This window comes from Ochlerotatus camptorhynchus, unplaced genomic scaffold, assembly GCF_037179485.1.
Source record: "Ochlerotatus camptorhynchus isolate MF236.1 unplaced genomic scaffold, CSIRO-AGI_Acam_v1.1 ptg000131l, whole genome shotgun sequence".
Taxonomy (NCBI): domain Eukaryota; kingdom Metazoa; phylum Arthropoda; class Insecta; order Diptera; family Culicidae; genus Ochlerotatus; species Ochlerotatus camptorhynchus.
The window spans coordinates 145,712-434,069 of NW_027040621.1; the positions used below are offsets into that span (position 1 = coordinate 145,712).

Consider the following 288,358-nt stretch of genomic DNA (forward strand, 5'->3'; position numbering starts at 1 on the left):
ATTTCAGTGAAGCTCATTGTATTGAGGTTTCAAAATAAAATTAATCGTCGTATGCGCTCATTGAACCACATATTTCTTTAGAAGGGTTTGGAATACAGATTTTTTCTCAACTATGTAGGTCTATAGTTCTGCTCAAAAAACACCTACCTTCCAGATATTACGAGCACTTCTTATTGTTATTTTGTGCAGTTCAAATTTGTTCGGTGGACGCATACAAGGTCATATGTCATGCAGAACAAGATTGTATAATGCAATCTGCACTGCTCTAAGCAGTTTCAGATATATAGTACGTGCTCAAATGCCAGCGAGGATCGCCGCAGGACTACGGAGCTAAAGATCTTTGGTTCGAAACTAGGTATTACAGGAAATATAGACTTTAAGCTTTAAATATGTTCATCATTTCAAAAGATAACTCATTATATTTCAATTTCTATCTTCTACACAAACCAATATCACCAGGTACCAGCAACTCTTGAAAATTTAAGGTTAATTTAAAAGATGTTTGTCTTGCTTTTTGCTTTTCGTTCTGACTATATGAATTGCCATTATTTTAGAGATGTAATTTGAAAGTCATACAAATAATATTTTAAATTATATATTGGCATCTACAAAATCATAATAGATGCAAGATAAAGTTATACATGGAGTTGTATAAAGTAAATAAATATAAAGGTTCATTTGATAGAGTAGCAATTCAATAATTTGAACACAATTGTTGGCTGGTCGTAATCAAATTGAAGGGTGGCCTAAAACAATACAAACACAAGCACCCTATAATGGTCCAGCCTAGAAGCAGCAGCAGCAACACCATCCGATCGAATGTAAGCGAACATGTACGCAAGCCTCATTAGCCCATTAGCGTTTTCATAATTTCCACATGCATATGCTGATGATGAAAACAACACGATAACAAAAGAATTGTAACAAATAATGAGCATCGCATGCCGGCTCTGGTTGTTTCTTTCTTTGTGGCAATGCGATGTAGTTTTGTTTTGTTACTTTTTGTGCAACAGAAAAAAAAACTAAACGGTAGCAAGACTCTTCTCAGCAGCAACAACTGAAGAGTTGGAGATCGTGAGTGGGTGGAAAAGAAGGCGGCAAGACTTTAAATTGCTCCGCGCCCCTGCCCGGTACCTACTACTGGTTTCGAGATGCTGCCGTCTTCCGAATACGAATAAAAAAACCAGGCAATCCAGACCGGAGAAAAATGGACCGGACCTGAGGAGTATGGTTTTATAATAAAGCGTAATTACAATATTAATATCAATTGGCGTACGCAAATTGTGAGAGAAATTAAAGAGCCCCGGCCAATTGCTGGGCCGTGACGAGTAGCCCGCCCTGAAGTCGTTGCGCACCCCGTCTTTGATGGTTTTGACGTGATCTGTCCCGTGCGCAGTCCCACCGTCCATCAGAGACTGAGCTACGAAGGAAAAAGAATTACCCAAAGTGTGTTTTATTAATCTCTTTTTCCCAAACCGCAATCGATGGCCATTTTTCGTTTCGGACCCAACTGGCCCCTTGTGCGTGCTGCAGTCACATCATCGCAGAAATGTATTCAATTTACATTTTATTGTTATCAGCCCGTTATTGCATGGTGTGAAACGTGACTTTTGAAAAAATGCTTCGAAATGCTAACGAGGCCAATTCAGGATTCAAAACAATCACCGCCTTATTACAACAACCGCTTCAAATTGCAGCAATTTCCCTCTACTTTTTTTTACAGTGTCACTCTGCAGCCTCCCAGTTCGCCTCCGCCCATCACTCCGGGGGATGCGTTTTTCTTTTCGGGGCGTGTGATTTGCCGGTGTACGGTCACGTCCAGACTAATTTGTTTTCTTTTGTTTCCCTTTTGTGTACATAACCAACCGAAACCGAGCATCGGGGTCCCCTGAGCTTGCCTGGCCGGTCTGTGAGAAATTGAATGTTGAGTAAATTTGACATGTTACAGTTCACATCATTTTTTGTGCAGCTCGCCTGATTACCGTATTGCGTGTGCTCTCTCACTGCCAGAGCCACGATAAATCGTGGGTCTCCCATTTGTGGTCCCAAACATGAGCCTCCGATGGGTGTCGGCACTGAGGCGGCCCGTCGGTTGGAATTTGCATACCTTTAGTACCTTGTCTTGGTTTTCTTCTGCCGATCGCATGCGGATCTCTACGGTAGTTGAAAAATGGGACTTCATTGTTTTTCAATTTTACCTACGCCCGGGCCGGAGATGTGTTGCAACATAAGACTGTGTGGTAATTGTTTCGACCTACCAAGAAGATGGGAGAATGATCGTTCAAATTAACGTTAATGTAGAGCAATAAAATCAGGAGTGGCTGAAAATTGGGAAATTTATGACGCAGTGACGGTAATTGATCGATGATGGTCGTTAACGGTAGACGAAAAGTTTTCTAGGTTCGGCTTTTGGTGAAATTCAGCCCAGTAGATAAAAAAAAATATACAGCACATGAAACTGGAACATTATTGGCCGACACACTTACCATTCAATCATCATTATAACTTGCACTTTTTTCGAAGTTTTCCAATTCACTCCGATGCTTATGGTACTTCCCTTAACATTCTCCTTCACATGGTAGCATAGGTGATCTACGACTTTTAGGTCCATCTCATGTTTGTCAATCTACCATTCAATAGTCAATACTAATTTATCCTTCTCCGGGTGCTTATTATTCTCGTCCATAAGTATTCTTGGGAATTCTACACCTATTGATTAACAATTAACAAACTACTGATTATAAGCAAAAACGTTTTTTTTTATGGATACGATAATTTGAAACTGTTAACACTTTTTTCATACATACATTTTTGGATCTCAAAACAACGAAAATCTTTCTGGAATGGAAAGGGTTCGAACATTTTATCTACCCTGGACTTTTTTTAATTATCCTAAAGCTTACTCAATTTTCTTAGTGATCTTCTACAAAATTCCCGATTGTTTTATACGTAGGACTACGTCTTTGTGAACTGTGCAAAACAAAACAATTGTGTTACGAAATAGTGTCAGGCTTTGAACGTTTATAACATGGTTATTTATGAATAATGTTCAATTTAAATTACACCATTTTATTCAAATTGATTGTAAGATATCTGTGGTATAAAATTGATAGTTGTCCATCATTGGTTTCCTATTGAAAATCGATCAATGTTTTCAGCCCCAATCAACCAATCACGTACTCGCTCGCTATGACTATCAAGAGAACAGAGAGACGAGCCGGCACCACTTCTTCTTGTTCTTCTTCGCATTTCAAGCTAATTGCATATCGCATATTAGCTTATTGCGTGCTCTCAACTTAGTGTTCTAGATGCACTTCCACAGTTATTAATTGAGAGCTTTCGATGCCTGTACCATTTTTGCATTAGTATAATTGTGTGGCAAGTACAATAATACCCTATGCCCAGGGAAGTCGAGAAATTTTTCAACCCGAAAAATTCCTAGACCAGACCGGGAATCGAACCCAGCCACCTCCAGCATGGTCTTGCTTTGTAGCTGCGCCTTTACCGACTGAGCTAAGGAAGGCCAAAAGCCGGTACCACTTAATGTAATTTTTTTTCTTTACCTTTTTCTATTCAATGATCTATATCGGCAAAATACAGAAAAAATGTGGGGCTTCGAATGCTAATCTAAATGCTTAAGGTGAAAGTTAATGCTTTCCGTTGATACTGAATCCACACCACTTCAAACCACACCCAAATTCAAAATGCACCAATACCAACAAGCATTGCAAATTGGAAAAATGGGAAGTATTGAAATTTTGAACATATTCGTAAACACAATATTATTGTATAATTATAATAATTCCACTACTGAAATTACAACTTTAATTCCAAGATTCCAAGTTCAGGGTATTCCTATCAATGCTCAGGAAAGTATTGCCGTAGTTCAGGGAAGGTCTGTCGAACTTCAGCGAAGTTCTGATGAAGTTCAGGGACGCCCTAACGAAAGTCCTGACGAAGTTCAGGGAAATTCTGCGGAAATTCAGAGAAGTTCTGTTGAAGTTCAGGGAAGTTCTGTTGAAGTTCAGGGAAGTTCTGCAGATATTCAGGGAAGTTTTTCTAAGCTATAGGGAAGCCCTATCAATGTTCAGGGAAGGCCTGCCAAACTTCGGGAAAGTCCTACCAAAGTTCAGGGAAATCCTGGCGACGTTGAGGGAACTCCTGCCGAAGTGATTTATTAGATTTTTCGACTGGTACGTATGGAGATTTCTTTTAAATGGCTTTCTCAGTCTAGGGTAATCCAAACAGGGAAATGCAAAACTGACTGTTTGGATTACCCTAGATTGAGAGAGCCATTTAAAAGAAATCTCCTGCCGAAGTTCAGAGAACTCCTGCCGAAGTTCAGGGAAGTTCTGCTGAAGTTCAGGGAAGTCCTTTCATTTCACTTCTTGAAAATTATGGAACTCCTGATGAAGTTCAAGGAAGGCCTGCCAAACCTCAGGGAAGTTCTGCTTTAGTTCAAGGAACTCCTGCTGAAGTTCAGTGAAGTCCTGCTGAAGTTCAGAGAAGTTCTGCCGAAGTTTATGGAATTATCTAATTATCTTTAAAAAAACACCAAGATATATCAGAATACTTTCATCAAAAAGGCTTAAATTTTCACAGAATATCATGAAATACTTGTGAAACAACTTGTGACGGTGTTGATGGTTTTTCTTGCTAACTAATTCATGAATCGTCCCGTCGTGTGGCTTTTTTTCGCTTCTCTGTTTTGTGCGAGCGTTTCAACTCCCATTGTTCTTCAACCTGGAGCATGTTTCCACACAAATACATGCAAAAGCCAGTTGATTATTTAGGAAAACGAAATCTAATGCTTGGACTTGCTTTACAAAAAAAAATGGTTTGCATTGAAAGAATGCTATTTACAGGTATGTTGTTTTCGGAGGAAATTTTCCTAACAATATTTTAAAACGATCTACGGGAGTGAAATATGACCTTTCATACGAAATACTTGTCTAATTGATGACCAAAGTGAGCGACCACTATAATTGTGATTAAGGATCTTTAGGATTTAGGAATAGGATTTAGGATTGAACTTAGAAAATGGTTTTCAGAAAATTTAAACAATAAATCAATCTAGTAAAAATTGCTAAAGATAGCAATTTAAGTTCTATAATTTTGCACAGAAGAGGTTTTTCGATTGAGCGTTGTGTTATTTTTTTTTAAAAATCGATGAAGTAAGTCATTCTGAACCGATCCACATTCACCTTAAGTAAGGGAAATGTAGAAAATTTGACTGCATTCTCTGCTTGACCGTCAAGCAGTACAGTTCGGTTTCTACTCGCTCTCTCGAGTTGTTCGCTACGTTCGTTGCGATAGTGTTCACGCTTCTTTTTTGCGGTGTTCCGTGTTAACGTTACTGCTATCTCGATCGGACACCACCAGTGCACAATTGGCATTGAAGAACCTGTTGGCCAACAATCGTTACGCCATCCTGGAAAAAGGTGATCAACCGAAGGTGGAAAAGAAGGAGAAAGTTCCACCGTTCTTTCTACAAAGGATTCCCGGAAGGTTTGCGAGAGAAACTCGACTTTTACATTGGTAAAGGTCGCAAGGACACCATGCGCATGCCTACTGAAGGTATCAAACTGATGGTACCAGCGATGAACCACGATATTGAACCGACCAAGCCGCTCAAGGTGGTCTTGCGAGGCATTCCCGACATGGAAACAGTCACACTGTCATTCATCCGAGCAACATGGACTCAAGCCGATCCAAATCTTCAAGATGATTCGTCATGACGCTTTACGTAAGTACCGTGACCAGCTGTATATGGTCCACCTGGAAAGGAATTCAACATGCTTGAGGGACCTCCAGAGCATTCGAGCCCTTTTCCACATCGTGGTGATTTGGGAGCAGTACAAGCCAGTCCACCGTGATGTCACCCAATGCACGAACTGCATGCATGTGGTACAGTACATCAGGCAACCAGCAATACATGCTCGAGGCGAGCGGAATTCATTGCTATCCGTAATGAAGCTTTTAGGTAGAAGCAACCTGGTCGCAGAAGATTGCCAGAAAATAACGGTTCTGAAATTTCCTGCCATCCTGCAACGGCGCCAAATTCCACTTGTTCGGAATATCGGGATAACCCTGTACCGCCAAGCCCAGCGACAACCCTGTGGGAGATTCGGAGAGCTACGGAAACGGTCGCTGCCAGACGTCAGGTTTGGTTAAACGGAACTGTGAGTTTAGATAGGTCGGAGTAAGAACGAGAAAAGAAGAGAATAATAAGGTACAATTCCAAACCATCAGAACACTTTTTACAGCTAAATTAAGTTAATTGCCTAAATTTGTTACTTTACCTAGATACTACAATTTGAACCTAAAATTTGTTCCTAAACACTATATACTTGATTTACCCTAAGTAACTAGTAAGTAGCTAGTAAGTAGCATCCTACATCGTTTGCGTGCCTAACTAAAATAATAATTGAATTCCTAAATCCCAAATCTAGCAAAATCTTTGTCGAAAGAGTGACGAAAGATAACTCTCGGTTTGAAAAATTTCTCTGACTGCCAAAGAAGGGTGAAGAAAAAACTGGTTGTAAGTTTATTAAAGTTATATAAAATCTAAACCAATCTTAATGCTCATAATAAAACCTATTTCAGCTTCAAGCTGTCCAAAACGAGACTGCTCTGAGGAAGTTGCTTTCATTAATCCGAACACCGCTGCTTCCACCACTTCCACTCAACAACCGTTTTGTTGGTGCTGCATCGGTCCCGCTGGTGTGCCTAACAATCCGGAAAACTCAAGACGTCAGTCATAAGCGGCAACCACTGCATTCTGAAGCACCTCTCCACCTCCGGGGCTATCGTGGCAGCATTTAGGTACTCCCCCTTCGAGAATGCAGACACTCTGCTTACATCGGTGGAACTTGTTACACTCGTGACTGAAGCCATCAAAACTACCAATTGGAACGCTTGCTCGCCCAGGAGCAAGAGCATCGAGTTCGATGAATTCCTCAACGAACGAAACATCGATATCGCCATCATCATCGAAACGCACCTGAAGCCTGGGATTACGGTTTCCTTCCCGATTTTCGGTTTGTGTACCAACGCTCTGGTCTGCCTGTCCATAAGACCAATTGTAATCACCTTACCAAAATTATCCAAGGTGGATCTCAGAAATAACGACTCTGTTAGTTGATCCGCTCTCTCCCAGATTGTGCTAAGCTTTTCTGGAATCCTTAAAAACAGGCCTAGGCCCAGTCCACCACTGATACCGCTGAATCGTTCCGCTGATTCAGTGGATCATCTGATAAATCCTGTAGAAAAGGCTGTAGTGATAGGTCAACACTTTGTCAGCTCCCACAACAGAGCAGCATAAGTCCACACGAGGTTGCGGTTGCTGAAAACGCAGCCAACCTCCATCAGATTCCCAACATATTTCTTGGCGAATCCAAGATCGCAGCTGACGAACTGTTGGCCTATATCAAATCATCCAAAATTATTTATGCCCCATGTTTCAACAACATCATCAATCTGGAACTTCAAAATTTGAGTTCCAGATTCTTCAACCATCTGGCAGTGCCAGATTGGAGATCAGTGCCTCAAAACTGGCTACTTCCCCTCGTGCTGAAAGATAGCTAAAGTCATACTCATCCAGAAACCTGTGAAGGATGCTTCCTCTCCTTCAAGTTACCGACCCATCAGCCTTATCTCAGGGCCCTAGTAGCACCCTTGTTATAAATTGGTCTTGGAAACTTATATACGACTTATTTCAGTTATAAACAAGTTGCTGCAACCTTTTGGGACAGAATTGTGCTACTTGGGGGTTATCCAAGCTGTTCGAAAGGGCAGTTAACAGCAGGCTTCTAACATCTGCCGAAGAAAACAACATCTTGTTCAAAGAGAGCAGTTAGGTTTTCGAACAGGTCGATCGACCGTCCACCAACTGACCCGAGTAGCAAACATTCTTAGACGGACCAACACTGTTTTTAAACATCTGCTATCGCATTGTTAGACGTTGAAAAATCGTTTGACAATGTTTGGCATCATGGACGTTCCAGGTCTCTCTGAATGGCTTCACATCGGATGCCTTCAACATCGGTGCAGGTGTGCCCCAAGGAAGTATCCTTGGGCCCATCCTGTTCAATCTATTCACCTCCGATATTCCAGCTCTCCTTGATGGTGGATCGTTATCTCTGTTCGCAGACGACACATCTATCGTCTACAAGGTCATTGGAGCTCTGAATACCAAACTTCGGAGAGGTTTGGATGTCCTGTCTGAGCATTTCAACAGCTGGAAGATCCGTATCAACGTGGCAAAGACCCAGGTCATAATTGTTCCACACTCAAAATCCCCCACTCTTCTTCCGTCTGAGATTAACAAAATCTGCCTAACCGACACAGTGGTGGAATGGTACAAAGAGGTAGTCTACCTCAGACTTACTCTTGAAAGTGGGCTGCTTTTCAAGGAGCACGTTGACATAACGAAAACCAAGTGCAACATCTTGAAAAGACCATTTTATCCACTTATCAACAGGAAGTCCACCCTGTCCCTGAAAAATAAGCTTACTGTCATCATCCTTCCCGTAATCGAGTATGGTATGCTAATCTGGGAGAGTTGTGCCAAATGCCATCACCTTAAACTCCGAAGGATCCAGAACAAGATCCTTAGGATGATCCTAAACAGTCTCCTACGGATGCACTATTCTGAGGTTTCATCGCCAGGATTGTCTTGAGGCTCTAGAAAAGCGAAGAACGATCTTCTTGGAAAGGTTCAGAGACACCTGTCTGAGATCAGATCATCAGATCATACGTGATCTAGCACGTTAGGTTAAGTTATACTCGTAGTTAGGTAGGTTATCACATTTTTCAATTCAAACAAAACACCCCCCAGGGGTTTGAAAAACGCATATATTAAATTATAATATCCAATGAAACAAAGATGAAGATCCAGATAGGCTAATCAATTAAAATATTAAATCAATGTACAATCACAATTAACAGAAATAAATGTAATTTTACTACTAAAAAATTGACTGCAGTCATCGTTTGACTGCTAAGTGCTATAAAGTGGTGTTCGTTGTATTGTACACTGAAAACGAAACTAACTTAGAGAGTGAGTAACTCTTACTCAGTTGAGAGTTACTTTTACTCAATGGATAAATTTCTAAAAGCGTAGGTCGCTCAGCACATGAGTAAATAAGCATGAGTCGCTAAGTGCGATTCGTAAAAAGTGATCCTCCCGATATATCGTCAGTTTCATGCAGTTCTGTCACAAGTCGAAACTTTTCATTTTCTAGATTTTGATGTCCAATTACTGTGAAGTTTTATACCACAAAAACCCATTTTGAAACCCCTGAAAAATTTGAAGATGGAGGTAAATATGCCTTTGCTATTTTGTATTGCATCTTCGTCATGTAAACAGTACCGTTCATGTCTTCATGAGATTCTATAGATAAACATCACATTCCAATTTTTCTCATTCAACAAATTAGCACGCCTACGGCAGTGAAATTGCGAGCACTTCACGTAACAGAATGGATGGCCGGATCGGGCAATGAAAATTCAGCACGAAAATTAAACGTCCCTTCCAATAACCCTCTAGGAGTCCGAAGCGAGAAAAACCACCGAAGCGATGATAAATTATCGGTTGACAAATGTATGAATATTTATGTTCGTTTAATCAAACCGGCCGAAATCTCGGTGAAAATAAATTATTTGTTTATCTTTTCGTTGCTGTTGTTAAGATGCGTTACGTTGCTGTAGGAAAGTGCTACGTGCGAACGAACCGAACATCCCCACGGGGGGACTTTCAATAAAGCTATCATAAATCCTCGCAGTTATCATATTTTTAATCATCTGCCGGGTTGTAAAAACGAAATTTCCAAATTAACAGCTTTGTTCCAATCGAATCTCGCTTTGTCTGCCACCAAGTACGTACGAACCTATGACTTATGGGGGGACATTGGATCGGTTCGTCCGACGTCGTCGTCGTCGTCGTCGTCGTCGTCGTCGTCGTTGTAGAGAGCACGACGGGCGGGAGGATGGGATAAAGATTAAAAATACGTTTGACTCCTTTCAAGGAGGTGCTACGAAGCTCGTGTTAAGGCTGCTGCTCAGCACCAAGATGGAAAGGGAGACAATGTGAGCAAATTTTTCTTTCACTTAATTGGAACTGAAGGAATACATCCAGGAGCGATTTGAGTGTTTCGGTGCTTTTGCTGCATTCGATTTCGGTCAGCAGTTCTCGCGAAAGCCGTAAACACAGTTCGGTTTTGTTCCGGGAGTGCGGCCTTATCAGTGATCAATCAGCAATAAAAATTAAAGAAAATGAATATTGGTGTTCGCCAGCGAGAAAGGCTTTTCCCTTCGCACTCACTAAAGATAGCAATTACGGTCGTAAATAATTCAGGCTTACCATTTATGCTCACATGTTGTGTCGAACTTCATTTCGCTATGCTTTGTGGGTGATTTGGAATTTATGAAACGCTCTCGATTAGCGATGGTGCCATCACTTACAGCCAGTATGCAACAAGCCATCGCTCGCCAGGGGTTGCTCAATCTGTGCGAAAATCCCACGACTGCAACACGCAATCCAGTCGGTGGGCACTCTAGTGCACTCGTTGCACACGCATCTGCAACAAGAGACAATTAAATCAAGCATGAGCTCAGCAGGTAGCAGTGGGTGCATACCATCATCCCTCCTCGCGGTGGTGGAAACAAATGACCCCCCATTTAGCGAAGGCACTCTTGCTGTGAGCCGTGACGGGCCGCGATATGTAGAACATTCCAAGATGATTGTTAAATTAATGCTAACCATCCGAACCGCAGCAGACAAAACGTGCCCCAGAAGCCGCATGCCGTCAGTAGTCCTGATGCAATCGAGACGCGTTTCCATGCGATACATTTTTGCATGATTACCTGTGAAGCTTCAACCGAAGCACCTATGTGTAATCCGTCGCTTGTGATATGGCAGTGGGAAATAGCAGTGCCCTTCATGGTCGTCATGAGCTGCTACCGCTTTCAGCAACGTTTTGATGGTAACACAGACTAGATTTTTTGATGGAGTAACTTCTTGGGGGACCCAGGATGTGTACCTTTACAATTCGGAAGATCATCAGAAAGCTAGTTAAAACAGGGAAATATTTCATTTAAAAAAATACTAGGATATAGCTCTTGAATCCTGATGAATGTGGGCGTGGGCGATCCCTGTTGAGTAAAGTTGAATTCCGTTGTTTGTTGATCTCGAGGCTCTCTGCAACGTCCAGTTTCCATGGAGTAGATACGGTTCGTAAAATCGGGATGTCCTCTGTGAAATCATATGTCAGGCCTTTTCCTCTTGCTTTTTGACCTTTTTAACCTCCGCTATACAGTCAAGATTCCTATAGTGCGGATTCGTTCTTGCCGGATTCCTATAGTACGGTCGATCCGGCATTAACGAAATACACGTAGCATAAGGGATTAGAGTAATTGGGACCAAACACTGATTGTACGACAATTTGAAGAGATAACTTCCTGAAGGCTTTTGAGAAGTTGTTAAGCAGAACGTTGGCCACCTTTTGGGATGATTCAGTTTCCAGAAGTACACAAGTCTGATCCTGTGGAAGATCCGGAATATCCGTAAAAGTGGCCAATTCATGAAACTGATCCTAGAGCTCCGCGGATTTTTCGAAACCACTCATAAACGTCTTATCAGAATGAATTCGGAGTTTTGACCAGAATATGGGCCCTGGGGACCACGGGATGGTTCCCCGAAAGATCCGGAACATCCGTAAAAGTGGTCAATTCATGAAACTGATCCTAGAGCTCCGCAGTTTTTTTGAAACCACTCATAAACGTCTTATTAGAATGAATTCGGAGTTGTGACCGGAATATGGGCCCTGGGAACCTCAAGATGGTTCACCGAAAGGATCGGAACATCCGTAAAAGTGGTCAATTCATGAAACTGATCCTAGAGCTCCGCGGATTTTTTGAAACCACTCATAAACGTCTTATCAGAATGAATTTGGAGTTATGAAAGGAATATAGGCCCTGGGGACCAGATGATTGTTCACCAGAAGATCCGGAATATCTATAAAAGTGGTCAATTCATGAAACTGATCCTAGAGCTCCTCGTTTTTTTTTTTTTTTAAACCACTCATAAACGTCTTGTTAGTATGAATTCGGAGTTGTGACTGGAATGTGGGCCCTGGGAACCTCGAGATGGTTCACCGAAAGGTTTGGAACATCCGTAAAAGTGGTCAATTCATGAAACTGATCCTAGAGCTCCTCGTTTTTTTTTTTTTTTTTAAACCACTCATAAACGTCTTATTAGTATGAATTCGGAGTTGTGACTGGAATGTGGGCCCTGGGAACCTCGAGATGGTTCACCGAAAGGTTCGGAACATCCGAAAAAGTGGTTAATTCATGAAACTGATCCTAGAGCTCCGCGGATTTTTTGAAACCACTCATAAACGTCTTATCAGAATGAATTCAGAGTTGTGACCTGAATATTGACCCTGGGGACCTCAGGATGGTTCAATAGAAGATCTGGAACATCCGTAAAAGTGGTCAATTCATGAAACTGATCCTTAAGCTCCAAGGTTTTTTTTTTTTAAGCCTGTCATAGACGTCTTATTACAATTAATTCGGAGTTTTGACTAGAATTTGGACTGTGGGGACTACAGGATGGTCCACTGAAAGATCCGGAACATCCGCAAAAGTTGTCAATTCATGAAACTGATCCTAGAGCTCCATGAGTTTGCGAAACCACTCATAAAAGTTTTATAAGAATGAATTTGGAGTTGTGACCGGAATATGAACGCTTAGACGGAAAATGGACCTTTGGGACCTCGAGATGGTTCACCAGGAAGACCCTGAACATCCATAAAAGCCGTATTTATGAAGACAACAATATTAGCACCAAAACCATCACTTTTAGGTATATGGTGTCTGGGGAAAGCTTCTTTGTATTTTTTAGCCGATTCGAAATAAGAAGGGTGGTCCCTAAAATTCGTGAATTGAAAATTCAACCTTTTTTTTTATTATTTGAGATAGACTAATGCAGTGTTTAAGAAAGTTGTAGAACAATCAATTTGAACCAACTTTGCTTATGGCATCAAATTTTTATCTCTTATGGTTCATGACTTATGGTTATTTTAAACGAGTAAGTTAGAGTGGCCCCTAGAAAATCTTTCTTTAAATATGTTGATTGGTGATCAACGTATAAACAAGAGAGCCGATTTTCTAGGGGCCACCCAAACCTCTCGTTAAAACATTGTTCTAAATACTTTTAGAGCTTTTTATGACGCATATTTTTTCTCCTTTGTTTAAAAGTTATGGCTAGTTTTCAATAAAAAAAAAAAAGATTTTTTTTTAATTTAATTAAATATTTTAACCAAAAACGCTCTCATAGTATTTTTTTTATCACCAATAATGAAAAAAAAAACACGATCTTTTAAATGAAATCAAAAGTTTGAACATCGGTTTGCACCATTTAGAGACATTGTCATTTTAATAGAACCAAATGCAAAAAATGCTGCAGCAAAAATATGCGTCATCATAAGTTCTAAATGTAACGATAACAAAGGTTTTTACGAGAAATGAACTTATGAAAAGATATTCGAAGAAATCTGTTTTTTAGGGGCCATCCTAACCTGCTTGTTTAAAAAGTCATAACTCATTAGCCATAAGAGATAGAAATTTGGTGTCTTGAGCAAAATTGCTTTGAATTGATAGTTCTACAATTTTTAGAACATTGCATCAAGGTTGCAAATAGTTAATTAATTAATTTATCTTTATTATGGTTAAGGTTGCAAATACTCATTTCGGCTAAAACAATGTTTTTCTAAATTAGAAAATAATTAGATGCCATGATCAAATTTTGAATTGGTAGGATACAAGAAGAGGTTGCAAAGAATGTGTTTGACATATTAAACCTGTTTATTTCACTTCATGAGAGTCACAATCAGCGATTTTTCACAAACTCACGCACTCACTCACTCACTCACTCAGCGATCAGAAAATCGCTGATTGTGACTCATAGAAAGCAAAATTTACAGGTTTTATGTTTCCAACGCATACTTTGTAACCTCTTCTTGTAAGTTACAAGTAAAACATGCCATCCTACCATCTTTTGGTTTTATTATTCCGAAAAACATTATTTTACCTGAAATGAGTATTTGCAACTTTGGATTGCATTGGTCTATCTCAAATAATATAAAAAAAAAGTTTGTATTTTCAAATCTCCAATTTTGAGGACCATCCTAATTTCACTAACATAGAAAGATCGGCCAAACAATATGAAGAAACTTTCCCGAAGACACTATATAACTAAAACTGACGGTTTGGGCGCAAACATTTTTGTCTTCCGAAATACGGCTTTGGGACCATTGTGTAGTGGATAGTCCTTCGAAAGATCCGAAACATTCGTAAAAAGGCTCAATCTATGGAACTGATCCAAGAACTCCGTTTTTTTTTCGTAAACTCTCATAGAAGTCTTATAATTATGAATTCGGAGTTATGATCGGAAAATAGACCCTGGAGACCATGAACGCTCCTCTGGAAAATAATAGACAACTCATCAGAATGAACTCGGAGTTGTGACTGGAAAATGGACCACAGGGTCCATTGGATGGTCCTTCGGAATATCCGGAACATCCATTAAAGTGGATAGGTCAAGAAAACTGATCTTAGCACTCTATGGTTTTTTAGAACTGCTCATAGACACATTTTTTTATTTATTATCATGGATGATTTCTAGGTGGTATTTAAGTATTTAATAACTTATAGACGGGATTTTTGAATATTATTCCTTGGATTTCATGGTCTTATTTCCCTTGACTTCTTGGAGATGTTTCTTTGGAGTTAGAAGTTAACGAGGGACTAGCTTCAATATTTATATTTTTAGTTCATCACATCAAAATTTAATCAATAAGCCATTTTAAAACATTGTCTTATTGAGTTATTATTAATATAAATTTATGAGTGGTTTTGAAAAAAACAACCGTGGAGCTCTAGGATCAGTTTCATGAAGTTGCTAAAGTTCTCTTTATTTGTCCTACGTATACTTTGCTACAATGATTACAGCTTATTTTATATACACCTGCTTTACCTAAACCATTAAGGGGGTATTCCCAATCTTTTGCCTTTTTTCGGCCTGTTTTTCAATTATTTTTTTTCAAAGAAAATGAATAGTAATGCGCCTAACTCTTTGGGATTCTTGTTTATTGAACATTAAAGTTTACAAATAAATTTTTTTCGACATAAAAAAGACATTATTGACGTCACAAAATGGCGGCAAACAGACCCCTGTTCGCCGCAAACGCCTGGACGGGCGAAGACTTTTCTCTGGAACGGCTTCATCTGAAACAGATTTCGTGATGAAATTAATAATCTGCATAAGATTCTCTGGAGCTTCTCCCGTTGGCAGCAAAAAATCTAGCAAATTAACAAAATGGCGGCCATATGAAAAAACAGGCGATTTTTAGCCCGCTTTTTTGCAGCTTTAAGGTGCTTCAAACAATGTTAAATGTTAATATTTTTGGCTGAAAGTGGGAGAAGCTCCAAAGAATTTAATAAGGAACAAAATGCGCAAAGATTCAAGTCAATATCTCTTATAGTTTCTGAGAAAAATCTTCGCCCGATAAAAAAATGTGGTTTCGAGCAAAACGCGTTTAAAGTTTTGACTTTAGTTAAAACCATTTGGGGGTTCTTACCATTAGTCAGCTATGCCTGGACACCGAATTCGCTGATCGGAAAACGGCTTGGGGGGATGAAAGTATATAGTCTAAAGTACAAAAAAACGTGAAAAAAAAAATTTGATTTTTTGAAAAAAAAAGACCGGGAATACCCCCTTAACTGGGTATTTAGTGGATCCTAACAATGATTTCAACTGGTTATGTCTACTTGTGAAAACTAAATGTATTCCGCATTGTTATAACTGCGCTCTTAGGTTACAAGTAATGTCTTGATCAAATGGAACGGACACTCGTTTCAAGGGTTCAGGTGCTGCGGTGAGGGTTGTAAACAATCTCCTTTGTAGAATTCCCGCTTTTTTATTAATGGTTGCCTGGATTGTGGTCTCCTTGTATCCGTTGAGTCTCGCTGTTTCGAATATGTACTGTAATTCCTTAGCCTTTCCTGTATCGCTGAGTGGAAGAGTCTGCATCCGATTAATCATGTGGTGGTTATTTTTTGATGGAATGAATGGTTGAAAGTATAGAGGGTAGCTCTTTTGGTGCTTGTTGGTTTCCTGTAAGTTTCGTATTCAAGCGAAGATGGTGATGACGATTTCCTGATGACTAGAATATCGAAAAATGCGAGTTTCCCGTCTTTTTCTACCTGGTGAGTGAATTTGACATCCTTGTGAATTCTGTTGATCTCATCTAAAATTTGTAGAAGGGCTTCCCGTTTAACTTCGCCGAAGATATCGTCAACAAACCTCCACCAACGGTTTGATAATAGTCCTTTCTACTTCAGAATTGTATCTACGTTGGCCATGAAAAGTTCACACAGGAAGGGGGATAAGGGTTTTCCCATAGGGGCTCCTTTCGTCTGCTTGTAGGAGTTACCTCGGAAAGAGAAGTAGTTCTCTTCCATACAAAGGCGGGTCAGCTTATGATACGTCCGAGCCATGTTTCTACATGCTGCATCCTTTAGTTGTGTTAATAGCCAGTCCTCCAAATGGTTGATCGCTTCCTTGACCGGTACACTGGGAAAAAGAGCTGTGACGTCGAAAGACACCATAATCTCGTCTTCGTTGATGCCTACTGAAGATTGTAGTTGCTGGGCGAACTTCTGGATGTTCTTTACTCTGGAAATGATTCAGCATACTCAAGAACTCTGTGACTAGCCACTTCGCTAGTTTGTTGGTGGGGGAACCAACTGCAGACACAATCTCTCGCATTTCATTCCCCGGTTTGTGGACTTTGGGGAGACATTTGATCCTGGGTATAATGGGAGTGGATTCCCGTAAAGGAACTGCTCCATCTCCAAATATTGATTTGCACCCCTTCAGTGCTTATCTACGCGTTTCATTATGTTCTGTAAGGGGTCTACTCGAAGCTGTATATACGGTCCGTTATTTTGTGTGTACGTAATATCAAATTATTGGAAGCGGCATATTTGTAGCTCTGTGTCAAAATTTCAGCTCAATTGATCATAACAAAACATAGTTGCAACATGCCAAAGTTGGCTAGTTTGTATGAAAATCGGCCTATTGTGCTAATTGAAAGCCCACCATTGTATATTAAAAAATCCATCAACAAATCGCAAATTTACATGTTCTCGTCAATCTAAGCAGCATCTACGCTTATATCAGCATTTTTTCAGCGCACAGAATTTCCCAAAACTGTTTGAAAACGATTTTACGACGCTTCTAACTTCTCAGGCAAGTGTGACTATTGCCGGTTTATTTTTCATCGGCAAATCTTTCCATTTGAAATGCGTTTTAGACAGCTGTTCTTTTATCGGTAACTTGAAATTAGTCGCATTTTGTAGTGCGTGTATTTCATTTAAAGAAATACTGGCATAAACTGTTTGCTTATTCGCTTAATTGTAAGCAGATTAAAACTGAAAGACTAAAGAATCAACAAAAAATAGAATTCACAGTTCCAATCCGGTCTAGGATCTTCTTGGTCGAGATTTGTTGCGTTTGCAAACGACCCATTCACAATGTTCAAATTCTCTCATCAGGTAATCATGCTTCTTCCATCACTGCCCAAAACCTCGCCATCAGACATCAGTGGATGAAAAACGCTGCTCTATATCCAGTTTTGTAACCATAATTGACCCACAGCCTTTCCCATCATTCCCGCATATGATCCGCTATGTGCCCTCCAACAAAAGGCCCCAATCCCTTTAAAAGGGAATTATAATGATACGGTGCTGTAATTTAATTTTGACACTTTTGGGTATCGTTTTTCCTTTCTCTTTTCGCGGGCAGCCTGCAAGTGCTCATCGGAGGAGCCGTCCATTTAATTGTTTCTATACTTACGCATTTTTCACACTGGTGCATTACTGCATTACTGGGAATGTTAACCGCGATGTGTGGCATAGTTTTGTGAGACGGTGACGCCCTTAAATCACCTGGAAAATTTACTTGAAAGATATTGTCCCTACCATAAGTTTGGCTTTGACCAAGTGCAAACATATTATCAAACCGTCTAGCGAAGCAACACTGTCGCTCATTACCGTTCCAAGCACTGACCGAGCATTCGGATGTCAATTTCATAAATAAGAAAAAAAGAAATAATCTTGACGCTAATCTCCACCGGCCATCGCACGTCTCGTTCGAACACTTCTCTTGGCGCGAACCGGTGTAGATCAACGCAACGGCGACGTCCTGCTGCGTGGCGGCCTCTCGCTTTCATTCATAGATTCTCCCATTCAACTGTGCTTTCCTAGTTTCGATGTAGATTTATTCAATTTGTGCGTCGTCGTCGTCATTCATTCATTCGGTTTCAGTTTGTCCAGATTGAAGTCTCGTTTCGTTTCGTTTTTTTTTTTTTTGGTCGCGATTGCGTATTTCTGAGTGGAGCGGATTTCGCATTCTCTCGTTTTGTGTTCGGTTGATTGATCTCATCTGGTTGGGGGCCCCGGCGCAGTTCGCTATCAGGCAGCTTTATCTCTAAATGTATAATTTTTTTTTCGTTGTTTGCTTGAGCGGCGTTCGAAATAGCTGCCCCATAGTATGATTTATTATTTCATTACTGAACCTGGTGATACTCCCCTGACAGTTTATTGTTGGAGTAGTCGACGAGTTTAGTGCGACGAGTCTATGAGTCACCACGAGTTGAGATGGGCTCGGCTTTGACTCGGCGATAAGCTAAATTAGATTTCCTGAATGCCAAAAAGCTACTACTATACCGGTCCGATGCTGCGAGCAATCTATCAAAACTTGTCCTGGGAATGGCACGTCGCTGCCTATAAAAATAAAAAAAAATCTGCGCTAATTAGGAAATTCGAAACACAGACGTGACAATCTAAAATTAAGCGGTCACCTTAAGGATCCATCTGTTTATGACACCCAGTCCCTGGACGGCACCTGACTCAAAGGCACCGCACCGGCTGGTAATTGCAAATAATTGATTATTACGGAAAATTATGATGTCAGACTACGCGGTGAAAGGATCTGCGCTGGAAAAGGGCGGCATCGCGCTCACAGGAACGGTTTGCAACAATTCGAATGCTTGTTAAACGTATAATTAAATTGTCAATTAATTGCCCACATACTGACATCTTAGGATCTGCGTAGATTGTCACTTTGCAGACATTTTTTGTTATGCATACCGTAAGTTTGGAGGAAATCCTTGTCCAAAATACTTCACAGCGTGTAACACAAACATTAATGGACTGATGACCATTGGACGCAGCGCTGCCATATTGTTTTCAAGATTATCGGTATCAAATGTTTAAAAAAATCGGTATTTATCGGTAGTTTATTTTTTAAATAATTTCATATGTTTGCCGTTATTGAAGGCGAAAATTCAAATTTCCGGAGAATGTTTAAATTAGTTTCTGAAAGAAGCCGAAAAAATTCCAGAGAAAGAATAAAGACGCAATTCTGGAGGAAGTTTGAAGAAGTTCTAGGAAATGTCGGAAATACATCCGGGGAACTTCCGAGAGAAATATTGAGAAACTTTTGACGAACATTTAAAGAAGTATTTTGACTATATGTTTAGTATTACTTCTGCGTGAAGTCAACGATTTACATAGTTGAAGATGCCAATTTCAAATAATTTTTAATTTAATTTAAATTGATAGTTCCATTCTATACTTTCATTTCCTCATCTATCGTATAAAAATTACCACTTTAGTCTGTTATTCTAAATTAGCATCTTCAACTATTTAAAGAAGCTATCGACAAAATAATCGGGTGACACATCCATAGGAAGCCAGAAAATATTCAGATTTCGGAAAAAAAAATCCAGGAGTAGTCATTTCCAGGGGAAGCTCAGAAGAAGCTCAGAAAAACTTACTATTAGAAGTCTTAAAAAACTCATGCAACTTATCGCTTCTGGAGAAAGTTCCAGAAGAAGACGAAATAAATGTCTACAGATACATTCGGCAGTAATTTAATTGAATCTTCTTGAGAAGACGGATGAGGCTTCCTAGAAACGCTGTACAGTTGGCAAAAATTGACAAAACCGTGACTAAATTGAATATCTCGGCCGCCAAACGGTTTCAGTCAACATGTTATGTATATTCTCAAAGGAAAAATCTGCTGTAACGATTGATGGTAGTCTCATTGGCCGGGGACTTTTGCGTACCGATATAGAGGGCCGGGATCAACCCTAAAAGAGGACCCTAAACAACCGATAAAGTGGCCACATTATAAAAAACCCGAATTTATCCACCTATGGTGTGATCAGACCCTTCTTACTTATTCAAGTTTATTTATTTTATTGTCATTATCAGTGACCAAGCCCCCCACCCCCGTGTCATCCAGTGACGCTACGCCACTGCCTGGGGGTACCCGGAATATATCCGGGTGTAGTCTATTTGGTGAGGCTACCAATCGCCTTATCATCGTATTTTAATGTGATTTAATGGGTTTTAATTCAATTCATATTCAAGCAACTTCCCCGGGGTACAAGAACATGTCCAAGTGTGTCCAATGTGGTCTGGAACACTTAACACGACTTGCATTGATCTTATTTTGAATTCTGTAGTAATTTGATGTGTCGCATGATGGTTTTGATACGTTTTCCGTTAAATCCAGCGTGAAGGCCCATATTCACCGGATCTTATTCCGGCCATATCTCCGGAACCAGTTCACCGATTCCAAAACCGTTTAATAGCGTTCAATGGGACCCCAAGACCTATCATTTGGCGTCGAGTTTGTCCAAATCGGTTGAGCGGTTGCTGAGAAACGTGAGCGCATTCATTTCGTTACATACACACACACATACACACATAGACACATACACACACAGACATGTTCCGATCTCGTCGAGCTGAGTCGAATGGTATATGACACTCGGCCCTCCGGGCCTCGGATCGATAGTCGGTTTTTCAAGTGATATCCATACCCTTCTTTGTAAGAAGGGTAAAATGTCCTAGAACCTTGTGATTTTTTCTATGTTGTACAGAATCAAGAGTTCAAAGCGTATTTAATATGGAGATTATATTTTGAGGTATAGTGGTCATATTCTGGTTCTTCTGATAATCTGGATTGACCGATAAAGTGAATGCCGTTCAGTGGGCCATCCCCTCAGCACACAAAAAATCAGTACCAGGACATCCTGCCCTCACTCACCCCGAAGTAAAGTTGGAAGCCAGACGAATTGCAGACTGCCTTGAACAACATTTTAAAGTTTTTTAACCGTCCAACACCAGGAGGAAGTGGTATTTCCGATATCGGCAACCTTGCCCGCCGTTTACTTACAGAGCCTGATATATTTGCCGATATTTTGAATGTTAGTAGGAATATGATGCAAAATTTGAGACTGATCAACAATTTGGCGCTTTCGTCACGGAAGCTGAATGCTGAAAAGGTGAAGTTGCTGTACGAACTATTGGAACAAAAAAGTAATTTGGAGGAGTTCCCGTTCATTAAAGCATTACCACCTTCTTTGCACAAATACAAACATGTAGCAGATTATATCGATCAATTGGTAAGGTAAACAACCTAAACTATAAAAATCAAATTAATCATTCATTATTTTTCAGTCATACACTTTGGATTTTGTTGATGAGCAGGCTGGAGAGCGAATGCACAAGCGCTATGAATTTTGCAGGCCAACCTTGCTAGAAAAATGTCTCCCGAGGCAAATTTATCAGATATGATGGCAACGGCATTAGCATGGTCCGATCCGAAGCTATCGTATCTAACATACCACAATGAAGGTTTGAAAGTAGTATTTGGTAGTAAGGATGTGAAATACATGGAGGAAGTGGCACAATATTATTTGGATAGCGGTGTAGAAGATGAAGGGGAAATGAATGACGAGCAAGATAGCGACGATATGGAATACAACAGCAAGAGTTTGTGTGATTCCGATATTTTCAGTGACGAAGAATGACGAAGTCTAGGAATGAATACCGTTTTATTAGAGGCCCGGATGGGCCTAGATAAGTCTTTTAATTTTACACGTATCATCATACCTAAATTGAAATTTTTTCCCAACTTGTGCGGTAGCCAAATTCTGAACAGTTAAAATTATACGACCTACTTTATCGGTCTACCCGGATTATTCGGAGGACCAGGATATGGTCATTTGATACCAAAATATAGTTTCCATATTAAATACGCTTTGATCTCTTGATTCTAAACCAAATAGAATAAACCGCAAGGTTCTAGGAAATGTTTTATAATGTGGCCACTTTATCGGTCGTTCCGGATCCTTCTTTAGGCCAGTAGAGTTTTCCTGAGGGCGTTTATGGTGTCTTTACACCATATATACTTAGTACTATCATTTTACAGTAATATACGTAAAGTAAAGTGTAAAATTATGTCGATAGATAGTGGCATTTCCTACTTTACCCGGAGCTCGGGTTGATCCCGGTTCTCTATCTCGGCATGAGCATGAGCATGAACATGAGCATGATTGACCGCCCACGGTTGCTACTCTGTTATTGCCAGACCAGCTGTCATTACACAGAGAACCAATAGACGATGCTTGGGACTAGCAATCATCCTCAATGTGTAAAAACTGGTGGTCTCAAATTAGGCAATACCAGCGCCGGCCGCTGTTTTATGACTATTCAGACCCGGCACCGACGACAACGAAAAGCTTTACGAAATACACGATAAACAAGCGATCTAACTATACATTTTTAATATGAAAGGATCTGGGACCGCGTTTTTCTGCACAGTAAGCAAGCTACTGTAACCGACGATCTTTGAAATCCTTAAACTAAAAGCTATGAAAGAGGTCTTCATTAAGATCCATTTTCACGCGACGTTAAATGTTTCGATTTTCTCTTTACGCATGGTTCAAGTAATCATAACAAGCTATGACCGACATGACGATTGCTTAAGACCTGGTTGAACAAGCATTTCAAATGAAATTACGTTCTCGAATTTTACTTGGCATGTAATGAACAACAGAAATACGCGATAATTCATATTTTCAGCGGTTGGTGGTTAATTTTAAATATACTAACGGTACTGTCTACGACTATGACGGCGATTACGACAGCGACTACGACGGCGCCTACGACAACGACAACAGCGAATTTGTAACTTACCATTTGTCTAGGATAAACACCTTTGCCCGGCACCTCCACTGGTTCTTCATGTCCGCTATCTGTCACTGTTTGCAAAATATCTAATAGCAATTACCTTCCAATACCAATACTTCCTGTATTGCCATGGTCATCTGGTAGGAGGGTCGCATCTAGTGCTTTCCCCAGGAACCGTTCACGGCCACCAGCTACCGCCCGTTCAGTCTTGGGCGTATCCAGCGAGGCATTCTTCAGATTACTTACAATCTCCGACACTCAATGCAAATCGCAGGCACACTTACGCTAGTTACAAAAAAAAACACACCCGTGCAAAGAAAAGGATCAAATAAACGTCACTCTCGCGAAAACACACCCGTCGTTGTCGAACGGCAAAAAAAAGGAATCGGGGGGCGGTGGTGACGTGACTCTCCATTTGATTTGCACTTCACTAGTGACAAAAGTCACTTCGACTCTCGGAATAACTCCCAGAGTGTGTGGTTCTCCCATTTTCTTCGCACACTCTTTTCCAACTAATCTGTGAGAAAGCGATCCACACAATGAGGTACACTCCGTGCGGCGCAGGGAGCGAATATAATACAACTCATTGATCCCGGCTCTCTATCTCGGTACGCAAAAGTCCCTGGCCAATGAGACCACCACCAATCGATACAACAGAATTTTTCCTTTGAGAATATGTATAACATGTTGACTGAAACCGTTTGGCAGCCGAGATATTCAATTTAGTCGCGGTTTTGTGAATTTTTGCCCAGTGTGCGCTGGAAGAAACATCGTAAAGTAGATTGGAATAAACTTTTGAAGGAAGTCGGAAGCCAGAGGGACAGTAGAAAGAAATTTCAAAGAAGTTGGGAAAAAATGCCGGAAAAAAGAGATTTCTTGGGGATGTTCATGAAGTTCCTTACATGTTCTAATGATTAATAAATTTTCTTGATATTTATAAAACATGCCTGACGACCCCACAATGTACCTGAAGTTTTCGGAATATTCCTGAAATACACTTCGGAATATTCCATAATCCTCCTTGAAAGCTCTTACAATTTTCCTGAAGCTATTTGTGATGTTTTGTAGTTCTCTTCTGATCATCCTAGAAGTTTTTGGAACTTCCCTGATTATAATGAAACTACCGTAAAATCTCTAATCTTCTTTGAAGGCCTTTGGACTTTCTGGAACATTTCGAAACATCTTAAGTACTCTCACAATTAAAAATGAAATCAATTTAACATCAGCATTGAATTTCTCTGATCTACCCGATATAATTTTTATTTTTTTAAAGTTCTCGAAACTGCCATAAAAATGCACGAGCCTTCCGTTAAAATATTCTTAAATTTTTCTAATGTTCATATTACTTCCATTACGTTTTCTAAATGTTCATGAACCTCTTGGAACTTAGCTGAAGTTTTTGAGCTTCCCCTAAGTTGCTCAGAGCTCCATTCTAAATAAATGAAACTGTCCTGAATACCTGCATTTTTTTTTCCAAAATATGTCTGATGTTTTCTTTAGTTCATTGGATTGCTCTGGACTTTTCTAAACTTCGCAGGGTCTCGTATTTTAACAAAAGTTAATGAACCTGTCTTTAATTTATCGGAACTTACCTTTACAGATCTTTAAACTTCCGCAAAAGTATGGAGTTTTCTGAAGATGCAGAACTTCTTAAAAGTTCCTGCAGTTTTCTTGAAGCTAATAAAAAAAACAATAAAACTCTCGAACCATCCCTGAAGCTTCTTGGAAGCTGAAAGCAAAACTGGCAGTAGAAGATGGGAGAACCTTCCTAGAGAAGCCAGAAGAAGCTTCCAAGGAAGTCGAAATAACTTTCCGGTAGGAATCGGGAAATAACCTACGAGTTAAGGTTGGTGAAAATTCCAGGGGAAAGATGCAACAAACTTCCAAGGGAAGAATAAATAAACTTCCGGAAGTTATAAAACTAACATGGAGTTCACTGAATAAAAGTATTTCCTAATTCCCAGGAACTACCGGGATGAGCCATCAGCTGTTTCTCGACTGCTGGTTAGCCAAAATCGGCAAGGAAATGGCAACATGGCAACACTCAAGCAATACACATTTTTATAGATGAATAATTTTTTTGGCAGACTCGAAGCAGATATTCAAAAAGATAAAAGTCTTTCACAATAGTTTCATCTGACAGTTCAGCGGGGAAACAATTTGCATTTTGATTATTTATAAAAAAAAATCGGTATAAATGGGTATAAAATTTCAAAAATCGGTATTCTGATAAAGCTTATCGGTATAACGGTATCAAGTTTGGAAATCGGTATATCCGTCAACACTGACTGACACATCAATTTAAAAATAAAAAAATAAAAATAAAATAAAAGGAAAACTGCTAGAGACTCTTAAATTCTCAAATCGGTCCGTTTTAGAACATTGTAAATCAACTTCATATAAAGGGCGAACACGAAATTATTGCGACACCGAAAATGTCATGCCAATTTTCTTATAATGTTTAGAATCAAATCAAAATTTTAGGGTAGTTTTATACATATATTTACTTCAAAAATCAAAAGAAAAGTTAATCGATGGAGCTTTGAGTGCAAAATTGAACGCATTTTCGCTTGATGCCCTCCATCAAAGTCTTTACAGTGTCATCCGGTACCAGTTTCTCAGTTTTTTTTTCCATTTTCTTAACATGTCCTTCTCGTCTTTGACTGTCTTCTTGCTCTTCCGAAGTTCCCGCTTCATTATTGCCCAGTACTGCTCCACCGGGTGCAGCTCCGGACAGTTTGGCGGATTCATGTCCTTTGGAATAAAATGGACAGAATTGGCCTCATACCACTCCAGAACACTTTTAGAATAGTGGCATGATGCCAAATCTGGCCAAAATAGCGGAGCTTCGTCGTGCTGCTGCAAGAACGGCAAAAGGAGCTTCTCGAGGCACTTAGATTTGTAGATCTCGCCATTTACTGTGCCCTTTGTCACGAAAGGCTCACTCCTCAGTCCGCAAGAGCAGATGGCCTGCCAAATGAGATATTTGGAGGTGAACTTCGACATTTTCTTCTTCTTAAATTTGTCGTCCACATCGAACTTGCTCTTGCCGGTGAAAAACTCCAACCCCGGAATTTGCTTAAAATCGGCTTTTATATACGTTTCGTCGTCCATCACACAGCAGCCATATTTTGTCAGCATCTTCTCGTAGAGCTTCCGTGCCCGAGTTTTAGCCGTCGATTGTTGCCGCTCATCGCGGTTTGGGAAGTTCTGTACCTTGTATGTATGTAGTCCAGCTCTCTTCTTTGCATTCTGGACGTAGCTCTGCGACATGCCGATCTTTTTAGCCAAATCACGGCTTGAGACGTTGAGATTTGCTTTAATCATCCGCTTCACCTTTCCCTCCGTCTTTTTGTTCTCCGGTCCCAGTTTTCTTCCAGCTCCTTTGCCGTGGTCCAACGTCAACCGCTCCTGGAACCGCTTCAACACTCTGGAAACGGTTGAATGGTGAATGTTCAACATTTTTCCCAACTGCCGGTGCGACAGGTCAGGAAATTCCAGGTGTTTGGAAAGAATTTGTTCTCTCAACTCGCGTTGGTTCACCTCCATTTTCGTTGAATCGAAAAACACGACTTCGAGTTTGACAGCATGTACACATTACACATCAATGAGAAATTGTGCAAAATTTGGTTGATTTTTACCCAATGGTAAAAAGTTATGCCCTGTTGAATGTGTCGCAATAATTTCGTGTTCGCCCTTTATTCGAGATCGCGGTTAGCCAGAACGTCTCTAACGGGTGGAGCAGGTTGCTTTCCTCGGACCTTAAGGGATTCACGCAACTCAGATTTGGCAACACAGTATAAAGTACAAGACCAAACAACATGCTCGATGTCGTGGTAACCGTCACCACAGTGCATAGCGCCCACCTTAGCTAACGAGTCTCGTTACCCGGAATAGAGCAATGAGAAGGGACCCAAACCAAGGTGATAGTGTGAGAGCAATTTGATAAAGCACTCAGGATAGATCGCATTCCAAACAGGAAATACGACGAGTGCTTCATCGGCCTCAATGAACGAATAGCCTCCAGTGAGCTTAGGCTGTCCGTGTAAATAAAGTAATGGTGCGGAGCTGCTAAAGGGTGTCCACGATAAAATTGCCACACACAAAATTGATTCGCAAAATTCGAGTTTTCAATTCGCGATTCCCAACGTTTTAGCGATGGAACGATGCGAGAGATCCTTGTTCTCGTGATGAATGCGCAAGATTTTATCACGCACGAGCTGTTCTTTCGACTCCATTTCCGCGAGTTTTGATCACAGGACTTTAAAACTTGCAGGATGTAAATAATGCACTATGAACTAAATCCACCCAAATTTTCATTAAATTCTACCCAACGGTTAAAAAGTTAGAGCAATTTCATAGTGTGGCAATTTCATCGTGGACACCCTTTAGCTCCGCAACGTAAACTGAGCAGGGTTTCTTAAGTTTATAGGAGGCGCTATGAAATTCATTAAACACTCTAAAACCAGTGGACGCATTTATGGTTGCCCCATCTGTGAAAAATCTTTTCTCTTGACTGACGTGGCGGTACTTGATAGCAGAAATTGAGGGAACAACCATCGAACGATGAGGATCTGGTATTCCATGGATTTCTTGCTTCATGGTCAAATCAAAATGTACAAAGGAACTGTAGAAGTCGTCAAAGCCTGCAAGATTGGGGTTGAACGAAGACGACACAACCTCCACCGTCATGTATTCGTAGTACAAATTCGTGAATCGAGTTTGCGGACTTCGGTCGAGCAACCTCTCAAAGTTCTCTATTACCAATGGATTCATAACTTCGCAACGGATGAGAAACCGGAAAGATAGCTCAGCGAAACGATCTGTTAAGGGGAGTACACCCACGAGTACCTCGAGGCTCATCGTATGCGTCGAGTGCATACAGCCTAACGCGATACGGAGACAACGGCATTGAATCCGTTGCAGCTTCAAAATGTGTGTGTTTGTTTCCGATTGAAAGCAAAAGCTACCGTACTCTTATACAGATAGAATAGTTGTTCGGTACAACCTTATCAAGTCTTCCGGATAAGCTCCCCACCAAGTACCGGTGATAGTTCGGAGAAAATTGATTCTTTGCTGGTATTTTGACTCAAATACGCAATATGTTTTCTCCATGTACATTTGGAATCGAACCAGACACCTAAATACTTAAAAAAAACATGCTATGAGTGATTGTTTTACCCATTAGTTGAAGCTGTATTTGTGCTGGATAATGCTTCCTAGAAAAAACAACCACCTCAAATTTCTCCGGAGATAATTCGATACCTAGCTTCATAGCCCAAATAGACTAATTGTCCAAGGTATTTTGCAATGATATTTCCAGGTCCGGTCCTTTTGGTCCAATAACGGAAACCACGCCGTCATCTGCAAGCTGCTTTAGAGAGCTTATAAAGAAGGTGGCTTAAACATGAGCCCTGGGGGGATCCCCATGTAACTGATTCGTGAAGTTGTCGAGCTACCATGAGAAAAGCTCATATATTTTTCTGACAACAAATTGCTCAAAAAGTTGTTAAGAATTGATGAAAGCCCACTATCGTGGAGTTTATCCGAAAGGACATCGATACAAACAGAGTCAAAAGCCCCCTTAATATCCAAAAATACTGAACCCATTTGCTGTTTCTGAGCATAGGCCAGTTGAATTTCAGTAGAAAGCAACGCAAGGCAGTCGTTCGTTCCCTTGCCCCTCCAAAATCCAAATTACGTATCTGAGAGTAAGCCATTCGACTCGACCCACTTGTCCAGACGAAGAAGAATCATTCTCGGATGCGGGCTTACCGGGTTTTTTGAATGGCAATAAAACTCACTTGCCTCCAATCATCCGGAACAACGTTGTGCTCCAGAAATTGATTGAACAAGTTCAACAAGCGCCTATTCGCGACGTCTGGATGGTTTTTGAGCAAGTTGAACTTGATTCTATCTATTCCCGGAGCTGTATTGTTGAATGAAAGGGGAGCAAGTGAGAAGTCAACCATGGAAAAAGGAGAACCCATTTCATTTCTACCCGATGGAGGATCACGTACGTTGTTTTGAACCGGGACTGAATCAGGACAAACTTATAGCTCCATGAAATCTAGGAAAATTTCGAGAAACTTCAGTCCAAAAAACTCTTGTATGTATGTATGTATGTATGTAAGTAGCCACCATCCTAGCTTGGGTCTTGCCCTGCATGCAGCTCCACTCAACAGCAAGATCAAATTCCGTCATCATTCTGAATTCAACATACTGCTGTATGAAGGGCCAAAAAGGGTTGGACGGGCCCGTAAGCAGAGGCACTTACGCGAAACCCGCGGGAATAAGAGAATCTCCTTCCAACAATATGATCCAACAAAATGAATAACTAAATTCGCAATACATGTTAAGCTTTCCACGGGATGGTTTGTTTAAGAAGAGCGCGTCAAATTCATTGCAACTGTTGGAGTGAAATGTAACTATCTAAAATGACAGTACACATTCCCTCCTAGACTCCGGTTGGCACTCCACTCCATTGTCCAGTTACAACTTCAATGATGCCCTGATGCTCCCTCCCCTCCCAGTATTTATTGTAATTCACATTATGAATTTATATATAATCATGTAATATATAATGAATATAAAATATGTAGTAAATTTAAAAATAAAATAAAAAATAAAGATGTTTTACAAAATACAAATAACCTAGATTATTGGGTCCTATACACACACTTTTTGTTTTATGTGCCATGAAATGACATAATGCATCATTGTATGTTTTGAAAATATAATACTAAAGTATTGAATTAATAGACCGAAAATCGAGGTTATTTGGACATGAGACATTATATTTAAAAGGATACTACCAAACCAACCATCAAACGCACTGCCATTAAGAACAGACACGTCCCCTCGAAAATGCAATCGAGAAATGTACAAGAACAATCCTCAACTGGAACGTACTCACCAAATCAATATATCCCGGAGCGCATTCCCGATGTCGTCGAACGGCAAAAAAAGGGAATTTTCACTGAAAACAACCGACTTCAGTCCAAAAAACTCTTGGACACATAACGGATGTCCAGAATTGTTGCGGAAAAATCTTCAGGTGTAGAACTTTATGAAACCCAAGTACATCAGAGAAGATAAGAGAATCGCAGTGCAGTTCAATTAAGGTAACTAGAAACTCAGTTCTCAGATCTTTAGGGAAATTTTTAGATTTTTAGGCACTTTCATTAGTTTTTTTAAATGTCCGGAGTATTTGAACAATTTCCGAGAAATTACAGATAATTCCAAAAATATCAGAAGTATTGCGGGGCTTTGAGGGAAATTCATCAATATCAGGAAAATTTGTTGAAACGTTAAGGAACTCCTTCGAACTTCTTGCAATCTATTTCAACCATCTCCATTGGCACACGAGATCCAATCGTGCCAAATCAATGAAAAAACAAGACCGATCCACCTGAATCGGAGATTGTAATCCGACAATAACGAAAGTGACGAGCTGACGAGAGTTCAGTCCCAAAGCATGATTTAATATTGATCGACCGACCGCAGTCAGCCGATAAGGCGCGTGACCCGAATGAATCTTGGAGGGCGCGCACGTGATTGAGTCGATCCAGTTTTGACATTCCAGCTACAAGCGGGCAGCATCGCGATAGGGTTATGTAACCCTATTTGTCGGTTTCTCCAAGAAGCCACAATTGCGATTTCATCGGTGAGCTTCGCAATCGAATCCAATTAATTACGAAAGTGATACTTCGATTGCCCAACGAAAAATTGGAAGATGATAAACCGCAACAGAAGTCGAGACAATTTATTATTGGCCAAAACAATGAGAAAGGAACGAAGCCGGTAGCTAGAAGCGTGGAAGCAATCCGGCACGGTTCGAGTAGTAGCAGTAGGTAGGTAGCTACATAGTGTTTCGAAAGAAGTTTTGCCTGCTGGTTTTGGCCACCTACTGATTCTGCGGAGCCCGGCATCATGCCGTTTGTGGCTGCGGGGTGAATCATGATTTTGAATAAAATTATGATTTTAATCCACCTTCCGAAGCGAAAAGTGACTCGCCCCAGAAGAAGAACGGCCAGAGCTCTAAGCCGATCGTAAGTTTTGAATGCAATTTTTTGCAAGTTAAATTTGGTATCCCACCAAAAAGGCAAGGATTTGCAATGTTGAGTTTAGGTATACACTTGATAGTTGCTTCATAGCTGATCTCACAGAAAATGGCTAAATGGCTTCTAGGTCTACCCTCAAGCCTACCACAAACACGGGTGGGGACGATCTCACATGCTGCTCCCGAGATAAACTTACTCCGTCCCCTGCATCCGTCTTCACACTGGACAACCCCCAAAGACAGGGCCGCATACTTTCATTATCGATTTCCTTTTGCTACCGAAAGTTGGCCTCTCTATCCCTTTGCATTCTCATCTCGGTGGTCAATTGTGGTCCGATTCTATTGAAATGATAGCGCTCCCGGGTGTGCCCTCCTTCTAGGGAAGTCGTGGAAAACCCCAAACGATACATCTGCACGGTAACGATATCGCCCTGGGTGGAAAGGGGAAATTAATGTATGCAAATAAACTAAGTACGAGAAAGAAGGCTCCGGTCCAGTAGCGTAATCGTGGTCAATTCAATTGTGTTCCACCGATTAAAGGCTGACTTCCGCGTCCATTATCGAAGTGAACTTTCCAAATGGTTGAGCAAAGCGTCCCCTTAGTGTTCTAATTAAGATCTGGATCTGGCTTACGTAATCGTCAGGAGCAGTCGGAGCACAAGTAGCTGATTGAGATATATCAATCACCATCGCACTGAGCCTGTGCTGCTGTGGTCAGATCAATCGTTCCAGAAGTCTGAACATATGTGCTGTCTCTATCCGCTACTGCTGCTGTTGCTGCTGATCTGTCCGAGAAATCGAAAGTGACAGCCGCGGTTTCTGAAACAACGCAACTACAAGCCAAACCGTCAAGATAAACCTTCCGATTGCGGAGTGCTGTCTAGTGAGTCGGTTGGTGGCCAGCGGACGTACGCAGAGATTTCGTAACCCGCTGCTACCGTCAGACTATTCGGCCTAATAGACAGCATTAAGTCTAATCAGTTTGATTTATTTCCCAATTTTTGCCAACAATGTCATCGCATTCGGTACGCACTCATGGAGTCGGAGTACCGAATGAGAACTGCCTTGACTTTTCGAACGATCGAATAATCTGTAATTAAACCGCCGAAATCATGACCGAGCGATTAGTGCGCCGCCTCGTGCCAAACACTTGCACTCACCACTCGTCCCCTTTTTGACAGCTCGCGTTTTCAGCTCAACACACGCATTATCCCATCGGAGCGAGGGGGGCGACACATCTAAATCTCAAATTTAGATGGTCAACAAATCTCACACTAGCGAATCAATCTTCGAACAATCTTCTTTCATTTGTCGCATCTACTTGCATCGCTCATCAATTTTTTGCAGGAAATCTTCAGAATCGTCATCAATCTTCTTTCTATCAACTCAGCGTGCGCGCAGCTAGCCACAGCAAAACACAATCTTTTTTGCATCGTAGATAGAGTCGTCCCCCTCGCATCGGAGCGGGATTTTCCCCCAGCAAACTCATCAGAGATCAATAAATCAAACTTTTTTTTTCGGCAATTTACGAGCCACCATCATCGAGTTCTAAGCTTCCATACGCGATATCCCAGGAGAGGGATCAAAGCGAAAGTAAAACACACATAGTCCCTCCGCTCAGCCCAAGCCGGTCTAACGTGCTACAACGCGTCACGAACTGTCAATCTTGATTACCGAGTGGGTCCGTCAGCGCTCGCCCGGCTGCAACGGGTCGACTAGGACACGCTTTGACCCTTTGCTGCTACACGGTCGGAAGGAATGACTCAATTTCAACAAAAGTTGATTTACTCAAAAGTGAGTTGGATTTTCCGAGTATATGCCGTGTAAAATAGACTGAGTTGAACCTCTATTGATTTTCCGCATATTTGATAAGTATTTTTGCTGGAAAACCCCGGCAAAATTATACTCAGTTTTGACGAAACTGATACGACTTTTGAGTTGGTCTGATCGACCGTTTAACTGTAGGTATATGAAAGCAACGCGTGCCCGTGCGCGATCGATTGCGATCGATGACGACCAAACGGGCAACCAGCGCAGCTACAATTGGTACTTTGAGGGCAGCAAAAAATAGGTGAAAATCACCTGAACGATCGCAAAAAAAAGTGCTCGTAGTGGCACAATAAACAAATCGAGCAAATTGAATTCAATTGAAAAATAGCAATTGTGAAATGATCGGTTCAATCAGCTGCATGAGGGGGTGTAGTGATCCGTAGATCCGTATAATTTGATAGTAATCATCGGGTCTTTTGGTTGCCACGAACGGCACGGGAAGGGCCTTTTTCTTCTGTTCAGCTGTTGATCTGATAATTGCAACGACATAATCCCATCCACGCGATCGAGCGCGGGTGAGTTGGGGGCGGCATGTGTTGCAATTGCTAGTTGGTCGTGTGGCAGTCCAAGACTGGGTTTTGTCATAAAGAGTGTGGTTAGGGTGAAATGTAAGTGATCTGATCGGTGATTGAATATGAGTTTTGGTGATTGTAAACGGGATTGAATAATTTTGAGGCGTAGTTAATCAATAGGTTTCAAGAGGTATATCGAAATATAACTTTCATGCTGGGTTGTTATTTAATATCAATTACGATGTGCAACAAACTGGATTAATCTTTCTCTGGCAGAAATTATAACTATATTTGACTACATTGTGGTTCCTTAAATCAAAATCTAGAATATAAGGGTACTGGCAGTAATTTAATATTAACAAATGAGCAGTTGGTGTGTACATCTGTTCATGCCAAGCATGGGTACAGCCCTCCTTTTTTCAACTATTCACGATTAAGTTCGGAGTTAAGACTGCCAACCTAAGCATGTGACATTATTGTTGTAAAAGGATCATTGACCAAGGCGTAAACTCTGCATATTGTGCCGAAACACACCGAAGCACACTGATCGGCACGTTATGGCACACTTTGACAAGTATTTCAAAGAATATAATATAAAACGGCATCACTGTTTCTTTTTTGACGTTTCTCCAATATTTTCTTACGGTTCGCACTTTGTTGACAGTCGTTGATCTTAGCTTTGATCAGGATGCCGGATTGGAAGTCAAACATGTAGGACTTTGCTCGGATTTCTCCTGCCAACTACCCGCAGGAGTTATCAAAGTGCGGAGATAAATACCAGCGCCGAGATCATCACCAGCAACAGCATTAACTAGGTCACCCTCTTCTGCAACCAACATGATTGCAACAGTTGCTTGGAGTTTCTGGTAGCAAAAAATCTACCTGGCCAAAAAGGGACACTTCCAAAGCTTCATGTACTGGTATCGTCAGGCGGCTCAAAATTGATGAGGTAAAGAAGACATCATACCATGGACCAAAAGGTGGATCTGGTCACATCTGGATACCAGGAACGGGTTCCGGAAGAGCCCAAAAAACGAAACTTCGAAAACAATCCTCATGTACTGGTACCGAGAGACGGCTCAAAATTTATTATTTTTCAAATGTGGGTATCCAGGTGTGGTTAGATCTATTTGTTGGTCCACGGCATGATGTCTTTTTACTTGTGGATAAAATATTAATTTTGAGGTTTTGGAAATGTCCTTTTTGGGTACCTGCCAGAAACGGTTCTGGGTAATTGGATGTGACCATATCCACCTGTGTGTTTGTGGCATGATGTCCATTAACTTCTGGATGAAAAATCATAAATGTTATAACTGTTTGTAAGAACTCAGCACTCACCAACTACCTACTCGGAGATCATTTTTTTTTTTTTTTTTTATCCTTTATTTGAGAGATTTTTAGCCATAGGCTAGTTCATCTCTTAAGCTCGGAGATCAAACATACAGCACCCGGTCGTCTCAGGCGACAAGAGCAAGCTCCGGAACACCCAGGGTCGGCTAGCTACCGGGTAATCAGAGGGTTTTCGCGATACAAAAACGAAGAACTTTCACTTTTCTTTAAACGCATTTATTCACCACTTTCTGTATTATGTGCGTGTTGTTCTGTGTTCATAATTTCGTGTAATATGTGTCGTGTAGCCTAATCGCGTGGTTCGCTGTACCGGTACATACCGCTGCTTCCGTTGATGGTGAATCGGGATTAGACTGCCAGCGAAAATGGAAATTTTTAATTTCGCTAACAAACCATGTACAAAATGTTTATTGCCTCGAAAAATGACCCTATGCAAAATTTGAGCTCAATCGGACATGATTTAGGGGTGGCGCAAACGCGTCAAAGTTTGACTTTTTTCACTCTCGAAAATCTCCCAAGAAGGGGGGGGGGGGGAGGTACATGAAATTTCGGAAATCAAATTTTTTTTTTGATGCCAAATGTCTTAAAAATGCATGAAACGTCGAGATTTGGTCTATCTCGAAATTTTTTTTTTTTTTTACATAAATCGACATTCTGGGATTGAGCATTTTTTTTCATGAGTTCTCTATGGAATATAGAAGATTGATGAGTCGGCTTCTAAAACTGTTCGCAATTGTCTCCAACCTGCTTATATATCGAATTAAACCACCATGTAGGATCTAATACGAAATAATTTATTAGGATGGTCCAAAAATTCAAAAATATATGAAAAACCACAACTTTTCATCAGAAAGTCCTAAAATCAATTGCAAATATCTTGAATTGCATTTTTTTTTTTTTTTTTTTTGGGAATCATGAGTTTTACAAAAGAGGAACATTTGCCTGAAAAGATGAAAAAATACTTGTTTTATACTTTGCCATATATTTCCTTATTAGCTACACCAAATCAGATTTCCTGGTACTCTTATAATTTTTTCGATGATCTTCAACTAATTGTAAAATGCACTGCTTTTGATCTTCATCCGTGGATAGTTTTGAATTGTATGTTTTAATCAATGCTATACCACGCTCTGCATTTTCATTAACTACTTCCAAACATTGAACCCGTCTTTTGGCATTTTTAAACTCGATGGAACTACTCCACTGCTCCATATCGACATTCAGCAACGACTTCGGAATTTGGAGAGCTTTGAATAAGTTTTCAATACCACTGCTGCCTTGTATAAACTAGCGTAGTTTAATCGTTGAAATATCGTTGGATTCAACAATGGATCTGGCTGTAATGTTTTTATGAGTATCTGTAAAAAAAATCATTAGAAAATCAAATGCAAATGTATCAATTAAAGCATTTACCTGATAGACGTAAGGTTTCGATGACGTTTTTCTTAACCGGGAGGTCTACATTTTCGTCGAACAGACATAGTCCGATAAGGCTGTTGTCCAAATATTGCAAGTGAGTTAAAATTCCTTTGTGTACTGCTTTCGCAACGTCTTCATCAACAGTTTCATATTCCTTCATTATTTTTAATAGGTTCAGATCGTTGTTGGGTGCCATCGCAGCACACGGAGAATGGAACCAACTTTCTTTTCAAATATTTTTTGCAATGAACACACAAAATCGAGCTAGTTGATTTTTAGTTTTATCTGGTAAAGCAAATTCATGCCGAAGAATAAACATTTTCAAAGAATAAATGATTTTGGCCATCCACCTTGCATTGTGGAACGCACCAGGAGCTCTTATTTGTAATTTTTCATCGATTTTTCCACCCAAAAATAAAATGGCAAGTTGTAGAACCTCTCGGTAATCACCACGGTGGTGTTGCTCTCTAATTTGTTTTTCATCAAACTCCAATAGCGCCAATCTTTCTATTTCCGAAATAGCTATTTAAAAAAAAATCATCATCCATACCTGAGTGGTATGAAGTCTTTTCCAAAATGTGCTATTTTGATTGGAATTCCTTAAAAATCTCAACATTTGGAGACTTTGACGTTTCAAATTTCAGAATTTTAAAAGCTTTGCCAAGTAGCAGTTCATGTATGTGGTGTCTACAAGGGAGGCCTATAAGCTGCCTCTTAAACAATTTGTCCAGGTACTGACACGCACCTTTTTTTCTACCGGTGTTTGATGCAGTAGTATCAAAAGATGTAAACATAACTCTGAAAACAACCGATAAAGTAGTCAGAATTCTAAGGTGAACATACAAGATTTAAGATCATACCTGTCCGCAAGCTCCCATTCGACGACTGCATTGTACACCGCTTCTGCTTGTTGTGCCCCCGTAGAGTTCTCGATGGGTGGAACAGCCAATAATTTGCTAATGCCTTCGCCTGATACAACTATGGCCAAGCGCTCGGTTTTTGGTAGAGCTTTGGATGGTAATATGTTAGGTAGCAGCTTAGAATTCCAATGTATTGTTAAATTTATATCTGGCTTAAATGACGCTTTTAAATCATGTTGCATTTGTAAGCGAATTCCTGCTCTGGTGATTCTGACAGATTCCTTGTTCAACAATAATGATGAAACATCGTGCCCTAAAGCTTTAGCGATCGATGATATTAGAAACACAGCATTTCGATCACTCACTTTACAGCGGTCCAATGCAGCAGCTACCTTAACTGTAACAACTCGTATCAGTTGCGATTTACGTGTCAAAGCTGGTTTTGGAGAACCTAGAATGCTCAAAATATATTAATATGGATGGTAATAGGTGTATAATCTAAAATAAAAAAAAAAAAAACATTAGTAAAACATCACAACGTACCTGTTTTTGGAGAAGCTCTTTCGGATGTACTAGGCGAGTACACTGACCCAGCCTGGCTGTCGTTTTGTGTTGATGTTTCAATTGAGGTTGCACTACAAATTTGATCCGGTCTTTGGCTTGACCCTTCTTCCTCAAAATCGCTACACGAAATGGTTTCATTGGTAGGGAGAATCTTAGTTTCATCTTCAAGATGAGCTTGTTCCCGCTGTTTTTGCAAATATTGCATCGCCTGCTTTTCTTCACGGGTTTTTGTCTTAAAATTCTTCCCGATATCAAACAAACTCCGCAATGAACCATGCAATGTGTTCCTTTTTTCGACGTCTTTCTTAGCCATTCTAAGTTTGCATTTTAATAAGTCTTTCCAGGTATTGAAAAATAGCAATAGTTTTTTCTTTATGCTTATGTCATTTAACAAATGTGTTAAGTTTTTTTCTTCCAAGCATCCTTTAATTCCTTTATTGTTAAGAAGGCACTAAGCTTACAACTTTTTTTTTCAGCACGCAAATGAAACATATATTTACGAAAAACTTCACTTTACGTCGGCAAGTTAACAGAATGGCCGAACGACGGCAGATATTCTCCAACTAGCCAAATCATCCCACTGCGACCTAGCAAGAAGTACAGTCGACTTGTTTCGCGCTCCGGTATTTCGGAAGTTTTCTCGGTATTCGGTTGGTTTAAATTATCAGTTTTTTCTCGCTTAGTGATTACTGGCATAGTACCCGGCTAAACAATTATCTGAAAGTGAGTTTTTCTGAGAAGAAAGTGGTTTTCGGCGCCATCGGAAAGAAAATTGTTCACTTGCAATTGGATATTCGCAAACCAATTTGCGCTTCATCGGTGCGTGATCACGCATACCTGCACACAGATCATCGTCATCGAGTGTCAGCATCTGCCTCCGCATTTATACCGGTCATCCATCATCGTGTGTCCAGCTGAGTGCCGAGCCTAATACAAGCACACCACTACAAAGATCGCCCGCACACGCGCATCGAAGGTCACCCACGCTGCGCGTCGCTCCGCTGCTGCTGTGTAATCACTCGGTGGTAGTAGTATAGCAGATAAGTTTTTTTTCCTGTTTCTTTCTCTCGCCCATCAGTTAAATTTAATTTTGTGTTTCTGTGTTTGTAGTTTTTTTTCTGTTTATTGTGTCTGTGTGGTTTTAAGCATCGTTTCAGTGGTAGAGCGTTAACCGCTCCCACTAGTACGGCAAAATGGACGTCTCGTTAGAAGACGATATGGACATTTTGTCGGAAGATGACACCAGTTTGCCACTCGATGGCAAGAAAAGACGAAAACGTCCTGTCATTCATGGTTCGTCTCAGAAAAGCCCCCGATCGCGAGCCTATCCAGATGACTCGACTGGGCCATGGGTTGTCTACTTTCAGCCCAAAAACAAACCTTTGAACTTGATGCAAATTTCCACTGATCTGACGAAGCGATACTCGGCCGTGACCGAAATCACGAAGGTTAGGCATAATAAACTTCGTGTTGTCGTTTCTAACCTGAAGCAGGCTAACGAGATTGCTGCCTCCCAGCTCTTTACGATTGAGTACAGGGTTTACATACCAGCTCGCGATGTGGAGATCGAAGGTGTGGTCACCGAAGCGAGTCTGACCCCCGAGATCTTGGAGAAGCAGGTGGTTGGCCGTTTCAAGAACCCCTTGCTCCCCCCGGTGAAGATACTGGATGTCCAAAAACTGGGCTCAGTATCTGTCAGCGAGGGTAAAAAGAGTTTTACCCCCACAGACTCGTTCCGTGTGACCTTTTCTGGTTCAGCCCTTCCTCACTACATCGAGCTGGGAAAACTTCGACTACCTGTGCGCTTGTTCGTTCCCCGGGTCATGAACTGCCAAAACTGTAAGCAGTTGGGACATACGGCGTCCCACTGTGGCAGCAAGGCACGCTGTTCCAAATGCGGGGAGAAGCACGAGGATGGCGCCTGCACAGTCACTGCACCAAAATGCGTGTACTGTAAGGGAACTCCTCATGGTCTCTCGTCATGCCCGGTGTACAAACAACGCGGGGAAAAACTAGAGCGCTCTCTTAAAGAACGTTCCAGGCGGTCTTTTGCAGAAATGCTTAAGACAGCCAAGCCATCGACCAACGAAACAAATCCCTTCGCTCTTTTGTCAGATGACGAGTCTGGCTCTGACTTGGCTGAGGAGGGAGTTTCTTTCAGTTTTCCGGAAGGTTCTGCCCGGAAACGAAAACGCATCCGTTCGCGGAAAGTTGCAGATCAAGAACCCCAAATCAGCTTGCCCAAATCAAGGAGTGGTGGAAAAAAGAAGACTTCTACTCCTCCTGGATTCCGCAGAACTGATTATACCCAGGATTTTCCACCTCTCCCGGGGACATCCAAACCCCCCGTTGCCCCAATTTTCAGAACACAAGCCCCTTCTTCATCTGGGTTGTTCTCATTTGATAACATTGTGGACAGTATCCTCAATTACCTCGATATTTCTGATCCTCTGAAAAGCATTGTTCTGGCAATGCTTCCTACTGTGAAAACCCTCTTGAAACAGTTGACATTGAAGTGGCCCCTCCTTGCAGCAATCATCTCCTTCGATGGATAATTTTCCAAACGAGGTCGGGGATTTGATCACTGTTCTACAGTGGAATTGTCGAAGTCTTATTTCTAAGATAGAATCGTTTAAGTTTTTGGTTCACAATAATGATTGTGATGCATTTGCTCTATGTGAAACTTGGCTCTCTTCAGATATCGATCTTCCTTTTCATGATTTTAACATTATTCGACTGGATCGTGAGGATTCGCGTGGAGGAGGAGTACTTTTGGGGATCAAAAAGTACCATTCCTTCTATAGAGTGAAACTTCCACAATTTCCAGGTATTGAAGTTGTCGCATGTCAGGCTTTTGTTAAAGGCAAGAGCCTTTGTATTGCTTCTGTGTATATTCCTCCCCGAGTTTCGATTAGTCAAAAACAACTTTCAGATATCTGTTCAGTTCTTCCTACTCCACGGTTGATTATGGGAGATTTTAATTCCCACGGTACAGGCTGGGGGGAACTGTATGATGACAACCGTTCTACTTTGATATATGACCTCTGTGATAACTTCAATATGACAATTCTTAACAATGGAGAAGTAACACGTCTGGCTGGTCCATCCTCAAATGGAAGTAGATTAGACCTCACACTTTGCTCTAATTCATTATCGTTGGATTGCACGTGGAATGTGATCCAGGATCCCCACGGTAGTGATCACTTGCCGATCGGCATTTCGATTGCCAGTGGGTTCAATTCGTCGGAATCCGTTAACGTCGCGTACGACCTCACCCGTAATATCGATTGGACAACGTTCAAGACCGCGATAGATGAAGCCGTGTCGTCGGTAGAAGAGCTTCCACCGATGGAGGAATATAACTTCCTCTCCAATCTGATCTTGGACAGCGCGCTTCGAGCTCAAACTCGGCCGGTTCCAGGAACGTCTTTTCGTAGGAAACCTCCTACCCCTTGGTGGGACCAGCAATGCACTGAGGTTTATCGTAAAAAGTCCGACGCGTTTAAGCTTTTCCGGAAACGCGGAACACCCGAGTATTTCGAAGCGTACTCGACTCTTGAACACGAACTCAAGAGCCTCATCAAAGCCAAGAAACGCGGATACTGGCGGCAATTCGTGGACGGTTTATCGCGCGAAACGTCGATGAATACGCTTTGGAACACGGCGCGAAGGATGCGTAACCGGTCTTCAAACAACGAGAGCGAGGAGTACTCGGATCGGTGGATTCTCAAGTTCGCGCGAAAAGTATGTCCTGATTCCGTGCCGGCACAGATGATTCCTCGCGAAACGACGAATTCGGTAGACGAGATCAGCCAGCCTTTTTCAATGCTAGAGCTCTCACTCGCGCTCCTTTCGTGTCGCAATTCGGCTCCGGGGGCTGATAGGATCAAGTTCGACTTGTTGAAGAACCTCCCAGACGTCGCTAAGAGGCGCATGTTGAACTTGTTTTGTCAGTTCCTGGAGTTCAATATTGTTCCAGATGATTGGAGGCGAGTGAGAGTTATAGCCATTAAAAAGCCTGGAAAACCCGCATTAGATCATAACTCGTATCGTCCCATCGCGATGTTATCGTGCATTCGAAAATTGTTGGAGAAAATGATCCTTTTTCGCCTCGACAAATGGGTTGAGACGAACCACCTGCTCTCAGATACTCAATTTGGTTTCCGTAGGGGTAAGGGAACGAACGACTGTCTCGCGTTGCTTTCCACAGAAATCCAGTTGGCTTTTGCTAAAAAAGAGCAAATGGCTTCTGTGTTCTTGGATATTAAGGGGGCTTTTGATTCAGTATCGGTTGAAGTCCTTTCAGACAAACTCCACGCTTGTGGCCTTTCCCCATTAATTAATAACTTTTTGTACAATTTGCTGTCAGAGAAACACATGAGCTTTTCTCATGGAAACGCTACAGCTTCTCGATTTAGTTACATGGGTCTCCCCCAGGGCTCATGTTTAAGCCCCTTTTTGTACAATTTCTATGTCAGAGAAATTGACAATTGTCTAAGTGACAACTGCACGTTGAGACAACTTGCAGATGATGGCGTAGTGTCTACGACAGGGCCCAAAGGGGTCAACCTGCAAGGACCCTTACAGGATACCTTAGACAATTTGTCTACTTGGGCTATCCAGCTAGGTATCGAATTCTCCATGGAGAAAACTGAGTTGGTCGTTTTTTCTAGGAAGCATAGCCCAGCACAACCGAAGCTTCAACTTTTGGGTAAGCCGATCACTCATTCCATATCTTTCAAATATCTTGGGGTCTGGTTCGATTCCAAATGCACCTGGAGATCCCACATTGAGTATCTGAGACGAAAATGCCAACAAAGGACAATTACCGGAACGTGGTGGGGAGCTCATCCGCAAGATCTTCTAACGTTGTACCGGACAACGATTTTATCGGTTTTAGAGTACGGTAGTTTTTGCTTCCAGTCGGCGGCTAAAACTCACATCATCAAACTGGAACGTATCCAGTATCGTTGTCTTCGTATCGCGTTAGGATGCATGCACTCGACTCATACGATGAGTCTTGAAGTGTTGGCGGGCATGTTGCCACTATCGGATCGGTTTTCGGAATTGTCCCTCAGGCTCCTCACCCGTTGTGAAGTTATGAACCCACTGGTAATCGAAAACTTTGAGAAGCTTCTTGAGCTAAACCCTCAAACTCGTTTTATGTCATTGTACTACGTGTACATAACTCAGGATGTCAGCCCTTCACAGCATAATCCTCATCGTGTATGCTTCTCCGACTTCGGCAATTCAGTTAGTTTTGATTTATCCATGACGCGGGAGATTCGTGGGATCCCAGAACATCATCGTTCCATGATTGTTCCGTCAATTTACGCTGCAAAGTTTGGCCAAGTTGATTCCGCAAGATCGTTCTTCACAGATGGATCATTAATAGAGGCGTCCGCTGGTTTTGGTATTTATAACGAATTTCATAGCGCCTCTCTAATGCTTCAAGCTCCTTGTTCCGTATATGTTGCTGAGCTGGCGGCAATACATTATACGCTAGAAACGATCGCCTCACTTGCACCAGATCACTATTTTATTTTTACGGATAGTCTCAGTTCTGTCGAGGCTATTCGATCCATGAGGCCGGTAAAGCACTCCTCGTATTTTCTCATGAAAATACGAGAGCTTCTGAGTGCTTTATCTTTAAGATCTTTTGTCATCACCTTTGCATGGGTCCCATCTCATTGCTCGATTCCGGGCAATGAGAAGGCGGACTCACTTGCTAAGGTGGGCGCTATGCAAGGCGATATTTACGATCGACAAATCGCCTACAATGAATTTTTCTTCATTTATCGTCAACAGTCGCTCGCCAGCTGGCAAAATAAATGGAGTGAAGGAAGTTTGGGACGATGGCTATTCTCGATCATCCCTAAGGTGTCGAAGAGTCCTTGGTTCAAGGGGTTGGATGTGGGTCGAGACTTCATTCGTCTGATGTCTCGCCTCATGTCCAATCACTATTCGTTAAACGCTCACTTGTTTCGTGTTGGGCTGGAAGACAGCAATCTCTGTGAATGTGGACAAGGTTACCAAGACGCCGATCACATCCTTTGGTCTTGTGCTGAGCATCGTGGAGTCAGATCTGAGCTATGCGATTCCCTTCGGGCTCGAGGTAGACAACCTAATGTTCCAGTTCGGGATATTTTGGCTAGACGTGATCTGGAGTTTATGAAACTCATATATGTTTACTTTAAGAATACTAACCTTAGATTGTAAGTTTGATTAACCTTGTGTTTAGTTTGTGTATTGTGCGTGTAGTTTTTTTTTATGTTTGTCTTCAAGATGAATAGAAATAAGTTCATGTTTTAGGATTAATTAAATATTTGTATAATAAATCATATTTCAAACCTCCTTCTCCCTTTCCCCATCCAAAAAATTGTAAATCTCCACTAACCTCGAGACGACCGCGAGTAATCGGTTCAATTCCTTTAACTCTAGATTTAAGACATGAATCATGTATAATGCAAATGATAACTCGGCTCTGTAAAGTTTATTCGACTGAGCCTGTACAAATAAATTAATAATAAAAAAAAAACTAGCCAAATGTCAACCATGTTTAACAAACTGTCGTACTATTCTCTATCAGTTCTCTGCTTGTTGTCAAACGCACTACTGATTGATCATACATCCTCAGATCGCATCATTTTTTATACTAAAACATAGGTAGAAAAAGCCAAGGTAGAAAAGTTTACGTAGAAATAAGTACTTGAGACCGTTGCATGCCTGTAGGAGAACACTGTTAGTGTGTGTTTTTTAATTAATACCCAAAAGGAAGCCAGATAAACAATATGCTTTATACGGGTAATTTTGGCACCTCTATAGGGTAGGAATTTAAAAGAAACACATATAAAGGGTTGTCCCGTATTAGGTGAATATGTTAAAAAGTCATTGTACTTTCGTCAAATTGTACTGTAAACTAAACAGCACTAACGGTTGTCCTGTACAATTTTCGGAATTATTCTACGATTTATGTCTGTCTATGCTTCTATTTTACGTGGTCTCAGATACTAAAAAGTAATATCATCAAATGTTTTGAAGTTTGGATTCTTAAAAATTCCAAAACACAACATGATGATATTTTCAGATACATGCGTTTGGTAAAAAGTAATGGTTTTTTTTTTGGACCACCCTAATGAAGAATTGCGTTTGCGCCACCCCTAAATCATGTCCGATTGTGCTCAAATTTTGCATAGGGTCATTTTTCGAGACAATAAACATTTTGTATATGGTTTGTTAGCGAAATTTGATGGGCAATTTTTTCCCATAAATTCATTGGCAGTCTAATCGGGATGGCCGACACAGTGACTCCTGTCCTACTGTGCGGCCGGAACTCTCGCCAGATTGGCGAAGCGAGCGGATGACAGGCCAGCGGGCGTTGCTGGACGGTGGGATGGCAGGCATCGTTCTTCGTTGGCACGATCGGCCGACCGTGGCAAGACCACCTTGGTCAAGCCGAGAAGGGAAAACTCCTTTGTGATTATGGCCTACGGTTGGCCAGATAATATGGTTTGGTCCTTGACAATTACGCTCGGAAACTGTTTCCAATTTCACGAGCCGGCCGTGTGCTGACGGATGACCTTTTTAAGGTCCAACATAAAAAAGAGGTCCTATCGGACGAATACGTAATTAATCTACGATTTTTGGTGCAGGGTATTTAGTTACCTGAGCGTTAAATTTCCCTAGCGCACACAAGCTACTGCAAGGGAGGGGGGGGGGTCTCCTGGTTATCGTTCAAAACACCAACCACTGCACTTAGCAAATTGAAATGCGTCTTAGCACACGGACGCCTGATATATAAAGAGGCCGATTTTGGGCAATGGACGTTTTTTTTTAACTCTATTTGTTTCAAATTCAAAATTAATAACATTTCATTTTAACCTAGGTGCTCCAGTTCCTACAGTAACTTACCAGCCTTAATTGTTGTGATATATATCTAAGTATTTTTACATTGTTCCTGTCTTGGCAATTCAGTATTTTAAACAGATTTTTTAAACCTGCATGTCAGTACAACAATTGATATCTTAAAACTAAAAACTAAAACTAAATCTTATCTAAGTATAAAGGGAATTAATCGTTGCAATTGAGGATTGCAACGATTTTTGCCTGAAATTATTAATTATTTTGTTGGACATTTGTTCTAAAGTCTCAACATTCGAAATTCTATGTACTTCAGTAGTACTGTACCAGGGAGGCAACTTCAAAATCATTTTCAGAACTTTGTTCTGAATCCTTTGAAGTGCTTTTTTCCTGGTAGTGCAACAACAAGACCATATTGGCACAGCGTAAAGCATGGCCGGTTCTAAAAACTTGTTTAAATATTAGAGGTTATTCGTCAGGCAAAGTTTGGATTTCCTGTTTATAAGAGGATACAAACATTTAATATATTTGTTACATTTAGCTTGAATGCCCTCAATGTGATCTTTAAAAGTTAATTTTTGGTCAAGTATTAATCCAAGATATTTCACTTGGTTTGACCAGGAAATTGGAACTCCGTTTATAGTGAATATGTGACTACTACTAGGTTTCAAAAGCGAAGCTCTAGGCTTGTGTGGAAATATTATAAGTTGAGTTTTGGAAGCGTTGGGAGAAATCTTCCATTTTTGTAAATAAGAAGAGAAAATATCTAAACTTTTCTGCAGTCTGCTGCAAATAACACGAAGACTTCTTCCTTTAGCGGAAATGCCTGTGTCATCAGCGAACAAAGATTTGTGGCAACCCTGAGGCAAATCAGGGAGGTCCGAGGTGAAAATGTTATACAATATAGGCCCAAGAATGCTACCCTGAGGAACTCCTGCTATAACAGGTAGTCGATTAGATTTGGAATTTTGATAATTTACCTGCAGAGTTCTGTCAGTTAAATAATTTTGAACTAATTTTATAATATAAAGTGGAAAATTAAACTTTTTCAATTTAGCAATCAAACCTTCATGCCAAACACTTTCGAATGCTTTTTCTATGTCTAGAAGAGCAACTCCAGTTGAGTGGCCTTCAGATTTGTTTGAACGAATTAAATTGGTAACTCTTAAGAGTTGATGAGTAGTTGAATGCCCATGGCGAAATCCAAACTGCTCATCTGCAAAAATTGAGTTCGTATTGATGTGAAGCATCATTCTATTCAAAATTATCTTTTCAAAAAGTTTACTTATTGAAGAAAGCAAACTTATTGGGCGGTAGCTAGAAGCTTCAGCTGGATTTTTATCCGGCTTCAAAATTGGATCAACTTTTGCATTTTTCCATTTATCAGGAAAGTATGCCAAATGGAAACATCTGTTAAATAATTTTACCAAGAAAGACAAGGTACTCTCTGGGAGTTTTTTGATGAGGATATAGAAAATTCCATCATCACCTGGAGCTTTCATATTTTGAGTTTGTTTAGTTATAGACCTTACTTCGTCCAAATCAGTCCCCCAGGAATCATCAAAAATATTTTCCCGAAAGAAAATATTCAGAAAATCCCGAGCAACCTGATTCTCAATAGGACTAGTAAGACCCAAACTGAAATTATGGGAACTCTCGAATTGCTTAGCAAGTTTTTGAGATTTTTCCAAGTTTGTGATCAAAATTTTACCACCTTCTTTAAGCGCTGGAATAGGCTTTTGAGGTTTTTTCAAAATTTTTGTGAGTTTCCAAAAGGGTTTGGAACTCGGGTCTAATTTAGAAACATTATTTTCAAAAGTTTTGTTCCTCAGGGCAGTGAATCGTTTTTTAATTTGTTTTTGTAAATCCCGCCAGATAACTTTCATGGCAGGATCACGTGTTCTTTGATATTGTCTCCTACGGACATTTTTAAGACGGATCAAGAGCTGAAGATCGTCGTCTATTATAATTGAATCGAATTTAACCTCGCATTTTGGTACTGAGGCAGCTCTTGCTTCAACTATAGAAGTAGTCAGAGATTCAAGAGCATAATTAATTTCATCTTTGGTTTGCAAAGGAATGTTTGGATCGAAATTATATTCCATAAATGTTTGATATTGCTCCCAATCAGCTCTATGGTAATTGAAAGTAGAGCTGTTGGGATTAGAAATTATTTCTTGGGATATTTCAAAAGTTACTGGAAGGTGATCAGAACCGAAGTCAGCATGAGTAACCAATTGGCTACAAAGTCGACATGAATCAGTTAGGACCAAATCAATAGTTGAGGGATTTCTTGCAGAAGAAACGCATGTTGGGGTGTTTGGATATTGAATAGTGTAACAACCTGCAGAACAATCATCAAACAGAATATTACCATTGGAATTGCTTTGAGCATTATTCCATGAGCGGTGTTTTGCATTAAAATCACCAATAATGAAGAATTTAGACCTATGACGGGTAAGTTTCTGGAGGTCACCCTTGAGAAAATTCTTTTGCTGGCCTACGCATTAGAATGGCAAATAGGCAGCTATAAACGTAATGTCCAAATTTAGTTTCAACAGAAACTCCCAAAGTTTCAAAAACTTTGGTTTCAAATGAAGAAAGAATTTTATGTTTGATTCGTCTATGAATAATGATGGCAACGCCACCACAGGGTCCATCAAGACGATCATTTCTATAAATCAAGTAATTTGCGTCCTTCTTAACCTTATGGTCAGGTTTAAGGAACGTTTCAGTTATAACGGCAATATGCACGTTATGAACTCTCAAAAAGTTAAATAGCTCGTCTTCATTTTCTTTAAGAGATCGAGCATTCCAATTTACAATATTTAATGCTTTAAAATCCATTACTGAATTTTAAAGTCATGACAATATTATTTGCAAATTTTACTCCACTTTGAATAGCATCAAACATGGAGTTAGATTTTAGCATATCAGAAATCATGTCAATTAATGATTTCTGTAAAAATTCCATTTTAGGAGCAGTAATGCTTCCTAAGTCAAAATTGTCAAAATTTCCGTTAGAATAACTTTGGTTAGTATTTTGATTTCTACCCGATGCAATAGCAGCATAGGTAGCTCCATTAACTCGCTGAACTTTGTTAGCAGCGAGGGGAGTAGGTACAGATGAAAAATTTGAAGTCGGGGTGATATTTGTACCTACGGGTACGAATGTGGAATTTGTTCCTCGCTGACCGTTGTTAACAGCAGAGGAATTTGTACCTGGTCGAAAACGTGGAGCGTTTCTTACCTGTCGGTTAGAACGAGATTGTAGGATCGCTTTGCGAGTCTTACATTCCTAAAAATTGGATTTGTGGTTTTCACCACAATTTGAACATTTAAATTTCTTAGGATCTTCCTTCACAGGACAGTCGTCCTTTGCGTGAGAGGAATCACCACAATTCATGCATTTAGCTGGCATGTAGCAATTTTTAGTTCCGTGACCCCATCCCTGGCACTTACGGCACTGAGTGAGGTTTTGGAAATTTCCTCCAGTCTTCCTGAAGTGTTCCCACTTCACTCGGACATGGAGCATAAGGCTAGCTTTTTCTAAGGCCTTAAGGTTGTTTAGTTCACTAGACTTGAAGTTAACTAAATAAAAATCATTAGAAATCCCGTTGCGCGAATCGCCAGGACGGGATTTCATTTTCATTTTGATTACTTGGAGTGGCACAACTCCAAGTAATTTTGCCAGTTCATCTTTGATCTGATCCAGGGATTCACCACTGGGCAGTCCTTTCATGACAACCTTGAACACACGTTCAGTTTTGGTGTCGTAAGTAAAAAATGTGTGCTTCTTCTCAGTAAGATACTTGAGAAGACATTTAAATCCGTCCAAGGTTTCAGCCAATACACGGCATTCACCCCGACGTCCAATTTGTAGTGAAAACTTAACTTGCACGAAATTCAAAAGTTTCATACGAAGAGCATGGAAATCGGAAGTGGTTATCACAATAGGGGGAATCTTTTCCTTCTTGGCATTAAGCCGGGAAAGTTTACAAGAATTTTTCTTGGATGATGGATCATTCTCATCATCCGTGAGCAAATCAAATTGATTACTCAAATTAATTTCATCAGAAGGGAGGTCAAGAGTTTGCCCCTTTCTTTTGCGTTTAGGCGCCATGGCGGCAGTAAATTTTTATCCAAATCGACTTCCAAGCAGATTACTATAATAATCTGAAGGATCGAAGAGGAATTTTCCAAATCGATATCCAAGAAGGATTACCTCGGGTAGGGTCCAAACAAGGATCGAAGAGGAATAAGAGTTGAACAAGGTAGAAAATTTTTTACAGGTTGAGCACTGAAAAGTGCTGTTTAAATTTGTTCTAGCTTTAGGTAGTAGTAACACTTCCTTAATCAAAAAGCAAATAGATCCGCACGGCAAGAGAGCACGATGCGGACTGTTGAGGCAATGGCCGTTCTTTCTCCCAATTTTCCTTCATCCCGTCAGCCTTGTTTTGTATAGTTGTTTGTAGCTCTATGGTGCACATAACATTTTCACAGCGGTACAGAACCCTATCACTTCTGTGGTATACTGCTGTTTTTGTACAAGAAACGTGAAGGTTCTGAATATATAACATAAATGACAAAAACCTATGAATTTGTGACCAAACGGTTACAATGTTGACTCATCGGACGCTTCCAGTACATGTGGTTTTGGAAGTGTCACTTTTGGGGCCCTACCGGAACTGGTTCCAGGTATTCAGATGTATCCAGATTGTGTTTCGAATTTCGGTTCATGGCATAATGTCTATTTTCTTTTTACTATTTACACTTTTTTGCATCCGCCCCAGCGCCAGCTTCGAGAGACGGAGCGCTTTATATCAGTGAAAACCACCGCAGAGACTGCCTTACTGAGGTGAGTTTAATATGTATTGCTTAAATTTAAACACATATCGTTTTCAGTCCGTCATCCACCAATTATGTAAGGGTTTTAGAGTGATTGTTAGATCCCTCCCCCTTTTAGGACATTTGGATTACAAGTTGTCCTCCTCCTCCCTCTTAAATCTTAAGAAGGTTCTTAAATTTATAGAGTTGAGATTATTTGGGATCTTCAACATCTAAACAAACCAAATCGATAAGATACGAAACTCTGAAGTTATTTCAGTTTGAAATGTTACTTCCACAGATTTGAGAGAGGGGGCGGGAAGGTATAATAAGACCCCCCCCCCTCCGTCAACAACGCGTATGAGATGGAGCAATTGTTTTTGAATAATTCATTTGAAGATATCAAACCGATAAGATAAGAAAAAACCCGAATTTATCCACCTATGGTGTGATCAGACCCTTCTTACTTATTCAAGTTTATTTATTTTATTGTCATTATCAGTGACCAAGCACCCCACCCCCGTGTCATCCAGTGACGCTACGCCACTGCCTGGGGGTACCCGGAATATATCCGGGTGTAGTCTATTTGGTGAGGCTACCAATCACCTTATCATCGTATTTTAATGTGATTTAATGGGTTTTAATTCAATTCATATTCAAGCAACTTCCCCGGGGTACCCGGAACATGTCCAAGTGTGTCCAATGTGGTCTGGAACACTTAACACGACTTGCATTGATCTTATTTTTGAATTCTGTAGTAATTTGATGTGTCGCATGATGGTTTTGATACGTTTTCCGTTAAATCCAGCGTGAAGGCCCATATTCACCAGATCTTATTCCGGCCATATCTCCGGAACCGGTTCACCGATTCCAAAACCGTTCAATAGCGTTCAATGAAACCCCAAGACCTATCATTTGGCGCCGAGTTTGTCCAAATCGGTTGAGCGGTTGCTGAGAAACGTGAGCGCATTCATTTCGTTACATACACACACTCATACTCACATAAACACACGTACACACACACACACACAGACATGTTCCGATCTCGTCGAGCTGAGTCGAATGGTATATGACACTCGGCCCTCCGGGCCTCGGATCGATAGTCGGTTTTTCAAGTGATATATATACCCTTCTTTGTAAGAAGGGTAAAACCGCGAAATTATTTCAGTTTGGCAGTGTTGGCAGAAAAAGTGATTTTTGACATTTTATTTAAACTATAAATATTTGAAAACTAAAACTAATAACTTTTTTTAGGGACTTTCTAGCTCCATATTTCCTTGGACAAAGCAATTAGGCACTTTTTCGACATGATTAGTTACATGGTTCAACAAAAGTGTGGTCTCTAGGGATAGAAGTATATTTTCCATACTTATTTCCATATAAATTTCAAATGCCATGCAGAATGCCGGGTTACAACCAATCGTCGCTAAATTTTGTGCACTTGTTTAGTACCCCAAGTGGAACCAAAAAATAGTTGTTCTCGCTTGATGAGTTCAAGATTGCGTTTTTCCATATAACAGTGACCCACCCTAATGGTCATAGATGTCCGTTTCCTGTCAAAAAATAAAAACCCGAAGCTATATCCACAATAAGATTGCTTCTCTGTTATACATTTTTGTCAGATATGGATGGAACTTACTTCCTGTTGTAAACTGTCTTCAGTCTATAGGGGAGCTCGATCATTTTCATTTTTCACTGTCTCAATGATTTTTTTTTATTTGCGTACTGGATAGCGGGGCTCCCTTAGCTCAGTCGGTAAAGGTGCAGCTACAAAGCAAGACCATGCTGGAGGTGGGTCGGGTTGGAAAATTTCTCGACTTCCGTGGGCATAGAAGTATGATTGGACTTGCCACACAATTATACCAATGCAAAAATGGTACAGGCATCGAAAGCTCTCAATTAATAACTGCGTAAGTGCATCTAGAACACTTAGTTGAGAGCACGCAATAAGCTAATATGCGATATGCAATAAGCTTGAAATGCGAAGAAGAAGAAGAAGAAGAAGAAGAAGAAGAAGAAGAAGAAAAAGAAGAAGGATAGCACAATCAGCTCCATCCTTTTTCAGTTCCTCAAAGATGTTTGCTAGCTACTCATAAGTATATATTTGCCACATGTATGGTGATGGTTCTTGATTGCAATAATTATTTTACTTTGTTAATATTATTCAAGGATTCTCTCCCATTGATCGAGAGAATAAAGAAAGTTTATATCTATTGGTTTCAATAAAACTTGAGCCCGTACACCGTGGCACTGTTATAAGTTCTCAGATCTGTAAAAAGGGTGATAACGGAAAAGATGGAAGACATTGCTCTTTTTCAAGCTGAAACTGCTTGTCGCGTTGACTACCATCTTGTATCTTGTGTTGACTACCATCTTGTTGCCATTTTAACGTTACTTCCAAATATTTATCAAGACTACTCCAACGCGTAGTTGTACTACAAAAATATTTGAGTATCTCTTGGACAGTACCAATGAAAGTAATGGTTGTAGGTGGCTACATAAACTTTGATAAGATTTAGACTATGAGCAGTACAAGTACAGCATTGTAAATATCTGAAGATTAAACGTGGATTAGGGTGTCCCTGGTGGGAACCACTTTCGTCACCCCCTCACTAGTCACCTGCTTCCACAACAGAGTATGTTTTGAGCAAGTTCACATTAATTTAATGGGTATACAATGGCAGCCATTGTGCAATCGTATGTCGCATAACGTCAACTTTATGGGTTATTTTAGAACAAAGGGAAATTTTACTTTTCATGTTTGATAAGCACTTTAAGAAATTTGATTGGCTTCATCAGCAGCAGATGACTCATTCTGCTTGGTATAATACCTACTGGTTCGGATGAATTAGAATGGCAATGACGGGTTTTTCCTACACGTTGTAATTTTACTTCGATCTGAACTTACTAAACTCATCTGAAAATGACCTCGAAAAGTTGGATTTTGACAGTACAGTTGCAAAACTTTCTGATAGGGGAAATGTATGTAATGTCGACCTAAATGTCCCTAATTTGGGCCCATACATAAATGCAGCAATCGACTAAATTTTCAATAGCGGCCAAATATATCCATTAGTACCGTCCCAATGACGCGTTCATCTAGATAAAATTGATTAATAGTAGACGTAGGCCCAATCTTAGATCCATAGGCCAATCCGTTTATAAAAATTAATTCTTAGATCTAGTTTCAATTTGAGTTTCGAAGAAAAATGACAACAACCGCTCGATTTTTTATTTGTAATTGATTTATTTGACGTATGCTTGGAAAAGTTTGCTCTTAAAGTGTAAGGTTTCTTTCTTGCAGTTACTCAAGTGGTTAGAACTAACTAACAAATTTCCCCTTCTTTTGATTAATATTTATCGCCGTAACTACCAAAATCAAAACGGTTAATTTACACAGTGGATTTGTTTTGCTCTTGGTTGGAAATGTCCCCTCTCCGCTTATCGGGCGTGACTTACAAGTGTAGAAAAAGGATTAAATCTTCCTTTATACTAGGTAGTCTCTCAAACAATAAATTACCAACTAAAATCAAATTTTGCCTATAGCGCCGAAACTACTCTAATCGTGCTTGCGTGTTTTAAAATTTTTGGTATCAACTAAATTCCTTCAAGTGGGCTTCAAAAGCTTAACTTTCATACACTGACTAAAATGCAAAAAAATCGTTAATACATTAAACAATATCAATATCACCCCAAAAATAATAATATTTGATCTACGATTAACTTTAAATTGAGGGTTCAGGTTCTGTACATGATGGTTTGCTTATTGCCTAGTGAGCTTAAAAGTAGGATTTTGTTGTTGTTTATAATTTCCTTGATAATAATACTATAGTAAGTGAGCCTGGTCAGTGTTTGGTGTAATCTAAACCCGGAATTAATTCGCTAATAGTGAGCATAGGGTGAAACATTAGATACAGATTGTTGTGTTTTTGGATGGGTCCTCAAGTATTTACAAATCCCGTTGGATTTTCGTTAGGACCGTGCAGAATCGTTCGGTTATTGGTCCAATCAACAGCTCTATTTACACATTGTTCGCTTCGCTGTCCGCCGTCTTTCACCTGCTTAGGTGGAAACCTCTATCGTGTCGTTGTTGTTCATCGGTTCTTTGTCGGAGTCGATGTTGATCATGTCGCTCTCGACATCGCTGGATCCGTCCTCCAGTTCCGGTTCGACCGTGGTCACATCGATCGGTGTGTACAGATGACCACTGGTGCCATGGTGATGCCCACGGGACCCGGCCACCGTTGCTGCTCCCGAGTACGTCACTTTGCCCATGAACGAGCGAATCTCGTCGAAATAGGCATCCTCCCGTTCGGCCTCGTTAGACGAAGGCGAATCGCCGAGGCCTATTCCGAGTCCGGCCGCGTCGGCATCATGTTTCTTCAGGTGCCGATCGAGATTCGTCTGCTGACCAAAGCAGCGCTCACACAGGTGACACTTGAACGGACGCTCTTTGTTGTGAATGTTACGCACATGACGCTGCAAATTACTAGAGATACTAAATGACCGTTCACAGTACCGACATTTGTAGGGCTGCTCACCGGTGTGGGTGCGTAGGTGGCGCGTCAGATTAGCCGAGCGGGGAAATATCTTGCCGCAGAATTTGCACGAGTAGCGGTCCTTGACCTTTCCACCGCCGGTCAGCCCACCGGCGGCCATAATGACCTCGTGGAAGGGCTTCGGGGGAAACGCGGCGGCCGAGGCGTTACGTTTTAGTAGGTCAAAGTTCGGGCCAAGGGAGCCTAAAAAATTGAACGGCGGCCGCTGGAAATTTGGTATTCCTGGACGGTACATGGCCTCCAGCAGCATCGGGTAGATGGGACGCGGGTAGGAGATCTGCTGGGCACCCGGTGACGATGGCGACGGGGTGGGACGTGGCGAGGGCGTCGGTGACGGACTCGCCGGAACGGTCATTTGTGGAGAGCTGATGGGCTTCGGTGAGACGCTTCTGGCCGGCGTGGGTTCCAATGTCAGAGTTGGAGTCGGAGTCGGTGTGGTCACCTCGATCGGTGTCGGACTGCGGGTGCCGTTCTTCTTCTTGGTCACGCTCAGATCCAGCGGTTGTTCCGATGGGGTTTCGAGCTTTGGAATCTGTCAAGGATGAAAAAAAAAATCGATAAGATTTAGCCGAACAAATTAATAAAAGAAGTTTAAAAAAAAAAAGTTGAGCGTTGTGTCCCAAGCATGATTGCATTATTGACGTAGGACTACGAGATTGTTTTTTGTTTTGTTTATAATATTATTATAAAAGTGAAATTAAATCGTTGTTTATTGAAAGTTAGTGAGTATGGCACAAGTACCGGTTGATCATTCTGCTTTAAATTCCCTAACCAATTGTTTAAAGTGTGTACATTCGCAGGAATCGATGAGTCAATCGGTGTCATCGTAAAGCTAGATTCATTTGCAAAAGAGAGATGGATTGGAAACTAAATTCTACGTACACACTTAGATTTTTTCGCCGAGATGGGCACCACCGAGCAGCTCGGCATTTTATTTTGCTGGATCTCAGTGAAAAACTTGCCGAGATTCAGCTAACAAACGGGAATTTTGCCGAGATCTCAGCTAACAAACATATTTTTTGCTGAATTTCCAGCAAAATAAAATGCCGAGCTGCTCGGTGGTGCCCATCTCGGCAAAAAAATCTAAGTGTGTACACACTTAGAAATTATCGCTGATCTCGGTAATTTTTACCGAAATCTGAACAGCTGAACTTTTCGGTAAAATTTATGCAATTCAATTCAATTGCTTTTCAGCTACTTTGAAACTAAATCTCCACTAAAATGACAAGATTTGATCATTTCAACAAGGTTGAACATGTTTTAATATTATTTTCAAATTCAATAGCCTTTAAAATGAAGGTCAAAGTTTTACCGAGCGTTCAGCTGTTCTGATTTCGGTAAAATTTACCGAGCACGGAAAAAAAATCTTAGTGTGTAGTCTACGGATTGTTGTAACAATCGGCTGCCTTCGGTTCCAACACTTGCTAAACAAACTATCAAAGTACAGTACCATCTAGTTCTAGTGCATGCCTTTTCTTGGGCGAATCCGTCTGTGTGCTGTGCGCGGTCACAAAGTTAATCTTCCTCCTCCGATTGGAAGGATGACAGCGCAACCATCTATCTAGTTAAGCTTTCAAGTTAAAGCAAATCGTATATTCGAGCCGCCTGGTATGAGAATTCAGAACTAATCTGTCCACTTTACAAAAGGTCGTGTTGACCGCAACCTTCTATCTAGTCGAGATGTCGACTTAAGCTAGCCATTAGTATCAAATGGTACTTAGTGATTTTTTTCGAATGAGATACGATAGGTTTGTCATTTAGAACCACTTTACTGAATACAGCAAACTTCTATCTAGTCGTACTGTCAAGTTAAAGCAAGCAATAAGTGGCCAAAAAGTTTGATCAATTTTCAATCCTTTACCAATGATAAATTACGACAATCTTTATATCAACCAAAGCATACACCAAATCTGAATCAAACACTGTGAGAAGAATTGAAATCCATCAATCAATAGCCAAGTTATAAGCGTTTAAAGCCTGACACTATTTCGTCACACAGTGTTTCGATTTGCACCCCAGTACAGCCATCAAACACGTAGTCTTACGTAAATTTTTTTTTTCTAAAAATCTGGCAACCATTCACACCATTCCAAAACCTTACCTTAACTGGCAGCTCCGATTCCCCTTCATCTTTCTGCTCGTTATCGTTCTCCTCCTGTTCTTCCTCTTCCTCCTCCTCCTCCTCCTCCTCTTCCTTAACCACATCGATCGAGGGCTTCCTCCGCTTGCCAAGCAACATTAGCGGAGATTGCCGTTCCTCTTTGATCTCCAACGACCCGGACGAGGACGCGGTAGAGCAGATGGAAAAGTCCTTCACCCGAATCGATCCACCCGGTGGCAGTTCGTCTTCGGAGCTGTGCACTTCCGATGGAATTCCCCGCGAGGCCAGACTACTGTTCAGGGAACCATTCTCCCGGCTACGGTTCAGGGTGTCCGCTTTGATGTGATTGTTGTTGTTTAACTGGGCTGCGATTGCTGTATTGGTAGCCGTTGCAGTTGCAGTTGGTGCAATCGGAGTTGAAGTCATCGATGGGATCGAGTTGAAGTTGACCGGGATCGGACGGGCTGGAGATGGTCTCAGATGGTTGGTGGCTTCTTCCGCCGTGGGTGGGGAAATCTTCATCGTCTGCTGACCGTACTGCTCCATCAGGCTCATGTGGCGTGGCGATGGAGTCTTGCGGTCCATTTCAACCGGAACAGGAGACGGTTTGGGGAAGAATGACAAGGGAAATTGGGGAGCTTGAGCGGGGTTTGGTGGGAAGATGCCGGGCATTCCGGGATACGGACGGAATCCCGGTGGGAAGAAAGGGCTTCCGTGGAACATGAGAAACGGATTCGGAGGTGTGGCCATGTTGTGCGGCAGACTGCCAACTCCGGAGGCTTGCTGTTGATGGCCCGTTGAGGGATGTAGAGGTCCTCCTCCGACGGAGGTCGAATCACAGAATCGCTTGTGCTTGGAGAGCGACGTTACGGTGCTGAAACTTTGTCCGCACTTGTTGCACTTGATTTGCATGCGGCAGTCGGCATGCATGCGCTTGTGCCGGCAGAGGTTCGAAAACTGGGTGTAAGCCTTCAGGCAGACCTCGCACTGGAACGGCTTGACCGACGAGTGGATGTGGGTGTGCTGCTTCAGACCGGACGAGGTTGCGAAAGTTTTTCCACACTCGGGACACGCGTGGCTCCGGGCTCCAACGTGGTGGGTACGGATGTGTCGCTGGAGGTTGGATGGATCGGTAAAGACCTGCAAGAAATGGGTGCAGGAAAAAGAAGGAATGATTTTAATACGGATTTGCTCGTGATGCTCAATGTGGTTTTTTTTTAGAATATCATGTGATTTGATAGTTTTTTGTTTGTTAGTGTTATGTTTGTTGTTCGTGTCTTGTATCTTCTTGTTTATACAGTAATTATTTTTTCTTCGTTTTGTTCTTCTTTTTTTTCTTATCTGTTTGACTGTGTATTTTTTTTTTATGTAAAATTCATAGTTTTGTAACCATAAAACAAAAAAGAATCAGAGTACATTGTCGACTCAGAGTTATCATATATCATTCAATCAAAAAACCCAGAACGACACTTACACAGTTACTTACCTTGGGACAATTCTCGCAGGGGTACCGCCGGATTTCACCGTGAACGATGGCCCGGTGCCGCAGCAGCGACGGTCGATAGCAGTACGCCCTCGGGCAGAGCTCGCACCGATAGGCGTCCTTTGGGTAGTGGTGCGAAATCACCAGATGATCGTCGAGTCTGTGGAAAATAAATGGGAAATCGAAACGTAAATATCAACAACGAACGGGGACAATGCGCGAAATAATATTCCACCAAATGCTAGTGGGAGTCATCATGCATAGTAATTGAACCACGAATGCGACAGCGACCTTTACAAATGAAGAAATCGACACGTCAATGTTCGTTGGATGGTGGGAGGATCCCCAGCTTGCGACACTCTGTGAACAGGAAGAAAAAGCGATGCCTAATCGAAGCATAATTTCCATCCCATTGTCGCCTTCGTCGTATGTAAATTACGTAAATGCTTGACGAAGAGAGATAGTGGAGGACACCCTAATCGTTGGAAACCATCCCCTCCCAAGTGATTGCCGTGCATGACAGTTTTTCGTGGCTAGGCCAAATTTCCGATGAATCCTCATTACAACAACACCGAATTCGGTTAATTATTCATCACTTCAGAAACGGGAATGGTAGTGAATGTGATGGGTTGATGTGACTGTGTAGCAATTTGTTTAGCCCCGGTTCGAAGCGAGGGGAAACAATGCCGGTGGGCGTGTAAAGTGGATGACAATAATAGCACAGCATAGTGACAGCAAAAACTGACGAAGCGAGAGTCATCAAGGAGGAAGCGATTTCAGGTGCCAAAGTTCTCACCCATTAGGCGATCGATGGGCAGAAGAGCGAGCAGTGTGCATGGGTAAGGGTAATCACCGAGTGGACGCCCGAAATCAGATAAGTGCATTGGCTGCATTTACACGAGGAACAATGGGGAACATTTCGATTCATCAGGTCGAACGTTTCCCACAGTCTGCCACACTCCGCGGACAATGCCTAGATGTGTAGATCGATCGCCTGAAGGATCTGCGGAATGGCCAAATGTCCACGGAATGACATGATAGTGGTGGCAGCAAATTCCAAGTTTCACTTTTCACAAAACCCTGTCATTTGCAAGCGCCGAATGTGTGGTGTGATCGTAGAAGTTAGGAGGACTTACATCTACATCAAGATGTCAAAAATGATTGCTATATTGTTCACCACGGGCTATCGCCGGCAATTTGGTCGTTTGCGATTCCTGATGGACTTCTGGTTTTTGTTTTTTTTTTTTTGGCTAGGCTTCCAGCAGCTAAATGGTAGCCTAGTGGGAGGTCATAGGCGTGTGAGTGACTCAGTGGGAGCGCTGAAGGGGCATATGTTGCTTCGTCGAAGAAGTTTAGTTTGACGAATGATTTCTGCTTTGTTGGTTTGAGATTTCATTGGATTTCAAAAGAAAATTTGACTCCCAGGTAAGCAGTTCCGATTTGCATAAATCAGTGTCAACAAGGGGCGTAATTGCTTTTATAAACAATAGCCATCCATTTCTCGCGAATCAAAGCTCACCTCTACAAATTAACAATGTTAGCTGGTAAAGGAAACATTCTTCTACCAGTTGGTATCAATAATTTTCATCTATGACCTTTTTTTCGCTAGAAATCGCCGGCTCAAGCCATTGTTTACAAAAGCAATTATGTCCTTTTGAACTGTTGACACTGAATTGCAATCAATGGGCAATGGGCATTCATTAATATTTTTAATAAAACTCGGCCATTTTAAAAATGACGTATATCAATTTTTTTCAATAAATCGTAGCTTGGAAAAGTCACTTTACATCAACATGACGCTTGAGACAAAGTTGCAGGGAAAAATTTATTATTTCTGGGAAAATTTAATACGTAAAATTTATTTTTCTACGATTTCCACTCAAAAGCTACACAAGTGTTGAAACTTAAATATCAAAAAATATTGTGGTTCATAAGTTTAATTTTTATCTAACAAAAAAGGGATATGAAAATTGTATTTTTTTATATTCAAATTCTTGAATAAAAAATTGTCAAAATTCGAAGAACAACATCTTCTGGAAAACAAATTTGAACTGTTTTATGTGCAATATATTTGTAATGTAAGCAAAGAAAACGATTTTAGTCACAAATATTTTATTTTGTATAAAAATTACAAAATCAAGCTAACCAAAAACAAACAGTGAAAACAATTTTCGAGTTGATGTCAATTTTTAAGCGTATTTTATTTAGTAAGTATTTAAATTTTTCAAAACTTTGATTTTCAGAAGCTTTTTTTAAAACAAAATCAAAAAATATTGATTAAAGAATTTTTTTTTTTTTTTTTTTTTTTTTTTTTTTAACTCTTTATTTGTTCCAAATTCAAAATAAATTACATTTCATTTTAACCTAGGTGCTCCAGTTACTGCAGTAACGTACCAGCCTTAATTGTTATGATATATATCTAAGTGTTTTTACATTGTTCATGTCTTGGCAATTCAGTATTTTAAACAGGTTTTTTAACCTGCATGTCAGTATAACAATTGATATCTTAAAACTAAAAACTAAAACTAAATCTTAACTAAGTATAAAGGGAATTAATCGTTGCAATTGAGGATTGCAACGATTTTTGCCTGAAATTATTAATTATTTTGTTGGACATTTGTGCTAAAGTCTCAACATTCGAAATTCTATGTACTTCGGTTGTACTGTACCAGGGAGGCAACTTCAAAATCATTTTCAGAATTTTGTTCTGAATCCTTTGAAGTGCTTTTTTCCTGGTAGTGCAGCAACTAGACCATATTGGCACAGCGTAAAGCATGGCCGGTCTAAAAACTTGTTTAAATATTAGAAGTTTATTCGTCAGGCAAAGTTTGGATTTCCTGTTTATAAGAGGATACAAACATTTAATATATTTGTTACATTTGGCTTGAATGCCCTCAATGTGATCTTTAAAAGTTAATTTTTGGTCAAGTATTAATCCAAGATATTTCACTTGGTTTGACCAGGAAATTGGAACTCCGTTCATAGTGACTATGTGACTACTACTAGGTTTCAAAAACGAAGCTCTAGGCTTATGTGGAAATATTATAAGTTGAGTTTTGGAAGCGTTGGGAGAAATCTTCCATTTTTGTAAATAAGAAGAGAAAATATCTAAACTTTTCTGCAGTCTGCTGCAAATAACACGAAGACTTCTTCCTTTAGCGGAAATGCCTGTGTCATCAGCGAACAAAGATTTGTAAAGAAATTTTTTTAATATTTGCTAATGCACTGCATCTGTTAAGGATTTATATAAAAATATTAAATGTGGAAAAACTGATTTGTTCGCTACGGTCCATTGTGAGAACTGCCATAACATTCATAGGGCGAAAATATGCATCGAATTTAAGCGAAGACAACAAATCAAGAAGACTGGCAACTCTTCCATTTTCTCATACGAACGCTATGAGACAGGTACAATCGCGTCATCTGCCGCTCAAAGGTAAATGCTTCGAACAAATTTGATAGCAAAGATTACATCCTCAGAAGAAGGGTTTTGCTCATTTTTCTATGCGTTGCTTCCACCTTCACTCAAGCGCAGCGCCATTGTATCTGTCGCTTGGATTCTTGCAAAGTTGCCAGTCTTCTTGATATGTTGTCTTCGATTTAAGTTAGGTTACTCAAAGCTTTCACTCTTTTTGATCCACTCAAAGTAATTGGACCTTCAGCCCATTTAGACCATTTGTCCATCTCAACAATTTGTCCATTCGACATTTTTTTCATTCCAGTTTTTCTCCATTCGAAATTTTGTCCATTTTGTCGTTTTTGTCCATTTCGACCTTTTTTTCCATTCGATCTTTCGACCATTCGATTGTCCGTCCATTTTGATCCTTTGTTCATTTCAACCTTTGTCAATACGACAATTTGTTCATTCGACTTTTTTCCATTCGAAGTTTTGTCCATTTTGACCTTTTTTTAATGATCATAATGGTTCAACCTCTTATTCCTACAAAGGTTTGAGCTGGACAATTGTCCTTATGTCTTGTCGACCTTTTGTCCATTCGATTTTTTGTCGATTCGAACTTTTGTCCATTTCGATATTTTGTCCATTCGATCAATAGATCATTCAACCTTTTGTTTGGTTCATATTTTCCATGCAACCTTTTGTCCATCCGACTTTTAGTCCAATCGACCTTATATTCATTCGACCTTTTTTCCATTCGACTTTTTTCAAGTCGACCTTTTGTAAATTTCGACAATTTGTCCTTTCGACATGTTGTTCATTCGACCTTTTGTCCATTCGATTTTTCGTCCATTTCGATCTTTTGTTCGTTTTAACCTTTTGTCAATACTACAATTAGTTCATTCGACTTTTTCCATTCAAAGTTTTGTCCATTTTGACCTTATGTCCAGTCGACCTTTTGTCCATTTTGACCTTTTGTCCATTTCGACCTTTGGTCTATTTCGACCTTTTGTCCATTCTATTTTCCGTCCATTTCGATCTATAGTTCATTTCAACCTTTTGTCAATACGACAATTTGTTCATTCGACTTTCTTCCATACGAAATTTTGTCAATTTTGACCATTAGTCCATTCGAACATTTGTTCATTCGACCTTTTTTCCATTCGACCTTTTGTCCATTTGACATTTTTCAAGTCGACCTTTTGTCAATTTCAATTCAATTTCGAAATTTTGTCCATTTTGACCTTTTGTCCATTTTGACCTTTTGTTCATTCGAATTTTTGTCCATTTTGACCTTTTGTTCATTCGAATTTTTGTCCATTTTGACCTTTTGCCCATTTCGACATTTTGTCCATTCGATTTTTCGTCCATTTCGATATTTTGTTCATTTCAACCTTATACCAATACGTCAATTTGTTCATTCGACTTTGGTCCATTCGAAATTTTGTCCATTTTGACCTTTTGTCCATCCAACCTTAATCCATTCGACCATTTTTCCATCTGACCTTTTGTCGCTTCGACCTGTTCTTCATTTGACCTTTTGTCCATTTCGACCTTTTGTTCGTTTAACCTTTTGTCAATACGCCAATTTGTTCATTCGACCCATTTTCCATTCGAAGTTTTGTCCATTTTTACTTTATGTCCACTCGACCTTTTGTCCATTCGACTTTTTGTCCATTTCGTCCTTTGGTCCATTTAGACTTTTTCTGCATTTCAACCTTTTGTCCATTCGACCTTTTGTCCATTCGATTTTCCGTCCATTTCGATCTTTTATTCATTTCAACCTTTTGTCAATACGACAATTTGTTCATTCAACATTTTTCCATTCGAAATTTTGTCCATTTTGACCTTATGTCCATTCGACCTTTTTTCCATTCGACTTTTTGTCGATTCGAACTTTTGTCCATTTCGATCTTTTGTCCATCCAACCTTTAGTTCATCCGAGCTTTAGTCCATTCGACCTTTTGTTTGTTCGACCTTAAGTCCATTCGACCTTAAGTCCATTCGACCTTTTGTTCATTCGACCTTTTGTCTATTTCGACCATTTGTCCCTTAGACCCTTTGCCCCTTCAACGTTTTGCATGAGCTCTGGAAATGTGTCATGAATTGCATTCGAAGATTTCTTGAGGAGTTCCTACTTCGAATACGTTTTCTACGTAAAAAATTCGCTAAATATCAAAAAGCGCATGCTTAGCTGTGCTACAATTGGAAAATTGCTTTTGTATAGCTGTACAAGTTTTGGAAGCTCATTACCTTATTCTGTCAATAATGGCGCATGTTACGTCCTAGTGGTCATTAAGGATCCAAACAGCTTTGGAATACCAAACAAACCACTGCGAGTGACGATATGAAGCTATTCAAATTCAAATATTGTATCACTAACAATTCTGACCAAGTTCTATCAGCATCGATTTTCTACGATCACTTGCATACGATTGCAAGCTTGCTCATTTAGCATAAAATACTATTTTTCAGAATCATTAAACTATCGTGTATTTATTTGCAAGCTAGCTACTAGAAGAAGTTGAAAAGTATGTGTTTGATACATAACCAGTAGACTGATGCAAAGTTTGAAATTTTCGCTCCACAGTGTTCAAACGGTTTCAAATCGGGTCCTGATTAGCCTCCGAAAGTTTAAACTCATTTGATAAGAAACTGACAAATGGCACAAATCATTTGAAGTTTATATGGAAATTACATGGATTATATGGAAAACAAAACTTTTTGTTCATTGCCTTCTAGCCTTTTTACATATTGTACTGTTAGCAAATTCTATTGCTATTCTTAAGGGAATTTTTATCAGCTACACCTTTGCAGAAAATAATTTTTCAGCCAAACGTCAAATTAAATAGTTATTAATTGTTTAAGACAGTGATAAACTTATGGCAAGATTAAGCAACTGTATTATGGGCAACACTATATTCTGCAGTATGACATAGTAGCCATGATTTTTGTCCTCTATTCTACGCGCCAAAAACACCAATATTGCCTGCTGAACAGTTGATTGAGCATAATCATAAGACATCAGTGACTGGAATCCGAGGGAGAAGACAGTGAGAAACTCAGAGCAATCCAGAGTAACTGTATTATCTCGATTGTTTTGACAGCGCAGCCCAAGCAATCACATTTATCGGAGTTTGGAACTCGCAGGACTTATCCTCAAGTGCATGTCCTCACCGGAGCTGGTTGCTGGAAGGGAATATCTATCTATTCGCTTACTCTAAACATCTGGATCAGAGTTGCGACCTATCACACTGACAATCGTCAAACAGCTGATGGTAGTAGCGCTTTGTACATTCCTATCAAAGTGCTCATCGAAACTCTATCCATAACCATCCATCAAGTTGACGAAAGAAGTAAAAAGCAAATGGTGAATGTCGTCTTCGGTTGTGATCCATCACCGATCTGGTCATTCCCGACAATCACGACACTCATCTGTGCTCGTTTTAAAGCAGTTGCTGCTTTGCTTGCTTATGTGAGTGAGCCCAACAGCTTCCGTTTAATGTTGCCTGCTTTGTTTGTAACTCACACAGTCGCGCCTGCCGAGACGAACTTGGAATGCGTAGGCATTGTTTTCATTTTATTCTGTCGTTTCGCTTTTTTCTCATGATCGTACTGCAAAAGTCTTCACTGTTTTCGTTGTCCTTTTCATCATCAGCAGCGAATGTAACGTTTTGCTTGTGAGCAGTGACCATTACTGGTGATTGTTGTTCGCCATGGCTCAACCTCTCACTGCGTGACAAAACGTTCTGTCAGCGATAGTCTGTTGATGGGTAGACGAGTGTCACGTGAGTGTCATGATATTTTGCATCACTGATCTGGATGCTCAGTAGTATTAAGGTGGCAATATCCTGTACAATTTCATTACCACTGCAAAACGAAAAGTGTCCTCCAGAAAGCCATCACCCGTGATTTTAGAAAATAGCCAAAACCGCTATGACAAATGCAACGGAACAGTTTCTGATTGTAAATCCTAAGTTTTCACCCAGCAGCAGGCCAATCACGACCCTACCAATTAATTGCAAGTTGCACCCATTGCTTGGTTCTTGTTCACATGTGGCACATGCCCATTCATCGTCCTCCTGTAGCGGGCAAGGGGGGGAGGTGGCTGTCAAATACGAACAATCGTTGCCTACCTCGCATAACTGGTTCCAAACGTAAACAAGCCATAAGAAACCTACAGCGTTTGTTTACGTTTGGAACCAGTTTCATACAAGATGATCAGTAGGCTGATTTGACAGCACGTCCCCCCAGGTAGCGGGAGGGTCAATACCCGTGTCCAGGACTAATCTGCACACCAACAACAGCAAAGGAGTTCCAGTGGGATTTGTCATTTTCAGAGTTAGTTCAGAAGAGTCCGGACAGTAGCCATGGATGGCACAAGGGTTGAGTGGGAGGAACAAGGTAGAAAACGAGATCATTTCCATTATTTAAGGACACTAATGACGGAATCCATTTTCCACACAATTTGGTTTAACCACTTCGAAATTTCACGGGCACACATCTGGTGATCTACTTAATGGACAAAGTTCAAAATTAATCTACATGTCTGCTGCAGAGGGGCAAGCATTTCATTAAATTTGCCCACCTGTATGACTTCTGCATGGCCAGTGCAAGTGAAAACGCGAAGTGGAGGGATTCCATGAACCTCAAATATTGCATCCGAACTAACATTTGCATGGTCAGATTTCAATATATATATATGCCAAACTAATTCTGTTTTCGTCGCAAATTAGATCAAATCCCAGAGCAAACCAGAGTAGCTCTGAGCGACTCTGAGTAAAAGAGAATTTGAGAGGTACTCAAATGAAAGCTGTCTTCCCCCTCGCTTGAATCAATAATATTTTTTGTTCCTTGCATTTGATCGAAAAGTGGTCTTAAGCAAAGCTGTAGCTGAGAAAATTTGCAACAAGCTCAGCTATCATTTTATTTATTATCTACAATCATCTGACAAACATGGTCTACATGATTTAAACGTACAAAAACTTAAACAACTATACTAAATTGCGATTACGTAAACGACATTTAAATGTTTCACAGCTAACGTTAAACTCAAACAAGTGGAAAACAGAGTTAAAAATGTTACACATAGCACATATTGGTTCGTTTTGACCGTAAACTTTCCGGTGAAAAGGAAGACGGAGGAAGTTCGTGGAACGAAGAACTCTTGAGGTCACGTTCAAATTCAATTTAGCCAAAATGTTAGGGGAATCAATTATTCCGCAAAGTAATTTTCCAACAAATACAGCACACATGTCACCTCTCCTTTTAGCCAGTGTGTCCAATCCTAAAAGCTTGCATCGGTTTTCGTATGGGGGAAGTACCACCGGATCTATCCAGGGAAGAGTTCGAAGCGCAAACCTAATGAACTTCCTCTGTATAGATTCAATCCGTGCTGACCAGATGTCGGTGTAGGGGCTCCAAACTACCGCCGCCGTCTCCAGGATGGAGCGTACAAGCGCATAATAAAGAGATCTCAAACAATACGGGTCACGAAACTCCTTTCCAACTCTCATGATGAAACCAAGATTTTTGTTCGCTTTAGCAATAATACTATTGTCATTAAGCACACATCGTTGAAATAAAGCGAAAAGAGTAACGCCCCGACGATGCTGCTCTGAGGGACACCTGATGTACAGTGGAAGACTCGCGACTCAGCGTTTCCCAATTTTACAGAAAGTGAGCGATTTGCTAGGAACGATTCTAACCAGCACACAAAAGCATCGGAAGCACCTAAGTGCCTTAGTTTAGCCAACAATATAGCATGATCAACACGGTCAAATGCTGCTTTGATGTCCGTGTACACCGTATCGACTTGTGCTCCTTTCTCCATGTGTTGCAGACAAAAGGAGCAGAACTCCACTAGATTTGTGTTAATCGACCGTCCAGGGAAGAAGCCGTGCTGATCAGTTGAGATATACTGCGCAACACTACGCTACGGCATTTTCTAAAGTAGAGTGAACTGGCGAATTCTGAGATAGATATGAACCGAAATTATAGTTTCTCCATAGTAATTCCCTTATAAACTTCAAACGGTTTGTGCCAAGTCAGTTTATCACTAAACGAGTTCAAATTTTGGGAAGCTAATCGGGGCCCAAATTTGGAACCGTTTGAGCACTGTGGAGCGAAAATTTCAAATTTTGCATCATTCTCATAACCAGTCAAGTTTGAATGTTAAGTCTCAATCCACGGCTTTATTATCGCTGAGCGCACACGCTCATTTGTTTAATCCTATTGAGCAATTAATCATATCTTCCAGCCATTTTTTACAAAGATGGCGCTGTTCCGCTGGTAGGAAGTGATAAAAATCCCCATTTAGAAATTGAGAGAAGTGGGAATAATTCGCTTCCGGTGCATATTCAGGTTAAAAAAAGTGAACGACTACCTGTATAAATTAGTCAAAGACATTGTCGTTCACTTTTTTCCCACAAATTATTGTTAAACAAGCTACAATTAAATAAAACTGAATTTTCCCCATACAGTTTTACCTGCTTTAATACCAGTCCCCAGAGAGCCAAACAAATCAAATTTGAGAGAGAAAATTTCCTCGCACTAGTTCAATTTCTCAACATGTCATGTATTTCCCTTTCACAGACTACAAAATAGAGTACCTGACACTGCAAAACATGCCTGGTACCTCTATATATGTATTTTGATTAACATCCGAAGTTCCTCCTTTTTTACATATTCTGCACAAAAGATACTATTTTGTGTGCAGAATGTGTAAAAAAGGAGGAACTTCGGATGTTTCTCAAAATACATATATAGAGGTACCAGACATGTTTTGCACTGCACTGTCCTCTGTGAACAATTAACGGAAAACAGATTATGTGTAGTTTCCGAGAGATGTCACCACTAAAAACAGCAGTGATATCTGATGGAAAATGAATGCAGAAGCTTGATAAAATGATTAATTGCAACCTTGAGAAGGATCCCGGGATTGAACTCGAAATGCTCTGCCCAGTAAGCTAAAACGTTTGCTACAAGTTCACATAGCCCTGGTCTTCCGACGGTCTTTAAAGGCAAGGCAAAATTCAAAAATCTTCAAAAGTCCATCCAGAGAATGCAAAAGACCAGTCCATTTCTAAATACATTATCAGTGAACATCCAAAACCAGTTCAGAAGCAAAAATCAATTGTTTTTAGACCAAATGTGTCAAAAGGATTTCAAAAATCAGCTTGAGGAATTTAAGAGACATGTCACTTGCCTTCATGAGTAACATATAGAACAACAGAACCCTATTTTATTCCTATTTGGTACTTAGAGCATCAACTCCAGAGCACCTATTTGGGGAACAGTAGCAAAAAGGTTTCCGTCAGCTTCAATTCGAAATTTCTTTTAATTAGGGGAAATGGATCTAATGTCGGTCTAAATGCCCCTTATTTGGGCCCATACATAAATTCAGTAATCGATTAAATTTTCAATAGCGACCAAAAATATCCATTAGTACCGTCCCAATGACGCGTTTGTCTAGATAAAATTGATAAATAGCAGATTTTTAGCGATGGGCCTTTGGATCTAAGAGATTGGGCCCATCGCTAAAAATTTGCTATTCATCAATTTTATCTAGATGAACGCGTCATTGGAACGGTACTCATGGATATTTTTGGTTGCTATTGAAAATTTAGTCGATTGCTGCATTTATGTATGGACCCAAATTACGGGCCGCCATTACATCCATTTTTCATATTTAGCATGCTTTTCTCAACTGTTTCCTCTCCAAATCTTAAAAGCTTCCATACTGAATTTGTTAAGATTAGTGGAAATTGGTTTCAGGATGTCACTGGTGCTTTCATAAAACTTGCTTTTTTTAATATTACGTCATTTTTACAATCCACCCTCAGACAGCAATCCTGGCTGTGCCACTGTATCTTAATTTCTTCAAATTATCATTGGCTTCTACAAAATTCTCATGACATCCCTGAGCTTCTCTAAAGACTCAGTTTTTAAAATCCAAAATATTTAACACCGTCTATCACCCGCACTTTTTAACACACGATGCCTCCGCTTAAATGTGTAACGGCAAACTTGCAATCTTTGAAAAACCATAGCTCAAGCATTTATAAACAAATTTCAAATCTATTGATGCCGTTTGAAACAACTTACTTTAGAGATGTATTAAGTGTCAACAGATTCAAACCCTATTGCTAAATTGCTGAGCACTGATTTTACAAACATTGCCAATTTTCCGTTACACATTTTTCCGAAGGCATCGTGGCAGTTAAAACATTCTTCGATATGCTTAACGTCAAATATCAGACTTAGAGTGGGCATTTCTATACAATTGATGAGTAGATGAAAGCATAGAGTTGATAAGGGGATAATAAGTCTATAAGGGGAACGGCAGTGTGAAAATGGTATATAGAGAGTAGAAAACGATCAAACGTCAATTTGAAGAAGGCACGAATCGGGTTGATCATCTCTTTTTCCAGCCGGCACCGGTGGTGTAGTGGTAAGCGTGACTGCTTTCTAACACCCCGATGGGTCTGAGTTCAATCCCAGCCGAGGTCGGTGGGATTTTTCTGAGGCATAAAAATCTCTGGTCACGTCTTCCTTCGGAAGGGAAGTAAAGCCGTTGGTCCCGGCCCATGTGTGTTGTGAATGGGTGCGATATCCTACGCAGGTGTGGAAGCTGCCTTCCTGCACATTCGATTGCCGTCAATGGATGGCAATCGATGTCCGTCGGTTATTAGCACTAGATTGCGGAACAGAGACCGACGTTAAATAAAATAAAAGAAGATCTCCTTTTCCGAACCCCTCCGTTGGGGAGGGATGGTGAAGGGATTTAAATTTTAGTCGTTAAGCATCTCCAACTATGTAAATCGTTTTAAAATTTAAACACTACAATGGCCCCATAGGGCTTGTACGCAATGGTGACATAGGACTACGTGGTCTTATATAATATGTTATATGTTAACTGCAGCAGGAGCGTGTATTTTGTGTAGGAATAGGAATTTGGGCGGGGATCTCTCTGTTTATACTCTTTAGTATGACTAGAAAGACTCTTTTGATATGAATTTTAGCTGGGACTTGTTCAGAAATTTAACGCTTTTGGAAAACTTGGGTGGCCTTGAAAAGGGCCGATGGTACTACAGATTTAAAGCCTTTGGAAGATGATGATGACGTGTAGGCAGCTGGATCAGCAAATCGGACCGGACAACTCCATATTATTCGGTTCAATGATTGGGCACTCGCAAGAGTCTCGGCCCGTCTGCTGCTGGACAATGGTTGAACTGGTGTCTGCGATAGGTTGGAAGGGCGCAGAATATCAGTGTCCATCCAGCTAAAGCTCCTCTCTTTTTTAGTTTATCTCGTTAAACTCCTTCTCTCAACAAGTTGATATATCTTAACCTTTAGCAGAAAGACGCTTAACACTTTTTTCGGCGAATTTATGATCCTGTTTCACGTCATGGTTCTTCTCTATGCATGTTCACATATATTTGTACTTATATTTATTTTCTCTACTGTGCTAAAGTAAACGAGTAAAATTAAGAAGGGATGTCGGTTACGCGCTCAAATAATTGAAAATTCATTAAATACTTAATCAAATAACTGGAAAAATCTTTACAATTATTCGTTAATCGAATAATTGGATTTTTAGGCATCCCTAGAAAATAGTGTAATTTCATGTTTTTTGGTGGTCCTTCGAATATGTCGAACAGCAGAATTGCAACAAGCAAGCGTAACCCAAGAACCAAAAGTGGTGCGATGGTTAGTTTTAATTGCTATGATAATTACTGAATTAAGGGGATTAGAATCAGAGGGGTGATCTTCATCGATTTTCTCTTTTGATGACCATAGCTTAACTAACCTATTTCGCACTATTTCTGCTAGGCTCTTCTATCATGCAGAACAACAAACCTATCAATGAATGTGTTTGCATTCGAGTTATTAACGAAACAGAAAGTCGATGAAGAAAATCGATCAAAATCACTTGCACCCCTGCCTCCAAGTTTGGTTACAAAATTACAACTCTGGAGAGCATTTTGTGTGATTGTTTTTTGTTGAAAATCAACAGTAAAAGCATTACTGCGTAGAAATATTTTTGATTGATTGGTGATAAAATTATTGAAATTGGTCTAGGGGCAGCTGAGTTATTAACTATCAAAATCTTTCATAATTTCGTTACATGCTCCGTTTTCGGTTTTGACAAAGTGTACCCCCATATAGAAATTACAGACGTAGTCCAACGTCAAAAATTCAAGACATGTCCTCTATATTGTTGATTTTTTTTTTCTAAATACACCTGGCATCCCTGGCGATGCTTCTGAACAACTACACATTATTAGCCTAAGCAATTTCCAAAATCGAGAACGTATCATCCAACGAATCTAATCGAGTCCCTCACAGCCCCAAACTGCGCACACCCACGCCGGAGCCATCCAATCAAAGAAAGGGCATATCGCTTCCTGGCTGCCTTGAGAGTGGAGCAAAGCTCGAAGGCACCGAAACGGTATGTCGTGTGTATTTTGGTATGTTACTAACTATACTCCGCCACCGATTCAGCGACTGTCTGACTGACCAAACTGGCACTCTGTCCGACCGCTGATGATTGATATTTCGGATGCCTTTACATTTGTTGGTTGCTGCTGCGGAATGTTGCCACGCACTGGTCCCGAAATGATAGTCCGTTTGTCCGGCGCGATAAAAGCTCCGGCTCTCCGTCTTCTCTTTGACCACTCCATCTAGAAATACCAGGCGCGGATTTATTTCGAATTGGTGTGTGTGTTACGCACCAGATCACTATTATTTTCGTTTGGAATGAGAGCGAAAGGAGATCGATCTTCGCGATATGGCTGGTTTAGACTTACGTCGGCGTCATCTTGGCCATTCCGGAGGCGATTGGCGGGGAAAGTTTGGCATTTGTGATTTAGCCAATTCGCATCGTACTTTGATCTGCTTTATGTCACATAAACCCGGCGAAGGACACGCTGGGTGCGATGGGTGAAAGTGGTCCAACTATTTCAGAACCAACAACGACGGTGATTGATCACCGTTGCCAATTTCCTGACAGCTTTGCGGTTATGCAATGCCTGCCTCCATGCAAATCCTAAATTATGGTCCTAATCGGAACAACAAAAATCCTTCCCATTGGGGCGTGACGTTTCCCCGAATAACATGAACCAAGATCGTATCGGTCTCCCCGACGAACAACGCTCTTCAAGGTAGTCTTCCTGGTGGTGTCATTGATCTCACAAAACATGTACAATTCAAATTTATTGACGAACTCGACTCAGTCGAGCATCATTATTCTAATGTTTTTCCCTTGCCAGGTTCTCGCCCCACGTCTCTAGCTAGACGATGATCGTTGTCGCGATATTGTCGCGCGCGCCTACACTCAGTCGTCGATCTATGCTCGATTCACACAATGTAAGGCGAACCACGACTCGAACAACTTGGACGACGACGGTGAGACTGATCGCATTTAATGAAAATGTCACATAACTCATCGCACTTGTGCGAGATCGAGTTTGCCATAGGTACAGCTCACACCGATGTCGCCCGGCTCGCATATCCGAACAATTAGAGGCGTGAATAATTTAAAATATTAATAAATCTCCCTCCCCGGGTGCGAGAGCTGGAGCGTGATCTTCACGATCTCTGCATGGTGGACCCTGGACGAAAGGCGAAGTGGACGGACGGATCGTAATTAATTGCGCTAATTGTCGAGACCTATGCGGGGTGTCGTCGGATTGGTGGACGCAGTAAAGTGTCCAATGCGTGTGTGGGCGTGGTCCTGGGTGCTATATGCGATGGTGATGGCTGTAAGAGGTAGGTACGCCGCGTAGTTGTCGTGATCTACCGGGCCCTGCATTTTGGATTGTTGCAGGAGATAAGAAGGTGACATCCCGAGGTCTGGTTGACGCTACGTGGGAAAGATTTTATGACATTATGCGATCGAGAATTAACAAATCAGTTTGTAAAACGTATTCAATTCCAAAAGGCACTCTACTCGCCATCACGCCATCATTTGACGTGAAAATTTCTTATGTAAACTCACATGTTTACCAAGCATCAACATCGCTTATCCATCGTGGAACCGCATCGACCCGACTATCCTATTCGTAGAGGACGTCATTTATGATTTATTTAGATTGTAACAGATTCATGGCACGCAATAACATTAGCGAGACTGATTTGGTCGTTGAATAATTGACGATCACTTTCCCCCTTCCCCTGCGGTCTTCAGCCGGTAAACATTCTAGCTCAGCGGGGTACCTCTGCTGCAATGAGAGTGTGATGACAATGATGATGGGGCCCAGAATGGCGCACATCGATGGAACGCCAGGCTTATGAATATTTAACCAGGCAGAGCGTTCGTCGTTGCAGCCGCGTGCAGTAAATCAGTGCAGTAGAGGCTTCATTTTAATTGTTGTTTTGTATGCAACGTCTACGAGCAGAAGGATTGCACATCACCATCGAGTGTGGTCAGAAGTGGTTAGTGATTTCCTCCTAGGAGGGGTTTGGGCCTCTGATGATCGTTCTGGGAAGAATTATGACTGCAACACGAAGTAGCAGTACTTGATTGCTTGTAATTGACGGTTGTGCGACATGCTGCGTTGAAATGACTAATGATGCAAGCAATGTGGATCCATCGGAATCCTAACGAAATAAGTCGATTGACACGCTTCCGAGAAATCCAATACACTTACGAATCAACCAGGTAATTACATTAACCCGCATCATTTGTCACCTCCGACCAGAGAGGTGATCTTAATTACGAATACACACTGGAGCAATAAGCCCGCCTAAACGAAATCACCGCCATCGGTGGTGACTCGAAAGCTAGTCTCATTAGCTGACAAATCCCCGTGAAAATTGATACCAAAACCATGCCAAGCCCTAGCCGCAAACGGCTTAGAGCAGAGCACTCGCGCAACTGGTTTCCAATTAATTAATTAGCAAAATATGGCAAATAGGAATGTCGCTACAAGTGTGGCAGAGCCCACATCACACGATCGATTTGAGTAACCGAGTCTACTGCTGAAACCACAAATCACCCACTAGCCGTCCTGGTTTGGCCTTTGTACGTCACCAGACGATTAATTCGAATACGCACCTCCACTAATAACCCATATCAGTGTCTCCTAATATTGGACAGCAGAGAGAGAAAGAAGCCCGGCGAAAGTCCGACCCTCATATGTCAACTTCCAAGCGAAAAAGAGAGGCGTCCTCGATGCGGTCAACACATTTGCTCGCTAATTTTTCACCCCTGAAATCTCAATTATTCGCGTGCGCGCGCCTAGCAAAAGCCGATTAGATCTCCTTCTCGGAAATAGTCTTCGATTGGACCGACAGAAGGACAGTCAGCCAAACCACACCGATGACGCAACCACCGATCTGTCTGTGGAGTTCCAATCACGCTCGATGACCACAATGAACGGAGCGGAGATCTGCGAGAAGAGCGTTTGTCACTCAGGATCGTTATCATGACGGCCGGTGCGGGACACTAATTACAAAGTTCGGACTCCGCTCGCTGGTGGAGGTGCGAGCATTGTCCAAATCAAGACATTAACATTGGGACTGGATTGATCCACCTATTGACATGGGGGTGACGTATGTAACAAAACATTTGTTAAGACGTATTGCTCGGCAACCACTGGACCGAATTGGACGCAACAACCACCAAATGAACCCTATCAGCACACTTGTCTTAATAACTCCTATGCGACTTATTCCGGTCACAACAAAGTTGCTGCACCTTTTATTATTATTATTTGTTAACATCAACAGGTTCTATGTGGCCCCAATTATGGTTTAAAAGGGTAACTCAAAAGTAAGGTCAAAATTATAAAATACATAGTTATTCCGAGTCTGTCTTGTCTGTCTTGTCTGTCTTGTCTGTCTTGTCTGTCTTGTCTGTCTTGTCTGTCTTGTCTGTCTTGTCTGTCTTGTCTGTCTTGTCTGTCTTGTCTGTCTTGTCTGTCTTGTCTGTCTTGTCTGTCTTGTCTGTCTTGTCTGTCTTGTCTGTCTTGTCTGTCTTGTCTGTCTTGTCTGTCTTGTCTGTCTTGTCTGTCTTGTCTGTCTTGTCTGTGGTTCTTATTTTGTCTAGTTTTGATTCTTTTTTAGTTTTGTCTCTAGTCTTGTCTGTTTTGTTCATCTCTGTCTTGTCAGTCTTGTCTGTCTTGTTTGTTTTGTCTGTCTTATCTATTTCGTTCATCTCTGTCTTATCTATCTTGTCTGTCTTGCCTGTCTTGTATGTCTTGTATGTATCGTCGAACTACCTATCAGTCTTGTATGTGGTTCTAGTTTTGACCAGATTTGTTCCTAATCTAGTTTTGTCTCTAATGTTGTATGTCTTGTCAGTCTTGCCTGTCTTTCTAATTTTGTCTGCATGCCTTGTCACACTTCCCATTTTGTCTATTTTATAAATTTTATTTATCTTGCTTGTTTTGTCTACCTATTTTGTACTGTCTGTATTGTCTGTTTTGTCTACATTATCTGCCTTAACGCAGCCTGAATTCCGAATTGACTACCTTGCCTTGTTGAGTGTGCATCTTCTGATTTATTTTGCATCTGTCTTGTTCGCTTTATTGTCTGCTTTCTACAGGCAGACTAATTACAACACATTTCCCACACTTTTAAGACACGTAAAATAAGTCCCATTTTTGAGTAGGCTGCGCCGATTCGATCATGGCTTGCGTAAATTTCAATCACCCGTGTGTTTGTGTGATTGCCGCTGGCCAGTGGCCAGAAGTCAGTTCACAGAAATCTTCATGCCATGTGTGCCACATCTTATCGAATCTATTTCATCTGCACCGGCCGTCGGTGGTGGCAGGTTCACTTTGGAAATTGATTCATTGAATTTTCTCAACTTCCATTCATTGGTATGATTGAAAATGTGTCGATCAACGTATCGCCCGGTTGGATCGAGAAACAGAAAGAAAGAGTGACGACATCTATCTTCTGCTGTCCGCATTTGCTCCTGGTATCCTACTTAGGATAAGGTGGTACTGGGAAGATGTTGATCACGATCTTGTGCGCAGAGAGAGCCGCAATGTACCGATCTTCTTGCGGTTAATGGTGGTTTCGTTTCCTGTCGTCTGACGCTAGGTAACGACTGACGACCAACTCGATCTCACACTGTACGTAAAAAAGGCATTAGTGTGCTACTAATATTGATTGATGGTAGATGGAATCCACCAGGTAGATTTTATTAGCGTGTGTTTCAATAAATTCCTTTTTTGAAGTGTGAAAACGCTCCAAACCAAAAACGATTTTCAAACTTTTAAAAACATTGCTTTGAAAACAGATGGGTTGGAAATCATCACCTTCTCCAACGACATTACTTGAAATTAAGTTGTTCATTTAATATTCCAATTTCAACATGCAAATTCATTTCGTTACAGGTTAATTTTCTTTCAACCCTATTCCAGAATCTAGGATCTATCTCTATAAAACTATACTTTACATTCAATAACCCAAATCCAGCTCAGATCGCTCCGCTGGCCTGGTCCAAACGGGCCATGCGTGGTAGTTAAATGTCAGCATCTTTCACTCTTCAACGTCCCATAAAGCTCCTCGTCCAATTCGCCGGCAGCGCAGAAACTGGAGCAATAATTTCTAATCAGTGTCTTTTGATTTATAGTCCCCCGTGAGAAGCAGCCCAACCATATCGATGTCCAAAGCGTGGACACATCTCATTATTTCGTTACCGCTGGCAACGGCGAAGAGTTGCCCTTCAGGACGTCCATCACAGCCAAGCCGAACCAAGAGAGAGAGAAAGTCATAAATTCAATCTATTTCGCGAGCAAGGCATAATAACGCCCCAGTCCGTCTCTCAGGACGACGGTGACGCTCAAGAAAACAACAGCATCAACCAGGGGGAATTGAATTTTAGTCAAGACATCAACCCGTGTAGTGACAGTTGGTCCGTCTGTCTGCCTGTCTGTCACTGCCAGTCCAACGTATGATTCGGTGGCATATGCTTTCGATTTTCAACAGCAACTACCACAAGACGTTGAAGTAAATTGAATTTCTCTTAATAATGATCAAACATTACTTATCTGGTCGGTGTGGGAACAACAAGAGACCTTACCGACCGCTGACGTCGACCAACGACGACAACCAGGGAACCCATAAGGTCGAAGCGCTAAACATTTAGCAAATTAAGTCGTAGGTGGACACCAATTTATTGTTTCTCATGTTCGGCTCACGGGCACACAAATGTAACTTGGGGTACGTATGTATGAGGTCCGTCCCTCGCCATGATTGACACTGATGCAGGGAGATTAATTGCTTGCTGCCGCCGTCGTCGTCGTCGTTTCGGTGGCTGATACTGATGCTGGGAAGCATGTGGCGATGAGCGCGAGTTGCACGCGTTCAAGTGATCCTGGTATATCCATGTTCACACCTCCCGGCGCAGGAATGAGGGATTTCAATGCCGGTAGATTGACGAACCGTTGTAAACTTTGTCAGCGGTGGCCGGATTTTGCCATTCAAGAAGTTGATTATTTTCCAGCATTTTACGGTAATTCGACGGCTCAGAGGTCTACCACTGTAGACAACTCCCTCCATCTGTAATTACCTTGGTAATGTGACTACATACCGCAAGGACTTAAATGTACACAAAGACTAATCGCTCGTCGTGCACACGTAAATAACGGCACACATCGAAGTCTACAAACATTCCACGCACCACCACCAGGTTTATTTATCGCCCTAGAGTTTAGACAATTAATATTAATTGAATTTGACATTATTAAATATTGGATGTCTTATTAAAATATTTGCTTAGGCTGCCGTCCAGAGCAGCTCTTGGCCCTGACTACATGCCCGCCGGTAGGTGAATGGCTATTACATGTCAACAAGTCCACCCCCACGCGACGAACGACTCAGTGGAAGCCAAGGCGAGAATCACGGTTCATAAGCAAGCAAGCAAACGGGCAAGGAAAGTCGGTGTCAATTTGATGAGTGAACCGGCTAATGACCTGTTCAATAAATAACGAATGCTTCCGGATTTACACGCAATCCGAGGGGGGAGGTAAAACACACCAAAATGAATATAAACTAAAAGAAAAGAAACATCCATCCGAACCATGCTACTACTCACTGATCGATATCGTGACACTGTCGATCGCAGACGACGCACCGCGCATCGATGCCCTCCTCGTCGTCGTCGTCGGCGTCCGCGTTCTGATCCTGCTCGCCGCCGAGACCGCCGCTACCACCACCACCAGCACCACCACCGGCACTGATGTTACTATTGCTGCTACTGTTGCGACTGTTCTGGTCGACGTTATGATGGTTGCTACCGCTGCTGTTATTATTGTTATTGTTGTGATGTAAATGATCCTTGTGGTGGAGACTAGAATCGAAATCCGTCGAGGTGTTGTACTCGTCTTCGAACGCTTCGCTGTGCTGGGAACCTGCAATGAGAACGAGCAAGAAGCAAGAAAACACTTGATCATTAAACAGATCCATCACTACTAGGTGGGGGGAGGGGGATGTACTGGCGCTCCTTCTCCGGAGCACGTCAGATTCAATGAATGAAATCAGTGAAAAATGACCCTGTTCCGGACAACTGTGCCGCCCAGAAAGTACCTGATGGGCACGGAACTGTGGGTTGGAGGAAAATTTAATGTACGCAGTTATTAAAATATTTGCGGATAGAAATTTTAGGGTGTCCAAAGACAAACATTGAGGCAGTCTTATCTGCTCACCATCTCACGTTGTAAGTGATACAAACCATAGCATCATGCTGCGGATATTTGAAAATGCAACTCGATGCTTACTTCTTAACAGTAAACACCGGAGCAAAGTAAAATAACAACCTGATATCATTTAGATAACAAGTCTTGTTAACCCAGATATCATAATGCTTTCAGTTGTTATCGCATTACTAATTTTGTTGTAAACCTTGAATAATGTTGTTATCAGTTGTTACCGTTAGAAAATAAGCATTATTTGTTAACCGTTCGACCATTTTCGATCTTGTAAATTCAAATATCAGCTTGAATTGCTAGTAGAATTTTAAATTTCATTCATTTTCGTTTTCAAGCAGCCATTGACGTGAAAATAGAGCATGTCATAAATCTGTATGAATTCGTGTGTTATCTTTAAGAAACTGAAATCTCTTCGAAAGAATTAAACATTTATTATTTGCATCATTATAGAGGAAAATCGGAAACGAAAACGCATTCGTTCGCGGAAAGTTGCAGATAAGGAACCCCAAATCAGCTTGCCCAAATCAAGGAGTGATGGAAAAAAGGAAGTTTCAACTCCTCCTGGTTTCCGCAGAACTGACTATAACCAGAATTTTCCATCTCTCCCGGGGACATCAAAAACCCCTGATGGCCCATTTTTAAGAACAGAAGCCCCTTCTTCATCCGGGTTGTTCTCATTTGATAAAATTGTGGACGATATTCTCAAGTACCTCAATATTTCTGATCCTCTCAAAAGCATTGTTCTGGCAATGCTTTCTTCTGTGAAGACCCTCTTGAAGCAATTGACATTGAAGTGGCCCCTCATTGCAGCAATCATTTCCTTCGATGGATAATTTTCCAAAAGAGGTCGGGAATTTGATCACTGTTCTACAGTGGAATTGTCGAAGTCTCATTCCTAAATTAGATTCTTTTAAGTTTTTAGTTCACAATAATGATTGTGATGCATTTGCTCTTTGTGAAACTTGGCTCTCTTCAGATATAGATCTTCCTTTTTATGATTTTAACATTATTCGACTGGATCGTGAGGATTCGCGTGGAGGAGGGGTACTTTTGGGGATCAAAAAGTGCCATTCCTTCTATAGAGTGAATCTTCCACAATTTCCAGGTATTAAAGTTGTCGCATGTCAGGCTATTATTAAAGGTAAGAGCCTTTGTATTGCTTCTGTTTATATTCCTCCTAGAGCCGTTGTTAATCGAACACAACTTTCAGATATCTGTACGGTACTTCCTGCTCCACGGTTGATTATGGGAGTTTTGAATTCCCACGGTACAGGCTGGGGGGAACTGTATGATGACAACCGTTCTACTTTGATATATGACCTCTGCGACAGCTTTAATATAACAATTCTTAACAATGGAGAAGTAACACGTTTGGCTGGCCCATCCTCGAATGGAAGTAGATTAGACCTCACAGTTTGCTCTAACACATTATCGTTGGATTGCACGTGTAATGTGATCCAAGATCCCCACGGTAGTGATCACTTGCCGATCAAAGTTTCAGTTGCCAGTGGGTTCAATCCGTCGGAACCCGTTAACGTCGCGTACGATCTTACCGTAATATCGATTGGACAAAGTTCAAAAATGTGATAGAAGATGCTCTAACGTCGGTAGAAGGACTTCCACCGTTGGAGGAATATAACTTCCTCTCCAATCTGATCTTGGACAGCGCGCTTCGAGCTCAAACTCGGCCGGTTCCAGGAACGTCTTTCCGTAGGAAACCTCCTTCCCCTTGGTGGTACCAGCAATGCACTGAGGTTTATCGTAAAAAGTCCGATGCGTCCGACCCCTACATTTCGAAGCGTACTCGGCTCTTGAACGCGAACTCAAGAGCCTCATCAAAGCCAAGAAACGCGGATACTGGCGGCAATTCGTTGACGGATTATCGCGCGAAACGTCGATGAATACACTTTGGAATGCGGCGCGAAGGATGCGTAACCGGTCTTCACACAACGAGAGTGAGGAGTACTCGGATAGTTGGATTCTCAAGTTCGCGCGAAAAGTATGTCCTGATTCTGTGCCGGCACAGATGATTCCTCGCGAAACGACGAATTCGGTAGACGAGATCAGCCAGCCTTTTCAATGCTGGAGCTCTCACTCGCGCTCCTTTCGTGTGGCAATTCGGCTCCGGGGGCTGATAGAATCAAGTTCAACTTGTTGAAGAACCTCCCAGACGTCGCTAAGAGGCGCATGTTGAACTTGTTTGGTCAGTTCCTGGAGCTTAATATTGTTCCGGATGATTGGAGGCGGGTGAGAGTTATAGCCATTAAAAAGCCTGGAAAACCCGCGTCAGATCACAACTCGTATCGTCCCATCGCGATGTTATCGTGCATTCGAAAATTGTTGGAGAAAATGATCCTTTTTCGCCTGGACAAATGGGTTGAGTTGAACCACCTACTCTCAGATACTCAATTTGGTTTCCGTAGGGGCAAGGGAACGAACGACTGCCTCGCGTTGCTTTCCACTGAAATTCAGTTGGCTTTTGCTAAAAAAGAGCAAATGGCTTCTGTCTTCTTGGTTATTAAGGAGGCTTTTGATTCAGTTTCGGTTGAAGTTCTTTCAGACAAACTCCACGCTTGTGGCCTTTCTCCATTAATTAATAACTTTTTGTACAATTTGCTGTCAGAGAAACATATGAGCTTTTCTCATGGAAACTCTACAGCTTCACGATTTAGCTACATGGATCTCCCCCAGGGCTCATGTTTAAGCCCCCCTTCTGTATAATTTCTACGTCAGAGAAATTGACAATTGTCTAAGTGACAACTGCACGTTGAGACAACATGCAGATGACGGAGTAGTGTCTATGACAGGGCCCAGAGAGGCCGACCTGCAAGGACCCTTACAGGATACCTTAGACAATTTGTCTACTTGGGCTATCCAGCTAGGTATCGAATTCTCCATGGATAAAACTGAGTTGGTCGTTTTTTCTAGGAAGCATAGCCCAGCACAACCAAAACTTCAACTTTTGGGTAAACCGATCACTCATTCTATGTCATTCAAATATCTTGGGGTCTGGTTCGATTCAAAATGCACCTGGAGATCCCACATTGAGTATCTGAGACGAAAATGCCAACAAAGGATCAATTTTCTCCGAACAATTACCGGAACGTGGTGGGGAGCTCATCCGCAAGATCTTCTAACGTTGTACCGGACAACGATTTTATCGGTTTTAGAGTACGCGGTAGTTTTTGCTTCCAGTCGGCGGCTAAAACGCACATCATCAAACTGGAACGGATCCAGTATCGCTGTCTTCGTATCGCGTTAGGATGCATGCACTCGACTCATACGATGAGTCTCGAAGTGTTAGCGGGCATTTTGCCACTCTCTGATCGGTTTTCGGAATTATCCCTCAGGCTCCTCACCCGTTGTGAAATTATGAACCCACTGGTGATTGCAAACTTTGAGAAGCTTCTTAGCTAAACCCTCAAACTCGTTTTATGTCATTGTACTACGTGTACATAACACAGGATGTCAGCCCTTCGCAGCATAATCCCTATCGTGTTTGCTTCTCCGACTTAGGCAATTCTGTTCATTTTGATTTATCCATGATGCAAGAGATTCGCGGAATCCCAGAGCATCATCGTTCTATGATTGCTCCGTCAATTTTCGCTGCAAAGTTTGGCCAAGTTGATTCCGCAAAATCGTTCTTCACAGATGGATCACTAATAGAGTCGTCCGCTGGTTTTGGTATTTTTAACGAATTTCATAGCGCCTTTCGAATGTTTCATGCTCCTTGTTCCGTAGGGTAAATGTCGGCTTCGGCACACATTGACTGTTTTCGGCAACCAAAATTTAAACGATAATTTAACTATGTTTTCCCAACAACACCCTTCCCTGAATGTGTCCAAACGATTCTTTAGTCTTTCAGCTTCAATCTGATTATATTTGTACGACCGAGAAATCCTATTATGCCAGATTTTTCTTCAAATGAAGTATACGCACTACAAAATTGGGCTGATTTCGAGTTGCCGATAATAGAACAGCTGGTTAACACGCAGTTCTAATGGGACGGTTGCCGAAGAAAAAGAGACTGCCGACAATAGTCACACTCACCTGAGAAGTTTGAAGCGTTGTAAAAAAGCTTTCAAACCGTTTTGAAAAATTCTGTCGATTGGAATGGATAAAGAAGCAAGTAGCAGATGAATATAAACAAACAGACACGTCATATATGTGCGTGACGCTGAAAAAATGCTAATAGAAGTGCGGACGCTGCTTAGATTGACGAGAATACGTAAATTCCCCTCTATGTTGCTGAACTGGCGGCAATACATTATACGCTAGAAACGATCTTTTCACTGGCACCAGATCATTATTTTATTTTTACGGATAGTCTCAGTTCTGTCGAGGCTATTCGCTCCATGAGGCCTATAAAGCACTCCTCGTATTTTCTCATGAAAATACGAGAGCTTCTAAGTGCTCTATCTTTAAGATCTTTTGTCATCACCTTTGCATGGGTCCCATCTCATTGCTCGATTCCGGGCAATGAGAAGGCGGACTCGCTTGCAAAGGTGGGCGCTATGGAAGGCGATATTTACGGTCGACAAATCGCCTACGACGAATTTTTCTTCATTTATCGTCAACAGTCACTCGCCAGCTGGCAAAATAAATGGAGTGAAGGGAGTTTGGGAAGATGGTTGTATTCAATTATCCCTAAGGTGTCGAAGTGTCCTTGGTTCAAAGGTTTGGAGGTGGGTCGAGACTTCATTCGTGTGATGTCTCGCCTCATGTCCAATCACTACTCGTTAAACGCTCACTTGTTCCGTGTTGGGCTGGAGGACAGTAATCTCTGTGAATGTGGACAAGGTTACCAGGACGCAGATCACATTATTTGGTCATGTGCTGAGTACCGTGGAGTCAGATCCGAGTTGTACGATTCCCTTCGGGCTCGAGGTAGACAACCTAATGTTCCAGTTCGGGATATTTTGGCTAGACGTGATCTGGAGTTTATGCAACTCATATATGTTTTCTTTAAGAATATTAACCATAGATTGTAAGTTTGATTAACCTTGTGTTTAGTTTGTGTTTTGTATGTGTGTGTGTATTTTTTTTGTAGATTTGTTTCTGTGATAATTGTATAATTACAGAGTTGATATAACGTCGATAGGATTAAGTATATGTTTTAGAAATAGTGAATTTTTTTAATCATAAATCATAATCCAAATCTCCTTTTCCCTCTCCCGATCCTAAAAATTGTCATCCACTAACCTCGAGAAGACCGCGAGTAATCGGTCAAATCCTTTAATTTAAGATTTAAGACATTTATAATGTATAAAGAAAATGATAACTTGGCTCTGTAAAGTTTATTCGATTAAGCCTGTACAAATACAGTAATTAAAACAAAAAAAAATATATAGAGGAAAAAAGGAATCATGCGTGGAAAATCCGTTCAATATCAGAGCTTAGAAGCATTGCCAGGACTGCAAAAGTGCTGGAACTAAAACGTGCGTGACAAATGTGGCTGGTAATTACAGGTTAAAGGGAGAGAGAAAGTATGCTAAGTTGAAGGTTATAATGTAATATATCTAGGATATGCTGATATCAAAAATGGCAAGCGTTCAATCGTTATGACCATTTTTAAAAGTGACAGTTATTCCGAATCATCCTGTACAGATGTTTGATGATGATAGTGGTTTTGAAATATTGTACAACATTTGGTCACTCATTGGAGCCAGCAGTCATAGTCAAGGCAAACCATGTCAATTGTCAATGACCATGCTGTCAGTGACGAACATGTGCAGATTTATTTATTAGCTAAATTAGTAACGGAATTAAATGACTTGAGCAAAACAATTACATAGATCTATTTTAGTGAATAAGTATCTACGTCCTGAGCTACTTGGATAACAATAATGTGACACAGAATGTACTAAATTACACTTTTTGTTACCAGGTGAATCTTTGTCATTGACGAAAAAATGAATGAGATTTTGACGAAGGTTTTTTTGAGGATCAGGTCTGTCAGTGACTATGTGACGAACAATTTAGTCAATATCGCGCAAAAGTCTGTCAGTGACAATGACAAATCTCAGCACTGGCTCGAATTATGATTTCATACTAAATTTAATTAGCTTTAAAGACAATTTGATGTAAATCTTAACTTAAACTCATCACTATTAACAGAACACAACATGCGACTCAGCCTTATCCTGACCCACAGTCCCAAGTCACCACCAAAGCAAAGCATAGCTAACGATAGTCAACACCGTTCGGTAGTTTTGTTGATACAATCCCGTGATAGATCGACATCAATCACCCCTCCTCGAACGAGCCCAGTCCGGGCAAACGAAGTGCAAAACGCGCGATCATTACTTCGCGTAGAAACTAGCGAGCCACCAACGCTGCTGTCGACGAAAAAAAAAAATCCAACACGACCCAAAAAAACCACAGAGATGGCACCTCCCGCACGCGTGTGTGTGCCGAAAAGAGCTCACCCAAAACCGTGTCATTAAGCGGCAGCCTAGGAATGCCCCCATACGATCGGGACCTCGGGGGCAATCAATCATCCCCCGCGTCGAACGTGAACGGACCGGATGAACCAAGCGGTTCAAAGTGAAAAAATCGATTTCTACTAATTGTTTTCTTTAGTCGAGGCAGAGCAAAACAAACTCAACTATCGAAAATGAAAAATCACCCACCGAGGGCCGTCGTCAAGAAAGATGATCTATCAAACCCACTGACCGCCGCAGTGCCACTACTATAGATGGGTGCGTACGTGTGCGAGATTCCGGACACCTGATAACCCGGACCCGGACGAGCTTTCACTTGCACCGAGAGTCGGCAGTGAATATCTACTCTTAGACAAGCCGGCAAAAAAATAAACTCCAGAGGAAACGTAAGATGCGACGATGATGATTGACCTCTGCCGATAGCGAGTGATCAAATTACACGTTTGAATTTCGCGCATGTTCTGAGCCTCGCAGAAAAATGAACTACTCCAAGCCATGCCACACCATAGTGCTGCCATGCAAATCGTGACAGGTTGACAAATCACTTTATTCCATCAAGTTGGACTTTTCCGCCCGCCAAAGGCAAACAAATGCACTCCTTCGCTGCAACAATGTCCTACGCCGCATGTCTACTTCCAACTAGGGCACAGCCTCAAGTGACCAAAGCAGTGCATCGTGTGCATAATTAGCTGTGAATAAATTAAGATTGTATGCGGACTGAAACAAAAGCCCCAAAACCTGACCACGGTGGTCGCAGTTGCAGATCCCAGATCCCGGTTCACAGTTCGTCGCGTGTTGCTTCCATGCATTCCCGGTACCTGTATGTGCAGGAAAAAAAAAACATAACTTGGGTCTGGTCAGTGAAGCAGCTACCGCAAGATGCAGCACGCTAAAATGTGTTACTCTTGTTTCGCCGTTCCCTTCACCTTCCCCGCCCCTGGATCAAAACTCGCTGGGATCCAGAATACAGGTAATTTATAGCGGGATGCTGTGTGCCGGTGCTCATCATCGTCATCATCGTCTTCTAAACAGAGCGTGAAGATCGAGGCGATCTGCTCCGCGAACCACTGGGTACCTATTAAGTGGAGCTACTGCAAGACACCACGACGACGAAGCGCGGAATGGGTCAGTAGTAGAAGAAAATTATTATTTAAGAAGATCGGACGAAGGCAAGAGCAAAATTCTTAACCGAGTTTCTTTGGCATGGGCATTTCTCCTGCAGCTTCGCTCGATCTGGTTTATTCTGTTGAATGCCTTCTTCAGGGCTCTCGGTTTTCAGGTTTCTTTTGCTTGTGCGCACTTCCTTACACAAGGCACCGTTTGCTTACTATGCTATCAAGAGGGCAGTGTCGTAGTCGGTGGTTTTTCATAAGGGACCAACAGAAGGGTGGAACAAGTTCATGGAAACTAGCTATAACTCAAGAACTTTTCCAACGCTGCTGTTTAAAAATGTTCCAGTACAAAGTGATCCATAATGGGAATTTAGCAGGAAAGATGCATTTAGAGCCAGAAATTAAAACTTTAGAAAAAAATGAGTCTTCTACAAAGTGGCTTTTTTCAGTTTGGACCTCATTTTAGTGCCTATAAATACTGGGGTGGCTCTTATTATCATTGAAATATTATTTTTTTTTAGCTCTGCCGAAATAAAGCTATATATTTTTCGACGAAGTTGTTGCTCAGCTTATTTCAAGCAAGTTTAAACAACAAATATGTTTTTAATCTTTCAAATTGATTAATTGAGTGCTATTTACCTCAATTGACTTAGAGTGTCTCTTAAAAACCAGTTTTCTCTCTATTTTTTCAAATTTATCAGCAAAATATTTCTAAATAACTCATGACAATTTTGAAGACGCATTTTGTTCAACATAGAACTTGTCGATACTTACTGCAGACCAAAAGTTGATGCAATTTTTCCTTTTAAAAAAAATATATTATTTTTATATCTTAATATTTCTGGTAGGGACGAACTAAAAAAAATATTTTCATTATTATTTATAATGTCAAAAAATAGAGATGTGTTATTTTCTAACTTCTATAAGATCCATTGTTTTTTTTTGTTTATTAATTTATTTGATAGGGGAAATGTTGGCTTCGGCAATACCTTTACCTATTATCGTCAGGAGTTAAACAACGTCCTTAAGAGCTCAATTTTGGCATACATTGTAATTCAGAGCATCTATTGGCCAAATTTGAGTGCTCTAGGACTTTGTTTACCCCCTGATTATAATAGGTTAAGGTATTGCCGAAGCCAACATTTCCCCTAAGGTTCAACCGACTAAACTTTACAGAACCGAGGATTCCTGTTCAATCTTAAAACTATAGTCAAAAGGTACAACACAATAAACATTTTATCTTCCGATATCCAATAAGCCTCTTCCACCAGAACGGGAGCCACTTTCAGGGGTTTCATTGTATGGCAGATTCGCCAACACGGGTCAGAGCGCTTCCATTACAACAATGGACGCAAAACGTGGTCAGCACTCACACATTCATCACGAAACGGTTGCTTTCCAAAGTCGATGACGCATCGACTGAAAGAACTGCTGATGAAGAACAATAAAAAGGTTGCTGCCGAGTAAACAGACGATCGCGTGACACACATTGAGAGTGGTCTACTTCTGTCGACAGCCGAGTGAACACTGATATAAGATCCATTTGCATTTGTGCATATTAAGAAATAAGATTGATCATAACTTCTTTTTAAAAAGTGAATCAGGCGTAGTTGATTATAAAACATGCTTCTCATTGATATTCATTACTTTTTTATTTGAATTAAAAAGCTAGTGTAAAAACATTTTTTTGTTTAGCTATACTCTAATTCAACGCTGAAAATTGCATTTAAATGAGAACGTTAAGAGACAGAAAAAAAAAATATGTCATCAAAGTTCCTCAATATTAACTTAGCAACAATTTTGCTAAGAAACATACGTCTCGGTTTTTTTTTAATAAGAATGTTAGTTTTTAAATACCACCCACTTAGAAATAGCTATTTTTACGCGAGACGTAATTCAGCTTTGACGTAAATCATGGCATGTAAAATTAAGTGTCCTGAAACTGAAACCTATGCAACTCGACGAAAAGTGCGTTTGATTGAACTGATTTTTTCGTCCTTTTCAACTGAGCCTTATGTCAAAATGTCACTGAAATCTACATGTCTTTTTCGTAGTGTGCAGTTCATTTGAAGACCACCTCAATGTTGACAAGTTGGGTTAATGCCCCTAATGTTGGCCTCAATGGCCCTCATATTTGGCCCATACTTAAATTACGAAAAATAAACAATTTTTGACAAATTTTCACTAGCAACGAAAAATATCCATTTGTATTGTCAAGATGACACATTACTCTAGAAAAAATTGAAGAACATGTTATTTTTTTTATCGATGGGCCCAATCTTTAGATCCATAGGCCAAAATTAAAGCCATTTTCTTTACCAAAAGAAGTATTTTTTATGCACAGAAACATCACCAAATATTTAAACAAAAGTACTAAGCATATTTGTTTTTTAATTTGTCTTCAGAGTGGCCCTCTTGAAACCATATTTTGCGTGTAACTTTTTTGACTCAAACTTCTCATGAAAGCCATCTATAAACGGCTGAGAGTTGAAATTAGATTAACGAAAAACAATAGTTGTAGTTTTGTGTTCAGATTAGAAGCGGTAATAGTTGCTTGCACGAACACTCGTTAACCTGATCAGCATTGCCAAAGACAGCAATCATCTATCTAGTAAAAGCAAACAATATGAAAAGAAATTGTGTAGTAGTGCCACCCAAGCATGGAAAATCATTTGCATTCATTTCATACATTCATTTACATTCATTTGCCTCTAACTTCTTTCATCAACTGCATTCCGCAAAATGATGTATGGAGCTTTTGTAGGTTTTGTTATTAGCTATAAGTTTTGCTCTCTGCATCACGAACTAGAGTGGCAGAACTTGTTACTGTTTTTCAGTGAATGTAAAATACATTCACTGAAAAACAGTAGTGGCTTCTGTTCGCTCTGCTTCGTCATGCATAAGAGATACGGATTTGAGTTATGAGCAAAACTTATAGTTAATGACAAAACCTACAAAAGCTCCATACATCATTTTGCGGAATGCTGTTGATGAAAAAAGTTAGAGGCAAATGAATGTAAATGAATGTATGAAATGAATGCAAATGATTTTCCATGCCTGGTGCCACCTAGTGACTGAATTCACCAACCAACATCTTTACGAAAAACAGGAACCAAGAGAAAACTTCAGTAGAATCTCTAGATCCGAAAAAATGAAACATGATCGTTTTGATTTTAGCGCCAACTAGTGTGAAAGTTTTGTAATATACTATACACTATCCATTTTGAAGACCTTGTATATATCATCTTTGCTAAAGGAAGTAACATCCCATGGTAAGGATCTCGTGGTATACATATTTCTGACATCGAAATGATTCATTCCACCATTTAAGGTAATTTCTTGTCCCTTTTGACCAATAAAACGGCTTACGGGAAGGTACTAGGAGTAAAACGAAAATCTAAAATTGCGACCGTCACAAAACGTGTTAGGTTTCAAACGCTTACAACTTTGCCATCTATAGATGAAATTGAAATCAAAAAACACCAATCGATATGAAATAACTCTACTCTAAATACGTTTCCAATTTTCCATAAAAATGTTTTGAAAAATGTACAGTGATAATTTCACCATTGTATTCATTTAAAACCCAGTCATCATAACCACTTGTTTGCGCATCATTCTGCTTAAACTTGAAAAGTTATAAAACGGCACTGTGAAACAATTAAGATTTTTGACAATTCTTTGCCCAGACTTGATTTTTTTTTCGAAGGAATTTCGAGAAGATTATAGATTTTTGAATGAATGTGAGGGATAGCACCAAGGTTTTTGTGAGAAAACTAACGGTAGTTTTAGAAAGAACTGTTAGAGATTTTAGACTTTCACTGCAAGCGGCGTGAGTTCAAATTTAGAGTAGAATTTCTAAGTAGCTAGGGGAAATGGCACTCATGTTGGCCTATGGATCTAAGATTGGGCCTATCGCTAAAAATCTGCTATTTATAAATTTTATCTAGATTCACGCGTCATTGCGACGGTACTAATGGATATGTTTTGTCGCTATTGAAAATTTAGTCGATTAGACATTACATCAATTTCCCCTATGTGGAAAATTCCAAGTGGATTGTGATTATCCCAGGATCCGTGAAAAATACCAAGGGATCTGCAGAGAACTTGTAGACTGTTATAAATACATTTTTGGGGACTCCCAGAGATAATCTCAACCTTATTGTTTTATAAAGGGAAATGATTCCAAAGGAAATGCTTGAAAACATTATAATAAAATCCTGCAAAGGGTTTTGAGTAAATGTTCAAGGTAGTTAAGGTAGTCTCGTGATCAGAACATTTAGCTTCGTCCTCTCAATTCTCGGTGCATCTTTTATCTACCGATTGAGTAAAAACATGTCAATAAATATTGCTTTATTTAAAGACTTCGTGCGTTTTTTGAACGCTCATCTTCTTGCATAAGAAAACGGGGTGTTTCTGTGGTGGGAAAAAAAGTGATTTCCCTATCACAGATTACAGATTTCTGAACCAAGCACTGACATCATCAGATGGTACCTCTTGTTGTGATTTTAGATTAGCAAGTGAACGAGAAGACGGAGCATCGGGCTCCGGAGCCATAGCAAAGGACTGATGAACGTCATCGGCCGTGCAAACGACCCAAACTGTCAGCACTGTGCGGCAGCGTTGCCAGGCACAACCAGAGAAATTTAAGCTCTGCCAGACAGATTTTTTGAGAAATCTGGCAGCTTCCTATGGTAATTTTCTGTGCCAGATTTTTGCCAGACTTTTTTTTCGCGTTTTGCCAGATTTTTTCGAAATAATCCTGGCATCTCTGCTGTGCGGTAGGAATCGAGACTTTGCAACATAAGTTTTTCGAGTGCCCTCGAGTTGCTGCAGCTTGGGCACACATCCAGCGAAAATTGACCACGACGCTCGGTGGCTGGCAGAGGCTGAGCTTTGACAATCTTGTACGGCAAATCTTGGGTAACATGACAACAGCGATAAGAAATTATATTTTAAAAACGTTTATTAAGTACATCAACTTTTTTAATCTGAATATTAATAATAGAATCGATGTAAGCGAACTAGATTTCATTTTGAGTCTAGAAGATTGAGATATTTGTTTAAATATCTTGAACATGAATATGAATATGTATTTTGTTTAAATAGGGTTAACTACCCCATTTCCGGCCTATTAAGCACAACCCGCACTTAGTCTTTCTTAATCTAGCTAAGGTTAGCACCAAACGGAATGTTATTAATACTGATGGCTTCCAAATTTATTTACCTTTCCGTACGTACCGTAAAATTTGATAAAGAGCAACCAATCGTTGAGATATTGTCAAAAGTCTAACACTGCTTCTTGACGCCAAACTCGGCCTACGGATTCTAAACTCGGCCTAACGCATTAAAACGCCATTGAAACGCCAATGAATTCACTTCGGCCTATCGGATGAAGATAAAAATTGATTCGGTCAGAGCGCTTCTTTTGTTTTTGGGAATTATCGGTGCAAAACTTCATATCACGCGTTCTCATTGACTTTGTTCGGTAGCTTATTAACTAAAGTATCGTACCAAACGCATAATTTACTTGTTAACTCTGAAATCATATAATGAGAGAGAGAAGGATTAGTATTTTCCATTTAATTCCACTACTTTATTTGCTTATCCTTGACAGATACGCGTATTTCGTCTACAATGTGCAGACTTCTTCAGTGTCTTGTACTAATACTCGACTCGAGTATTAGTACAAGACACTGAAGAAGTCTGCACATTGTAGACGAAATACGCGTATCTGTCAAGGATAAGCAAATAAAGTAGTGGAATTAAATGGAAAATACTAATCCTTCTCTCTCTCATTATACAGGTATTCCACTAAGACGCCCACATTCATCAGGATTCTGAAATCATGGATTTATTTGAGGTTTTCTGATCGATAGGCCCAAAATGGGCGATTAGGCCGAAGTAGTTCTCTACCCTATCTTGAATATTAAAAAAAAAAAACAAAAAAAAATACATTGTAAGTCCCACCTACTTTGCGAATTATGCTATGAAACGGCTTGCTATTCCCCGCCCCGATTATAATTTCTCCAATTCAGGTTACTTCCATTGTACTTTAAATCAAGATCAAGAAAAATGCACGAGAAGTTCGCTAAACAGCTTAAGGTAGTCTACGTCTACCATGCGGTCATGTTTTGTACACAACCCTACCATTTTTTTTACATTGCTCTTCGCAATTTCATGAGTCAAAATATTAAGGTTATTGTGAATGCACGTAGCTGATACGGTGTTGGATCATTAGGCTGAATATCATTAGGCCTAAGGTCACAAGGCTGAAGGCCCCAACGCCGAATGCCACTAGGCCGACTGGATAATTAGGCCTTAAGCCGTAAATACGTCCAATGTATAAAATTAAAAGATAGAACTTAGAATATTCTTTGCACAAAATGCAGTATTCTGGGACCTTAAAATGATGCATGATCTCTGTATGAGACATAACAAATCATGAACTAGGAAATATGGTCAAGATCTTATTCTAAAAAAAAATATAGATCACGCACTGAGCCCTAATTTTTAAGGCCTATGACTTGTAAAATATTTGAATATTATGGCACTTAGATAAATTTGAAAACCTTGGGCATAGGCAATGCAAGGCGTAGGAATTTAGGTAAGATTTGCTTAGGCAATGATTTTTCCAAGAGTTTCTCCTTCTTTTAAACATGAGCAGTTCTTTCGACATCCAAATCAAATGTTGCCAATACCCTCTAAGACTGGTAAGGCAACCCTCTCCAGTGTAGCGTCCCAGTCGAGCAAGTTGCAGAAAAGTCCAAAATCACCACGATCCAAATCAGTGTTTATGTTTTGATGTATTGCCACTTTAACACACACACTACGAAAAAGACATGTAAATTTCAGTGCCCTGAGACCGACACATGCAAGCGGCCCTTTTGACATAAGCATCAGTTGTAAAGTACGAGAAAATCAATTCAATCAAACGCACTTTTCGTCGAGTTGTATATGTTTCAGTTTCAAGACACTCAATTTAACATGCCATGGTTGTTTACGTTCCATAATTTACGTCAAAGCTGAATTACGTCTCGTGTAAAAATAGTGATTCCTAAGTGTGCATTTCCGGTCATTCGTGGCTTATTAGGAGGTGATATTTGATCTCATGACCTTTAGCGTTCACCCGTTCCCTTCAAATGTAATGCTCATTTCAACGTTCAGACCACTATACTCGTCTGCTCACAAGAGTCACCAATGTTGGCAGGTTGACAATGTGTGATGAGAATAAAATCTATTGATTTGATGCGTTTTGATCATTTTCTGCAGGTCATTTGTCGATCTTGTACTGGCCGATCAAATCAACAATTTTATGTTGAAACAAAGAATTCCCTTTGTATCCATTTCCGAAATAAGCATACGAGACAATTATTAAAATTTTGAATGACAATGAACATTATATGCACTGCGCTCAATACGTTCGAGCAAATGATCTCACCCAGAAATGCTGGGGAAATATAAGAAAGTTGACCATGTAGTCCTGGGAAAAAATGTGTCCGATGTGTACAAATGAAAATAGAAAATTGAATTATTTCCATTGTTCCTTTCCACAATCTAAAACCAGATGTACATGTGTTGATGGATGGCATCAAAAACAAGTGTTTCATATGCAAGGCGAAGGACAGAAAACAACCAGAAATGGAAAAGCAACAAAAGGACGCTGCATCCCAGAGTAGCACAACTGTCTCAAATGGTGGAGGAATCTGCTATGTAACTTATTTCAGTTGCGGCAACTTTTTGTGACAGAAGTGTGCTACTTGGGCCGATGGACATCACTAAAAAGACTACAGAGGAAATTATGGAGATGCTTGAATAAAAGGTTATAGAATTGAAAGATAGGTTTTCAAGTATCGGTACAATAAGTATTACTATTGCAAGTTTCGTATCAGAGAAAAGAAAAGTAGTAACATTCGACTCTGTAGAGCTTTTCTTTTGTTATGGTCACTTTAACGCTCTTGAGTCATTTGTGAGTTGTCGGAATGTGAGATTTGACTTTGCTGTGAGAGGTATGGACGCCGGGGTAGCCCCCCGTAGAGTATGTTTTTTAAGACAATTGTGCCTAATCCAATATTTAAAAATATGCTCCCTCAAAAAAGAAGCCAACTGACTAAACGTTTAAATTTGACTATGGTGTTCATTTTTAAAGTAGTTAACGGTTTGCTGCCTCGATATTTGTGTGATAAAATTGAAAGAGGAAGTGACTTTCATAGGTATAATACTAAAAACGCGGTTGAAATAAGAACACCACATTTCTTGACTTGTGCTTCACAAGATTCATTATATTTTAAAGGAATAAATGTTTTCAATTCGATGCCTAGACATATCAAACGTTCAGCAACACTTATGAATTTAAAAGACACTGCATTTCACACGTTAAAACTGTCTTTTGAACAGTTACCCAGTGATTTTTTTTTATGAATTGACAAATTATGGATCTTGACGAAATTATCTCTAACGGATTATTTTGTATGGATAGCTGCCATAATGACTTCTTAATATTTATTGTAGCACTGCAAAAACTATTTTGGTTCGCCACGATGGTGATGATGAATTTTTAATATTTGATTTGATAGTAGTAGATTTAAAAAAAAATCCACAAAGGTTTGAGTCTAGCGCGCGTATTATGGACATAGAGGACTGAATTAAACATTTGATAAAAAAAAATGCAATTTTGAAGCTTATTTGGAAGATACCTTGAGTTAGTAGTAAGTTTTCAGGCAAATGTTGGGGGTTCGTGAGCATTTCTGACATTGCTGAAAATTATGATAGCATCAGATTGCGGGGTTGCTAGTGTAATAGGATGCTTTGTTGATTATTCATTATCTCTTGATTGCTTGTAATACTTATGATTATTTTAGGACACCTGAGCTTTTCCACATTCATATCGCTGTGAAGCACCTGCAAACTCTTGAGGGAAGTTATATCTGTAACTGAAACCAGTTCGATTCTGTTTGCTAACCTGGTTAAAATGTCATATTTAATCATCTTAAAGATAAATCGTCCAACTCAAACCTTTGTAGGGGTAAGAGGTGGGACCATCATCATCATCATCATCAACGATTTCATTTAACGACCACAATGTTTCAGTCTCTCTATTTTCGACTGAAGAAAACATCGCATTTTACTGAATATTATTAACCCAGGTACATGTTCACTTAGAAGCTAGGTTAACTCAAATCCAATTTCCTGTAGGAGCAGGTTGATGTGTCCTAGGTAGTAACTTGAAAAGTCATGTGTGTCCGTTTCCTTGACCCCTAGGCCAAATGCCACTAGACCAAATACCACTAGGGTCATTAGGCCAACGTTTTTATAGTTGTTCACTTTTCTGCGTTGATCCAATTTTAGAAAATACTTCATGGAGTCCAAATATGGCTAACATGATAACGGACTTTCACTATGACTTCAAATTTTTCGAGTTCAAATCACGGAAACATCAACTTCACACTTTGCAGATACAACTCCATTATCATATTATAATTATTCGAACTGATATTTGTGCCTGAATTTTTCTAAGTGAAGATAGAATTCATCAGAAATAAAGCCTTAACAGACCTTCACCTTCAACAGAATAATCATCTGCAAATAAAGAGAGCTATTGTTCATCTAAGATGTAAAAAAGCTCCAAAAGAATGGAAGGAAAAATCTGTTATCAAAAATCTAAAGTTAGAAATATCATTAGAGAGAAATTCCTCATCTTAAAATGATGCCATTTACGAGATCGATCAAATATTTTCAAAGACGTAATTTAAAATCATTATCTACGCCTATGATCTTCAAAATTGTTCAAACGTTCACAATCTTGAATTCCAAATTGGCAATCTTCAAATAAGGAAATAGGTTGGTTACCTTACAATGAGTTTGTAAAAATATGCAAAGATACAGAACTATGAAAACTATTCACAAAGATTTAATGTTTTACATGTGTGATTTTGATATTTTTTCAAAAATCCCGATTTTTTAATTTTTTTAAGTTCAAGATTTCATGAATAATTCAAGTAGAACTCGTGAAGGTATGCCCTTTTGTAAGCAGAAATCATGCAACATTTTCGAAGTTCCAGAGTGTTGAAAATTGTTCCAACGAATATGCAGTTCAGTTCAGTCTTTCACTTTCGAAAATTCGGCAATTATTCGTGGGTTAAATCGCAGGCTCCTTCCTATTAAAAATGGCCTATTTGATCAGTAGAAAATAACGTAGAAATGCCTTCCGATAGAACTCTGTAGGAACTATGCGGAAATGAGGCTTTAGCTTTCTTTATTTGCGATCAAAAGAGTAGGAGGAGGAGTATTGAGCGGAAACCCAAAACTCGATAACTTAAAAATACATAACTCAAAAACGAAATAAAACAGTTCGCTGATATTTTATATGATGAGAAAAAAGCCTAAATTTTCTAGGACAAATATAAAAACATTTTGCGCCCTCTGCCTACAAACTATGAAAACCATAAAAAAAAAACAAATACAATCATTGTTTTTCAATACAAAATCCTAATGTTTTAATATCAAAATAATGTTTTATTAACTTTTATTTGATATTTTGATCTTTGAAATCGGCACAGTGGTTCAAAAGTTGTAAATTTTTGAAAAAAGTCATTCTTGAAAAATATCAATTTTTTGTACCTCCCTAATATAGAAATGGTCACCCCAATAACAAAAAAAAAAAAAAAAAATACGGGTCTAATGTTTTGCGATAAGGAACAAAACTACCAATTTTTATGAAATTCTGAGAATCACTATATCGTTTTGCTATGGAATGACTGTTTGTATTTCTCCAATATTTTTAGAAAATTAATACACAAGTAAGCTGTTTAGCTGCTAAGCTTCCCCGTAAAGCAAGGTCTTCCATGATTCAAAAATTCACCACCTACGCCACTGCACAACAAGCACCGGCGGTGACTCCCGACCGAATTGAATATATGTTGCGGTTGTGTAGTCACCAGCCCCGCCACTAGAGCATAAGAAACGTGATCGGAAAAGATGGAGCACACCACAGACACTCATTGGAGCACGCCACTACTATTGCACTGCCGCATGCCGCATGGGGAGACGCTGCTACCCCCAAGAGATGATCGCACGATGCACACGGATGAATAATAAGAGCCATAAAATGTCCTCAAGCAGCACGCGTCTTGTCATAAGCGAAATGATTAAGTGCCTTCGGGGGAAGAATTTCAAATCTATGCGGTTTTTTGCTGCGGGAAGCTTGATTACGGTTTCTTTTGTCTTTCTTCACCGGCTGTCTTATAGTAGGGCAAAATCCACTTACTTCTATTCAATCACTGTCAGTGGAGATGGATCGCAAAAGCACTTCAAAACACTGCGGAGAAATCTTCTTCACTCGCTCGCTTCTCAACCGGGAAAGGACATCCGAACACTTCTTCACCTTTGTGACGATTGCCGGACTGTCAGGAATCGCCGTCGCATCAAACCGGAGAATGCTTCCCATAAGTCACCTCGTTCCGTGCCACCCTCGCTCGTCCTCGCTCGCGGTGGGGATCACGTTAGTCATAAGTCACGCGGACGAGTGAAAACGCACATATGGAAATGATTTTTCCTCCTCACCGACCGGGAAGCTACCTGTATGTGCTTCGAAAGGACATGCGGTGGAGGGGGAGAGAAGAGGCGAAGGTGTTCACAGTGTGTGAACACACACAGGGATTCGTGCTCACCGCTCCGTGACGGTTCTATAGCCGTCGTCGTCGTGCTGCACTTGAGTGACCCTCCTACCCTACTACAGTCATCGTCAACATCGTCATCGTCGTTGGTCAAATCCTTGTATTTTTTTCCATTACATTCGAGGATACTGAATGTACACAAAAAGGATAATAATAACATTGTTTAGGTGCTCATATTTGTAGCAGCACCACAACAGTTGCATTTATTTTTAATCATTTGTAGGCACATGTGGGTGTGCATGGGTTGGATAAAAATCAGTCTTATCTCTCGCTCAGCTGGTTGGTAATGCTTCGAGGGTCTGGGACGGGGCTGGTTTGTTGATCAGGTAGCGTCCGACTGGTAAATGGAAAAACAATTATTAGGATGTGGCAGCTATCTGGGAAATCAGTCCGTGAAACAAGGCGGTACGAAAGTCGAATGGATTAAGGGACTATTGTTAAAAGAAACCAGTGCTGTCATGGTAAATTTGGAGCTGGTTACTAACTGATTTTTCACTCTACACTTTAACTTAACGAAGACGGTGCCTCCGGTAAAATGTGTAACGGCAAACGGCAATGTTTGAAAAATATAAATCTGCCATTTATAAACGAATTTCAAATCTCTTGGCGACACATGACACGCAGACTTCAAAGATTTATTCGACAAAATCCATCGATAAATTGCTGAGTAATGATTTTTCAAACATTGCCAATTTGCCGTTACACATTTTATCGGAGGCATCGTGTTCGAAGTGTGAAGGAGCGCCCATCATTGTAATTTCGGAATGTACACACAACTTAGTTCTGTCTATTTAAAACAAGGGTACGGATAAACTTAATTTTTCGGATATTGGCTTTTCAGTTTAACGGTGGATCAAAACGCTAGGATGTTTAATGTCTGATAGTTATAAAGTTGTACAGTCCTAAGTTCAGCTCAAAAGCCTTTACGGTCTTACTAGACCTAGCCCTGTTGAAGATCCCAACCCCTGACGATGATTAAACTGTAAAACTTTTTCTTGAAGCCTGAAAACTGAAACAATATGACTAATTAATCAAGATCGTGGAATTTCCCCGAAAGTCTAAACTTTTCTAAGGTTTTCGGAGCTTTCCTGAAGTAATTGGCACTGTTCTAAAGATCTCTGAAGTACACTATATAATGTTCTCTAGACCTTAATTTATCGGTTAATTGAACTGCGCTGAAGTCATATGATCTATCCTGAAGCTCCCATAATTATCTAATATTTTCGATACTTTCTTAAAGTTCCATTAAAATCTTCAATCTTCAAAAAACTTTTTAATTTTCTATTACATTCCCTAGTGTTTCAAGTAGTTCTAGGAACTTCTCTAGCGTTCCAACAATTTTCCTGATTTTCATGGAACTTCCCTTAATACCCCGCTTATTTCCAGAAATTTTCGGACATTTCTGAATTTCTCGGAATATTCCAAAAATCTTCGGAACTTTTTGAAAGTTCTCGAAATAATCAATGGAACTTCTCGGATTTCTTCGAAATGCTTGAAGCATACCTGAAAATACTGAAACTTCTTAAAACTTTTAAACTTCTCTAAGGTTCACTGATCTTCTCTGAAAATTTCGGAGCTTTGCTGAGGTTTTCAGAAATTCTATAAGTTTAGTGAAAGTTCTGTTAAATTCTGTAAAGTTTTGTAATTTCCTTAAAGTTCTCGAAGGCGCCCTGAAGTTTTTGCAATTATCTTGTAGTTTTTGGTAGTGCCATGAAATAAATATATTCTTCTTCATTTAATTGTTGGAACTTCTTGAAAGTTTCCTCAATTTTCCTTAAGTTCTCTGAACTTATCTGAAAATTTCTTGACTTTCCTGATGCTCTCTGCATATTCCTGAAGTCCAAAGACCGTTTTAAAAGTTTCTGCTGTTTCCCTGAAGATGATGAAATCGCTTTGAAGTTCAGGAGAGTACTGTTCGAAAATTTACAAAAGCTTCCTTACTCGGTATTTCCATTCATTGTTCAGAACTTCTTCAAAGTTTCTACAACGCTCTTCTGATGAAGTTCTTGGAATTGTCCTGAAATTGGCAAATTCATAAAGACGTCGAAACATCGTGACTTTTTCAGCAGTTCCGTGATTTAGTATTCTTTCTGTGAATTTTCCGACGCAGGCTGTCATTATTTCTTGGAAATTCTTGAAGGTTCACGTTTTTTCTGAATTTAATGGAACTGCTCTAAAGTACTCAAGCTACAATTAAAAGTTCTCGGATCATCCCTATTTATTAGTTTTTTTTTATGATCCCGAAGCTACGTATCTTCTCCTAAGATCTTTAAACTCAATCCAAGTTTTTGCAATGGAAACTCACGAACTTCCTGCAATTTTTCTGAATTCAATGGTACTGCTCTGAAGCTCTTGGAGCTTCACTGAAGTTCTTGAAATTTTCCTTAAATGTATGGAACTGCTCTGAAGCTATCGGAGCCTACCCCTAATAAACTTCCATGTTGCTCTGAAAGTTCTTCAATTTCTTGATGTTGTTTGATGAATTTCTTTTAAATTCTTTGAATATTCATTAAATTCTCAGAGAAGGTGGTCGTAATTTTTCGGTGTTAATAGAACTAACATAATGTTTTCTTAATTTTCCAAAAGTGCATGAAACTTCATTGAAGTTCCCACAATTGTTCAGACGTGCATGGGAATCTTAACTTCTTTAAAGTTTTCTGGACTTGGACTTTGATTTTGGAACATCTGTAAAGTTTCTGCATATGTTAGGGTCTGTTGTCCATAAACAATTTTTAAAATGTGTATTGGCCGTGGATAATTGCCAACCCCCCTACTCTGTCTACGTAGTTAATGAACAGTCCCTTATGAAGTTATTTGAACGGACCTGAAGTTTTCAAAATGTTCCTGAAGTTAATGGAACTTCTCTCAAGTTTCCACAATCTTCCGGATGATCATGGAACTGTCATGAAATTTTCAGAACCCTCCCGAAGCTCTCAGACCTTTTCTTAAGATCTTTGAACTTACCTGAAGTTTTCTGACGTTCCTTGAAGGACTTGTAAAGTTCCTGAAATTTTCTTGAAGCCACTGGAACTGTCGTGAAATTATCTGATGTTCATCTAAGTTCACGAAAATTTCTCGAAGTGAAACTATCAGACCCTACCCTAAAGAACTTCCATGTTGTTCTGAACGTTCTGGATGCTTTTGATGTTTTCTGAACTTCTTTTAAATTCTTTAAATATTAATTAAATTCTCATAGAAGGCTCTCGTAATGTTTCGGATCTTAATTGAACGAACATAAAGTTTTCATAATTTTCCAAAAGTGCATGGAACTTCGTTGAAGTTCCCACAATTTTTCTGACGTTCATGGGACTTTTAACTTTATTAAAGTTTTCTGAAATTGGACTTTGATATTGGAACATCTGTAAAGTTCCTGCAATTATTATGAAGTTAATTGAACGGACCTGAAGGTCAGAGTTGAAGTTTCTAAGGTTCTTTGAACTTACCAGAAGTTTTCCGAAGTTACTTGAAGGTCTTGAAAAGTACTTGGAATTTTATTGAACTTACTGAAATTGTCATGAAGTTATCTGATTGTTCTTGGAACCTAATCTTAAAGATCTTCAATCATCCCCAATGTTTTGAACTGTATTGTAGTTTTCGGAAGTTTGTTGAAGTGTTTGAAAGTTCTCTGATAAGCTTCAGATCTTTCCAAAAGTTCTTGGAACACCACTGAAGTATTCGAAATTAATCCAAAGAGCTCGGAACAATCCTGATTTGTTCTGCAGTTCCCTGATTTTCTCAGAACATCTTTAAAGTTCCTGTACAGCCATTCGATATCAAAACGGTGATTTTCATAATTTCGTAAAAATAGTTAGTTCCGTTTTTTTCGCAAAATATTAAACTCTGCTTTTTTTATTCAGTCATTAGGGTGACCATTTCTATGTTAAGGTAATCCAAAAGATCGGTTTTTTTTTAAATTGCTTTTTTTCAAAAATTTATAATTTTTGATTCACTAAGCCGATTTTAAAGATCAGGATCGCAGTAGGCTGCAATTGAAAGCTGACGTGTTTTTCTTTTGCTGCGTATTTTTTGTAAGCGAATTAAACACATTTTGGCTTTAAATTTGTTAATTTGTGTGTTGGAATTTAGTTGCAAGTGTTCATAGAGTTATCATTTAGTGATATATCGTGTTTTGTCTGTGTTTGCCTTGAGTGGCCCTGTTGAACTTGAATCTAACTTCCAAAATATACAACGCAGATTCAGTTCCATTGTTCGGTGTCGATTTTCATTGCCTCCCGGGAGCCCGGTTTTCCGAGTTCGGATGCAACACTTTCGGCGTGTAGTTCTATTGAGAGATCGGTCCGGTTGGTGAATTAGCCCGGGAACGTGTTGATAATGTGTCCGTCGCGAGTTTTGGTGGTGATTCGGTGGCCGACGTTGCCGTGAATCAGCAAGTTTTCCGCTTGCAAAAGTTAGCCGAGCACTCTCTCGCCGGTGTCGGAGATTACGAGCAATATGAAAGATTCCTCGCTGGATACGCCCAAGATTGGACGGGTGACAGTTGGTGGCCGCGAACTGTTCCTGGGGAAAGCACTACCCGCGAACCTCCTCCCAGATGACCATGACAATGGAAGAAAATTAGTGTTCGTTAAAGGAAGTATTACGACAAATGTGCATCACGAAATGAGATGCAAAGCTTAGATAAAATCAAAATTATGGAACCCATGGATTGGAGGATCAAATTAACATGGTGAGACCAGTCCAAATAGGTACATTTTAAAATTTAAAAAACATAAACTAAATACGTACTAGGTATGAAAAGAATATTTTCTAACCTGGAAGTGTGTATGTATCACCAATATCCATTTGATAACGGTGATGCATACTTGCGGGGCTTATTGTAAGTGAAAGTAACCTCGGAATGGGCGTGACTCTCCAGACATTCTGAAATGGGTTTCTGGATCTGCAATAGAGCTATGACTTTCTAACTCCCGAACTCACGCTGTCTACAATGACCATAAATGCGACATTGTAGAGAGAGTTCTTCCATAATAACACTACCGGCCAGTGGGGGTTAGAGGGAACACACACACACACACATACACACACACACACACACACACACACACACACACACACACACACACACACAGCCGATTTTAAAGATCAAAATATTAAATGAAAGGGAATTAGAAAAAAAAAGGATTTTGTATTGAAAAATATTGATTGTACAAGATTTTTATGATTTTTATGGTTTGTAGCCAGATGGCACAATATGCTTTTACATATTTCCTTGAATATTTTGGCATTTTTACACAACTCAAAAAAATCAGCAATGTGTTTTTTTTTCTTCATTCTTGAGCTATCCTCAATCAGCTCAAGATCAAGTTTTGAATACACTTTGAATAAACAAGGCTATAACAGCAGAAGCAGAAAATATGTTTAGATTATGTGACTATATTAGCTATGTATCAATGTAGACGCATGGTATTTTTAATAACCTTTCATTTGATTTGACGTTGTTTACTCCTTGACGATAAAAGGCTAAGGTATTGACAAAGCCGTCATTTACTTTTGATTTTTGAAATCTACCCAGTGATTCAAAAGTTATGAATTATAAAAAAGACAGGTTTGAAAAAAAATGGAAAACAAAAACATTTTTATGCTACCCTACTTGAATGAAAATGGACGCCCTAATATAAAAAAAAATAAAAATACGGGTCTAATATTTTGCAATCAGGAACAAAACTACAGATTTTAACGACATTATAAGAAACAATATCGTTTAACTGTGGAATGGCTGTACAGGAAATTTAAAGAAGTTCTGAGAAATTCAGGGAAATACAGAAAACATCAGGAATGTTCCGAGCTCTTAAGATTTATTTCGAGTACTTCAGTGTACTTAAATACTTAAATACTTCAAGTGGTTCAAAAGTTTTTTTTAAAGTCATTTTTGAAAAAAAAACGAAGAAAACGATGTTGGACCACTCCAAACTGGAAATTGTCACCCTAATGACAAAATAAAAAATACGAGTTTAATATTTTGCGATAAGGAACAACACCACCAATTTTTACGAACTTCTCAGAGGTTTGCTATGGAATTGCTGGTAATTTTCCTGAAATTAATGGAACTGTCGATAACCACGAAAACAAAACGCCTAAAATCCAAGTAACGAATCTTTATACCACAGACAAACAGACATAACACATTGAATATTTCTCACTGTAAAACATCGTCGCTAAAACATTACTGCCATCTGTTGAGTACACTGTGGTAGGCACTACGCTGAACAGATGGCGGTAGTGTGTAAACGTCAAACGCAAGGGAATTGACTATGCGAGCCACAGGTGGCGGTACTACCAACTATGATACTTTAAAATTGACCGTTAAATGCTTGTTCGATGAACAACTTGCGAGTGTTATGTCTGTTTTTCTATGTTTATACATTTACAGACATTTTCTACCAGATGACAGCAGAACATTCTTCATAGCACGTTTGTAAGTGGACAACTTTTCAAACGATGGTTTTTGAATATGTTTTAAATTAAGTTCATATTTAAAGATACTGCTGATTAAACCTATGTTATGTTAAGTATGTTTGCAGTGCAACTTTGCTGATATGAGCGCACAGTAATGTCCAAAAATTCTCTTATGCATTTTGGTGCAATGTTCTGTGCCCAAGTAGTATTGATTGAAAAGGATCAAACCACTTTTCCGAGCTGGTTACTCATGACAAGCCTGAATGAAACACTATATAGTTACTCTGTATAAACAATCATCGCTCTTACACATAAAACGCGTGTGTTTATATCCATCGTAAAGAATTGTAGAATGAATTAGATTTGATAAAATGTTGTTGGCATGACCGTTAAATCTTATTATAAATATATATGCACGATTCACAAGCATGCCCGCGTGGAATTTTCCATTTTAAGCAAGGCTGCTTCCACTCAATCCGATATAAAAATGGAATCATTGGATGCTATTATAATGATATTTCGTGCTTGTAAAATACAAGAAGAGGCTGTACAGTATGTGTTTGATACATACAGCCTGTCAATTTCGCTTTCAGAGAGTCATAATCATCGCTTTTATGATTCGTGAGTGCTCACTCTGAATGAACGTTCAGCACATCACATAATCCGTATTAGATCTAAGTGAATCTAAGCGATAAAATGCAAGCCTTGTATCTGCATCAATCAGTAAATGCTCTGATTTTAATGGCATCACAATTTTGAGAAGATACCACATTTCCCAAACATGAACTAGACTCAAACCCATACCAAATAATGTGACATTCACTGTACCAAACTGTCACCACCCACGCTGCATCGTTTAGAACCTTCCTCATCAAAATCGATCGTCCCAGCTCAGAACCCATTAATTCTCCGATCCGCGGCGCCAAATTGACTGAAATATTGAATTAAATCACCCTCGACCGCGCGATCCAATCCCGCGCTCCATTGTGACGGATTATTGACATTCAATACGAACATAACCCAGAGCGCGCGCCGCTGCAGCACACATACCAGCTATCGACGATCGCCCACTTCCGACGATCGATTCGTGGGTTGAAATGCCAGCGTGGATAAAATATGCACGACAAGAACCGCTTCCTCCCCGTAGAAGAGCGTCACCTCCTTTTTATGTTGCTTTGGAAATTCCCACGCAAAACCCAAAGACCCATATTGCACACCGCACCGCACTGCCACTAACATAAGGTGTTTGGCGTTTCTTTTCCTGGTTCCTACTACACGATGAATTTATAATTTTCCTTTGCGACCGTTACTCATCCTTGACTTGCACTCCAACGGTCATGGTCCCTTGAGCACGCGTCAGATGGTCACCAAATTTCAGGTGACTTACCGGACTGGTCGTCCTAGCGTATCGTCTTGTGAGAAAATTTCCCACGACTTACGGGCAAGAGCAGCTGACTTTTTCGTTTGTTGCAAATTTGATTGATCAAATTGTGGATAGTTCAAAGCTGCATTTGGTTGAAATTTTACAGAATCCATCCAAATTGGCAGCTCGGAATCACTACCGGAAAATTAATTCAATTATTCAAATCAACTTTCAACGGTTTCCGGTCCGATTCGACGACTGCCCAGTTTTGGCACGTACCCTCCCCTGGAAGCAGGTGTTTCATCCTGGTTATGAAAACTTAAAAACTATGTAAACCACAAATAATTAAGCCCAGTGGCTCGCCAAGGTACAACATTATGACGACCAACTGTGATAAGATCCCGAGCACACTCTGACGTCGCATAAGCGGAAGTGACTACTCACAGCGGACGACGACGACGGTGACGTTTACCCTTCGTGATCGCCGTATTCCGCTAATAACTCAGGTGAACTCACCCCCTTGTGCATCGATTTGGATTTTGGTGCGCACAAGAGGGTGAACCTGACGGTTGATCTTCCGGTCAACGACGGGCGGTGAACAAAGTCAAACGGTTCGGTCGAAATGATTTGAAATTCGAATCACTGACCGAAGGATTTGAATTTCAAGCGCACGTGGCCAGCTGTTTGAGTTCGATCGTAATCGGTAATTTGCACGGCGAGGAGATGGGGGTTGAGTTCAATTAAAAACACACTATCTGATAAACGTTAGGTCAGTATTTTTAAGGAAAATTATTCACAGATGACGTCATGATAAATTTATGGTTTCAAGAAATTCCCAGCAAACTGTGGGAAAAGCGAAAAACGGTAAAGCACCTTCAGAAAGCGGCACGAAGGTGAAGCACCTTTTATGCAGAGTATGGAGAGACCACATTGGAACATCTGGAATAAAAGTGACTCAAGTGTGACACGAAGCAAGCGAATGTTTTAGAAGGGTGGCACGGTGAACGAAGACGGCTGGTTCTTAGTCACTTTGGTGGCGCAATTTTATCACCAGTATACCACCACCATGTTGTATCTCGAGAGTCATGTAATATAGAAGGTAGCCAAGCCAATTTTATCGAAAATTTTAACAAACTATATCCTTTTTGTACTATACCAAACTACATTAATCCGTCTGTTTCCTAGAGTGACCTACCAAATATTCCCAGAAGCTAACTTCTGATGTTTGCTAGAGCTACATACCTGATGTACCTAGAGATATTTACCGAAGGTTTCAAGTGCTCAACCTTTAAGCAAACCACTTCTCCAACGTATTCAAAACCGAACCCGTCACAAATCATATCGTCCTTGATGCTAACTAAATGGTTGCTCCGTTGACAATTATGATAAATAAGTCACAATCAAAGTCAAAGTTTCCTGAACTGTGGAAAGAATCCATTATGTTCCTTATCCACAAAAAAGAGGGCAAGCGGGATGTCACTTATTATCGTGGTATTACCTCATTATGTGCTAGCTCCAAAATTTTGGAAATCTTAGTGGCCGGTGTGCTTTTTGATACAGTAAAATCGATCCTTTCATCTGATCAGCATGGATTTTTCAAAGGAAGGTCAATCGACACTTATCTCGTAGAGTATTCGTCGCATTGCATCAAGGCTATTGAGAATAAAGCTCAAATTGACAGTCTACACAGACCTCAAAGCAGCTTTTGACCGTGTAGATTATCATCTACTACTGGCTAAGATCAGTCGACTAGGAGCTTCTTCACTCTTCACTGGCTGGCTGAAGTCTTATTTGGTGAACACTCGACTCGAGCTTGGATCATCGCAGTCCTACATCTTGTCTAACAGTTCAGGCATTCCCCAAGGAAGAAATCTAGAACCATTACTGTTATCAATATTTCTCAACGATGTTTGTCTACTCATACCACCGGGGTATAGAGATTTTTATACGGACGACCCTAAGATTTTTACTATCGTCAAATCCATTGTTGATTGCCGGGGGAATTAACGTCTGTAGTTAAGCTATTTGAGAGTTGGGATTCTGTGAATCAACTGGCAATCAGCGTACAAAAGTGTAGTTTCATCTCCTTCACACGAAATAAATTTTCAATTCACTGGATTTATAAGATTTGCGGTTCCCCAATCGAGAGAGAGTGAGCGTGGTGAAGGATCTTGGAGTTCTGCTATACTCGCAGCTTTCATTCAGCGAGCATTACTCGAGCGAATTTGGGCTTTATAAAAAGAGCCAACAGGTTTCTAGATCCCTACTGACTTCGATCACTGTATTACGCTCTAAAGGGTGATACGGTCAAAATTTGGCCAAGGGAAAACGCGTGTAAATCGGTGAAAGCGTTTATTTAAAAAATCAAATTAAATTTCTTTTTCAAGTTCAATTAGTATAAAATTCAGGAAAAATATTCAGTTAGGCTTCCGCTTTTCCAAATCCGAATTGCCGGGCCTTACGCTTACCCCTGCCATCAGATTTTGTACAGCCACCTTGTCCACCTTCTTCGCCGCAGAAAGCCAGTGTGCCTTGAACTGCTGCTCGCCCTTAGCAGTTTTTTTGGTCTTCTTTAGGTTCCGCTTGACAATAGCCCAGTATTTCTCAATTGGGCGGAGCTCTGGCGTGTTGGGAGGGTTCTTGTCCTTGGGAACCACCTGCACGTTGTTGGCGGCGTACCACTCCATGGCCTTTTTACCGTAATGGCAAGATGCCAAATCCGGCCAAAACAGTACGGAACAACCGTGTTTCTTCAGGAAAGGCAGCAGACGTTTATTCAAACACTCTTTCACGTAAATTTCTTGGTTGACAGACTTCCTGGCTGTCGACAAACGTTCCCCAAACACTTTAATTACATTTGTAACGGTTGATTTGGCAACTTTTAGCGATTTTGCCAACTTTGCGTGCGAGTAGCTCGGATTTTCGCGATGCGCGAGCAAAATTTTGATACGCTGCTCTTCTTGCTTGGACGGCATTTTGACAACTGAAGAGTGAATTCCAAAATCAAAATAGGAGCAACATTCTACACACACACACCTTCAAAATGAGGGGTGTTCAGGTTTTTTAAATGCAAAATTGAAAGAAATACGTCAAGTTGATATTGACCAAATTTTGACCGTATCACCCTTTATTTCGTTCGGTTCTGGAAACTGCATCAATCGTATGGAGCCCGTATGCACACACCTAGATCAAGAGGATTGAAGCAATCCAATCCCGACTTGTTAAATTTACGCTGAGATACCTTCCTTGGCGAAACACTGCCTGCTTGCCGCCGTATAAAGAATCCTGTAGGTTTCTCGGTATGGAGACGCTTCAACAACGACGAGACTCCACCAGAGCTTTGTTTGCCTGAACGTACCAACAGTGTTCCTAAGATCGAGAGATTTTATAAGACTTTGTTTTTGGAGACCGAACTACGGGCATAATGAGCCGGTTCAAGCTATGTGCCGGGAATTCAACTTTGAGTATCATATGTTTGATTTTTCCCATTGTGCTAGTATTTTGTAAAGTCGTTTGAAAGTCTTCAACTAGTCTGCGTAAGATGTAGGGGAAATGGATGTAATGTCGGCCTAAATGCTCCTAATTTGCTCCATAAATGCTCCATAAATTCAGCAATCGACTAAATTTTCAATAGTGACCAAAAATAGCTATTAGTACCGTCCCGATGACGCGTTCATCTAGATAAAATTGATAAGATCTTAGATCCATAGGCCAACATTAGAGCCATTTCCCCTATTTTGTTGGTTGACTGTTTAGGATTAGTTAGGTTTTAGTCATGTACAGAATGTTCAATAAGTTCGAATACAACTTTTCATCGTTGTGTAGGTGCGCACCATGTGCAGTCTGTGTATTGGTATTGGTGTCAGCTTTAGCCTCATATATAGGCTAACCGACGCGCACGGTGTCGACGTGCTGTCATTTGTTGTTTGTTTACCGCGCACGATAAAGGAGTACCGCGACATCGTAGTAAAGTTGATTGCGAAGGTGAGCGACCCGACGGTTGAAATCCCACGGGGTGAAGCGGAATTTCATCTATTCCACCATCTGTCAGTACCAGGAGACGCGCTCGGTAAAGGACCGTGTGAGATCCGGGCGGCCGCGTTCGGCGAGGACGCCATCAGCCATCAAGGTGGTGAGGGAGCGGATTCGTCGAAAAATGAACCGCTCGATCCAGAAGACCGCTGCTGACCTGGATGTGTCGATCGGGACAGTATCCCGATGATGAGCAGTATCCCGATGATGGGCAGTATCCTCCCGTCGCAAATAAACATCCCGCGATTCCAGAGCGCCACGTCGGTGATTGTTTGGGGGGGGGGGGTGAAGTTCTGGAGAAGGTTGTGGCCCCGGCACTTTGGGACCTCTACGGGAAGGATCATTACACCTTCCAACAGGATGGCCCACACGGCGAATATCGTCCAATCGTGGTGTCGGGAGAATTTGACAGATTTTCTCGATAAAAATTTGTGGCCTCCCAGCTCTCCGGATCTTAATCCCCTGGATTTTTATGTATGGTCCTACATGCTAGCCAAGCAGAGCGAACATCAAGTGAGCATTATGGACCAATTTAAGAAGCTCAATTCCAAGATCTGCGACGAGATGCCGATGGACCAGGTGCGTGCCTCGTGCGATTCTTTTGAGAAACGTCTCATTCTCGTCGTACAGCACAAAGGGCACCCCACCCAGCTAATATGTCGTAAAGGTTTTTAATAAACATTGCTTCAATAAAAATTGACTCAGAAAATAATATCTTGTATTTTCATCTTTTTAACACATTTTTGTGTATTCGAACTTATTGAACACCCTGTAGACTTCTGTTATTTGTACCTAAACCATTTACATTATATACCTACTACTCATGAGAACTATAAAACTTATGTTCATTTCATAATACACAGCAGTCAACCTGGTAACGAAAGTTGTAAAGTATCTCGATGATAAAATTGATAAACTTATAATTAATGACTTTTTTTAATTTTGGAAAAATAAGTATGCAAAGTGGCTTATTTAGTCGATGTCTACACATCCAGAAAGTTTAATTGAAATTCTGAGAGGGTGCTGCCAGCTTCGATACAATTTGGCGCGAAATGCGCCAAACGAACATTGATGCATTTGACTAATTAGACAGCTGGTAAGTTCAGTATTATAAAAGGGGTTTTCAGTATGACGATTGTCAACTTAAAACGAAAAACTTAAACAATCTAATGATAAAGGGAATTGATCGTTGCATTTGAAAATTGCAACGATTTTAGCCTGAAACAACGACCATCTATTATGAATCACTCAAGTCAGCGTGTTAATTGTGTACATGGTACATGATTTGTAATTTTAAAATATTTCATTGTATTTTCATGCTTTCACTTAATTCGGATGGTCTTATATCTTCTTTCTTTAACAAAAATCAATCTAAGTACCAGTTTTGCTTTCTTGTACAATGACTCCACTACTCATTAGCAGTGTTAGAAAAATATCCAAAAATCAAATCTCACCAATCCCCTAGATCACGCTTGATTTTCGAAGACAAAAATCAACAATCAAACATCAGCGGTTGATTTTGCAAGCTGTGATATCGCAGCTCGGAACAGAGATGCCAGATTTTTTTTCTTGGCAATTCCGTAGACTTTTTCAGAGCTACGGATTTCTACCGTTTTTTATTGTCGAACTTCTGATAGGTAATATTTTACGTTAAATGATAAATGTATGAAAGAACTTTTTTTAAATGGTTTCAAATTTCGATTTTTCGGAACCACTCTTACTAACACGTGCACACTTAGGTGTTTCATTCTGGAAAAAGATTGATATTTTTGATAGACCACCCCCTAATTCAGTTAATAACACAAAACAAACATCTGTGCAAAGAATCAGCTGAATTGGTCAACGTTAAGAGGTCACGCCAAAGATTTCAATTCTATTCGGTATTTTCTTCAAATTAGTATTGGAGAAAATGATGCCCTACTTGGTTGGTTGTCGGTTGGTTGTCTTTATTAAGACTGAAAATCTCAAGTTTCATCGAGGTTTTAAAGCATGCTACAAGTCTAAATCATGGTCCCCAGAACCCTTATAAAATCAACATTGTTACTTGGGTTGTCTTCATCCGTGACGCCGATGTCTTTAAAGTCGAAAAGTTGCAGCTCACTGAACTCATTATCGACTTGCTGCCAGTCTTCTTTGTCAATTACGTTGTTGAAATGACCGAGATAGCCCAAACTAGTGGAATGCTTCAGTTTTTTCGGCTCCAAGAGGGTTAGATTCCTGAATACCACGTTATCCAATTGCAATCGTTCAAGCATTTGCTTAACCAGCTCCACATTTAAGCATAAACACCGGTTTTGAAATCCTGTAATTCTTTTCCTGTTGTATTTAACGGAGCTGATGAGGACTGATACTTTAACGCCAAAATATATTTCACCCAATAGTTTGAAATCGTTGTTTTCAAATCTAAGCTCTTTCGGATTAGAAGCAGCGAGCAAAACTTGAGGTTTTACGAAATAGCCCAAGATTTGGTTTACTTTTCGTGTCAAAGTAGAGTGCATGAATATGATTTCTGGCTTCTCTGCTTGAAAAAGCTTGTTAGTTTTATCGAAAATCGGCAAAATTAAACTAAGCAACTCCAGGTACAGCTCGATAATTGGGTCTTGTAGCACGTTTCTATTTTCATTGCGTTGGAAAGCGAGCAAGAAATTGGTTGACAAGTTGCAGGGGTGTATTTTACTTTATGCTTATTTCCCTTCAGAACTAGATTATACTCTTGATCGTAAAATTGGATTATGAAGGGAGGAAACTACACTCAACAAATTCCACATGTTTGATCGAAGTGTTTAAACACTTGAGTTTTTTAAATGCTCAATCACATTTACTTTAAGTGTATTTCACCTTGGTTCAATGTGTTAGTAACGTTAATTTCTAGTGTTTTAAACTTTGAAATGTTGAAAATCTCTCACTATCTGTTCAAGTGCATTGCACATTGAATCACGCTACTGTTCAAATTCACTACTGTGATTTTGAATTGCTTACTCTTGTGCAAGACTTGTGACTTTATCCTATCAACCCGCCTCATATATGAGAACAACCGTGGCACAGTGAGATCGAACGAAGAATCCGGCAGCAGCACACCCCAACAGTCCATCATCGAATCCCAAATCAGACCCTTTAAAAAGATATGTGAAAGCTCTGGCCTCTGGCAGTTTTGTTTATATATTTATCGATTCATTTTTAGAGTCGGCAAAGTGGAAGTCGATAAAGTAGAATATTGTAGAATATTGAACTACGATCCTGGCTCGGAATATCAAGCTAACAAAACTCACCAACTGCAAATCTCACCAAACTGTGGTGAGATGGGTTTTAATAATTTTTGCTTTACACCCGAATGCAACCGAAACTGTTGGCAGCAGTCCAATCATGTCGGCCAATGGTGAAGAGTAAAAAGAGATAGCAAACTATACTTTCTCTTTCTAAGAAAACGATGTGGAACGGAATCATTGTTGTATCGAGTCAGCTCTCAGCTTAATTTTTGCACGTTGTAAACAGCGTTGCCAGTATTCCAGTTTATCTGGATTTTCCAGATTTTTAGTCGTCTTACCAGATCACAGACAGGCCACGTATATTTCCAGATTTTTTAAATATATTCCAGATTTTCCCATATTTTTTAAACATGTTGCTTTACAAATATCACTGCAATTGATGCTGCTTTAATTATTAAAGGCCATCAACGTTGCACATTATTGGAATTTAAGGTAATTCTGAAGTTCACAGTTATATGTGAGGCGAATTCTTTGTGAAAGCAAAGGAGAATTTCAAGCTACTTCTGAGTAGAATAACATCCTTCTTTGTGGGTTTCGGGGTCGTGCGGTGCCCTATCATTTAGGCGTATTGTGAGTTCCACGAAGTGAGGGTTTGATTCCCGCTCCAGCCGGTGCAAATTTTGGCAACCTGAAAATTTCCCTACTGGTCTAATGGGTGTGGTGTGTTGTCCGTTGTCTAGTGTTAAATATTTAGTCTATGCAACCTCTGGTTGAAGACGGTGTCAGTTGTCTTGTCAACTCTGATGACATTGCATAGAGATTTTGTCAATTAAGGAAATACAATCCGAAAGAGAAATCATAGAAAATTATTATGATAAAACTTTAGGAGTATGCTGATACAAATCATGAGAATAATTTCAATGAAATTCTGTCCAATGTTTCTATGGAGATTACTTTTAGTAAAATTGTAAGCGCAACTTCAGGGAGACTTTAAAAACCATTTTGGCAAAGTACTTGAGTACTTAGGTAATACTGAAAAGGATTTCAAAACAATTCTGACCTTACCTACAAAGCAGTTAAAAGGGAATTATCGGATAGGTCTGAGAAGAGTGTGACGGTCATTCTGAAGAGTGTACCAAGGAAATTGTTAGGAATATTTTAAGAATTTCAAAGAGAAAAATGGACACAAAATTGAGCCAATTCTTGGGAATTATTACCAATTTTAGGGAGTTGTGGAATTGGAGAGTGATTTATAAGAGATTACAAGAGGTAATGCTAAGAACTCTTAGAATGTTACTGGAAAAGTTTAGATATTTTCAAGATTATTTTAGGGGAATATAGAAAAGAAACATGATGGAATTCTAGTATGATTCGAATTGTACTAAAAGAAGGCAAAGATATCCTGTGAAGAATTCCAAGTAAATTCAGACTAACAAAAAAGTTCATGATCAGGGACGCAGGAAAAATATAAATTCCGGAATTTAGAATCATTGCAAGATCCTGAGACTTAAAAAAATGAAGCTATCAGACTTTCATTTTAGTAATATAATAAAATTATTCTTTGGCATAAAATTATTCGTAATGGTCATGCGAATAGTGGAGTTACCCGTAGTTTAGGTAAACCGTGTGTGAGTTCCACGATGTTAATCTTTGATTCCCACTTCAGCCCGGTGAATTTTGCTTCAAAATAAAATTGCCTACTGGTCTGCTGGGTGTTGTGGGTTGTATGATGTCAAGAATTAAATTGTAAATCTGATCAACCTCAGAGTAATATTAGAATTATTTAGAACTATTTTTTTTTAATTCTGGTGCTGCCTCAAATAGTAAGGACTACATCGACTATTAGTTCAAAAATTCCATCCCATCAAATTTCCTTGATTCTTTGCTTTTCATTCTTTTTAAAAAAGTTGCACTTTAAAAAACAATTCTAGCCATGTTTACTGCTGTTTTTACCCACATTCAACTCAATTTATGAAATGCTGCGTAATGGATATTTGAACTTTTTGGACACACCGTGTCAATACATTTCAACTTTTGGATGATTTTAGCAATGCTAACAAGTTATTTGCTTTATATAATTTATGTAAACATGCAATTTACAACCATGCTAGTACTTTAAATAAATTCCAGATGATCATACTGACGTATTTTTACGGGAGATTGCCACATCACTTTGATTTAAATGGCATTATGTTAAAAAGAGGATTTTTTGGAGCATTTTAGATTTTTTTCAGATTTTATATTTTACCTTGTCCAGATATTTCTGAAAATAACCTGGCAACGCTGGTTGTGAATAGTCTCGCAATATCAAAGGAGCTTGTAATGCATGATATTTTGTTCCAATATCACGTGTGATATTGAGAGCGTATGATAGCGGAAAAATATTATTTGATTAATGATTTGGCCAACACTGCTCATTAGTATAAAGTAGACTGGCCCACATATATATGGGATATTTTTTATCATTTTTCTCATCGGGCCAACCCCCAAATTTGTGAGAAAACCATTCTCTGAAAATTTCAGCTCATTCGGATGTAACACGAGCTGGCGCTTTTGGCTTAAAGTTTGTGTGGGGATTTTTTTCGAAATGTATGGATAAATAACATCCCTTAACTCTTTCGTGCATACAACTGGTTCAGCAAACTCTTTTAAGGACAGAATTTCAGCACATGTAGCTTAATCTACAAGAAACAATTTTGCTGAAGACAGCATCATGTTCATCAGTTGTTCGTATATTGCAACATAATATAGGCAGCTTAGGCAACGTATCAACTAGATTACCACTAAAAAAATAAAAGATCATATTGTCCACAGGCCAAAATCCAGGCTCGTGTCAGTAGGTGAGATAACCACTCTCTGAATATTTCAGCTGTTTTTGACGTGCTTTGGTTGAAATTTTCATATTCAAAATGCTCATACATATTCAAAAACGAATATCTCAGTAAAACTAACTGGTTTCATGATGCAATATTCAGCAAAGTTGTTACTTATTAATTGAACTACAAGTTTTGAAAATCTGAATCAAAGCGAGAATAAATAAACTTTTTTATGATCAGTAGAGTGTAAGAGTGTCTTTTTTCCATGTATTTTATCAAAAATCCTAATACAAAATTCAAACTAAAAACGCCAGCTCTTCATTCACGTTCAGAGAATGGTTTTCTTACCTAAAGGCACAAATCTAGAGGTTTGCCCGTGGAAAGATAGAATCTTTATTTTTGTGGGCCAGTCTAGTATATAGTGGTAAAAATATCAGAATCAAGTAGTGCCAAACTACTTAATCATCGAGAAATTTGCAACGACAGAATCATCCTGCTCAGAGCCCCCATGAGTCAGCAAGCTGTCATCGGCAGAAGAGCAGATCGATTTCACCAAATCCATCATTAATCATGTCCAACTGCCCGCAAAAGACAGTGCAGTTTCGTTCTGTCCCGCCGACGATCCCACTGCGATAAGCAATAACCATCCCAAAAGGGTTGACTGAAACTGTCATATTGGCTAAATTTATAACCTTGAAATGCGTGCACACGTAATCCATCGCCGACACATCATCACAGATGCAGGACCAGAGACGTGGCCATACGGGAGACCTAATTGAATTTGCCACATTTCTATCAAAACTCGTGCCATTCCCCCAACAGCCGAACAATGGAGATCACCAACTCTCAAGCTGACAGTTTATTAGTTGACATAAAGGATTAACACCACCGCCATTCACTCGCCCGTGCATTTGCAACACCAAATTGCATGATATGTCCGCTGCCGCCTATGAATTACAATAATATCACTCTCTTTCTATGCTCGGCAAACCATTAATTGTTTTCTGTTCGGCTTCCCGCTGCAGAGCCAGAGCCTCGATCGGTTTCAATACCCCACATATAAGTACGTAGTAGGACCGAGTTGTGTCGAAAATCGACATGATAAGCGAGTGACATACATACATCAGATATGTATTTTTTGCTTGCCTTGCTACTATTTGCTTTGAAATTATATCCTGCTCCGCCGCTTGTTGATTGTTGCTGTTCTTGCGTCGTGAGTTTGTGATGCAACATCGATAGGGGTGGATTAGCGCAGGGATCTGTTTGTCTCTCCCGCCCGATGCCAATGCCATTCCGTTCCATTCAACCTCAATTCGGTCGGTAGCTAGCAATCGCTTATGGGAATCGAAAGCGAGAAACATGAAAATGATGACAACCATCGGATCATCATTACGGCGTGTTCGGGGCGAGGAAACCGTAATTTCACACTTAGGGGATTAATTTTCTGTCTCGTCGTCCTATCATGTGCGTGGCAGCCAATTGTTGGGTGTAAATTGATAAATTATGGTTCCGAGGGATGAGGGATGAAGGATGATAGGCGCGTGCATCCAGGAGAAGCGTTTCCGATCATTAACAACATTTTAAACGCTTTTTTCCTCTGTTCGCAAGTTTCGATTTTTTTTTTGTGTGGGTCTGATAAACGAAGACTATTCCTGATAATTTAGATGTCACCGAATAGATATCATTAACAATTTTGTTGAAAAATCAAAAGAAACAAAAGCATCTAATTCCCCGGGATCAGGGAGCAAATTGACTTCATTACTCGACACGAGTCCTTCGGAAAACCGGGTCCTGCATATGAGCACCACTGCAGCTGTATATTTGCTTTGATATCACCGCAATCAATCGCTGCCGTTGTCCACGAGCCGGACCAGGTTCCCTGCTCCTTCCCTCAAGGCAAAAAAGTGCGCCCCCTGTCCTACTGCCACGCGTGTGCACAGGTCACGGACTGTGATTCCACTACGGAGATATCATGCGGTCATAAATTATGATTGCCACTGCCACTGTGATGACGATGGCGACGACGATTGTCCTTGTGTGTCCCTTTCCGGATGGCTTATGCTGGCAGCACTACTGGAAGGATCGCTAATGACGAGCATAATTGTTCGTGCTACTATGCTTTGGGTTCTTGCAGTATTAGTAATGGTTATGAACCCTCTTGTGATTCACTTTATCCGGGGAAAAGGTCAAGACTGTTTTCCAGAAATATATTTTTCAAACACATAATTGTTCACGGCTGAGAGGCGGCACTCCGGGGGTTAGGTGTTTTCCGAAAGGAGAAGATCTGTGTCTTGTTTGGTAGTTGCTTATTTTTTGAAAACAACTTATAGTTAAATCATGCCATACGTTTCATGATTAGAACCAACCAAAATGTTACCGAGACTGATAGACAGGTCATTGTGAAAATAATTGTTTAAAATATAACAATAGTTTTTTTTTCCTTGATTTGTTTTCCGTTTATCTTGTTTTCCGTGCTGATCACCAGTGCTACCGACGCCAGGGAGGCAGCTCTCACACCTGGACCCTACCTATCGACCCATCAACTCATGAACCAGAGACCAACGGCTTTACTTCCCTTCTGAAGGAAGGCGTGATCAGCATGCTTATACTATTTAAATATGGACAAATATATAATTTATGACATCTTTCATTCATTTTGGGGATCGATGGCCTGCTTCTCATTCTATGTAGCTTAAGATGGAGATTCGTGCACTAATGAGTATTTTTTAGATACTCTAAGATGACACTATTTAGTCCGGAAAGTACCTCTACCGGACGCATCACCTCCAGCCTGGTTAAAACACACACTTCAGACCCATACTGCATTCATCTTCTTTCCATTGGAGAAATTTACCGTAGACAATCAACCTCAACTATCGGATGTCAATCTCTGCCTTAGATAGGACACCGAAGCCCTGATATGCAATGGAAAGCCACCTTGAGTATCGGATGCCAGTTACAATCACTTTTTGATTTGATTCAATGGCACTCCCCCTCACCTATCGGAGCCCCAATGCAAACAAAATTCTCCTCTATTTGATAATATCAAAACGCATTTAAATAATTTTGATACTTGATCTCGGGGATGCTCAATTACGCCATTGTCCTAACTTTATCGTAACTATCGGCTGACAAGAGTCAGATTATCCTTAAGATACAACCAACTGCACGTCAATGCGCAAAGAGAATGACCAAATATTTGACTCGCAGTGATGCCTGGTTTCTTTAAGGTCAATTCCGTAGGTGGCATAACTACTGATGTGCTAATACTAAGCCAGCATTTTTGCGTTGCATACAGTATTTAAATCATACTCTCACATAACACGCAAACACACAAAATTGGTATAAGGAACAGCTGTAAGATATGCAATACAAACGCAAAATTCTTATGTGTTGCTGTTCTTTGATATCTTCTTCTTCTTCTTCCTCGCATTTCAAGCTTATTGCTTACCGCATATTAGCGTATTACGTGCTCTCAACTTAGTGTTCAAGATGCGCTTTCAGAGTTTTTAATTGAGAGCTTTCGATGCCTGTACCATTTTTACATTAGTATAATTGTGTGGGAAGCATACTTGTCATTCCCATCTGTGAGTGACAAGAGCTAACATTCTAATCTTCTCGCTCTGTTCATTCTAGAAAGAGCACTACATGCAGTATATTATTCACTATACCCTTACTATGTGTGTAGTTTTTGGAATGAACTGCGCGGTGAGATTAGATTACTCTACACTGGTGGGAACTAGTGAGCGACATAAGAGCTCAAAAACACATCTTCTCGTTATACTTCTGTAAAATGCATCAAACTAGCCTTCATAATTCATTTTTGATACTTGGAAATGATCTAGTCTAGCTGATTGAAGCTAACATGGAACATCTAACCTGTTAATTTTACCATTGATTCAGCATATGACTCTAAGGCCGCTGCCATAGTGGGAGCGAAGAGGCGCGCTTAGCGTTCTATACAAAAGAATTCCTATTATTGATATTATTCCTAACATTCGATTTCACGATTCGCGTGCCTCTTCGCTATGGTAGCGGCCTAAACAAATCAAGCGTAACTATTCAAATCGACGTATCTGCTTTTGTAAACAATCTCTTTAATCGAAAATTTGTCTTAACTGCTAACTCACCCACGCAAACAAACACCATTATCAGGTAGGGGAAACTTTCGCCTACTAGCTGGTGTTGTTAGTTTCTGTGAGTGAGTTTGCAGTTGCCAAAAATCGGCGATTGAAGAGATTGTTTACAAAATCAGACACGTCGACTTTAATAGTTATGCTTGAAATACCTTAACTCCCATAGAACCAGAACGTCAAAATCGAACACACGTTGGATTCAATCTGTGTGGCTGTGTTCCATTTGGTGAATTTTAACTTAAATTTTACAGATAGAAAATTTTCAAATAAACTTGCTATTGTACCAGAATTATTTTTGACAGTCCAAGAATCAATTTTGACAAACACCTTGAATCACACGATTGACAACAAAGAGATTTTTTAACATTATACTTTATTTTCAGAATGTTAAGTAAAAATTTAGAAAAAATATGAATTTTCACTGACACTTCGAAAATAAATTATGATGTTCGAACACCCTTATGTGGGTGATCGTCCGATTTTCGAGAAATTGTTTGTCAAAATTGATTCCTGGTTTGTCGGAAATAAGTCTGGTAGAATAGCAGATTTATTTGAAAATTTTCCATCTGTCAAATATAAGTTAAAAATTACCAAATGGACCACAGCCTAAATGTAGGGGGGTTGACAGCTGTAGTATACTCCTAGTCCCACAATCGAATGGCATTTGCTAGATAAGATGAGGTTGCGACATAATTAAACAAATAAGCTCTGCAAACAACGCTCTTTGAAAACAATTTTATGAATTTGTTACTGGAAAAAATGCAAGAATTTAAAAGGAGGACATTTTCGGGCGAAAGGAGGATGTAGAAAAAAATATTTAAAAAGGAGGACATATCCTCCTTTAGGATACTCATTGTATACACGCTATATCAAAACTACCCAAATTTGGGTAGAATCCCACCAGATCTGTCAAAACAGAACCTACCCAAAAAAAGGGGAAACTATGTTGGGAGTGACAAGTTGACAAATTAACAACGTCGATCGGCTTCATGTCGATATTGTTCATTTGTCAACTTGTAGCTCCCAACATAGTTTACCCATTGTTGGGTAGGTTCAGTTTTGACCGATCTGGGTGGATTCTTCCCAAATTTGGGTAGTTTTGAAATAGCGTGTATGTCGCTTGGATTTTGGCAAAGTTGCCAGTCTTCTTGATTTGTTGTCCTCGTTAAAAGGCTACCGTCATACTTGTCAAATCCCATAATGAGACAATTTGGTGTGACTCTCTTGGTCATAACAGTGTGGCATCCGGGTTGAGTCAGAGCGCATGTTTATAATTCTGGGAAAAAAGCATGAAACCGGGGAATTCTGTAGTTAAGCACATTGATTCCGTAAATGTTACCTACGAATCCAAATCTCCACAAAATCCCATCAATTCAGTAGATCTACGGAAAATTCCGTCGGTTCGGCATTGCTGCTGACTCGTTTTATCCTGTCCAATTTTCATCGGCATTCCTCTCTTATCGCAGAGTTAGTGATATATCATTAAATTAATCATTAATGATATATCATTAATAAAACATTCATGATTCATGGTTCTTGATTCAGAAAAATTAATAACCATTATAACTAATCGTGAACTTTTTTTATAGATTAATCATTGATGATATCTCTAACATCTCTCTGTTCATTAATCACAGGAAATAAACTAATCACTTAATACTCCTTCATTCGTCAAGTAAATCCACCGATCACGCAGCGCTGATTTTATGATTTCTTGGAATTCACCTCTTTTAGATTTTTGTTATGATTCTACCAAGAATTCTCTGATGATTACTTCCATAATTCTATTAACAGTTCACATTGAAACCGATTGAATTCCAGTGCAATTCATCTTAGAAATGTATTGCAATTCTGTTCCGAATTATCTACTTGGAATTACCCTGAGTCTCTTCTCAGAATACCTACGCAATCATAACCACAAAATTCGGTTTCACTTGTATTCTTCGCGGAATCCCCCGGGAACTCTCTTAAGAAATCACTTGCAATCATCCTCAGAATTATCTTGGTGTTTGCTCCAAAACTATTTAGAAATCATCCTGGGAATTCAATACCCTTTGAGCTCATCTAGTAATTTCCTTTGAATCACAAATCAGAACACTCTTTAAGTTAATCACAGAACTTTTGAAGTGCATAAATTTTACATATACAATTATTTTAACTGAAACTTGTTTCAATTAACGGACTTCCAGTTGTAGTTACAGTAACAAATTGGGTTCAGGGATTATTATTTTCCATCAGGGAAGTTCGTAAAATTTAAAGAACTTCTATGAAATTCAGGGAACATCGTAGAAATTAACGAAACTTAGTAGAAATTCTGGAAACTTCAGGAAGAGCTTCCGGAAAATTCGTAGAAATTCATAGAGCTTTGCGAAAGTTCAGAAAACTGCGTAGAAGCACAGAGAACAGACGTTGAGGCTCGAACAAAAAAAATCTAAAAACTAGTGTAAAGATTCCTATTTGACTTTAGCGCCACTAACGGCGACTTCCCCACTTAAAAACAACCTGATGGCGCTGACGTTGCACAATTTACACTAGACACTTAGTGCTGGTAGCGCCAAGTGGCAATTTTCAACAGAAAATGTATCGATGCTAGCACCAACTTGGTCAAAAGTGGAAAATTTATAGAGGAAATCAGGAGATGCTAGCGCCACATAACGGCGATATTCCCACTTATCTTTACACAAGTTTCTGACCGAAGTTGGACGTCTATTCTCTCTGGTAGAAGTGGGAACTTTATTCAAGGTTTGGGATCTTCGTAGAAGTTAACTCTTATTTAAGATCAGGAAACCTCATTATTGTTCGAGGATCTTCATATGATTTCAGTATACTTTTTTTGAAGCCTCATGAGCTTGGAATGGTTTAGGGAATTACGTACAAGTTCATGAAATTTCATAGGTGTCACTTTGCGAAAAATCAGAAGGGCAGGAAACTTTTTTAATTTCTCAGAATTTTGTAGCGTTTTGAGAAGCTGCATAAAACTTCATATAAGTGCAGGGAATTTGAAGGAAGATCTAAACATAGCTCAGCAATCTGCTTAGATCTTCAGGTGTCCTCGATTCAGTTTAAGGAACTTCGTTGCAGTTTGTCAGAGATCTTACTTCAAAAAATCTCAATGAACTAAAACAAAATGAAGAGGGGTGGAAAAAAATATGGAATTTGGAATAAATTCAGGGAATTTCCTGTAAAACTTATGAAGTTTTTTAGATGTTGAGGGAACGTTGCATACAGTCATCGGCATATATTTTTAAAATAATGATTTTGGCATATTTTATGAGCTACACATATTTCTAATATGGAATTATTACAGTTTGATTTTATAGAATTAATAGTTGTTGAAGATGCCATAAAATTATGTGACGTAAAAAAGAGCCCTTTTAAAAAAAAAAAACATTATAAATTTCAGTAATACGAATCAAAATTAAGGCTTTTCAAAATTAAGGCTCGATTTAAAATGGTGATCTGAAGATTCAAAATGGCATTTTTTCGTCATGAGTAGCGAATCCAAACAAATAAAACAACCAACCATGCAGACAAAACGGTTGCTACGACTACCATGGCAAACTCGCTTTGTAACATAGCTCGATCGGAGGGGTAGAAGGATAATGATATATTGCTTGCCTGCTTTGTTGCAATACACACGGGTGAGTACATAACTTTAGGATTGGGCGATCTTGGATCGATCTTTGAAAGATCGATCTTTATCATCCCGGTTTCCGATTTTTCAGATCGATTCTTTGCCCACGAAGAGATCGAAAAATCGATCTCTTCTTTCGATCTTTTCGATCTTCAAAAAAAGGTGTTAAATTTTGTAAGTGTATTTACATCAAAAAACCGATTTACTCTCACCACAGACTGCGTAGTAAATTTAACGAACATAACGTCAACATCAGAATCGCTCCCTACAATGACGTCACTATTTGCGTTTCCGATATTTACGAATACAGCAACATTTGAAGGTTTGTACCTCCTTCCTGTGCTCATTGGTCCTTACCGTCACGACAACATTTAATTGAATATTATAAAGGAAATAATTTCTTGGGGTGCCAACGTAGACAAGCGTATATATTTAATCAGTGGATCGATCGTACAGCCAAATATATGATCGATACGTCAAGATCGATCTTTCTCTGAAGATCGCCCAATCCTACATAGCTTGATCTGAATCGAGAAAAGACATAACAAAAAATATCCCATTAACACACGTTTATCCTCTTCGGCTTTACTTCGTGAAGCAGCTTGCCAACAATTTGCTCGTTTCCTTCTACCGCCCCGAGTGAGCTGTGTCGCACGGGCTGCTTGTCATGGTGACATAGCGTTATCAGTCGGTTCGTTGATTGCTTGTCATTTTGTCATTTGGAGATATTTTTGATTCCTTGGTCTTGAGCAACGTTTCTGAAAATTTTCAGAAAAATACAAATAAATCGAAAATTTATGGATTTGCGAATTTGTCTGGAATCGATCATCAATATTCATGTACTAGAAAGTTCATGAAATTACAGTCTAGAAAGGATCTGCAATTAAATTAAAGTCTTAATTATTATAATTGATCAAATTTCGCGATCTTTTGTTTATATTTGAATTCGAATGATTCATACTTACAATCTGTATCAGAGATATCTATTTTTTTTAAATTACAAAATCTTAAAGACATATGAGTTTGGGATCTCAAAATCATTTTTATTTTAACTTTCAGAGTTTTAAGAATTTATCTTTGACATATATTTTGAACATTTTTCAATTTGTTTTCCTTGTTTTTTTTTCCGTCGATCTTGTTTTTCGGGCTGAGCACCAATGCTACCGACCCCAGGGAGGCAGCTCCCAAACCTGGACACCACCTAGGGTTGATGCATATATTATGTCACGCTCTAAGGGGTGAAGGGGGGGTCTAAGATTTTGTGACAATCAATGCATTAGGTATAGGAAAAACGTGACGATAGGGGGAGGGAGGTAAATTTTTCCTCGATTTAGCGTGACATAATTAATGTATGGGCCCATCGACTCATCAACTCATGAGCCAGGGATCAACGGCTTTACTTCCCTTCCGAAGGAAGGCGTGATCAGAGATGTTATGCCTCAAAACATCCCGGCGACGCCGACTGGGATTGAGAGGTAATCACGCTTTCCACTACACCACCGGCGCTGCTCTACATTCTCCTATGTTCTAAATGTATTTATTCTATTGCCATATTTCAAAGCCAGAAATTAAGAAAATTATAAATTCTAAGTTGTAGAATATAATGTTGGTACCTAGGTCTGAGATTTTATTGACGATTAAATATAGATGATCTAAAAAAATCTAGTTACAAAATTCATGGAATTCTCTAACCCTGAGAATTATCTAACATGAGAATTTTCTAAAGTTTGAGATCCTTTAAACCCTTATGAGATCCGGACGATCATTGCTTGTTCAAAATCAGTATGTTTTTAAGGCTCCCCAAGCATTGTTATGAAATAAATACAATAAAATTTAATATTTCCCCATTAAAATGATAGTAAGCTTCGTCATAATAGGTTGTATTACTGGGCTAAGAGGAAATGTAACCAACAGGAAAATAAAATAAGAAACTGCCTTGATGTATTTTAATTGCATGGCACTTCCAGATTTTCTATTTAACCGTAGTTTGACATAACAAAAAAAATGCCACAGGCCCCCGCTAGGCCCCTCCAGTAAAATTTTCTAGCTACGCCAATGCTGATGGTATAAAATACAAGATTTTTTACCTAAAGGTTTTATGTTTTTTGTTACTTCATACGTGAAGATTATGATTTTCAGAGTTCGATGGATATGCTATACTAATATCAACATGATGCATTTGTGTGATAATTTATTAACTAGAGAAAGATCTGAAGCGGATAGTTTGACATCTGATACGTTGAGGGGCTGACAAAATCAGGTCATTACTGTATTCAATTACGCCGAGTAACAACACAGGTGAAAAATGACAGTTACGTTATGTCGAGGTAGATCTGTATTTCATACGCTTCGTATGAGCTTCAACCTGAACTCTTTTTTGGCACAAACTCATCCCTTCCCTCAGATCAGATACCCAACATCCACACCAGAAACCACGCAGGCTGCTCGCACCCATAAATCTAATCGCAATCCCGCCCCGAAACTATAACACATCGCACAATCCCCGAGCGAAATCGATTGGTCCCACGGTTTTTTGCCCGATCACGGGAACAATAATTTTTTATGACTTTATTACCGAAGCGCATCGACGACGAACGACATGACGACAACGCGAATGACTGCCTAATTTGCAAATTATAAATGTCAACATAAGAGAACATAGACTTCATTCCCCCTTCCCTCCCCTCATCCATTAAGGAAAGAAAAAGTAGCATCAATTTCAAATGCATCATCCTTTCTTTCCTTTTCCCCCACATGCTGCATGCAAACACGTGAACGCAACAAAAAAAAAGGGGTTGAAAAAAAGTCAAACCGTGTCTAATTTTCACGGTTGTTGCCGAAGAACAACGCTCGAAAGCGAAAAGACGACTAACCTCATAAACATTAGCATATTTCAGTTTCACGAACCCACCACAAGGCGGACGACCATCGCGTGAGCACATGCTAACTGTTCGAAAACGGTTACCCAGGTGCTAAAGCAGCAGCAGCAGCAGCAAATGCCACGCGATGATAACCATCTCATTCGGGCGGATTAAAAGCCGATTTCAATTCGTTGCTCACTTGATTTGCATTTAGCATGCACCAAACGACGACTTTCGGCAACAACCATCATTAAAATCCGCTTTTAATTCCCATTGTTGCGCCCGCCGGTTTTTGAATCACGCGCAACTGCTTCGCTTTTCTTCTTTCAGGACTCAATCAAACTAATCTTTAAGCCCCCGTCCCCGTGCCAAAACATCTGTCACGGCTTATTGAAATAGTACAATGCATGCAACTTACCGGATCCCCGACTGTCGTCGGCCAGTTCCCGGTGCGATGAGGACGAAGGCGGTGGAACCCGTGGCCTCAGCAGTAGCTCCTGTCCCGGGCTGATATCACATATCACTTCGTACCATTGCTGAAACGATTTCGAGTGATGCATTAGCGGGATGGAATTTCGAGGAAAAATAGGACGAGGGTGGGGACTCACATAACCATCCTTAAAGTACTGTTGCACGTTCACTTCCGCCAGGCTGCTGGTGCTGCGGATGTTCCGGGACCAGTTGGCCGATTCGAGCGTGGCATCCAGCCAGCCGCGCAGGTTCATATCCATAAACTGCAAAGAAGCAAGGGTGAAGAAAAGATATGAATGAGAAGCGCTGCATTAGTCGGTGGTGGACGGTTCGAGAACTAGAGAGATAGTCGGGGCACACACTCAATAAAGTGTTATACGGACGGTTGGTGAGATCCACTCAAAATTGAGTTGAATTGGACTCGATTTTGAACAAAATGGATTTGCTCTAAAGGGAGTTGAATTTTTCGAGTCTATTAGTGAGTTGAGTGGATCACATCGTCCGCAAGGAGCCTTAGGCTGAGTAAAATGTTCATCGATTTTTAATCATATTCTGGAGAAGCTCGGAAATCTACTTCTGACAGTTCGTCCGTGCTTGGAAGATCTAGATATGCTGTTTTGGTACCGTAAAACGAACCGAAATACCGACTATGAATTTCTGGAAACGGGTAATTTCGGTAATTTTTATTCAAAAAGGTTGTTGTTCACTAAGGGTATGCGGTGTAAAAGGGAATTATACGGAATTTCGCTAAACATTGGAAAACAGCAGAGTTATTAAAGTTTAACATGCGGAAAATGGTTGTGCGGTCTTAGTTGAATACCGTTTTGCTTCATGTGTCTGATGTCGGACACATTATAATTATATCTTGAAATACTTATACATCTATATGGTATAAACATTAAATAAATATATATCCTAAATGTAAATAATTTTTCGCTGTGAAAAACAGGTGATCATGTTTCGGACAAGACAGGGTTACTCATTTATTTATTAATTCCATGAGATTATACGACATTAAACATGAATTCATATGTAACGTAGGTATGATAAACGAATAACTTTGAGATACATGATTGTGATTGCTATCGTACGTAGCCTAAAAAACCACACACAAAGTTGGGTGTCCGAAACATGAATCTTTTCTGTCTGAAATTCGGATCTCTTCACAGACAACAGTCCGAAGTTTGAATCTTGGTATCCCTAGTTAAATAACACTTTTTTTCGAAAAATGTTGATGTTTACTTTCAAACATCATCTCAGATAACTAAATTGAAAGATACTTCAGCAATGTATCGAAGAAACGAAACTTAATAATGTGTTACCATAAAGTATATGTTCGTTTTCTGCAGCACATACCTTAAGTGTCCGAAATATGAATCAGATTGCAGGAAATCGAAAATTTCGTTTCGTTTCGTTTCGTACCATTTCGACGAACGCAATTTATGATTACAGAAAATGTTGAAGTAAATTATGCATAAATGCGAATTCATATGGTTTACAATAAGGTGAAAACATCCAAAATGTGAATGTTCCAGTAGACCTTAAGTCACAATTTCGTTTTGTTTTGCTGTTGTAGGGTTTCATTCCGCATGCCCCTATTGTTTACTAGTTCAATAAGAGCATTTATAAGGTTTACTGTGTCATGAACTGGTCGAGGTTTCAAGCCTCTTCCAATATTCACTGTCAAAGGCGACTCCAGTCAAACCAGGGATGCCAGATACTTTTGAAAATTGTCTGTACGGCAGCTAAGGAAATGTCTGTATCAGTGATTTGGCATAGTGATGGTGGGGTGGAGGTGGTATCTCAGAACTAGGTTGCAAATGCTCAGTTCGCATAAACACATATTGTTTTTAATAATTACCAATTGCGAATTGCTGTCAGTGTCCAGGTTGCATAAGGCGAAATTTGAAGTAAAATCAGCCCTTAACCTGCTTCAACTTTAATTCAAAGGTTTAAAGTAAACTTTGTAATTAGGAGTTTTCAACTAGTAATATCTCATTGGGTTGTGCAAGTTCTGTGTACCTTCATTAGCCTATCATGAACATTTCTAGGACTAAGGGTCATATACTTTCATGAGATTCTCTATATTATTATGTTTAATGATTTTGAAACATTTTTGACGTTCTTCGAGTTTTGTTTTGGTTTGCAAATTTAAAGTACTGAATTTCCTTAGACAAATTTAAAGTACTGAATTTCCTTAAATGTCCAGTAATTCTCCCAGATCATAATAGCAATTTCCTAAGCATTTTCAAGATTTCCTTTTTTTGAAGTTCTCTTAACTTCTTTGAGGCACTCTTAACTATTCTTTAGTTGATTTGAAATTCTCTCAAATTACTCTATGCTTGACTAAGGATCATTTGAACGTCTTCGAAGAGACTTTCTTAGGTCAATGAAAAAAGAATCGAATAGTTTTGCCAAACTGCCTTGAGGTGTCCCTTGAGCCTTTCTGGTATTACCTAATATACAATAATGTTCCTTGAGCTTCTTCATAGTTCACTGAAATTCTTTGAAGTTTAAATTTTAGGAGAATTCACTTAACTATTATGTTATTCACTCAAACATATTTTAGGAATTTCCTGATACAAGCAACACGCTTCTGTCTCGACCAATTGCGACAGCTTGATTGAGACCGGAATAGGAGTTGCTACAATCATTTTACGACAAGTGTGCTGCTAGAGGAGCATATCTGAGATTTTTCAAACTACAATGAAGTTCCTTGAGCTTCTCCAAATTTCACTGACTTTATCAGAAGTCCGCAGCCGTTCTTCGGAGTTTAGGAAATTTATTAAAAATCTGCAACACTTCCCTTGAGTGCATCAAACTTCTATGCTGCTCTCTGAATTTGTTTGGAGTTCGATGAACTTCTCAGATAAATTCTAAGATAATCAGGGATATAATCAAACGAAGGAGTGACGAAGCAGTAAACTTCGAAGATCCTAAAAGTTAGTTAGAGGATCTGCCAATTCCAGAGCTGTTTATCATACTCCAGAGAGGTTCAGACACTTTCTGGGAATTCCAGAAACGTTCTGAAAACTTAGGAGACCTTCGAAAATCTTCATCAAACACTGCCACATTATAAAACCAGAGCATTATTTCAATGATTCCATAAAAAAAACCGATGAGAAAATTATAATTGAAGACATTTTATTCTAAAGCACTTATGTCGATTTGAAAATGTGTCCTTGAAATTATTGAAATGGAGTCTTCAAATAATTATAATTGAAACATATTTGAAATCAGGCTAAGTAGAACCAATCCGTGCAAAATTCAAACCAGTCTCAAAATCTGAAATGAATTCGAGTGAAATCCATGCAATCATCAAACTCGTGTCACCCGAGTATAAGAAACATCACAGCTTTTTGGCAAATATGTGCTGTACAATAAATGTATGTTTTAAGCGAATCGATTAATTATTGAAATTTTTTTTGGATGTTGATGGATAATTATCAACGTCTGTATAAATCTGTAACTTTTTACCTATGTCTGTATAATGTCTGTACTCTGTATGAAGTCTGTATGCATGATAAAATGTCTGTAAGAATACAGACATGTCTGTATATCTGCCATCCCTGAGTCAAACTCCTCCGCGATTAACACCAGCGACTGTCCGCTTTAAAAATCGTTAACAGAGAGTTCGAATGACTAGTTCACACATCGTGTCGCACTCTTCCAACCCAATCAAATTCTTCATTTCATCTCCCTCACTTCGCATCTTATGCATTCGTTTCGAAACCGATCTTCGATTGCCACAACACAGATATGCACACTTAGAAATAACTAATCTTACACGTGACGGAATCCATCTTTGACATAAAGGATCAGACGTAAACAAAAATTTCATGTAAAATCAATAACTTCGCGTCTGTTATGACTCAATTTTATGTCAAAATTGACGCTCTTATATGTCAGTCTCAGAGCACCTAAATTGACATGATTTGTGTGTGGATCAAATTCGTGTATTCGGAGCGTTCCGAAGCTCAAGTTAAACCAACCTCGGTGCGTATCAATGTCCTTTATATAAGGTCTGGGTCAACAGGCTTATTGGTGTTAGAATGAGCAAATGTTTAGTGGTGTTCGTGTTTCATGGCAATGTTTATCTTTTTACACGAAACAGCTGTAGGCAGTGACGTAAATCTCACTGTTCGCAGTATGGAATGTAATGGTAGAGTGACGTCGTCACTTGAGCGCTCAGAAATGTTTACAATATTTTTGCGTCTAAAACCAGCAAACTGCCTGTTTGCCCGGATCTTAAGCTGGGTTTAGGCAGGGCAAGTCAATTGATCGTGTAAACCATGCCATTCAACTGACTTAGGCTCTGAACCATTTGGTGGATTATTTTAACTTTTGGTTAAAATTTGACAGATGAAAAGTTATCGATTAACCCTGCTATCCGAGCATGGTTATTTCTGACAGACAAGAAGTTAAATTTTGACAACCGTGGCTCGAAAACCGGTCGATCGACAGCACGGGGATTTTCGAACATAGAAAATAACTTTCGAAATGTCACTTTTAACCACGAGTTAAATTTAACTCGGCAAATGGTTCACAGCCTTAATCAACTCACTTGAATTGAAAAAAGTTGAACTAGTCTAAACCCAGCTTTATATAAATGTCATTGGGTGCGTATCTGTCAATAAGCTATTCGTGTACACTGTACCAAAACAATATTCTCTCTTCGAATGAAACCTCAGAACATTCAGGTCGGAACATTGAAATCGCTTTCTCGAATGATAGCTGCAACAGGATGACGGTTTGTTTGGTAATCAAATGATTTTCCTCTCGAATACAGAATGAACATTGATGCGAGAAGCAAACAGACCTCAGTTGAAATACGTAATGGTCTCTGTAGAATTATTGTTATCCCAAATTGAAACGCATATGGTATTGGTTCAGCCTCATAACGTAAATCATCCAAAACACGATGGTGTACATAATTCTATCGAAAGCCATTTGCTGATCTGAGCTGACAAACGAGGTGGAAACATAGCAATCGCTATCAGTACAAACATTGGTAAAGCATGAAAACCAAAGATCGTATATTTCGTGGTGGAGTTACTTCTACTAACAAACGATTTTGTATCCATGAAGAAATGGCTGTTCATTGCTATTCAAAATAGAAATGTAAACAATCGAATTGTAAATCTATTTTAAAGCATTTGCAAGTCATCCTATTTTTAAATGGTTGTCTTCTGAGCGCTGAATATTTAAAACTAATTTTCAAATAAATGTCATCCTTTATTTGGATCACATTGATATGAATCTGATGACGAATTCAACCATATGGCAATCATCAGAAGTTCGACAGCATATTGTTAAAGGGCTTGGCCAATGCAATAATCATTCGAAGTATTGCGGATGTTTTCGTTCAGTGTACGTCGACGCTCAGTGCTGCAGTTCTTTTTATTCAATATTGAGTTTAGCCTCTCTCTTGCACTCGTTATTGTTGTCAAAAAAGGAACGAGAGATTCGACCCAAAGATATACACACTTAGAAAAAATAATGTAAATTTAGGTGCTCAGAGACTGACATATACGAGCGTCAACTTTGACATAAAATTGAATCATAATAGACGTGAAATTCAGCTCAATCAAACGTGCTTTTCGTCGAGTACCGTTCTTTTCAGTCTCGGAGCACTTAATTTTACATGACATGTTTGTTTACGTCCCATAATTTATGTCAAAGATGGATTCCGTCACGTGTAAAATTAGGTATTTCTAAGTGTGTAGTTCAGCCCAATAAGTTACTTTTGAGTAAATTGCATATTGTCAAATTTACGTGAATTAAACTTAATTTTGGTTAGAATATACTTAAGGGTAGGTAATTTTTACTGGTGTTAAATGGAAACTATTATATGCGATTTACTCAAATTTGAGTTATTGGGCTAAACCCCCGAGTTTAGGGAAAAATACTTAATTTTGGGTAGTTTTTCATCTCCGTGTTCCATGTCACATAAACTACATACTGATCTGATAGACTTTAGTTAATAAGAAGTATCAATTGAAATCAATCAAAAACTCTTAACTTTTAAGATTATTCAAAGGTTATGATGATGATTTTATGATACGAAATCGTTCATTTTTGCAAAAGCTGATTTACGAGGATAGGCGGGATATTGATGCTGTAACATCTACTTAATGGGAGAACAGCGACTCACCGACGCTCCCATAGATGCCACGGAGTTGGATGGTTGGGAAGGAAATGGGTCAGGATTCTCTATAAGCAAGCGAGTTGTAGTTATGTGGAAATCGTGGGAGTGAACCCATGATATTCTACTCAGTAAGCAGAATCGGTTGCTACTAAGCTGACCGAGCTCATCGTAACACATCACATCTTACGTTATTCGTGCTATAAATTTATTTTTATTATTATTATTTCCAAGGACCCCCGATAATCTGAACGACACTTCATATTAACGGGATTAATTTTTAATTTTAACTTCTAGCAACCCTATGACCATCAGAAAAGCGAGATTCTGGAAATCAAAATGTATATAAATCACAATCTGGCATATCCTTGACATATTGCACGGCTGTTTTATCTAACTCATTTTTTGAGAACTGTATACTCAAATTCGCAGTAAATCTTTCTGGCTTTTCCTCAAAAAAAATCTGCTCGAATATGAAGTAAATCGAAGACACGTTCAAACAGCCTATAAATATACTCGTAGACTAAGTAAATTTTCTCTAAATCTCCCTCATAACCACGCAGATATTTGAGGAAAATCGATGATGACAAACTCAAATTTGAGTCCCATTCAAGGGCCGTGTGGTTTTCAACTAATAACATTTAGAGCCATCCACTAGAACAAAACCAAACAAACATATTCAACTGAAGAAGATTCCCGTGACAATCTACAAAACTTTTGATTGACACTTACAGAAGGGTTTCTCCAACTCGATGAACAAAGAAATATTATTTTGTATTTCACCGTTTGCTTTCTTTCCTCCCTGCACCTTTTGTCCACTTTTCCCCCGATGCCAGAAATAGAACAATGAATGAAATATGAAAATGAGCTACCTGAAAATTGTGTCTGCGATTTTGCAATGCTACAGCTCGTCGTCATGAGGATTATCATTATCTTTTTCACACCTCATCTGCTGCAGTTTGCTTTGAAGTTTTCCCGAAGCCAAATCTCTCGGAACTCATCACTGCAACAGTCGGGCATTGTCTTTCCTTGCCGGGCAATTTGCTGTAAGGACTTGTCGTCTTCGACGGAAAGTTGTCATAATCCCTTGACACTTGAAATTGGCAGAAAATCTGTGCAGCGGTAAGTTCGCTTTGAGTGTGGTTTTCATGGAGGCGGAGAATTGCTAGCTCATTGGATAATAATTAGTAACGTGCGATAATGGTTTGGCACAAATATTTGCAGAAATTGTTGTTTTATTTATTTATTTATTTAAAATTTACTAAACTATATTTATCCAATCAATCTAATTATGTAATGCGTCCAAACAAAAATCTGACAACCAAGACGTAAACAACGTCATCACCTGAAAAGCCAACCGAAAGATTGAGTACAATTTGATAAGCATTCAATTCCCACCGGCTCATCAATCAATCGAATCGCTAAAGGAAAACTGTATTCTGTCCAGTTGGCAATTGGCTCGCAAAAAGTGAAGATTCCTATCACTGACTAGGTAAACACAAAAGCAGCAAAAGGCCCTTGATCGAAACGAACATCCGATTAAGCTGTCACAAAACTCATCAGCCCGCATCATCCGCATTAGAGAGCAGCCTACCTACCTGGCTTCCCGGGAGGAGAAAAGTATTTAATTGGTATCTTCTTAACTTCATTCGGCACACGGAAAGTAAAGAGGAAAGTTCTTACGGAGGCAAACATTTCGACACCATCATTACCACAAACGATTTTTCATCGTAGATAGGTGCCTCTACGGGGATGCGGCAAGGAAGGAAATTGCACTGACGTGCTCCGAGAGTGGGAATCAATTTTTCAACTCAGAGTTGAAGCATGTCTCATAGATGAACGATAGAGGATTGTCTGTTTTGAGATTGGCTTAATAGTGTCATCATTTTTCATTTTTTTTTTCTTACGGGAAAAAGCGAACGATAACAATTTCTTCCAGGAGGTCGGAACGAAGTTAGATCATCAATCAAGCCCTGCTTGCTCTATTTTGACCAAAGCGACTCGCAGAAAATCGCAACATATTGATTGCTCATTTGGCTTAGATTGTTGTAACCTAATCCGACCAATAAACGATCGCGATGAGTTGAGCGGAAAAATCAACAAAATGCGGTCGAAAATTTGACCACATTGTAGCAATCCGCAGCCAGCAGGATAAAGTTGCTTTGTCTGCGGAAAGCCGAAAAAATGACTGCCTCTTCTGCAGCACGGATGCGTTGGTAGCAGTTGGAAAGGGATATGCGGGCAGCGACAAACGGTCGGGCGTGAATTGTGTACAGCTAAGCATTTCATTGCTCAGGGTGGGTACCTTTTTTCTGCGCTCGGTTAGTGCCATTGTGCGGTTCGGATCAGTTACAGATGATTGCAAGTAGTTTTGATAGTTGCTAACGATACGCACTGCGAGGGTGAATGGGAATGGAAGCTGGAAAAGAAGTCACTCTTAGGTGAAAAATTCAGCAATTTGACTGGAATGTAATTCTTAGATCCTATTTGATTACAACAATGACAATGCAACAGATGCTTAAAATTTGTTATGATCATTTTAGTAAGTTTTATGCTACGAACACAAACCGTGAAATGTAAGATTCCAACACATATTTATACAAAATATTCACAGACTTTATAACGAATCGCTGCCTGTGTGATTATTGTGTAGTGTGGTCGTCGGAGGACTTTTCAAATAATTTTATGAAAATAAAGTGTATACATTTCTTGGGAAAAAAAATCAAAACGATTACAATTTTTTCCGAACTCATCCCCAACATTTTCGATGCAAGATGCATTATGGAAGGAAAATTGTCTGATTTTAATTTGTTGTTTTGACGTAAGACTACGTCTGTGATTTCTATATGGGGGTACACTTTGTGAAAACCAAAAATGGAACATGTAACAAAATTATGAAAGATTTTGAACGTTAATAACTCAGCTGCCACTGGACCAATTTCATTAATTTTATCGCCAATCGAAAAGATATATTTCTACGCATTTGTTAAATTTAAAACTTCATCATTTTTACAAAATATCACTATTGAAAATTGCATGAATATGCAACTGTTGCTTTGATAGTTAAAATTCTCACCGATTACTTGCGATTTCCCTAACATAGATTTCAAAGTTGAATTCCATCCGGTCTCACCAAACGGTATTTATTCAATCACCGCGTGGTGAGTGGTGGTGTTCTCCAGTACACAATGAAAAGTTGCCTGCAAACAGCGACCTGCAGCCCACATGAGCGTCTATAGAAAGAGGAAGAAGCTGCACCGCTATTGATCGGAATCATTAGCTCTTCGTGAGTCGCTGTGGGCCATCTATGTCAAGCGCGGCTTACTAAAGAGTCTAAAAAGAGTAATTCCTATTCCTACACAAAACCCAAGCTCCTGCTGCAGTTAACAAATGAGATTTATTATATAAGATCACGAAGTCCTACGTCAAGATTGCGTACAACCCCATAAGGCTGTCCCTTGTAGTTTTTTTTTACGAAATTGAAGAAGTTCATTGGACAGGACTTCATACCAAGTTTAGTTTCTGAATTTAGTTCTTCAAATGTATTACTGATGGCTAAGTTCAGTTGATTGCATGTGCCCAAATAGATTGCTAAATTTTCACTATTATTGTGTGTTATGTCAATTCTATGTTTTTACAGGCTACTGACCGCTTAGTAGCTTCAAAAATCATTTTTCCAAGTATTATACCAAACGGGCTGGACCCTATATGATTACTTCAGTATCATAATTCGAAAAGCAGATTACAGCAGCATCTCAGACTTGCTCTCCAGCTTGGACTGGGAAAACATCCTCGATCATCACGATGTTGAGGTATAGCCGCAAGAACGTTTTCACACATTTTAGCGTATACTATCGACAGACATGTCCCGAAGATAAGTCACCAGAAAACAGCTCATCATCCATGGCAGACTAAGGAGCTCCGTAGACTGAAATCTACTAAAAGAGCTGCACTACGCAAATACACCAAGTACCGTGCGTTCCAATTAAAATGCTATTATGTTCGACTAAACCATCAATTCAAACGGATCAGTCGCCAAAGCTATTCGCAATATCACCAGGGAATTCAGCGCAGGATGAGATCACATCCGAAATCCTTTTGGAACTATGTAAACGAGCAGCGAAAGGAATCCGGTCTTCCATCGTCCATGGTGTTCAATGGCGAAGTGGGATCCACAAATCAGGAGATTTGCCGACTCTTCTCTCTCAAATTTGCCGATGTTTTCACTGACGAGAGCCTATCTGACGAATATGTTAACCTCGCAGCAAGCAACGTTCCAATGCACGGCGATACATTAAATGGCATCGACATCAACGATATGACTATTTTAAGAGCTGCTTCAAAGCTGAAATCTTCTTGCAACCCTGGACCCGATGGAATCCCGTCCGTTTTTCTCAAGAAGAATATCGATAGTCTATTGACTCCGCTCTGTCACGTGTTCCAATTATCGCTTCGCTGTGGTATTTTTCCTTCTTGCTGGAAGTTTGCTCACATGTTTCCTGTTCACAAAAAAGGAAACAAACGAGATGTCAAGAACTATCGTGGAATTACCTCACTGAGCACCGTATCGAAGCTTTTTGAACTAGTCATAATGGAACCGCTACTTTCTCACTGCAAGCATGTTTGGAGTGATGATCAGCATGGCTTCATGTCAGGTCGTTCCACCACCACCAATCTGCTATGCCTCACATCTTATGTAACTGATAGCATGGTTGACCGAGCTCAAACGGATGTGATTTATACCGATCTGTCAGCAGCGTTCGATAAGCTAAACCATGCTATTGCCATTGCTACACTAGACAGACTTGGGATCAATGGTAACCTATTACAATGGTTTCGATCGTATGTAACCGGTCGCCAACTGATGGTTGCCATAGGCGATTACCGATCTGATACTTATCCTGCTACATCGGGGATACCCCAGGGTAGCCACCTTGGACCTTTGATCTTCCTGCTCTACTTCAACGATGTGAATTATGTGCTTGACGGACCTCGACTATCGTATGCTGACGATCTAAAAATCTACCTTCGGATTCGTTCCATTGCCGACTGTCACTTTCTTCAACGCCAGCTTCATGCTTTTGCTGACTGGTGCACCTTGAACCGAATGGAAGTTAACCCGGCGAAATGCTCAGTAATCTCCTTTTCTCGGATAAAAGAACCAATCATCTTCAACTACAACCTATTGGGTTCAGCAATTGAACGAGTGAGCCACGTGAAGGATTTGGGAGTCATTTTGGATTCGCAACTCACATATAAGCAGCATATTTCGTATGTCGTTGATAAAGCTTCCAGAACACTAGGCTTTATCTTTAGAATAACCAAAAACTTTACTGATATTTATTGCCTGAAGTCATTGTACTCCTCACTGGTCCGATCAGTCCTTGAATATTGCTCAGCAGTTTGGAATCCAAGCTACAACAATGGTGTTGAAAGAGTCGAATCAGTCCAGCACCGATTCTTACGCTTCGCCCTTCGGCGATTGCCTTGGAGAGATCCTTTCCGTTTGCCTAGCTATGAAAGCCGATGTCAGCTGATTGGTTTGGAAACTTTTTCGACCCGAAGAGACGCTGCAAGGGCTTTACTTGATACATTGCAAGGAAGAATCGATTGTCCTACTATCCTCGAAAAAAATCGATTTGAATGTACGACCACGTGCACTAAGAAACAGTCTTATGCTGAGACTTCCCTTTCGTCACACGAACTACGGAATGAATGGAGCAATAAACGGACTGCAGCGAGTTTTCAACAGAGTTGCCTCAGTGTTCGATTTTCACGTACCACGTCAGACGCTTCGCCGTAGTTTCACCTCGATATTTTCGGGCACAGGTAACCGTGAATAGCAGTGTAATGTTTAATTTTTGAGCACAGACAATCATGTTGTTTTTTGTATTATTTAACATCATTGGGGCTTATTGAAGCCTGTTGATGGAATCAATTAAATAAATAAATAAATAAATCATTAAAATTGATACTCTCCATTTAATCAACAAAACAAATTTCAGTTGCCATTTATGGCTATGTTTTGATGGCCCTATGGTGTACTTTTGTCAACGATATACCTCTCAAAGCATGTAATCCCCTTATTGTTTGAGTTCCATATTAAAACTTATCGACTTCATCAAAATATTAGTTCAGTTTACTTCGATTATTCCTAAAAAGTATCCACAGAAGTCCTCCTTGACGATACAGTCACGCTAAGTCAGTCTACAAAATTAGAAATAATTAATTTTACACGTGACGAAATCCATCTTTGACATCAAAGATAAGACGTAAACAAACATGTCATGTAAAATTAAGTGCTCCGAGACTGAAAAGTGCGTAGCTCGACGAAAAGTACGTTTGATTGAGCTATATTTCGCGTCTGTTATGACTCAAATTTATATCAAAATTGACACTCGTATATGTCACTCTCAGAGCATCTAAATTTGCTTGATTTTTCTAAGTATGTACTATAAACCATTTCCAAGACGCTTGTGTGAAACAACATCAATATCATCAGTTCTGTCATTCAAACTAGCTGGTAAAATGAACTCTGTTGAGGCCCACCCTGTCGCCGTAGAAATATTTGCTACTACTACCAAGATCTGTGCCAGTGGCGGCTCCATGTCGGCTTACGCCAGGCACTTCAACGCACACCACCAGACTGGTTAAGGTTGGTTAAGATCATTTCGAACCTAAGGTCTCTAATCGTTCGCTTTACCAGATAAGAGTAGAGTTCGAGACGTTGCGTACTCCAGCTATCATGAAGTTGGCGCTTCTGATTACAGATGAGCCAGTTCCATTGAAGCATAAATCTCGTATGCAGCATCCGAGCATGCAAGCAAATAGTCAGCAGGAGTAGTATTAATGCCACCGCGAGGTTGATAAGGAATACCGAAGTAAGTTGCAAGGGATAGCGTATCTATAAGCGTAAGTGAGTCATGGAAGGGTTGCGTTGAGAAATTAGTGATGAGCAATGCATAAGATATAGGAAAAACGTGATGAAAGGATGGGTTGATTTTTTTTGCGGGAAATACCACGATATAACGTGGCCTAAACTTTCGTTACGATTCTTCATGAGCATGAGCATAATCATTAGCATGAACGACCGCCCACAGATGCTATTCTGTTAATGGCAGATCAGCTGTAATTACACAGAGAACCAATAGACGATGCTTGGGACTAGAAATCACCCTGAATGTGTAAAAACTGGTAATCCGGTCTTGCCCGAACGCAGGTCAAGAAAGGAAAGGTTAGGAATGTGTTGGAGTGATACCCGCTATTTTGAAAGCCGAAAAATCCTCTGCACTTCCACTAGAAATCACTGGGATTTTGGATTTTGGTCTGCAGCAGGATTCGTTTTGGTAAACGATAAGCTTAATTGATATTATAACGATCCTATAACGCGAAGGAGCTTGGGATTGAACCCACGCTCTCTGTTCAGTAAGCAAAAACGTTTACCAAACGAGCTCCTTTTATTACAACACACCAATGATCGATTTGTTGTTATTCCAATGTATTCACATCAACAAATAAAGCGTTTAACGAATCTTGAATGTGGATGGGCTTGAGATTAAACTCTTGATGTTCTACTAAGTAAGCAAAAATGGTCACTATAAGGTAACCAAGCCCCTCACATCACATCATACAAGTTACGATAGCGTTGTTGTTGCAACCATTCAAAACCGGGCCCGACGGTGACGTGGATGACGATTCACAAAACGCACGATAATCAAAAGATTTTTTTTTTTCCTTTGGTTTGTTTTTTTCCGTCGATCTTGTTTTCCGTGCTGAGCACCAATGCTACCGACGTGCCAGGAAGGCAGCTCCCACACCTGAACCCTACCTATCGACCCATCAGCTCATGAACCGGGGACCAACGGCTTTACTTCCCATCCGAAGGAAGGCGTGATCAGAGATGTTATGCCTCAGAACATCCCGGCGGCGCCGACTGGGATTGAACCCAGGCCTACTGGGGTGAGAGGTAATCACGCTTACCACTACACCACCGGCGCCGTTAAACATGCAAACTTCAAATGGCTTGTGCGAAGTCTCTTTCAAACCAAATAAGTTGTTACTTTGGGAGGCTAATCAGGACCCGATTTGAAACCATTTAAGCACTGTGGAGCGTAAATGTCAAATTTTGCATCAGTCTAATGAGCATTAGCATGAATGACCACCCGCGGATGCTACTCTGTTATTGTCAGATCAGCTGTAATCACACAGAGAACCAATAGACGATGCTTGAGACTAGCAATCACCCTGAATGTGTAAAAACTAGTGATCCGACCGCGCCCGAACGCAGGTCAAGAAAGGAAAGGGTAGGAATGTGTTGGCGTGATACCCGCTATTTTGAAAGCCGATAAATCCTCTGCACTTCCACAAGAAATCACTGGGATGTTGGATAAAAGGGTTGGGTTTGCAGCAGGATTCGTTTTGGTAAACGATAAGCTGAATTTATATCCTAACGATCCTATAACGCGAAGGAGCTTAGGATTGAACCCACGCTCTTCTGCTCAGTAAGCAAAACGTTTAGCACTAGGCAAACGAGCTCCTTTTATTACAACAACATTAGGTAAGCAAAAATGGTCACTATAAGGATACCAAGCCCCTCACATCACAACATACAAGTAACGATAGCGTTGTTGTTGCAACCATTCAAAGCCAGGCCCGACGGTGACGTTGATGACGATGTTAAGTTTCATATGATAGAACCTGGGATTTATTCAAACTCAAACTCGACGGCGGTGCCCTTTACACAAGAATAAGCTTCTACGACCGATGATATTTTAAGCCTGGAGACAAAAAAAAAGCACTTATGCCTTCATTAAATTCTACTTTTACGCAACGTTCGTTGTTTCGATTCCGGGACACTTAGGCTGACATTAGGAACATTAACCTTATGTCTTGTTTTCGTGAACATGAAAATTTATCAAAGTGAATTCCGAGCCTTGTAAACATATTTACATGTCATACAACGTATATAAGTTACGGCCCTTTAATTAGACGATGTATATTCGTTTTACATCGAGTTATGTAAAACAGTGCATAGAATCCTAAAATAATTTAAATTTATGAGATGGGGCTCGGTAACTTAGTGGTTACCGTTTCTGATTACTGAGCGGAAGGTCGGGAGTTCAACTCCGAGTCCGTCACACGCTATGTATGAAGGCACATTTTTCCAACATGCATGTACCTTAGTTTTTTCTTCACAGGAAAAAATCGCGTAAAATCTCTTTTCGTTTAACTTTGAGCTAAACTTGGCATAAACAGTAAAATCGTTTACAAACTTGTATACAACATTGCTAATTTATGCAATATTGCGCTTAAATTTACACGAAATATCGCGTAAAATTATGCCAAATCTAGCGTTAATTTTATGTGTGCTATATCTCGCAGAAATGTATATGAATTTTTCGAACGGTGTAACAAACAAATCTGTGATCTTTGACTATATGTTTAGTATTACTTCTGCGTGAAGTCAACGATTTACACAGTTGAAGATGCAAATTTCAAATAACAGACTGAAGTGGTAACTTTTATACGATAGATGAGGAGGAGATGAAAGTATAGAATGTTTCAAACCCATCGTTGGTACTTGAGCGGTCGGCGATCATCTCTTTTTGCCAGTGGTGGCGGGTAGGGGGACACCCCTCACCATGCTTCTCGAAAGGGGGAGTTTGGTAAGAGAGATGATCAAACCGATTTGTACCTTCCTTAAAAGTTGTCCTAGCTCTCTGTCTACTATCTATATACAATTTTCACACTGCCGTATTCTAATGAAACATCAATTAGGGTGCATCCATTAAGTACGTCACGCAAATTTTGAGCAAAATTGACCCCCTCCCCCTTGTCACATTTCGTCACGAGATCTCAACCCCCCCCCCCTGGAAAAAATACGTTGCGCTAAGGAAACCCCCCCCCCCACCTTTATTGAAAAAAAATGCATTTTCATACACTTGGTTTACACTTGGTTTAATATTACTTTAAAACTAATATTTTATGTAAGGTACCGGGAAATCAATAATATCTGCATAGCATAACCATGTTGTTTGTATCTGCGTACCACAGACCGCCATTTAATTTTCTTTTAAACCGGCAATTGTAGATAATTAAAACAGACAAAATTACGAACTAGATTTAAGAAAACATTGAATACACGAAAAGACTTGCGCCATTCACTGGTGGATTAATCTGATTTATTTTATTGAACATTAATATTATTTCAGAATCAATAATTTGCATCACTTTTAAGAAACATTAAAAAAAATATTGATTGCTCTAATCCTCGATCCAAGGATTCTGCAAATGCTCTTCGATGTCAAACAACACTTCTTTCAAATCAATTTCGATTTCATCAAGCCACTCGAAATCACCAGCAGTTCCTTTTGACGTCTTGCGGCAATTCGTGTCGGACGAACCTTTTTTTATAGTTGTTGTCATTTTGTGTACCTTATTGTGATCCTTCAACATAACCAGAGATGCAAAATAGAGACCGCAAGTGGCACAAACTCTATCCTTCAAAGAGTTCTTAATCGACGGACAATAAAGATCGTAAGGAACAATCTTAAAACCAGTCAAAGTCTTCGGCAGTATTTTAATGATGTCTACTGAATTCAGGACGAAGACTGAAGGGAAGTGTTGCGGTTCGTCCCTCGTAGCACCTCTTAGTCCATCGGATGATTACTTGAGCGAAATTGGTGGAGGCAAAAACCTATTAGGAAATACCTTGGCCAGAGTGCTTCTCAGTGGTGAGCAGCAATTTTTGAAAACAAAATGTTAGGAACGCATGATAAAGTGATATTATCAAAATGATTCTATTACCTATCATCACATCACATACCGGATGATCAACAGCACTTTCCGGTGGTTTGATAGCAGCTTTGCTCCAGAACTGTAGCAGTTTTCCCTGGCGGCCTAAAGCTAGTGTCTCCAATTCACGGATTCTGGACTTTACCTGGTCTTCTTGTTTGCCTCCTGATTCTTTATCCTTCGTTTGATTCCAGTAGCTGACTGCATCAGCCTGGCATATGGATTTTTTTTTTCCGGATAGGCTTTGACGATCGCTGTTTACAAGGTACTAAATAATTCGTTTTTGTTCATTTTGCAACAGGTTTCGTTAACTTAATGCACTTTAAACACTTTAACTCGTATGAAGCACCCTGGCCATCACACTGTTTTGATGAATGGATAAATTAACTGACACTTGTCATTCATAAACAAATGTGACAAGGGGTGTTCACATCAACCGAGGGGTGTATGCAGCGTTGCCGGATTGTTTTCATGATTATCGGTATCAAATGATTAAAAAAAATCGGTATTTATCGGTATTCACTATTTTAATAATTTCTAATTTTTTTCAAACTTTTGGGCTGAAATCGAAAGATGTACTTTCCATGTAAGTAGGAAGAAATTTCTGGGAAATATTTGAATAAGTCTCTTAATGGTACCGACTAAACTTCCAGAGTCAGAATAAAGAAGATATTGTGGAGGAAGTTTGAAGGAAGTTCTAAAAACTATCTAAAAAACGTCCGATAGAGATCTTGCGAGACAAATATTGAGAAACTTCTGGCAAAAATATTTTAGAAACTTTCGGAAACATCCAGTAGTCCGAAAAGTTTGGAAATTGGAAGCCAATCCCGGAGGACCCACTTCCTGAGGAAGTTAGGAGAAGCTTGGAAAAACCTTTTAATAAATCGGGAAAAACCTACGGATAGTGACTTATGGAGAAACTTTCATAGGAAGACGAAAGAAACTTCTGGGAGAACTCGATAGATGCATCCGGTAGAACTTTAATTGAACTTCTTGGAGAATACGGAAGAAACTTCCAGGAGACACTGGGAGAAACCTCGTTAAGTAGATTGGAAACTTCTGGAAAAAGTCGGACGCCAGAGGGCTTACGGAACAGTCGAAAGATACTTCAAGGAGAAGATGGGAAAATATCTGGAATATTTAGATTTCTTGGGGATGTTAATACAATATTCCCTATAGTTAATCATATGCTCTATTGATCCAGCAATTTTCCTGATATCCATAAAACAGCCATGAAAATCCCACAATGTTCCTGAAGTTTTCGGAACATTCCTGAATTGCACTTCGGAATATCCCATAATTCTTCGGAACTCCTTGAAAGTTCTTGCAATTGTATTAAAGTGAATGGGGATGTTTTGAGGTTCTCTGATCATCCTTGAAGTACTCGGATTATGATGGAATTACCGGAAAATATCTTATCTTCTTTAAAAGTCCCTGGAACATCTTTAGCGCATTCATTTTTTTAGATTAATGAACATCAACATTAATGTTCTCTGATCTTCCCGATTTTTTATTTTTTTTTAAGTTCTGTAAACTGCCGATACAAAACCCAGAACTTCCCTTAAAATGTTCTCACAATTTTCTAATGTTCATGTAACTTTCCTTACGTTTCCAAAATTTTCATGAACCTCTCGGAACTTAACTGAAGTTTTCGGAAATTCCCTGAGTTTCTCGAAACTCATTTAAAGATTCAGAAATTTCCTTGAATCTATATGTCCTGATGTTCTTAGAGCTTCCCTAAAGTTATCTCAATTCTCCAGAAACAAATGGAACTATCCGGAAAACCATTACATTTCTTCGAAGTTCTTTGGGCTTGTGAAGATTCCAAAATATTTTAGTTTCCTTGGAGTTCTCTGGGCTTTCCTGAGATTTCCGGTTTCTTGGATTTGAACAAAAGTTAATGAAACTGTCTTTAATTTATCGGAACCTACCCAAAAGTCCGAACTATTCTGAAGTTTCATAACTTCTGAAAAGTTCCTGGAGTTTTCCTGAAACTAATGGAACCGCAATAAAACTCTGGAAGCATTTCTGAAGTTCCGGCGAATTTGAAAAAAACTGACGGAAGGAGACGGGGGAAGTCGAAATAGCTTTCCGGAAGCAATAGAAAAATAAGTTACAGGCTAAGGTGGACGGAAATTCCTAGGAAAAGTTGGAAGAAACTTCAAAGGAAAGATTGAAGAAATTTCAGGAAGTTCAAAAATTACCGAATTTATTGACCTATTTTTCCACTGAATAGAAGTATTTCCCGATTTCCAGAAATAACTGGGGTGACCCATTATATGTTTCTCGACTCCTTGGTATACAAAAATGGCGAGGAAATGGAAGCATTAGTCGAAAGAGTATCAATCATAAGACATTTTTAAAGATGAAATTTTTTTAGAGCACGCTCAAAAATGTTAATTTTCAAAAAGATAAAAGTCTGTCACCATAGTTTACTCCGACAATTCAGGGCGGGCAGGCAGTGAACATTTTGATTATTAATAAAAATCGGTATAAATCGGTACTAAAACTCAAAAATCAGTATTTTGAGAAACCTTATCTGTATATCGGTATCAAGTTTGAAAATCGGTATAAATACCGATAAATCGGTATATCTGGCAACGCTGGGTGTATGCTCATGAACTGCGTTATGTATTTTGTGCCTTTTAGCGCTTATACTTAACGCTTCACCTCGGTTCCTGCTGTAGCAGACAGGATAGGTAAAGAATGGTAAAAAATACGAACAAAAAGGATTTTATTTTGCAATGAATGTTTATTGAGTGACGTCACGCAGCCTTGAGCCCCCCCACCCCCATTCGTCACATTTTGTCACGGTTTATAACACCCCCCTCCTTAAAGGCGTGACGTACTTAATGGATGCCCCCTTATATACTTTTATCTCCTCCATCTATCGTATAAAAATTACTACTTCAGTCTGTTATTTAAAATTAGCATCTTCAGCTATGTAAATCTGTGATGGTTTTAAAATATTCCATCTAGCGTTTGTTGAGAAAGAGTGTTTTGAAGTTTTCAACGCCGGTTATGAAGGCGTATATGAACTGTTGACGATACCAAACTATTAAAAATTGAACAAATGCAGTCAAGCAAGGCTCAAAACTTGATTAAATTAATCCAAATGGCATTAAAGAGTTCTCTCGGAGCTCAATAAAGGAGATAGCAGGTATCCAAAATTGTTGTGCCCCGTACTCAGTAGGTGGCGAAGGTGGCGTTTGCAATCCTGAGGGGTGGAAAATTTGCTTGGATTTTTAATAAGCACGCGGTGTTTGCATAAGCATGGTTCACTGAGACCGAATGGAATTCGATTTTGAAGTCTGTGATAGGGAAAGCGCTTTTTGGCAGACAATCTGTGATAATTTTGATCACCATTGCAACAGTAGGAAATAAGTGTAAAGCTCAATAGTGACCGATCAGATTTGTAGGAAAATTTCCAATTGATTGGCTTGTTTAGAATTAAAATCCATCCGCTATTAACAGAGTTATATGTGGTTATAGTCAGACCACTTTTTGAAATGCGGTTGATTTTGTTTCTTTAATGTACCCCCAATATGTTTCCGAAATAGGGGAAATGACGGCTTCGGCATGACAGACTATTTACGGCAACCCAAATTGAAACACTATTTTCACTGGATTTTCTTACGAAAACACTTCGCTGAATGCATGCAAACGATTCTGTATGCTTTCAGCTTCAATTTGACTATATTTTTACCACTGAGAAAAAGCAATCTAGCAAGGTTTTCTTGAAATAAAACGCACGCACTACAAATTGTAGCTGATTTCGAGTTGCCGATAATAGAACAGCAGATTTACATGCAGTTCAAATGGAATGGTTGCCGAAGAAAAACTGGTTGCCGACAATACTCGCTCTCACTAGAGAAGATTGGAGCTTTGTAAAAGCGTTTCAAAACAGTTTGTGACAATTCTTTCGACTGAAATTGTTAGAGCAGCTGGCAGCAAAAGATTGTAAACAAACCAATACTGCATATGTGTGCGTTCCTCAGAGAAAAAGGCTATAGAAAGAAGGTCGCTGCTTAGGTTGCCGAGAATACGTAAATTCCCTTACGTAATCCTACGTAAAAAAAAAGATTAAAACATATGGAAACTGACATCCTTCCCAAGTGTTCAGAAAATACTCTTTAACAAATTTATGTTGGTCCTTAAAAGGACCGTTTTCACGTGATGGTTGAGTAATGCTGAGCTAATAGGGTGTTCAACACAGATGCGGCTGGTGAGCTGTATGTTGTTTGGAACGGGGGTGACGAACTTGACATAGATGGCCCACAGCGACTCACGAAGATGTATTCGGATCAGTAGCGGTCAGACTTCTTCCTCCCTTTTCGGCTTGCGGACGGACAGCCTTTCGTAAATATTCAACGACACGCGCCGAAAGCACTACTGCTACTGCTGAAGACCGACCGGACACCACCACACACGGTGATTAAATAAGCACCGTTCAGTGAGACCGGATGGAATTCGATTTTGAAATCTGTGTTAGGGAAAGCGCTTTTTGCAGGCAATTGGTGATAATTTTGATCACCATTGCAACATTTAGACATTTGTGGAATTTACAATAGTGACCGATTGAAAATTAATAAAGTGTTCATTTTAGCAGATACGTAGGAAAATTTCCAATCGATTGGCTTGTTTAGAATTAAAATCCATCCGCTATTGAGAGAGTTATACGTGGTCAAAACCTTACCACTTTTCGTAATGCGGTCGATTTTTGAAATTGCACCCCCAAAATGTTTCCAAAATACGTAATCCTACGTCAATTGTTGTACAAACTAATGTGTTCATAGAGCATCAATCATTTACATTTGAGCGACAATTCGGTCATTCGGGAATCTCGCAAATATAGTAACTTGAAAATAGCGTATTCGATATTTTTCAACAAACTTGAAAACGTCACTGAGTTTTTTAATCGACCTTCTGCGATTTGTATGAAACTTTGAGTTATTGTTTTTAAGGGCAATTATGCATATTTTTGCAAACATTCGGCCATTCCCAAGTAACCATAGGCACGTTATTTCGCCTTTTTGGCTATATACAGCTGAACAACGGCTATACCAGTGTTTGTAAGTTCTGATGAGGCCCGTATATAGCCAAAAAGGCGAAATAACGTGCCTATGGTTACTTGGGTTATGGGTCTTGGTAAAATTTTAAAAATGGCGTCCTTGAAATTAAAAAAAAAAATGTTTAACACAAACGGCATTTTTGAACGAAATGACGTTTGAAACAACATTGTAGAGAAAAATAATGTCTTTCGGGGGATTTTTTTTAATAAAAATTAAAAACAAATATACAAATATATAAATATATGTCAATTTTTCTTATTCTTTTTTCAAATGCTTCGAAAAATCCAAATTTTTGGACTGTCCAAAACCATGGATAATTCAAAACTGCCAAAAATCGGAAAACAATAATTTTCATTCAAATTATTTAACTTTTTTGTAAAAATGCTTTTAAGAGCCTGTTTCCACATAAAATATTTTAAAATATCTCAAAAATTGTTCAAAAATGTGATGTTACTAAAACAATATTTCTATGTATATTTTTTCAATAAAAACATTATTTTTCTCAAGCGGCACCGGTGGTGTAGTGGTAAGCGTGACTACCTCTCACCCCAGCAGGCCTGGGTTCATTCCCGGTTGGCGCCGCCGGGATGTTCTGAGGCATAACATCTCTCTTCGGAAGGGAAGTAAAGCCGTTGGTCCCCGGTTCATGAGTTGATGGGTCGATAGGTAGGGTCCAGGGTGGGAGCTGCCTCCCTGGCGTCTGTGGCATTGGTGCTCAGCACGGAAAACAAGACCGACCGAAAACAAATCAAGGAAAAACATTATTTTTCTCTACAACTTAATCTCAGACGTCATTTCGAGCTAAAGTACCGTTTATGTGCTATTTTTGTTTCGTTAAATTTCAAATGAATTTGAAAATTTTACGAGATTCAAAATGGTCGAATTTTAGTAAAAATGTGAATTTTTGCCCATATCAAACAATTATGCAAAGCTTCATGCTTATCGCAAAAAGGGTACTGCAAGACCAACAATTGAAAAGGTTTCATCAGTTAAACAAAACGTCCTTTGGTCTTTTATTGTGAATCGGAGCTCGTCTTCCTAGATATTCCAACAAGACTATCGGATAGGTGAAGCTTTCCTTTACCTGATGGTGTACTGGGTTTGCATAGGTAAGCTCCGATTTACGAGAATAGACCGCAGGAAATTTTATTTACAAAAGCTGAAGTGGCCTTTTCAATTGTCGATCTTGAATTAGCGAGACTTGATATCGATTGCATAGATTATGGGAGGAATACTGCATATTCCATTTTCTATTTTTTTTTAAATGTTTGTCCATTACCCGTTTTACCAGTATTATATCTCATTACCGAAAAACCGGATTTCAAAAAACAAACAATCGGTATTATCGAATTCGTTCGCAAAAAGTTCAACGGAATTTGATGTTATACATCCGTCAGCTACTGCGTTCCGAGGTATCAAATTTTAACTCTTCAGCGTTATAATTAAACTCTCGCACGAAGAACGGTGCCTAACCATGGTCACACCAATCAATTCCAGTCCTGACGATTCCTCTTCTTAAATTTTTGGGACAATTCATCTCCTCAATCAAGTAACCTAACCGAATGACTCAAAGCCGACCGACAACTCACACGCACTCAGCTGGACTGCTCGAAGGGACCCTACGACATTTCGAATCCGATTACGAATGATAGCTCACGTTCGTCCGTCTGCATGATGACGACGGTTGATGATATGCAGTCTGCAATATGTGAGCGGTGACGACGGTGGCGGCGGAGGAGAAGGAACTCTATTTTACGATTCATAATTGTTATTGTAAAAGATCACGTACGAAGATCATCTTTCTTCGCTCCGGGCGCATCAACGAAGACTGGAGAAGACGGTGACGTCCGAAGAAGCGTGAGTTTGTCCGATGCTCGCAAGAACGCATGCGGATCTTGGACGTGCCAAAATCTAATATACTTCTTCACACTCTCGCTTTTTTTCTGCTAAAAAGCAATAAAAGCCAGCAGAACGGGAAGATTTGTCCGGTGCCCAGTTGATCCAGATCTTTGCATTTGAGGGAGGAAGAGAAATGCGATGATGCCTTTGTTCCCGTCTTGTAATGCTGTTCGGTTGCAAGTGGACCGAGTCTTGGTGAGGAACGTGGTGGGTGTTGACCGTTTCGAGAAGGAGAGGAGGATCGCTTTGGCAGGATTATCTTGGAAGATTTGGCACCCGGGATATCATTGATTGAGCCAAACTTGTAATCCGGTTGTTGTTTGTCAGCGATGGATTGAATGGAAATTTAATTTTCACCCTGAATGGGATTAGTAATGGACAAATTTTCGCCTGGGTTCTAGGATCGGCGATCCCGGAAGAGAGAGGACGAGCGAAGAATGCGTTGCGTTTAACCAGGTGATGCCGATGGACGCGCATTATGGGATGTGATGGGATCTCTGTCTGTGCGTGATAGGACAATGGGAAACATTTTCGGACAATTTGTTTGAAGGAGACTTGGAAGATTTTCTGTTCATGGTGCACAGGAAGAGGCATGTATGGCAGGATTCTTGGAACATGCTGAAAAGCGGTCAGATAGCTTTTATATCGGAATGCATTCTCGCATAAGAGGTGAAATTATCGATCGGCCCGAGATAGTGGGTTTTTTTCAACAGCATTGAAGAGTTTGAATTGCCTAGTTGCCAAAATACAGAACATTCTAAATGTGGCACGGTAGCAGAAATCACACCGACAATCGAAACGCAGAAAACAGAAGGGATGCTCGGGGATTAGCTTCCTCTGCTTCCAGTATCATCCCTAAATTCGACGGACAAACTATCATTCACCTAGGGGGTAATTTGTGTCTATCGGCGTCAATCGGAACGGTTCTTCTCCGTGTGTAATAAATCTATTTGGGTTTCGTTTTAAGGCTCATTTAACAACCGATATTCGCACGACACACACACACACGGCAGAGGGACACCGAATGTGTTGATTTGAGTGACAACCAGTGTGAAATCCAATCAATTTCTGGGGTTTCAAGGATTAGCTATTTATTGCACTTTTTTTTCGAGGAAAAAAGAGCTTCTTTTTCGCATTTTTCCGAAGAAAGCAAAAAACGGAACTAACGGAAACACTTAAGAAGATTATCTGCGATGTGTGAAACCTCCTCGGAGGGTAAATAGGTAAGACACAATGTCACCCTTCTTCCGAGATCACTTCCTCGTCAGTTTCAACTAGTTTCAGTCTCTCTCGCGTTTAGAACCAGAAGCAGATGACCGGTGTCAATCAAACGTTCGCGTTGACAACTTCTGCGCTGCGCCTGGTGCTGGAAGCAGTTCATTAGCATAACCCTTTTAGGGTCTTTAATGAAGCAAAACTAGCTGACCACTGGTTATCGCATTTCATGTCTGTGAAAATTTTGTAATCCGAGATAAGATGTGCTCTGTGGAACGCGCCAAATTGTCAAAATTGATTACGGCGGTGACTTCTGGATTGGGCTTCAGGTGGAAAAACCCTTTCCGAGGTTTCAAATTACAAACCGACAAATCATTCAGCTGTCAATCAAAACACCAAAAGAGCGAGAGTCTTGAGACGTCGCGCGTTTTCAATAAATCAACTGCACCCAATTTAGGAAGACCGTTAAAATTTTAATTTCTACCCCTGCCTTCCACCCCTGGAACAGCACCGAAGGGTGTGTGCTGGTGATAATTGTTCACAATTATTAGTATTATTATTCGGGGCATGTTTCTGAGATAGAGATCTACAAACGGGATGGCAGCTTGTGTCTTTGCCATAAAACTCCCAGCACATCATCCGCCCGGCAGCACAGCAGCATTCATAATTATAAACTTTAATTAAATGTCGAGATTTTCTGGCAGGAGGTGCCGTAGTCCAGGGCCCAGGGAGGAGACAATGGACGGCGTCATATTTTGCAGTAATTAAACAGAATTAGACTCGCTCAGCCGTAAATTAGCTGGCTGAATGTAGCTGCGGCTGCTCTCTCGTTTGTCGTTGCTAGTGTTTGCACTGACTGGCACAAAAAAGTGTAAACTCATTAAAATTTGAATGGTGATAAAGCTGCAAACTAAGGATCACTCACGTGGAAGTTGCGCTGTGTGTGCTCCGTCATGTGTGTGATGTCATTTTTTCCAATTTCCCACCACACATTAGTTGAACCCCTGCGTTGCTGCCTGGCAGAGCGGGTTTTATCATTGTGACATATTGTGATGGCAAAAGGTTGACTTCCAACTTTTCGATAACTTTGATGTATTCTGGAGTTCCACATCCGGATTTCCATTCGTTTCCCTTTGCCATGGCATGGAAATAAATTGGCAAAAGCCACCCTTTGAAATAGCTTTTCCGACGTAATCTTCTCTCGCTGGCATCGTTTATCCCCCCCCATGATTCATGCGCTGCAACCACACAAGCACCCCGGTGCATACGTGTATGGGTATGTTGGAGCATAAATTTTTAATCATAATTTTATTGCAACTTTTTAATTTTAATTTGTGTACGGGTGGAAGTTCTTTTTTTTTTTTGTTGACGTTGTTGTTGTTGTTTGAGCATGCACAAACACACATGCAGCCGGAACTTGGATGATGAATACCGATTTTTCGTCCGGAATTAATTTGTCACAAAAACGGGTTCACAACCGCAGTGCAGTCGATTTTTCTCATTTAGAATAACCCTTTTTCACTATAAAAAATACTCGGTCCTTGGTTGCGAAATAATTTAAATGCGATTTTTTACCATCAGGAGTACGATGAAAAATATCATTATCGGACGCCAGGTGACCACTGGGATCTCATTAAATGAGTCGCTTATTCACACACACACATGCGCCCATCATGCGACGCCAATGAACGGAAGGAAGGAAGGTTCGGAAGAGGAGTTCGATCCGAAAATCTGTGACGGATGATGAATTGTGAAAATTTCGAATCGAATTTCCGGCCACTCGAGCGTGATCGGGCGTGAAAAATGCGGTGAAAATGTGTAATTTGTTTGTTACCACGGCCTCACTCCCGCAGATATGTTGCTGTTGCTGTAGTTGTTGAAACAGATGGTTGAAATGGATTGTGGCTGGAATCGAGCGTGAAGCGTTCTCTGGAATATGGATTGTTGCGTCTGCCGCCTGCTAGAAAGTATGGGTATTGCTGTGAGTGTAGCATATTGTTACTTGAATTAAGAGAAAATGTTATGAACTTTTTGACGTAATTCGTCAAACGTGGCTAATCTAACTCCGTGTAGATTAGTTAATGAATTTCAAATGCAGGGTAAATATTTCATATGAAATGTCATCAGTGCTCGTAATTCTAAAATTAAATGTTACCAGGGTATGCTCTACAGTGTTTAAAAGTTAAAACATCCATATGCTTTCTTACGCCAACCCTTTTACAAGGACTCCTTTATTTAGATGAAATTTTAACTTTTGTATATACAATATATCAAAAATGCGGAGATGCATGTTTTCCGTTCCTGAGCTACAATTTTTCAAAAATATTAAGTTTTGAATAATGGTGGTCGTGGCAACTTAAGAGCAAAAACTAAAAACAGCTGATGGGTCTTCCTGGAAGTGGAACTTATTTTATGACGGGATCAAAAACAAGTGCTTCGTATGCACAGGGCTGGTAGCGATCACTGCTCTGAGAAATAGTCATTTTAGTGACCATGTTGAATAAATAAGTGACCAAATAGTGAATTATAGTTGTAAAAATAGTGACTAAAAAGTGACCTAAGAGAAGAAAACGCTCAATAAATGTTTGATGTTTTAGACTAATTCAATTATTATCTCATAAATAGTTATGTACTATATAAACCTTTAAAGAAAAGATTCAATAGAAAGTTTATAATCAAAACGGAAATCTACAGAAAAATAAAATTGTTACCTTAAACTACCTGGAAGTCTCAAGAAATTAAAAAAATGTTACTAAGGATATTTTAAAGAAAATAATGAATTTTAAAATACAACCATTTAATATTTCTCGTTATTCGTCATGCACACTTTGAACTTTAAAGATTCACAATGCATTAATCTTAAGTAACAAATAAATTTAAAAAATAATAATTTTTGGTTTTGGAACATGCATATTTTATTAAAAAAAATAATTTGAACTAGTTCTGGACATAATAGCTATAATACTTCAAGAAATTTCCAAAATCTGCATTTAAATTCCATTAACAGTTTAAAATACTCGCGGAATTTTATTATAATATCTAAGGACCTCATTCCAAGGGAGCTCTGGAAAAAAAATCATTCAGAATAATATCAAATTCAATCGGCTTTCGAGGTAGTTTTGAGGAATTTTAGATTTCAAATGAAGCCTTAGTTTTGAGTAGAATTACAAGAAATCTTATGAATTTCTGAGGAGTACAACTCTTGCGAACTTCACCGGAGAATTTCAAGGGCATTCTGAGGATAATTTCATAAAGTTTGTGGAAAAAATGAATACGGAGAACATGCCCTTGGATTTTTTTTTTTGAAATACTAAAAGGAGGATTACAATTAAATGTGAGAATAACTCCAGAACATCTTCAAAGGAATTCGGAAAATAAATTCAGAAGAGTTTGCCAAACAAATTATGCGAAGAAATGAGGAGAAATGCCAATGAATTGTTAGGAGACTTTCAATGTAAGTAGAATTCCAAGGGAAGGAGTGAGATTCAAAAAGAAATCTGAAATGAGTTCAATGAATACTCGGAAAATCTTTCCAAAGGATTTCTAATTGTGGAGAATTGCAAAGTAATTCCGAGGAAAACTAAAATAAAATTTAATTCTGAAGATAGCTTCATCGAGATTTTGAGGAAATCTCTGTTAAATATGGAATGAACTATTTTGAGGTGTTCAGAATCACTTGAAAATTCTCAAATTTTCCTGAAGTTAATGAAACTGCCTTGAAGTTCTTTTGTAGTTTGATGAACTAGCCTGATGCTCACAATACTTCTCCTCCAATTCTGAACTTTATAAGACTTCCTAAAGTTTCCTCAATTTTTCTAACGATCATAGATCTTCTTTAAAGGTTCAACAATTCACTGAAGTTCTCTAAACTTCTTTAAAATTTATTTGACTTCTCTAATGTTGACGGAACTGCTCTGAGGTCCTCTGTTCTTTTCTGAAATTCTCAAAACTTCTCTAAAGTTTTCGCAGTTTTCATGAAGCTTGTTGTACTGCGCTGAATTTAATTAAATCGTCCTAAAAATGCTTCAGTGATCTTCTGAACTTATGCGACGACCTCAAATATTTTTTTAACGTCTCTGAAGATATCTGAAAATCTGGGAACTGCTTTAAATACCCCACTAATTTTCTTAACTAATGGAACTTACTTCCCCCTGAAATTCCTCAAATTTTCGGAGCTTACTAAACTTCTTTCAAATGCTTCCGCATTTTGCTTATGTTCATAAAATTTCCTGAAGTTTGCGGATCTCATCTCAAGCTCCATAGATTTCTATGAACTAATGTTTCTGAAGACCACTGACCTTCTGTGAAGTTTCCGACGTTTTCTAAATTTCTAAATTACTGGATTATTCTGAAGCTATCTGATCGTCCTCAAAGTCTTGGAACTTCGCTGAATATCATAAAACTATCTAAAAATATCTAAATTTAGTTGTCTGGAATTTCTTGAAGATATTGCTGCTTGCTAAAAGATCTCACTTTTTTTTTATTAATGGAACTTCGATGATGTTCTTTAATCAATTTATTCTCTCGGAGCTTTGCGGAAATTTCCGGAAATTCTTTGAGTTGCTCGAAACTTCTTTAAGGTTTCTACAATTTCCTTGAAATTATTTGAACAACCCTTTGATTATCTGATCTGTCTAGATGTTCTCGAAGCTCACCTAAAACTCTCAATTCTATTGAAGATCTCGGTTCTGCTTGGAAATCAATGGAATTCCCGTAAACAACTTTAAATTTCCCCGAAATTTTCTGTACTTTTGTGAAGTTTCTGGAATATTTCTGAGGTTTTCATAATTTCTCTGAAGATCTCGGTACTTCCCTGAAATCCGCGGAACATATTAAGGGTTCTCGATTTGTTTTCAGCACATCATGGAACTATCTTGAATTTATCTAAATTTACGATTATAGATTTTAAAAATCTAGACTATAGTTACGGGAACTGCTCTTAAGCGCTGAAATTCCCCAAAGATTTCTAGATCCAGGTTTTCTGAGGTGCTAAGAATTTCTTAAAAATTTGCACAATACCCCTCAAGTTTTCTTAAATTTCTCAAGTTCGTTTGATACCTGTGAACTTCTCTGAAATTCTAGGAACTTCATAAAAGTTCCTGATAAGTCTCGGATGCTAAAAGAACCACTCTAAGGTTCATACAGCTTCCAGTAAGTTTCCCATATTCTCAGCGTGGTAACTTCCCTTATGTTCCTGCAGTTTGTTTAAAGGGCTTCACTGAAATTCTCAGCATTTCCTTCTCCAAAGTTCCTACAATTTTTATAAAGTTGATGGGACTACAATGATGATCTCTATTTTTTCATAAAGGTAATTGCGAACTTGAAATAAATCATTTATTTTTTTTACTTAATTCTGGCACTTTGAATATTTTCAATATCTTGTACATGGAATAAGAAACTTCAAGACATTGAATATTTTAAGATCTTGGACTTACTTACTTGGAAAACTCAGGTAATATTATCCAGAAAAATGAGTAGACATCCTGTACATAGAGAGAGACGATTAAACGTTACAACGAAAAGAATAATCAATCTTAAAATAAATTCACTCTAAAAAAGTTGAAAATAGTGACTTATTACAAGCAACAGCGACTTTAGTGACTTGGCCCTAAAAAAGAGACTTTTTAGTGACTGACTTGATAAAAGTGACCAAGTCACTAAAAAGTGACTCGCTACCAGCCCTGTATGCAAGATGTAGAACCACAAGATAAATTTCTGTCCCAATAGAAAAAAGCCTAAAATAGCCAGAACAGCAACATCCGTACGTAGAACAGGACAACAAATTGATTATACCAGCTGTAAAATGAGGAAGGGGATCAATTCTATTAAAATAATTATAGCGTGGTTTATAATTCTCTGTCTTCACTTTTGAACTTTTGTCTTTGTTTTTCCTTAAATATTAACTAGTTCCTAACCTTGCATCACACAACAAAAAATATATTAAAATAAAAAAAAAATATTTGTCCGCCCATTTTGTATCACATAACATATGTAGAACTCGATCATCAAAAATCGACCCCATTTCAGTGATTACAAGCGGTATAGAAGGACATCGATCTGTCAAATTGATTATACCCGCTGTAAAATGAGAAAGGGTATCAAGGGGCTTGTCATTTTTTTTTTTAATAATTCTACCGTTGTTTATAATTCTATGCGTTCCTAGCACTCCTGAACTCATGTCTTACTGTTTCCTTAACCATTTATGTGCTTTATTTATTATAGCTAACTTTAACAAATTCACCACTGTGGTAAACTTAGAAGAAACATGTACATGTAACGTTTCCTTCTTTGGACATTTTCTAATGTTTTGGAACCAATTGCATCAAACTTTGATTTCATTAGGTTTCGAAGGAGGAAAAACACGACCACGTAAATTTGGCATTAAGTGCTTACATTTTGAAGTCCAGAGAGAAACAGCAAAATTTGGAACAAGAGTCAGATGTCCCATTTGAAAAATATGCAGTGTTTTGAGCTGACTTTGCATCGTTCCATTCGCAAGAATTTTGCAAGCAGGACGATATATGATATCGAACGCTTATCAATACCTGCAATATCAAAGATTTCAACACTCCCTATGTTTCACAATTGCCGTTGATCCTTGTTGATCGAAAAGGCAAAGGAGGAGCTACACACAATCATAACAAATTTTTTTTCGACAACTATGGCTAAGGTCCCAGGGTGGGACTCCTAGCTAGCACTATTTACTTACGAAAATAATCGTTAATATGCTTCAACTGGATATTTCGTGATGTTATCATATATTATCATGTTGCATCTGTAAATAGGCAATATTACTTAATAACAACGCTCTTGATTGGCTTCTGACCGACTTGAAAATACTAGATGAAAAATCCTTTGAGAAGACCCCTTTCGAGCTAGTCGAAAAAAGAATGCCCACACGTCAAACTCAGTCAAGCATTTAAACAGCGGAGGAACAAAAGAGACGACAAATTATCTGGGCCTCACCTGTTTACATCTCATTACGCATTACCGTAACTATTGACAATTCACCTCTTCGTTCACTCTATAACTCTTCACTCCTATGGTAAAATCCCATAAGCAAACATCAGTCTGTGCGTGAAACTTGGTGAGCATTTCCTTACCCTTTCACTCCTATGAAAATCCCATATGATCCTGTCAATCTTTGCGTGAAGAAACGGTGGCTTGCTGGAGGAATGAAGAGATAAGACAAAGTCCGCTAGATTTCATGCACAGATTGTCAGATGCTTATGGGATTTTACCAGGAGTAAAGAGTTGCAGACTCGCCGTCAACGTCAAAGCAGGGCCAATGCTGCAAATTTAAACAATTACTTTTTGCGTGAATTTCTCGAAAATGAAAACTCACTCAAGAAAACCAACACCATGATAGTGTAGAGAAAGAGTCTTCCTATCCGATAAAATTCGTGGCTTCCATGGATTGACTTTGACGTACAAGAAATTTACGAAATAAGCCATTATTTATGTTTTCGACATTGGTCCTTATGAATGCTCAGTGTCGATATCACGAAAATTTTATTTTGACATATCGATGTCCAACTATGCCAGCTATACCACTGAGGCAACACAAAAAAGGGGTCAGCTTTGAGTCACCTTTTTGAATGAAGTTCCACATATGTTATGTGTTTGTATGCAATGGCCTGCCACTTAACGATTAAATAATGCTGAAATGTCATTGTAAGCCATACGTATTGATTTTCTGTAGTTATGGCAAAAAAGTGGGGAAACTCCACGTACGAGCTTGGTGGGATAGAACAAGGGATGCTAATCACAGACAAGTATAACCCATATCTCAGTGTCAATGAGATGGAACTGAATTCAGTGTACATAAGAAGTACTATGTTAGGCATCACCCAAGTTAATACACAGAAGTTAATCAAAAAAAAAATCCGGAAAACACTCATCTGCCCTCTGTTTTGAACTTATAAGGTGTCTGAAGTAAGCGCATTAGCGATTAGACTTTAGGGTTAGTTCGTAAGTTGGCTGTAAGGCCTCCAATTCTGACTTAAAAAAAATTAAAGGGTTGTTTCCTACACAACGACCGCAGTATGACGTGAAACTACGCAAAATTGATGTACGTCATCCATTTTTGACCATCATGCAAGGGAAATGGTTCTAATGTTTGTCTATGGATCTAAGATTGGGTCATCACTAAAAATTTGCTATTTATCAATTGTATCTAGATGAACGCGCCATTGGGTCAATCTCAGTGATTATTCACTTCCGCTAAGAGATACAACTACTGTTTCAACTTGCCCCGGTGTAGAGTAATGGATTTTGGTTGGACCTAGTTATGTCCTTTTTGCACTGCGCCTAAATGTATGCCGTGTTTTTTCTATGAATATAACATAATATGACATATTATGGACATGAAAAATGTGTGTTTGGTGAAAAAGACTTACTTTAAAGTTTCTAATAATACTAAAGAATGAATCATGTTCTCAAAATAGGATTTAATTGAAACGCGGATCCTGAGTCCTGAGTAATTGCGCCAATTGGAAACAGTAGATAGAGCTTCTTTTTCTATGATGCACGGTATATGCATTTAGGTTAACATCTGACGTTCCTCCTTATTTACATATTCTGCACAAAAAATACTTGCTAAGCCCCGCCCCTGACAGGATTTCTCACCATTTTTTATGAATGGGGCGACATAGAACGTATCATTTGTGCAGAATATGTAAAAAAAGAATGGAGTTCGGATGCTGATCTAATGGCATATATGTTTTACAATTTGGTATTTTGAAGTATTTTTAGTTAGTGTTCGCGCTCTCTCTTTCGTGGTTTGTTGTGCGTGTATGTGTGCCCCGAAGTGGGGAAGCATCGCTCGCGATGCCCCCCTAAACTCAGCAACAGAAAGTCTTTCGGGGAAATGGCGTTCGGTGAAATGGCATTCGGCCAAATTTTCCATAAATTTTTTTTTTCGCCCCTCCCTAGCTCGAAACCTGGCTACGCCCTTGGGTCTACCGAACTTTGAGCCGAAGTTGATCGAATCGGAAATCAAGAACCGCTACAAGTTGGCCCCAACTGCCGTCTTCCGGATGACAAGGAGGGACGAGAACGTCAAGAAGTATCCGGATTGCCTTTGCCTGGTGTATTTCCAGAAGGGAACGGTGACGCTCAATGCATTGAAGGCCATCCGTTCCATCAATTCCATCATTGTTCGATGGGAGCCATACCGTGGCGGCCGTCACGACGTCACCCAGTGTCAGTGTTGCCTGAATTTCGGGCACGGCACCCGAAACTGCTTCGTCAAGCCGCGCTGTGGCAAATGCGCCCAAAACCATGTCTCCTCCGAGTGTGTTGTCAACGAGTCGGAAACGGCCAAATGCGCCAACTGTGATGGCGCTCATCAAGAGTCCGACAAACAGTGCCCCAAACGCGAAAGAAGGAAAATACGCCGGCATTCAGAGTGGAGGATTTCCCACCTCTTCCTGCTACGCAACATGGTCAAGTAAATCCGCGGGTGCAATCCGGCCCCCGTCAAGAAACGTTTGGTGCTTCTGCTGGACAAAGCTCCCCATCCCCCCTGGATTATGGAGACAACCATCACCACAAAACGTCAATCCCGATCTCTTCTCTGCGGATGAGCTGATGAAGATTTTCGTCGAGATGACCTGCGCTCTTCGTCAGTGCCGCAGCAAGCCCGAACAAATCCAAGTGCTCGGTAAGTTTATTATACAGTATGGTGATAACTGTCGTCGCATGGAACGCATGCTCTGTAAGAGCAAAAAGACTCGAGCTTGTTGACTTCCTGCGCAAGCATAGTATCGACATCTTAAATCCAGTGACAGCTTTTGGTTGCCTGATCACCACATTATCCGGCTTGATCGTATCGACTCCAGGGTGGGTGGCGTTGCAATCATCATCAAGAAAGGAATCAAGTTCTGCACGCTGCCGCATATCCGCACTTCTATCATCGAGGCCCTTAGTGTGGAGGTGAAATCACCAACCGAAAACGTCCGGTTCATCGCCGTATACTGCCCTCGTCAGTGTGCTGCCAGCAACGGACTAAGGATGAAATTCAAGAACGACCTCACCGCTATCACTCGCACGAGCTCTCGATTCATTGTTGGGGGCGATCTGAATGCTCGTCACGAAGCATGGTGAAACTACCAACGGAACCAGAACTCGACCACTCGCAGCAAGGGCTGTATACGGTGCAATTTCCGGATGAACCGACATTCATCTCTCCGGCGGGAAACCCTTCCACGCTGGACTTCTTCCTGACGAACTTTGGGCTATCCAAGCCGGTGGCAATCAACGACTTAAGCTCCGATCACCAACCGGTGGTGGCTGAGGTCGGCATCAACATAGCTCCTGCTCCAATCCTACGAAAAGACTACCACCACGTAAACTGGGTCCAGTTTGGACGTGTGGTTGACCGGAACATCAACGAAAATCCGCCGTTTGACACTGTAGAGGACATCGACCGGGCTCTGGAAGGACTCCACCAGGCCATATCCGTGGCTGACGAGACGTGTGTTCGACAAGTTCCTGTGAGGGGTAAGTTTGTTGCCATTGATTCCCAGACCCAGTTACTGATTCGCTTGAGATAAGTGCGTAGACGCCAGTTTCAGAGGACTGGAGATCTAAGCAAAAAACCTGAAATTGCCGATCTGAACAGGCAGATTGCTTCCAGAACGGACTCACTCCGAAATGAAAATTTCGGGCGTGTTGTCCAGAAACTGGATGACCGCTCCCGTCCATTCTGGAAGGTAGCCAAGGTGCTGAAAACTCATCCCAAGCCCATTCCACCTCTCAGAGTCGGAAATGATGATGATCGGCTCATTACCTCACAAGAGAGCTTGCTTGGCTTAACTATCCAAAGTCCGCTTGAAAATCAGGTTGCACAATGTGTACACAACTTGGATGCCTCCGCTTGGATGGCACAAGGGTTGAGTGGTCCACCGAAGTAACATATCTTGGTATGTTATTTGACGAGAAGCTCCTAGGGCAGTAGTTAAGTGTTGCAATTTAGTTAGGTGCTTGTATCCGCTAATTTGCCGCAGATCTCGTCTCTCTAGGGTGAACAAACTGGCTGTCTACAAACAAATCATTGCGCCTGCGATCTTCTACGCAGCTCCGGTGTGGGAATCATGTGCACAAACTCACAGGAACAAATACAGGTAGCGCAGAACAGGGTATTGAGGATGATCCTAGATCGTCCTTTCGATATCCGCATTTCCGACCTCCATCAAGAGGCTAACATTCCGAAAGTAGATTTTCAAATTAACGAAACTAGGAACAAATTTGTGCAGAAATGCAATATATCAGAACATGCTTGGATAAGCAATTTGTATATAGTAGGTTAGGTGCATATTGTAGTGTGGAGATATATTTTTCAATTATAATTAAATAGTAGTTTTAAGTAGTCTCGTTTTCCAATTTCAAATTAAAAAAAACAGTCCCACCAAGGTGGTCATACTTTGACAGGCCTGATAGGACTAGGAACAGTAAATAATAATTAAAATTTCAAAATAACTAAAGTTGAAAAGACGCATCTGTGTCACTTGAAAATTCATACATGTAAACCAAACAAATACAAGAAATAAAGATCATTCTAGAGCCAAATGATTTACAATTAGTTGGTAATAAATAACATCAAAATATCGTAAGCGATTTATTTTTCTCAAAATTGAATGTTTTGCCTCTATGAGCAGTGGTAGTAAGCGGGTAAAATATTAACGAAATTAAACTTTTTTCTTTACTTTATTGTAATTTGCTTAACCATTTTTTTTTAATGCTTGCACCCCCTGCCTCCCCCTGCGTAGACAATTGTTCATTCATTTTTTAACATGTATGGGTCGTGGATAATTGCCAAACCCCCCCCCCCCCCTCAAAACTGTCTACGTAGTTAATGAAAAGTTCCTTGGTTGAACGGGACCCAGGTCCTCTTACTATCACAGGTCCGGGGACAGGTCCTCTCACTGTCACGAGACCAAGCTACCTATCATGACCTTTCTTGTTATTTTGCAATGACCAAGCGCTCATGAGAATAAATCTCATGCGGTTTTGACATCAAAGTTTCTAACTGATTGAGATGAATTTGGACAAGCAACAGTATACAATCGGTAGAGAGAATATATTTTTAAGATTTCCGCGGTGCAGGTCACAATAACACTGTCACGTTCTGTCATGACAAAACATTCGTTTTCGCATCCGATGATGGTGATAGAAGAATCTCTGTAAATATCGCGTGAGATCTTTCATTGAAAATGACAATTGCCAGTCCTGGACCCAAGCCTCCTTCAACCTCATCGCTGGTTGTCAAGGTGATCACACCGTGATACACCATTAACCGCTGACTTACTCCTGCTTACTGCAGGACCCAATGCCTCGCAGTCCGAAGCGGTAATGAGCAGAGGCACGACAGCAGCGCTGTTTTAAATCTTTTCAGGTTCAAGCAGAACGATGTGCAACCAAGTGGTACTCGATTATGACGACTGGGTTTGGGAAAAACGTTTATTTCATGAAAACAAAGATAAAATTATCATTTATATATTTTTCAAAAGTTTTTCATGGAAAATTGAAAAAAATATTTATTTCATCAAAAATTGTAGTGTTATAGTTATATCCTATCGATTGACGTATTTGGATTTTTCTATCATTTATAAATGACAAAGTTACAAGCGTTCAAAGGCTAACACTATTTCACCAAACAAATTTTTTGATTTGCACCCCAGTATAGTCAACAAAGACGTAGTTCTTCGTCAAAATCTCTGTAGCTGAACCCAGTGGAGTTAATCCGCACAGCGTTAAAAATTGATCTGTAATGCCTCCAAAATTAGCTTACATGAAGCCCTAAAGCTCAGGGGCCTCTCTTAGCTCAGTCAGTAAAGGCACAGCTACAAAGCAAGATCATGCTGGAGGTGGCTGGGTTTGATTCCCGGTCCGATATAGGAATTTTTCGGGTTGGACAATTTCTCGACTTCCCTGGGCATAGAGTATGATTGTACATGCCACACAATTATACTAATGCAAAAATAGTACAGGCATCGAAAGCTCTCAATTAATAACTGTGGAACTGCATCTAGAGCTCTAAGTTGGGAGCACGCAATAAGCTACTATGCGATAAGCAATAAGCTTCAAATGCGAAGAAGAAGAAGTTCCTAAAAGCTATCTGAACTTACTTCACTACTGATGACGTAATTTCCGAAGGGCCATTAATGTCATCCTCATCTTTAACGGTTGTTGGAATCGGTCAACCTACGTTCTTGGATTGGTTTATGGATGGCTCTGAGATGCACTTTCGTGATGTAAGAAAACCAGAAGACCTTTTTATGATTGCATAGTTTAATATGATATGAAACACTGTTTTCGCATTTTGATCAATTGTATAAACAACACCTTGAACTCATCTTCAATCTACGATAAATATGTTCGAATTCTTATGGACTTCCTATAGATTTTATATATTTTATAATATTCTAACTAATCATCTTGAATGCTAGACCTGCAAAGCATTACATTGAAGAAGCACAGGAATCCAATTGGCTCCTCAATGGACTGCCGTCTAATTTTCCAACAGACCACAGAATACTACCACACACAACGAACCCAGTCTAACGAATCCCATCTTGACATAATCCCTTCCTCGCCTAACAAGGCATAACCAGTAAGTGCATCTTCACCGCTTTATGGTGTCACAGATGGATGCACTTCCAAACGAGCCGCATCCCAGTCCCAAGGAGCGACGAACCCATCGAGTCAAGCACCCTTGAACGGTTGACAGAGTGTTTGTTTAGGAAGCGACTTGACTTAAGGATGCGACAAGATCTTCATACAAAAAAAAGTTGTCAAGTGATGATGCTGGCACGCACTCACCCGTTCCTGGGTCGTAGATATGCATAAGGATGAAACTCAATTTTCCACTTGATTATGAGGTTATTAAAAATTGTCAACCCCTCTCGGGGTCGAACGAAATTGGAGATTTATCGGATTCAATTAATTTTTCCATCGTTAACATCCTGTGTACTGTCGGTGGTGTCTGCGCTGCTACTCCTACTGTCACCAGGAGCAGATGGGTCGGTCGTCCAGTAGCCACCAGTGGTCAGTTTCCAAGTGACTAATTGGAAGCAATTAATCGGTGACGCCTACATATTGCACCAAGCTTCAGCCGGGGTAGATTACGCAACAAACGGTGTCACAACGTAGCTAGGCATGACTTTCCGTTCCATTTTCCTCCTTCGATGACACAATGGGGAAATCAATTTCGAGATTGCCTCATCGTCCGCCGTTGCACAAAAGAGCTTTCCTAAAATAGCAACGAAGGCAAGGAAGAACGACACACCACCGACCGGCGAAGCCTCTGAGCTGTCAATCAAAAATGTCAATTCTATTCTATTCAATTCCCCGGCAGAGGTTCGGAAACTGGCAACGGAACCAATTTGCATATCTGTCAAACCGCACTTTTCCCAAAGCCACTTCGGGAATCAATAAACAAATAATTACGGTCTTCGGGAGAGGTTTCTCCGGTGGACACATTATAGATTCATAACCGTTTCCAATTATCGATTGATTGTGTTGCTGAGGCACACACTTGGATTCTCTTTTTCCAGATGGGATGTTTTATTTTTCAAAAAAGAAATCTTCCCAGAGGGACGGCAGCAGCAGTCATTCCGAAAACACTCCTCCGATAATTTAATCAAAATCGGGCAATGATACGCGCCCGGAGGGAATTGAAGTTGTACGGCTGTATGCAACTCACTCGTGCACTTTTTCAGCTCTCTGAAGGAGAAGGAGGTGGAGGCCGGAACAGATTTCCCACATTAGGCGCCCGGAGCCAGAGCAACGCATAGAGGGACAGAGAAGATGTTGTGTGTGGGAAGTTTTGATGATAAGGGCAATTGATTTTCCCCCTTTTCCGACGGTTGGTAAAAATTAAAGTCAAGTTGATGAAGAAACGGAATCTAGGGAAATGAGAAAATAGGATCGATGGGGGAGTTTAGTAGCTTAGAGGAAGTTTTTGGGACGTTCCGATTGGTTGTCGAGGATTTCCGGAGGAAATTGTTCAGTTTGAGGTTGCATTGAAGAAATTCAGAAATGTTACATCAGATTTCAAGATAGCCAAGTTCGGTAGCGCTTGTAAATGTATAGTAAATATGTGATCTATCTTTCTAAGAAAATTTTTCACGAAGCCCCGAATCAATGTGGTTGGTCATCGGTTGAGAGTTAGCATTCGTCCACTCGCAGTGTCGCGATGAATCACGATCGATGGTCGTAGTCGATTTGCAGACGCCTCGCCAGTATCAGAGAATCTAATTGAAACGACTTGAAGGTCCCTAGATTTTAACCCTATTTTTATGATTGTGTAATGGCCATAAATGTCAACAATTTTTTAAATCTTTAATTAGTAGGATTCAGTGCAATAATGTTACAAAATTTATTAATTACATCAGATTTGTCTGATGTTATGTTAATAAACACTTCTAAAAAAGCACTAACTTTCAACACTTGAACAAAGAAAACTGATGAGATCATACACATAAAATGCGCGGTTAATTTTGACGAACTCTCTCATTAAATAGCTATCTAATCTAATCAAATACAAACGCAGCCAGTACGAGAAAGCATCCTGGAAAATGATTAGGTTAGATAACGTTTAATCATTTTTCTTGTCAACATTCATGTTTGCAGCATATCTGAGATATGACCAAGGGGTTGGTCACTCCGCACAGTGTGTCAAAACTACAGATGGGCACACCTGGGCAATTTCTTTGGCACCCATGGTTAGAAATTTTCATGATATTTAAAGTTACTGGCAACACTTCTCTGTGCATGTGTCAACATGTTAATCATTGTTGTTGACACAATCCAATTTTTGGTTTCATAATTTAAACCGTGAATTTCCGTCGAAGTTCTGCGCATTCTTCACAGCGCACATATTTTCAAAACATAAACTAAAAACCGATCAAAAGTCAAACGCGGAATGAGCGAGGTCATCAAGGCAATGACCGTTGCCAAGTACAACTATAATCTGGATGTGATACTGGAATTCTTCCGAATGGTGCTGAAATCGCTACCGAAAGACTTCGAGATCGGAGAACCTTCACTCAAGACGATTGAACTGTTCAAGGATCTGGGGCGGAAGACTTTTGTGTTTCAGAACAGTTTGATCAAAGTTGGGAAGGGGGTGGCATCGTTCCGGAAGCTGATTGATTGGTTGAAGGGACTACTACTGATCATAATGCCGATTCGGAATGTGATTAGTGAGATGGTTAGTGGGGAGAGCGAGACCCCGAGGGAGGAAATGAAGGCAACGTTGAAAACGTTGGTAGATCGATTTGGGGCTGGGAGATTCGTGACGGAATCTCAGCCGAAAGAGGTTAAGTGGAATAGTAAGATGTTGATTGGTCAGTTGTTGGGCTTGAAAGTGAGCTCCTGAAAGTCGAAATTGGTGAGTTGCTGGTTGAAGGATAGGTTTAGCTCTCGGACACAACCCTGGTAACCCAGCGCTGATTTATAGGCTTGGCGGAGAAGAAGTCCCGGCGAAGTGTAAAATGACCGGTGTTTTCCTTGGTGCCCAGCGATTGGAGCAGTTCGGTAAGGATTTCAACGTCGCGAAGTTTGCAATAATCCTCGTAGAACTGATCCGAACGCAGCTTTTTGAACTCTATGAGGTACGAATTGATTATGTAATCCGAGCCACACAGAAGGTCGTTAGAGGATCGGTGTCCATACAAAGCCACCATCTGGCTGTAGAAGTTTTTATCAGTGGGCGTTTACCATGTTTGATTCCGTAACGGTTCACCACTTCGTTGATCAGCCAGCCGACATTCAGTTCCATGATTCGTTCTTCATCGTAACTGACATCGATGAATTCGCCTTCGATGATCACTCGGACCATGCTCGGAGGTAGAATCTTTACCGGTGTTTGCTTTCCAAACATCGACAACGCCCCAGCCAGAGACATCATACTTCTCTCCATTTGTCCGATCATTGGACTGTCTAACCGTGTGGACATATTAAATCCCACCCAGGGAAGTCTGGTTCCGGTTGAAACCCCCACTAGAACACTGGCGACGTATCTTTGACTGAGTCGATGGCTTTCGGGAGAAACTCCTTCCGGAAGCATTCATCATAATCTGAAGAGCATCTGGACCAGTTTTCTCTGATGATGCACGCTCGCTTTGTCTACTTACCACCGTCACCTGTGGTTCATCCGACTCCTCATCATACTCCAAACCAGTAGAAGTTATTGGGAGTACCTCCCTCGCTCGAAGCTTCGATTTGGTGGCCGAGGCCGTTGCTTATTAGGTTCAGTGTAGTCCTTTTCCGAGAGAATTTGGGAGCAACGAACCGAGAGTCACGACAGTTAGGCTCTGGGATAGGATTCCACTGCTTGTTGTATTGTTTCTTTAAAACAAAACATGTGAACTGTCAAATTAACCGGGTTGCCAAACATACCATTATACATACAAAAAAATCAATCTGATGGCACTGCCGGCTCATCTGGCACAAGTTTGGCACACTGAGAAAAAATATGACGCAAAATAAGTTTATATAGTGACCACCCCATATCGATGCATTTCGTGAATCTACAGGGGTGAAAGGATGCGTGGACATTCCGTACCAAACGCTCAGAGCTATACAGATAAAAATTCTGAATTTTAATTGTGATGTAAACATTCATTCACGTAGACTTGTATTTCATTTCACGCAACCGTGCCACTTGCAAACAATGTTGTTTACAAAGATGGGCTTTTGTATACAATATTTGCTACATTGCATGGAATGTGTCAGAACTTTACATGATATATAATGTATATGATATGTGACGCTCCATTTATATGCATCATATTGAGTAGAAATTTACACTACTTTTTCGAACTGTGTAGCTAAATTTATATGTAAAGTAATGCAGAGTATATATAATATCGAACATAGTATAATGGAATGATCTTACTCGATTTTTTTTTAATTTTTATATAATTACTTTATTTGTACAGGCTCAATCGAATAAACTTTACAGAGCCGAGTTATCCTTTGCGTTATACAATATTACTGTCTTAAATTTAAAGTTAAAGGAATTGGACCGAGTACTCGCGGTTGTCTCGAGGTTAGTGGAGATTTACAATTTTTTGGATGGGAAAAGGGAAGAAGGAGGTTTGAAATGTGGTTTACGATACAACTATTTAATTAATCCTAAAGCATGAAATTATTTCTATTCATCTTGAAAACAAACATTGAAAAAACCCCAAACGTACAAAAGATCTTACTCAATTTCTCCAATGTTTACGAAATAATTATTTTGAATTTGACACTAGAAAACTTAAAATCTTCATGTTTTAGTCCGTGAAGCTTCTAGTTCAGTTGATTTTCCGTCTGCAGCCGCTTGCTTGAGAAAAATTCACACATTTTGGTGTTTTCCATCTTAAGCGGTTGGCTGTAGACTGGCTACCAGGTACAGTATCTATCGCTACAAATCCTACGGACCAAGAATATCAAGGCTTCGGTTTGGGCTTGGGCACACATTAACCTCCGTGATAAAACGTTTCATATGCATAACACGTGGGCGCAGTACTCGATTCGGCCATTATAAGGATTTCCACGGCGCTCGGTAACTATCTTTTCATATTTTCGTATTTTTCAGGTTAAGTTGTTCAACACTTTTATGAATACTTTCGAAATTTAGACGAAACGAGCGAAAAAATTGACAGTGAAAAAATTGATAAACACGTCCTCTCGCGGTCAAGGTCCTTATAGTCAAGGAATCGACTTACGGTTATAAACTAAAATTTGATGTTACGGTAAACAAGATACATGAATTTTAAAACTAAGCGCGTTCTCTTGCTCCAGTTTACTCTACAGGATTACCATTTTAAGTACACACATTCAAAATAAATAAAAATATATTTGGTTGGGTTGTTTAGATGTAAACACAATTGCTCAGACCATTTCTTATCGGAAAAAACCCTGAGGAATAGAATGGAACTAGTTTCGTTATGATAAAAATTTGGGAAATGGGGTTTCAGTGACACTAAAAATAGGGTAAAACCCAAGGGGTAGGTCACTCCGCACACCGATCTTGGGTCATCTGTTTTGTCAGTGTGCCGCAAGTGTGCCGCAGGTGAGCCACAGGTGTTCCGCAGGTGTACCGATTGTGCCGGTCATAGAGCAAGCTGCGATTGTTTGTAAAATGCCCAACCCGGTATTTCTGACACCTTGAATGTTGTATGTAAATGTAAATGTTGAATGTAAATCGGATTGAGGATGTTGCGGGAAGTGGCGGGTAATAGGATAATAAAAGTCCTGTGCTTTAGGGTTTGCTTGCCCTCAAAGGCAAACCAGAAACCTAGCCTTTCGTGATGTGAAAAGCAATGGTCTATCAGCGGCCGGAAAGAGTTGGAACCGGTGGGGAACATTGTTGGAGACCGACTATAGAGGATGATGAATATGACTTCTGTAGTTTGTTTTGTGTGAGTTGCAGCATTATTTGATTAAGGATACTAATGGAGTCTGATTAACTGCCTCTTTCTCTTCAACCCACTCTAGAACCTACATTTCGTATTTAAATCTATAAGTGAACTGCTGGTCTGAGTTTCTCTGGTATATTCAATTAGAGGATGTTCCTGAATATACAGTCAAACAACACGTAATGTTGTGAAAAACTTCAATGACAGTTGTCCAGCTGTGCTCTCATTTAATTTACAAAAATCCAATGCCTACGAGATTGTGCCGATAGATGTGCCCAAGCTGTGCCAAATCTGAGTTCAACACAATGTGCTGAGTGAGTGACTTACCCCTTGGTAAAACCCCTTATTTTCGCCTCAAACTTCCCTGAAATGATTCGTGTCGTAAACAACCACCTAGGCATTCAATGCCACATAAATAAGCTATCTTTTGATGTTAAAATATCCCATCATATCCAGCGGAGAATATGATATGATATAAAGCATATAGTATATGATAAGAAATTACAGTGTATATTTTTTCCAAAAATTACTTTACTGTTCTCTACAAGTTTTTCTCATTAGAATACATGTTTTCGTGCTACAAAATATTGAAAAATGTCAAAGACGCCATTTACAAATATTAGAAGATCCAAAATGCCCTAAATTTAGCAAAAATGCCAATTATTCCTTTTTTTTCTCTTTCTTGACACAGAGATTTTTTTTTATTTTAATGGCGTCTGTGAATGATTGGAGCCATAACAAATACTAAATGTATCTGGAATTGATAATACGTCTCCAGAAACTTTCTCAGGTTCACCGAACTCATAGCACGATGAGCGTAGAAATCTGCTTGGCGCACGAAAGTTCAGGCAAGAGAGTAAGTGAGTGGAATCAATTTCATCACTTAATGTAAAGAGAGAAAGAAGGATTAGTAATTTCCATTTAATTCCACTATCTTATTTGCTTATCCTGACAGATACGCGTATTTCGTTGCAGACTTCTTCAATACTACTACTCTGATACTCGACTGAAGAAAACGTTGCATTTTACCGTATATATATATATATATATATACCTAGCAGTGATGGAAAAGTTCGCGATAACTCACTATGACTCGCGAACTTTTCCCATGGTGAACTTCGTTAAATATCGCGAACTTTTCCAACACTGATACCTAGGTACATTTTCTCATAGAAGCTTGTTAAACATAAAATTCAATCTCATGTAGAAACAGGTACTCAACAGGTATTGCTAACTCGTTGATGTGGTAATAAGTTGAGTAAAGTTGAGTTCCGGACACACATCGCTTTTCAAGTTACTACCTTAGACGAGAAATCGTCATGCACGACTTTCATATTTTTCAGCATCAATATGCTGGGAGAAGCATCATTCAAATTGTTTAAAAGTGAACAAACTAACCGCTGGCTTAATCACTGAATCAGAAACAACACCCTTATTGATTTTCCGATCTATCCAGTTCAGTTTTAACGCAGGCAATCAGATTTCCGCTCAGCAGAGATTATTTTTCGCATTCTCTCAGTTTTTCGTCTGTTTCGTTCAACTGGTACAAGTTCTTAGGTAGTCTGGTTGGCTGTCGTTTACTTGAAGGAATTGACAAATGTTGGTTCCACCCGAAAAAAAAAGTATACGTGCTTGGTATCAATGTTCGGCCACTGTGTTAGGGAAACCACTTTTTCGCTTCACACACACACATCAAAGCACTGCTGCTGCTGCTGATGACGACCGACAGGACACCACCACACACGGTGATTGAATAAGCATCGTTCGGCGATACCAAGCGGAATTCGATTTTGAAATCTGTGTTAGGTAAAGTGCTTTTTGCAGGCAACCGGTGATAATTTTGATCACTATTGCAACAGTTTAACATTTGTGTAATTTTCAATAGTGACCTTATGAAATTTAATTAAGTATTCATTTAGGTAGATTCGTAGAAAATTTTCCAATCAATTGGCTTGTTTAGAATTAACATCCATCCGCTATTGACAGAGTTATAAGTAGTCAAAACCTGACCACTATTCGTAACGCGGTCGATTTTGATTTTTTTTTAAATTGCACCCCCAATATGTTGCCGAAAGACGTAATCCTACGTCAAAAGAACGGAAAAGGTAATGAGTGGGGGATGAGTGTGGGCAGGTGAATGGTAGGCGACTGAGTATGAACAGAGTGAACGAATCAGCATATAAACTCACGCCTCCGAGCAACGCCGAGAGCATTCTGCTGGCCTTAAATATCCTTATTAGATGGAATTGCATTCCGAAGCTTTGCAGCCCAATAGATTACCACTTTCAAACCAATGATCCTAACCAGAATTTGACAATCCCAAAACAGCAGCACACGAGCCATACGTTGGACCAAGTGTGAAACGGTGCCTTGATTACACCATCATTCCATCCTGAAACGCAACTTTCTTATCAATTTCAATCGCTCAAGCGTGTGCAGACACATTGTTGAGCCGTTCGTTGTGGAAAATTGCCGCAAAGCCAACTCCGGCCCGTCAGCAACTGTTCCGAATGGATTTCGGTGCTAATCGAGCGTGCAATATGAAGGCTGCTGGCTGCCAGCCGGGGAAAAAAATATAAACAAGATAAGCCAGATTGCTCAGATTGATAAACGATGTTTTCCGTTGCGCAAATCTGAACTTGAAGTATCAATTATGAGTAGATAATTGCGAACAGGGGTGAAAAATTTCCCCTGATTAATCGGTGTCAGTCAAAATGGGAGCCATTTTGACTCCACTGTTCCCCACATATTTATATAGATGTTGTTCACCCTTGGGATCCAATCGGGGCTGATATTTATAGCTGTCCAGCTTTAACGATCCATCAGCGACCATTGGTCGCAGCAGCTAGCAGTGCTTGGAAATGTGTGGGGACGGTCTCCCATTTACGACTGCGATGGCTACGACGACTACGAGGGAGTGTATTTTATCGTTCTGACGATGATGATAACGACAACGATGGGCTGGCTCTGTTTTACAACGATGGCAATTAGAATACAGTGGTGGGTCCACTCTCTCTGTCTCTGCCCCTATCGAAAGCGATAAATCATGCTCACTGGGCCAATTGCCAGTCAGTCGCAGCCAAACACACTCGCACACTTGACCCCTCCGTTAGTGTCAAATGGATATTGAGTCGTCATCATCGTCATCGTCAAAAATCGTAAAAGGAATGAATTGTGTAATAATGTCGTAAATTTTTGCCTTCCGTTCAGGCCCCGACTGGCGATAGGAACGGCGACGGTGGAATGGATGTCACTGAAGCTAATGCTGTTGTAGGAGGGAAGTAGCATCAAATTGTTACCAAGGGGATTGTATCCTTGAAGCATGTTGTTTTCGTTGCAACTACAACTGCTTACTGCTGGATGGCTGTCCGGTAAATGTTATTGCCGTTGTAAATCTGGTTTGCGAGGGCCCTTCTGGTTTTTATTGAATTATCGCATTTATCACACATTTGCTTCACATGGTTATGAGAATCAATTGAAAACATATTTCAATTAAACATATAGATACCCTAAGGAAAAGGAAAATTTCTTCTGCGGCGTGTAGAATGCCTCCAAGAATGCAGGGTGCATGGATCTGGACGATCACTAGGTTTAAAAACATTGTGATGGGATGTTCGCTAAAAGAAGTCTGTGTGGATCGGGACGACCACTTTGATTAGAGTTGTTTTTCCTTAAGGGCTACAGGAATAAATATTTAGTCGATTGGGATAAGTACCGTAAAATGAACTTGGACGTGATTTCAACGATCAAGACAACTCTTTAGATAGGAATCTTCTGAATAAAAAGCAACCATCCGCACTGATCTCTAAAAAGAAAACAAAGTTCATTACAAAACATAGTACGAATGTCCCAATAAGCCCATAATAACAAACTCTAATCCTCCAAATCACAAATTGACACACACAAAAATCTCACAAATCCCTTTCGACCCCTTTGGAAACCAACGGCAGAGAAAATTCACCGCAAAATGATTGTTCCAAACAGCTCCCTAGACAAAATCAGAAACAACAAATACCCGACAACTACAGCAACCGTCTATTCCACTCTATTTTCCTGGAACCTTCTTCTGTCTCGCCCACTCTCTTCGATTATCATCTCATTCATAAAATTATAATGACTACATCAGCTTTTAGCTTCCATCGTCACCGTCGTCGTCGTCGCCTGTCTTAATGATGTTCAGAGCAAGAAACCACCGCAATCCGTAAACGATGATGAACATTCAACGATCCGTAACGCGCACCCTCCTCACATCCCAGCGCAAGAACAAAAGCCAACTCCCAGCAGGGGGGACACACACCCGAGTCGACAAAAGGATCCCATGCGCCATCGAAACCGTACGCTTATGCAATTTGGATTTAATTCTCTTGAAGAGGGATGAAATGAAAACATCACACCCGCAATATGTTTGATCTTACCTCCCGTCGGTCCAACGAATCCCGGAAAAATTTGCCCAAAAAGGGCCCATACTGGGTGCCCTTGGGGATGGGTTTGCTCGCCACTACCGAACCGCTGCGAATGTCCAGATCGGGCGGTGGTGGACGCTGTAGGCGTGCCATCTGCAGCAGGAACTGCTCCGCGCTCTGTAGTTGCTGTGGAAGGAAGAACAAGCAGTTCGGAGATGGAATCAATCAGTCACTGGAGGCGACATGATTTCCGTTTTGGATTTACCTTAAGCCGCTCGTGCTGGGCCAGTTCATCCACCGTTCCACCACCGCCACCGTTGTGAAGGTGGTTCAGCGGGATCACCTGCAGTCCCGGAGGCACTTCTAGGTTGGAAGGAATTCCACGCGAAGAGTCCGATTCGTCTCCGCTACTGCCTGTGAAGATGCATGGAAAAGAAGGAGAGAATGAGAAAAGCGATTCAGTAATATTACCGAACAACGGCGACATCTATGTTCAAGATGCAGAACTTGCTGCTCTACAAGCGCCCACTATCAAATTAATATACAGTGTTTCATTAAACTGCCTTTACAGTTGTATGCAGGGCTGTGGAGTTGACTGGCTCACATTTTTGTGGTGATATTCTATCTGGCCACTTTACTTCAGGGCTGACCACCCTTTTATTGATGGATTTTGATTATTTCAATCATAAGTGATAAAGAAATTTCCTGAAAATCAATGTAATTGTGGAAAATACTCTAAAGATGTGCAGTTCTACGGCAAATGACGAATCGATCAGACTAGATTTTCTCTGATTTGGATGAAACTTTGCCTAATTGTTTGATATGGGCAATCATTCAAAATTGCGTTAAAATGTGAAGAGCTTTTTAGATGAGTTGATTTATTTCCTTTTAATTCCGTTAAAAAACCACTCATTGGTCATATTTTAAATTTGTCGAACCTCTTAACGGAATCCCTTTATGAAGAGCTTTGAGTGTGTTGCTGTATTTCCTTTCAATTCCGTTATAATTGCTTATCTTTTGACAGATACGCATATTTCGTCTACTACTTACAGATTTATTTAATTTTTAAAGAACAAAAAAAAAATCTTTTCAATATTTTAGATTTATATAAAAAAGCTTATGAAAATGCAAACTATTGGAATATTAAAATTTTTTAACACTCAAAGATTTACAAAAATCGTAACCGTAATAGATTATATCTGTTAATTTATAAGTGTGCATTGTTTTCAAGAAGGCTGCCAGAATCCAAGTAAAATATAGAATAGCGCTGAGCTTGAGGTGGAAGCAACGCATTGAAAATTTATCAAGTAAACTCACTTGGACTAGGGTTGGAACCATCACTATAAAGGTCGTACGGCGCATTTACCTTTGAGCGGCAGATGACGCGTTTGTGCCTGTCTCATAGCGAACGTCCTATGAGAAAACGGAAGAGTTGCGAGACTTGCACCATAAATTTTTAGCACGAAACTGTGTTCTCTAATCGAAATGACGTCTGAGACAAAGTTGTAGGAAAATTAAAGGGCTATACAGGAAAAAAATATGCACGCTGAAAAATCTCAAACTAAATTAATCCACCTTTGGTGCGATTGGACCCTTCTTGCTAATTTAAAATCACTGAAAATTCTTCAAGCCCTTATTCAGAAAAAAGGAAGTAAGATAATTGTTGAATGATAAACAGTGGTCCACATTTATGAATCAGTGGTCACTCGGCTGTCGACAAAAGCAGGCCACTGTCGATGTGTGTCACGCGATCGTCTGCTTACTCGGCAGCAATCACTGTGTGGTCCTCCTCATTGTTCTTCATCAGCAGTTCTTTCGGTCGATGCGTCGTCGACTATGGAAAGCAACCGTTTTGTGATGAGTGTGAGAGTGCTGACCACGTTTTGCGTCCATTGCTGCAATGGAAGTACCCTGCCCCCCGTTGGCGATACTGCCATACAATGAAACCACTGGTAGCGGCTCCCGTTCTATTGGAAGAAGCTTATTGGATAGCGGAAGATAAAGTGTTTATTGTGGTGTACCTTTTGACTATAATTTTAAGATGTATTGTATAGTAAACAAGAATCCTCGGCTCTGTAAAGTTTATTCGATTGAGCCTTATCAAATAAATTAATAATAAACTTAAATCTAATACACATTTATGAACCACCTGAAAACAATTATTTATCAAAGTGAAGTGTTCTATAATTTTGAAGGGACTGTACCAAATGTGTGTAGAAAACAGGAATACCAGATATTTGAGGAAAACAAATTTCAACGAGATCGAAAAATGTCTTCAAGGGTACATTTTAACTTGGAGAGCGGGGAGGGCTTCAATGTTTTATGTATATTTTTTTTAAATTGATTACATTATTCTTAACCATGGGCAGGGATGGAAAATCATTAACATTCATTTGCATTCACTTGCCTCTAACTTTTTTCATCAACAGAATTCCGTAGAATAATGTATGAAGCTTTTGTAGCTTTTATGATTAACTACATTTTGGGCTACAAAATCATGAGTTGACAACTTGGAAGGAGCGGGATACCTCACTCTGGTCCTCACAAGTTCCTACGTCACGCCTCCCCGAGTCATATGATAACAAAAGAATACCAGCTGAAACATGGACACAGCTGGGTGGCGTAGCCTGGGCAATGTTGCCAGTCCGGCAATAGTAAAGTGAAGAGGTGCGACGTGAACACTGACGCGGTAACCATAGTGCGGTGATAGAGCAAATGCTTCACCAAACCCGAGCGTCTATTCACCATGGAGGTGCGGCTCAAAACCGCGTCTGTTATCCATGTTAGGAGTGGCTGATCACCGTCCTAGTGCCAACGTGTACGATGGTCCCCCGGCGAGACAGGGTGTTGAGGCAGGTCCAACAAGCCGCACAGGAAAAAATATAAAGTTGCATATACCGAAGAAAGAAATACGGATCGGTACAATCGGCACAGGCCTACGCGACGAAATATGGACTATGATTGGAAACGCAAATCGCTCGGCTTCTCGGACTGCGAAAGGTTAAGAAGGCGACCTGCGGACCCTTCGCAGACTACGAGTGGAGACGACTTCTTCGGACAGCAGAGGACATCAAGACCTTAGCCTGATTGGTAAGGTAAGTATTGATTAACTACAACGTTTGTGAAAAACTCTAATCTGTATCTCTTATGCATGACGAACTAGAGCGGGCAGAGCATGTTACTATTTGTCAGTGAATGTAATTGAAATGTGGGTTCTATTCGCACTAGTACATCCTGCATAAGAGATACAAATTTAAAATTTTCACAAAAGTTGTAGCTAATCATAAAACCTACAACAGCTTCATGCATCATTTTACGTAATTCTGTTAGAGTTAAAAAAAAGTTAGAGATGATTTCAAATGAATGCATTAAATGAATGTAAATGATTTTTCATGCCTGATCACTGGTGAAGCCAGAAGCAAGACTAATGCAGGTAGGGGAAATGACGGCTTCGGCATGACAGACTATTTTCGGCAACCCAAATTGAAACACTATTTTCACTGGATTTTCTTACGAAAACACTTCGCTGAATGCATGCAAACGATTCTTTATGCTTTCAGCTTCAATTTGACTATATTTTTACCACTGAGAAAAAGCAATCTAACAGGGTTTTCTTGAAATGAAACACACGCACTACAAATTGTAGCTGATTTCGAGTTGCCGATAATAGAACAGCAGATTTACATGCAGTTCAAATGGAACAGTTGCCGAAGAAAAACTGGTTGCAGACAATACTCGCTCTCACTAGAGAAGATTGGAGCTTTGAAAAAGCGTTTCAAAACAGTTTTTGACAATTCTTTTGTCTGAAATTGTTAGAGCAGCTGGCAGCAAAAGATTGTAAACAAACCAATACTGCATATGTGTGCGTTCCATAGAGAAAAAGGCTATAGAAAGAAGGTCGCTGCTTAGGTTGCCGAGAATACGTTAATTCCCCTACCTATATAATTATCAGAATTTTCAAATTTAATTTTAGTTCTGACGAAAATTTAAAGGTTGTTGTGAGGAGAACTTCAAGCGAAAGCTAAGGTATGCTTCAAAGGTTTCTGGTAAATGCACAAGAGATTTTCAGGGGAGCTCTGAGAATAATTCCTAGGAGGAGAGCTTCAATTGAATTCTAAGGTGGTCCTGAGAAAAAATTTAGAAAATTTTGAAAAAATCCAAGAGATTATTAAGCATATTTTTTTTAAATTCTTTATTAGGAATTCATCTTCAGCATAATTGCATTTTTTGCAATCTTGATTATTCACCAATCGATTTTTCTCTGGCATTTTTGCATGCTAAAGTTCTCTTGATATGCCTGCCTCTTGGTTGAGACATGTTTCGAATTTTATTCAATGCCCATGTTGAAGGATTTTCGCAATGAACTTAGCCTTATTATAGAAGAACATACAAAGGTTTAACCCGAGCAGGAGAAAATAACTTATTAATACCAAATTCAGGTATGAAAATAGCATAACTGGCAACCTAAATATGGTATTAGTGAGGCTGAAATAAGAGGTAAAATACCAAAAAATAATACCTCAAAAATGTTCTACGAATAACGAACTAATAATTAATTTAGTTATTACAATATCAAACGGATAACACGCGCTTTTTTGATGCCAGAATACCAAAGTTTGTTGCTCTGAAGGTCTTCTAATACCAATTCAATAACTCTTTTTGTTGTTATTGTTTAAAAACTGAAAGTTCAAATTTTGTTATTTTGGTATTCATTTGATATTTTACAAAATATTTCGATAACTGAATAAAATCAAAACAAGGTTTTATACCACAAGCAAACCGAAATCTGGTATCATACCACATTAAGATATTCATTTGTTATCTATTAGCTATCGGTTCCTGCTCGGGAATACCAAATGCTATTGATAGTTCAAGGTGAATTTCGATGCCTTTTTTTAACGGAATTTGGAGAGCATTCCTAAGGAATTCGAAGTTGAAATTCAACGGGAGTTCAATGCATGATTTCACGGGAATTTTAGGAGAAAACTCATGGAATGCCAAGGAATATAGAATTGGAATTGAAAATGAGAATTTTAAACGAATCAAAGATCATTTTAAAAGAATTCAGACGATAATCATATTGGAGATCTGTCTAGAAGAGTTCCAAGTGAATCGCAAGGAGAATTTTAAGTGAGAATTCCAAAGTAGGAATTCCAAGTGAGGAGAATCCTATGGAAATTACATTCCAACGCATGATTCCAAACGAATTTTAAAGAGTACATCAAAAGAATATCTAGGACAATTCTAAGGGAAAGTTGAGGAGAGCTTGAAAGGAATTCCATGGAGTACTCCAATGAAATTCAAAATGGAATTCCGTGCGAATTCTGAAGAGCATTTTGAAGAATTCCTGAGTGGAATTCAATGATGATTTCAGAGGCAAATCGCAGAGTTTATTTCAAGTGCTTATTAAGAACTTTTTGAATGTTTTGAAGAGAATTAGGTCCCAGAGAGAGTCCCAATTCTTAGATTATTTTTTGGAAATACTACACCCAACCGGGGGATGTAAGATTCGCTTACAGTTATGTGGGATTCATCATCAGAGGATGTTATTGGAGACCTCAAAAACCACATAAATGTGATTATCAGACCTGTGCTTTCTCCACTGCTCTCTCCATGCTTCTGAATATAGACAGTAGACTGAGGCAAAATTTGAAATTTTTGCTCAACAGTGCTCAAACGGTTCCAAATTGGGCCCTGATTAGCCTCCCAAAATTTGAACTCATTTAGTGAGAAACTGACTTGGCACAAACCATTCGAAGTTTATATGGGAATTACTATAGAGAAACCATAATTTCGGTTCATATCCATCTCAAAATTCACCAGTTCACTCTACTTTAAAAAATGATAGCTGAGCTTGTTGAAAATTTTCTCAGCTACAACTTTGTTAAAACCACTTTTCGTTCAAATGTAAGGAACAAAAAATATTAATGATTCAAGTCACTGATGTCTTATGATTATGCTCAATCAACTGTTCAGCAGGCAACATTGGTGTTTATGGCGCGTAGAATAGAGGACAAAAATCATGGCTACTGTGTCAAACTGCAGAAAACAGTGTTGCCAACAATAAAGTTGCTTTATCTTGACATAAGATTATCAATCTCTTAAACAATTAATAACTATTTAATTTGACGTTTGGCTCAAAAACGATTTTCTGCAAAGTTGTAGCTGATAAAAATTTCCATAAGAATAGCAATAGAATTCGTTAACAGTACAATATGTAAAAAGGCTAGAAGACAATGAACAAAAAGTTTTGTTTTCCCATAGTAATTTCCATATAAACTTCAAATGGTTTGTGTCAAGTCAGTTTCTTATCAAATGAGTTTAAACTTTCGGAGGCTAATCAGGACCCGATTTGAAACCGTTTGAAGACTGTGGAGCGAAGATTTCAAGTTTTGCATCAGTCTAAAAGCAAACAAGAAGCGCTCATTTCCTCTCATACTCGACTTCGTATGTTTTTTTTTTCGCTGGGGAGATTCGAGGCAAGTGTGTGCGTCGTTCTACCTGGTATACATAAAAATTAAGGCAAATGCTTTCTTGTGTTTGTGAAAGCATAGACAGAGCACGGAAAAAGATTAAAAACCATTGCATCGTCGGTAAGGTCAACTTCTAACATTCGCTGTGATGTTCATGAACAGAGAATGATGGGAAACTAAACTGTAATATTTTTTTTGGTTTACGTGCAATCCTGTGATAGGTTTAAAGATAATCTAGACATAGACAAATTTTGTTTGATACTAAACAGAGAAAAAAGGGTCACGATTCAGCATTGGGAAAAAATAAGGATTCTGATACATCGGAAAATGCCTGAATTCTCAAGCTTATAGAAGAGGTTTCAAGATGGACTGCGAGCTTGAGGCCTGTACTCGAAAAAAATGCACCAGACAAAAGTATTCGCCAAAAATTTATTTTAAGCCGGATTTTCTTGAAACTTTCAGGGACTGAACTAATACGTATGGATTATGTTTCGGCATAATTACTTTATTCAATTTCCTTCCATCGCTGAAAGCCCGCACCTTTCCCTTAAGACCCCTCATTACATTTTGTGCAATGGTGGAGCCGACCTTTTTGGTCACTTTCATCCATTCCTTCTTCAACTCCAGCTCGTTCTTAAACACCTTGGACGATTTTCGAACTTTGGCCTTCATTATGGCCCAAAATCTTTCCACCGGACGAATCTCTGGTGAATTTGGGGGGTTGGCGGTTTTTGGTACAAAAACAACGTTATTGTCTCTGTACCAATCCAACGTCAATTGCGCCTCCGTGGGACCGCAGGAAGGGCAACAGACGCTTCTGGAGGCACTCGATGCGGTAAATTTCACTGTTGATGGTACCCTTTGTACCACCCGAGACACAGTTGTATGGGTGATTCCCAGTTGTCTTCCGATCCATCTCATGGTCGCAGTCGGATTTTCCATGACGGCGCGCAAAATTCTTCGGCGATTTTCTTCTTGTTTCGATGACATCTCCATAACCACTGAACCGATTGTTATGAAATTTTGCACATGTAAACAATTCACTCCAAAATAGTTATACCCAGATTTTCATCAATTTTTACCCACGGATAAAAAAAGTTACACACGGATAAAAATGGTGCATTTTTTTCGAGTACAAGCCTTATTTGAATATCTTGAAGATGAAGTAATTTTCTTAATTCTGGAATGTTTCAAGATTCAAAACATACAAACATATTCGAAATGCTAGATTATCGAACATTGCTAACTTAAAACAAATAAAATGTCAGAGACTTCATGATTCTGGTTAAAAAAATTCAAGATTTTGGATTCAAACATTTTTTTTGTAACTCTAGGATATTGCAAATTTATGAGATCAGAGATGCAAGACAATTTGCGGTATTCCGAGTTTTAAGCAAAGTTTAATCACGCTTTGCTCAACAGGGATTATGGGGCACACATCCCAAGTAACATTGCAAGTTTTACCGAGGTTTTAAAGCATTCTCCAAGTCTAAATCATGGTCTACAGAAACCTCAAAATCCAAAATTGTTACTTAAGATGGCTTATCAAGTTACCTAGGACATATCAGCGAGTATGCAGTGGAATACCTGTATCTACAGGAGATAAGATTTAAGTTAAACTAGCTTCTAAGTGAAAATGTACCTAGGTTAATATATATTCGGTAAGTTGCGATGGTTTTTTCAGTCGAGTATTGGTATAAGACACCGATACACGTATCTGTTAAGGATAAGCAAATAATGTAGTGGAATTAAATGGGGATTGCTAATCCTTCCCTCTTTCTTTATATAAGTATTCCACTAAGTCGCCCACATTCATCAGGATTCAAATATCTTCAAAATGAAGACATGTCTTCAAATCTGGCATCACTGGTAGAAGAATATGGTTTGGGGCTATTCAAATACGTCTATTTGTGCAAAGCGTCTAGTACATGTTCATTATTTGTATTAATAGTTCGTATGCCTCCGCCATGGCGGACCGCCAGTCGTTCGTGTGTTATTTCTTTGATTGTAAAATAACACAACGTATGATAAGGTCCTGGCCGTATGCGATCATATTTGGTGCCGTGACCAATCGTGTGAAACCTGCGGGCAAAGTTTTTAAAACGATGTAACCACCATACGTGAAACCTGCACCGTTTGAAAAATTCATGTAAATTTCTGCGAGATATAGCGCACATAAAATTAACGCTAGATTTGGCATAAATTAGCAATATTGTATGCAAGCTTGGGAACGATTTCGCTGTTTATGCCAAGTATAGCTCAATTAAATTAAACGAAGGGAGATTTTACCCGATAGTTAATATTGAGAATTTTGTTCTGTGTCTAACGAGCTGAAGATATTAAGTGATTGGCGCCATCGACTCCGAGGATTCCGCTCCACTTCCAGCTACGATGGTGTGACCTGCAAGGTAGCCGTCTGGCTGAGTATGTGCTGCGTTCTTGATTCACCGTGGACTACGGCAGTTCTAATCGAGTAACATACTCACTTTAAAAGGCGAGTGGGCATGTCGGATACTCGAGCAGTTGTAGTGTTTTCTTGTCATCAGTTACATTCTTCCAGCCAACAACCACTTTCCTCAATAAAAAAAAACCGTTGGTTTTGGGGGGAGTATGTTTGTGCAAAGCGTCTAGTACATGTTCAATTACCCTATTATTTTTAGTAATAGTTCGTATGCCTCCACCATGGCAGGAGAAAATAAAATAATAATTTTTGTGAGATAGTTTGTCTCGTAATTGGAGCACATTTTCCGCGATTCGAAATTCCAGTGATGACCTGTGCTATATTTATACTTGGGTGCTGATCCGGTCAACAACTACCATAGATGGACCTGGATTCGATTGTCCGGTGCTGGGTCGCCACCAAAGCCGATATTCAAGAAGTTATTTTCACGAGCAGCTCAATTCCTGACGCAAATGGCCAATCATCAGCAACGGAAGATCTTCCATTCGGAACACCGCGAGTGCACGTTCATCGACGGTCTGCATGACCTACAATATCCCCCAGCTTGTTCCTGGGGCCGCTGTCAAGCCAGCAAACCCCCAACGTCCCATCGTTCAGTGTGATCATGTTGCCGAGGTAGGACTTTCAAGTGCCAGAGAGAAGCTTACAGCTGACAAACGTCTAATGGAAATCGGGAATTTGGTTAAAATTGTAGGCATTTGGTGAGATCCTTCCATTACACTGCAACATGTAACATTGCATATTACTGTTACATTCACTCATAACCTAGCTCGGAGCATTTGGTACGGAATGTCCACGCATCCTTCCACCCCTGAAGATTCACGAAATGCATCGCTGTTTAGATATACCGTGCCAGCACCATATTTGACGCGTTCCCAATGATGACGCACTCGTCTATTTTGACAAGATATTTTTTTAAACCATTGAACACCATCATCCCTAGAGCACTGAAACTAATATTTGCAGAAGTAACATTTCAAAAATAATTATTTAAAATTGTCGAACATTATGGAGTGCTTCGATTTCGGAACTGCTTCGAATATGGTGCCTCCACGGTTTATTTGAACTCGAATCCTTTCACAGAATCATTTTTGCGGCAAATGCAACGCAGTAGGCCTGCCGTTTTGATGTTTGTGTCATATCTCAGATATGCTGCAAATATCAATGTTGACAAGAAAAATGATTAGATTTCATCTAACCTAATGATTTTCCAGGATGCTTTCTTGTACTGGCTGCGATTGTATTAGATTAGATTAGATTAGATTAGTAGATTAGTATGCCTCCACCATGGCAGGACGGCCAGACAGTCGTTCGGCTTTTATTTCTTTGATTGTAAAATAGCACAACGTAGGAAAAGGTCCTGCCCGTGCGCGATCAACGTCATTCAAAAGTTTTTCGATTTCTACCCACCTTTCCCTGTGTCACGCTTTCTTCCATACCTATTACATATACTGACAAAAATTAAACGTAATATTTGAATCGCCTCATGTGTGCCCCCTTTGATGTGTTGAATTTTGATTGTTCTCCTGGAAGGCCAATGTTTCCACGTGAGCAAGTCACCACTTCCTCGGGAGTACCTGGCACATGGCCACCATCGATCTTGTTTTCTAATTCTGATGTGATTTGATTAGTCGCGTGATTGGTGTTGACCTAAGTTAGAAACTGGCTTCTTCCCGTGGGGCACCCGGAACATGCCCGGATGTCACCAATGAGGTCGTGGGCACTCAGTATGAGTGCCATTGTTCCTGTCATCGAACTCTCATCTAATTTGAAGTTTCGTATGATGGGTTTAGCACCTGGCAGCTCGCTTCTATTCTCCAGAACCGTACTCACCAGATCTTGTTCCGGGTATGTCTCGTAGTTGACCAATTCCAAAATTATTCAATGAGATCATAGTACTTTTCATTTGGTTAATTCGTCCAATTCGGTGCAGTGATTATTTCACTGATAAAATCTCGCGTAGCAATAAATGCGTATTTTAATAAAACTATTACGATGTTTGTCAAGCTTATCACAATTGCAAACTTTTCTGAAATTTTCAAAATGGACACACAAATCGTAGAATATAAAATTTTAGTAAAATTTTGGATCTTATTGCGAACAATTCTGAAATTTTTCATGGAAATCGGAGTTTGATCGATTCGTTGAATTATTTTTTCCTAAAATCTTCCGTGACTCACCTAAGCTCGTGATATTTTTTTCAAGCCACTAACCGTATCAAATGAACTGTGCAAACGAGTGGTCTAACGATTAACGACCCATTTGACGTAAACACAGAGAAATGTTTGGTGCTGTATTTTCCCCTAGATAAAAGCAAACGAGGGAGAAACCAACTCAGATTCAAATTTCCAAATGTGTAAGCAAAAAAAACCCTTAACACTTGACCCATTGGAAAAAAAAAACTAAGTGCGTCATCCGAAATATCATTATTCGGTGGCAAATATCGTCAAACTTATAATGCTGACGTGGTAAAGCTCGATGTGGCTTGAATCACAACACACATTTCACTTAAGAGTCAGAGATTTATTTCTACAGAGTCTCCAAAGATATTGAAAACTGAATTTTCAAGTGTACCGTTGAATACTTGAACCGTTTCATAAGGAAGCCTGATCAACTGTTCCATCCTAACCATCAGATAAGACCATTGGGATCCGCCAACTCATTCCCGAACCCCTCCAAATTCCATTCACACCACCACAACTGCCAGATGATGATCCACAATCCACATCTCAGCGCAACTCCGGCATTCAGGAACTCGTTTTCTCATTCATCAAAATCCTGGTGAAATACGAGCTGCCCTCGCAGCTCTACAAGATTGTACGGACGCATCCTCCCCATTGATGGGACCGAGATAACACACCGGAGACAAAGCCAGCCATCGTAAAAAAAAAATCGGAAGTTCTTGTCCGATCCGCTAGCAATTGTTTCTCCGAGCGAGAGATGTTGATCTTCTCTCTGATCCTCGACGGGAATTGTCTGTCCTTGCCCAGTTCAGGTTTTTGTATTCACTCACTTTAATTGAACTTGTGGAAGCAGCGAGGAGGAAGCAGCTTGTTCCACATTCGCTTTTGTTCCCCGTGCGGGCGAAGAAAAGGAAGATCTCAAGATGTTTTATTTATTTAACAGGTACAAAATGCTCTCGGAACAACAATAACAACAGAGCAGACGAATTGCGCCGGTGGTGGCGACGGCGGAGGTTAAGGAAGCGAAGAAGGAAATGATGCGGCTCATTGATATTAAATGATAAACCACACCAGGCCAGGAGAGATCCAGTTGGTTTAGGATGCTGCTTTTTTAAGAGTTTTATCTGCTCTTCGCTTTGTGTACCTTCAATAAATGAATGGGATGTAAACAAATGCCGGAAAATAGGGCAATTGGCGTGAAGTCGTTAAAATGTGCAAGTTTTATTGCACACGGTTTTGCTCTTTGGGCTGGCCGATGATCCATTTGCAATTTGTTGATCTAGGATGGTTTTTTTTTCGTGTTGATTGGGATTTAAAGATTTGAGTTTCAAAGCGGCTTTGCTGAATCGTCCTGGGAGGTCAGCTTTGATCATTTAGAGATATATGTTTCATAGATGTAATCCATAATTGGCATATATGGGGCAAATCATTTACATTAATTTCGTGCATTCATTTGCATTTCTTGGCCTCTGACTTTTTTCATCAACTAACAGTAATATGTTTAGTCAAAAATTAATCTCGAAATTTACATTAAAGAAGACCCGACAAGTGCTCGAAACGTTGATATGTATCATAATTCATAACATGGGACAGTAAAGTCAATGATCATCATCATATGAATTTGTCTTCTCAACCGAATCATCTACAACTCTGTTCATTTCCCCCTAGCTCGTTTGCATCAGATATCCGAACGTCATAACGTCTCGCTAGAAATTTACGACCCAAAATTCAATTAGAAATGTTGTGAAAACACCACTTGAGAATCCAACCAGAAAATTACCATCAAACAAGCGTCACTAGTCATCTTGAAATTATTTTATGACACACAAATTAATAAGATGACGCCCGCGATAGCATCACCCATTACCCGACGCATTCCATTAGAAGTGGAACAATCACTGTCTCTGTGCACTCTGCCTGAGACTGTGAGATTCCCCTCCAACTCCTGGTTCTGCTAGAGTGACTCAATTCTAGCCACTTGTTGACTGTGGTGTTAATCGATTAATCTCCTCCAAACAGACGAAAGAAAAGAAGAAAAAAAGAAACCTCAAGGCAACTCCATTTGAGCGTGGTGGTGAAATCTGCGTATCACTTTCAATCAAAACCTCTCGCTCGCTCCAGTCAAGTCAAGTAGCGACAGCAAACATCGACAGCACAGAACAACAAACACTCGTGCCCCGCTCCTAAGCCGATCAATTTGCGTGTAAATTCTCCGACACTTGGGTAAGCAAATCCATTCAAATCGTGCCATGATTAAGTAAACTAATTTTATTCTAATTGTCCAATGTCAAACAAAAGGGGTGCCCATGGAAAAGGCACCCAGCAACATTGGCGGTAGGAAAAATGAGAAAATCCTTAAACATGCCTCGGCGATCCGAAACCGAGGAGTGAAGACCGAGGTATTAAGTTTAAAACCAGAAAAAATTACACCAAACTGTAACTAATACGACATTTATCACCAGCCAGAAGGGACCGACCGACCGACCGACGAAGATGGAAAGCAAATAAATACACACGCAAAGGACCCGATTCCAAGATCCCAGACGCTCGCTGCAGCGTTTTGCAGCACCGAAGAAAATGCTGTGAAAAGGGTACAGCGACCTCTTGAGAGGTTTGAAATTTCATCCAGCTCGCACCTTTCCACCACAGATTGCAACTACAACAGCAGCGGCAGCGTCGTCGTCGTCGTCGTCGCTCTAATCTCTTCAAATTGTTTGTTTAGTCTCGATTCGGAAACAGAGCCAATTCCGGGGTCTTTAATCCGAAAACGGGGGGAAAAATACGGAAGCAAGTAAGTCTCTATACCTCTATCCGGTGAGTGTGGAAGATAACTCAATCAGATGTCAAACAAGATGTCGATCACCGACAGACACAGCCTCAGCCACCTGAAGGAGTCCAATTTCGGGTGTGACAATCCTACCAATCATACCAGATCAATAGAACGGCGGAGAAACGGAATCGATTAACGGTGCGATCTTGGTTCGCTCTTCTTTATTTTGCTATTTTGGATGGGATTTAAAGGAAGGTTCGGGGGTTTGACAATCGAGCAGATGCCCGAGGGAAGGCCAGCTGGAGTGGTGTGATGATTCGTAGGACAAGCCGAGAAATCCTTTTCGAGTTTTTGCATGGGCTTAACGGTTTTGCAACTGCGGTTCTTTTTTCAGAGCCTGATGTGATGAAATTGCATTACTGGTAACAAATAATACGTTGAATACAATGGCATTTCGTAAATAGCATAAAAGATTGTGATAAAATTCGATTTCGTATGTTAAATCGTGGATGAATTATTGCATAAAATGGCAAACAGGTTCTTTATTGAAAGCTCTCCCATATATTTCGCGGTTAATCACCAGAAACGATTTACAAGATGACGTAAGGGATACAAAGGAAATTAATCTTTTACCAGAGTAATTAGAAGAAGCTTTCCCATAAACTGGGGCAAATAGACTTAAGAATTTCATAAGGCTCGACTTATGAACGACACATATGACCTATGAAAGATTTTCTTCTAACATGAGGTAGCTCATCTACGCTATTACCCGAGCAAAGTCCAGCATCAAAATGACAGTAAATTGAAATCAAGTTTTGATATCAACATCAAACTGAAATCATAATTTGATTTCAGTTTACGCAATTGACAAATTGTATACCTAATTTTGTTTTCATTTTGCTGTACATTTGCTCTTCAAAAATATGTTATTGCGGGTTTGTTTTCATTGCCTTATTTGTTATGTTATCAACAGGAAAAATGGATATCAAATTTGGTTTTCAGTTTGCTCTCACTGATAGCAGAAATAGTTATCAATGTGATGTCACAGGAAGATTTGTTTGCTCTCAATTTTGATATTTTAACCGTTAAAACGACCAAAACGACAGCAACCTGAGTAGTCATTATCAGCGAAATCACAACATCAAATTAAGATTTCAATTTGATCTCAGACTTTGCTCGGGTATCCATTCCATTTTCCCTAGCATTGAAAAACAAGTGGTCCACACTCAGGACCCGGAATCTCAACGTCCATGGTTTGGTTCCAGTCTGTTCAGTATTATTAATTTTTTGCCCACATGATTTTTCATACTAAGGCAAATCAGGATCAAAGTAGGCCGCGCTACGAAAATGACGTGTTTTTATTTTGCTGCGTCGTTTTCGTTTTAGTAAAAATGTTATAAATTTACAATTTCCTTTTTAAAAAATGTTAATTTGAAAGTACAGAAGTGATGTTGAAAAGTGCATTAAGTGAACATTTTCAAATTGTTATCCGTTGCATGTGGTGCCGACTGTTCTAACCTACGCGTAGTTACGCTCAGCTAAGTTTATTTAGCTTTTCGTTCCTCTGTCCTCGATATTAAATATGCATCTAATTAAAAAAGATCATTTCAAAACTTACTAAATACGCGTCAATCAAGTATTGCAGTACTGCTTGATTGAAAGTTTCAGTACATTATCAATATGCATTTTTTTTTTTGGGTATCAAGCTGGAGCTACGTGACAGCTTAGTTTTCAAGACTTGACCCATTTGAATAAATTTTGCTTCTATCTTTGACAATACAGCAGAAGGACTAGCCTATGTTGGCCGCGCGTAGATACATCCGCGGAGTAAACTGATTGAATAAGTAAATCCGTTTCGAACGAAATATCTAAATTATGTAAGTTACGAAAACCGCGCAATTTCCAAAAGCCGTGCGAGACAACCGAAGCGAGAAAAAAGTCTTATTATCATTTAAAGAGTGCCACCAAAATAAATGTGATAGCCTATATTGGCAAGTTGATTAACTTTGGTTTCCTCCCTAGATATTCTACTTATTTACTACTGAGCTTTGTATGAAATTAGTTAATTTAAAGAACTTATCAATCATTTCAAGATTTCGCTACCGCAACGAACAAATTCCATACTACACAAGCTGAAAAGCGTTTGACAAGCTCTACCGAATTGCGTATCACTTCTGCGTAAGCTCCGTAGTTGAATCCGACAGTCGGCAAAGGTTTAACCTGTACCAACACCGCTTAAGGAACGACCTCGAGTCAGTTAACACGATTAGAGCTAAACATCTAAATTACGTAAGATACGAAAATCGCGCAAATTGTGAAAGCCACGCGAGACAACCGTAGAGAAAAAGCAGCTTATTATCACTTAAAGAGTGCCACCAAAATAAATGTGATAGCCTATGTTGGCAAGTTGATTAACTTTGGTTTCCTCCTTAAATATTCTACTTATTTTACTAAGATCGATTTTACGCAGGGTTTAGTGCATAGATTAATATTGACTGCTGTTTAAAAATATAAGTACTTGAACACTAAGAAATAAGTTAACTCAAATGCTTTAACCGTATATATAAGAGATTTCGCGTATTGAGAGAATAATATAGAAATCGAGTACAACAAACTCAGGGGAATACAATACCTCCAAAAGTTTAAAAGCTTTTAATTGTCACATACCTCTTCTTTTAATTATTTCCTAAACTATTCCTCTTCTTGTAAATCTGCTTAATGCTATTGGTCTGATTGCGTTTACTTATTAAACTTCAAGACTAAATAAGAAGATTTATTCTACAACTTTAAAGGTTAGTTGCCTCCCTAAGCGGACTCCCGTAAAAATACCAGGGTCAATTGGAGTGTAATGGAAGTTTACACATTTACGAAGGTGTATACGTTTACGATGCGCTTTGTGAATACCCCTATTGTGATTTCATTATGCAGTCAAGACTTTTAAAATAAAAGCAACTTAACTTGAAGTTCTGCAGTTAACGTCTTGTTTAAAATTTAATTTATGTTCATCTGTTGTTGAACTAACGATTATTGTTTATTTGTTTTGTATAACACATTTTCGGTAATTCGTGTTTTACCCGGGGTGAGATTTGAGCTCAAGTCTTTCAGTGTGAGAAGCAGGGATGCTAACCTTTTACACCAGGCCCTTATGCAGTTTAACAACAAAATTAGTAATCAAATTGATTTAATTGATAGCAGGATTAGTTTTCCGTTTGATTCAACAGTGTAACATTTTGCTCTCATTTTTGCTGTGTTAACCGTTAAGTCAACCAAAATGAGATCAACTGGAGTGTTCAAAATAAGTTACATCATAACAGCAAATTTTGATTTCAATTTGATCTTCGGCTATGCTCGGGTTATGAGGGGTCGTGGAGTTCTCTGCGCCTCTCTTAAGTAACTGTCGGACTAACATACCTTCCTTTTCCCCCACTAGATCCAAGGACGTGGCCAGGACAGCTCTGGTCTGTTGGAGGGAGACTCATCCTTTATCTAAGAGGTAGTAATTAATCACAAATTACTATCTAACAACTACGGATGAACGTCGGTCTCCTTCTTAACAACAGTTTGGAGCTCGTACCACCTACGACCTGTGCAACCTGGTTTATGCTATGCTTTGCATGATTTTTCATAAGACAAATCTTTGAAATTCCTACCGATTTCTTGTGGCTATAATTGATAAGTGGTTCTTATGGAATTCTTACGCTCTTTTGTCTTAGTCTACCATCCAGTAAAATGGGTAACAGTGGACCAGCTCTAGGCCAAATAGGATAAAAAAAAATTATTTAAGACTCGACCTTCTCCGATTTGCATGAAACTTCACATAATTATGTGTTATGGGGAATCATTCCCATTTTCGCAAAAATTCGGCCATTTTCGACCTTGATATTTTATCAAAATCGCGTCTTTGATAGTTTTCAATAAATTGTAGCTCTAAAACATCATTTCTGATCGAAGTGACGTCTGACACAAATACAAATTTGTTTAGAAAGGTAACGTCATTCTGGGAAAAACATAGGGGAAATGGCTCTAATGTTGGCCTATGGATCTAATATTGGGCCCATCGCTAAAAATCTGCTATTTATCAATTGTATCTAGATGAACGCGTCTAATGGATATGTTTGGTTGCTATTAAAAATTTAGTCGATTGCTGAGTTTATGTACGGGCCCAAATAAGGGACGCTTAGGCCGACATTACATACATTTCCCCTATATGTTATTTTGTTTTACTAATTTTGAGTAAAAATGCAAAGAAGTGTTAAAAACTGAAATATCTCAAAAAGCATATCTTTTTTTTTCCGTCGATCTTGTTTTCCGTGCTGAGAACCAATGTTACCGACGCCAGGGAGGCAGTTCACACACCTGGACCCTACCTATCGACCCATAAACTCATGAACCGGGGACCAACGGCTTTACTTCCCTTCCGAAGGAAGGCGTGATCAGAGATGTTATGCCTCAGAAAATCGCGGCGGTGCCGACTGGGATTGAACCCAGGCCTGCTGGGGTGAGAGGCAATCACGCTAACCACTACACCACCGGCGCCCGCTAAGTATATCTTCAATATTTGTAATTAATTGTTTAATGAAATTCGTAGAATATGAAGTTGTGGATGCGAACTCAAATATCACTGGCCCTTTGAAGTTTGTTTGGGAATTACTATGGAAAAAGTGAACTTTGTGTTCTCAACGTTCTAGCACTTCGCCATAATGATTCAAGGAAAAGTTTGCTATCAGCTCTTTATTTATTTAATGATTTCAAAGCCGATAACCTTCTGAGATGAAAAATCGACTGCTTCATGGCAACACTACATTCTGCACTTACGACATAGTAGCCTGGATTATATGCCTTATTCTTTGCGCCAAACACCACACAGTGGTCCAGGAATGCAATCTAGCGGAACAAAATTAATACTCCAAAATAATCTGAATGTGTATAGAGTCCATTGTGTCCAACATTCGAAAAGCTAGCATTTTTGATCAACTTAAAAAAAAAACCTTAGTCCATCGATAGTAAACATAAGTTTGAAAAAAATAATAAATTACTTTTTATAGTCTATAGCAAAAATTTGTGATTTTTTTAAAAGAAAAGTCAATCAAGTTATCAACAACTTTGTCTCTGACATCATTTTGATTAGAGAGCCGTCTTTGTGCTACAAAGAAACAAAATCCATTGGCAAAAATACTATATTGATTGTTTAAATTAAATACTCCCACCAATAGATTTTTGCAGAAACGAAAGTCTTTGTTTCAGTGTATGATTTATTGGCAAAATACAAAATACGCCATTTTTAAAAATTAGGCGAGTGTCAAACTGGCTGAATTTCAGCTTATTGATGATTTCAGAGTCATTTTTTTTTTCGCACTAATTCGATCGAGTTCTATCTCGCTAGCGATTGTATACGTACCGATAATGACGACGACTGCCACCCAAAATGAATATGATAACATTAAGAAACTTCAGCAACGAAGACATACACATGGAATGACCACCGGCACTACCAGACGGCTAAAATATAGCCCATTCACAATTGACGCTTGCCGTTATGTCTTACAAATATTTAAGTGATCTGCTGTTTGAAAACAAACCCAAAATCTATTCGGTCAAGTCCCAAGTCTGCATCAAAAGGAATCATGTTTCAACACGATCAAAATCTTATCTCATCACAAGTACCCAGCCGTACCAACTGAGCAATAGATCACGCGTGGTCGAGGATATTCCGACGGGTATAAATGTATACGAATATTTTTCAACTGGAATGGACTCGTAAAATCAATCCATGGTCGATGTCCGGGAGCAAATTCCAGCTGCTTCCACGCATATTGTCCTCTTGCTTTTATTTGGTATGATTAATATTTCATCCATATAACTTTACACTAGTCATTTGCTCGAATTAGCCAACAGTCAAGCACTACACGATCGAACGTGTGTATTGTATCTATTATCTTAAGAACACATCACCCTCGCGTGAATGAAGGCCTTACTCATCACACTGACTAACCAATGTATCACAAGCGATCGAAGTCATCGATTAGTTGTTTCAGTAAATAGAGCTATTATCAGGTCGTTTTTGATTTTAACAGATGACTTTTGAGCCACATATTTAAATTATGGAACCTTTTTTTTTTTTCTTTGAGCATCTTAAAAAAAAAGGTTGCTTAAAATGGGATTAAAAATCACTTTAAGTTAAATTAACCTGACCACGCAAGACTAACATTCATTTGATCATCGCAAGTCAGTTCCATTGTAGTTTTAGTCAAACGTGTGATGTGCACTTTCATAATAACATAAATGTTTTAACCAATTTTCTCGAAAAAAAAAACTTGTGATATTAAAAATTATGTTGCCCTGTTGCGTTAGAATTAATTCGACAGTGAGCATGCATAAGGGTGTAAACGCGATGATCGATTCTCTTCGTCGGTTTTCTCTTCTGTTTATAACTCGCTTGGATTAATATTTCTCGGTGCGTTTGTTGTTACCTTTGATATCCTACAGCACTGTATTGGGAAAAAAATCAGAACATTGCTTCCATTTGCTGTAGCAATTTAAAGAGAAAATCGATCATCGAGTTTACGCCCTTATGCATGCTCACTGTCGAATTTTTTGATATAAATTTAAAATGCATATTTATTGACTTTCGACTGTGTCATTACAGTGCTGCCAAATTTCGACCATACAAGGTTATATTGACAAAACAGCTTTCGTCACTCACTCAAACTTAAAATGATCTTCTTGGGATACCATGTCAATCGTCAGTGACGAACATGTTCAGTTTTTTATATTAGCTTATGACCAATTCCACGCCAAATCGGTCAGTCACAAAACTTGACTATCTTCGATCTGGATGATACTTGGCACATATTGGCACAACCCAAGCAGCACACTTCCATCGAAATAAGTTGCTGCAACTTGATTGTGACTGGAATAAGTTGCACGCAAGTAACCACAATTGTTCAGAGACAAGTGTGCCGCTAGGGAAGGGTAATTTTTGAAAAGGGCCTACGTGTTTTTGCACACATACTTTAAAAAAAAATGTAGTACATAAATGTGTAACGACATAAAATGAACTAAGCAAAATAAACTCATGGATACGGGAAAGTCAACAAGCATCCATGTCATTAACTGAGGATAACAATATTGTAACACAGAATGCACGAAACTACAGTTTTAACACCAGGTCTTTGACATAAAATTGAATGAGTTTTTAGAAAAGGTTTATGTGAAAGACAATTATCGAAAATAATGTTCTCAATATTGCGTGCAATATTTTAATACCAAAAGCAAATCTCATCACTGGTCATGAGACAGTAAAAGGTTGAATTTCACGGCAATTCATCGTAATTGATGTTTGAGAATCAATATTAGTCCATCCTGAACAAGCGACATGGAGTAAATCTATTACAACCAAAATTAACAAACATACTCTTTTTACGTATAATGGTTTCCCACAAAACCAGAAAACAATAACTAGGGGAAATGTATGTATTGTTGGCCTAAGTGTCCCTAATTTGAACCCATACATAAACTCAGCAATCGACTAAATTTTCAATAGCAACCAAAAATATCCATAAGTACCGTCCCAATGACGCGTTCATAAAGATACAATAGATAAATAGCAGATTTTTAGCGATGGGCCCAATCTTAGATCCATAGACCAACATTAGAGCCATTTCCCTTATTATTGTATTTTCAAGGTTAAGTATATTTGTGTAAATCAATTAAAGCCGTTTGAGCTACCATAAATGAGATTAATCCCTCTGAACAGCCTTCCGACGGCCACATTATCCACTAACTTCTCGAGCTCCTCAGAATTCAGCAATGAACCATAAAAATCGAATGATCACACCTAGGTCAAATTCAAATTGAGACATTCACCACATTTTACGACCCTTCAAAGCCCGAACGCAAAATTCGCAACTGCCGTCCGTCGGCAATCGCTCTCATAAACACGAAATAAAAGCAATTATTCATCGGCATGAAAATACATCTTCCACCACCGCACGCACACACACACTCGGGGTCCACGCCCATAAATCTTACCTCGTTGATAAGAACGAGTCCCGAGCCAAACGGGCCCTGCTTGCCAAAAAGCCAAAACATCTATTTAATCACAATTAATTGAATCAACCGCACACTTTAACCAGTAATTTTTCAACCCAAATCCGGACAACCCAAAAGCAAATCTAACGAATTTTATGATCTCACGCACCTCTCATACTGCGAGCAGCCCCCCAGCGAGAGCTCGTGTCGTCGTCAATCAAAAAAGTCAAACCCGGCTCGTAAACTTCCTTTCTTCGATCCAAATTTTCGTTTCGAATTCAGAGGCGAGTTCTCTTACTGGTCGTTATCGCTGGCACCGACCACCGAAGCCGTCGTACGTCATTATTCGCGACATTAACTTTATAATCTATAGTGATTTGTTTTGCCCCTCGGGAAAGGCCTTACTCTTCGTACCTGGCATCATTAACTCGATATCAACCATATCACGAACGTTTGGCGGGCAGGGGACTTCAGGATCAGTTCTCCGGCACAATCGGCATACACTCTGCTAATTAGAATTCGTACAACTTATTTTGGGCGCCCCTTCGCTTGGATCACACCAACAACATTTATATCCTAATTAGAATTATTTATCATTTCTCTATTCTCGCTCGGCCGCCGCCGGTGGTGGAGCCACACTTTTCACTGATTTCTACACGCACGAAACTGATCACGAAACACACGCACTGAGTCACGTGGCCAACCGAAATGCCAATAAAACACAGGGAAAATTAATGAAAAACCATAAAACCACGGACCGAACCGAATAAATCCTGACCCGACCTCGATTACGGATTGGGCCACTATCGGGTCGCTCGAATCTCCCAACCACACTACACTCTTGATGGTTCTTCTAGTCGAAATCGATTTCCTTCGAGGAAAACTTCAGTGGGCACAAATTTGCCGATGGTCAATTTGGCGATTTGCAACTTTTCCGCCGTCTTCGCGTGTTGACGAGAAAATTAGCCTTCAAATTGCTTCCTCCCTCACTCATTCACTGTATAGGAAGGCAGGTTGCTCCTTCGGTGTACTTTAAACTTGGCAAAAACTGTTCATTCACCCGACCAGTCACGGCACACACACGTTACATGCCACCACACACGGCGTCTAATGGTTTCATTTATGCAAATCGATCACACGGTTCAGGACTTCACAGTCCACTGGCGACGCGCGCGCGTCCACACTCCGAAGTCCGTGTCCTTAAATGTTCCGCAGGATTCACCGCACCGCGCGCCGTGATTCCGCGATCGTCCTATTCTCTCGCCCGTTTGGCACAGTCAGTCCCTTTTCCGTGTCGTGTGTGCGCGATGTTGTTGTCTGTCTGTTGGATGCTAAGAATAGACTAACAAATTCTTCTCATGCAATTATCACACACTCCAGAAGACCATCATCATCAACAGCACCAGCAACAACAATCACGTCCACAAACACATATCGCACATGCTGAGCCTTTTCTCTATTCGCCTCTCTCTCTCTCTCGCGCTCTCAGAATCGAGACACTCATACCATCAACCGACCCGTAAAAACCATTCTATTTAGTGAAAAACTCTGAGAGGGAGAGCCGAAAACGGTACAATCGTGGCAAAGCATTCGAACCGTTGGCTGCCCGGTTGGGAGGTGGGTGGGTGAGGAGGCGCACACGTTCCAAGCAAGAGATAAGAAGGATCAAAAGTAAACGGAACACGGAGGCTACACAAACACATTTGTGCAATCCCATCGTCGTCTGTCGGTCTGCTGTGAGCTCACCCCGTCCGGACGATGTGCTGGAAATAATGGAACATAAACGATCGGTGCTAAATCAGTGCCACACTGCTTATGAGCTAGTAGGGACGAGGGGAACAGAGGGTTGGTCGACAGTAGTCCTATGGTTAGTAGCAACGGAGACTGTTATCCTCACGGTCGATGTGCCTTGATGAAGTGAGGAGTTGAAATGGAAAGCAATTTTGTGAGGAAAAGTCGGGCTGGGAATCAGTGATGTCGCAGCGCAACATGACTTTTGAAATATACGATTGTTAGATAATCAGAGGTCACTGATTTTGACCAACTTGGAAGCATTACCAGAGTTTCTACATTTAAAATTTGATGCCTAGGGTAGAGCACTACTTCGTCGTAATCGCCCATTTCCGTTCTATCGATCAGGAAAGATCAATAATATCAATGATTTCACCATGCACAAATCATTAATAGGTTTGTTCTGATGCGTTAGTTCATTAGCTACAACATAAATCCTGTTAGAGCGCATTGTATGAATATTTACGCTCATTATTCTCAAAACAAAAGAAGTCCCTTTTTCTACGTTTATCTGTAGGACGAAGAAAATCTAACGGCGTTTCAATGCGTTAGGACGGAATTGAAACTCGTTGAACGAATTTAGAATCAAGAAGTAGTGTTAGATTTTAATCTACATCTACATCTACATCTCAACAATTTGTAGCTCTTTATCAAATCCAATGGTACGTATGGAAAGGTGAATAAATTTAGAAGTAATTTTTGACATAAATATTCCATTTTTGTTTCAACTCGTTCAGAAAAGTGAGGTAAAGCGCGGGTTGGGCTTAGTGGGATGGAAATTAGATCAAAAACCCTATTTGTCTTGCAAACTATTATAAATGGCTGCGTTTTTCAGTAAACATTAAATTAAATTAAATCACTTTTCAATAGGTTACAGGCAGTAAGCGACGATCCCTGAACTATGTCGCAGGGCCGGCATGTTACTGGGTATTCGGAGGGGCTACGCGGACAAAGTATGAAACACACAGAAATATTCACATGTTCTAACATTTATTTCCCTATTCTGTGGCGTGTGGGTGTGGGTTTTCACATATATGTGGCGTGTATGCGAGGGTTTAAAATTTAGTACTCACTGCTGCAGCGGGATCTCCTACGGCGTCGCGACGCTGGTGTTGGCGTTGGCCCACACGGCTGCTCCTGCACTACCGTGTGGCCGGAAACTTGCGGCGCGGGCTGCAGACAGTGTTGTTGCAGCTTTGGGAGAATGGCGGATCTGGTGGCGTTCATTAGCCACATACGGCTCAGCAGGCGTTGCTGGCTCGTTTGGCTGGCAGGCGTCTTCCGCCGTTGACGGCATCGGCTGACCGTGGCATGGCCACCTTGGTCGAGCCGAGACGGGACCCTCCTTGATAATTAAGGCCACCGGCCTGAGGGAATCGTCCCTGACGGATGATCGAGGATCATTTACTATTAAGCTCGGAAGCCATCTTGACTTCCGAGCCGAGCCGTGTAAGACCGTTTTATTTACGGTACGAGGTGTACAAAATGTACAAAAGCACAAGAGGTCCTGAGAATTATCAAATTTCCGTCAGGATAATAAAAATCAATTACCTGAACGGAGGTAGGCTTTCCAGCCCAAACCCCACAAGGGGGGGGGGGGTTGTATTATATATGCACTACACTTCACGATGCCGGTCTACACGGACGCCTGATTACTTCTGCCAATTAGAAGGTCTTTTCTTTTAGAAGAAGGCCACTCACATGCCTTTTGCCGATCATTCTCCATTTTTAGCTTAAGAATACGATTCTCCTCCCTTTAGTATTGTTCGAGTGTTTTTGCAGCGGTACTAACCCTCTCGCTGCTGTGTGTTGCCTTCTGCCTTTGATATTTAAAATACGTGAATTTTCCAAACAACAACAACTCATACAAACGAAAATCCACGGATTGTAACCAATTGGTTACAACCCATCGGCCCAAACCAGTCAGATAATTAAAAAAAATTCTCCATCACTGAAATCAAAATCTCAATCTGGAGACGAAGGATTAATCAGTCGCATCAACATAAATTTTAATAAACTGATGCCTTTGGGTTCCTTTGAACAAGCTACAATGAGGGGTAATGATTTGAATTTGCTTCCAATAATAGAAAACTAGTCTTCCTGACATCCTGTTATTTGCAGTAGCTTAAATGGTATCCCACATCAAATAACATCACAGAAAAAACGCTTTAGAAAATTACCTAGTAGACTGATCCTTTTCAAACTGTCAGACAATAAAATATAACCCATTAGTAAGCTTTTGGCATATTTATTTCATTCAATTTCAATACCATAACCGTATTCTCGCTCCTTACGCTTAACTCCACTCATTAGGTTCTGTACAACATCTGGCTGCAGCTTCTTCTGTACGGAAACCCACTTTTTCTTCATGTCTTCCTCAGATTTGACCTTTTATATCCTTGGGTACGAAAGTGACCCCGTTGACTTCGTACCACTCCAGGACAACATTTCAATAGTGGCACGAAGCTAGATCCCGCCAGAAGATCGTAGGGCCCTCGTGTTGCTTCAACAGAGGAAACAGACGCTTCTGTAGACACTCCTTGAGGTTGATCTCTCCGTTTACAGTCCCGGTAGTCACGAACGGCGCATTCCGTTTGCCACATGAGCAGATCGCTTGCCAAATCATGTATTTCTTGGCAAACTTTGAATGTTTCTGCTTCCTTATTTCCTCCGGAACATCAAACTTGTGCTGTGCGGTGAAGAACAGTAGCCCCGAAAGCTGCCGGAAGTCCGCCTTGACGTAAGTGTCATCATCCCTGATGAGACAATGAGGCTTCGTCAGCATCTGGGTGTACAGTTTCCGGGTCCGTGACTTTTCCACCGAATGTGGCCGTTCGTCACGATTTGGAGCCTTCTGACATGGACAAATTCAACTTTTTGACCACATCCCTGACCGAAGCATTGGGATAAAACGCTTTCACGACACGCTTGCGATCTTGATCACTAATGGAACATCCATTCTGACCGCATTTATCCTTCCGTTAGATGCTCCGTTCGGATTTTCCAGGTGCTTGCGCAAAATCAATTCGCGACGTTGCTTTTCGGGTGACGCCATTTTTTCCAACATTCGAGAAACTGACAGCGATAAAAATACAGTGTAAACAATACACTCTTAACTACGTCTACCCAAATTTTCAAGAGAAAACACTAAATGGGTTATTTTCTACAGCGTTTTTTCCGTGATGCAATTTGTTGTGGGACACCCTTTATTTAGAATGTTTCAAACTAAATCAAATGTAAAAAAAAAATTAAGAATTGTTTCATGTGTGCTGTGATATGAGGGGCTTGGTGCTAAGGGCCTTATACAAAGGTGCCACTCAAGGAAGAAGTGTTAGTTTGTTTACTAAAATGAACTATAACGATTGTATATGGCAAGTTTTGCTATAGTCCATCGCCCATCCAAAGATTGATCACTTGCGTAGGAAATCAATTTGGTAAGGCATTTGTGACCAACATACACCATGCGGTTAAATGAAATTGGTCCAAATCCACCCAACTTCTTTCTTCTTCTTCGCACTTCAAGCTTATTGCATATCGCATATTAGCTTATTGCGTGCTCTCAACTTAGTGTTCTAGAAGCACTTCCACAGTTGTTAATTGAGAGCTTTCGATGCCTGTACCATTTTTGCATTGATATGATTGTGTGGCAAGTCCAATCATATTTCTATGCCCAGGGAAGTCGAGAAATTTTCCAACCCGAAAAATTCCTAGACCGAACCGGGAATCGAACCCAGCCACCTCCAGCATGGTCTTGCTTTGTAGCTGCGCCTTTACCGACTGAGCTAAGGGAGGCCCCCAAATCCGCCCAAATATATATGTATATACATTTTTTTTGCACTGTTTATGGCAAAATAGTAAACTTTTTTTTTTGCTTTATTATAGAGACTTTCAGCCTGTAGCTGGTTCGTCTCTTAAAATAGTAAACTTTTCATGAGCATTAACGGGAAATAACTCACCAACAGTAGCGGACTGTTGGTACTTGGCAACAGTGTCTATTTTTATCATTTACCATCATACGCAAGGAGTAGCGCTTCAACCCTTCAAAAATGGTGTTCGTGTGGTGCAAAATATGTAACAGACTTTTATCTTTCAATAATTTACATAACCTTAATTCCAAATATTTGTCATTCATCTTCAAGATGGATATCTACGTTATGCTTTGGTGCAATAAGACCACTGAAAGAGCGAATGGGTTTCGTAGAACCTTAGAAAATATTTTCAAGAAGGGGGCTGGCAAAATCGGGTCATTACTGTTATACCAACAAATCAAGCTGAACATTGCATTAGGTCCTAAGTAACATTGAAAGATTCTCTTCGTTGACTTTTTCTTTGCATCCCCACGGCCATGTAAAGACATTCCCAGGTATAATTAGCACACATATCGATAGAAGAAGCTTTTATCTAGCATCTAATACAACAAAAACACGTCAAGACACGATTCTGTGATCAAGTTATTAACGAAAAAGAAAGTCGACGAAGATAATCGATCAATGTTACTTAGGACCTAATGCAATGTTCAGCTTGAAATACCCTCTTATGCCACACCTATATAGATCTCATTGGTTTCAACCCAGTGTAGATGAATTGCATTCGTTTTGAATACCTACGCTGTGACGTACGAGCGAAACGAACAAATGAGTTCATTATACATCAACGAATACACATTTGTTGATATTAACCAGTGCTTGATTGTCCAACCCTATATTGTCAAAATCAGAAGCGATCCTCAAAAGCAAAATAATCAAATTCATTTTGGGCAACATGATTATTTTGAATACTGTCAACCCCAGAGCCTAAAACCTCGATATTATCATCAATTTAGAATGAGGCAATAATTTTCCATCGATCTGTGTGTGAAAAACCAACACAGCACGTAGACCTTCCATTTCCCGGTGGTTTCCACCATTCCGGGATTCAGGAAATATTTATTTGATATCCCGGGAAATCCCAGGATCCCGGGAAGTAATTTAAGATAGTAAATTATTTTTCTAATTTCTTTTAACGATGTTCTGAAATGTATGTTTCATCTCCTTAGAAGAATGATTAAAAAAGGAGATTTCTTCAATACTTGGGACACCAGATTGAACGACATATCTTAATTTTGAAGACATTTAAAATTCTGTGAAGGTATTTTTTCATGCAAACATTTTGAATACATTTCATGTTATGTGAAGTAGTTTCAAGACATGCGGAAGCTGAAGCAGACTTCCGATGGATTTTTTTTTTAATTGTTAGCTGGCATATGAAGATTTTTTTCTTCCTGAATATGTTGAATATGAATAATGTAACCAAAATTGGATATTTCAGGATAAAACTTGATCCAATTGAATATTCAAAGGACTTCACGGAAATATTCGTTTAGCTGGAGCTCTTTTGAATACTTTCTGATCAAGGTTCAGTTTTGGGAGAATACTTGATCAACCTTCGATCTTCGATCAGCTGGAGATCTTTAAAGTACTTCCTAACCGATCTGCCATCTTGAGAGAGCCAATTGAAAGTTTGACCAGTTTAAGATCTTCAGATTTCTTGGTCAAGCTGAATTTATAAATATCTGACCAACCAGTAATCTTGAGAGACTATCTAAAGACGTTTTTTAAATTTTACGAACAGTTGAATATCTTAGTAATAATAATTGATTGACCTGAAGTCTTGAAAAATATCCAGAGGTCTTTAAATCTCCGACCAGCTGTATATCCTTTAAATACTCTCTAATCAAACTTCCCGTCTGGGAATTTTGAATTTTTGAACACTTGCATATCTTCAGAACATTACTTGATTAAGTTTGAAAGTCTTGAATAATATCCAGAGATATCATCACAAATCCGTGAATATCAGTTATACGAAGATTCGGGTACTTTCAAGAAGTTTCTTGAACTTAAACTCAGTTCCATGAACTCAAAGCCTATAGAAAGTTCCCTGAATATGTAGAATATTCTACGAAATTCTGGGATTTTTCGTCAACTTCTTCGAAGTTCCCAGTACTTCAAAGATTTTTCCGTAGTTTACATTTTTTTTAAATTTTTCGATAGGAACAGTATATCTAAGTAGATATGTAGTGGAGCGATGTTTCAAGGCTTATGGATCAAAATTTAAAAAAATAGTGTCGTAAACATGAATAATAAAAGTCTAATCTATGGATCATTTCTATATTTTTAAGTGCGCAAATTGGATTTTTTATGGACCACTTTCTTTAGTTTAAGGTTCACTGCTGAATGTTATGGATCAATTGCAATATTTGTATGGTTAATTTGTACAATTTCAATGCTCATTCTTTAAACATTTAGCGGTACATTTTTACAATTGTGTTGCTAAATTTACATAAAATATGGATCATATTCATATTTCTTATGAATCATTCACACTTTTTTAAGGATTTTCTCCGATGTTTTATGGATCATTTGGATTTAATGGAACGTTTTCCAATATTTTATGGATCGTTTTATCAATTCTAAAGGTGCATACTTAGGGCTGCCTTGCCAAATCGAGGGCCATGTCAAAATGGGGGTTAAACATTCATGAGGTGATTTGGGGCAACAGTTATCTTCCGCTGACTAAGACTGCAGCCGGAATTTGTTTTCCGATTAAGGAAATAAGGATGATTGGTGCATAGACCATTGAGACGATATGAAGAATAATACAGACGTGGAAAACCACTCATTACTGAAAATTTTCACTTTTCAACACTGTTTTGAAAAACATAATGGTCTACTTTCTATAACTAGAATAACAAGTCGAAAAGTACTACTTTTCAGCATCCAGTGGCGAAAAGTTCTACATTTCAACACTCCTTTGAGTGCAAAGAATTGTGTATGCAACTCGTTGCAAAGTTCGATTTTTTCAACACTTGTGTTGAAATTTTTTCCATTTTGCAACTTGTTGCATAAATAGCTATAACGTATGAACAGGAAATAACTTGGCGGGCAACGGTAGATGGAAAAGGTAATTAACAGCCGTCAATTGAACCGTAAAAGCATAACGACGTACCGGAGGACTCGAACAAAGGAAGGCGTTGGAGATGACGTTATTTGTGAGTTGGGTTTGGGTGTCGAGGGAGTAGCCAATATGATGAAGAAGATGACACAGAACAGATCCCCTTTCGGTGCGGGAGTGAGATAAAAGTGTAAATCAGTGCAATCCGAAACGGTTTCTATTAGTTTGTCTTATTAAACGTTGAAGTTCAGGAGTAAACAACAAATCTCTTATTACTATTTCAATTCCATAAATCCTTATCTCTTGATCCTTTTTCGTCAGACACCACCTTTCAGAACGATGAAGAACGTCATAAAAATTGAAAAAATGAATAAAACCTCAACTTTGATCCCAGCAACTTTCCAACCACGGGCCTCTCTTTCTCTCTTTCTCCACAGTTCAGTCTTTATGTTATTCCTCATCCCCACGGTACCTATAGGAAGAAAACGCAAGGACAACTTCTCTCTTGTACGGTGTGGACGGATCACAGTTTCAGTCCAGATTCAATTCTCTCACTCCGCTGCGCTTCCGATGAGCACACACACACCACTCACTGATGCTTCCCAGTCCCACCACAGCCCGATGTATCCTTCCCCGTTCGTTCAGTGGTATCCTGCCGAGTCTGAATGATATCTTTCAGCTGGCTATGTGCATTCAGCAGCGATAGAACTCATCGTGCTGCGCTTACTACACTGCGACGACCGGCGGGATAGCGGCATGCATGGATAGAAAACACTTTGGAACGCTTCTGCCGCATCGCTGTTTATTTTATTATTCAACTGTTTGTTACGACGATGAATTTTGGCTCCTCCTCTCTTCGTGTTGTACATATAAACAGACACTCACACTCACTCAGACTATCTGGAACAGACATCGTAAAGCCATCCACTAAATGTAGTGTGCGATCGATGTGACATCGCGCAATGCTGTTGTGTATGATGAGCTCTGAGCATTCGCTCTCTTGCAAACATCCATAGCCGATAGAATCATCGTCGTCGCCATCCTTGGGCCAGTGATAACGAAGCGCTCACATCACATCGTCTCTCTTTCGCTCTATCTCGTTCACTCCAACTCCCAGTGATGATCCCACACCAAGAGATACACATACCGTTGCCCGTAGAAGGCGGGATTTACAAGGATGCTGGGCAAAATGATGCAACCTATCTGCTGCGATGATCAGATGCCGGGGTCAGCACACATTCAAAGAGATACCGCTTCACAGTTACAGGAATAAAGAAGAGATTTTTCTTATGTTCTTCTATCTGTGTCGCCCACCACCACCAACAGCGGAAAGAAGATAGTCGAACAACTCTGACTCTGTCTATCGCGCGCTTCGGTCGTCCAATGGTAGAGCGTAGTGATAAGAGCTCTCGGGAGTACTGCCGACCGGGGTGTTGTGTTGTGCAAGTGCGGTTATCTATGCCTTCTGGGAAGGAATGGGGTATTCTCTCTTTTTTATATCATTTCGATGCTTGTCGCCGTTTGGGGGGGGGTGCGTTGACTGGTGGGGTAGAGTGTGGTACGTGACTTCTTTCGCGGCAGCGTTGGTGTTTTTGTTATTTTTTGTGCTTAACTTGTATCGAGCGATAGTAACTATTGTCTGGTTGATGGTGTTCTTTGTGGCGATAGCGATTACTATTTGGAACGGAAGAAGCATGTATCTGAACTAAGTATAGACGGAGCATCACGAGTTCGGGTGCCACAATCTGAATTGGAGAGAATGTACACACTTGGAAATAATTAATTTTACACGTTACAGAATCCATCTTTGACATAAAAAGATGAGACTTAAACAAGCATGATGCCATGTAAAACTAAGTGCTCCGAGACTGAAAAGTACGTTTGATTGACCTATATTCCGCGTCTGTTATGACTCAAATTTACGGCAAAATTGACGCTCGTATATATCACTTTCAGAGCACCTAAATTTACACGATTTTTTCTAAGTGTGTAACCTACACACTAAGAAAAAAATCGCGTAAATTTAGGTACTCTAAGACTGACATATACGAGCGTCAGTTTTGATATAAAATTGAGTCATAATAGACGCGAAATTAAGCTCAATCAAACGTACTTTCGAACTTTTCAGTCTCGGAGCATCTAATTTTACATTACATGTTTGTTTACGCCCATCCTTTATGTCAAAGATGGATTCCATCACGTGTAAGATTAGGTATTTCTAAGTGTGAAGGTTAAAAAAAAAAACATTTAAAAAAGTATGCCGCAAAAATATTCCATAGTTCAATGATTGCGACTGTGGTGGTATTTGTACAGAACAAAAAACTCAAAACTTTCTTAAAATTACTTAACCCTTACATGTAAAGAATTTTATTTACATAATTCACGTGTTGAAGACGAGGTTCTTCTGATGGTATCAATCTTGTTAGCAAGTATTTTGGTCGTTTACTATCCCAAAAACATGCAGCTCATTTCACGAATTGAACTAAATTCACAGACAAAAAAACCGAAAAATAACACTTTTCAAATTAGTGTCCTGGGTTCCGTTCCATTTCCGGAAAATTTACCAAAAAGCACATTTCCCTGTTCTCGGAAATCGGTTTATATTTCCCGGAAAACAATTTTAGACGAATTTTTTGGTAAAAGATATTAGAAATTTCCCAGAGAAGTCAAATTAAATGATTGAGGAGAAAATTTTAAGAAACTTCATGAGGAAGCCAATGATCTTCTAAGGGAAATCGGAAAAATGTTCCAGAATTTCATGCAATTCCAAAAGGACTTATCAGTCGAAAGAGACTTCTGGAGGTGTGGAAAAAATAACTCTGGGGTAATTCAAATCGATTCAACCTTCCAACGGAAGTTCAAATATGTTATCGTCGAAGTCAGAAAGATGAAAGCAGGGGAAAATTAATGGGAAGGTTGGAAAATTATGAGAGAATTCGAAAATATATTCTTGGTCAAAAGAATCTCCTGAGGGTAACCGTTAACAAAAATTCCAGAAGAAGTCGTCGCAAAAAAAAAATGGAGTCAGTTTGGCAAAACTTTCCGATGGCTGCAAAAATATTGAAATTATGTGGTTAAACCAGAGGTTAAATTTTACTATATTTTATAAATCGTTCCACAGAAGTTAAAAAATAAACATTCTGATGAATAGCTGTCATGAATTCAACTTAATGCTTTGATGCACTCTGAAATAAAATATTTACCGATTCATGGGAAGCCAAAAATGGCCAGGAAATGAAAACAATAATTCAAATGCTGTCACAGATGTGAAATAAGGGTGATTAATTTTAAATAAATTATTTGATTCATCCAGTTTTATTAATAATGCCAAAATATGCGTCTATACAAAAACTAGTAAAGATTGACGAAGGTTTACAGGTTGTGCAAATCATGGAGGTAAAATGGATAGGTTCTTGTTTCGTCGTGTTTTGATCTTGCAACTCTCTCTTCGGGGATTTTATAAAACTACAACATTATACTATAATCAATCATGATTTTATTTCTTAATGATTTACACAGTTGAAGATGCTTAACATCAAATATCAAACTTAAAGTGGACATTATATTCGATGAGGAGCTGAAATTATAGAGCTGAGGGTTCAGTTATCGTAATATTTCGAGGAAGATATGAACTAAGTTGATCATCCTCTTTACCAAACTCGCTCGTAGATGTGCTCACGTCATGTGACTTGAGTGTGGAACAATCGATACAACTGTTTTAGCACCTCGGAGGGACATGAGCAAATCGGCGATCATCCCCTTTTGCCAGTGGTAGCTGGGGGGACACCCCTCACCATCCCTCATCAACGGGCGAGTTTGGTAAACGGGGTGATCAACCCGATTCGTACCTTCTTCAAAATTGTCCCTTGCTCGCTTTCTACTTTCTATATTCAATTCTCACACTGCCGTACCCTAACGGAACTATCAACTCTATACTTTCATCTCCTCATCCATGGTATAAAATGCCCGTTTTAAGTCTGATATTTGACTTTAAGCATCCTATGATGCAAAAATAAAAATGTGAAGCCCAAAAATGCGATCTGATGAAATTTTTACAATTTCGAACTTGAGAACTTTACGAGCAAAAGTGAAAAAAAAAACTATATAACCACTACACATTTAAAAAAAAAAACTGAAGTGTTAAGCTATAAATTCACGTCTTACGATGTTAAGAAAAAAGAAGATTTTAAAAATATGCTGATTTACAAGGTAAAACTTGATTATTTATTTATTTATTTGATACAATCATCCAACCCCGGGGCAACTTGACAAGTCCAGTACATTTCCAGTGTACCCCGAAAATTTGGTGCTGGTGGTTCTGTCAAACTCACAAATTTCATAAATGTTACCTGAATAGGGTGAATGCGGAAATGATGTTCAGTAAATAAAATGTAATTCTAAAGTTAATCTTATTGCATATACATAATCAGATTAAGAACCTTTTTTTGTTTATTTATTTGTCGTCAATCAGTGTAGACCATTTTACAGTTGTTGTCTTAAGTGCTATTTTTACAATTTTGTCTTTGTTATATTTTTTTTTATAATATGTCTTGAGAACAAGTTAAAAAAAACTACTTCTACTGACGTTATGCGAGAAATTAAAATATTGCTTTAATTTGGTTTTTGTCATTGTAAAGTCAATGTTATCGCAGTGCTTATTATATGTGTCCATCATTTGGTTCAAGGGTCCAAATTTGGCATTATTCGTACGATGACAATATATAGCAAATATATTTCTATTCCGTAAATGCCTAGATGGTGTATATAAATTTAAGGATGACAATAGTTCTTTTGAATCAATGCGATGTGATACGATATCTTTTACGAATGAAATCATAGCAAATTCACGACGCTCTTTTCATGTTTGGATATTTATGAGAATACACTGAGCTGTGTAACATGGCAGAGGAAATACAGTCCAACCTAACTTGCGGAGGGCATACAATAGAAACTGCTTTTGAACGGACTCTATTCTTTCTTCGTGTGTGATTGAAAAAGCAGACCAAACTATGCTAACTATAACCGACCTTACATAAGCATGTACAATGTTTTTATCGTATACGGATCCTGAAAGTTATAGCAGAAACGTTTTCTGAAACCAAGCATGTTGTTAGCTCTGTTAATAATTATGTTATAATGATCGGTGAAAGTAAGTTTCGAGTCCAAAATAACACCTAGATCCCTCCTCTATCACACTTATCTACGTTCTGGTTTCCTAAACTGATTGTTATATCGGGTAGAATTCGTTTTCTACTAATGGTAATTGAGTTGCGTTTTTTTAATATTTAATTGTAGCAGGTTTTTATGACGATAAGTTCTTTTTTGAATATGTTAATGTCTTTGGCATCTCTTATTTCCAAAACAAGTTTAATGTGGTCAGCATAGATCAAAACTTTCAATTTCTTAATAATGAAAGATATTGACGAAGAGAATATATAAAAGCGGTCCTAAATGGGAGCCTTGAGGAACTCCTGAATTTTTTTAGTGTAGCCACGTATGTCTTTGAGCAGTACAATACCCAAAGCTTAAACATATGATTTGTAAACCGAAAATATGCAGCGAGTAAGAACGTACTTTGACTATATGTTTTTAGTATTACTTCTACGTGAAGTCAACGATTTACATAGTTGAAGATGCTAATTTCAAATAACAGACTGTAGTGGTAATTTTTATACGATAGATGGAGTAGATCAAAGCATAGAGTTGATAGTTCCGTTAGAGTACGGCAGTGTGAAGATTGTATATAGATATTAGAATAGCGAACTAGGACAACTTTTAAGGAAGGTACAAATCGGTTTTTTCATCTCTCTTTACCAAACTCCCCCTTTGGAGAGGGATGGTGAGGGGTGTCCCCCCCCCCGCCACCACTGGCAAAAAGAGATGAAAACCGACCCGTTCAAGTACCAACTGTGTGTTTGAAACAGTTCTACCGATTTTTACCGCACTTCAATTGTTATTTGAAGGAAGGCATCCAGTCGTAGGTTTGGAAATTGCAACTATTGTTTACCCCTACCACGATATGTGCTCCTGTCATCGTCAAAGTCAAAGTTGTCCTAGTTCGCTATTCTAATATCTATATACAATCTTCACACTGCCGTACTCTAACGGAACTATCAACTCTATGCTTTCATCTACTCCATCTATCGTATAAAAATTACCACTACAGTCTGTTATTTGAAATTAGCATCTTCAACTATGTAAATCGTTGACTTCACGTAGAAGTAATACTAAAAACATATAGTCAAAGTACATAACTCTGGATGGGAGCATACCATCAATTACTGTCAATGGTCGAAAGGTACAGTAGCAACACCTACCCCACCCGTGTTCCCTCGAGATCGTCAAGTCGACGATGACAGGAGCACATATCGTGGTAGGGGTAAACAATAGTTGCAATTTCCAAACCTACGACTGGATGCCTTCCTTCAAATAACAATTGAAGTGCGGTAAAAATCGGTAGAACTGTTTCAAACACACAGTTGGTACTTGAACGGGTCGGTTTTCATCTCTTTTTGCCAGTGGTGGCGGGGGGGACACCCCTCACCATCCCTCTCCAAAGGGGAAGTTTGGTAAAGAGAGATGAAAAAACCGATTTGTACCTTCCTTAAAAGTTGTCCTAGTTCGCTATTCTAATATCTATATACAATCTTCACACTGCCGTACTCTAACGGAACTATCAACTCTATGCTTTCATCTACTCCATCTATCGTATAAAAATTACCACTACAGTCTGTTATTTGAAATTAGCATCTTCAACTATGAGTAAGAATTGTGAGTAAATTCTAGAAAATTATGATTAACAACCCCTTTACTTCTTATTATCACTATATTTTTAAGAGTTCTTCATGGTATTTGAGTTGACATTGTCACTGTCCCCATAACTGTTATTATTTATTTATTTCTTCATTTTTAAATGGATACACCAACTGTTAGTGTTCACACAGCAAACCTGTTACTTACCGTGAATAAGAATCAATTTTGTATTTTTTGTTTACCCCGCAATATAATGAAGGGGAAGTAAACTCTTTTTATTGATACGGCTTTTTATTGCAAGTCTTCATCACACAACTATGCTCAGAAATATTATTCTCAATGCTGATAATATTCAATTAGGCTCCTGTAATATATAAAGTAAAAAATATATAATATATATATAAGGAAGACCTCCATCAATCTGTTTCAATATATTTTGATTTTTTTCATTTCACCACGAAAATCATAAATTCACTCTTTGCATATGACATTCTTGCTTGTTGTTTGACATCCACACATGGTGAAACAAAAAGTTGGTTTCCCATAGAAAAATACCGTTGCGGCGGTGAAGGGCAGTCCCTTTGTTTACGTTCTGTGGCGACATCTACTATTTGCAAGTGGGTACGTGAAACTAAGGTTATCTATCACCTTGCCGGGGACTTGCAATCATGTGACAATAAGTCTTAATGAACTAGAAACCACAACAAATGCTACATGGTATTTGGGATACAGGTCTTGTCAATGTGATAACATGAATTAATGCAGGTAAATTTCCGTGCCCTGAGACCGACACATGCAAGCGGCCCAAATGACATAAGAATCAGTTGAAAGAAATGAGAAAATCAGTTCAATCAAGCGTACTTTTCGTCGAGTTGCGTTTGATTCGGTTTAGGAACACTTTATTTAACTTGACGTGTATGTTTACGTTCCATAATTTACGTCAAAGATGGATTACGCGTCGTGTAAAAATAGTTATTTCTAAGTGTGTATTCAGTAAAGGCACTGTACTAACAAGCCAGAAGTTATTAGCTCGATTCCCGGTTCAGTCTTCATAAGATTTACTTACCGTAATGAAGGATTTATCACCGCATCAACGGAGCATGAGAAATACCGAGCTGAGGTCCAACACATCAAAATGGATACCAAAAAATGTTTTTTTTTCCTTGATTTGTTTTCCGTCGATCTTGATTTTCGTGCTGAGAACCAATGCTACTGACGCCAGGGAGGCAGGCAGCTCCCACTCCTGGACCCACCTATCGAACTATCAACTCATGAACCGGGGACCAACGACTTTACTTCCCTTACGAAGGAAGGCGCGATCAGAGATGTTATGCCTCAGAAAATCCCGGCGGCACCGACTGGGATTGCACCCAAGCCTGCTGGAGTGAGAGGTAATCACACTTACCACAATACCACCGGCGCCACATACCGAAAAATGGGGAGTGTATTCTAGTGAGTGAAATGAATTATTTGTTGTTTATTAATTTATTTGATAAGTCTCAAACGAATTTACTTGACAGAGCCGAGGATTCTTGGTCACTATACAATACATCTTAAAACTATAGTCAAAAGGTACAACACAATAAACACTTTATCTTCCACTATCCAAAAGGCCTTCTTCATCAGAACTGGAGCCGCTTCCCGTGGTTTCATTGTATGGCAGTTACTCCAACGGGGGTCAGAGCGCTTCCATTGCAGCAATGGACGCAAAACGTGGTCAGCACTCACACACTCATCACTAAACGGTTGCTTTCCAAAGCCAACGACGCATCGACCGAAAGAACTGCTGATCAAGAACAATGAGGAGAACCACACAATGGTTGCTGCCGAGAAAACAGACGATCACGTGGCACACATCGAGAGTGGCCTGCTTTTGTCGACAGCCGAGTGAACACCGAAATGAATTAAGTCGAAGAAATATATAATAAATTGTTACCGACTGGACTCGAACCATCAACATTACGATTATCAAACCTGTGCTTTTTTTTTCCTTAATTAACGAGACTTTCAGCCTTAGGCTGGTTCATCTCTACGCAAACCTGTGCTTTCTCCACTGCTCGCTCCATGTTTCAGAATATGGATAGGCTAAAAGCGATTATGAAGCGTTCATAGTACGATAAGTTGATTTTCTATGCTTTTTTCTGCTGAACAGGAATGGGAGAGGACCGTGGCAAAGCTATAAATAAAATGCTTGCTTGTATAATTGAAAGCGTAGACAGAACACAAAATAAAAAGAGTGTTCAAACGTTTCAAATCGGGCCCTGATTAGCCTCCGAAAGTTTAAACTCATTTGATAAGAAACTGACTTGCCGCAAAACATTTTAAGTTTATATGGAAATTACTATGGGAAAACAAAACTTTTTGTTCATTGTCTTCTAGCCTTTTTACATATTGTACTGTTAACAAACTCTATTGCTATTCTTATTGGAATTTTTATCAGCTACAACTTTGCAGAAAATCGTTTTTCAGCCAAACGTCAAATTAAATAGTTATTAATTGTGTAAGAGATTGATAATCTTATGGCAAGATAAAGCAACTGTATTGTGGGCAACACTGTATTCTGCAGTGTGCCATGATTTTTGTCATATATTCTACGCGCCATAAACACCAATGTTGCCTGCTGAACTGTTGATTGAGCATAATCATAAGACATCAGTGACTTGAATCATCAATAACTTTTGTTCCTTACATTTGATCGAAAAACGGTCTTGAACAAAGTTGTAGCTGAGAAAATTTTCAACAAGCTCAGCTATTATTTTCTAAAGTGAGTGAACTGGTGAATTTTGAGATAGACATGAACCGAAATTATGGTTTCTCCATAGTGATTCCCATATAAACTTCAAATGGTTTGTGCCAAGTCAGTTTCTCACTAAATGAGTTCAAATTTTAAGAGCCTAATCAGGGCCCAATTTGGAACCGTTTGAGCACTGTGGAGCAAAAATTTCAAATTTTGCATCAGTCTAATATTCATCAACCCTTAAAAAGTATAAGCACACTTTCAACTCGCCGCCATTTCTACCCCGATGAAGTTTATCAGCTGTTCATCGATGTGTGTTGTGGTTTACTTATACGCCATTTTGAGGCTACTCATTTTTGACTCGAAAATCACTCATTCCAGCCAAAAGGGAAGTTACTCAAAAATGAGTAAAGATGTCTTTGCTCAAATTTAAGTAAATGTGCCTATAGAGGAAACTGGGTACCGGTTAATCCGATTATGACATATGTCAACTGAGTAAACCTTACCCATTTCAATAGAAACAAATGAATGCCCTATGAATACTTTATGTATAAATTGTTTCGTTAAGGAAGAATATTACAAAAAAAAACATTATGAAAATGATAATTCTGTATTTATTGATACCAACGAACTATTTTTTAGAGTTGTATACCTTACCAACTAGCTGCTGATAACTTTTGCCATCCAGGCCATTGCGTAGCTGCTCCATTATCACTGCTTCACTTCTAAAAACTAATTTTAAACTCACTGCGCTAAAATCGCCTGTGGAGTGCAGTTTCGAACGCCTTTGGATACGGTTGTGTTGTTCTCTGTTTTGTGCGTGCGTTCGCGTACATAGTTTTCGGCTACATTTGCCGGATTAGCGCTGGCGCTCTGCCTCCCGGACGTTTATACGTGTGTGATTGGTAGTTTTCTCGCTTTCCGGGAAGTTTTAGAATAGAGAAAGAAAACGTGATTCAACATGTTTGCAAGCATCAGAAGAGATGTCGCAATCTGCGTTATTTGATTTTCTCCCGGACCAGAAATTAGTGGCATCGCGAGTGATAATTTTTAATTTCAGTTTATTTACGCGCTGCAAGGTGCGTGAAAGAGTTCGGCACAATCGGTGTTGATTCGGGTGTTGATGTTGATCGAAAGTGAAATTGATCGAAAGTGTACCAAAAGTGCTTCTGAACGTGTTTCGCGGTTGGGAGTGGTGAAATTCGTAAATTCGCGGTTTATGTTCAGTGAAAATTCCGTACCACAAAATTGCTCACCGAGTTCCCTTTTGTTTTTGCCGTTAGACGACGACGGACATGCGAGAGAAAAATAAGCATCGGGAATGTGCTCCCGGATGTATTGATTTGGTGAGTACAAAGTTGAAGTTGAAGATTGGTCTTATACCTATCTCGATTGCATTTTCGAGGGGACGTCCGGAGAGCTTTGAGTTTTAGGCGTTGTTGCTTTTGCGGGTAGACGAGTTGGTCGCCGGTAAGGGCCAGTAAGTGCTGCCAGCAGATGAATCAAGAGGTATTCGAAACAAAATTGGTAAGAATTGTCCATTCAAATCGATTTAATACAGTTCAACAAATTTCAAAACTATATACGTGCCAGATTTGGAAATAATATTTTTTGAATCTGGAAGTGTGTTTATGATACCATTATCCATTTGATAAAGGTAGAGTGAACATGCGGGGCTTATTGTAAGAAAAAGTGACCTGGCATTCTGAAATGGGTCACTGGAGCTGCAATAGAGCTTAAACCTTCTAACTCCCGGACTAAACCTGCTTTAATTTAAGGGTAATAAAAAGCAGTTTTCTTCCATAATAACACTGCCGGACAGTGGGGGTTAGATTGTACACGCACACACACACACACTGCGCTAAAATCACCTGTTTACAACTTTAAAGTGCGCCATTTTGAACTTAGTAAAAACATTATATTTAAACCATCAGAACAAAACCAGTTTACTTTTTTTTTTTAAACTCCATACAGCATGCAAAAATGAGTGCGATCTACCCAGTCACCGAGTAGTCTCAAAATAGCGTGTATTGCTCAAGAAGTTTGAGTGCGGAAAGTTCCTTTTTTTACAAAATCATCATAATTTGAGGCATTTCTCCAGAAAAGTGCAAACAGATCCTACACAAATGGTGCACTATTCCTAACCTATCAGTAAGGAAGCTAGCGAAAATGGAGGAAGTAAGTATCGGAGCAGTGCAAACCGCCATTTGGAAGTTTGGTGAAGAAGTCACTTTTCGAGGACACATCGAAATCTGGCTGTAAAATAGGACCGGTGGACCGAAAACTGGACCAGAAGATCACCAAGCTATTGTCAACATGAAGTCCGCAACGCACTAAAAAATTTGGACGCAGGACCTGACGAGATTGCAGCTTTATTCTTGAAGAATCTTTCAGAACAACTCACCCTTCCTTTAGAACGCCTTTTCAATATGTCTCTGAAAAATGTAAAATTCCCTGAAATTTGGAAATCGCCTCATTTTGTGCCTATTTTGAAATCAGGTAAGAATCGTGGAATTGCCATTATCTCGTGCATACCAAAACTTTTTGAATCAATAGTAAACGACAAAAAAATTCAGTAAGTAAAAAATCAAATTACAAACAAACAGCATGGCTTTTTAAAGGTCGTTCAGCTACCTTTAATCTTCTTGAATTTGTAACCTTCATTCTTAACGGAGTGAACAATGGCAAGCACGTGGAAGTTCGTTATACTGACTCCAGTAAAGCATTTGACCGAATCGACATACCATTTTTAATCTTTAAATTGCAAAAAATAGGAATGGAACGCAACGCAAACAAATAGTTCGTTTTCAGAATAAACTTTCAGAACCTATTTCGGTCACCTCTGGGGTGCCCCAGGGTTCTCATTTAGGCTCAATTCTTTTTATTTTGTACGTAAACGACGATTCTTAGTCTTACAGACTTAAAAAAAATTAAAGTTCTTATATATGCAGACGACACAAAGCTCTTCATGGAAATAAGTAATTCTATCGACACAGAAGAATTCCAGAATGGAATCAAGCTATTCAACACTTGGTGTAGTAAAAGTCTACTCCAACTCAATGTAAAAAAATGCAACGCAGCAGAAAAATAGAAAAAACCTCTTTTTGAAAAAAACTTTAGGCAACAAAAAGTAGAAAAATGTAAAAGTGTAAGAGACCTAGGTGTGATCCTAGACTCCAAACTCACTTTTGAAGAACATTATAATACAATCATAACGAAAGCAAATAGTATGTTGGGCTTCAAGACCCATACACTATCAAATTATTATATATTACATACGTAAGACCTATTCTGAAATACTGTAACCTTGTATGTAATCCGTACATTGCCATACACGAGGAACGCATAGAATCCGTCCAAAAACAATTCCTTTTATATGCCCTTCGCAAATTGAATTGGACCGCATTTCCTCTTCCATCATATGAAGCACGCTGTATGCTCATATACTTACAAACACTCAAAGAACGCCGTGAATTTGCAATGCTTTTCTTCATCAATGACATTATTTCACATCGCATAGAATCATCAGAAATACTTTCACAATTAAACTTCTACACACCCTGTCGGCATCTAAGCACACGAAAATTATTCTACACTGTGAAGTCATTAGCATCACTATGCCAAAAGAAGAAATTAAAACCCAACTAAAACATAATAGAAATAATGCATAGTATGTAAGTAAAACATTGTAACCATTGTATGTAGTCTACTATGCTTGACGAAATAAATAAATATAATAAGAAAAATCCCTCTGTTCGAAATTTGGCCAAAAAACTGAGATCATCGAAGAGTAACATCCAATCTGCCAAGACAAGAAACGGACTGAAAACGTTCAAGAAGCAAAAGAATCCGAAACCGAAGTCAGAAACATGCCACATCCATCAAACCGAGGGGTCGGAAGCTATATGTTGTGCCTGTTGTGTGGAAAATTGGCGTATGTTATCATACGTCAAATTTGACTACAAGACGGTTCCGAGAGACCAATACTACACAGTCCGTGATGGTCAGGAAGTTGACGATGCCGATAACTCAATTTTTATCGAGAAATTTGGTAAGAAGGCCATAGTTTGGCAAGCGATATGTGAGTGTGGCAAGTTGTCAAAGCCATTTGTGACGTAGGAGACGATGAACACTGAAATGTACTTTTGGGAGTGTTTGATTCGGCGTCTGTGGCCTATGATCCATCAACATGATGACCCAGTACTATTTTGGTCCGACTTGTTATCAATACACTACTCGAAAGACACGGTAGCTTGGTATAAAGCAAACAAAGTGAAATACGTGCCAAAAGAGATTAATCCTCCGAATTGTCCGGAGGCCCGGTCAGTCGAAACTTTTTGGGCCTTTTTCAAGGAATATCTACGGAAACACTTTAAGGCCGCGAATTCAATCGAAGAATTTGAAAAAGACTGAACACAAATGGCCAAAATTATGGGCAGTGCTCCTTGGCATACCATGAAAGGAACTGCGGATTATTTTCATCCAATTGAAAGAAAATGCTATAGAGAACATATAGGGGAAATGGATGTAATGTCGGGCTAAATGCCCCTTATTTAGGCCCATACATAAATTCAGCAATCGACTAAATTTTCAATAGCGACCAAAAATATCCATTAGTACCGTCTCAATGATGCGTTCTTCTATTTAGATAAATTGATAAATAGCAGATTTTCAGCGATGGGCCCAATCTTAGATCCATAGGCCAACATTAGAGCCATTATATAAATAATAAACAGTGCTTATACTTTCTGGGTCACCCTATATTAGGCTTTCCTTGATATATATCTCGATCCCTCCATATCTCGATGGCCCCTTCCATATCGAGATATGGTGAGTTGACTGTATACAAATGCATGCATTGGTTGTCATAGATAAAGCATGTTCCAGTTAGTATTTGGCCGATTCTTTTTAATTACGGTAGCGTCTTTAGTTGTCGTTGCAAGAAACTGTTGACAGCGTTTTGATCTGGAGGCATTGTTTATTCAGTATTGAAATTTTCATCAGGATTCATACACACGTTTTAAAGTTATCGAAGATGGAACGCGAGAAATGTGAACAAATTCTGCACAGTCACACTCTTCTCATGTTTCAATCTTACGATGAAACATACGTAAAAATGGACTTTGGACAAACTCCGGGTCGAAAATTTTACCTTGCTAAACGTAAGGGGATACTCCGGATAAGTCAAATTTGTCATTGTAGATAAGTTCTCTCGCATGTTGATTATTTGGTAAGGCATTTTCAGTTCACACGAAAATCTCGTAAAGTTCTGGCCCGACTTAGCCAGCTGCCATTACAGCAGGGATGTCATTGAATGGTAAAAGCAGAATAATGTCGATTTTATTGAAAAAAAAAGTAACAATCCACCAGTGGCAAAATCAGAAACCAATTGATATTTTTCCGCTCTCATGCGCTCGCAATATCACGCGTGATATTGGAACAAAATATCATGCTTGATATTGATTTTACAAGCTCCTTTGATATTGCGAGACTATACACAACGTTCAAAAATCAAGCTGAGAGTTGACTCGCACAAAAAAAAAATCCGTTGCACATCGTTTTCTCAGAAAGAGAAAGTATAGTTTGCATGCTCTTTTTACTCTTCACCGATGGCAGACACGGAGTGACTGCTGCCAGCCGTTATGCAAGTTTCGGTTGCATTCGGGTGAAAAGCAAAAATCATGAAACTCAATCTCACTACAGTTTGTTGAGATTTGCAGCTGGTGAGTTTTGTTAGCTTGATATTCCGAGCTGCGATATCACAGCTTGCAAAATCAACCGCAGTTGTTTGCTTGTTGATTTTTGTCTACGAAAATCAAGCGTGATCTTGGGCGTTGGTGAGATTTGATTTTTTGATATTTTCCCAACACTGCAATCCACCAAATTGTCCAGAATTTCGTCCCATCCCAATTTTGGGCAATTATCGAGCGTAAATTTCTTCAATGTGGCAAAACAATCAAAACGCCATCTGATTTGCAGAACTGGTGGAAAAAGGTGGCAGATAAGCGTGACAGTTCTACTGTATAAGACATGATAGAAGGTATTCAACAAGAAGTTCGAAAATTCATCCAAAAAGCTGGTATTTTTCCCTTACAGTTAAAAAAAAAACTTACACAATGATACTCTTAGCTTTTTAAAATGTTATTTCCTCTTGGAGAACCAACCCATTTTGTGCGACTAAATGGAACAGATTTTAGCTCATTTAATAATTGTGGGAGTGCTTCAAAGGACACTAAATTGAGAGCCGGCAAATGACTCAGAAACCAAGAAAACGAAGCATTATCCACAACATACAAGTTTTGATCACTTACGATTTGTGGACTTATTTACAATATATTACACCGTAATTCCAGTTATGAGTTCTATCCTCAATTTTGTTAGTAGGAAAACTAAAATTCATCAAACTCCAACTTCCGGATCCTTCAAATGACACTAAATAGGCATTCAAAATATAAATTTGTATCACATTCCACATTCCCAATAATTCCACTTTCCATCATCATTATTATGATTTATACCACCACAGCTCGTTCAGCCCACCTCGTTTTGTTCCCTTCCCTACCATCCCGCTCCCCAACCCTGCCTATCCGGCCCGGGGATGGATTTCAGGTCTCACCGATAATGACATAATAAAGTTGTTCGCACATTAATGCGGATTTTACGTTGCTCTCGCCTCACCCGAGCCAAAGGACGTACAAAGCCCTCCCAACCCTCTAATGCCTTGTCTGTTCCGATTGTCGTACCAGCGGGAGGTTAACGTATTCCATTGTGATTTGTTCGTGGCTCTGGCGTTTTTGTTCTGCGCCCCTTTTGCCGGCGAATTTTTCTCCTGCACGTCCGAACGACACAAACATATGCCCAGGATCTTTCCGCTGACTCCTCTGTGGGCTTATTATTGGTTGTTTTATTTAAATTTATGACCAAATGCGTTACCCTTACTGGCAATGAGGGTTTTCTTTTTCATTTCTGAAAACATATTTCCCAATTTAACGTTTGTCACCTGTCTGGTGTTCCGAATGGGAATAGCTTGAAATGAGTCGAAATAGATTGCTTCAACATTTCAAATTCTTATCAGTGCTCTCGAGGAAAAAAAAGAAGGCAAACGATAGCAGCAAAGTAAACTGAACAAAACTAAAAACTGTAATCTGTTTCCATTGACGTTTCGCCCAAACAAACGTTTTCCATTGCATCGATTTTCTTAGCTCGCCCCCGGCCCCAAAACCAGTCTTCCCATTGACTTGGACAAAGGAATGAAAGTTTCCAACTTCTTCTTCTTCTTTCGTAGAAAATGGATCCCGTCCAGAAGCAGCAGCAGCAGCAGCAGCAGCAGCAGTGCGTCCTTTGTGTATGTGCTCAGACTGGCCAATCCACGATCCATGGTGGCGGGGCCGGTGTAGGGACACAGAAAAAGGAAATCAATTCCCAGAGCGCGTTTCGTTGTCAGAAAATCCCATCATTCTCCGGGTGTGCTATCAGCAGCAAACCGAGCTTAGCCGTTCGGTGAGAGAAAAAAAAGGAGAAGAATAAGCAGAAGCAAAATAATAGCCTTTTAAAGTTTAAACACAGTTACCGCCCACCCAATCTCCCGTCCGAAGACGACGACGACACATGCACAATGGTCCAGGACATGCAATCTGGGTTTTATGGTTATGGACACAGGACGAGTGAGTGGAAGCGTGTGATTCTCTTGGACAGGAGCACACAACGAGCGGGCGCTTATCGGCAGATCTTGGCATTGGTTCGCTTTCTGATCTGGGAAAGTTTAAACTCGATGTCATTTTACGAATGTATCTTTGAGCCGTTATCTGAAAATTGAATTCTCCAAATCGGGGTTCACCGATGGGATGAATATTAAGATAAATGGTGTAAGATAGATTGAACTTCAAATGAACTGTTGCCTTTGCAGTTTACTAATCCCATTGTATCGGTAAAGATATCGGTATCAGTAGTATTTCCCTGAATGATCCGAACTAGCCCCTAGAAGACTTCTTAATTCTTCTCCAAATATTTCCTGAAATTTTCTCTAAACAGTAAACATTAAATTGTTCTTCGAGCGTGCTGTTGATATTACATACGAAATTGTCTCAAAAGATTCCTGAGATAACGTTGTTTTACCAAAAATCTCTGAGCTTGTCTTCAACTGTTTCCTGCGATTGAACCCCAACCCACAGGGGTGAGAAAGGAGTTTTGCTTACCACGCAACTACCGGCACTGTCATATTTAAATTAAACTTCGGAAATTTCAAACTCTAAACACTGAAGAGTGCTCAAATGGTGTAAATATCCATCAACCGATGCCAAGACGTAAGATATTGGTTAGCACTGAATTTCACTTCCGACACTGATATTCGTAGTAGGCATGATATCAGGCGGTACGGCTTTGATATTACTATCAAATTGAATATCACTAGGGAAAAGATGATAATAGAGGAAATGGCTCTAATGTTAGTCAATGGATCTACACTCAAAATAATCTACACGTTGAAGCTATGTGGAAAATCACGTAAACTCTCACTTTTTTACCCTCCGCCAGTTTAACGTGACTCACGTAGAATGTATGTGATGTCCCTTGAATTGCAGAGGGAGTATATAATCAATTAAATGTACGTGATTTTCACGTAGCACTGATTCTATGTGCGTTTCACGTAAAGCTAATGTGATTTCCATATCTAAAATAAAGTGGCACGTACACTCAGAACGGTGCAAATCATGGCCTTTGTTCGGTACTTTTGAAAGATATTGTCAAGATGTAAGTATAAAAATGAGTATGGATTATTTTTTTCTCTTTGACAAAAACAAACTAACTGTTTTATCGTGCTCAACAGAATGATGTCAAGCAATTCAGCAGTTCCTTCATAGGGAAAAAAGTATCTCCGCCCATCTCCATGTTCGTCCAGTTGGTTTGTGCTACGTATCGAATATTTTAACATTTTTTTTTTTTTCTAATTTGGTGTGTTTATAATATTTGAATGAATTAAAGGAATATTATTTGATTATACTACTACCAAAACAGTAAAGATTTATTTACATATTAAGAAAATATTTGTATAAACAGTGTCAACGACTTTATACTAAAATCCTCCAATTAATGTCACCGACCAAATCACGTAACTTCTACATGATAATCCTGAGACGTTTAAGCTTCATAAAATGAGTGTCCCTACATGAGAATCACATAGTTCTTACGTGAAAAGTACGATGGAAAAAATCTACGTATGTTCTCACGTAGCATTGACGTGAACATTTTTTTTTTGAGTGTAAGATTGGGCCCATCGCTAAAAATCAGCTATTTAATAATTTTATCTAGATGAACGCGTCATTGGGACGGTATTAATGGATATTTTCGGTCACTATTGAAAATTGAGTCGATTGCTGAATGTATGGGCCCAAATTAGGGGCATTTAGGCCGACATTACATGCATTTCCCCTATTACTTTTATCACAAGAAAGCAACTTTTTTTTTATAATTGTTGCATTGTTTTGATATTATGAGTTTTCTAAATATTGGTACTCGATTAGCTGACGTATATAAGAAACAGAACAGGTAGAACTTTTAATATTAGTGATCCCTTTACGATGTCAATGTCATTTGTGCACTGACATTGAGGCGAATGATATTGATATTCTAACTGTCTGAACTGATACTGACATCACGTGGCTAGTGAAATTCAGCATTTTGTAGGTATTGATATTAATATTTTGCAGCACTGCTCACAACTGAATTTACGAATACTGAGCAGTGTCATCTGTATTAGAGATGAACCAGCCTAAGGCTGAAAATCTCGTTAATAAAGGAAAAAAAAAAAAAAAAAAAAAAAAAAAAAAAAGCAGTGTCATCTGAAGTCGAGATCTACACACTACGAAGGAACGTAAACGAAATTAACAAGTCAGGAAAATTAACAGGTAGGGCAGATGACATAAGTCTGATCTATACCCAGGTGGTGGTGAAAGCAAGCAGTCTCCCAGGATGAAATACAATCACATTAGACCCATCGCCCAACGAGCGTTTCAATTTAATGAGCATTTTTGGCTACCCGGGAATCGGAAAGCAGCTGATGGATCCTCCCGGGAAATTTTTCAATCCAGTGTCCAGACAGACAAAATAATTTTTTGACTTAACCTTACAGACTATGATTTGGGCTTGTTTAATGCTTTACAACAGGCTTGCACTGCAATGAGACTGTTATAGCCCCATATTCATCATCAGTAATATGAATTTAAGGCCAGAATGCCTTTTCGTGGTATGTTACGGGATGTAAGACCTGCCACCAATTCCTAGTCCTGACTACTTCAAACTATGGAAACAGGATATTTCAGTAATCAAAGATACACTTCTTAGTACTTGTTACTTTTTATGCCCTGTTGATAGTGACAAGACTAGGATTTGTCCACCAAAGATACCTTCACCTTAACCCATATGATTCCTAATCTTCTATTCGTTGTTCTCTATTGAGTTAGGGTTCTGATGCATGGTCATTATCGGTGTCATTTGTTTAATTTTGTTGCTAAGGAATTTAATTTTCACTGATAAAGAAGCGCGTCTTTGGAGAGTGCTATCACTCTTCGAAGGATATAAATAGAGGGATCTTTCAATTAGAATCGATTCCTTGTGATGAAGGCAAGAACCACAACTGTATCAAAACCGAAAACTTCATCATTTCTCAATAGCGATGGAGTTATACGACATGTACTAAACGAAGATCAAATTACTGGTTGCAGTATTATTATGTCTCAAACAGAGGAAAAAAGAGACCACAATGACAAATAGGCAAAAATCAACTTGAAACATATTTCTTGAACTGGAAAAAAAAAACAGATTTAGCTAGGTTGGAAGGCCTGCTTTAAAACCTTGATAAAACTAGTAATGTTAGTTGGGAGGATTATTGTTACAGGTTTAACCATTTTTTCTTATCTATCTTATTACTATTATCTACACCCAACCGGTGGATGTAAGATTCGCTTACAATTATGTGAGGATGTAAGTGGAGACCGCATGAACCGAGGATGCGATATACCTAGCTGCGGTCCAATGCAAGAAAATTGGAGACCGAAAAATGTAGAGTGTATTAGTGAGGTAAATTAATTATGTCGAAAAAAAATAGGAAAAAGGTTGCCGACTGGACTCGAACAACGACCGTTGCGATTATCAGACCTGTGCTTTCTCCACTGCTATCTCCATGCTTCTGAATAAGGTTAGCCTAAAAGCAAAGAAGAAGCGCTCATTTCCTCTCACATTCGACTTCGTATGCTTTTTCTGCTGGAGAGATTCGAGGCAAGTGTGTGCGTCGTTCTACAATGTTCTACAATGTGCATCGTTCTACAAGCTTACTGGTATAGTCGAAAGCGTAGATGGAACACGAAATAAAAAAGGCAAAAAACCATTACATCGCCTGCAAGGTCAACTTCTAACATTCGCTGCGATGTTCATGAACAGTGGATGATAGGAAATGGAACTAACATTAATTGTAATAGATTTATGGTTTGCGTGTACCTTTTAATATTCTTTTGAAGAAGAAGTCTGATTTAAAACTCCAAAGTAAAGTTCGCCCGGATGACTTTGCCGACTTCTCAAACTCAGAAATTTCTTCTGTCCTCGCCCGACAGCCTGAAATTTTTTCAAACTTTTCTCAGAAATTTCTTCCAACTTATCCAGTAAGCTCCATCTAGCAGACCATCTGACTTCCTTCTTCTGATCTGACTTATAGACTAGGATTTTTTTCCCTGGATCTGTCTAAGAGCTTCCCTTGATTGCCAAAAGTGTTTCCTAGTTTCCCGGAAATTTCGTTCTACCTCCCTAGGAGATGTCTTCCTACTTCCCCCGTGACAATGTCCAACAGCCCACAGAAGTTCGTCTGGCTTCCTCCGGAAGTGTCTTCCAACTTTCTTCTATCTTTCTTCCTGAAAATTCTTCCGACTTCTGCTATTAGTTTCTGCCAGCAATCATCCGGAAGCTCTTCTGGCTTCCGTCAGAAAAAAATATAATGTTCTCCAGAAAATTCCTTCGAACATCTGAACATAATTCGTGTCCCAAAAGTATCTTTCGACTTCCTCTGGCAGTTTTTCTTCAACCTCAACTGGTTGTTATGAGACTCATTTGGCTTTTCCAGGAAATGTATTCCGACTTCCCTAGAAGCTATTCCGTCCTCTACTGGAAATTTTATTAGCTTCCCAAGGATGATTCTTCTGAAATCTCCAGGGACACTCTTCATAAATCCCATAGTAGTCTTTCTGGATTCCTCTACAAGAGATTTCCAGATTGTCCAGGAAACTTCTGCGGACTTCTAAATAGGATATTTATCATTATGTTACATGCTACTTATTACAGTCGTCATACATCAATGGAGACGCATGGTAGTCTAGTCGCATAGAAGTATTGAGCGAAAACCCAATACTTGATAACTTGAAGAAAAAAATATAACTGAAAAACTAAAAAAAAGCTCATCGGTGGTTTATTTATATGTTGTGTAAAAAAACCTTTATTTTTAAGGACAATACTTCCAACGTTGCCAAGTCAGTTGATTTTGATGATTAGTATGTTCAAAAAGCAACAATTTAATGCTCACTTAAAATACCTGTTACACATTCAATTTTGACCCAATTTGATCACAACAGGTTTCATTTTAAAGGGGAGTAAAAAAGTAAGAGGTTGTATCCAAAACACGACCGTAGATTTGACGTGGGATTACGAAAGGTAGTTTTGATGTCACAGCAAAAGTATAGTATATATTAAATTGATTTCTTAACTCGTTATCAGAGAAAAAGTTCGATAGTAGAAGAAGTTCGATTATTGTTAGTACCATTCGAGCAAAATATATTTAATTGCCTTATATACCCTATACATTTCAGTGCTGCATCCACCTGCCATTGTAAGCTGAAAAGGTATAGAGCTGCATCTTATTATATGTAAAATACTTCTTCATTGCAGTAGCAACTATATTATCCATATAAATGTATTTCATTATGTCATATTTTAATGTTCTGATATATTTCATTTCTCCATTGCACATATTTTCATTATATAAATAAATACTGGGTTGGGAGGGAGCATCAGGGTATCATTCAAACTGAAACTGGACGATGGTATGATTGACAGCTGGAGTCTAGGAGAGAATAAACACTATCATTTTCCTTATCCTACCGATTCGATTGTGGTGATGTGAATTCTACTCCAACAGTTTCAGGGCGATTGACGCGCCCTTCTTAACAAACCATCCAGTAGGAAGCTTAATAAGTATTGCGAATTGTGTTATTCGATTTGTTGGAGCGTATCGTTGGAAGGAGATTCTTAAATTCCCGTGGATTTCGCGTAAGTGTCTCTGCTTACGGGTCCACCCTTCCGTTTTTGGCCCTTCATACAGCGATATAGTGAATTCAGATCGGTAGCTCAAATTGATCTTGCTATTAAGTGGAGCTGCATCCAAGACAAGTCTTGAAAGGATGGTGGCTACCTTACATACATACATACATCAGAGAAAAAGTTCGATAGGTTGAAATTCGGAAGCAATTTGAGAGTTCTGTTTGTGAGGTGCTCTGTCCATGCAGTACAAGCCAACCCTAGACGATATATCGTGGCTACAAGCTCTTACCCTTAAGTTTTCTTTTATCAATCATTTGTGGTCCTGAAAAGGACCGATAGGTTGGAAGCTTGGAAGCCAGTTTAGAACAATAATGTGGAAATTTGCCCTCGATGTTCCTGGAGATGATAGTGATGCGGAAATGAAATAGCCTATCGGACGGTATCTACGTTTATGCTTTTTGATACAAATTTTATGTTTCTTAATAGAATTCGGCAAGATTCTTTTTTTTTTGCCATAATTCTATTAATTGGAGGGCCTTAAAATTTGCAACAAAAGGCATAAAGATAGGTAGGGTCTGGCATGCTCAGTGCTTGGAATCAATTTTCTACGACTGTGTTAGGGAAACCACTTTTGGAATTGGAATTCAATTTTGAAATCTGTGTTAGGGGAAGCGCTTTTCGCAGGCAATCGGTGACTATTTTATGATCATAGCAACACTTGCACATTCGTGCAATTTTGAATAATGATAAATCCTCAATTTTAACAGATTTGTAGAAAATTTTTCAATCGATTTGCGTATTCAGAATCAAAATCCATCATCTATGGATCAAAATCAGACCATTTTCATGCCGCGACCGACTTTGGATTCTGAAATCGCACTACCAATGTTGCCTTAAAAATATATGGTATGTTAGATTTTAGCATATGCGAACTGACATCCGCACCTTGACAAATTTTGATTTAATGTCCAAAAAATTCTCTTTATCAAATGTATAGTGGCCCTGAAAAGGACCGTTTTGTCGTGATGGTTGAGTAATGCTGAGCTATTAGGGTGTTCAACACGGATAAGGACACGGTGATTGAATAAGTACCGTTCAGGGAGATAGGAATGAATTCGATTTTGAAATCTGTGTTAGGGAAGGTGCTGTTTGCAGGTGATAATATTGATCACTATTGCAATAGTTGGACAATTGTGTAATTTTCAGTAGTGATCTATTAAACATTAATAAAGTGTTCAATTAAGCAGATTTGTAGCTAAATTTCTAATCGATTGGCTTGTTTAGAATAAAAATCCATCCGCTAGTGACGGAGTTATATGTGGTCAAAACCTGACCGATTTTCGTAACGCGGTTAATTTTGGCTTTTTTTTTAATTTCACCCCCAATATGTTATCGAAAGACGTAATCCTACGTCAAAAACTCCCTTGTTAATAATCTTGTCTAGGTTGCTCTAAACTATGAAAAAATGTTTATGATTGATACTACTATGAAAAATCAATCTTTTTTTTTTTGTAAATGCATCCTGCACAACATACTGAAACAGTTCGAAAAGTTCACATGCTATGTATTTTATGGGAAATCATCTCTACTTTTCAAATGTATGGGACTCAGTTTGCCCCTTCTTGCCCCGAGAGGCTAAAACATAATGTTTTTAAACTTTCGCTACCTAAGCTATTCAGTCTAAAAATTATATATTGCTGCCCATTTCATCATTTCTGCACCGATTTTGATGAAACAGTTTCCAATCTATCTAAAATTGATACTAGTTTTACGCTTTTTAAAGTTATGGTAATTATTGTATTTTAGAAAAAAATATTGAAAAAATCTTTTATTTCTAAACAACAGTTTTAACCCCACGTATTTTAAAGCATAACTCAAATGACCTACGTAGGGTAAATGACGACTTCAGCAATAACTTAACCTATTATCGTCATGAGAGAAAACATCGTCCTTGAAAGCGCAATTTTGGCATGTGGATACATTGTGTTTCATAGCATCTATTGGCCAAGTTTTAGTGCTCTAGGACTTTGATTCCCCCCTGACGGTAATAGGTTAAGGTATTGCCACAGCCGACATTTCCCCTATTTCTTAAATTTGTTTAATACTCAGCAAGAATTATGCTTAACCAATAAACAAATAAATCTTGACCCAATTCCTGATCGATTGAAACCTATTTCATCTAAATCGGTCAAGAAATGATGAAATGGAAGAAAATTCTATTTTTTTTAGGCAGAAAAGCTTAGCTTAGTTTGGATTTGGTTAAGGTGATTTCGATGGAACTTATTGTATTTCAATTACCAACAATATTTTTAATTGTGCAACAAAGAGTCATTATCCTTATAACATAATATAACATAACATAATCTACACTATAGATTATATGATCATGTACTTTTCGATGAGGGACTGTTCACAAACTACGTTGCAATTTGTTCAAAGATGCATGAAATGTTTACCCTTTCTGCATGGATAATCTTCAGTGCAAGTCCATATCTAATCTAATCTAACCTAACACCAACACAGCCAGTCCATGAAAGCATCCTAGAAAATGATAGATATACCTCCATCACTATTTTTTTATTTGGTATATGTTGCACATCTGCGCAAATATCAGATATCAAAACTGTGCAGCATTGGAGGGGCAAGATGATTTAGAAACATCGGGCCTGTTTAAATCCAAGATCTAAACACGATGCTTCAGAATCCAATAAATGGATGAAACGTGGACGTCTCGTACTGTACGTTCTGTTGTATTGTTATTTATAAATCATTTGTCGTTGGGAGCATCTAGTCTAAAAAGGTTAAGTGATGCACCATTTTCTTCTAGCGGTTGAGACCTGAGACTAACTCTTGTCCTAGCCCTTTTGACCAGTGCACGGAATGAACTGCATGAAATTTGACGTTTGAGCGGTGCCGTGTTTACCAAAAATGAACACATGAATAATACTCGCGTAACATTTAAAAATGGCCTATCAACTTATGTACACAAAACTTGTTAGACATTTTTCGCGCGAACCGAAGTACACCCATGCAAACCAACAACACCATCGGGTAGGGTGAATTCTTTCCTTTCCGATAGTGGTTTGGTCTGCGTGGGTGCTTTTCGGTTCGTGAGAAAAGGGCCTAACAATTCGTTTATAAAAGTTCATAGGACCCTTTCTAAAGTTACGCGAGCATTACATCATGTGTTCACTCCTAGTAAACACGGCACCGCTCAAAAGTAAATTTTTTTCTTAAGTTCATTCCGTGCATTGGTCAATATGGCATATTGGGTTATAGCGCCATTACTCGCTTTCTGAAAAGAGAAGGAGGGAAGGGAAGGAGTTCAGGCTATCATAACAAGCTATAACCGACGTGACGATTGTTTAAGTTCTGGTTTAACAAGTTATTCATGAAATCATGTTCCCGAAAGCAGTCAACAATTAATTAATTAATTAATTAATCTTTATTAGGGAGGCTTTCAGCCTTGGGCTGGTTCGCCTCCAATCAGTCAACAATGTATCTCAAACCGGATCAAGCGTGCGCCCTATATTTCTAAACATTCTGACGCGTTCCGCCCAATATCTATCAATTACGATTTTCTACAATAGTAGCCTGGGATAAATCCTAATGTCTTTCACCTACCCCCCCCCCCCTCCCCCCACAAGACTCAACTATGTTCTTGCACTCACAAAATAGATCACGTGCGATTGAGGTTATCCTGGCAGGAAACAAACGGGTTGTTTTTAACTGGAACAAGCTCACCAAATACAATCACCATGGCAGCACCAACAACTACATACTCGAGTCTTGTCACTATTAACAAGACATTAAAAATAACAAGGTCTAAAGTGTGTTCCCCTGCTCACTGAAAACTCCTGTTCATGACTAAAGTTCGGTGAAAATCTTGTTCCGGTAACACAACACGAAAAGGTGATCTACCAGCGTTAAAGGATTTAAAAGATAAAATGAACAAAAAGGAACGAACTCACCAAGTTTAGCCAATTGAACCTAAAGGCAGCTTGAGATGTGTTGATTGTGTTCACATTGCAAACAGATACATCAACACACTACAAACACTATTAAAATTTTGCTTCGTTTCCTTGGCCGTGGGTTAAAAGACTTCTTTTCTTCCTGCTTGATCCGGATCTATTCGCCGTTCAAGGGAGCTACACTGCGTCGACGGGAAGCTGGAAATATCCTCGTGCTCCTCCAGCGTTAGTCCTTTGATTCCAGCTGCAGTTTTTCATCCGGTGGTGCTACTGCTGCGAGTGCTTCTTTCTTGCTGCCGGCTGACCAGCGGAACTCGTTTTGCATCCTTCGTTCGCGTTCAGCCCAAATTCGGAATTTCATTATTTCAACACTCGATAAACCGCGCAACCGACCCTTGCCACTGCAAGTCCGTAGTTGAAAATTAATCATCAGTGCAAGTTCATATACACTCAAACATCCCCCATCCTACATTCCGCACGTTATATATGGACGGCCACTAACGATAAAAGTAACTTGCCTTATAGACTGTTCCGTTAATTATAAATACACTCTGAGACTAGCCGAGTTTTCTAACTTTTCCATTGACACTGTTCATTAGCTTTTGCACAGTACCTTCGTCTACCATTTTTATCACTTTAGACCAATCTTTGTTGAATTCTTCATCTGTATCCGCTGGTTTAACATATTTCCTAAGCTATGCCTTCGTCAAAGCTCAGAAAGTTTTGATAGGGCGAGCCTCAGGGCAATTTGGCAGATTCATCTCTTTTGGGGTACATATGTCACTTTATGATTCTTGAACCACTCTAGCGAATCCTTTGAATAGTGGCAGGAAGCAAGATCAGGTCAAAAGACTACAGGTTTGTCATGCTGCCTGATGAAGGGTAGCCATCTGTTTTCCAGACATTCCTTCACGTAAACTTTGCCATTCATTGTGTCTGTCGTTATAAATGGTCGAGAAATTTTTCCACAACGGCTTTCACCGATTCAGGAACATCCTTTCCTTTGAGCAAAGTGTAGAACTGCGGTTCTGACAGAGTCTGATAATCGAGTTTCACGTATGTCTCATCATCCATGATTATACAACACGATTTTTTTCCCAGCATTGAGCCGTACAGCTTCCGACCTCTCGACTTCTGCTTCCAATGGGTTTCCAATCCCAATCTTTTAACATTTGTTGCCGAAGTACCGATCTTCTTCGCCGCATCTCGCACTGATGCTGATGGATGCTGCTTAAAACTATCTCTTATCTTCCGGTCTATTTCAGGGTCAACGGGGACAGGTTTTCTTCCATGCCTCGGACAATCTTCGACAGTACTTGATTTTTCATACTTCCGTCATGCCTTTTGTACTGCTCCAACGCTCAGACTCTGCTCCTTAGCCAGTTTTCTTAAGGAAACTCCACTCACGGTACACCATTTGTGCCCAATCCGTTCTCTTTGTTCAGGAGTAAGGCCACGCATTTTCACAGTAACATAAGAACATCAGGATGCAACCAGAAATTTGTGAAATATTTAATGCAGTTTGAAATGACAGTTCATCGTTAGTGTATTTATAATTATCGGAACGGTCTTTAACCTGTTTTCTGTTTTATTAAGTTCTGACTGTTTATATTCGACACCTGAGTTTTAATGAAATAAAGCTGATTATTTATTACTTTTTAAGTTTTGTTGTCTTGGATAATGAATTAAGCATTTAGGCCGACATTACATCCATTTCCCCTATAGCTTAAAAATAAACAATCAATGGGTTCATAGGTATCAGAAAGATATGATAACACTTTAGGTGGATTAGTTCATATTTTTTATGACTTCCAACATCACAAATGGAACCAGCATCCCAAAATTAACTAAATATGTGATTTTCAGACAGATGATGAAACATTTTAGGTAATGTCCGACTTTTGTATGGTTCAAAAGTTATGAATTTGAAATGGAAATGGAAATCCTAATGAAACCCTAATGACAAAATAAAAAAAAAATATGGGTCTAATATTTTGCGATAGAGAACAAAACCACAATTTATTAAGAAATTCTGAGAACCACTATATCGTTTTCCTATGGAATGGCTTCATATATAAATTCACTTCGCTAAGGCTAAGTCATCATCCATCCACATTTTCTCTGCATCGTCGCACTTCGACGCAGTAGCGGTTCTCCAGATTTATTCACCCATTATTGATCAAAGTTCGACATTCCATTATTTGCAAACATCAACCTCGACAGTCCCTACAGATTTTCCCAGTAGTAATTGAGAGTGAAAACAAGTTCACAGTGCTCTCAATCGAAAAGGAAGCATTGTTGTACACATTTAATGACCTTGTGAACTAGATTTCCTTCTCGGGGAAATGCGTTTCTGTGAGAGAATACCCTTCGAATGTGTCGGACGTCGAATCCATAAATATTTGTGTTGTCCCTATCGGTTGCAGCAGCAGTCAAATTCCAGAAACTGCGTCGGAATTCCTATCCTCCCATGGTGAGTCGGTGAATCCGTTAGACTGCGTCACCCCCCATCGCTTGTTGCCGGGATGGCATTGATGAAGTCCCTGATCTGCACAATGATTCTCCACGTGTTGCCGCGTCGATGATGGCGCAGCGTGTGATTAGAGTGCGTTCTCCTGCTGGGGGACGTAGCGGTGATGTTAACGGCAGCAGGAGATCCAGGACATGTCACCCTGTTGTCGTCGATTAATAAATTCAGGAAGTCAGTAAGTGCAGTGCAGTGGACGAGTATTGCCGTTCAAACCATTATCTCCTTGCAGTATCTAACATTTACCAATTCAAAGCGGATCGCTATTAAGCAATTTATGGTAGCTCATTTCCCATTCAAAACCGATGTTTTCTCACCTTCCGGAACGGCTATACTTTCACTATCTCGCTGTTCTCGCTCGCTAGACACATGATATATTCATACTACCCTCAATGGCATCAGAGGTCTCGACCCGCAGACAACTTAAGAAGCAATAAATAAGACATTAAACGGTGCTTCCTTGTACCCTCCGCTTCTTTTTCCAACGTCGTCGACGGCCCTTTTCAGCTAACAGATAGCTTCCGCAGGGCTTCCTGAATCGTTTGATTTATACCATATGCTACAGAGCCGACAACCGTGTAAAAGCGTGTTGTCAAGGGGAGAATCCTCAGCTATCTCCCGAACGAATGCGTGTAATTTATTTATTGACTTTTCGCACTCTAGCGATTTTGCATATATACATTTTCCTTCATGTGTGTCTATCGAAAGGTAATAAAAGGTGATTTAAAGCGGACTGAAACTTCAAGTAAGTGCTCTTGACGGAGTGATGACAGAGCCGAAGCGAAGCGCAACGGCTACCCAGTATGAGATGGCAATGGGTTGGGATAGTTGTTGACTTTCCGATTTCAATTTTACGGGCTGTTGAACTGGAATGGTACTTTCCGGAAGGTATTTGCTCTCAAAACCGGAGATCTGTGATGATGGCGACGATGACGACAACGATGGTGACGGAGACGTCGGACGCAGGGCATTCCAGTTGGGTGGTGAGTTGTGGTCGTGTGTATTCCTATCCCCCGGAGGCGTTTTAGAAGGGTAGATTATAGGTGGGTTCGGAAAATCATCAGGTATGAAATTGAGGGGGGGGGACATCCGAAGCATATTGTGAAAGGGGTCCCAATTAGATATTAATGAATTTGAATCACTATTTCATCACACGGCATCAGAATTATCCCAGAAAGAGAAATACAAAACAATAAGTAATTGAGTCCTATTTCTTATAAATGATAGAAACAGTCATTTCGAAGACTGTTTAAACTAAAAAAAAATTAAGTCCAAAAAAAATCGTAGCTCCAGGTTTGGTAAAAAATCTTATTCCAGTAACGCAACACGGAAATTTGATCTACCAGCGTTACTGGTTTGAAAGGTAAAAATGAATAAAAAGCAACTAACTCACCAAGTTTTTCCAATTGAACTTAAAGGCAGCTTGAGATGTGTTGAAGTAGAAGTCCAAATTGTAGGCGATCCGCTTTACGAAACCCAACAAGAACTAGTCCAGTTTGTGGTAGAGCATGCACGGAATGTCTTCCCTCGATTTGAGATAACACATGTATAAGACGCTGAAATTGTTGTGACTGGATAGAAAAAGTACATTCTAGTATATCTTTTGTCTGGAATACATCAATGCAACTAGACAACAATCAAGATTCATGCTATAGTCCGTCCAGAAAGTGATGAAGTAATTGATAGAAATAGAAATTAATGTAGAGTTTTCCGTGCTGTGCAGTGTGCTTCTAAAGAAATAAAGAGCAAATTTAAGTGGATTTTTAAGAGCCATAGCTTAAGCTTTCAAGGAATGTTTAGATTGTGAAAATTCCAAAGAAATCATGTAATTAGTTCCAAGGGAAATACACCATCAAGTTGGGTCAAAAAAACAGGAACAAAACCTGACCCATCCATTACTCTACCGGTGCTTGGCAGGATGTAACTAAATCAAAAATTAAAAAAAAACCTGCTGAATTGATTGGCCTAAATTGAGGTCAGTTGCTCGAACGGATGAAACGCAATTTAATATTCAATCAGAGTACATACACATACACCACCGCCTGCATGAGTTAGTTGCCTAAGCTCAAAGCTGAACACCACAAAACAAATTTCGATTCCATCATCCTCCTCCGTCCATCCCGGAAAATTAATTTCAATTTTCTGCCGAGAAGATAAACATTCGCACACGACCCCGGCCCGGAGTGGCTTCTTTCCCAGATACAAGGTAGGTACTTATACCATACGGATAGGCAAATGCCTGACTTTTCCCCCATTTTCAAAACATTCAGACGCTACGCTGCTCTTGCTCTCGTAAATTTCTATAAATACTTAATGAGATTGTAAACAGATTGTTTTTTGGGGTTTGCTAAACATCGTCGTTCCCCTCGCAGCAGCATCCAAACGGGCCGTCGGAAATGTCCGCCCACCTCCAACATCTACTTGCTGAACTGCTCGCCACTTGGAACGAGCGGTTCAGATGCGACACTTGTGCCTACTATCTCGAAAAATGACGCGCAAACATATACGTATTACATAATTGTGTTCACCGCACCACCGTTTTATGAACAAAGCAAAAGAGAGCAACCCTGAGTATCTCCCTACTTGAGAGTGTGTCCCGCAAAGTGACTGCACCGGAAACGCGCTCTGCACATTTCGTGGGATGGCGCTATCAGCGGGATATGATAGCGAGGAGGAACTCCCTCAATTTGCGGTTCTCGGCATTGTTCTTCACGACTCAAGTATGAGGACTATAGAGCACCATAGAAGGGCGCATGTCGAGTGCTCGAGTGATCTCATTAAAAATGTATGCAATTTTGGCCACACGGTAAACACGGCCGTCGTCAGTCGCCCGGGTGTGAGACGCTTGGTCTGTTGGATTATGCCGCCAGTGGAAAAGCACTCGGCAGCATTGTCAATAGCCTCGGGAGTGTTTACGAATGATGCTCGCTTGCAGAACCTGGACTAAAGGCTGGCGATGGTGGCTGATGGGGTGCTGCAAAAACCGATGTAAGGGGCAGTGAGGTTTGGACGTAAAATGAGCAATCAAACTAACCGAGAGTTTGGTGGAGATGCTGAATAGAACAACGTTACATTCGTCACAAAAAAATTACATCTGAATTTAACAATAAAATCAAACTTTCAACGTGTTTTTATGTTACTTCATACGCGAAGTTTGCAATTTTCAGAGTTGGTTGGAAATGCTATCTAACATGACGCTTAGTGTGATAATTTATTAGCTAGATAATGGTCTTTAGGAGAGGGTAGGTAGATAGTTCCGTTAGAGTACGGCAGTATGAAAATTGAATAGAAGTTGAAAATGAGCGAAGGGCCATTAATGCGACAGTACAAAGTCAAACGCACACTCTTTGCCTAACCCGTGCGATGTACGTAGAGATTTGAAGTATGTCTTCAAATCTACAGGCAAATAACTGGAAATGCTTTCGGCAACGTGAGGCTTTAGGTAGTGATGAAACGTCGCTAGAACTATTCCACAGCCGCAGACAGTAATGAGCAAAGGCGGGCGTATACTTTTTGCCTGTAGATTTGAAAACATACTTCAAATCTCCGTGTACATCGTACGGGTTAGGCAAAAGGTGTGCGTTTGACATTTTACTGTCGCATTAATGGCCCTTCGCTCATTTTCAACTTCTATTCAATTTTCATACTGCCGTACTCTAACGGAACTATCTACCTACCCTCTCCTAAAGACCATTCTCTAGCTAATAAATTATCACACTAAACCGTCATGTTAGATAGCATTTCCAACCAACTCTGAATAAACTCAAAGATTGCCTGATTTAAGTAATTCAACAGTAAAAAAAAACCATAAGCTTTGAACATTAATCGCAGTCATTTAACAAAAAACAAATCGAAATCCCACGGATTTACTAAGAAATACTTTAAATTCTTAAACTCTAAGACCACATCAAGTTTTCCAATCTCGATTACAGATAAGTTAAATTTGATGACTGGTTTCATGTACAATGTCTAAAATATCGAGGATAGCAAAAATCCCCGGTTGAAAGATGCAAAAGTTTCAAAAAAATATTAAAGTATGATTTCTCGATTGTTTGGAATGTCAGCTGCGATAGTGGCATACCCAAGTAAAAATGTGGGTTTTATGAGGTCAATAAAACTTGCAATGTTACTTGGGTAATAAGTCTGTATCTTGTAAATGAAAATAAATTGAGGATTCCATTTCCTCTCGAGCTGCTGGAGGTTTTCGTAGAATAGAAGTAGGTCACAATTGTTGGGTTTGATAATATATCATAAGCATTATTTAAATTACATTTTATATCCAACATCTCTCAAATAGGTCGAGGGGAGGCAAAAAAAAATTAACATGGGACGAATTACAAATTAATGTGTCGACAACTCATTTGACAAAAAATTAGAGGCGCCGGTGGTGTAGCGTGATTGCCTCTCACCTCAAAAGCCTGGGTTCTATCAGAGTCGGCGCCTCCGGGATTTTCTGAGGCATAGAATTGAAGATGAACAAATACAACCATTCAATCAATTCTGTGAAAACGAATTCTCACATGACCATACTACTCAAAAATCAAGAAGGACGGAAAACAAATTAAGGCAAAAAAACATTAAAAACAAGATTTAGTATTAAGCTATAGTACATAGCAAGGGACAATTAAGAATAGGGCTGAATTATTTTTTTTTAATCGGGCTGAATTATTTTTATTTATTTATATCTTTATTTATTTATTTATTTATTTATTTATTTATTTATTTATTTATTTATTTATTTATTTATTTATTTATTTATTTATTTATTTATTTATTTATTTATTTATTTATTTATTTATTTATTTATTTATTTATTTATTTATTTATTTATTTATTTATTTATTTATTTATTTATTTATTTATTTATTTATTTATTTATTTATTTATTTATTTATTTATTTATTTATTTATTTATTTATTTATTTATTTATTTATTTATTTATTTATTTATTTATTTATTTATTTATTTATTTATTTATTTATTTATTTATTTATTTATTTATTTATTTATTTATTTATTTATTTATTTATTTATTTATTTATTTATTTATTTATTTATTTATTTATTTATTTATTTATTTATTTATTTATTTATTTATTTATTTATTTATTTATTTATTTATTTATTTATTTATTTATTTATTTATTTATTTATTTATTTATTTATTTATTTATTTATTTATTTATTTATTTATTTATTTATTTATTTATTTATTTATTTATTTATTTATTTATTTATTTATTTATTTATTTATTTATTTATTTATTTATTTATTTATTTATTTATTTATTTATTTATTTATTTATTTATTTATTTATTTATTTATTTATTTATTTATTTATTTATTTATTTATTTATTTATTTATTTATTTATTTATTTATTTATTTATTTATTTATTTATTTATTTATTTATTTATTTATTTATTTATTTATTTATTTATTTATTTATTTATTTATTTATTTATTTATTTATTTATTTATTTATTTATTTATTTATTTATTTATTTATTTATTTATTTATTTATTTATTTATTTATTTATTTATTTATTTATTTATTTATTTATTTATTTATTTATTTATTTATTTATTTATTTATTTATTTATTTATTTATTTATTTATTTATTTATTTATTTATTTATTTATTTATTTATTTATTTATTTATTTATTTATTTATTTATTTATTTATTTATTTATTTATTTATTTATTTATTTATTTATTTATTTATTTATTTATTTATTTATTTATTTATTTATTTATTTATTTATTTATTTATTTATTTATTTATTTATTTATTTATTTATTTATTTATTTATTTATTTATTTATTTATTTATTTATTTATTTATTTATTTATTTATTTATTTATTTATTTATTTATTTATTTATTTATTTATTTATTTATTTATTTATTTATTTATTTATTTATTTATTTATTTATTTATTTATTTATTTATTTATTTATTTATTTATTTATTTATTTATTTATTTATTTATTTATTTATTTATTTATTTATTTATTTATTTATTTATTTATTTATTTATTTATTTATTTATTTATTTATTTATTTATTTATTTATTTATTTATTTATTTATTTATTTATTTATTTATTTATTTATTTATTTATTTATTTATTTATTTATTTATTTATTTATTTATTTATTTATTTATTTATTTATTTATTTATTTATTTATTTATTTATTTATTTATTTATTTATTTATTTATTTATTTATTTATTTATTTATTTATTTATTTATTTATTTATTTATTTATTTATTTATTTATTTATTTATTTATTTATTTATTTATTTATTTATTTATTTATTTATTTATTTATTTATTTATTTATTTATTTATTTATTTATTTATTTATTTATTTATTTATTTATTTATTTATTTATTTATTTATTTATTTATTTATTTATTTATTTATTTATTTATTTATTTATTTATTTATTTATTTATTTATTTATTTATTTATTTATTTATTTATTTATTTATTTATTTATTTATTTATTTATTTATTTATTTATTTATTTATTTATTTATTTATTTATTTATTTATTTATTTATTTATTTATTTATTTATTTATTTATTTATTTATTTATTTATTTATTTATTTATTTATTTATTTATTTATTTATTTATTTATTTATTTATTTATTTATTTATTTATTTATTTATTTATTTATTTATTTATTTATTTATTTATTTATTTATTTATTTATTTATTTATTTATTTATTTATTTATTTATTTATTTATTTATTTATTTATTTATTTATTTATTTATTTATTTATTTATTTATTTATGTATGTATTTATTTATTTGTTCAATTAATTATTTATTTATTTATTTATTTATTTATTTATTTATTTATTTACTTATTTATTTATTTATTTATTTATTTATTTAATATTTGTTTATTTTTTTATTTTTTTTATTAATTGTATTATTCATTTATTTATTAATTAAATTATATATTTATTTATTTATTTATTTATTTATTTATTTATTTATTTATTTATTTATTTATTTATGTATGTATTTATTTATTTGTTCAATTATTTATTTATTTATTTATTTATTTATTTATTTATTTATTTATTTATTTATTTATTTATTTATTTATTTATTTATTTAAAATAATCAATTTATTTACCTACTTGTCACTTGTTGTTCTATTTAATTTAATTTTTTTTTTTCATTTCTTTATACATTTTATTATTTTTTGATTCATTTATTTATGAAAAGATTATGTATTATTAATTCATTTATTAATTTCTTAATTTATTAATTTATTTATTTATTAAATCTATGTATTAAGTAACTAATTAATTTATTTGTTAATTATAAATTTTTAATTGATTTTTTTTTCTGCCAAATTTATAAATTTATTGATTTTATACTTATTATTTAAAAAAAATGTTTTGAAGTATTCAAAAAAAAAATTTAAAAAAACATTTATTTATTTCTGAATTGGGTTATTTATTTATTTATATATTTTTTTTATAATTTATTTATTTGTTTTTATTTTATTGATAAAGTAATTTATTAATTAAGTTATTTGTTGATAAATTTATTAGCTTATTTTTATTTATCTATTTATTTATTTTTATTTGTGTATATATGTTTTTATTTATTATTATTATTATTATTTTTTTCATTGATTTGTTTTCCGTCGATCTTGTTTTCCGTGCTGAGCACCAATGCTACCGCCGCCAGGGAGGCAGCTCCCATACCTGGACCGCTACCTATCGCCCCACAACTCATGAACTGGGGACCAACGGCTTTGCTTCCCTTCCGAAGGAAGGTCTGATCAGAGATGTTATGCCTCAGAACATCCCGACGCCGCCAACTGGGATTGAACCCAGGCCTGCTGGGGTGAGAGACAATCACGCTTACCACTTTACCACCGGCGCCGCTATTTATTTAATTTTTTATTTATATGTTTCGCAGTGTCGGCAGTGGACGCACATCCTTCATGTTGCATAAGAAAAAGGGGATGTCCCTATCACAGATTTCAGTACCAAACTCTGAAATAATTAGACAAAACCTCTATTTATGCTTTTAGATTTTTTTTAACTAATTCGTTTAGCCTTCCAACTCAATCGCGTTAGCTTTGCGGAGCCGATAGTTCATTGTTCTTTGCTTGTAACAAAATTTACTTAATTCTATGTCTAGTAGGAGCTGGGCCGAATACTCGCGGCTTACTCGAGGTTAGAGAGGTACATTGTCGAAGGATAGGATCAGGGGAGGAGCTTGGGGGTAAGGTTTCGTTGTCTCATCAGAGCGTTGTCGCCAGTATGAACGTTAATGCGGTTCTAGTTTCGTCTGGAGTTCGACCGGCTATGGTGACCAGTGGGCGACGATGAGACTATGATTTTAGATTTGAATTTAAGTCCTTCCTTTTTTGCATTATCGGAACAAAATAATCTTTCTAAGCTCCACCTCATTTATAGAAACGACGGGAAATCCTGTTAGGGGCGGAGATAAACTCCAAGGCGCATATAATAAGCTTGTATCCAAATCCACCACAGTTTACTGCTTTTACGTCACTAAGCACAATCACTGCCAACCAGATAAACTTCATTTCGTTACAGTGCTCCTTTAGCTGTAACTGAGTCAAATCAACGCGCAGCAACGATGACTCAGACTCAGATAGTACTTATAGTTGGGAATTATTAGTTTTTGTGCAGGGCGATGGACTTCTTACGCCAAAGTCACGAGTTCAAATCTCATCCCCGGACAAGTCACGAATGAGTGTTAAAGTGGCTATAATTAAAAAAAATAAACAAAAATAGTCTAGGTGCATGCAACTGCAATGTCGACAGTAAAATTCGAGATAACAAATGTGGCTTGTTTTACAGTAGGACAATTTGCTTCACTGGTACAAAACGATATCATTCGAGTCAACTGCAACGCAGAAAGAGAAAATCGTATAGTGCGTTTTGTACCACCCAATTAATCAATTCGACTAATTGCCCCAGTCTTTCAAACATAATAATTGGCCGCATCAGCTAGTTATTCCAAAAAGAGCAATTACCGGGTTTGTTGATCACTGCGAGACTCCTGCCTCAATTTTTCAGGTCATTAACGTAAAAAACCAAATGGACATAGACATAACACTAAACGAAAGACAGGTTCGAATTTCAGTTAAACTCCAGCAATATGAAATATTTGAAAGTTCCTAGAAAGGGAAATTCTCGAAATAATGTAAAAATTGCAACATTCTAGAAGTAAAATCACCTCCAAATCATCCCGGTATCTGTTCCTGACAAAACATTTTATTACAATATAATAACATAATTTATCACACTATAAATCATCTTCCCCCTCCTTCTTTACATGGAATGTACATCATTCAAACTTCCCTCGAGACAACTTTATTACACACAACTCAGCGCTAGATGCGAGGGTGGGGGGAGTAAAATACCACGACCTTGTTCACTTGACTTTGAACTTTTTTTTTCCCTTCTCCTACTCCAAACGATCACATCGAGAATAGCAAAGGGAAGCATTTTGCAGCAGGCACTTGTCTGTGATTGCAACATCATCATCATCATCATCGTCGTCGTCGTCGTTGACATCAAGAGCACCCTCCAGCCAAAGCTGAGAGGAGATCACGAAGCACCATCTCGTGGGAGAGTTTTCCCTCCAAGGGTAAAACAGGAAGGATGAAAAGTGATTTTTCAATTTTCACACTTGTCTGATGACGGCCGGTGTGGGTGGGTGATGGCGGAAAAACAGACATCCGGAAAATTGAAAATGGGAAATAAATTATGAAAAATATGGCTTTGTGTTTGGCGTCCCGGTCTTGGCGGCGGGGGTTTGAGTGTATCTTCTTCAGGTTTAATATTTAACTCAGTTGAGAATCCCGGTGCCAGGTTGTAGTCGGTGGGGAGGGGTTGGGGGTGTCTGAGCGAAGAATGTTTCTGACAGTTGACAAGCACTTTTTACAGCGTCTCTATCCAAAGGGATACAATGTGATACAGTGCTCGTACTCTGGTGGAAATTTTCTGTTTGTATAACATGATAATCAATTCCTTGGAATCCGGTGGAAACTTTGGCACAGGATTGTGTTCTTGCTCGGTGGGTTGGTGGTTGGATATTAGGAGAAGATGAGATTTTATCCACGCGAGCGTTGGGCATAGGTGTCGAACTTTTGGGGGTATGGTAGTTTAAAGATTGCCAACAGAGTGGCGTATTCGAATTTGTAGAGGAGTAAGTTATGCAGAAATTACTTAACCATAAGATGTCACACATTAAATACATTTTAAAGTTTGAACCAATTTCGACTCCCTAAAACTTTGGCGCCACTGACTGGCGTTGGGGAAAGTTTTCAACTGAAGCATTTGAGGAAAGGAAAATTGAACCTCATTTTTTCTACTGAGGATGACACCTTTCAGTGAAAGACCACCTGGTGGGAAAATTAATTATTTGGTGTCATACTTTCACTTGTTTTCCTCTTCAACTCCGATGGTAAACTTTGTCCCGAAAATTCCCCGTATCCTCCGGAATGACACCGCACCTAGGTAATTGAAATCATTATTCATATTCATGGCCTGTGACAGCTCACTTGCCAACCGAAAACAGCTTTACTGATTTTAAATTCAAATTCAATTGTCCCCGCTTGTATGATGTTTACCTATCTCTGACAGGATTATCTCTGTCCCTGCTGTAAGCGACACCCGGTATTGACTCTCAAGGCTGTATCGAACCGTGTCGACTCGACGATCCATTTGAATCGAAATGGACGGATTAAACGGGTGCATCCCCGGAGTGAATCCCCTTTCGATTCGCCCGGAGAAACTACAACAAGACACAACCCATTGTGAAGGTGCACAGTACACATGCATTCAAACCGAAGAAGAAGAAGAATGAACCAAAGAAAGAACGCAAATTTAATCAATCCGACATTATGTTAATGGTAGATTTTTTCACCTCTGACAGAGGGACGGGACCTAAATAGACCTAATGCATGCAATCCGGCATTACCATAATCTATTGCTGCGCCGCGCGGTTGTTACATCCTTTGGCCGAAGGAACCCTTCTTCTGGTATAAAAAAACATGCTAATAAAAAACCGACGCTGACGACGACGACGATGAGGACGATATCGGACTAGATTGATAGGACAAAGCTGAGTATCGTTTTTTTCAACTCACCTTTCCATTTGGATGGAAATCTATTGCTTGTCCGTAGTCTATTTTCTCCTCTAACTTAGTAGGCAACCACCACGACACTACAAGGAAAAGTAAGCCTTCCACTCAACAAACCAAGACTCCTGAAAGAGATGCCAACCATTTAGGTTTATCGCCATGTACAAATCCATAAAAAAAAAGACCCAGGTGAATAACAGCTATGGAGCTACGACGACTGCTGGCGAGGAATTTTCGGGGAATTTTCAGAACGTTTTGTGCATAATCTTGCGTTGTTAGCTTTTGGGTTTCTCATGAGGTGTAGTTCAGATGTTGTGATAAAGATAAATGCTTCCGAGTCTTGTTGAGACATTTCCTTTTCTCAATTTTACCTGAAAATTTAATTGAATTGAGGAAATCAGTTAAATAAAAAAAAATAAAATAAAGACTAAATGATTGAATCTATTCTATTCGTTTGACTTCACAGCATGAATCATCATACGAGCTTCCTTTAAACAACAAAATGTTTTGTTGAATGAATCCCACGCTATGTTGAAAATGTTTTTTTTTCTTTCTCGTAAAGCCCGTTGAGATTCCTGCAGAGAAAATATTGTTTAAATAAACAATTTGCTTCCGTTATAATTGCTTAGCATTTGATATATGTGTGTCGGGCTGTCTTACATCAACGTAGAGAGAGCAAAGTCAGTGATGAAAAATATTGTACCCCATTCCCGGCCTATCAACCCTTAAATGATCGAATTTTTTATTTTGCGGTGCATTTTTTTCTTGTGATATTTATTGCGCTATTAAAATGTTGTTTTACCATGTTTAAGGACCAACATAGGTATAGTGCCAAATGGCAACACTATGCATTTAAGGGTAAAGCACAACCCACACTTATTCTTTCTTAATCTAGCGTAGTTTAGCACCAAACGGAATGATGTTATGACAGATGGCTTCCAAATTTATTTACCTTTCCATATGTACCGTTAGATCTGATAAGGGATCGCGAAATATTCGTTTATTTCTGAAAATGCAAAACTGCTTGAAGAGGCTCAATTTGGCCTTCGGGTTTTATTGGGCCTATTTGCCATTGAAACGCCATTGGGATTCTCTTTGGTCTATCGAACGGAAAGGAAAGTGAATTCGCGTGCGCCTTTTATTTTCGATATCTTATTTTGCGTTCTTCAACACTTCGTCTGGCAGCTATTGAATAGACGCATCGTACCAAACGTTTGTTTGACATGTTCATACCAAAATCATAGATATAGTTGATGTTTTGTGCCCGATAGGCCGGGAATGGGCGATAAGGCCGAAGTAGATTTTTCCTCTACTATCTTCGTCGCACTCCAAACAGCGCATGACAAATTCCGTATGACGACAGTCATCTTTCATAAATTTACATAGTGAAAAAAAACTATCCAGTACGTTCTCTCTTTTTACAGCGTAAGATCCGTCGGTTACTCGGAGAGGACTAAAAACTGTACGTTTTAGTCAGCCGTTCCGTACAAAAAAAAATGATCGTTGGAAGCAATGCATTACGTTAAAAAAAAACTTAAAATGGATACAACAAACCGAATTCGAACCACGAACGTTGTTATTACCAGACTTGCGTCTTTTCCATTGGTCTATCAACGCCTATGAGAATCGAAGGCTAAAGGAAAATAAGAAGCGTTCATAGTACGGTAACTACTCTGCTCACATGCACGTTCGGCGGTATTTGCTTTTCTTTTGTCTATGCATGATTGAAAAAAGTAAGAGTTTGTATCCTAGACACGACCGTAGATTTGACGTAGGATTACGAAAGGTAGTTATGATGTCACAGCAAAAGTATAGTAAATATTAAATTTAATTCTTAACTTGTTAATAGTGATAAATTTCGATAGGTTGAAATTCGGAAGAGTTCTGTTTTTGAGGTGCTCTGTCGATGTCCATGTAGTACAAGCCAATCCTGGACGATATATCTAGGATTCAACCTCTTACTCATTAGTTAACTCTTTTATCAGTTATTTGTGGTCCTGAAAAGGATCGATGGGTTGGAAGCTTGGAAGCTAGTAAAGAACAATACTGTAGAAATTTTTCCTCGTGCGGTGCGGAAATGAAATATGTATTGGGGAAAACACATCAATCACAGAATTTGAGCCTACCTAACGGTACCTACCTGAATACCTGATGGGCGGCGACTCGTTGAATTCAAATCTGCACCAAACGAAGTAACCGTCTCCATTGGTCTCGGTCCTGAGCCAATCGCTTCCAGTCGCCTTGGACGTTCAAGGACCTAATGTCCTCCTCAACTGCACAAAGCCAACGCGTGCGTGGCCTACCCCGAAGCCGACGTCCTCTTCCGGGTTCCCTGCTGAATATTGACTTCGCTTGACGCTGTTCCGGCATTCGTGCCACATGCCCAGCCCACTGTAGCCTGCCGTGTTTTATAAGCTTCACAATATCCATGCCGTTATATACTTGGTACAACTCGTGATACATGCGACGCCGCCAGATGCCATTTTCCAGTTTACCGCCGAATATTGTTCGCAGCACTTTACGCTCGAAGACACCGAAAGCTCTCCGATCGGCCTCTTTCATAAAGGGCTACCGGCAGAATCAACGTCTTGTACAGCGCGAATTTCGTTTTCGTACGCAAGCTGCGGGACTTCAGCTGACTACGCAACCCGTAGAAAGCCTTGTTCGCGGCTGCAATACGCCTTTTCCCTCGCGGTTAACATCATTATCGCACGTCACTAAAGTACCAAGATAAACAAATTCGTCCACAACTTCAAATTTTTCGCCATCTAGCACCACTTCACTACCAACACCACTATTGCTCCCACGCTTTCTACCGGCGACCATGTACTTCGTTTTGGTAGAATTTATCGTGAGACCAATCCTCGCTGTCTCGAAATTAAAAGGCGCGAACGCCTCTTCCACTGCTCTACGGTCGATTCCGATGATGTCGATGTCGTCCGCAAAACCAAGGAGCATGTGCGACTTTGTGATGATGGTACCGTTCCTCTGCACGCCAGCTCTCCTAATCGTTCCTTCGAGGGCGATGTTGAATAGCAAGTTCGAAAGAGCATCTCCCTGCTTCAACCCATCTAAGGTCACGAACGTGGCCGAAATCTCGTCTGCAACCCGTACACATGATTTCGAACCATCCAGCGTTGCACGAATCAGCCTAATTAGTTTCGTCGGAAAACCGTTTTCTTGCATTATCTGCCATAGCTCGTTTCTCTTTACTGAATCGTACGCTGCCTTGAAATCTATGAACAGATGATGAGTCTGCAAGTTGTATTCCCGGAACTTCTCAAGGGTTTGACGCAGGGTAAACATTTGATCCGTCGTTGATCGACCCTCACGAAAACCAGCCTGGTATTCGCCGACGAAGGATTCCTCAAGCGGTCTCAATCTGTTGAACAGAACACGTGATAATATTTTGTACGCCGAATTCAGAAGCGTGATTCCTCTGTACTTGGCGCACTCCAGTCTGTGTCCCTTTTTGTAGAGGGGACAAACGAGACCATCCAACCAACTAGCGGGCAATTCTTCCTCCGCCCATGATATCATCTGAGGCAGCTGCTCACTTCCGTGCTCACTTTCGGCCGGGAGCTCGTCCTTCCCCGCAGCCTTACTGTTTTTCAGCTCTCGTATCGCCTTTTTCACCTCTTCTAGCGTTGGTGGTTGCATAGCTTGACCATCGTCGTCGATGTGTGTTCTGTTTGTAGATGCTCTCTCGTTCTCTCCGTTCAGCAACGTCTCGAAGTACTCCTTCCACCTGGCAGCCACCATCGTTTTATCTGTCAGCAGATTACCTTCACGGTCATAGCACATGGCGGGAGACGGCGCTGTCTTACTCCTCACGCCATTGACATTGGATCATTCTGCTCTATACTGCGATGGGTTCGTTTCTTGCTGACCTTGCTCCCCTGTACCGCTCTCTGTTCTGACGGGTACCAGACACCAACATCCGGCTTCTGGCGACGTTCTTCTCCTCTGTCACTCGCTGGCACTCCTCGTCAAACCACCCGTTCCGGGGGCGCCTCTGAGCTATACCTATCACCTCTCGTGCTGTGTGCTCACCGCTCCGTGGACAGCTTCCCACAGATTGTTGAGATTCTCGTTCACGTTGATTTCCGCTATCCGCTCATTCAGCTTCTGGTGGTACTCTGCAGCAACACCATATACTGTCAAACGCTGGATGTTGAAACGCATCGATCTCCGGTTTCTCGAACTCGTAACGGTCGATAGACGCGCTCGAATTTTCGCGACAACGAGGTAGTGATCCGAGTCGATATTAGGACCCCTGAAGGTCCTGACATCTACGACTTCCGAGAAATGCCGACCAACCACCAACACGTGGTCGATCTGGGAGCAAGTTTCGCCATTAGAGTGTCTCCAGGTGTGCTTTCGGATATCCTTGCGTGCAAAGTGGGTGCTACTGATGGCCATATCACGAGCAGCAGCGAAGTTTATCAACTTCAGGCCATTATCATTCCGGACGGTACCTACGTTTATACTTTTTGATGCAAAAAAGGGGCTTAATCCTTCTATTGGGAGAATTCGGCACGGCATAATGCTCTTAATAGGAGGGGCTTAAAATTTACACCAAAAGGCATTAAGATCGGTACCGTCTGGCATGCTCAGTGCTTGGTATGAATATTCGGCGACTGTGTTAGGGAAACCACTTTTCCTATCATAGAAACGCCTCGTTTTCTGATGACAAAATTGAGCATTTACGTGCACAAAACGCACGGAATTTTTGTTTTATTCAATAGATAATAAAAAAGCGAATATTGGTTGGAGGAATTTCTTGCTCAATTTTTCCAATCGCGATCAATCATATAAATTTTAGATTATTTTTGCTTTTTCTAGCGCCGTGGAGAAAACTTTACATTTTGGTAGCATACAAAAATTCTATAATTCATATTAAATTTCCTATGCCAATCGAAACAAACGTTATGACGTCACTACAAGGGTGATTAAGTAAACGAAAGAAACGAATCGTGCGAAGCGGAATGAAAGCCGAGTGAAACACGAATTGTAACAATAAATTGAGGCCTACAATTCTAAAACTTTCTATAAACCACGTTGAGTTTGGATAGCTAGCTGCTGACATCGGATTGATAACCTTGATAAATGTCCAAAATATACTCTTTAACAAATGTATGGTGGTCCTGAAAAGGACCGTTTTGTCGTGATGGTTGAGGAATGCTGAGATATTAGGGTGTTCAACATGGATGAGGCTGGCGAGCTGTATGTTGTTTGTAGCAAGGGTGACGCGCTTGGCATAGATGACCACCAGCGACTCGCGAAGAAACTGATTCCTATCCATGGCGCCTCCTTCTATGAATGCTCATGTGGGCTCTGCAGCTCGCGCTTTCGTTGTGTACTGGAAAACGATGTTCAACGACACACGCCGAAAGCACTGCAGCTGCTGACACCGACGACCAGACACCACCACACACGGTGCTTGAATGAGCACCGTTCAGTGAGACCGCATGGAATTCGATTTTTAATTCTGTGTTAGGGAAATCGCTGTTTGAAGGCAAAAGGTGATAATTTTGATCACCTTTGCAACAGTTGGACATTTGTGTATTTTTCAAAAGTGACCTATTGAAAATTAATAAAGTGTTCATTTAGGTAGATTGGTGGATAAATTTCCAATCGATTGGCTTGTTTAGAATTAAAATCCATCTGCCATTGACAGAGTAATATGTGGTCAAAACTTGACCTTTTTTCGTAATGCGGTCGATTTTGGTTTTTTGAAATTGCACCCCCAATATGTTGCCGAAAGACGTAATCCTACGTCAAAAGAGAAATAAAGGTAAAAGATGCGATAGGATTTGTTCAAAAGGATTGACGAAGGATGTATGGAAAATATGGTTTTTGCATCGCGGTAATTTATTTTTGGATTTCGTCAAACGTCACTGACCAAACTGAACGTTACCAACTCCGGGTACGTGTATTTCGTCTATTACATGCAGACTTCATCAGTACCAAGTACTCAACACCCAGTGGTGTTGAGTAATTGGCACTGTACAATGTACTGTTCTGAATAATGTAAAATTGGATCCCACTTAACAATTCAAAGGGAAAGTGAAACATTAAATATCTTGATTGATCCACCTACGATAAGTTCTGAAACATGTTTACCTGCTTCACATAAATTTTAGCCATGTGTAATCATGGGGCCTCCCTTCGATTAGTCACTAAAGGCTGCTGTTTTAGTTTCCGCATCGGTCAAGGAAATTGTAGGCGTTGGAAGTTTTCTCGACTTGTTCCAGTGTTTGGGTGCCCAAAAAATATTCCAAAGAGTCCTAATCAATCTTATGCGAATGATGCGTATGATGCGAATATGAATAATGAAACGATAAGGGTTTTGTTGAGTTATTTCCATTTAATTCCGTTATAATCTTTTAACCGATAGGTTTTTTGATCTAATTTCCGTCCCACTAAGCACAACCCACGGTTTACCCCTCTTTCTTGAATGGGTTTTAACAATAAATGAAATGTTTCTATCAAAGATAACTTCTAAATTTATTCCCCTTTATTATTTGATAACTAGCCACACATTGTTGAGATATCTAACACTGCTTCTTGATTCCAAATTCGTCCTACGAGTTTCAATTCCGTCCAAACACATTGAAACGCCATTAGATTTTCTTCGTCCTACGGTTAAACGTAGAAAAAGCGAGTTCGCTAGTAGCGCTTCTTTTGTTTTGAGAACAATGAGTGTAAATATTACCACAATACGCTCTAATAGGTTTTGTGATGTAGATTGTGAACTAACGCATCGGTACGAACGTATTACTGATTTGTGCACGGTGAAATCATTGATTATACTGATGATTTCTGCTCGATAGAACGGAAATGGACGATTACGACGAAGTAGCGCTCTACCCTACCCTGAAAAGTTCGAAAGTACGTTTGATTGAGCTGAATTTCGTCTCTATTATGACTCAATTCAGTCTCAGAGCACCTACATTTACATGAATTTTTTCTAAGTGTGTACATTATTTGATTCTATTCTATTCGTTCGAATTCACAACACGAATCATCATACGAGCTTCCTTTAAGCAATAATATTTTTCGTGAAATGAATACCACCCCATTGTGTCATTGATTCTTCCTTCCTCATAAAGCCCGTTGAGGTTCCTGAAGAGAAAATATTGTTTAAATAACAATTTTAATATTAAAACTGCATACTCACGTTTGAAAGCATTTCTTGAACCACCAACCACTTCCTAAACCCACTGAACAGCTCTTTTCAGATTGGTCATTATCACGATCCACAGCAGAAAACGGCATCGTATCATGATACATCAAACTATCTCCTGCATCTCCCTCGACGAACTTTCCCAGGATCAGCTGGTACTCCTCGAATTCACTGCTTATTTTAAAACCCTCATATTTCGCCGTCTTGACCACATCGTCAAAGCTTTTCAAAACCACCAACAACTCATAAGAACCCGTACGGGTTATTTGATGCATCTTCTCTAAGCCCAACCAATGTTCGTCTTGAAGACTGCCAAATCCTTCTCGGTACGGGACCCAGGTTCTGTTGAAATCTAAACTTCCATTGAAACGACGATGGATCACAATCCAACCATTTTCACAATAAACCTCAAATGGTGAACTATGTGGTACTTTCAATTGATACGTTCCGTTATTCCCATTTGGTGGACATCTAGATTCTCCGACAATTACTGAAAAATACTGCCTCTATAAAAACTTACACTGACTTATATGAGCACTTACCATCTTCCAATTGATCGATTCTTGTAACAGCAGTTCTCGTGGACATCTGCTGATCGTTAGTCAATTTATCCACTTTTTTCGAAACGGAGTTAAGGTCGTGTTCCATCGATTTAGAATAGTTCTGCATTGTAGATTTGAACAAGCGCTGATCGTCCACCAATTGATCCAGTCTTGCTGCAATGGACTTCAAACTATTTTCCAAGGCTTTCGAGTTACTCTCAATAGTCTCCAAAATACAGATGAAAAACTCATATCCGGTCCCACAAGAGTTTTCTGCTTTTACCAGTACGGCACTGAACACAAAGACTGCCAACCAAATCGACTTCATTTCGCTACACTTCTCTACGAACTAACTGATGGATCAGCATGTAACACTTTCTTTTATTCAACGTCAAATCGTCGCGTTGGATGCTAATATGACTCAGGTTTCGATACAAGTTTGTGCGTATTTTATTTTTAGAGATATTGCGGGGTATACAGCTTTCCGAATCATGACTAATTAAGGAACTCGTGGAGATAAAAACGGCATTTGTTTAAGTGTTTTCACGCTCTACAACGTACTGTTCTGAATAATGTTAAATTGGATCCCACTAAACAATTCCAAGGGAATGTGAAACATTAAATATCTTGATTGATCCACCTACGATAGTTCTGAAACTTGTTTACCTGCTTCACATAAATTTTAACCATGTGTACTCATGGGGCCTCCCTTCGATTAGTCACTAAAGGCTGCTGTTTTAGTTTCTGCATCGGTCAAGGAAATAGTAGGCGTTGGAAGTTTTCTCGACTTGTTCCAGTGTTTGGGTGCCCAAAAAATATTCCAAAGAGTCTTAATCAATCTTTCGTATGATGTGAATATGATTAATGAAACAATAAGGAGCTGGGTTGGGTTGAGTTATTTCCATTTAATTCCGTTATAATCTTTTGACCGATAGGGTTTTTGATATAATTTCCGTCCTACTAAGCACAACCCACGGTTTACCCCTCTTTCTTGGACGGGTTTTAACAATAAATGAAATGTTTCTTTCAAAGATAACTTCTAAATTTATTCCCCTTTCCATAAGTACCGTTGAATTTTACAAAGAGCCACACATTGTTGAGATATTGTTAAAAATCTAACACTGTTTCTTGATTCCAAATTCGTCCTACGAGTTTCAATTCCGTCCAAACACATTGAAACGCCATTAGATTTTCTTCGTCCTATATGTTCCATCGATTTAGAATAGATCTGCATTGTAGATTTGAACAAGCGCTGATCGTCCACCAATTGATCCAGTCTTGCTGCAATGGACTCTCTACGAACTAGCTGATGGATCAGCATGTAACACTTTCTTTTATTCAACGTCAAATCAACGCGTACGCAACGTATTTTATTTTTAAAGATATTGTGAGGTGTACAACTTTGCAAATCGTGACTAATTAAGGAACTCGTGGTAAAACAAATGACTTATTTCATAGTTGTAACATCTACTTTGTAGGGACAAAACGATAATCCAAATGTAAGATAATTAACCACTCATTTGAGTAACTTGCAACGCAAAACGTGCATTTCCATAAATTCTTCTTAGCTAAAAACACTGCAAGCAAGGTACATTTGATTTAAGGGGATTATGCACAACAAAACAGTCGTAACCTTATTTTTCGTATTTTTAATTATTGGGAGTTTCTGTCGAAACTCAGTTGACTATTTGCCATTCCAATCCGTAGGTCAGCAAAAGAGTTTTCTAAAGGGTGATCTTTAGAAACTTACCTGTCATAGATCTAAATTCTTCATTATGGATGATTTTAATGCGAATCACCGCTCATGGAATAATTTTCAAAGCAATTCCAATGGTAATATTCTGTTTGATGATTTTTCTGCAGGTTATTACACTATTCAATACCCAAACAGCCCAACATGCTTTTCTTCTGCAAGAAATCCCTCAACTATTGATTTGGTCTTAACTGATTCATGTCAACTTTGTAGCCAATTGGTTACCCATGCTGACTTCGATTCTAATCACCTTCCAGTAACTTTTGAAATATCCAAAGAAATAATTTATAATCCCAACAGCTCTACTTTCAAATACCATAGAGCTGATTGGGAGCAATATCGAACATTTATGGAATATAACTTCGATCCAAACATTGCTTTGCAAACCGATTATGAAATCTGCACTTGAATCTCTGACTAGTTGAAGCAATACCAAGATGCGAGGTTGAATTCAATTCAATTATAATAGACAACGATCCTCAGCTCTTGATTCGTCTGAAAAATGTCCGTAGCAGGCAATATTACAGAACTTGCGATCCTGGCATGAAAGTTATCTTGCGGGATTTGCAATCTGTACCCGATTTCCAAAGCTTTTGAAAAAACCTCAAAAGCCTATTCCAGCGCCTATTCCAGAAGGTGGTAACATGTTGATCACAAATTCGGAAAAATCTCAGAAACTTGCTAAGCAATTCGAGCGTTCCCATTAATTTCAGTTTGGGTCTTGCTAGTCCTACTGAGAATCAGGTTGCTCGGGATTATCTAATTTTTTTTCTCACGGTCAAAATATGTTTGAAGATTCCTGGGGGACTGATTTGGGCAAATAAAACTAACTAATTATAACTAAAAAAAATAATATGAAACCTCGAGGTGATGATAGAATTTAATATATCCTCATCAAAAAACTCCCCCTTGTCTTTCATGGTAAAATTATTTAACAGATGTTTCCATTTAGCATACTTTCCTGATAAATGGAAAAATGCAAAAGTTGTTCCAATTTTGAAGGAGGATAAAAATCCAGCTGAAGCTTCTAGCTACCGTCCAATAAGTTTGCTTTCTTCAATAAGTAAACTTTTTGAAAAGAATGATGCTTCACATCAATACGAACTCAATTTTTGCAGATGAGCAGTTTGGATTTCGCCATGGGCATTCAACTGCTCATCAACTCTTAAGAGTTACCAATTTGATTCGTTCAAACAAATCTGAAGGCTGCTCAACTGGAGTTGCTCTTCTAGACATATAAATAGCATTTGACAGGTTTGATTGTCAAGTTGAAAAAGTTTAAAAAATGAAATTAGTTCAAAATTATTTAACTGACAGATCTCTGCAGGTAAATTATCAAAATTCTTACCAAATCTAACCAATCCAAAAATAAACAAATCTGAACGACTTCCTGTTAGAGCTGGAGTTCCTCGAGGTAGCATTCTTGGGCCTATATTGTATAACAATTTCACTTCGAACCTCCCTGATTTGCCTCAGGGTTGCCACAAATCTTTGTTCACACAGGCATTTTCGCTAAAGGAAGAACTCTTCGGTTTATTTGCAGCAGACTGCAGAAAAGTTTAGACATTTTCTCTTCTTATTTTCAAAAATGGAAGATTTCTCTCAACGCTGCTAAGACTAAACTCATACTATTTTTAGCTTCCGCTTTGAAACCTAGTAGTAGTCACACAGTCACTATGAACGGAGTTGCACATTTTTGGTTAAGCCAAATGAAATATTTTGTATTAGTACTTGACCAAAAATTAACTTTTAATGATCAAATTGAGGGCATTCAAGCCAAATGTAACAAATATATAAAGATTGATTGAAGGGTTTAACGGCTCTTTCAGTCTTTTTACTGCAGCAAAAACGTTGTATTGCTTCAACTCTCCGACGTTTCGGTGATATATTTCACCATTTTCAAGGATTTAGAGGCGAGGTGAAATATATCACCGAAACGTCGGAGAGTTGAAGTAATACAACGTTTTTGCTGCAGTAAAAAGACTGAAAGAGCCGTTAAACCCTTCAATCAATCCCTATAACACACCTGTCGCAAGTTCTCAAACTTTCGCAAATATATAAATATGATATGATATTGCAATATGATTATTGTCAATACAAATTGTCGTGTGGGGTGCACTGAAGAGAAGTAAAGCCGTTGATCCCCGGTTCATGAGTTGTTGGGTCGATAGGCAGGGTCCAGATGTGGGAGCTGCCTCCCTATCGTCGGTAGCATTGGTGCTCAAAACGGAAAACAAGATCGACGGAAAAAAAATCAAGTACAAAAAGGATTGCTTACACTGCAGCCGCTTTTTAGGTGGGAGATATATGATTTACTTATTTATGTATCCTGGGAACTTTTAGTGGTTCAAAGGTCCAACGTAAAAGACTTCCACCTTTAGCTTTAACGTGGGCCCAGGACAAATTCCTATCAACTTGTTTGATGTTCTTGTTCAGACTCCACTGCCATGCTTCCTGGGTCTGCCTCTGCTGTGATGTCCGGTTGGGTTTTAATTTAGTCCATGCTTGCAGGTTTCGATTCCACCCCTTCAAACTTTAAACTTTTGTCGTGTTTTTATCGTTTTTACAATATTCCAGCTTTGATCTGACCAATTGTCACTTCCAGTCCATCCATCGACAGCATTGACGATTATCCCCCATCCAAACCACAATCGAATGAGCCAGCTTCCAAGTCCATTCAAAACCAATTCGGATCTCCCAGCGCCCATTGAAAACCGACCCGTCGTCACTGACCGTCAGCATCACACACACACATCAAAGAATGTGGTGGAAAAAAAAGCAAACCAGATCCCACCCAATCCGTCACCTCCCACTGTGACGCACTCAAGTGTGCTCATCGCATCCATGCTGGCATTTGTCCATCACCAACCGTATCAATCAGAACTGCGAATTTATAATCAATATGTCACCTCTGCTCGGTGGGCCCTTGATTTCACTTTGATACCACACGCTCCCGGTGGAAGGCGTGGAGGTTTTATTCGATTCAACAGCTCTAGCTGGAGTAATTTCCGATGTGAAGTGGCCACGGAAGTTCTTCAGAAAAAAAGCTGAAAATCTGATTGTTACATAATTCTATCACAACGAAGCACAATGAACTTCTGCTCGGGAATCAAAATCCAATTTATTTAGTCAAATTAAAAATTCAAAGATTCAATAGACAAACCAGATTTATTCCATTTGGACATGCTTTGCTTCATAGCTTCCGATAAATATCCGAACACACTGAATTCCACACCCAATTTCCGGAACCAACAACATTTCTCCAACCGAATGAATTGACCGTTACGATTGAAAACGCAAATCCGCCCATTCCATAACGTTTCTAGTTTGTGAGACGGTGTGTTCATCTGACAGCTCAGCAGCACAGCAGCTTCCAGCCTCCAGCTGGGAAAATTAACTCACTCGAAGATAAAAGGGATTCTCCGGACCCAGGATCTGGATTCACACACACACACACACACATACGATTGATTTGCTCCCGACACCTACCCGAACAGCAACAGCAATAAGTATGATGAAGGTACGGTTCGATTGGTTTGGGTGTTGTGTCCCCAGATGAGTACGTGACACTTACCTGAAAATGGAAACGGAAACAGAAACGAATTATTGAGTTGTAACAAATGGAATCAATCGACAGTCGAACAAATCAGCAAGCCACAAATTAACCCTATCTCAGTAGAAGCGAAAGATTCAAAGATTCTCACGCTTCGAAGCCCTTTTCTAACAATTGATTTGCAATCAAAATCGAACAAATTTTCCAAAATTTACCCCTTCTTCGGCGGCACATTCAACAAGATCAAGATGTCATTGTTCTTTAAGGAGGTTATTCCTTTTCTTTTTCGAAATCTTCCCCTTACATGTCAGAAGGGGCGAAACGCACAGATGACCCCTTTTGTCGAACCGAATCCAATGAGACCGATTGAAGAAAGGGTTCAATTGGATCAAATCCAGTGAAAATATTTATTAACATGAAGCCGTTTCTTGAGACTTTGGACTGTTGGATTTGAATCTTTTAAAATTTATTTCTGATGATTGAAGCTTCTGCCTATTTCACAGACAACCTGATAAAACTGTTTGATCAATGTTCAAAAAATACGACACATCTGCAATTGATTGCTACCGATTTCTACGGGAAAATTTCATTACATCGACCCCTTCCTTCATCGTCACCTAAGACACACAACCGTGCAGAACTGTGTTAATCAACGGACAAGAATCCCTTTCGCTATGGGTTGTCTATTATACTCAACTTCTCGCACCAGGCGAAGGGATTCGCCAATCTCAAGAACAAGAACGAAAGAGTTTCATTCGACGAATGGCCAAAAATCCAATTTGTCACGCATGTGGCTGCCGCTGTGTATCATCCGATCAAGTAATTGTCTTTCTGTTACTAGCAGGAGCAGCAGCGGCAGCGGTTGAATCAGAAAGGAATAAAATCGGTACGTGTATGATTGGAAACAATGAAGAGGATTTTTGTCACATCTTGCTACGAAACTGCAGGTTAACAATGGCAGGATGAATTGGTTCTAAATTGGAAGTGAACTGCGTGCTTCAGGTTAACACGGAAGGTGATTTGTGTGTCTCCCATAAGGTAACGTTTACTGAAAAATTGCACATCGATGTAGGGGGGGAGGGCTCCCGTAGCTCAGTTGGTAAAGGTGCATCTATAAAGCAAACCCCTGTTGAAGGTGGCTGGGATCGATTCCCGGTGCGGTCTAGGAATTTTTCGGTGTCAGGAAAACGTTTCGACTTACCTGCCATGTACCATTTCTGATTTGACAAGGGTGCTGTTTATACTTGCTTTAAAACTTCGATAAAACTTTAAATGTTTCTTGGGCTCCGTGGTGCTCTATGGGAAGGTCCCATATAAACAAGTGAGTAGTTCCTCGCCAAATTCCCAAATTTATTTGCTAAAATTTGGACAATTTGGATTTTTTATATATTCAAAATGGCATATTTTTATTCTTTCAAAAAAAATTTGCACGAAAATTGTACTTCTGATCGAAATGACGTCTGATACAAAGTTGTAGAGAAAAATAATGATAATTTATTTTTTAGTAAGTTCAAACAAAAATTCTAAAAATGCTAAATATCTCAAAATGCCTTTGTCCGTCTTTGTCTGTATAAAGTATATACTTAGAAAACAATGTTTGAGAAATTTTAAATAATGTTTTGCTATTAGTTTGAATGAAACAAGAGTTAAAATATCAAAAAGAATAGCTGAGAACCTATGAAAATTACAAAATTTGTTGCTGTAATATCAAACTAATATCAAAATTCTTTGGGCTGGATATTATTGGATCAAACCAATAGCAAAATGAATTGTTATTGAGACATAATTTAAAAAAAAAAGCTTGAGAATGAAATCAACGAGTCTCGAACCCAATCCGACTGTGTGACTGTCACAAGTGTTGTCCACTCACTTGTACCAACTTGTTGAAGAAGGGAGGACAAAGGATCAACAGCTTCTCCGATTTTCAAGATTCATACCGTTCAGTGATAAAATTTAAAAAATACTCCTGAGCAGGCATGGCAAATCATTGACATTCATTTTGTGCATTCATTTACATTCATTTGCCTCTAACTTTTTCCATCAACGGAATTCCGTTAAATGATCTTTGAAACTTTTGTAGGTTTTGATATTAACTACAACTTTTGTCGTTAACTCAATTCTGTACCTTTTATGCATAACGAAAAAGAGTGGGCAGAACTTCTTACATAGGTTCTGTTCGCTCCGGTTCATCATGCAAAAGATATACAGATTTGAGTCATTCAAAAAGGTTGTAGCTAATATCAAAACCTACAAATGCTTCATACATCATTTAATGAAATTCTGTTGATGAAAAAAATTAGAGGCAACTGAATGTAATTGATTTGCCATGCCTGCTCCTGAGCAAACATTGACATGAGCTTTATGCTGAGGGCGTTTTGTTAATTTCTTAAAAATAATTTGTTTTGCTATGGATAGGATATTCTTGTCAGCGTACGAGATATTATTATTTAAATATGATTAAGTCTTCGTGTGTATTACTTGTGTTATTTATTAAATATATAGGGTAATTGGATGTAGTTTCATTCCATCCCTGTGTCTCTTAAGGGAACATCCATAAATGACGTAGCATTTGAGGATTGACGGGGGAGAGTGCAAAATCTGTGACGTTCCACATATAAGCTTTAGCAAAATACGATACAAAGTGGGGAAGGGATCTGGCTTAATTAGTCAAAAATATGCTACATCATTTATTAACGGTTCCGAAACATTTTTTCTTAGGTTGTTGATTCAATTTGGTTAAATATTCTACATAATTTCATTAGCATATAAAAATGAGAGGCATATTTCGATCACAAGCCGATCAATCGATCAATTTAATGTTTGCAGAATATAGCTATTAAGCAGTTATTCAGGTTATGATGAGATATAATTAAGCATTTAAAGATCGCCATAATTGCTTAAATTGACAATCCACATTATGGGATGGAATGCGTTCTATGCTTTTGAATTAGAGATTGTAATTATATTTTTTTTTTGCTATGTAAAATTTGGAGTGATGCACATATCATAATAATAAAAAATTATGATCTAATAGCAAAATAAGCTATTAATATGTTATTGACATGATCTATTAATCAACAGACTAATATATTAATTAAAATGATACGAAATATGATTCAATTTTGCAGTGATTTTGCAATAAGCCTCTACTGGGGTAGTAACAAAAAGTTAAAAAAAATGACCAAATGTTTTTCTTCTACGATTTTTGTCGGTTTTTAACTGTCCATAGATTTAAATATTCCAAAATATTTCATTTTCCATCAAATTTTTCTTTACTTACTTTTTTACGCATAGAAACTCTTAACGGACATCTAACTAATCATCCGGACAAAAAACGCGGTGACTAGACATCGGTCGACAGAAATATTTCGCAGGTTAGTAGAACTTTCTGTTATATGTCCAGCCGTAGCTGAAATCCCTACTAGATACTAAACGATTTCTTTATACCCCGTGTATCTCCTAAACAGTGTTGGGAAAATATCAAAACATCAAATCTCACCAATGCCCAAGATCACGCTTGATTTTCGTAGACAAAAATCATCAAGCAAACCACTGCGATTAATTTTGCAAGCTGTGATACTGCAGCTCGGAATATCAAGCTAACCAAACTCACCAGCTGCAAATCTCAACAAACTGTGGTGAGATTGAGTTTCATGATTTGTGCTTTACACCCGAACGCAACCGAAACTTTGATAACGGCTCGTGTCTGCCATCGGTGAAGAGTAAAAAGAGATAGCAAACTATACTTTCTCTTTCTAAGAAAACGATGAAAATGGAATCATTTTTGGGTCGAGTCAACTCTCAGCTTGATTTTTGCACGTTGTGAATAGTCTCGCAATATCAAAGGAGCTTGTAAAATTAATATCAAGCATGATATTTTGTTCCAATATCACGTGTGATATTGAGACCGTATAATAGCGAATTCGTATATTATCGGGATTGGAACCAGTGCGAAACCGAACTTTTTGTCAGTGCGAACCTCAACCTGAGCTGGGTTTTAAAAACAAACGATCAAGCTGACGTTTGTCAGAAAACAAGCAGACCCAATCGTGATACCCGATCCAGGTTGGAACTGAATAATAAACGAATTCGCTATAAGAGTGGAATGCTGATTTTTAGGACCTATTGATTAGTTAATAACTAGTAGATAAAAGATGGATTCTTCAGTGGTGTTGAGTACTTGGTACTGATGAAGTCTACAAGTAGTAGACGAAATACGCGTATCGGTAAAAAGATAAATAATTATAACGGAATTTAAAGGAAATAAATCAACCTACTCAAAGCTCTTCATCATTTGATTGGTGATTTTGCCAACACTGCTCCTAAATCATCAACCACAACGCTACGGAGCTGAATACTGGCTTTTCCGGAGATCTCATCGAATTTCAAGCAAGTGCCATTGTGAACCATTGGACAAGTGAATTGAAACAACGCACGAACAACGGCACTTTTAATAAATTGGACTACGGCCATCGCTATAAATTAATGATGGCTTCTTTATCACCAAATGGATCTACCGTGATGGAGTCAATAAGGCCGAACTTCGGTGGCATAAGGATTACACGATATTTGAAAAGTGAAGTTTAGCTACCCTTGTAACACCAAGTGAGAGCCAACAAATTCGGATAGCCATATCAGAACGATTACGTTTGGAAAGGTCCATTAATTATGTCACGCAAATTTGCCCAAAAGATTCACGAGATAATGGCTTTAGACCGTCTTTTCCAGGTTTTGGACCACTGTGCGTGCCCGAGGTCCCTTTGACAGTGGATAATAATCCCGAAATCACTGACAATGTTAACCAGTTGGAAAATCTACAATCACAATGTTGCCTTACTGGGAGAATATTGAGTTTAATGTTTCACGGTGCAATAAACAAAAATAATTTCAAAGTAATCTTATCTAATATAAGCCATGGACAACCAAGCCAAAAATTATTCACCTGAACGAAGATTATTGAGTCATCATTTTGCCATCAACCATCACTGAAGAAGCTTCTCACTCTACGTAAAATATGCACTGGCCCTTTGCATAATGATTCCCATCCGACTCTGAATGGCTAAATATGACTTCACGTTTACCAAACGAAACGACCCGAAACCGTGCAGTAGCTTCCATTTCAAGTGAACGATAGTCAACTTACTCATAAATATTCCATTCGAACATATCCCATCACGCTCGTAGCTCGCCATTCAGTCAGACAGCCAGTCCCTAGAGAAACAATTCGCCGTGCGGTTTGAAGCATGTTTAACTTGGCCATTCGGACGACAACGGCTCATAAATGCGACACTTTTCGGTCGCGGTCTCAACTCTGTTTATTTTATTTTTTCATGCCCGTCGGCGGCATCTCACCATCATTTGAGACACCATGAAGCCATTAGGAAAATGGAAATGGCTTTTTTCCTCGCGACTGGTCAGATTCGGAACACTGCCGACGCCGTCATCGTCGTCGCCATGATCGCCGCAAGTGTCGCGGTGTGGCGTAATCTGCATTAATTTTCAATTTGAAAGTCATCACCCGAAAAGTGGACAACGACAGTGGAGTTGATTTTTTCCCAACACGCTATCTCAGAACCGGTGTATCTAGGGAGAGCTAGGACGTCCTTCCAGGGCTGGGAAATTAATGATGCCACTTCGGTGTCACTTCGGATCACGATACGGCTCGGTTGACCTGAATGACAGTCAGGTTTGCGTTTCACGCGTCAAGTGCCCTAATGGAAAATATCGCATCTTGGCATTCTCCCTCGAATCTGAGCCACCGCCGTACCGTAGATAATCCGGAGCACTTTGCAGCATTATGCAGACATTTATGGCCGCACGAGTTTTTTTTTTTTCTGCATGCATTCAAGTTTTAAAAGGGACACACCGGAGGAAAATAAATTATCCTCAAACTTTGTGTGGTCACGTGACGGTATCACACATTGCACTCTGTTAAGATGTCTTCAAAATACCAAGGGGGAATGACGGGGGTCAGCTGAAAATTTAAAATAGCTCTTTTTCGGGAGAGAAAATGGAAACTTTGCACAGCTCCAGCAGGCTTCACTTCTGGTTCCGTTGAGATTTCATTTTTTATGGCTTTCCATCCCTACCGAGAGATGAAAGATCGGATCGATTGAAAAATGTTCAAAATCATCAAGACAAGGATTTCTATCTTGCGAATTTGACAACGCGTTCACTCCTCTTTCGGCATTCGGTCGAGGGGTTCGAACTGAGGACAAATTGACTTCCGTTTTTCTTTGTTACCTTCGGTGAGGTAGCATTCTTCAGGAGTTCGACTTCGCGACGACGACGACGACGACGGCGACCCCTGACAGAGTTAATTATAGTGTTTATCGCGTTGTGCTCTATTTTCGTCGTAGCGCGCAATTCCAAGTTTCTGAAAGAGCAGACAGAGAGTCGCAGAAGCACTTCAATGCGAGAATGAGTAAAGTTTTGCCCGGGCATCATTGTTTGGGATGCTATTTCTGGAAGTTGAGAAATGAAGGGGTTTCCTTCTCTGGGAATTGCTCCAGGGTAGAATGGAACAGAAGGAATCACTTGAGAACATCAACTCGAGACAATGAACGCGATGCAAATGTCGGGAGATGACTTATTGGCGGGAAAATCCAGGATCAACAGCTGCTGTCGTCGGCTCGTTGGAAAATTTACAATTGGTCGCAGATCAAAACTTCCTCTCTCGCACACTTTGCTACACTCGTGATCTGATTCGGGGAATCCATCTATAGTTGCTATCACTTTAACGAACATTTTTTTAGCGAAATCAAAACTCTACGTCCTGAAGGACCGATTACTTGATAATTGACCTTAACCTTAACCTTGCTCTGCATAATCGCATTTCAATGCACTCTTGGCAATCGCAATCACGTCCTCCGTACAACAGCATATCAGTCGTTTCAATCGCATTCAGCAGCGCGAAGCCACAGCAGCTGCCGAGTTCCGTTTGTTTCGGAGCGGTCTGACTACCTACTTCCAAACCTGGCAATTATCGCAAGCATCATCTTCAAGAACCGATCTCGGCTTCTTCCCTCCGACTGCCGTCATTAAAATATGAAACTTCACAACCACTTCCATTTGGCGAATCCTTCAGCCCTCTTCGGATCTTGACAAAACGGAACAAACCCTAGTCTGCATACAAACATTGTTGGGGTGGTCGCCGCCGCCGCCGCTGCTGCATACATACATTTGATACCGGGGGCGTTGCTACCAGTAGTGGAGGAAAACCGGCTCTTCACCTTCGTATCTTTTCCCATCCTCCCCTGCACAGTATGCAATCATTCTGCATTACACAAAAGCGAGACGCGCGCGACTTCCGAAGAGTCGTCGTCGTCATCGTCGAAGAAAGAAAAGGTGAGCGGAAGTTCCTTTCAGCCTAACAGAGAAGCGAGCTCACAGAACTCATCAGAACAATGGAAAAAGTCGGGATTCTTCCTTAAAAGTAGAAACAAGAAGGTACGAATTGACGAGCCCTTCTGCGTGCCTCGGAATGCCATCGGACCGCCGTAGAGTCTATCTCGACTTGGTAGCAATAGAAGGATGTATGGAAATGCTTGCTCGTGAAATTCAAACGGAGGATGGCTGTACCACAAGGTGTGCCTTTCGCACCGGATGTGAACTGGCGCGCGCCATGTCAGCTGGGAAACAAATAAAAAAAAAATATCCTATCAATCTTAGCTTAGTTTCCCGTGAACTCTACGGTGGCACTCGCCTTCTGCTAGGAGGAGATGGGATTTGATTTCGAAGTAATTATGTAATTTCAGATGAGCTTCTGTCTCCGGCGATGAGTGATGCTAGTGGAAAAGTGGTAGGGAAGGTACGAAACAGCTGTTCATCTGAGGATAGCACGAGTTGGATCGATTTAGGATAAGTTGATGATTTATTCAGGGGTGGATGATAATCTCATTTTTTCGTTTTACAGTCTGGCCAAAGTCAATGTAAAAATTGAAAGATTTTATTTATTAGGCTATAGTCAACAGAAAACAAACCATTGTACTGTCATTGCAGTTTAGCTAACTATTCACCGGAATGTTGGTAGTAGGATTATTTCCATTATTGCTGCAAATCTAACTGTCAAAAAATGTGTGATATAATTGTCTGCGATTTCCAGAATCAGTCAAACGAATGGCTAAGATAAGATTGAAAATGTGTCGTTGTAGATGATTTGGCAGGTTGTAGGGTTGGTTGGCAGCAAAAGGCAGAATAACAAATGGTCGAAAGACAAAAAGTCAAACAACAAAAGATCACGAGACAGAAGATCGAAAATCAAAAGGTCGAAAGACAAAAGTTCGAAGGACAAAAGGTTCAAATAAAAAAGGTCGAAAGACAAAAGGACGGAAGACAAAAGGACGGGAGACAAAAGGTCGAAAGGCAAAATGTCGTTAGATGAATGGTCCAAAGACAAAAGGTCGACAGGCAAAAGGTCGAACGACAAAAAACGAAAACAGGTTGACAGACAAAAGATCGAAAGACAAAAGACCAAAATCAAAAGGCCGAAAGACAAACGGTGGACAAGCAAAAGGTTGAAAGACAAAAAGTCACATAACGAAAGATCGAACGACAAAAGGTCGAAAGACAAAAGATCGAAACACGAAAGGTCGAAAGACATTAGGTCGAAAGACAAAAGGTCGAAAGACAAAAGGTCGAAAGACAAAAGGTGGAAAGACAAATGGTCGAAAGACAAAAAGTCGAAAGACAAAAGGTCGACCGGCGCCGGTGGTGTAGTGGTAAGTGTGATTACCTCTCACCCCAGCAGGCCTGGGTTCAATATCCCAGGGGGGGGGAGTAAAGCCGTTGGTCCCCGGTTCATGAGTTGATGGGTCGATAGGTAGGGTCCAGGTGTGCGAGCTGCCTCCCTGGCGTCGGTAGCATTGGTGCTCAGCACGGAAAACAAGATCGACGGAAAACAAATCAAGGAAGAAAAAAGTTCGATAGACAAAAGGTCGACAGGCAAAAGATCGAAAGACAAAAGTTTGAAAGACAAAAGGGCGAAAGACAAACGGCTGAAAGACTAAAAGCCGAAAGACAAAGGCCGAAAGACAAAAGGCCGAAAGACAAAAGACTGAAAGACAAAAGGCCGAAAGACAAAAGGCCGAAAGACAAAAGGCCGAAAGACAAAAGGCCGAAAGACAAAAGGCCGAAAGACAAAAGATCTAAAGACAAAAGGTCGAAAGATAAAAGGTTGAAAGACAAAATGTTGAAAGACAAAAGGTCGATAGATGATAGGTCGACAGACAAAAGATCGAAAGACAAAAGATCGAAAGACAAAAGATCGAAAGACAAAAGGTCGAAAGACAAAATGTTGAAAGACAAAAGGTCGAAAGACAAAAGTCGAAATAAAAAGTGACAAATGGAGACAAAATGTCGAATGAAACCTAGGGGAACAAAAGCTTGAATGTAAAATTGGTAACAATGGATAAAAGGTCGACTGATCATAATATCAATTGACCAAACATCGATAAAAATATAAAAATTTCAAAAGATTGAATGGTCACAGGTCAAAATGGATGAAAGTCTCAAGGGTCAAAAGGACGAAAAACGATCGAAAAAATCAAACGAATACTATGTTGGAAATGCAATATGCTTAATGAAGAAAGTAAATCAAACATATACTTTGAATAATCTAACTGAAATGCTCGAAACATGGAGTAGATGGATTCCGGGTCGTTTTTTACGGGGGCATGAGATTCGATCCCACCATCACGATCGAAATTAAATATTTAGAGCTTAGAGTCGGTCAATTTCTAGAAGCGTGAAAATAAATTGAATTTATGATATAATTCTATCTAATTCTAGGCTAAAGAAATTCAATTCTTCATTATTTTCTGCTTTATTTATTGATTCGACGGGCACTAACCTGTAGGCGTCATTTAAAAGTAGTTCTTCTGCTTTGTTTTTATTATAAAATTCATATGAAATGGTTTCTAAATATTACAACAACTGCAGCTGGTTGCTTCATGCTCAATCAATAAAAAATATATCGGAGTTCAGGAAGGCCCCTCAGGGCATCCGATTGAAATGATTTGGATGGGGAGAGTGGGATTACCAACTTCCTGTTGCTAACATTTCAAGGATAGAGGTCAGGTTCTTCTCCCCATCTATGGGGACGTTCTGCCACACGATGGCTTGATTTGGTTTCTGGTTGTATGAACTTACTTCTAGAAGGAGATTCTCTATCATTCCCGCGGATTTCGCGTAACCGTCTTTACTTACGGGTCCATCCCACCATTTGATGAGTATGATAAGAAATCTTGATGAAATCATGTAGTAGGAACAGCCCATTGCTGTATGCAGGGGCCTTGCACAAGTAACAATGCAGTAACCATTTGGCATCCACTCTAATTTATGATGATTTTAAAACGGCACTGAACAATCCATTTAGTTTAAATACAGCATTTCAAAGAGTAAAACATTCCTGCTTAGTAATTCAGCTTTTTGCTGTTTAAAAAACCTTTTATAGTCTGGCAAGAAAATCAAAAACTGTTGTGTTTTAAAAATAAATTTAAAATAGTTCTCAGTCCCTCCTTAAACTGTTTTGTAATTCAAGCATAAACGTTCCTCATAGTTAATAAAAGCCAAATTTATGACAAGGAAATCTCGAAGAATAGACGAAATAGGATGACAAATTCATGTCGATTTCAGCACTTCTTTAGAAGAACCAGCACACCATCAACGACTGACCATCTGGGTAAGAAGAGCAAAGTGAGCGTGGCCTTCGAGTTCATAAAACATTGTCGAAAATTTATAAACATCTCCAGACCTTGCGAATAGATGACAATCGAAATAACTACCGACAGCAAACCACTGAAACTGTTAGTTAGCGGAGATTAGCGGGTTTCCGATCCATAGCAGCGATTTTATTCGGCGAAAATTTCATTCAAGCGTACATTCCTGCATCGTTGGAGGGTACACTTCTGTAACCATTCGGAAGAAGGGGATCTTTTTTGAGAACGATTGCGCTTCCAGCTGTTCGAAATGCGAAATGTTGTAAAACAGTATCGCAAACAATCTGAGTAACTGCTCCCAATCCATCGGGAGAAAACCGCCTGGAAGAACCCTGGATCCCACAGCGCAACTATCGAAAGATAAACAAACTTTGACGGTTAACTTTTTGCAGGCAGCTTTGCCTCCATAAATGCTGCCATAAATCTGAACGGGTCAGGATCAAGCAAAATGGCTTTAGATAAATACAATTCAGCTTGCAAGTTTTCTTCATAAAAGCTATTTTAAAACCTTATGAATTTATTAAGGATTTCTTGAAAGCAAAACAACTTTTTCACAAATAACCCATGAAAATCAACTTTTATGTCACCGCCATGTTGCAATTATTTTGCTTGTTTTTTACAATCTTCGATTTTAAATCTATATTTCCTTGGTTATAACTATATTTTGGTAAATTTAGCAATGAGCAAACATTTAAATGCGAAAATCATAGAAAAAAATCTCGGCCAAGCTCGATCTGAAGATTTTTTTTTAATGTAAAATAATTAGTCAAATCGACGATTTACAAAGGCGGACTTATTTTTTTTTTTTTCGATATTTTCACATACATTTCACAAAACATTTAATAAGGCACTTAAAACTAGACCACTTATTGAGAACTACTGTAATAAATTTGGATATTCAACGAGATTTTTATACCATCAGTTTCTATTTTAATTATTTTGATAAGATTGGATTCATAAATCCTTTTCTATCTTGATTGATGCTTTCCTAGTGGATTTAGCGAGCGGCTAGGGTAAATGACTTGGAGAGGGTTTTTATTGTTGCTAAATAGCATTTAGTGTAGCTTTCAAATGGTTCTCAATGCGTTCGTCATACAACCTTTTGCAGTAAATCAATCTTGAAGAGCTTCGAGAATACACCCTTCAGAACCTTCTCCAGGGTGGGCCAACTAGACATATTCTAGTCTTAATGAGGTTTTGGTGGATGCATTAATGACAAAATGGCCTTGACCTGGGTTTTATGAATGTTGTTTTATAGTTACTGAGTTCAATCTATCATTTTTTTTAAATTCTTCCAAATGACCCATTTGGCATAGTAACCCATTCGACTTAGTGACGGTCAAATGACCTTAAATAAACTAGACCCAAATGAAAAATAGATACATGTAGAAATATGGCACCTAAGAGAAGCAGTTTTTATTAAAAAAAAATTAAAAACGTAGTTACCGTTATCAGGTTATCGAAATAATAACTGAGACCAGAAACAAATACCGACACTCAGATTTGTTATTTCGTCACAAATTGAGGCAAAGAGCAAACTTTACCGCTTATAAAATTAAGGAGAACGATTTCACAGCTTAATGAAAACACATTCACATTGAGACAAATATAAAATGAACCACGGAAAGAGTGCTGCGCATCAGAGTTACATTTTCCTCGTGTGTGCAAAAATGTGCTGCCGAGACTCTCAACAAACCGTCTCCAGTCGCAACGAAAACAACATGAGACGAGCGAGAAAGAGACACGCGAGAATAAGATACGAGCGAGAAACAAATGCGACACCCAAAAATCCTGGCGTGCGCGAGGCTCGCGCTGATCTCATGTGCCTCATCTCATGTGCTACGATTAATGCTAGAACAGCAGAGCTCGAAGTTCTGGAAGGTAAGCGAAATACAGGCTGTTGAAACTTGGTTGCTTTGACCGACATTTCATATGCGTTTGCACAAACCATTCCTATTTTAGAGGAAAAGTAGCATATATTTGCAGTGCTTAAATTCTTGAAATCCTCTAATAGCAAATGTCATTAATTTGCCGGTCAATTAGAATATTCTTTGTTTATTTTTTTCCGGTCCAACACTTAACTGCACTTGCATGACTAACATCTTTTGACACGTTATTTTCAAAATATATAATGGACAAAAATTCTACAAAAAGTGTATCGGTATTGTTTAGTGCGGGGATTTGACCGTTGCAAGACGTTCACACATTTTCAACGTAATTTAACCATTCATCGGCAACACAACTGGTATACATAGTTAGATGGGATTTTACGTATTTTGAATAGATAATGTCGGAATGCTACGAATGCAGCAATGTTATGATAATTCAATGGGTGGAAGAATTTTTTGCAGAACATTTTTTTCTTGGCGTATTACCTTTACGCTTTCACTTGTACTTAGTTACCATTACTTTAAAAAAAGTTCAGATTTTTTTTTAATGTTCCTCATGTGATCGAGCATTCAGATAAATTCTATAACAGCAGCGGTGACCCACTGGATGATGGCACGATCTATGCTAAATAGCTGCAACAAAATAGTGACATGAGCGGGCATCATTGGCTTTAACTCAGATGAGCGTGTGGACCAGTGCAGTGATATATTTACCATTTCAATTAGTAATATCACAAAGTCTACCGACCTTCTGTTCCGTTCCTTCAAATCGCTTTCTGGTTGGCACGGTACGATCTAGGTGGCTGCTGCTGACCATTGCTCTGCGGGTTTCCATGGCATCGTTTTCGCGTCGATGTCCGTAATCGTTAAGAAGAAATAACCTTTTCGGTTAGATAATGGGCGACCTTGCCTTTGTATGCCAACAGTGTCAGAAGGAAGCGCCTGAGTATCGGCACCAATTCCACTTTTTTAGTTGAATGTCAAGAAAATTTGTTATTAATTAATTTCCAAGCTGATAACTTGCTGGTAGGATTAATCGGCTGTTTTCAGGGCAACACTGCATCTTGCCCTTATGACATAATAGTCTCGATTTTTTGTCCTATTATTCCAATGTTGTCTGCCGAGTAGTAAATGTCAAATTTCAGAAGAACATCATCTTCCTAATCAATTAATAACTAATTATCCTAACGTTCAATTTTTCAATTCCCACATAAACTTCAAAGGGTCAAGTGCAGTATGAGTTCGCATTATAATGAGAACAAATTTTGTGAGAATGATCAGGAGCTGATTTGAAATCGTTTGAACTTGGTGGAGCTAAATCAATATTTTGAACCATGAAAATTCCATGCGCATGGATCGGTAACAAATAGCCCCGCCGGTAATTGGTTCGTAATCGTTTAACTCATCTTCCGCTTGAAATACTTCTATAAAACCACAATCTCTCAACCCTCAAAAACTTAATACCAACTGATTGAAATCAATCAGTTGTACCAGCAACACGAGAATGTGACAGGACTACAACAGATCTCTGCTGTTTTTTTTTTATCACCAACCAGCCACTTTTAGCATGCACGCTAGACGTAGGTACGCTGCCGATCTCCCTGGAGCTCGCCGAGCTTAGCTCATGAGACACAGCACATGTGACACGAATGAGGCACGTAGGATCAAAAAAGAAACGCGAAATAATTTGTCTCGAAATGTACCAGGCACCTACGATCTTATAGAAAGCGTGTCTCTATCACGCGGGATGGATGCACGTGTACCTACATTAACTCTGCTGCGCATAGATAAAGCTACTTTCCTCAATGAGAAGCTTTTGAATTTGCTCCCGGTGGCGAATGACGTAGCAAAAGACAAATGATAAAAAAAACTGGGATCATCGCTTGCTGGAACACTGCGATGAAAACCAAATTAGAAGCATGCATTTCTTGACTCATCGCATCAACGGATTCAATCAAGCCAAAATGTGGTTTCCTAAGTTTTTTGAACATTGAGGAGCCGTCCTCAGTTTTGAAGAGGAAAGTCGTAGCTTACTTTTCTCTTTTTCTGCTCCATGGTGGATCCATTCCTGCGACACTAATACATTTTATGATTGATTCAGAGGCAATTTTAGTGATCACAATGCATATGTTCGTACAAAATCATCATAGTTTCCTCAACCATTCAACCCGATACAACCGACAACCGTTAGTATTTATCAAACAAAAGCCACAGCATTCCACTCGAAATACTTGTCGGTTTTCTGAAAATCCTCCACTTGAACTCCGTGCATCGCGCCAAATTTGTTAAATCGACCCTCTGCCTTCGAGTGCACAATGCATGTAACAGAGCAAACAGCACACGGACCACAAATTTGATCATTATCATTTGTTAACGATTTTCCTTTGTTTTTCTGAACGCTTGCGCGCTCCCTCGTTTAGCCTGCCCGGCGACCGACGCAATGGTGTCGAATGAGATTATAATACACTTTTCATCGCGATTCAATTGAATTTACTCGCTCGAGGGAACCCTTTGCCAAATGCAATAAAAATATATCGTAGCTCTTCCCACCCCTCAAAGGACACACAGAAATTAGTAGAAAGCGGGGAAGAATTGTGTTTCAAAAAAAATCCGAGGCATCAAAGTAATTAAGCCATACGCCTGCGAAGGCAACGACATATGCAAAGCTCGACTGAACACAAAATGTCCTTAGATTCCGATGAAACGGCTGAGGATAAAAAAAACGCTTCCATCTGGATGAAGTTCTCAATTCATGCGGCAAAATATGGTTTCTTCGAGCATAACAACTCCACATAAAAATAGCTATTGAAGCAAACAAGTGGATACACTTGAAAGGTACCGTACATACGGCACATTTGAGTGAACCCGACGGAAAAACCACAAGTATCAGTGCTGCTTTGCCTCTGAGCTCATCAGAAGCGCAGCGAAAACCTTCCCATCACACTCGATTCAGTGACCCAACTCCTAGCTTCGGCACTGGTACCCATGTAGAGTTCGGAAGTCCTTCAGCGAAAAACGGTTGCACGAGCATTTTTTGATTGGATAATTGTTGTTTGCCATATCCATAGCCTATGTAGGACTTACCTCCCTCAAACCTGCTCAACGACGACGATGACGACGACTACATCGACGGTCGAAAATCCAATTGTGATCCACTCTTCCCTCGGTACACAAATTCAATCACTTGGTATTATAACTCATCCACAGATCAATTGTGTTTCTCATAAATGCACGAACACGTGTTCTACGGGCCGAATGCAAATCGCTTCGCGCTGAATCACCTCACCGAACTACACATTCACATGTACGCAAAACCCGATTCCAATCAACCGCCAATGCAATTCACTTCTCATCGGAACACGGTTGACACCTGAACTGAAACTTTCCAGAACTCGGTACCCAAATACCGATAAAAATTAACCAGCAAAAGACCCATTCAATTCTTTTGAGCTAGACCGCTCTGAGCTGTCACAGCGTCGTCGCTAAGCCTCATCAATTTGGCCAGCCCCGCTTATCATCGCTGCTATACACGCGGGGGACCCATTCCGGCTGATCCCATCCATTTATCATTTCACGGAATTAACGCCCGTTTTCGATACACACAAAACAAGCATTCAAAGCGCGCAATTGCTATCTCATCCACTCGAGCAACAACAACAACAATATCAACTACAGCAAAGCTGGCTTAACCGATTCCTATCAAGAAAAATATTGTGATAGATAGGATTTTTATTGCCATATTTCGGGTGTGTGGGTGAAGAAGAAGCTTGGAACTTTTCAGAAGCGCACTCTTATCGGGCCTGTCTCGATGACAATAAATCTTGTCAGTGGACGTCAGATAACAATTTGCTACCTCGAGTGATAACGACAGGGTATGGGAGGCGAGGAGGAAAGGGCATGTGATGGGAAGATAATAAGGGTCATGATTAAAGGGATTGCATTTTTTAGGGGAAAAAGTTTTGAATCATTTTAAAAGTAATAGTATATTCCCATCGTTACTGAATTTTTGGTGACAATATTTGTGAATAATCTTAAATATCTCAATGATTGGGATCTCAAATGGTTTTCATAAGTCTGGCATTTCGGATGAATCTTAACTCAAGATCTCAAAAGGTTACCTAAGTCCAGAATCTGTATATTTCATTAGGGGCTGTTCATAAATTACGTATATCCCAAGCTCTTCCCCTGATCCTATCCTTCTGCAATGTACCCCTCTAACGAATTTTCTTTTGAACAGATGCAATCCTCGCTATCACTGCGCCAAATTCCAGTATAGATTGCACGAGGGAGAGCAGTACAGAGCTTCTAGGCAATCAGGATGACGAAACTCGTCGAAGATCTTGAAGGATCAATAAAGATGAACCCGAGTCCTCGTGTCCTCGTGCTGCAGAGGTTAGTTATCGATTGTATAATCAAATGCAATCGGTTTCGACTTGCGATGGAATGTGATAAAGGTGCAAGAAGGTGAGAAAATTCCAAAAGCACCACTCTTCAAAGTTATCTATCAGGTGCTACAGTCGCAAGCAGCCGGTGAAGCACGACCACGTAAATCTTGAAATCGTCTGCATAAAAATACCGGCAGCCAATTGGTGGGATCAATCCAATCTCGTTTATAAAAATCAAAAATATTAAGGTCCCATGTTACTACCTCGAGGAACGCCCGAAATGCTATTGAAATAGTCCGAATGGTCTGACCCAATTTTCACACAGAGTTTTCTATTGGTAAGGTAGGATTTAAACAAACGAATGAAGCCATCTGACATCAAAGCTTATCAAGCTTTGCCAATAGTATAATGTAGTCAACCCGGTCAAAATCAGCCTGTAGATCCGGGTACACAGCGTCTACCTATGATCCAGCTTCCATATTCCGTAGACACGAGGAAATGAAAGGAGTAAGGTTTGTTGAAACCGATCTCTTGGGGTGGAAACCATGTTGGTCCGGAGAAATGTTGTGTCTGCTGCTAGATAATAAGCCTTTCGTTTGTCTCCTTTCTTGAAAATCGAGAATATGAACGAAGATTTCCACCCGGTTGGAAACTCACCCTGCAGCAGCGAAATGTTGAACAACTCCCATCAGGATCAACAACATTGGAGAACTTCAGCTTTCTAATTGCAGATTCGACGAATTCAAGAGTAACCGTGAAAATGTTGTGAGAGTATCGCTGATAGCTTTATCAACTTGGGTCAACGAAGCGGTCATGTCATCAAACACGTTTCTAAAATGTTCAGACAGAAGATTACATTTCTCCAGTGACGTGTGAGCGCGTTTACATTCAAGATGAATTTCTGTCGGTAGTCTTTGCATGCATTTATAAAGAAACCGGTTATACATTCGATATTCGTTGCTGGCTACGGAAAACGAACGCTTGGTGAACGGGTTTTCGAGCCTGGCAGAATTTTCTAAGAGCTTTAGATCTTAAGCGCTTCAGGTGCCGTAATCGAGCATGCCTCACGGTGGTTTTGATGCAGGTCTAAGTAACAGGACACAATCGGCTATTGAATCGTTCAAAATCTGCTTAAAATAGTCCACAGCTGCGTCAATAGACGGAGACAAGTCAAGCAACTGCCTGGGAATGTGGGTTAGCCAGCGTATTGAACTCAGCCTTCCAAAAACCCATTCCCTGCATATCAACAGAGCTTTCGAAGAGAACGGGAACGTGTTTGATACGAGTTTCTAACGCGAGGTGGTCAACGTCGAGACTTATCAGCGGCTCCGAAGCTTCAAAAACGGAGCATTCTGGCAAACAGTTTCATTCACCAGCACGAGATCAAGCAGTCGATAGTTGGTATTCTTTACGGAGTTGTTTTGCGTTAAGCCATGCAGATTGAACCCGTCCAGGAGAGCACAGCTGGAGGCTGGCATACGTGAGTAAAGCACATCAATGGTTGGCTAATTGTTCGCAGAGGTATTCCAAATCAATCCAGATTGGTTGTAGTCACCAAATAACAGAGCGAAGCCGTTATTGTCCAATCGCGAGAGTACAGTACCAATAGAACTGATATGATTCTCAGCGCAGGCTAAGTCTGATTTGCGATCTAAAGGTAAGTACATAATCACTCTGTCAAGAGTCATTATAGTTACCCACAGCTATTCGAAGAAAGTACTGACTGGGGTAGAATCAATGCAACAACTGAATCGTTTAGATACTACCACCACCACGTGATTTGATACTATTCATTCGGTTGCGCTTATAACGGAAGACCGTGAATAGACTACCGAATAACTGTGAAGAACGAATTTGGTCGTCGAGCTAGGTTTTGTGTGAGAATAATAGCATCGTAACTAGACTAAACAGCTATCAGAAAAAAAATCTCCAATATTCGTTCGTAGGCCACGAACGTTCTGGTAATAAACCAAGAGAACATTGAAGAGACGGTACAGATGCCGGTGGTGAACAGTGTCTGTTTAGTGTTGCTCTGGTACTTTTGGAAATTGGAAACACAATCAATCCGCTGAGGGACATCGTTAGTCCGGCGAGAAGCGATACTGAGATCAGAATTCAATATTGAGTCGTTAATACATCTGTACTGGCCTGTAACTTCAGGTTGGAAGACCCCGTGTCTCCGTTTCCGAACTCAGGGCCGGGACGACTAGGATGGTGGGAATCAGCAACAAGTTCGACTGAGTCGGATGGATAATGGGCTGGTGAACGTAGACGACTTTGAAATGATCGTTAACATTAAAATACTTCTGTTGGCCTGATCACAAAGTATGTTGTCCGAAAAAATCTTAGAGATTTGCAAGAATCTGCGGTCCATATACGAACGACTAAAAAAAAGAGAGGAGGGAGTCTATAATCTCTGAAATTTATAGTTTATTTACTTGAGATGCAAAATAACGAGTGACAACCTATAAGACCTAGCTCAAGTTCTTATAAGTTCCTTCCTCACGCCTTTCCGAGTCATTGCGTGACGAAAGACTACCAGCAGAACCATGGACAATTAATTACTTTGACGTCCAAACAAAATGTGGTATTGAGCAAACTTGTAGTTGAGGACATTTCCTATAAGTACAGATTGCAAGCTAGCACGTAAATTATTATGGCAAAAGGTTAGGACAAGAAGAACAAAAATTACACTTTTCCTATAGTACAGTATCCGATCGATTTTGGCAACAAGCCCGAAAATGTACTGTTGCCAAAATCAAACGGTTTTATTTTTAAATTTATGATTTCATTGATTTTGAACGTGACAAAGACGTTATTAATAATGTATCTTTAGTTAAAAATTGTTATCACAAAGAGCAAAAATGCATTAAATTATTTTCGATTTTGACACGGTGCTAAAATCGAACCCGTGTCAAACGATTAAAGGTTTGTGGTTTTCTTGCCAAAATTGAACCATGCCAAAATTGAATAGGTACAGTAATTTCCATATAAACTGAGCTCAAATCTTTTTTTTAAGCTACTACCCGAGGAAGAACCGAGGGGATCGCAGTAGGCCGTGCTTGAAAACTGACGTGTTTTCATTTTGCTGCGTATTTTTCGTCAGCTTTCCGCTTGCAAAAGTGCTCGGCTGCTGATCTCTTGCCGTTGTCGGAGATTGCGAGAAATCTGAAAGATACCTAGCTGGATACGCCCAAGACTGGACGGGTGGTAGCTGGTGGCCGCGAACGGTTCCTAGGGAAAGCACTACCTCTACTACGCGAACCTCCTCCCATATGACCATGGCAATGCAAGAACATTTGTGTTCGTTAAACGAAGTATTACAACAAAGGTGAGTCACGAAATGAGATGCAAAGCGTAGAGGAAAACAAAACTTCGGAACCCATCAAGGGGTAAGTCACTCAGCACATAGTGCCGAAATTAGATTCTGCACAGCTTGGACACATCCATCGGCACACCTTCAGCATACCTTCGGCACAATCTCGTTGGCATTGAATTGTTGTAAATAAAATGGGAGCACTGCTGGACAACTGTCATTAAAGTTGTTCACAACATTACGTGCAGTTTACTGTATATTCATGAACATCCTCTAATTGAATATACCAGAGGAACTCAGAGTGGGCTCAAGAGAAAGAGGCGGTTATTCAGACCCCATTTATACCCTTAATTCAAATAATGATGCCAGTTACACAAAACAAACTACAGAAGTCTCTTCATAATCCTCTATAGTCGGTCTCACGCGGAATAAATCACGCCACATTGTGTTGACGGCGCTTGAAAATGAGATGAATGTTTTACTGTCACCAGTTGTTGTTTACAATTCTGCATTACTGTACAATACTCTTCCGGTTGCTGTTATTCAACTTAAATTTGACGTGCTTCATGTTAATGACCATACCTTTTGCCACACATATGCTGGAATGGTCAAGTAGGTATGTTCGACGCCTGTGAATCACCGACTGCCGTTTCGAATCCCGAAATACAAAGGTAACGTTTAAACTTATATTAACAATATAAATTTGTAAATTCAATTAGTCAGCAAACAAGTTAAAGCAGTTCCATATAAATGAATAAGAGATGAAGCGGTCTTCCATTATTATTTTTGAAATAAAACTAGAAGGCTGAACAAGGGTTGGAAAAGATTGTTATTTAATACCTTAAAAAGCTTATAATGTATATTACTGTTAAGCTTTTGGCTGATAAAAAAACACCAGATTTAGATGTTTAAAAGCTGAACAAAGGTTACCGTGGTCTATGTACAGCAATTATTCAATCTAAGGCTGAATTAAAATCGATTAAACAACACTTGTTAGGCGTCAAATTGTTACCTGGGTATTCATCACTCCTTTGTACTCAGGTTCTTCCTTCGGTATACTAGAATACCAGCACTCTGGATTTTTTCAGTAAGGAACATATTATTTCATATTTTTGTTTCTTTGTTATGTTTCTTCGTCTTGTCACTTTCACCGATCTTAAAAGTTAAATAAAATGGGCTAGCCTGACTGAACTTTTATCTGCTGTACTAATCATTGTCGAAAAAGGTTCTAATGTGAGCATTTTGCCGAGAGAATATCACCTTGTAACATTCCTTCACTCAATCCCCGCACATTGGATCGATATAATTTCGTTGTAAATATAAGAATGTTACACGTTTCAGGGAACAAGCAGTCCCCATATCCAAAACCCAAATACTGCTCCTCAATATTAATTTGCACACCAAATTCAAATTTATGTCCTCCGATAAATTTTCATTTGCTCCAGCCACAGCCACAAACGTTGTCCAATAATGTCGCGAATTGCAAATTTTCCACAAGCCACACTTTTTCATCCCGCCTTGCCTTGGGTGATAAATCATTCAAATGATAATGAAAAAATCTGCTGGCGTTCCACTACACCTGCTGTAGCAGCCCTTAGCTGCGGCGGAGAAGCAGAAATCGTCAGGCGAACGTGAAACATGTAAAATTTTGCACACAACATTCGGCGCTGGCTGTGGCGGAAACGCACCGAAAAAGGAGCACATCGAGGCCTTATGCTTTCCCAAACGGCAGGCCGCTTGGCTGCTTTTCACGGACAGTGCGAGAAAGTGCGTTTCGGTTCAATTTACTTCTGCTTCGAATACTTACAAATACGGCGCATTTCCGGTTTCGGCTCGATGTGGCGCCGCCAAAGATGACAGCGTAATTTCCGGCCGTTGGATATCGGTTTCTGCGCTCGGTTCGGACGAAAAACGCACCTCTCTGCTGGTTCGATGCAGCAAACGCACGCATCTGTCTGTCGGTGTATCGAAAATTGCAAAAGTTATGACTTCGGAGCTACGGTCGGAGGGTTTCCTGGCGGCAGGAGATAGTCGACAGTTGCTTCTTCAAACTGATTGGTGGGTGCGAGTTTCGGATCGATAAAAGTTCAATAGTCGCTGAACACGGATATCGGTGCTGGGTTAATAAATAGCAAAAGAATTGACTGGGAGTTTGATTGGATTGTGAAAATGAGCATGAAAATTTGATGTATCAACATTGTACAAGTTGCCAAATTTCCCACGGAAAACCTGTTGAACCGAATAAAAATAAAACTCCTCCAAAAGTAGGGAATGCCAAAATTTAATTACACCTTTCCTGCGGGTTCCGGTGATTGCTGTGGTAATTGCACAACACCCAAAAAACCCCAAAAAAACTTTCAAACTTTTCCTGAATCAGAAACCCATTCCAGAAAATAATCGTGATGTCTCCCCAACCAGTCATAGAATCAACTGAAAAAAGTCATACCTAACCACAACCCGAATGACACACACAGCCAGTAGGTCTGAGCTTCCCCCCACGATTCAGCAATCAACAATCCGTTCTGCGATTCTGGCAACTTGCTTTCCGCGAAGTGCCAAAAATACATCAGCCTTTTTTTTCGTTCTTCAGTGCGCGGCCTACAAACAAACTCGTCCCAATAATAGTCTATGGAGAAGTGGTTTCGCGAATCCATCACCCAGTGGTAATTTTGGAAGGCTGAGTGAGGGTTGGTTTTAGCGTAGCAGTTCACAAAACTTTCCAACTTGGATGCATTTGGGCAGAAATAGCAAGTCGCAGGAAACGCATCTAATTTACCTGTCTTTCAAACGTATGTGTATGTGTGTGGTTCGCGCTTGCCTGGGCAGGGCGTGCCGTGTGTACTCCACCAACGCCCTAGGTAAGTGTGGAAATAATTCACTTCCGGTTCGGGGTTCCAAAATAGAAGTTGAAAGTGCTATTACCATCCTCCTGTGTTCTTTCGGTGGGATTGACTGGTTGCCCGATCCGGATTAGAATGTGAAGAAAACATCAACTGTCACTATGGTATTAAAAAGTTCCGTGAATGAAACTGAGCATCGGATTGATTAGGAAAATTCTAGACAAATTTGGAAACTTTCGAAATGAGGCGTCACGCTGAGATTGATTTGGTGCTTCAAAAATCTTGATCCGTTCGCTACATTGTAACTAGTTCAAGCAGTTTAAATCTACCCAGGTTTGATGCTTAACTAGTTTTGTTTCAAAGAGTTTAATTCAGCCTTAGTTTGAATAATTATTGTACATACACCACGTTAACCTTTGTTCAGCTTTTAAACACCTAAACCTGGTGATTTGAATCAGCTGAAAGCTTAACATTATTATAAATTTTATTATATTAAATAAAATAACAGTATTTGGGGCCTCCCTTAGCTCAGTCAGTAAAGCCGCAGCTACAAAGCAAGGCCATGCTGGAGGTGGCTGGGTTCGATTCCCGGTCCGGTCTAGGAATTTTTCGGGTTGGAAAATTTCTCGACTTCCCTGGGCATATAAGAGTATGATTGTACTTGTCACCCAATTATACCCATGTAAAAATGGTACAGGCATCGAAAGCTCTCAATTAATAACTGTGGAAGTGCATCTAGAACACTAAGTTGAGAGCACGCAATAAGCTAATATGCGATATGCAATAAGCTTGAAATGCGAAGAAGAAGAAGAACAGAATTTTCCAACCCTCGATCAGCCTTCTAGTTTAAATTCAAAAAAAAATAATAGATATGGGTGAATTCGTTTTGTTCGGTGATTTGTGATTTCAATTAACCTCGTCTGTTCTGGAAAATTTCGAGCAGTGGATACGCCTTCGCTGATTCGATACTGTCACAGATTTCAATCGCAATTCAAATTCTTCTTGATAGTATGGCATTTCTTGGATTGAGGAAGCGCAATTTAATTCGAAACTGTTCTGACCGAGTACTAGATCTCATATTTTTAAACGATTCAATTATGCCTAACGATACCGTAACATTAGCAGCTGAAGAAGTTATGCCAATCAATCACTATCATGCAGGTCTCTCTTTCTATGTGGTTTGTGTGCCTCCTGTATCATTTCATGAAAATGTTGACCTTTCTGAGCGTGACTTTCGTCGAGGGGATTATGATAACTTGAATGAACTGCTGTCGCAAGTTGATTGGTCTAAATTATACCAAAGCCATATTGTGCACAATTGCATCATTCAAACTGTACCGCTAAAAAAGTCCACAAGGAATCCTGCTTGGTCCAATGCGTATCTTCGCACCCTGCGTCGACGGCGCGCCAAGTTACTGCATCGATATTGTCGTCAACGATGTTTGTATCTAAAGCACCAGTTTGTCGAAGCTAGTCGTGGATACAATCGTTTTTTGTACAAAATGTACGGTAGACGGAGACAAGATGATCTTCGGCAAAACCCGAAACTGTTTTGTAGCTTTGTAAAATTAAAACGTAAGGAGAGCGTCTTGCCGATTTCGATGCACTTAGGAGATGTTCATGCTCTTTCTGCAGAAGCAAAGTGCGAGCTTTTCTCTCAACAATTTGCTATCGTGTTTGAGAATCGTATGCCAACTGTGCAGGAGATAGTTGTAGCTGTTGATCTGATACTAAGAGACGCGGTGGATCTTGATGTATTCAACATCAACACAGCGGCGGTTGAATCAGCTCTACAGAAACTCAAGCAATCTTATCAACCTGGGCCGGATGGCATTCCTTCGTGTGTAATTAAAAAAGTGTAGCGTACTTTTGGTTGCTCCCCTTCAAGCAATTTTCAAGCAATCATTGCAGCAACAATTCTGCTTGAAAGACCTCCCCTTCCAGTGCACAAGAAAGGCGATAAGTCAGATATTTCTAACAACCGTGGGATAAATTCCTGTCAGCTGGATCTAACTGCTTCGAAATCATCGTCAATGAAGTACTGTTCAGCTCTTGCAGGAACTACAACAGTGCCTCTCAACACGGATTCTACCTCTAACGATCCGTGGACAACAATCTGTGTGAATTTACGTCTTTTTGTATCGGCACAATGGATGATGGAGCTCAGGTTGATGCTGTATTTACCGTTATAAAGGCTGTTGTTGACACCGTGAACGACGATATTATTCATGCCAAGCTTCTTCGACTAGGTCTTTGTTAAAATGAATCAACAGCTCCGTTTACTCCGTGCTCTGGTGTGCCTCAAGGTAGCAACCTTGGTCCATTGTTATTCGTATTATTTTGACTTGGGACTACGTCTGTGATTTCTACACTTTGTGAAAACCGAAAATGGAACATGTAACATGTAATATGATCCTTAACTTGAAGCACGTCATATTTAAGTTGAATAATAGCTACGCAGAATAGTAAACAACAAATGGTGCCAGTAAAACATTCGTCCCATTTTCAAGTGAAGTTTACTCAATGTAGATTTATTTCGATGGTCATTTGGATGCTATTTTAGTGACATAGTTGAGTTATATTTTTGGATTGCGGTCTGAAAATTAAGTGCAATATAAAGTGGGACACAGTCAAAGCACAGGAATACAAATGGTGATCGTTCTTAAACAGCTTCCCTTCATCGTCTCTACTGCTGGCAGTGCTTGGGATTAGAAAGGTAGGTAGTGAATTTAGAAGTACTAAAATGCCGGAAATGCAAAGAGTGACTACGTTTAACAAAATTGTGCAATCAATTTCTATTCTTCTATCAGGCTATCAAAATATTTGAAGCGAATAGCTGATTTGTGGAGTAGTGCTAAGCTTCATTAAGTTTTGCTAGCCGTTTGCTTCCAAAACTAAAGTGGGCCTGCTGAAATTAACAATACTTGAAAAATATCTTAGTGATTCATCTGGAAATAGCGTTCAATTTGCAAAATTATAAAAAGAAGAACAACAGGAGCAAAACGACACATGGCGTCATAAAAAAACTATCGATTGAAAATATTTGTCATACTACAATCATTTATAATAGAAGGAGTTTATTAAATGGCTTTTTAAATTTTCAGAATTACAGTTTATATCACTGCACCTGTCTCTCCAAAACTCACGAATTATTACGGAAGTAAATATCCCTTATATTTGGTGAACTTTCGAGCGCTTTAAGAAAATCTATTAAATTACCTTTATTGTATTAATTCTACAATATTACCACGAATTCCATTACCCCGAATGATCCACTACCACAAATACTCCATTGGTCTGAAAAAAAACTAACCTCAATTGACCCCGCAATTTGGAGTGCACTGGAAATCGTACAACACAGTATTAAAAAGATATTATACATAAATTCAATAAATTTACGACTTTTATTTCAAATTTTGGGTGGACATTTGCTCGACTTACCTCAAAAACTATTACTGTGATTGCTATACAATATACTTCTTCTTTCCTTTATTTAACGTCGGTTTCTGTTCCGCAATCTAGCGCCAATCACCGACGGACATCGACTGCCATCCATTGACGGCAATCGATTGTGCAGGAAGGCAGCTTCCACACCTGCGTAGGATATCGCACCCATTCAACACACATGGGCCGGGACCAACGGCTTTACTTCCCTTCCGAAGGAAGACGTGACCAAAGATTTTTATTTTTATTTATTGTTTAGTGGGACCCAATTTTACATTATTCAGAACAGTACGTTGTAGAGCGTGAAAACACTTAAACAAATCCCGTTTTTATCTCCACGAGTTCCTTAATTAGTCATGATTCGGAAAGTTGCATACCCCGCAATATCTCTAAAAATAAAATACGCATAAACTTGTATCGAACCTGAGTCATATTAGCATCCAACGCGACGATTTGACGTTGAATAAAAGAAAGTGTTACATGCTGATCCATCAGTTAGTTCGTAGAGAAGTGTAGCGAAATGAAGTCGATTTGGTTGGCAGTCTTTGTGTTCAGTGCCGTACTGGTAAAAGCAGAAAACTCTTGTGGGACCGGATATGAGTTTTTCATCTGTATTTTGGAGACTATTGAGAGTGACTCGAAAGCCTTGGAAAATAGTTTGAAGTCCATTGCAGCAAGACTGGATCAATTGGTGGACGATCAGCGCTTGTTCAAATCTACAATGCAGAACTATTCTAAATCGATGGAACACGACCTTAACTCCGTTTCGAAAAAAGTGGATAAATTGACTGACGATCAGCAGATGTCCACGAGAACTGTTGTTACAAGAATCGATCAATTGGAAGATGGTAAGTGCTCATATAAGTCAGTGTAAGTTTTTATAGAGGCAGTATTTTTCAGTAATTGTCGGAGAATCTAGATGTCCAC

General features: G+C 39.3%; 1 protein-coding gene across 4 annotated transcripts; it reads right to left on the bottom strand.

The window, feature by feature from the left end:
• Positions 1–54,320: 54,320 nt before the first annotated feature.
• Positions 54,321–199,949, bottom strand: ham (hamlet). 4 transcript variants are annotated; one of them, XM_065220711.1, is made up of 9 exons: positions 199,044–199,949; positions 176,977–177,125; positions 176,724–176,897; positions 127,906–128,031; positions 127,716–127,833; positions 78,990–79,305; positions 58,543–58,699; positions 57,057–58,196; positions 54,321–55,487 (listed from the first exon to the last, which is right to left on the bottom strand). In XM_065220711.1, exons 1-9 carry the CDS (start codon positions 199,069–199,071, stop codon positions 54,459–54,461), a joined length of 3,237 nt encoding a protein of 1,078 aa, XP_065076783.1. In that variant the 5' UTR covers positions 199,072–199,949; the 3' UTR covers positions 54,321–54,458. The 4 variants fall into 4 exon arrangements, with proteins under 4 accessions (XP_065076783.1, XP_065076785.1, XP_065076782.1 ...); XM_065220713.1 differs by having other exon boundaries at positions 57,057–58,169; positions 58,531–58,699; XM_065220710.1 differs by having other exon boundaries at positions 58,531–58,699.
• Between the last annotated feature and the right edge of the window lie 88,409 nt (positions 199,950–288,358).

Coding starts and splice junctions, on each gene's coding strand:
- ham (XM_065220710.1), bottom strand. CDS start 199,071: ATGGTTGATATCGAGTTAATGATGCCAG. Junction 176,898..176,976: donor CCCAGCACGAGCGGCTTAAG/GTAAATCCAAAA, acceptor TTCCTTCCACAG/CAACTACAGAGCGCGGAGCA. Junction 127,834..127,905: donor AGTACTTTAAGGATGGTTAT/GTGAGTCCCCAC, acceptor AAATCGTTTCAG/CAATGGTACGAAGTGATATG.